Source organism: Chiloscyllium punctatum, chromosome 45 (genome assembly GCF_047496795.1).
Source record: "Chiloscyllium punctatum isolate Juve2018m chromosome 45, sChiPun1.3, whole genome shotgun sequence".
NCBI lineage: Eukaryota > Metazoa > Chordata > Chondrichthyes > Orectolobiformes > Hemiscylliidae > Chiloscyllium > Chiloscyllium punctatum.
Genome location: NC_092783.1, coordinates 20,366,388 through 20,577,223, shown reverse-complemented (window position 1 = coordinate 20,577,223; position 210,836 = coordinate 20,366,388). Strand labels below are relative to the sequence as shown.

At 45.3% G+C, this 210,836-nt stretch overlaps 2 protein-coding genes across 2 annotated transcripts in view; one reads left to right on the top strand and one right to left on the bottom strand.

Moving 5' to 3' along the window:
* LOC140467209 (AT-rich interactive domain-containing protein 2-like) overlaps nt 1-7,744 on the top strand; it is a 257,492-nt gene extending 249,748 nt beyond the window's left edge. Inside the window, exons 19-21 of the mRNA XM_072563419.1 lie at nt 286-409; nt 4,006-4,097; nt 4,470-7,744. Coding sequence (XP_072419520.1) covers nt 286-409; nt 4,006-4,097; nt 4,470-4,602 — 349 coding nt within the window. The 3' untranslated portion in view covers nt 4,603-7,744. The remainder of the gene's footprint in view (nt 1-285; nt 410-4,005; nt 4,098-4,469) is intronic.
* A 79,237-nt stretch (nt 7,745-86,981) lies between these two features.
* LOC140467208 (DENN domain-containing protein 2C-like) lies at nt 86,982-209,325 on the bottom strand. The gene is made up of 20 exons (XM_072563418.1): nt 209,102-209,325; nt 145,531-145,632; nt 142,418-143,497; nt 137,347-137,495; nt 134,175-134,284; nt 126,475-126,666; nt 124,837-124,933; nt 122,962-123,006; nt 120,611-120,798; nt 116,692-116,801; nt 115,068-115,137; nt 113,636-113,713; nt 110,842-110,982; nt 100,984-101,132; nt 98,875-99,052; nt 97,308-97,349; nt 94,240-94,351; nt 91,041-91,280; nt 90,124-90,210; nt 86,982-88,598 (listed from the first exon to the last, which is right to left on the bottom strand). The coding sequence occupies exons 2-20, from the start codon at nt 145,596-145,598 to the stop codon at nt 88,567-88,569; spliced, it is 3,168 nt and encodes a 1,055-aa protein (XP_072419519.1). The 5' UTR covers nt 145,599-145,632; nt 209,102-209,325; the 3' UTR covers nt 86,982-88,566.
* Between the last annotated feature and the right edge of the window lie 1,511 nt (nt 209,326-210,836).

Sequence of the window (210,836 nt, the reverse complement as noted above, 5' to 3'; positions counted from 1 at the left end):
TCTTCCATGAGGATATTATTGGGGCCTGTTTTAATGTCTGGAAAATGCCTATCTTTGTTGTGACTTCAGAGCTCTCAGTACTGTGTATCATGAGGGTCTTTAAACACTCCAGGTCATTATATAGAACCTCATCACTTCCTTGGCTGAATTAATGTATTCCCAAATATGTTTATAATTTTCTATTATTGCCTGCGGATCGCAAGACTTAGCATTGAGATCACATAGTAGACTAGATATACTTAGTTGTGTCATTATTTTCATGTATCTCAATTTGTTCTTTTTCAGGCAGTCTCCATCAGATGGTACAGCTCCGACACCCAAGTCTCACAAGGCCTTGGTCAATCACCCTAGTGCTGCGCTAATGGCTCTGAGGAAAGGCTCCCGCAATCTTAATTTTAGAAATTACTTGGTAAGTATCTGCATAAACCATTTGTTTTAAGACATGCTCAAGCAGAGAGCACATACTATGCATATAAGAAGCAGTCATCAACTTCTAAGTGTTACATTAAATTGGATAGAAGGGTGCTGTCTGTGTCAGAAGATTTCCAGTTTAGGCTCCACTCCAGAATTTGAGTTTGGTTGACATTTCAGTCTACTACTGATGTGAATACTTTCTTTCAATTGAACATTAAACTGGTATCCTCTTCAAGCACATTTAGAATATGCCTTAACACAAAAGGAGAGCAGGCAGTTCTTCTGGCATCCTGATCAACAATTTTAACTCAATCAGTTTTGTGATAGCTTGCTGTAAATAAATTGACTACTGGTTTTATCCATCTAGCAACAAATGCTGAACTTCAGAAGTCATTGATTGGTTGTGGTGTTTTTACAGGATGTAATGAGGTGCTATACATCAGTAACTTAAGTTTGCTCTTTGTTTATATGCAGAGCTAACATGAGAATCGCTAATAAAATGACAGCAAAATTGGAGGTTTAGTGGACAGCGAAGAAGGTTACCTCAGTGTAAAACAGGATCTTGATCAGCCAAGGAGTGACAGATGGAGTTTAAGTTAGAAAAATGTGAGGTGCTGCATTTTGGAAAATTAAATCAGGGCAGGACTTATACACTTAATGGCAAGGTTATAGGGTGTGTTTCCTGAACAGAGAGACCTCAGAGTGCAGATTCCTAGTTCCTTGAAAGTGGCATTGCAGGTACATAGGATAGTGAAGAAGGCATTTCGTATGCTTGCCTTTCTTTGCATATGCATTGAGTATGGGAGTTGGGAGCTATACAGGGTATTGTATTTATGTTGCGGCTATACAAGATATTGGTTTAGCTACTTTTGGAATACTGCATGCAATTCTGGTCTCCCTGCTATAGGAAGGATGTTGTGAAACTTGAAAGGGTGCAGAAAGGATTTACACTGATGTTGCCGTGGTTGGAGGGATTGAGCTATAGGGAAAAGCTGAATAGGCTGGGGTTATTTTCCCTGTAATGTCAGAGGCTGATTGGTGACTTTATAGAGATTTATAAAATTTTTGTGGGGCATGGGTAGGGTCATTATCCACTCCTTTGTCTATCCAACAGTCCTCTCTCTCTCTCTCTCTCTCTCTCTCTCTCTCTCTCTCTTTGCGTTCTTTCTCACCTATCTTCTGAATATAAATCGACATATTCCTCACTACCATCAGTACCATAATATTAACTCTGATGTCTCTCTACAGATGCTGAGTTTTTTCTGCAATTTCTGTTTTTGTTTCTATACATATTGCTGTTCTCTATACCAAATTTTTATTAAGATTAATTGATTAAGTAATACTTTTCAAAAACTATACACAAAAATAGTTTGAGAAGTTGTTTACTGTATATCGTGGACTTGCAAATGCTGGTTACCTTAAATTCAGAAACCAATGGGTGTTATAGTACAATGATAACCAGTTGGTTGCATGGCAGTGATTAAAGTTGACTGTCAAAATGCTGGGCCACTAAGAAATTCCAGACATTGATTGAATGAATGAATATAGCCCTTTCACATGCTAAAGACATTCATAGCCAATTAATTACTTTTGAATGTGCAGTTTTTTTTATATAACTTGTCTGTGACGCCCTCTGAGACGTTTTATTGTGTTAAAGGTGCTATGTAAAAGCAAGTTGCTATGCACGCAAATATGCACACGGTCATCACCTAACAGTGTGATAAATTAATTTGTCTCATTGTTAATTTATTTTGATAGTTTTGTTTGGGGTAAGTGTGCAGATAAGGAAACTGGGAGAACTCCCCTTCTTGTTTTAAATAGTGCCATGGGATAGGCAGATGCTACATTGCTCACCACCTTAGTAATGAAACATTGCCATCTGCGCTGCTATGTTGAGAAAATGTAGATTATGATAGATGTAGTGATAGTTGAAGCCACAGTCTTCTAAGCCAAGTTGACAGTAAGTCTGTGCAGTGGATGGCATCAAGTTGCATATTGCAGTTGCATTTTGGTAGATGGGCATCTAAATTTAATATTTGATTTATGAATGGAGAATGTTGAGTATCACTTCCATCAAGTGACAAAAGGACTAAAGACGGTGTGTAAGCAGTGTTATTACTATCTTGCTTTCTGTTATTAGTGACACCTATTGCAGTCCCCTGTTTGGCATCATCACCATTTCAAACAGTAACACCAACCAACGCAGTAGGTAATGCTTTCTGACGCGTCTGCCTTGGACACAAATGCGTTGATTAATGATGGTAGTTTTTGAGAACTGAATGCTTAATTTATTGCTGCGTTCTCCAGACTCTGCTGTATGTGTCTGACTTTGGTCAGACGACATGTCTTACCATCGTCTTCAATTAAACATTAATTTAGATGCAACTGGTATCATGGAGAGCCAGAGATGTTTCAACCTCAGCTAAAGTAGCTGCCCAAACCTGACAATAGGTTGTATCCTAAGCTACAGTAATAGAACCCTGAATATGAAGAGAAAATTGTGTTGTTGTTGATATGGGAAATTGTACCCAGCTTCACTGAATCTTCATTGTGCTCAAACCTGTTATTTCCCTGTGTACAGTGCTTGCATTGTCTGTCAAATCAAAATCCACATCCTTGATTTTCATTCAATAAACAAGCTATTTTCCACAACTTCAATAGCAGGAACTACACTTTAAAGGTACTGAAGGCCCAACGTGGGAAAATAGGTTTAGTTTAGAACAAAACAAGATTTTATCCAAAGATTGAAATGACCAAGACAGAGTAACACCAAGGAGGAAAGGCTCTGAGCATCTATACCCTATTACCAATGTTTAAATAAGAAAATTTCCTTATTTTGAGTAATGAATGTCCTTGCTTCATTCAGGGGATGTTGACATTTCCCCCAGTGATTTACCTACCCGAAATGAATCGCTATCAGTCTGAAAGTTTTGATTGATTTTGGACCAATGCTGAATTAGTTTGGTGGCAGTTGAGATGTTGTAATTGACATCATTTCTGCTGGACCCAAATGGTTGAAAAATCAGTCATCATTTCGGCATTGTCTTGTGCTACTATATAAATGTTTGTTTGTGAAGGCAAGGCTGAACTTGATCATGTAACCCACAGTTTTCACTGTTTCACACTATACTGCAGTAAAATAACAATGCTTTGTGAGAGAGGGGGGACAATTGGGGGAATGACTGGCCCAAGGATTCTTTGCTTGTTCCTGTATACAGGTCGTTCTGCTATAATAAGTGTTTTATTAACGCAAATTCACTGTAATGCAATTGGTAAATTGGGTACACTGTTTGTAAAGCGCAAACATTTAAAACGTTTGTTGGCAGTAACACAATTACACTTCAAGCGCTGTTTGTAAAGCACCATTTTTCTTTAATACAGGATTGCACAAGGACACAACCATCACTTTACAGAAGAATGACCTGTAATTTCAAAGTTAGGATGTGCGGGCAGGCCATACTGTTACATCAGTGATGTTGCTAAGATGAAATTAAAATTCTACCATTATAAGGCAACGGTCTCTTGTCACCCTTTTAAATTAATATTTATCTATGTAGAAGGTGATTTTCATCTATGTGCATTTTTTGGCAGGATGAGAAAGAAGGGCCAATTGTAAAGCATATTCGTTTGACTTCTGCCTTAATTTTGAAGAATGTTGCTAGATACTCAGAACTTGGGCGAATGTAAGTTATTTTTGTCTCTTAAATAACTGATATTTTTAAAAAATAAATATCTTCCTCCATCGTTAACCACCTTCACTTTAGGAAAATACTTGACTTCAATTCCTCTACTGAGTTATTGTAATAAAATGTAGAACTCACTTTAGTGTTAAAACACATTGATATGGCTTTCCTCTGGAATATTATTTTATATTTCCTTGTCAAACACAAACTTTTTAGTCACTGTTTTTCCTGATTTCAAATCTGCATTTCTGTAGCAATTTATTATATTGAATGTAATAGCATTAAGTAAAACTCCCACTAGTATTTGGAATCCTGTGCATTTTATATTGTCAGTGAGTAATAGCTCTGAAAATGTTTCTTTTTCCATCTCAGGTTGCTGAAGCGGCATGAGAACCACCTTTCAGTACTGGCCATAAGTGGTATGGAGGCTTCCACTGCACTTGCTAAATGCCTTTATGAACTCAACTCGCATGAACAATCAGAGTCAACAGAAAACAAACGCTGAGGAAAAATGTGATATGATTAAAATCCAGCGACAGTTAACAAGGGTCAGGAGGAAATGCAATCATTGTGCAGATGAAGAACTGGAACCTTACTGTCTACATTTTGTACCTGTTTACTATAACATGAAATTAGAAGGACTGATCTTTTTAAATTATTGATTTTTGCAGGAATGTCCCTGTTATACCAGAGACAAACTTCCTGCAACACCTTTAGTGTCTCATCTCGCTCCGACAGACAGAAGGTTTTGTGACACCAGAAGAAGTGATCAATCCAAAATCAAGAACATTAGCCTGGTCACCCATACACTGTGGCATACTCTCTCTCACACACACTCTCTCACACACACACACACACACACACACACACACACACACACACACACACACACACACACACACTCTTTCACATATTCATACTTTCTCCCACTCTCGTAAACTGGCTCACACTCACATGCACACAACTCAGTTACATGCACAAATTCTCTCTCTCTCTCGCACATTAGTCATTCACAGTCGCATACTAAAGAACTGAATAGAAAAACTACTGGGAATGGTCTCCAGGCACCTGTGAAGCTTTGCAGTTAGTCTAGGAACCTGCCTCAGTGAGACTTCAATTCCAGTCACTATTCTTCCTATGAGAGAGATCTCTAATTTTATTAAAAACATGCCCAAGGATAGTATATAATTTTTTCCATCTGTTTATAAAAGAAAATTTCATTTATATTTCATTTCCCTGTGTATTTTTTTAAAAGCTACAAATTAGTTCCATATCGGACTACCAATCAAAACTGCTCATTGGGTAGGTCTCTGTGCCCTGAAATCCTGCAGAAAGCGCAGTTGGCCGTGAATTGATCCTTGTTTTTAGGGCTAGAGTCCCTCGGCTTTCTGCCAGAGAATAGTTTCCAGCTTTCAGATATCAGTTTTGCAGTTAACATTTACGGTTTGAAAAGCTGCAAACTGCACAACACTTGAAGTTTTTCCCACTTGTCCCCTGTTTGAAGTGGTGCATTTTCCATTATTTATTATATGTAAACTATCAGATTTGATGTCCCCTTTTTGGAGTCTTGTAAATATTTGTGAATATCAAAAATGCCTACATACCATTGCAGGAGAATGAAGGGAAGAGAGATGCAGCATTGCAAGGAGTGAAATCTGGGTGAGCGCTGGGCTAGAACCCAAATTAGCCACAGGACAGAAACATGGGTGTCTTTCCAGCCATGGCTGTAAAGATCCACAAATATGGCAGCTTTGTCCAGTTGTAGTACCAACTTTGTGCCACTAGATGTTGCCAGCTTTGAAAATGTGACATCACAGACATTAACAAAGCTTATCTGGTGGAGTTAGTGACATAGCAACAATTTCACCGTTACTGTCGACACTTGTTAATTGGGACATCAGGGTGAAATTTAAATCGTCATATTTATAAAAATATTTTGCTTCAGAAGGGACAATCAGTACAGATCTAAATGTGTGGAATCAATTGGTGCCTGAGAAAATATTCCATGTGAAAAGAAAATATTCCCATTAACCCTTGTCCCCATTAATAGCGTGAATTTCATTTTGTCTTGGCACCTTTTTTTTTGGTCAGCTTACATTCATTGCACCAATGGCTAACGTGAAGAGTAAGCGCCCACCTAGAATCAAAGGATCTAGTTTTTGTATGTTACCTGCCATATGTATGTAAAAGCATATACATAAAACACTGCATCAAGCAGCGTGGAACTGTGTACATAACTTCACAAAGGTACTGATGCTGTATAATAAGATTGGCACAGTTTTGTGCAGCTGTGGTTTTTGTATTATACACCATGTAAAGCTTTTGCTTGTTATGAAATAATATATCGCATCATTTTTCTATAAAAGGTAAAAATTCCAAGACAATTTAAAAAAAAAACTGTTACAGCATTTTTCCTGAGATTAGGGCCCATTTTAGACAACCTTTAGTCGCAGCACAACCTTCAGAACTTGTATAGGAATTTTTTTTTAATTTGTAAATGTATTTAAATACATGACGTTTTATACAGCTTTATTTTCACCTGTGTTATATTTGTAATTTGTGTAGGTGTGATATTTCCCTTGTTATTCCTTTGTTCCGTTTTTCTACCCGTGACATATTAAAGTGTTTTTTAGTGTACAGTATAGTGCCTCCACTTTTGGTACAACGTGACTTTCTTGCCTATGGTCAGTTTGTGTTCCCTTGGTTTCTTTGTGTGCCTCGCCACTGATGATCTCTGGTCTGGTTGACTAAAGAGAAGTATATTGTAATTAAAATTAATGCACACTAACCATAGGATTTCGCTGTGCCCTCCTGAAAGTTCATCAAAGTAAAGCAGTGACAACTTTACACACAGACCAGTGGGAAACCCAGTTTGATTAAGCCTGTACTAAGCTAATTGATCCCAACCTAGTCAATAATAATTGGAATTGACCTTCAAGCTCCTGGTAAGAAAGAGGAAAGTTAGTTGAGTTTCCTTCTCTTCCTACTAACTATTCATCAATATCTACCAGAAGTGCATGTAGCTGAATATCTTCTAAGGATGGGACCATGTTCAGCCTCCTCACAAAATCTGATAGACTGCCAAAGCTCACTGTGTGGCCTAGGCATGAATGTCAGCTGAAAAGAGGTACCTGAAGGTGAACATCCATAGAACTGAATGGAAGCAATGACTCAAAGCTATTAGAAGTGGTTCTGGGGGATGAAATTTAGCAGAAAAGTGGGAGTATTTCATCAATGCAGGGCAATCGCTTAATCATTAATCTTCCAGTATAAATGTCACTGTGCACAGCACACTAGAAACCAAAGTAGACCGAACACTGAGTAAAAACAACTTCATTTTGAAGCTTTGCAGTGATTGGAAAGTATAGCCTTGAGGTTTGACTGACTTTTAAAAGCTGTATGAGATTTACTCATTCAGTTAATGAGCACTGTTTGAAACCATTGATTAGATTGCCATGTTGTAATCAGTCCCAGATGTCCATTATTCTTTGTGTAAGTGCAAGACATATAGAAAATAATTTAGTATCTTCTAGTACATTCACCAAACTGCAATGCAAAAAAAGTTTTTTTAAAGAAGAATGTATTTTAAGATGTATGTGCAGTACTGTTTTTGTGCACTGTATGACCCAAGTTCTGTTTTACAGTAAAATTACCAGTATAAAATATGAGACTATTCCAGTCTTTGTTCACAATTTAAATTGCTACCCAATATCTGCATGAGGTGAGCGAATTCAAGGTGAATTTGTGTAAATTGTCTGTTTTGACGTCCTGATCACTTTCTCTCAGGGAAAGCTAAACCTACAGACGAGCAATGTATTAGTGCCAGTTACAATAGTTGACAGATACAAGAAGTGATGCCAGTTTGATTTAATTACATCATTATGTTTAATATTTAGCAACAATTATGTGAACATTGTAGACTAGTATAGAATATAGTGTGACTTCAGATTATGTTCACTCATTTCATTCTGTTCAAAAGATTATTGCTCTTAACAAACTTAGTTTTCCTCCTTGTCTTTTGCATTGAAAGTAATAAGTCATGATACACATCTCACTTTAAATTATTAGGATAGCATGCTGGATATTGATCCCCACTTTTCTGAGTTGTCACAAATGTGAAACGATTTTGTCAAGCTATTGAAGTGCCAGTTTACCCCTCTAACAAACTCTTGATGAAAAGGTTTGTTTAATATGAACGATTGTCTACCCAATGACAAATAGAAAATATGAATTGTTAACTTATAACTTTGCATCTTAAACTCAATCCCTTCTTGAATTCCTCCTTCACAAACCGACACGTAAAGACAGAAGACATGGATGCTAAGGACACAAAAAGAAAAACAATTATCAGGGAAACCATTCGCTATCACCAATCTGGACTACAGGACTTGATCAATAGCTTTCTTTCTCTTTCAATTTCTTTTTGGTCGAGAATTTGTCTTTTCACAATCTTTGAACGTGTTTTATTCCTCCCTCAGGATTAGCATAGAAAGCTGAGTGGAAGACAGTCAGCTATTACTGGGAACTTTCCCATCCTTCACATGAGAGACACTCATTTTTGTTTATGCTTTCTCTGCAGGCTAGATGGTTCTCTGCTGCAGTTTCCTACACAAGCCATGATCACCTAGTCAGCAGCCTGTCAAAGTTTTCCTTCTGTTCAAAATTGATCAACTCCATAGTATCTGATTTTTGATCTTTGTTCCAGTGGAACAGAAACAGCTCTGTGTGCTCCCAGAAATATGATTTTTATTTATTTGTGTAATCTCCTTGGTTTAAAGCTGTATCAGTCCACAGTCCAAAACAAAGCAAATACAAAGGTATGGTCTTTACATATGCTTCATCTGCATTTTCCAGTTCTACACCAGCATGAATCTCTATAATTCATGCACACACAGGATGTGAATATCTGCAGGTTCTTCAATTGTTGTCAAGAGAGACCACTATGATTGAATTAATGTCTCATGTAACTCCGGATCAACCCTTGCTCCTGTGATGTTTTATGGGCAATTTATAAATGAAATTGTAGTTTTATACTCAAATACCAAAAGCAGCAACCGATTAGCAGAGAGAGATCTATGACACTCTGCTGATAGGAATGTTAATAATTACCATGAAAATGGTCTTGTCCATTTAATAGTCTCTTCCAACGTGTGAAAATGCATAGGTTGGGGAACAGTGACAAAAACAAACTGTCCACTGAAATTTTGCAATTTTTGTTCCCTACAATTACCATTTTTACCATTAAATATAGATTGAGGTAAACACTATTTAACAGTTTAACAAAGTTGAGAGCAATTTTCTAACGCTATACCATCATAGTTTTCTGCTAAAGGTTGCTGGTGTATATCTTCACAAGTACTAGCAGCCCTCTAGCACCTTGCTCAAATGATTATAATTCCATTCTTGACCTATCCTGCCTTTGTCTATTGTAGACCTTCCTGTTTTTGTCCACCTTCCTATTTTAGTTGCGTAAAGCTTATTGCATTTCTGCCCTACAAAGGGTCATTATTTATCTATTAGTTTACTATATTAGAGCTTTCTACTATTGTTGGACTTTTTGGGGGGGTGTGGCTGTTCGTAGAGAGTGCAAAGTTATCCCAATTAAATTGGGAAGTGTTGCCATGCTATCAGTTATTTGCCTTCAGAATCACTGAAAATATAGTTGGAACTAAAAGCCTGTGATCAACCTTAGATGATTTTCAAACAGGAGTATATGAAGATCTCAGTGAGAAGCAGGGAGGGACCTGGACAGATATATACGACAGTGTACAAGTGCAATGGGAAGTTATGTAGAATGGAGAGATGATGATGCCATTAAACTAATGATCCGGAGACTAAGATTACTCGTCTGATAACTCAGGTTCAAAGTCCTTGTGGCAGCTGCTGGAATTCAAATTCAATGTAGAAATCTGGATTAAAGGCTAGTTTCTCACTAATATTGTTTAGGGAATGAAATTAGCCATCCTCACCTATTCTGGGTTATGTCCAATTCCTGACCAACTGCAATGAGATTGACTCTTAACTTCTACTGACAAGATCTGGTAAGTGACTCAGATCAAGGACATTTGAAGATGGTAATCCCCACATTTCATGAAAATGTAAAGAAGAAAAATGTTTTAAATTGTTTGATTGTTTAAATAGAAGATCTAGTATCAGTTACTAATAGTTGTGGTATGTTGTCTGTGTTATTGCAAACTTATTATTTAATCAAAAAATGTGCTTGTATCCAAGATCAAAAGAATATCTGCCCTAATTTTCCTACACCAATGATTATTCCCCCATCGTTACCTATCATCTTCCGAAGTTAGCAGGTTTCAACTAGGAAAAAACCTCAATTGTGGAATCTTGAAGCCAAAAAGACAACATTCAGATGATTACACACATCATTTTGATATTTAAGCTTGGGTATGAAGGAATTGGCAATTCATCTATTAGCATCAATAAAGAGACATTGATGCACGAAGCTTCTCAACCTGATTAGAATAAACGTTTTATTAATATAGTTGCACTCTGACATTCTGTCTTGATTGATATTTATCTTGCAAGTTTATTGAATTTTACTTGACTGCAGTTAGCTCACCATCACTTGTCTCAACTCCTCCATTGTTACTAAACTATGAGATTGCTCATCTGACATCCAGTAAATGAATACTTGTTATGTCATGGCACATGGATATCCTGGCAAAACCAATAATTACATTTTATCGTCAAGTTTACAGACAGGTGGTGGAAAGAGGGGAAGGGTAGTTGCATTTTTGATTAAGGTATCACAGCAGTAATCAGATGAAATAACTGAAAGATTATCTAGTGAGGCTTTGTGGGTGCAGCTAAGAAATCAGACGTTGTACTATAGACCCCCCCAAATAGTCAACAGGAATTAGAGGAACAAATGTGCAGGGAGATTGAGGAGACTTGCAGGAGTAATAGGGTTGTCATAGTAGGGGAGTTTAATTTCCCTAGCAGAGACTGGGACTGCCAGAGCATTCAAGGCTTCGATGGGGTGGAATTTGTAAAGTGTGTTCAGGAAAGCTTCCTCAAGCAGCATATAGAGGGAAAGGTCAAAAATCAAACTACTCTTGGGAAATAGGACAGGTGACTGAGGTGACAGTAGGGGGAGCACTTTGGAACCAGTGACCATAGTTCTGTTAATTTTAAAATAGTTATGTAGAGGGACAAAACTGATCCATAGGTTCAAGTTCTAAACTAGGGCCAGCAAAGTTTGGTGGAATTAGATAGGAGCTTGTAGGGGTTGACTAAAGCAATTATATACATGAATAATAGGGTGGTTGTGGTAGGGGATTTTAACTTTCCAGACACAGACTGGGATTGCCATAGTGTTAAGGGTTAAGATGGAGAGAAATTTGTTAAGAGTATACAAGAAAATTTACCTGCCAGAGAAGGTGCAAAACTTGGCCTACTTTCGGGAACTAAGACAGGGCAGGTGACTGAGGTGTCAGTGGGGGGAGCACTTTGGGGCCAATGACATAATTAGTTTCAAAATAATAATGGAAAAGGATAGACCCCCAGATCTAACAGTTGAAGTTCTAAATTGGAGAAAAGCTAATTTTGGCGGTATTAGGCAAGAACTTGTCAAAGCTGATTGGGGGCAGATGTTCGCAGGTAAAGGACAGCTGGAAAATAGGAAGCCTTCAGAAATGAGATAACAAGAGTCCAGAGACAGTATATTCTTGTTAGGGTGAAAGGGAAGGCTGGTAGGTAAAGGGAATGCTGGATGACTAAAAAAATTGAGGATTTGGTTAAGAAAAAGAACAAAGTGTACGTCAGGTATAGACAGGATAGATCGAGTGAATCCTTAGAGTATAAAGAAAGTAGGAGTATACTTAAGAGGGAAATCAGGAGGGCAAAAAGGGGAGATGAGATAGCTTTGACAAATAGGGTGAAGGAGAATCCAAAGGGTTATTACAAATACATTAAGGGCAACAGGGTAACTAGGGAGCGAATAGGGCCCCTTAAAGATCAGCAAGGCAGCCGTTGTGTGGAGCCGCAGGAAATGGGGGAGATACTAATCAAGTATTTTGCACCAATGTTTACTGTGGAAAAGGACGTGGAAGATATAGAATGTGGGGAAATAGATGGCGACATCTTGAAAAATGTCCATATTACAGAGGAGGAAGTGCTGGATGTCTTGAAATGTGTATAAATCTCCAGGACCTGATCAGGTGTACCCTAGAATTCTGGGAAGCCTGGGACGTGATTGCTGGGCCTCTTGCTGAGATATTTTTATCATCAATAGTCACAGGTGAGGTGCCAGAAGACTGGCACTTGGATATCGTGGCACCATTATTTTAAAAGGGTGGTAAGGTCAAGCCAGAGAACTATAGACTGGTGAGCCTGATGTCGGTGGTGGGCAGGTTGTTGGAGGGAATCCTGCGGGTCAGGAATTACACATATTTGGAAAGGCAGGGACTGATGAGGGATAGTCAACATGGCTTTGTGCATGGCAAATCATCTCACAAACCTGATTGAGATTTTTGAAGAAGTAATGAAGAGGATTAATGAGGGTAGAGCAGTGGACATGATCTATATGGACTTCAGTAAGGCGTTTGACAAGGTTCCCCAAGGGAGACTGGTTAGCGAGGTTAGATCTCATGGAATACAAGGAGAACTAGCCATTTGAATACAGAACTGGCTCAAAGGTAGAAGACAGCGGGTGGTGGTGGAGCATTGTTTTTCAGACTGGAGGCCTGTGACAAGTGGTGTGCCACAAGGCTCGGTACTGGGTCCACTACTTTGTCTTTTTTTATATATAAATGATTTGGATATGAATACAGGAGGTATAGTTAGTAAGTTTGCAGATGACACCAAAATTGGAGGTGTAGTGGACAGCAAAGAAGGTTACCTCAACTTACAATGGGATCATGACCAGATGGGCCAAAGGGATGATGAGTGGCAGATGGAGTTTATTTTAGATAAATGCGAGGTGCTGCATTTTGGGAAAGCAAATCAGAGAAGGACTTACACACTTAATGGTAAGGTCCCAGGGAGTGTTGCTGAACAAAGGGACCATGGAGTGCTGGTTCATAGCTCCTGAAAGTGGAGTCGCAGATAGGTAAGATAGTGAAGAAGGCATTTGGTATGCTTTCCTTTATTGGTCAGATCATTGAGTATAAGAGTTGAGAGATCATGTTGCGTCGGAACAGGACATTGGTTAGGCCACATTTTCAATATTGCATGCAACTCTGGTCTCCTTTGTATTGGAAGGATGTTGTGAAACTTGAAAGGGTCCAGAAAAGATTTACAAGAATGTTGCCAAGGTTGGAGGATTTGAGCTATAGGGAGAGGCTGAATAGGATCGGGCTATTTTCCCTGGAGCATCCAAGGCTGAAGGGTGACCTTATAGAGCTCTAAAAAAATCATAAGGGGCATGGATAGGATAAATAGACAGTTTTTTTTCCTGGGGTGGGGGAGTTCAGAACTAGAGGGCATAGGTTTAGGGTGAGAAGGGAAAGATATAAAAGAGACCTAAGGGGCAACTTTTTCACGCAGAGGGTGGTGCGTATATGGACTGAGCTGCCAGAGGAAGTGGTGGAGGCTGGTACAATTGCAACATTTAAAAGGCATCTGGATGGATATATGAATAGGAAGGGTTTAGAGGACCAAGTGCTGGCAAATTGGACTAGATTAGGTTGGGATATTTGGTGGGCATGGACTATTTGGATCAAAGGGTCTGTTTCCATGCTGTACATCTGACTCTTTAAGTAATTTGCAGGCAAAGGGACCTTCGGCAAGTGGGAGGCCTTCAAGAGTGAGATAGCTAGAGTTCAAGGTGTATATGTTCCTGTGAAGGTGAAGGACAAGGTTGGTACGAATAGAAAACCCTGGATGACGAGATATTGGTGCTCTGACCAGAAAGAAAGAAGGCCTAGCTCAGGTACAGGCAGCTGGGATCAAGGGAATCCCTGGAGGTATATGGGCATACAGGAGTTTACTGAGGAAGGAAATCAGGAGGGTAAAAAGGGGAGAAAAGATAGAAGATTAGGGTGAATCCAAAGACGTTCCTTAAGTGTATTAACAGAAAAAGAATAACTAGAGAGAGAATAGGACTCCTCAAGGACCAAAGTGGTCATATATGTGTGGAAGTGCAGGAGATAGGTGAGGTTCTCAATTCATATTTCTCCTCTATGTTTACTGTGGAGAAAGACATGAAGACTTGGGAACTTGAGGGAGTTAGTGGTGATAGCTGGGGGCGACAATCAGTAACACAGTAGAGGAGATGTTGCATGTATTCGAATGTGTGAAGGTGGATAAATCTCCTGATCCTGACCAGATATATCAAAGAACCCTGCATGAGGCAAGAGAATTTATTGCAAGGGCCCCATCAGATATATTTGCATCATCATTAGCCATGGGTGAGATCCCAGAAGACTGGAGGTTAGTGAATGTTGTGACTTTGTTCAAGACGGGCTGCAAAGAAAAACCTGGGATCTGTAGACCAGTAAGCTTAACATTTGTGGTGGGTAAGTTACTTCAGAAGATTCTGAAGGATAAGAAAACATGCATTTGGAAAGACAGTTTGATTAGCTTTGTGTGGAGGAGATCATGCCTAACTAATTTGTTAGAGTTCCTTGATGGAGTGACCAGGAAGGTTGATGAGAGCAGGGCGGTAGACATAGTCTATATGGATTTCAGTAAGGCCTTTGATAAGGTTCTACTTGGTAGGCTGTTCTGGAACATTAGATCGCATGGAATTCGGGAAGACCTGGCAAATTGAATACACAGTTGGTAGGAAGCAGAAATAATAGTGGAAAGATGCTTGTGGGACTGGAGGCCTGTGATGAATAGTGTGCCTCATGGGTCATTGCTGGGCCCATTGCTGTTTGTTATCTATATCAATAATTTTGATGAGACTGTACAAGGCATGATTAGTAAGTTTGCAGATTACACTAAAATAGGCGGTACCCTGGATAGTGAGGACGGTTGTCAGAAATTACAGTAGGACCTTGTTCAACTGGGGAAGTGGGCTGAGAAATGACAAATGGACTTTAATGTAGATAATTGTGAGGTAATCAAAATAAGAGTTTCATGGTGAATGGTAGGGCCTTAAGCAATGTAGTGGAACAGAGGGACCTTTGAGTTCAGGTGTACAGTTCTCTGAAAATGGAGTTCCAGGTAGACAGGGCAGTAAAGAAGGCCTTTGGCACACTGGCCCTTATCAGTCAGGGCATTGAGTATTGAAGTTGGGAAGTTATGTTGCAGTTGTACAGGATGTTGGTGAGGCTGCACTTGGAGTATTGTGTTCCGTTTAGGTCACCTTGCTATAGGAAAGATGTTATGAAACTGGAAAGAGTGTAAAAAATATTTACAAGGATGTTGCAAGGCTCAACAGTCTGAGTTAGGGAGAGGCTGGACAAGGTAGGACTTTTTTTCTTTAGAGCATAGGAGACTATGAGTACAAGCGGACAGTGAAAAGTATATAATGTTGCCATTCTTGGCAGCATCTTAGATATTAAGATATTTAGGTATAAAAACTTGTTGCATGTATGAGAATGTATCAAGGTGGATTAATTTCCTGGTCTTAACCAGCTATATCCAAGAACCCTGCAAGAGGCTAGAGAAGAAATTGCAGGGGCTGAGGCCAATATATTTGCATCATCGTTAGCCATGGGTGAGGTGCTGCTTGAAAGAGAATTCCAGGATTTTGAGTCTGTGCCAGTGAAATAATGGTGATCTTATTCAAAGTTGGGGTACTGTGTTTTGGCAGGGAGCTTGCAGATAGTGCTGTTCCCATACATCTGGTGCCTTTGGTCTTCTAGACAGTAGAGGTAATGGGTTTGGAAGGTCCTATTGCAGGAGCTTTAGTGAATTGCTTCAAAAAATCATCTAAGTGGTAAGTAATGCCAGTATGTGTCGGTGGTGAAAGGAGTGGTTGCTAAGTGATGGGGTGCTGATCAAGTAGGGCTGGACTGATCTGGATGGTGTTAAGCTTTTTGTCATTGCATCATTCATCCAGGCAAGGAGAGAAATTTCCAACTCTCACATGTGCCTTATCGTAGTGAATGGAGATTAAGGACTTGAGGTGTAAGTCACTTGTTGCAGAATTCCCAATTTCTTGTAATCACAGGTGTGTGGCTGATCCAGTTAAGATTCCAATGTGTGAAATTATTAGATTTGCTCTTTTTAGGAACCCACTGACAGATTTTACACTATAGTCATACTGTTTGTATGATGTGAATTTTATTTGCCATTTATGACCCCAAGGCTAAATATCGTCCAGGTCTTGCTGCCAGTTGCAATGGACCTCCAGTACTAGAGGAGTCAGAAATTGAAGTGGTCAGAGCCGTCATCTCTGAACATTTGCACTTTTGATCTTGCAACAAAACGAATGTCATTGAAGCAGCTGAAGATGGTTGGTTTGGGACACTACCTTGACGAAATCCTACCCCATTGTCAGGATAAGCAGTACCTTTTCGCCAATTCAGAATTGGGAAGATCAAAGCCATCATTTACAGCCCCACTCCAAACAGTTATGTAGCTACTGACTCCATACTTCTGGCAATTGCCAGAGACTAAGCCAGTATGATCACACTTGTATCGTATTTGATCCTCCAAGAGGTTTCTAATCGTGTATGCACTAAGGCCACCTCTTCCTCCCCTGTTTGCCTTTGTCTCAGTTCATCTGTCAAAACTCTTTCATGCCTCTAGGCTTGACCATTCCAATGCATTCGTATGGACTGCCACATTCTAACCTCAATAAACATGAAGTCAACCTGACCTCTGCTGCCTATGTGTCAAGTTGTACCAAATCTCATTCCTATATGCAGAGAAAAAATGAGGTACGAAGGTAAACTGGCCAAAAGTATAAAGAAGGATAGTAAAAGCTTTTTTAGGTATGTGAAAGGCAAAAAAATGGTTAAGACTAAAATTGGGCCCTTGAAGACAGAAACAGGGGAATACATTACGGGGAACAAAAAAATGGCAGAAGAATTGAATTGGTACTTCAGATCTGTGTTCACTGGGGAAGACACAAGCACTCTCCCCGAGGTAACAGTGGCTGAAGGACCTGAACATAAGGGGATTTATATTTGCCAGGAATTGGTGTTGGAGAGACTGTTAGGTCTGAAGGTTGATAAGTCCCCAGAGCCTGATGGTCTACATCCAGGATACTGAAGGAGGTGGCTCAAGAAATTGTGGATGCGTTGGTGATTATTTTCCAGAGTCCGATAGATTCGGGATCAGTTCCTGCGGATTGGAGGGTGGCTAATGTTGTACCACTTTTTAAGAAAGGTGGGAGAGAGAAAGCAGGAAATTATAGACCAGTTAGTCTGACCTCCGTGATGGGAAAGATGCTGGAGTCTATTATAAAGGATGAAATTACGACACATCTGGATAGTAGTAACAGGATAGGTCAGAGTCAGCATGCATTTATGAAGGGGAAATCATGCTTGACTAATCTTCTGGAATTTTTTGAGGATGTAACTCTGAAGATGGACGAGGGAGATCCAGTAGATGTGGTGTACCTGGACTTTCAGAAAGCTTTTGATAAATTCCCACATAGGAGGTTAGTGAGCAAAGTTAGGGCGCATGCTACTGGGGGCAAAGTACTAACTTAGATTGAAAGTTAGTTGGCTGACAGGAAACAGTAGTGATAAACGGCTCCGTTTCGGAATGGCAGGCAGTGACCAGTGGGGTACCGCAGGGATCAGTGCTGGGACCGCAGCTTTTTACAATATATATTAATGATATAGAAGATGGTATTAGCAATAACATTAGCAAATTTGCTGATGATACTAAGCTAGGTAGCAGGGTGAAATGTGAGGAGGATGTTAGGAGATTACAGGGTGGCCTGCACAGGTTAGGCGAGTGGTCAAATGCATGGCAGATGCAGTTTAATGTGGATAAATGTATGATTATCCACTTTGGTGTCAAGAACAGGAAGGCAGATTGCTACCTAAATGGAATCAATTTAGGTAAAGGGACAGTACAAAGAGATCTGGGTGTTCTTGTACACCAGTCAATGAAGGTAAGCATGCAGGTACAGCAGGTAGTGAAAAAGGCTAATAGTATGCTGGCCTTCATAACAAGAGGGATTGAGTATAGAAGCAAAGAGGTTCTTCTGCAGCTGTACAGGCCCTGGTGAGACCACACCTGGAGTATTGTGTGCAGTTTTGGTCTCCACATTTGAGGAAAGACATTCTGGCTATTGAGGGAGTGCAGCGTAGGTTCACGAGGTCAATTCCTGGAATAGCTGGACTACCTTCTGCTGAAAGACTGAAGTGACTGGGCTTGTATACCCTTGAGTTTAGAAGACTGAGAGGGGATCTGATTGAGACATATAAGATTATTAAAGGATTGGACACTCTGGAGGCAGGAAACATGTTTCCGCTGATGAGTGAGTGCCGAACCAGAGGACACAGCTTAAAAATACGGGGTAGACCATTTAGGACAGAGATAAGGAGAAACTTCTTCACCCAGAGAGTGGTGGCTGTGTGGAATGCTCTGTCCCAGAGGGCAGTGGAGGCTCAGTCTCTGGATTAATTTAAGAAAGAGTTGGATAGAGCTCTCAGGGATATGGAGATGAGGCAGGAACAGGATACTGATTAAGGATGATCAGCCATGATCATATTGAATGGTGGTGCAGGCTCGAAGGGCAGAATGGTCTACTCCTGCACCTATTGTCTATTGTCTATGCCAACCTCATGTTCACTGACTTACATTGACTTCTGGTCATGCAACATCTCAATTTTAAATGTGTTCATCTTTGTTTTCAAATCCATCCAGGGTATCTCTCATGCTTTTCTTTGTAATGTCTTCCAGCCTCTCAGTTGTTAAAGATCTGCCATTTTGAGCTTCCAGCTTCCAGTTTTAAATCACTTCAATGAATGAGGGCCAATCCTTCATTAGCTTAGATACCAAGCTTTGCAATTCCTTTCCTAAATCACTACCTCAATCTCTCGATCTCTTTTTAGGCTCTTACTGAAAACTATTTATTTGGCCATGCTGTTGGTCATCTGATCTAATATCGCCTTAAGTGTCTAGATCTCTTATCTTAAAAGAACAAAGAACATTACAGAGCAGGAACAGGCCTCCAAGCCTGCGCCAATCCATATCCTCTATCTAAACCTGCCATCTATTTTCTAAGGATCTGTATCCCCTTGCTCCCTACCATTCATGTATCTGTCTAGATATATCTTAAATCATTCTCGCCCCTACCACCACTGCTGGCAATGCATTCCAGGCACCCACCACCCTCTGTGTAAAAAAACTTTCCACGTATATCTATCCAAACTTCTCTCACTTAGAACTTGTGACCCCTAGTAATTGAGTCACCCACTCTTGGAAAAAGTTTTTTGCTATCCACCCTGTCTACACTTCTCGTGATTTTGTAGGCCTCAACTGCCTTCTTTCCAATAAAAATAATCATAATCTACTCACCCTCTCCTCATAGCCAGCACCCTCCATACCAGGCAACATCCTGGTGAACCTCCTCTGCATCCTCCCCAAATCATCCACATCCTCCTGGTAATGTGGCAACTAGAAGTGTACACAGTATTCTAAATATGGATGAACCAAAGTCCTATACAAGTGTAACATGACCTGCCAACTCTTGTACTCAATACCCCGTCTGATGAAGGAAAGCATGCTGTAAGCCTTTTTATTTTTAAGATGATTCTATATAGTGTGGAAATGCCCTTCAGTCCAACAACTCTACACCAACCCTCTGAAGAGTAACCCACCCAGACCCATTGTCCCTCTGACTAATGCACCCAACACTATGGGCCTCGCCAATTCACCTGACCTGCACATCTTCAGACTGTGGGAGGAAACCGGAGCACCCAGAGGAAACCCACACAGACATGGAGAGAATGTGCAAACTCCACACAGACAGTCACACATGGCTAGAATCAAACCTGGGTCCCTGGTACTGTGAGGCAACAGTGCTAACCACTGAGCCACCGTGCTGCCTTCTTAACCACTCTACTGACCTGCAATGCCACCTTCAGGGAACAATGAATCTGAACACCCAGATCTCTCTGTACATCAATTTTCCCAGGACTTTTCCATTTACTGTATATTTCATTCTTGAATTGGATCTTCCAAAATGCATCACCTCGCATTTATCCAGGTTGAACTCCATCTGCCATTTCTCTGTCCAACTCTCCAATCTATCTATATTCTGCTGTATTCTCTAACAGTCCTCTTCACTATCTGCTACCCTTCTTGAGCAAGAGGACATCATTAGCAATTCCCTCGAACTCTGGGACCTCCCCCATTTTCAAGGATGCTGCAAAGATATCTGTTAAAGCTCCAGCTATTCCCCCTCTCACTTCCCTCAGTAACCTGGGATACATCCCATCCAGTCTTGTCTCCCTTAATGCCTTTTAGAATACCCAACACTTCCTCCCTCCTTATGCCTACTTGACCTAGAGTAATCAAAGGTTTATCCCTAACCTCAGCATCCACCATGTCTGTCTCCTTGGTGAATATTGATGCAAAGTACTCACTAAGAATCTCAACCATTTTCTCTGATTCCACACATATCTTTCCTCCTTTGTCCTTCAATGGACCAGCCCTTTCCCTCGATACCCTCTTGTTGGTTTCCTAATCTTGCCATTTCTATCCCTCATTTCTACAGGATCGTATCTCTCCTGAACTCTAATCAACCTCTCTTTAAAAGCCTCCCACCTATTGAATGTGGATTTCCCTTCAAACAGCAACTCCCAACTTACATTTCCCAGCTCCTGCCGAATTTTGGTATAGTTGGCCTTCCCCCAGTTTATCCCTCTTCCCTTAGGACCACTCTCATCTTTGTCCATGAGTATCCTAAAACTTATGGAATTATGATCACTATTCCCAAAGTTATCCCCCACTGAAACTTCAAACATCTGGCCGTGACTCATTTCCTAACACCAGGTCTGGTATGGCCCCTTCACAAGTTGGACTACCTACATACTGATCTGGAAACGCTCCTGGATGTTCCTGACAAATTCTGCTCCATCCAATCCTCTGACACTAAGTGAATCCCAGTCAATGTTGGGAAAATTAAAATCTCCGATCACCGCCATCCTGTTGCTCCAACCTCTTTCTATGATCTCTCTACATATTTGTACTTCTGTCTCACATTCACTGTTGGGAGGCCTGTAGTACAGCCCCAACATTGTTACTGCACCCTTCCTATTTCTGAGCTCTGCCCATATTGCCTCACTGCTCGAGTCCTCCATAGTACCCTCCTTCAGCACAGCTTTGATATCCTTTCTGACCAGTAAGGCAACTCCTCCACCCCTTTTACCTCCCCATCTATCCCACCTGAAACATCGATATCCTGGGATATTTAGTTGCCAATCTTGCCCTTCCCTCAACCAAGACTCAGTAATAGCAATAACATCGTACTCCCAGGTCCTAATCCAAGCCTTAAATTCATCTGCCTTACCTACTACACTTCTTGCATTAGAACAAATGCAGCTCAGACCACCTCTGTGTTCATCTGTTGCTTCCTGCCTACTCTTCCCCTTAGTCACACTGACTTCATTATCTTGTTCCTTACAGGCTTTAATTACTACCTCCTTCCTGTCCACTAACATATTCATTTGCTTCTCATTCCCTTGCCACATTAGTTTGAACCTTCCCCAACAGCATCAGCAAAAGCATCCCCCCCCCCACCTAGTCTGGCCCAGGTGTAAACCATCCAATTTGTAACAGTCCCACCTCCCCCAGAATTGATCCCAATGTCCCAAAAATCTGAATCTTGTTTTATAATGTTGAAAGGCCATGTATGTATTGGTGTATCTGAGAAACAAATTTACTTTTTGAAACAAACATGATTTGAAGTTATTCTGCCAGATGGATAATTTGGCGATTTTGTTCTGGGGTCAGGCTTGCATTAATCCCTGAAATTTCTCAATTTTGTTATTTGCTTATGTCAATAAGCAACTTCCTCAGAATTTACCAATTGAGCTACAGTTTACTTCGAACTATTGGTTCTGCTTTAAGTATTACTCAGTATATAGTTTTGTCACTTAAGATGTTGATAATAAATTCAGATAGAGGTTTCGCTTTCTCGGCTGTAGTTTGCTCCCTGGTTCAAAGGGTTTGCTTGCTGATAAAGAATGTATCACAGGCATTTTCTTGTGGTGACAGGAAACGTATTATTCCCAATTTAATTTGGGCTACTGTGTTGATCTTGGTAATGAGCTTTATGTTGAGTAATTAATCCTGGTGTGAAATAAAAATTGGTAGATGAATATTCAGATTTCAGTTATGTTCACAACATTTAAATCTAGGCTAGTTCATCTCTGACTACTGTATCATAAAGTCAGAGTTTTGACAGCCCTTCAGCCCAGCATGTCCATGGTAGTCATCAGATATCAATAATTTCTAATCCCATTTTCTAATACTTGACCTGTAGACTGGAATCTGATGTTTCAAATACTCATCTAAATAGTCCTTAATGTCTTGGAAGTTTCTGCCTCTACCAGCCTTTCAGGCAGAGTGTTCCAGATAACCACAATTCTTTCACATCTGACCCCTTACTCCTTACCTTAAAACTGTGCTTCCTGGTTATTGACGCTTCTACTAATGGGAAAAATTTCTCCCTATCTACCTAATGTATGCCCCTCTGAATCTTGTGCACCTTAATAATCTATCCCCTCAGCCTTCTCTGCTTTAAGGCAAACAACACCAGCCTATCTAATCTTTTCGTCGTTCAATCTCTCCAGTCCAGGTAACATGATGAATCTCTTCTGCACTCTTGCTAATATAATCCATCATTCCTTATGGTGTAGCAACTAGAACACAGTACTCAGCTGTTGCCTAACTAATGATGTGTTTAACTCCAACATCATTTCCTTGTTTTTATATTCAGTGCCTTGACTAATAAGAATATTGTCCTAAATGCTTTCTTGACCACCTTCTCTATCAGTCCTGCTGCCTTCGAGGATCTGTGAAGATGCTTACCAATGTCCTTCTGTTCCTTTCTATTTCCTAAAGTCCTGCCAATCATTAAGTACTCCTTTGCCTTGTTCATCCTCCCATAATAGGCAAAAGTGAGGATGGCAGATGCTGGAGATCAGAGTCTAGATTAAATTGATGCTGGAAAAGCACAGCAGGTCAGGCAGCATCTGAGGAGCAGAAAAATCGATGTTTCGGGCAAAAGCCCTTCATCAGGAATGAGGTGGGGAGCCTCTGGGGTGGAGCGATAAATGAGAGAGGGGTGGGACTGGGGAGTAGGTAGCCAAGAGTACAATAGGTGGAAATGAGGAAACTGGTGAAATCCACACTGATGGCTTGGGATTGAAATGTTCTGAGGTGGAAGGTGAGATGTTCTTGCTCCAGGCATCGGGTGGTGAGGGAGCGGTGGTGGAGGAGGCCCAGCACCTGCATGTCCTTGGCAGAGTGGGAGGAGGAGTTGAAATGTTGGGCCACGGGGCGGTGGGGTTGATTGGTGCAGGTGTCCTAGAGATGTTCCCTAAAGCGCTTTAGGGCCTGGGCCTTGTCTACTGCCGCTCCCTCACCACCCAACGCCTGGAGGAAGTAACGCTTCATCTTCCGCCTCGGAACACTTCAGCCCCTGGGCATTGATGTGGATTTCACCAGTTTCCTCATTTCCCCTCCTTACCCAGTTCCAACTTGCCAGCTCAGCACCATCCTCATGACCTGTGTTACTTGCCAATCTTCCTTCCGACCTATCACCTTCATCCCCACCTCCATCCACCTATTGTACTCTTGGCTACCTAATCCCCAGCCCCACCCCCCTCCCAGTTATCTCTCCACCCCGGAGGCTCCCAGCCTCATTCCTGATGAAGGGCTTTTGCCCGAAATGTCGATTTTCCTGCTCCTCGGATGCTGCCTGACCTGCTGTGTTTTTCCAGCACGTCTCTAATCTAGATCCTCCCACCTCCCAAAGTGCAGAGCAGCGTGAAGGTTTGTGAGTTCATTGTTTGTAATGTACTCTGTGATGTGGATTAGGACTGCCCTCTTGTTCCTTATTTGGGCTAAGTAGAGGCACATAAGGCAGTAGCACCTCTGTGCTGAGGAATATCAGGCTAGGTTCTCTGACCTGACCATTTGATGGTGGTTGCTGATTTGGTGGGGATAAGATTCAATGTGGAGTATTGATGCCTGCTGACACTCACCATTTATTTCAAACACAACTTATTTCAAAGTAATTAATATGTCAAACAACTATATAAACTTTACTAAATTTATTGACATCTAATCTTGGAGCTCAGCTGAATATTCATGATTCCATCTGGCAAATGTATCCAGCAAAGCAGTTGGAGAAGTGTTTCCCAGATGACCTCATTATGAATGCTTAACTAAGTTCCAAGATTAATTCATTTTGCTCACCAGGTAATATTTACACAGCTGCAAAGAGGAATGATAAATATATCAATGAAAAGTTATCACCTTGTAAGAACAAGATATTCCTTTGAAGAGTTTTGCAATCACATGTTTGTTTATACAAGATCATAAGGTGAAAATAATTATTAGCTTTTTGTCATTGATCATGTGACTAGCTGCAGATGATTGACAGATTTTAAAATGTTAAGAGACCAAAAGATCTTAAAGGGGAAGTTGAATAGCTGATTGATTGATTGATTGTTTTTTGACTTTTTTTCCCTCAGGACTGTAGCTGCCCATGCTTCATGACTTCTGAGAAACCTTGCACCATTTCTCCTAACAGAACATGCCATGCTCCATCATAGGCTGGGTGAGGGTAAAAATGTCCACCAGACAGTGGCATTAACTAGGGAAAGAGTGCTTTGTGCAGGTTCACTAACTGCTCCCTTAACCTATGCTCGTGTGATTTGTAGGAAATAGGAACTGGCGCTAAATTCCTGGAATTGGGTTACAGCTGCCTTTCATTAAGTCTCCCAGCTCAACAAACCTGCGCCCAGTGTCTTGACTGGATGTAAGAATGAAGAGAGGTGGAAAGGTGGTCAAACAGATTGATTCTCATGGTTTTTAACGGTGGGAAATAGTGTCATGGAAGCTTTTATGAAGGGGAGTTACAGCATTATAAAGACAACAGTCTTTTGGAACCTTAGTCCTTCATTCCTAGTGTTCACTATCTTTTTCACAATAAAATCAGACACCATTGACAGAAACAGAACAGCCAGACAGAGGTCGTTTACGTGAGAAAAACAGAGAAAATTAAAATATTAATGTTCAAAATTGTGTAACATCTATAACCTGTAGAAATTAGATTCCCTAGTTTTAATTATTCCTTTTGAGTTGGAGGTGACATGATATCGCATAAAATTCATAATTAAAAGAGGTGTTTACTCTGATTAAGTCCTATCCTAACCTGCTGTAGGGGGTAAGTGCCCTGGAGGATGGTGTGGAGCTGCCTTTTGTTTTTAAAATATATTTTTTTTATTGAAAACAAAAGGAAACATTTTTTGAGTATTACAACAACTACAAAACCAAACCATTCAAACCAATGTTTTTAAAAAACCACTAATTACAAAGATAAATAATTAATAACTAACTAAATAAAAAAAGAAAATCACAACAGGAATAATAATAACAGGTCAACGAAACAAAACAATAGCCCTTGACCATTAAGTGCGTAAATTTGTACATTTTCATATGTTTGTAGTTCCTCCCTCCTGGATACCGGATTCAGTAAACAGAATTGCTATGGCTATATTAAGGCACTTATTAGTATGGCAGACAAGTCTGTACCCAAGAAGCCCAGAAGGGCTGCCATCACTTATAAAAATTCTCTGTTTTATGGTGCACCATACTCAGAAGAAAGTCTAAGGGGATGTGTTCCATGACTAGCTTACGCCAGCCTGACAGCCCCGGGGGGTTTTTCAGATATCCACCGTAAACGAATGTTCTTTCTTGAACAAAAAGCGAGGATGCTGAAAAGCCTTTTTTGTACACATCTAAGGAAAGTGAAAGCCAAGAAGAAGAGATACCAGGTCTATCTCCACCTCTGTCCCAAGCCCTTTTCTATGTCGCCAACCACAGTGCTTCAGTATGCCTGCAGCCTGTGGTAGGACCAGAGACAATGAGTGAGTGTGCCCATACTCAGTTTGCATTTAGGACACATTGGAGATGCTCCTGCTTTAAATTTTGCAATGCGGTCTAGAGCCAAGTAAACCCTGTGGAGAGTCTTCAGTTGCAAGGCATGGGTTCTGTTGCAAATCGAGATCCTTGTTGCATTTTCCCAGATATCCTCCCATACTTCAGAAGAAATCTCAACCTCCAGCTCCCTCTCCCACACCTTACAGAGCCATTTGAATTTGTCCAAGGAATCCTCTCCCAATAACTGATAGACATTGCTGACAGAAAGTGTGTGCTCAGCACTCAGCACCCTCTTTTCCATGTTGGACCTTTAAGAATCAATTAGAAGTGTAGTCTCTTTTTCTATAGAAAATGGAAGAGGTCCCTACTGGGTAACTCATATTTCTGAGCTAACTGGTCGAGGACTTCAGTATGTCCCCTTCGAATAAATCACCCAGGCAAGACACACCCCTAACTGCCCATAGTTTAAACTCTGAGTCCATCATCCTTGGCTGAAAACCTGGCAAACCAACTAAGGGTTTTAAAAAAAATGATGCTTTGGCGATGTTGCCCTCACTCTGACACATTGCTTTCCATGCTTTGACAGTTTTAATAACTATTGGGCTATGGCAATATTCCTTAACTGTCCTCATTTTGTCTACGAACAGCAGGCTAATAAGGAGCATCTCGCCTGAGATGCTTCGATATCCAACCAAAAGGAGCAAGGGTCCCCCCCAGGCCCAGTCACTCATGTAAGACAGCAATGAGCTTCATTGATATTTTCATATCTGGGAGGTTCACTCCTCCCACTCTGTGGGGTGGCTATAGTTCAGTCAGTTTAATAAGGGGTCGCTTGAGATACTAGATAAAGGAACTGAACCAGCCGTTGAGTCTTCTTAATGTTTGCTCAGTAAAAAGGAGAGGAATGATTCGCATAGGAGACAATAGGTGGGGCAGAATGTTCATTTTAGTGAGAGCTACCTGACCCAACCAAGAGGTCAGAAGTGCCTCCCATCTACAAAGATCCTGTTTGATTCTGTCAAATAATTGGGCAAACTTGGTTTTAAATAGCCAATCAAAGACGGGAGTAATAAATATACCTAAGTAGAGAAAGCCCTCCTGTGACCACCTAAAGGGAAATCGAGATTTGTCCTCAGGATCAGGCATTTTCGAGAGACCACCCATGGGCATGGCCTCTGATTTTGCAAAGTTGATCTTGTAACCCCAAAACCCACCAAATAAATTAATGCATTGTATCAGATGTGGCACTGAACCTGTTCGGTTTGATAAAAAGACAAGACCATCATCCACATACAATGCAATCTTATGTGACTTTGTCCCCACTTCTGGAGCAGGTATCTGGGGATCCCTCATGTTGCCTCCACCAGTGGTTCAATCACCACTGTAAAAAACAACTGTGATAAGGGACAGCCCTGTCAACTTCCCCTCTGAGTATTGAATTTGCTTCACTGCACACCATTGGTGAGGACCACGACAAGAGGGTCACTATTCAAAACCTCTACCTGTCTGATAAAGGCTTCACCCAAGCCAAACTGCTTTAAAGTATTAAAAAATGGCCGCTCAACCAAGTCGAATGCCTTTTCCACGTCTAAAGAGATCACTAATATTGAGAAGATTTGTAGCTCAGGTTGGGCTTCTGGATGTCGGTTTGCTCGCTGAGCCGGACGGTTTGGTTCAGACGTTTGAAACCAAGCCTTCCAGCTCAGCCAGCAAACCTACATCCAGATCACTGATCCCTGTGCCGATCGCTGTTTACATACCTGGACCACTTTAAGTAATCTCCTGACATTATTGGACGCTCTGTGACCTTTTATAAACCCCGTCTGGTCCTCCTTAATGATGGACGGCAGTACAGTTTCTAGCCTTCATGCCAAAGTCTTACATAGGATTTTGAAATCGACATTCAGCATTGAAATGGGCTTATAGGAAGCACAATCCTCCAGGGCCATCACTTTTTTAAGAATGAGAGAGATGTTCGCCTCTCTTTGAGATAGTGGGAGACCACGACTGTGTGAGTCATTAAACAAATGAATCATCGGTCCTCACGACATACTTATAAGTTCCTTATAGAACCCACTGGGAAGCCCGTCAGGATCAGGTGCCTTTCCATTCTGGAGCTGTGTCACTGCCTCCTGTACCTCTTGCTCTGACAATGGAGCATTAATAAGGAGAGACTCTTATTCAGGGGTCTTATTAGGGCGTCCTTATAAAAATCTGCAGCACCGAGGTACTTGGGAGTCCTAAAAATAATCAGCCGAACAGCGGGATTAGGGAGTCCTTACAGCCAACAAATCTACAAAACTTACAAAAACTACATACAGCAGAAACAGAAAAACAAAAAGTCGCCAAAGGTATTGCCCTTCATTCAGAGGGGGCACCTTCACATCCAACAACCCTACTATCCATCCCAACCACCTGCTCAACTCCTATCAACTAGAGTCACTACCAGCTAGAGTCACACCATAAACACCAGCAAACCAGTAGGAAAAAAATCATTAGTACTGTAAAGAAGTAAGTTAAAAATAAATATGTCACCCATCCCTTGGTGTAACTTCGCTTAGAGATTAAAGGGAAATACTCAATCCATCCCAGACATCATCGAACACAACCAACAGATAGGAGATTCCACCAAGCCCTCTTTAAAGAAGAGCAAACTAGAACAGCTCTGTCCTCTACGCCTATTTGATCGTCCAACCTAAGTCAGTGTGTCCACGAAGTTTCTTGATTTCTCTGGCGAGTCGAATAAATGTATTGCTCCATTATGATTGATCTGAAGCACCGCTGCGTATCTTAAAGAGTACCAGATCCCAAGCTCTCTCGATCTGCTCTTGACGCCACTATAGGATTTCCTTTTCAGAATCATCGCTGACGACAAGTCTTGAAAGAACAAGACTCTGGAACCCCACACACCAATGCCCTTGGATCCCTCCCCTGGGCTCTGGAAGCTTCCATGACTCTTTGCTTGCCTTTATAATGATGGAACCTTACCAGGGCAGCGGCGCTGATCCATACCTGGCTTTCGTGCCGTGATCGATGGGCTCTCTCAATCTTTATCCTTGCTTTCCCAGCCACCAAACTAAGGAATTCTAGGAACCAATTCTCAAAGAACTCCACCGGTTGCTCACCTTCCATCCCCTCCAGGATACCAAAAGCACACAGGATCTTTCTTCTGCTGCTGTTTTCAAGATCATCTGCCAGACCCAACAAACAACGGACCTGTGTTTCCAGGGCTTCAATCCGGCTCTTGGAGGTGTCAATCTCTGTCCCTACCCCTGCAGCCCGGTGCTCGGGTTCATCAGTCCTTTTCCCCAAGTTTTGCAGCATAGCAGATACTGGAGCCAGCTTCTCCTTGATTTTTTCTTTGATCTGCTTCCCCAGGACCTCGCAAGATTTGGCCAGCTCCTCAACCAGGATCTGGTGAGTAAGCAGGCCCTGTGCTGTGGCCCTGCCCGATGGGAGGTAATTATGATAAGCCAGTGGGGAGGGTGGAGCAGGCCAGTGGGAAGGAAGATGGACAAAAGGGTAGTGCCAAGTTGGAGGGTTGGATCTGGGATGAGGTGGGAGAGGGGAGATTTGGAAAGTGGTGAAGTCGATGTTGATGCCATGTGGTTGTAAGGTCCCCACATGGAAAATGAGGCATTCTCCCTCCATTTGGTGGGTGGCTTTGATTTGGTGGTGTAAGAGGTCTAGGGGGAGTGTCCTTGGGGGAGTGGGAGGGGGAGTTGAAGTGGTTGGCCACAGTGGTGGGGTTGTTTGGTGTCCGTGTCCCAGAGTTGGTCCCTGAACTGCTCCAGATGACCTGGCTTTTATATAAAAGTAAAATTTAGGTTTTTCACTCACGTCTATTAGTACGTCTGGCTTTTAGCTTTTGTACTTCAGGTGAGGCATGACACTAGTCTTCAGACTGGATTATTTTTCAGACCTTCAGTAGGTGTGTTTCTCTACTCAAAAATTGCCTTAGACCATAAAGTACAGGAGCAGAATTAAACCATTCAGCCCATCAAGTCTGATACGATGAACACCTCATGGCGGATATGTTTCTCAAACCATTGTCCTGCCTTCTCTCTGCAGCCTTTCATCCCTTTGCCAATCATGGCTCAGTCTGTCTCAGTCTTCTGTGGCAATGAGTCCTCAACCGTTCCTCATACGACTCGCCCTTCATTACTGGGGTCATTGTTGTGAACCTCCTCTGGATCCCCTCCAAGGCCAGTACATCCTTCCTTAGATATCGGACCCAAAACTGCTCCCAACATTCCAAATGTAGTGCAACTAGAGCCCTATACATCCTCAACAGACATCCCTGCTCTTTTATTCTAACCCTCTTGAATTGAATGCTAACATTGCATTTGCCTTCCTAACTGCCAACTGAACCTGCATGTTAAACTAGGGAGAATTCGTTAAACTAGGGAGAACTCTGAATGAGGACTCCTAAGTTCCTTTGTACGTCAAATCTCTGAAGCCTTTTCACATTTAGAAAGTAGTCTACATCTCGATTCTTTTTTTTTAACCAAAGTGCATGACTTTACATTTTCTCACATTGTATTCCATCCAACACTTATTTGGCCATAATCCTCACCTGTCCAAGTCCTTCTCCAGCCTCCCCGCTTCCACAACACCATCTGCCCCTTCACCTATTTTTGTGTTATCTGCCAACTTAGAAACAATGGCGTCAGTTCCTCCACCCAGATCGTTAATGTATTAACATGAATAGTTGTGTTCCCAACACTCACCCCTGAGAAACTCCACTAGTCACTGCCTTCCTGAAAAAGACCCCTTTCTCCCTACTCTCTGCCTTCTGCCAGTCAGCCAAACTTCTTCCAATGTCAGTATTTTGCTCCTTACAGCATGGGCTCTTATTTAGCATTTTCCTATGTGACACCTTATCAAACACTTTCTGGAAATCCAAACAGATCATGTCCATTCTGTTCACTTTGTCTAACTTGCTCATTACCTCCTCAAAGAGTTGTAACAGAATTTTCAGGCATAACCACCCCTTGACAAAGCTGTGCTGACTCAATCCTCTCTTACCAAACACTCCCAAGGACTCTGCTGTCTCATGCTTAATAATGGACTCTTCAAATCTTACCAATGACCGATGTCAGGCTAACTGATCTGTAATTTCATCTTTTCTGCCTCCTTTCCTTGTTAAACAATAGTGTTCCATTTGCCATTGTCCATTCCTCTGGGACCATCCCTGAGTCCAGCAAACACTGAAAGATCACTACCAATGCCTCCACAACCTCCTCAGCTATCAGAACTCTGGGGTGTAGTCCATCTGCTAAGGGTAATTTATCCACCTTCTGACCTTTCAGTTCCCCCAGCACCTCCTTAGTGACGGCCACTACACTCACCTCTGCACTGTCAAAGTATGCTGCTGGTGTCCTCCTTCATCAAACCTGATGCAAAACACCTATTCAGTTCCTCTGCCATTTCTTTGTTCCTCATTACTACTTCTCTAGTCTCACTGTCCAGTGGTACAATGCACAATCTTTCCTCTGTCTTACCTTGTAGATAGCTAAAAAAAAAATCACTTGCAATAATCTTTTATATTGCTAGCCAGCGTAGTCTCATATTTCATCTTCTACCCCTTACAGCTTTTTTTAGTTGTCCTCTAGTGTTTTTTTTTAAGGCTTCCCAATCCTCTAGCTTCCCACTACACTTCACCACATTGTATGTTTTTCCTTTTGCTTTTCTGCTGTCCCTGCCTTCCCTTGTCAGTGATGGTTGCCTTGCCCTCCCTTTAGTACATTTCTTCTTCCTTGGGATAAGTTCTTGTGATGTCTCCTCCTGTCATTGCTGCTCCTCCACCATCTACCCTGCTAGGTTAGCCCACTGCCACCCCTACCAAATATTTAGTTTAAAACCCTGATTGTGTGATTGACCAGGACCTCTGGCCTCAGCATGATTCAGGTGCAGACTGTTCCATCCTTGCCCAGTACTGGTGCTAATGTCCCATGAGCAAGTGACCATAATAGATCAAATCAAATCAAAATCAGATTTGAACCTGTTTCTTCCACACCAATCTTTGAGCCACACGTTTACCTCTTTAATCTCAATGTCCCTATGCCAATTAGCTCATGGCTTAGGTAGTCATCAACCTATTTTGATTCTGCCTTCTAATTTAGCCTGTAGCTGCTCATACACCCTCAGCAGAACGTGTCTCTACAAGTATCATTGTGGACCATGACAACTGGATCTTTCCCCTCCAAGCCAAGATGAGAGATCTTGAACTTGGGTACCAGGCAGGCAACACAGCCTCGAAATTCTGGATCCTGGTCACAGAGAACACTGTCTATTCCCCTGACAATATTATCCCTGAGTATAACAACATTTCTCTTTTCACTCCACTGTCGAATGACTCCCCGTCAGTTCACTCATCCTCCCTACAGCCCTCACACTCACCCACAAAGGGAGTAAGAATCTCAAACCTGTTAGACAAGCTCAAAGGCTGAGGGTCCTTCAGCCCGCCCTCCTGGATCCCTCTACCTGCCTTGTTTGTAGTCACACTCTCCTGTCCCTGACCATTGACTGAATTCCAGGTGGTTAATCTCAGGGGTCCACCACTTCCTACATCATGCAGCTACAATATAGTTACAATTGACTGTCCCTCAGTCAGCCCAGTTAGCTACTTTAAAAACCTTTTCACTAGACTATTAAATTTTAAACTTCTTAATTGGGAGAAAGAAAAGGAAGATTTACCAGTTCTAGCCCCATCTTGTCTCCAAAGTCCCTGGACTATGTACTCAAACTATGTCCCACTCCCAATGGGATCTCTCCTTCCTGACTGTGAAACGTTTGCTGATCTTTGTACAATTCTGTGCCAGGTTTGCCTCACTACTTTACAATGCTCTCTGCTGCCTCAGCCTTTCCATTTGACTGGGGATAGTGCAGATGTTGAATTTTCCAGTCCTTTATAAGTTGTTAAATTCTCTGTGACATTGTCAGTCATCATAATATACTGGACCGACCAAAATATGTTTTCAGGCAATAGACAAATTCATCTAACTCCTAGTGGTCAGAACATCAGTTGAGAATGACAAGGTAATCAGTTCCTATGAGAGCAAAGTGATCTACATCAAGCTTCATCTTTGATCTGTCTGAGACATTATAAGCAGCTCCGCAATGTTTTAGTTCCCAGCCCTGGAATGGCTGATGTGTTCCTTGTGCTCATTCTTCCCCGTACAACAGTCTTCTTGCCTTCTTCAGACTAGACTGAATTTCTTGAAGGCTTATATGAATGCTCGTTACCTTCTCATTTCTCGTTTCCTTGGGGATAATGATTCTATTGCTTTGTAAAAGAAGCCATTTTGAGCTATCACTTTATCTCTGTGTGCCCAATACACTCCTAGCATTAGAAGTGTCCTTAATGCTCTCAGGCCATCCTTTCATGACTATTTTTCACAGCTCTTGGAAAGATGCATCTCCTTTATTCTTTGCTTGATTTGAGAAAATTCCTGTCTGTCAGAGTGAATGTCTCTGCTGGGATGATAACTTCCAGATCATATCAAGTTGTTGCTTTTCACTGAATGTGGAAGATGTTATGCTTCCTTCAACTCTGTCAGCAATGTAATATTTGTTTCCCTTGTTTGTATGTTCCATCCAGATGATATCTCTGCAAAGAAAATAGCATTCCTTCCGGTCACGTGAAGCAATTTGAGGAAGCTATATCTTTTCCAAACAGATTTTAATTCAAAAGCTCTCAAGTGAAGACAACAGCAAGGCACTCTCTCCCTTTGTCTACCATAACAGCCTGGATGCAAATGCAATGGTTGTCTTTGCTGCATCACAGTAGTTCCAAATACTGTCTTACTAGCAACACACTGCAGGGTGATTTCACCATTGATATTGTAGTACCTCAGCACTGGCGTTGTTATCACACATTTTTGAAAGCTGTTGTTCTATGTTCCATTACCACTGTCCACCCTCAGCAGTGAGTTTGCATAGATGATCACACTCCAATGATAAGCAAGGCAAGAACTTTGCTAAATAGTTTATGGTCCAACAAGTATTTCTACTCCTTCCACATCTGTTGGTTGCTGCATCTCTGCTACAACTGTGTCCGGATCCAGCCCAATTTGCCTTCAGTACATGAACTATGTACTTGACATCGGCCACCTGCTTTCGTTACTTTTTCTTGTTTGGCTTCAGATTCAATCTGGCGAGCTGTCTCTGCAGTCGGAGAAGATTTAAATTGTGGTCAATGATGGCATAGCTCCCATTGTGTCTCTGTATCCACAGACTAGCAGATTATCCATTTGAATTTACAATCCAGGAAGTGACTAGCTCACGCTGTGTGTTGATAGTCTTTTGGAGCTGTGGAAATGCCAAATAGTGTGTACATCCATCTGTACCTCCCAAATTTATTTATTTGAGGGAACCGATTTATTAGTTATTGTCATGTGTACCTACATACAGTGAAAAGCTTTGTTTATGAGCAATACAGGCAGATCATATTAAGCAAAGACATACAGATCATAGTTTGAAAAAAATACTTAGAGCCGTACAGTTTACATCACACAGCTGGTATGTTAGGCAAGATCAGCATTATTTGAGCTAGCGAGTCCATTCATCAGGCTGATAATGGTCAGGGAAAGGTTGTTCCTGAACCTGCTGGTGCGTGTGTTCAAGCTTCTGTATCTTCTGCCTGATGGAAGAGGTTGTAGGGGAGCATTACTGGGGTGGGATGGGTCTTGGATGATGTTGGCAGCCTTCCTTCCTGACAAGCTGTTTACATGGTGTCCACTGATGGACAAGGTTGGCTTCTATGATGGTCTGTTCTGTACACACAGAACTGCTGCTTTTATTCAGCTTCACGTGTCATCACCCCCAGGGCGGTAAATACATTTACCCAAACACGTTCAGGCAAGATTTCTTTAATGATTGCTATTGGTATTGGGATCTCTTTAAAACTTTGAGATTCTTTGGATTGATGAATATCTCAGTTTTCCACAATTTTTCACGACAGCCATGTCGTTGACCCAGTGTGTATAAATTATCAGTTTCCTGATCACTCCTTTCTTTTGTTGCTTCTTGATCTTGTTTTTCAGGCTGGAACCTGTCCTCAGCACATGCTGAGTTGGTCTCACACTTTCACCTATTTCAAGATGATATCTACCTAGAAGACAGTCAAGATCAAGAAAACAAAGTCTGTGGAATTATCTGGGACGTATTCAGCAGTCAGTGGCTTATTCATCTATGAAATGCTGCATGTACCCTTTGGTATATGTTGGGTTACTTATCCAATCTTTAGACTTGATTCAGCTCCTTTTATTTGACATCTACTCTCTGCTTTCCTGCTGTCTCTTTCACAATATGTTCCATGTTCCAAGCAATATGTGTCTAAGGATGGCCACAAGACACAAACTACATGTCAGTTAGGATACTAAGGGCATAATTACATTTCACCACACATCAACATTACCATTAATATTGACTGAGCTCTCTATTACTTTGCAGATAATAGCCCTCGAAATCAAGTTGAAGAATGACTAGTGTTAACTGCTCCAGTACTAGCCTCTGTCTTATCCAGATTTGATCTCCTGCTTGCTGAATTGGGTTCCTCTAAAGAGTAATAACAAGGGGAAAAATGAAAACACAGCAACTTCGCATCTTAACATGATACAGGATAGAGTCATAGAGATGTGCAGCATGGAAACAGACCCTTCGATCCAACCCGTCCATGCCGACCAGATATCTCAAACCAATCTAGTCCCACCTGCCAGCACCCGGCCCATATCCCTCCAAACCCTTCCTATTCATATACCCATCCAAATATCTTTTAAATGTTGCAATTGTACCAGCCTCCATCACTTCCTCTGGCAGCTCATTCCATACACGTACCACCCTCTTTGTGAAAAAGTTGCCCCTTAGGTCTCTTTTATATATTTCTCCTCTCACCCTAACCCTATGCCCTCTAGTTCTGGTCTCTACCCCCCCCCCCCCCCCCCCAACCCACCTCAGGGAAAAGACTGTCTATTTATCCTATCCATGCCCCTCATGATTTTGTAGACCTCTATAAGGTCACCCCTCAGCCTCCGACGTTCCAGGGAAAGCAGCCCCAGCCTGTTCAGTCTCTCCCAATAGCTCAAATCCTCCAACCCTGGCAACATCCTTGTAAATCTTTTCTGAACCCTTTCAAGTTTCACAACATCTTTCCGATAGGAAGGAGACCAGAATTGCATGCAATATTCCAACAGTGGCCTAACCAATGTCCTGTACAGCCGCAACATGACCTCCCAACTCCTATACTCAATACTCTGACCAATAAAGGAAAGCATACCAAACGCCTTCTTCACTATCCTATCTACCTGCAACTCCACTTTCAAGGAGCTATGAACCTGCACTCCAAGGTCTCTTTGTTCAGCAACACTCCCTAGGACCTTACCATTATGTGTATAAGTCCTGCTAAGATTTGCTTTCCCAAAATGCAGCACCTCACATTTATCTGAATTAAATTCTATCTGCCACTTCTCAGCCCATTGGACCATTTGATCAAGATACATTGTAATCGGAGATAACCCTCTTCACTGTCCACTACACCTCCAATTTTGGTGTCATCTGCAAACTTACTAACGGTACCTCTTACGCTCGCATCCAAATCATTTATGTAAATGTTGAAAAGTAGAGGACCCAGCACCAATCCTTGTGGCACTCCACTGGTCACAGGCCTCCAGTCTGAAAAACAACCTTCCACCACCACCCTCTGTCTTCCACCTTTGAGCCAGTTCTGTATCCAAATGGCTACTTGAAGTTTTTAGGAAATAATAGAAGGGAAATTGCATACAGCTGTTTAGCCACTCACTGCCAGGTTCGGACGGTCTACGTAAAACTCTGTGAGCTCCTGTCCTTGTGTGCTAAAACTGCCCTCTAGTCTTTGATAATCTTGGAATATAAAGATAACCATTGGTTTCTTTTCTCTGATGTAACCTGCCCACCGAAACCCTTTGCCCATGTTTTCTTCATCCTCACGTCCAACAATAAGAGCGAAGAGCTTCTGGACATCTTTGTTACTATGATTGAGAATATCCAATCAGCTGACACTGTGACTCTCCCCCTTTCATTAGTTAACCAACTGAACCTAGTCAAGGAACCATGGAAAGTAATAGGCCTGACGCGGCATGATGTGGGCTGGGAAGCCTGGTGTGGCGCTCTGGTGGGGGCATGGCATGGCATGTGCTGGTGTCGCCCAGAGCAGGACTGTATCAACAGAGAAGGAAAGGCTGGACTCTCTTTTAAGTTTTTTTTTTACAAACTTTATTCTAAGTTATTGTGAATAGTGCCTATGCATAGCAATGGTTCATGCTTTTAACTGTATTTTATATTGAATACATGTGACAATAAATGATTCAACTGGTAAACACCCTCTAACATTACGAGACATTCATGGTTAAATTCAGGGCTGGAGTAGAGGTCCCATGGTCCAATGCCATTCACTCTGATGTCCATTGAGGATCTATCCTATCTCCTCCAATTTCTCATCTACATGCTGCAATTAGTGACTTCATCCAAAACAGTAACATTGCACGCCAGATGCACTTCACGCCAGATGTTTTGGATGCCTCTCCTGGTTCCTACGCATTGCTAAATTATCAGACTGTTTGTCCAACATTCATGACTGAAGAAGGAGGAAGTTCCTGTCAATAAGCATCAGGGAGATTGATGCCATTGTCTTCAGCTTCCACCACAAACTCCATTTCTTGGTTTCCAATTTCATCCCACTTTGACAATTATCCAAGGTTTAACAAGATCAGAAGTCACGTGACCCACCATGTTATAGTCCAACAGGTTTATTTGAAATCTCAAATCTGAGCACTTCCTCTTTGTCAAATGATGTGTAGAGAGGCACATCAGCACAGAATTATAGCGGAGAGGCCTAGCTGCTTCTCAACACTTTACCTGACAAAGAGGCGAATGCTCAGAGAATTTGTGATTTCAAATAAATCTGTTGGACTATAACCTGGTGTCATGTGACTTCTGACATTGTCCACCTCAGTCCAACAAAGGCCTTTCCACATTAAGGCTTAATAAGACTGTTTCCAATCTTAGTGATATATTCTACTGTATATGAGCTATCAACCACATACTTGTAGGTTGACTAAGATTGACTTTTTCAATTTCCATGATGTTCCCCAATTCCCCCCCCACCACAGCTCAGCTGCTACTGAGACTCTCACCTATGTCTTTATATGCTTCAGACTTGAATATTTCAGTACACTCCTGGCTGGCCTTTCAACTTCTATCCTGCGTAAACTTGATCCAAAAACTCCAAAGCCCTTGATCTTACTCACACCAGATCCCATTCACTTTTCACTTCTGAGTTTTCTTACATCTATTGGCATCCAATATAGCACTCCGAAGACCTGTGCTGTAAACCTCTATGACAGGGAATTAAATCAGGAGATAATGATGGCATACTTTAAAAAAGAGACAGTATATTAAACGTAGGTGACTTCCATTTTCAGGTGGATCCAGAAGATCAAATTGTGAAAGGTAGCTATCAGGAAGAACTTATAGATAGTTTGGGATAATTTCCTAAAATGATATGTTGTGAACTCAACCAGGGAGAAGGCTATTTTGGATCTGGTAATGTGTAATGAGGCAATTTTATAAATGATCTCAGATTAAATTATACCAGTAGGGAACAGTGACCATAACATGGTAGAATTTAGCATTCAGTTTGAGAATGAGAAACTTCGGTCCAAGGTAAAGGTTATACTTAATAGGGGGTAATTACATAGGGCAGAGTGGACTGAAGGTGACTGGGAAAGGAATTTGACAGAAAAGAAAGTTGAGGAACAATGGCGGATATTTAAGAAAATAGTTCTTGACCCATAGAAAAGAGATATCCTGGTGAGGAAGATGAATTCCAGGAAGGAAATAAACTGATGATGGTTAAACAGGCAAGTTAAGAAAAGTGTCAAATTGAAAGAAAAAGCACACATTGTGACAACGATTACTGGTAAATCAGAGGATTGAGCAAGTTTTAAAAGCCGACAAATAATAACAAGAAATAATAATGGAGACAATGAACTAATGGTAGAGACTAACAAGTAAGATAAAAATGAACAGGAAGAGCTTCTTTAAATATGGAAAAAGGAAGAGAAAGGCCAAAGTCAGCATAGGCCCCTTAGAGAATGAGAGTGAGGAAATAATGAGAGGAAACCTTATTAGCAGAGGATTTCAATAAATACTTTGCAACAATCTTCATGGTAGAAGGCATTGATAGCATTCCGAAAATACTAAATAATAAAGGGCTAAATGGGAGAGGAAATAAACTCAATAACTATCACAAAGAAAAGTATAATGGAAACTAATGAAACTAAAAGCTGATAAGTACCCAGAGCGGATGGGTTACATCCTAGGATTACAAAGGCAGTAGTGTAACTCCACAGAGAATGGATACATTGACAGTCATCTGCCAAAATTCCTTAGATTCTGAAAAAATCCCAGAAGATTGGAAAACTGTAACACCGTATTTAAAAAAGGAAGAGAGACTAGTTAAAAAAAAGTTAATATAACCCAATTATCTTAACACGTGTCATTGAGAGAATGTTGGAATCTATTTATAAAGGATTTAATAGCAGGGCATTTAGAAATAAATGATACAAATAAGCTGAGTTAGCCTGGCTTCTGGAAGGGGGAAGCTAATAGAAAGCAGACAGTTGGAACACAGGGAACATTTTCAGGATGACAATCTTTAACTAATGGAGTGCCGCAGGGGTCAGTGTTGGGGCCACAATGCTTTACAATATATATTAATGACTTGGATGAAGGAAGTGAAGCTGCTGTAGCCAAGTTTGTGGATGACCAGAAAAGATAGGAATGCAAGCAGTGGAGATGATACAATGAATCAACTGAGGGATACAAATGGGTTAAGTAAGTGGGCAAGACTTGGAGGATGGAATCTAATGTGGGTAAATGTGAGGTTGTGCACTTTGGCAGGAAGCATAGAAGAGCTGAATATTATTTAATTGGAAAAAAAACAGCAGAAAGCTGCAGCACACAACGATTTTGATGTCCTTGTGCACAAATGACAAAAAGCTAGCATCCAACTTCAATGGTTAATACAGAAGGCAAATAGAATGACGATCTTTATGACAAAGTGAATAGAATATAAAACAGGGAAGTCTTGCTGAAAATGTGCAAGGCACTAGTTAGACCACAGCTGGAATACTGTGAACAGTTTTGGTTTCCTTGTCTATGGAAAGATTAATTGGCATTGGAGGTAATCCAGAGAAGGTTCACTGGGTTGATCCTGGGTAAGGAGGGACTATCGTATGAGGAGAGGTTGAGTAAGTTGGCCTTGTACTCGGAGTTTCGAAGAATGAGAGGAGACCTTCCTGAAACATCTAAGAGTCTTGGGATTTGACAGGGTTGATGTGGAAAAGTCGTTTCCCCTTGAGGGAAAGCCTAGGACCAGAGGGCATACCATCTCTTCAGACAAACTTCAGGAACTTCTTCTGTATGAGGATAGTGGAATCTGTGGAGTATGTTAGTGCAGAGCTGGCTGATTAAGATATTCAAGGCTGAGGTAGACACATTTTTAAACATTAAGGGAATCAAAGGCTATGGGGAAAAGGCAGGAAAGTACAACTGAGGATTTTCAGATCATCTATGATTGCATTGAATGGTGAGCAGATTTGATGGGCCAAATGGTCATCTTCTGCTCCTACATCTCATGGCTCCACCAATAAAAGAGAGAAGGTCAAAGGCCAGTCCATATGCATCTGGCAGCCAATTACAAATTAGCAAAAGTGTGACTGAAGGCTACCTCATTTTCTCATAAATCATTATTTCCTCATAAGGTCCTATCCAATGAGTTTGTGGGTTTAATCTTCATCATTAGCTTATCTCCTACACTGGGTAGCTCAGTTTGCTCTATTCCTGCCTCTACTTCAATTTTCTGTATCATTTACTGATCCCTAACTTTTGTCTCAGTCTACACAGCTGCTTGCACATTTCTCTCACAAGCTATTTAACTCTAGAACGTAGAACAGAACAGCATGGTACAGGTCCTTTGGCCCACCATGTTGTGCTGGACTTTTATCCTACTCTAAGATCAGACTAATCTAAACACCCTTCATTTTATTATCATCCATGTGCCTATCCAAGAGTTGTTTAAATGTCCCTAATGTATCTGACTCTACTACTACAGCTGGCAGTGCATTCCGCGCACCCACCACCCTCTGTGTAAAGAACCGACCTCTGACATCTCCCCTAAACCTTCCTCCAATCACCGTAAAATTATATCCCCTCATGATAGACATTTCCACCCTGGGATAAAGTCTCTAGCTATCCACTCTATCTATGCCTCTCATTATCTTGTACACCTCTATCAAGTTTTGTCTTGCCCTTCTTCACTCCAATGTGAAAAGCCCTAGCTCCCTCAACCTTTCTTCATAAGCCATGCCCTCCAGTCCAGGCAGCATCCTGCTAAATCTCCTCTGCACCCTCTCTAAAGCTTCCACATTCTTTTTATAATGAGGCGACCAGAACTGAACACAGTATTGCAAGTGTAGTCTGATCAGGGTTTTATAGAGCTGCAGCATAACCTTGCGGCTCTTAAACTCAATCCCCCTGCTAATGAAAGCTAACACACCATACGCCTGCCTAACAACCCAATCAACTTGGGTGGCAACTTTGACGGATCTATGGATGTGGACCCCAAGATCCCTCAGTTCCTCCACACTGCCAAGAATCCTGCCTTTGACCCTGTTTTCTGCATTCAAATTTGACCTTCCAAAATGAATCACTTCGCACTTTTCCAGGTTGAACTCTATCTTCCACTTCTTAGCCTAGCTCTGCATCCTGTCAATGTCCTGTTGCAACCTACAACAGCTCTCCACTCTATCCACAACTCCACCAACCTTCGTGTCATCGGCAAACTTACTAACCCACCCTTCCACTTCCTCATTCAAGTCATTTATAAAAATCACAAAGAGCAAAGGTCCCAGAACAGATTCCTGTAAAACACCACTGGCCATTGAGCCCAAGGCTGAATACTTTCCATCTACTACCACACTCTGTCTTCTATGGGCCAGTCAATTCTGTATCCAGACAGGAAACCTTTCCTATATCCCATGGCTCCTTACTTTCTGAATGAACCTACCATCGAGAACCTTATAAAAAGCCTTGCTAAAATCTATGTACATCATATCCACTGCTCTACCTTCATCAATGTGTTTTGTCATATCCTCAAATAATTCAATAAGGTTTGTGAGGTATGGCCTGTCCCTCACAAAGTCATGCTGACTACCTTGAATCAAACTATGGTTTTCCAAGCAATTATCAATCCTGTCTCTCAGAATCCTCTCCAATAATTTGCCCCCTGCCAACATAAAACTGACTGATCTGTAATTCCCAGGATTATCCCTATTTCCTTTCTTGAACAAGGGAATAACATTTGCCACCCTCCAATCATTTGGTACTATTCCAGTGAGGACACAAAGATCATCGCCAAAGGCGTAGCAATCTCTCCCCTCACTTCCTGTAGTAACCGAGGGGATATCCTGTTTGCTCCAGGGACATATCAATCTCTGTTTTTCAAAATTTCTAGGATATCTTCCTTCTTAACATCAACCTGTTTGAGGGTTTCAGCCCATTTCACGCCATCGTCAGAAACATTAAGGCCCCTGTCAGTAGTGAATACTGAGGCAAAGTATTCATGAAGGATCTCCTCTCCCTCCTCTGACTCCAGGCACAAGTTCCCTCCACTATCGCTGATCAGCTCTACCCTCACTCTGGCCATCCTCTTGTTCCTCACATAAGTATAGAATGCCTTGGGGTTTTCCTTAATCCTACCCGCTAAAGCTTTCTCATGCCCCCTTCTAACTCTCTTAAGTCCATTCTTCAGTTCCTTCCTGGCTACCTTATAACCCTCTAGAGCCCTGTCTGACCCTTGTCTCCTCAACCTGAAGGAAGCTTCCTCCTTCCTCTTGACCAAACGTTCCACATCTTTTGTCATCCTTCACCCTACTGTCCTTTCCTTGCCTCAATGGGATAAACCTAACCAGTACTCACAGCAAGTATTCCCCAAACAACCTCCACATTTCTGTGTGCATTTCCCTGAGAATATCTGCTCCCAGTGTATGCTCCACTGTTCCTGCATTATAGCATTGTAATTCCCACTCCCCTAATGAAATACTTTCCCATACTGTCTGCTCCTATCCCTCTCCATGGCTATAGTAAAGGTCAGTGGGTTGTGATCACTATGACTGAAATGCTCTCCCACTGAAAGATCTGACACTTGGCCTGGTTCGTTGCCAAGCACCAAATGCAATATGGCCTCCCCTTTAGTCCACCTATCTATATATTGAGTCAGATATAGAAACAGACAGCGTGGACCCTGGTCGCATCCCGATGACACCGGAGCGGGCAAATGGGCCGAGTGAGGGGCTGGACAGCTACCTCAGCCCTGCGAGGGTCCAGCAGTTTGTGTTCTGCATGGGGCTGCTGACAGCTACCCCAGAGGGGCAGGACCAGCGGCAATCGGACACGGGTAACCTCACAACTTGTTAAAAAGGGGGATAAAAATTGCAAGTATTAATGTGCGCAGCATAAAATCTGCTGCGCGATGTGTTTCAACGCTGGCTTTCCTGGCCAACGTCAAAGCTGATGTCCTGTTTCTGCAGGAGTGTGGGATACCGCACCTCAGCAGTTACAGGAGATGGTCGAGCTTGTGGGCCTATGGGCCGTCAGTGTGGTCAGGGGGCAATGATAGCCGCGTCTCCGGCCTGGGCATCCTGTTGCGGGGAGGCAACTTCACCATCTCCGAGGTTAAGGAGGTGGTGGGCGGGCGCCTCCTCGTCGCGGATGTTACTTCCAGAAACACACCCGTGAGACTAATCAATGTATACGCCCCAGCGGGTAAGAGTGAACGGTTGGCCGTCCTGCAACAGCTTCCACTGTTGCTGGCTACGTCCAGGCCAGTCATTCTGGCCGGAGACTCCAACTGTATCATTGATGCAGATGGATGATCCGGTGGGGGGGACAGTAAACTGAACGCTGCGTCCAGAGCCCTGATGGAAATGGTCAAAGATGCCAAGCTGCACAATATCTTCAGCACCCCTGCAGACGGAGCGCAGCGTAGATACACCTGGTCACGGCCAGACGGGTCTATCTGCTCAAGGATAGATTACCTGTTTGTGTCCCGAACGCTCTCGGTCAGAACCACCGACGTCAAGCCGATGTTCTTCTCTGACCACTGCCTCCTGCTGGCCGACTGTCACCTACAGGATGAGCAGCGGGCTGGTAAGGGAACGTGGAAACTGAACATTAAGCTGTTGACCCCGGGAAACATCGAAGAGCTCAAGAGGGATTACACAGGTTGGAGAACCGTGAAGCCCCTCTTTGAGTCTCCAGCAGACTGGTGGGAAACGGTAAAAGGGAACATCAAGAGGTTCTTCATCCTCAAAGGTGTTCAGGAGGCAAGAGAGAGGCGGGAGAAACTGTCCCAGCTCCAGGAAAGTATGCAGAACCTGCTCCTGCTGCAGACGTTGAGGGTCGATGTCACGGAGGACCTCCAGGAGGTGAAGGGCCAGCAAGCCCCGCTCTTTGCCTCGGAGGCCTCCAAGATAATCTTCTGGTCCAGGGTTCGCTCGGTGGAGCAGGATGAGACGTGCTCACGTTTCTTCTTCCAGAAGGTGCACAAAGAGAGCTCCGTGCTCAGCAGCCTGAAGGAAGAAGATGGCTCGGTAACGTCATCTCAGGCTGATGTCATGAGGATCAGCAAATCCTCTATGCCAGTCTGTATGAGGTGAAGCTGACTGACAGTGCGGCCTCCCAGTCGTTCCTGTCCTCTATCACGGAGGTCCTAGACAATAAAACACGAGAGAGGCTGGACCAGCTGCTATCTCTGGATGAGCTGACCAAGGCCCTCGAGTCCTTCGAAAAGAATAAAACTCCCGGAAGCGACGGTTTACCGGTCGAAATCTATTCTGCTCTTTGGGACTTGATTAGCCGGGACCTGCTGGAGGTGTATGTCAGTATGCTTCAGGCAGGTACCATGAGTGAATCCATGAGGAAAGGCATCATCACCCTCATCTACAAGCAGAAGGGGGAGAGGGAGGAAATTAGAAATTGGAGACCAATCTCACTATTAAACACAGACTACAAAATCTTGTCAAAGGTCATCGCCAACCTGGTCAGGTCTGCTCTGGGAATCTGTGCTGTACCGGGCAGGAAGATCGCTGAGAGTCTCGCACTCCTCAGAGATATGATTGCCTACGTGCAGGACAAGGGGGTGAACACCTGCCTCATCAGCCTGGACCAGGAGAAAGCCTTTGACAGGATATCGCATACATATATGAGGGATGTCCTCTCCAAAATGGGCTTCGGGGAGGGAATTGGTAACTGGATCAGACTGCTCTACACCAACATTGTCAGTGCAGTCTCAATCGATGGGTGGGAATCAGATAGCTTCCCAGTCAAACCTGGAGTCAGGCAGGGCTGCCCTCTCTCTCCTGCCTTGTTTGTGTGCTGCATAGAGCCATTTGCCGAGTCCATCAGGAAGGATGCGAGCCTGAGAGGGGTGACTATTCCTGGCAGCGGGGGCCTACAGGTTAAGGCCTCCCTGTACATGGATGACGTCGCCGTTTTCTGCTTGGATCCGCTGTCTGTGCACAGACTCATGTGCATTTGTGACCAGTTCGAACGGGCCTCGGGGGCCAAGGTAAACTGAGGCAAGAACGAAACCATGCTCTTCGGGAACTGGGCCGACCAATCCTCTATCCCCTTCACCGTCAGGACTGACCACCTGAAGGTGCTGGTTATTTGGTTCAGGGGGCACTGGGGCGTGCGCCAAGACCTGGGAGGAGCGGATCAGGAAGATGAGACAGAAACTAGGCAGATGGGAGCAACGGTTGCTCTCCATCACGGGAAAAAACCTGGTCATCAGATGTGAGGTACTCTCAGTATTGTTATATGTGGCACGGGTCTGGCCTATCCCCAGAACCTGTGCCGCCGCAGTCACCCGGGCCATCTTCCACTTCATGTGGAGATTAAAGATAGACCGGGTCTGAAGAGACACAATGTGCAAAGACCGGTGCAATGGCGGAAAAAACACGCCCAATGCCACCCTGATGGCCACCTTTGTGTGTGGCTGCATCAAGCTGTGCGTGGATCCCCGGTACACAAACACCAATTTTCACTACGTACTGAGGTTCTACCTGTCCCCGGTGTTGCGAAGGATGGGCCTGGCCTCGCTGCCGCGGAACGCTCCGAGTAGTTGGACCATTCCGTATCACCTGTCCTTCGTGGAGAAGTTTATGAAGAAAAACACCTTTGACCACAAGTCCATCAGGAAGTGGTCAGCACGTAGTGTCCTCGAGACCCTTCGGGAAAAGGAGAGGGCGGATCCTGTCGAGCAGTTCCCTGAGCAGACTGTCAAAGCCATTTGGCAGAATGCCTCATCACCAGAACTTTCCAACAAGCACCAAGACGTGGCTTGGCTGGTGGTGAGAAGGGCTCTGCCTGTGAGATCCTTTATGCACGCCCGAACTCTCTGCCGCACCGCACGCTGCCCTCGAAGCAGCTGCGGGGGGGATGAGACTGTCACACACCTCCTTCTGGAATGTGCCTATGCAGAGGAAGTCTGGAGAGGAATGCAGTGGTGTTTGTCGAGGTTCGTCCCAAGCAGCGCTGTGACGCGGGACTTCATGCTGTACGGCCTGTTCCCCGGGACGCACACCGAGACAAACATTAACTGTGCCTGAAGGATCATCAACTCGGTGAAGGATGCTCTCTGGGCGGTCCGAAACCTGTTGATCTTCCAGCTGAAGGAGTTGACCCTGACTGAGTGTTGCAGACTGGCACATTCCAAGATCCAGGACAATGTGTTGAGGGATGCGCTGAAGCTTGGGGCAGCTGCCACCAAGGCGCGGTGGGGAAAGACCACCGTGTAACATCTGCCTGCCTAAGAAGAACAGGGGGCCCACGCAGTCATTTGGGCTCTGCTGGCGCCTCAGCTCAAAATGTAATCGTAAATAGGAATGATTACTCTGTTTCGATACGCAAAGAAATTGAATGTTGACATATGTATGGCATGTCCAGTTGTATAGATCAAAGTATTTATGAATAAAGTATATTTTTGAACTTAAAAAAAATCTATATATTGAGTCAGGAATCCTGCCTGGACATGCTTAAAACAAAACTGCTCACTCCAACTATTTGCACTAAAGTGGTTCCAATCAATATGAGGGAAGTTGAAGTCACTCATGACAACAACCCTGTTACTTCTGCACTTCTCCAAAATCTGCCTCCCAATCTGCTCCTCCTCTGTTGCTATTGGGGGGTCTATAGAAAGCTCCCAATAAAGTGACTGTTCCTTTCCTGTTTCTGATTTTCACCCAAACTGACTCTGTAGACAAACCCTCCTCGACGGCCTCCCTTTCTGTAGCTGTGATACTAACCCTGATTAGCAATGTCACTCCCCCACCTCTTTTACCTCCCTTCCTGTTCCTTTTGAAACAGCCATACCCTGGAACATCCAACAACCATTCCTGCCCCTGAGATATCCAGGTCTCTGTAATGGCCATTGCATCATTGTTCCAAGTACTGATCCATGCTCGGAGTTTGTCACCCTTATTCCTGACACTTCTTGCATTAAAATAGACACATTTCAGCGCATCACACTGACTGCAACTCTGCCCTGTCAACTGTCTGTCCTTCCTCACAGACTCTCTGCACACTGTATCTGCCTGTTCACCAGTGACCCCCATCCTCTGATCCATAGCTCGATTGTTCCTTTCCCGAAGAGCTCTAGCAAACCTCCCACTCAGGATATTGGTGCCCCCTGGTTCGGATGTAACCCATCCTCCTTGTACAGATCCTACCTTCCCCAGAAGGTATCCCAATGATCCACATATCTGAAGCCCTCCCTCCGACACCAGCTCTGCAGCCATGTGTCCATCTGCACTCACTCTCCGTTCCTAGCCTCACTAGCCCATGGCACCGGTAGCAATCCTGAGATTACTGCTCTGCTCATCCTGCCTTCTAGCTTCCAACCTAACTGCCTATATTCACTTTTTAGTTCCGCATCCCTTTCCCTAGCTATGTAATTAGTACCGATGTGTACCATGCCTTCTGGCTGCTCTCCCTCCCCCTTAAGAATCCTGTAGACTCAATCCGAGACATCCCGGACACTGGCCCCCAGGGACAGAACATACCATCCGGAAGTCTCATTCACGACCACAGAACCTCCTGTCTGTTCCTCTAACCATTGAATCTCCTATCACTGTCACTCTCCAATTCTCCCCCCCTTCCCTTCTGAGCCATAGAGTCAGGCTCAGTACCAGAGACCGGTCTCTATGGCTTTCCTCTGGTGGGTTATTTCCCCTCCCCGCAACAGTATCCAAAGTGGTATCCTTACTATTGAGTGGAGTGGCCACAGGGAGTCCCTGCACTGTCCGCCTATTCCCTTTCCCTCTCCTGATGGTCACCCAGCTACCTTTACCTTGTAACTTAGGTGTGACTACCTCCCCATAATTCCTCTCTATCAGCCCCTCCTCCTCCCGAATGATCTGAAGTTCATCCAGCTCCAGCTCCAGTTCCCTAACGCGGTCTGTGAGGAGCTGGAGTTGGGTGCCCTTCTCACAGGTGAAGTCAGCACCAGTCAAACATCCCGCAAGAGGAGCCTGCAACTGACCTAGCCTCCATCCCCTCTGCTGTAAATTCCCAAGTTTCTCTCCCTTTCGGTGTATTTGATGGGCAAGAGAATCACTCTGAGTCCACATCATTAGCACAGAAAATCAAAATGTTCCGTTGGTAGTAAAGGAAGCTTGCAGCAGCACCTCCTTTAGGTCACTGAGACAATGAAAAGTTAATGTGGTTTGGTCTTAACATCCCGAGGTTGATGTGAGTTGGTGCAGATGCCCTTTGGTTGATGTGGGGATCAGTGTAAAGATCATGGTGTCGAGTTTGTATTAATGATTCCGTGAACAACCCTTTACAAACGTGATGCCATGTTTGACCCAGAGATGAATTTCCAATCATATACCCGCACTTTCAACTTCCAAGAGGTGGCATGGCAGCTCAGTGATTAGCACTGCTGCCTCACAGCACCGGGGTCCCAGGTTCAATTCCAGCCTTGGGTGACTGTCTGTGTGGAGTTTGCACATTCTCCCTGATGTCTGTGTGGGTTTCCTCCAGGTGCTCCAGTTTCCTCTCACAGTCCAAAGATGTGCAGGTTAGGTGAATTGGCCATGTTAAATTGCTCATAATATCAGGTGCATTAGTCAGAGGGAAATGGGTCTGGGTGGGTTGCTCTTCAACGGTTTGGTGTGGACTTGTTGGGCCGAAGGGCCTGTTTCCACACTGTAGGGAATCTAATCTCCTCCTCCTGCTCAGTTTGTTCACAGCTCAAACCCTCAGCCCCACCTTTGTCATCTTGCTCTTCACTGCTGCAATGCTGTTCCGGCCAAGCTTCTAACTTCCACCCAACATCAACCTGCAGCTATTAAAATTCTACTGCCACTTCACAGTCTTTCACCACCCCAGGCTTGTTGCTCTATCCTAATTCTTTGTGCTTCAATTTTCAAATCCCCATTATCATTCCCACACCCATTCCTGACCATTCCGCTCTCTATCTCAACAGCCTTCCTTGAGGAGCCCTGATCATCTTTAATTCTTTCCTCTTGAACATTCCTGGTTTAATTGCTCCAAACCTGTGGCCTTCAGCTGTTGGGGTTTAAACTCTGGAATTCCCTCCCTCCGTCCCTCTGGCATTCACCCCACTGCTGCCTCAACTACTTTCAAAGATATTCTATAAAACCAACCTTTTGTTGCTAACCACAGAAATTGCTAGAAAAAACTCAAATAAGCCTGGCAGCATCTGTGGAGGGAAAGCAGAGTTAATGTTTCGGGTCCAGTGATCCTCCTTCAGATCTGATTGTAGGGAGGCCAAGAGAAAGAAAATGCTGCAGCCTTCAACAATTTTAGGGCATGACTACCCTCTCCTCTGTCCTTCCCCCAACCCCCACACACCAGGCCTGGTCATCACATGGGCTGCTACCACAGACAACCCATTGCAGCTACAACTACTCATAGTCTTCATCAGCAGCCATTTGTTCTCCCAAACTGATCTTTATCCACTGGTTTGTCTGTCCCACTGCTGTTTTCTCTCTCTCTGGGCCCCACCCCTTCCTGTCATTTACTCCTCCCTCCTGACCCCATCTTCTGTAAAAATACCAACCTTTGCCCAGTTCTGAAGAATGGGTCACTGGACCCGAAACATTAACTCTGCTTTCCCTCCACAGGTGCTGTCAGCTCTGTTGAGTTTCTCCAGCAATTTCTGTTCTTATTTCTGTTTCCCAGCGTCCATGGTTCTTTGGTGTCTTTGTTGCCAATCATTTCCAATGAGCTATGATGTGGTGGCTATGATGTATTGTCCACCATATATTCTGTGAACAGCTCTGTGTGTTAGCGCAGTCTTTGGCTGCGTGAGGAAAAGGGTGTTCAAGCACAACAGTGTCAGATCCAATACCAAGCTCATGGTTTACAGAGCTGTGGGGGTCCCTGCACTTCTCTATGGCTCTGAGACATGGACTGTCTACAGCAAACACTACCAATGCTACCTGCAAAACCTCTGGGAAGAAAGATACACAACATCCTCAGCATTGAAGCACTGATTCCCCCCCACCCCCCCCCCCACTCCATTGGTTGTGATGGGCTGGGCACATCATTCCCATGACCGACATGAGACTCCCCAGGCAGGTGCTGTGCTCCCAGCTCCGAAACGGCAGGCAAGCCCCGGGTGGACAGAGGAACCGCTTCAGGGATACCCTCAAGGCCTCACTGGGGAAGAGCAGCATTCCCACAGATACCTGGGAATCACTGGGTCAAGACACCCACCCTCCCAAAGGTGGGGGTGGGGGATCGGGGAAGGGGTCGAGCACTTGGACACTCAGTATGAAGTGGAAGCAGGGTGGAAACAGCAAAAAGAGTTCACTGCCACACCAACGTCTCACCCACAACCTCCCACGACCACCTTCTGCCCCACGTGAAACACAGGCCGCTGCAGCTGCATTGGTCTGTACAGTCACCTATAGATTCACCCTGAGAGTGAAAGAGGTACATCCTCATCTACAAAGGACCACCAATGAAAGGTTCCAATACATTAAATATGGGATATAAATGTGAACGAGAATTATAGGACAGATAGGTGTAGCTTTGGGTAGAGCAGATAAAGATATCCCTGGTGAAGATACCCACCATGCAGGGATGGGTTGGGGTAGATACCCCCTGAATGGGGCTGGGGTTGGTGTAGATACCCCCCTGTGCGGGGCTGGCATTGGGGTAGATACCCCCCTGTGCAGGGCTGGGTTTGGGGTAGATACCCCTCTGTGCAGGGCTGGGGTTGGTGTAGATACCCCCTGTGTGGGGCTGGGGCTGGGGTGCAGGAGCTGGGATTGGGGTATATACCCCCCTGTTCGAGGCTGGGATTGGGGTAAATACCCCCCTGTTCAGGGTTGGGATTGGGGTAGATACCCCCCTGTTTGGGGCTGGGATTGTGGTAGATACCCCCCTGTTCAGGTCTGGGATTGGGGTAGATACCCCCCTGTGTGGGGCTGGGGGTTTGGTGTAGATACCCCTCTGTGCGGGGCTGGGGTTGGTGTAGATACCCCCTGTGCGGGGCTGGGGTTGGTGTAGATACCCCCCTGTGCGGGGCTGAGGGTTTGGTGTAGATACCCCTCTGTGCAGGGCTGACGTTAGTGTAGATACCCCCCTGTGCGGGGCTGGGGTTGGTGTAGATACCCTTCTGTGCGGGGCTGGGGTTGGTGTAGATACCCCCCTGTGCGGGGCTGGGGTTGGTGTAGATACCCTTCTGTGCGGGGCTGGGGTTGGTGTAGATACCCCCTGTGCGGGGCTGGGGTTGGTGTAGATACCCCCCTGTGCGGGGCTGAGGGTTTGGTGTAGATACCCCTCTGTGCGGGGCTGACGTTAGTGTAGATACCCCCCTGTGCGGGGCTGGGGTTGGTGTAGATACCCCCCTGTGCGGGGCTGGGGTTGGTGTAGATACCCTTCTGTGCGGGGCTGGGGTTGGTGTAGATACTTCCTGTGCGGGGCTGGGGCTGGGGTAGATACCCCCCTTTGCAGGGCTGGGGGTGGGGTAGATACCCCTCTGTGCAGGGCTGGGGTTGGTGTAGATACCCCCCTGTGCAGGGCTGGGATTGGGGTAGATACCCCCCTGTTTGGGGCTGGGATTGGGGTAGATACCCCCATTCGGGGCTGGGATTGGGGCTGTGATTGGGGTAAATACCCCCTGTTCAGGGCTGGGATTGGGGTAAATACCCCCCTGTTCGGTGCTGGGATTGGGGTAGTTACCCCCTGTTCGGGGCTGGGATTGGGATAGATACCCCCCTGTTCGGGGCTGGGATTGGGGTAGATACCCCACTGTTTGGAGCTGGGATTTGGGCTGGGATTGGGGTAGATACCTCCCTGTTCAGGGCTGGGATTGGGGTAGATACCCCCTGTTCAGGGCTGGGATTGGGTCGATACCCCCCTGTTCTGGGCTGGAATTGGGGCTGGGATTGGGGTATATACACCCTGTTCGGGGCTGGGATTGGGGTAGATACCCTCCTGTTCAGGGCTGAGATTGGGGTAGATACCCCCTGTTCGGGGTTGGAATTGGGGTAGATACCCCCCTGTTTGGGGCTGGAATTGGGGCTGGGTTTGGGGTAGATACCCTCCTGTTCAGGGCTGAGATTGGGGTAGATACCCCCTGTTTGGGGCTGGAATTGGGGTAGATACCCCCCTGTTCGGGGCTGGGATTGGGGCTGGGTTTGGGGTAGATACCCTCCTTTCGGGGTTGGAATTGGGGCTGGGATCGGGGTAGATACCCCCCTGTTTGGGGCTGGAATTGGGTAGATACCCCCCTGTTCGGGGCTGGAATTGGGGCTGGGATTGGGGTAGATACTCCCCTGTTCGGGGCTGGAATTGGGGTAGATACCCCCCTGTTCGGGGCTGGGATTGGGGTAGATACCCTCCTGTTCGGGGCTGGGATTGGGGCTGGGATTGGGGTAGATACCCCCCTGTTCGGAGCTGGAATTGGGGTAGATACCCCCCTTTTTGGGGCTGGGATTGGGGTAGGTACCCCCCTGTTCGGGGCTGGGTTTGGGGCTGGGATTGGGGTAGATACCCCCTGTTCAGGGCTGGAATTGGGGTAGATACCCCCCTGTTCGGGGCTGGGATTGGGGTAGATAACTCCTGTTTTGTTCTGAGCCCTGTTCTGCACTCTGTTCCTGCAGATGTTGCTCCTGTGTGTGTGTGACTGAGTGTGTGTGTGAGTATGTGTTAGGGAGTGAGTGTGTCTGTGTGTGTTAGGGAGTGCGTGTGTGAGAGAGAGAATGTGTGTGTGTCTGTGTGAGTGAGTGTGTCTGTGTGAGTGAGTGTGTGTCTGAGAATGTGTGTGTGTCTGTGTGTGTCTGAGAGTGAGTGTGTGTCTGAGAGTGTGTCTGTGTGAGTGTGTGTTTGTGTGTTAGTGAGTGTGTCTGTGTGAGAATGTGTCTGTGTTAGTGATTGTGTCTGTGTGAGTGAGTGCGTCTGTGTGAAAGTGTGTGTCTGTGAGTGAGTGTGTGTCTGTGTGTGAGTGTGTGTTTGTGTGTAAGTGAGTGTGTCTGTGTGAGAGTGTGTGTCTGTGTGAGAGTGTGTTTGTTAGTGAGTGTGTCTGTGTGTTAGTGTGTGTGTCTGTGAGTGTCTGAGTGTTTGTGTGTGTCTGAGTGAGTGTGAGAGTGTGTTTGTGTGAGTGAGTGACTGAGTGAGTGTAAGAGTGTGTGTTTGTGTGAGTGAGTGTGTCTGTGTGAGTGAGTGAGTGAGTGAGTGTGTGTCTGTGAGTGAGTGTGAGAGTGAATGCTGCTGCTGTTTGTCTAGCGCTGACCCAGCCTGGAGACGCTGTACGTGCTCTCACTCACACAGGCAATGGCTCCGCGCACAGCTACCGGCTGGACAGCAGCAGCAGTTCCCCCACAGCTGGCAGAGGGACCCCAGCCCAGGGGCACAACTGGACCTGGAACCGGCCCAAACTCCCCACTCTTTGTGGGAGATTCCTCCCTGGTCCACACCAAACGGTGTGAAAAAGACTGGAGGTGAATTCAGCAGAAAAGGCTTGAACTTCCTGCTCTCTGTGTTTCCTTACAGCTGTTGCCAGTGTGTGTGTGTGTGTGTGCACAGCCGGACAGGTAAGTCAGCATTCAGACTTCTCCAGGAGGGTCCTGGAAAGTCCCATTGGGCTAGTTAGACGCAAAGCAATAAATTCGAGTAACAGGAGGGAGTGGGAGCTGCCTGGGAAGGCTGCCTGATTGGAGACACGATTAGCAAAGGTGAGATTTCCGCTTGACAGCTCACTTTGAGCCCCTGGCCAAGTTTCTGTGTCTTTCTTTGTGCGGCCTTAGTATTTTCTTTCTTTCTTTCCCACCCAGCAGCTCACTTCCTTTAGAAACTGAAAGTGATTCTGTTCTCTCCCCCATCCTTCCCCCAGCCCCTTCTAACAGCGGTATCAACAGGGATTGGGGGTGGGGGGGGGGTGAACCCAGTCTGGCCTGACCCAGTGACCTCCCCAAAAGCACAGAGAGTTGCTTCCAAACGGAGGTGGTTGGCTGGCAGGAGGCAATGTCACTGACCCTCACCCTCACCCAGTGATACTGGGGCCCATGGCAGTGCCGCGCTGGCTGAGATTACTCACTTTGGTACAGAGTGGCTATTCAACCAGGAACCCCCTCAAGTCAGCTGACTTTGCCCGTTGAAACAATTGGGAAACCCATCCTTGGGGATCTGGTGAGAGTTGGGGGGGGAATCTGGTGGGCACACAAGAGTTTGGATCTAGTGGCTACGGTAAGAATCTGGTTGGTGCAGTGAGAGTTTGGGGGATCTGGTGGGCGCGGTGAGAGTTTGTGGGAAATTTGGTGAGCGAGGTCAGAGTGGGGGGAATATGATGGGTGCAGTGAGAGTTTGGGGAATCTGCTGGCTGTGGTGAGAGTTGGGGAAATCTGGTGGGTACAGTGAAAGGTTGGGGGAATCTGGTGGGCATGGTGAGAGTTTGGGGAATCTGGTGGGCGCGGTGAGAGTTTGTGGGAAATTTGGTGAGCGAGGTCAGAGTGGGGGGAATATGATGGGTGCAGTGAGAGTTTGGGGAATCTGCTGGCTGTGGTGAGAGTTGGGGAAATCTGGTGGGTACAGTGAAAGGTTGGGGGAATCTGGTGGGCGTGGTGAAAGTTTGGGGGGAATGTTGTGGGCGTGGTGAGAGTTTGGGGAATCTGGCGGGCGTGGTGAGTGATTGGGGAAATTTAGTGGATGCGGTGAGAGTTTGGGGGATCTGGGCACGGTGTGAGTTTGGGGGAATCTGGTGGGCACGGTGAGGGTTTGGGAGAATTTGGTGGGCACGGTGAGAGTTTGGGGAATCTGGTGGGTGTGGTGAGAGTTTGGGGAATCTGGTCAGTGCAGTGAGAGTTTGGGGAATGTGGGTGCAGTGAGAGTTTGGGGAATCTGGTGGGTGTGGTGAGATTTTGGGGAATCTGGTGGGTGTGGTGAGAGTTTGGGGAATCTAGTAGGTGTGGTGAGAGTTGGGGGAATCTGATGGGCACGGTGAGAGTTGGGGGAATCTGGTGGGCACGGTGAGATTTTGGGGAATCTGGTCGGGGTGGTGAGAGTTTGGGGGAATGTGGTGGATGTGGTGAGAGTTTGGGGAATCTGGTGGGTACGGTGAGAGTTTGGGAGAATCTGGTGTGGGCTGGTGAGAGTTGGGGGAATCTGATGGGTGCAGTGATAGTTTGTGGAATCTGGTGGATGCGGTGAGAGTTTGGGGGATCTGGGGGGTGCAGTGAGAATTTGGGGAATCTAGTAGGTGTGGTGAGAGTTGGGGGAATCTGATGGGCACGGTGAGATTTTGGGGAATCTGGTCGGGGTGGTGAGAGTTTGGGGAATCTGGTGGGTGTGGTGGGTGTTTGGGGAATCTGGTGGGTGTGGTGAGTGTTTGGGGAATTTGGTCAGTGCAGTGAGAGTTTGGGGGAATCTGGTGGGTGTAGTGAGAGTTTGGGGAGCATCTGGTGGGTGCAGTGAGTGTTTGGGGAATCAAGTGGGCGCGGTGAGTGTTTGGGGAATCTGGTGGGCGCAGTGAGAGTTTGGGGAGCATCTGGTGGGTGCGATGATTGTTTGGGGAATCTGGTGGACGTGGTGAGTGTTTGGGGAGCATCTTGTGGGTCCGGTGAGTGTTTGGGGAATCTGGTGGGCACGGTGAATGTTTGGGGAATCTGGTGGGTGCAGTGAGAGTTTGGGGAATCTGGTTGATGTGGTGAGAGTTTGGGGAAACTGGTGGGTGTGGTGAGAGTTTGTGGGAATCTGGTGGACACATTGAGAGTTTGGGGAATCCCGTGGCCGCCTTGAGAGTTGGAAAAATCTGGTGGGTATGGTGAGGGTTTGGGGTGAATCTGGTGGGCGCGGTCAAAGTTCGGGAGAATCTGGTGTGGGCGCATTGAGAGTTTGGGGTAATCTGATGGACGCGGTGAGAGTTGCGAATCTGGTGGGTGTCGTGAGAGTTTGGGGGTATCTGGTGGGCCTGGTGAGAGTTTGGGGAATCTGGTGGGCGCAGTGAGTGTTTGGGGGAATTTGGGCGCGGTGAGAGTTTGGGGAATCTGGTGGGTGCGACGAGAGTTTAGGGAATCTGGGCACGGTGTGAGTTTGGGAGAACCTGGTGGGTGTGGTGAGAGTTTGGGGAATCTGATGGGCTCAGTGAGAGTTGGGGGAGCTGAATGTGTCTGGTGGTGGTATCCCACTGGAGGTGGCGGAAATGGCACCTAATGATCCTCTGGGTGTGGATGCTGGTGGGATGTTAGGTGAGGACCACAGGAACCTCGATGCAGTTGTGGGAGGGAAGGGAAAGGATGAGAGTGGAAGTGTGGGAAATGGGTCAGACCCAGCTGAGGGCCCTGTCAGCCACAGTGCTGGGGAACCCTTGGTTGGGGAAGAGGGTGGATATTCCCCGTCCCATGGAAGGTGGCATCATGGGAACATATGCTGTGGAGACAGAGGAACTGGGAGAATGCAATAGAGTCTTTACAGGAAGTAGATTGTGAAGATGTATGGTCAAGATAACTGTGGAGTCGGTGAGTTTGTAGTGTATATTGGTGGCCTAACCCCAGAGCTGTAAATGGATGTGGAGAAAAGGAAGGGAGCAATGGGAGATGGTCCAGGTGAAGGTGAGGGTGGAGCGAAAATTGGAAACAAAATAGATGAGCAAGGGAAGCAGCATTGATGATGTCGGGGATTGAGTTGTGGGTGAGGGCTGGAGTAGGACTTGAACGAGAAATGTTTCACGTCCCCACAAAGAGGCAGGCAGAACGAGGGCCCGTACACGTACCCATGGTTACCCGTCTGACCTGAGGAAAGTGAAAGGACTTAAAGGACATTACAAAACCCAAGTTGTTCACTAATGTCCTTTCGGGAAGGTAATCTGGCATCCTTACCTGGTCTGGCCTACATGTGACTCTGGTCCCACCCTAATGTGGCTGTCTGCCCTCTGGCAGATAAGTGCTGGCTTATGAATGAATGAGAAAAGGCGTTATTCAAAGTGAGGTTGAGCTTGGCCAGGCAGAGGAGGCTGGGGGATGGGGAGAGTTCCGGCCATCTCTCAAGGTTGATGTGGAGAAATGGATCTGAAAAGGGATTGCACGTCCTTGATGAAGAGGGGAGCCCGTGAACTGGAATTTCGGAAACTGATGAAAAATGTCAGAGAAATTGCGGATGTAAGTGAGAAGGGACTGGACAAGGGGAAATAAATATCAAGTTGAAGTAGGAAGATGTGGGGCAGGAAGAATGGGTCTGCCTGGTCAGCCCTGGTTGTGAGTTTTGTGAAGGAGGTAGCAGTGATTTATGCAGGGTTACAGGACTATGAGCTTGGGAGGCAGTGGATGGGAGGAGGGGGTGGCAATCTCAGAGAGTCATAGAATTTCTATAGTGTGGAAGCAGGCCATTCAGCCCATCAGGTCCAAACCGACCCTCCGAAGAGCATCCCACCCAGACCCACCCCCATCCCTGTAATCCTGTGTTTCCCATGGCTATGCCACCAAGCCTGCACATCCCTGGAGACTATGGGCAATTTTACCATGGCCAGTCCACCCAACCAGCACATCTTTGGGCTGTGGGAGGAAACCCGAGCACCCAGAGGAAACTCACACAGACACGGGGAGAGTGTGCAAACTACACACAGACGGTCGCCTGAGGCTGGAATCGAACCTGGATCCCTGGCGCTGTGAGGCAGCAGTGCTAACCACTGAGTCACCATGCCACCATGGGGTGGTGGGTTTGGAATGGGTGAGGGCGGGCAGAGACTAGGGTGACTAATGTCATGTCGACAGTTCTTGATAAACAAGTTGAGGGCAGGTAAAAGGCTGGGTTGGGATCCAGGTGAAGAGAGCGAATTGGACATGGGTGAAGGGGTCAGTGGGACAGGGAGAGGACTCTTGTCCAAAGAAATGGGTGAAGGTGACACAAGAAGAGTTCAACATCATGCCGTATCCAAAATTCATTGGGGGTTGGGTGGGGGGGGAGGGGGGGTGTGGTGGTGGGGGAGGGTGGGTAGGACGCAGAGGGGTAAAGCTAAGATCTTTGCTGACTCTCGAACTTTCAGCATCAGAGAGTGGGAGATCAGAAGGGATAGTAAATACACGGCAGGAGGTGACATTAGGAGGGGGCATAGATTCAGGGGGAAGGGGAGGGGAGGAAGGTGCCACAGGGGGATGAGTATCTCTGAGTTGGTGCAACTTGTGTTACTTAATGACTGAAAGGCCAAAACAATGTTTCTTGTTAGAGTTGAAAGAGCTGGTGGATGAGGTGGAACTGGTGACCATGGGAGCTCTGAGCCAGCATGAGGTGGTGTGGATGGAGAGAGAGGTTTGGCTGTGTGTATGTGGTGTGGATGGAGAGAGAGGTTTGAGTGTGTATTTATGGCGTGGATGGAGAGAGGGGTTTGAGTGTGTGTAAATGGTGTGGATGGAGAGAGAGGTTTGAGTGTGTATATATGGTGTTGATGGAGAGAGGGGTTTGAGTGTATATATGGTGTTGATGGAGAGAGGGGTTTGAGTGTGTGTATATGATGCTGATGGAGGGAGAGGTTTGAGTGTGTGTTTATATGGTGTTGATGGAGGGAGAGGTTTGAGTGTGTGTTTATATGGTGTTGATGGAGGGAGAGGTTTGAGTGTGTGTTTATATGGTGTTGATGGAGGGAGAGGTTTGAGTGTGTGTATATATGGTGTTGATGGAGGGAGAGGTTTGAGTGTGTGTATACGATGCTGATGGAGGGAGAGGTTTGAGTGTGTGTTTATATGGTGTTGATGGAGAGAGAGGTTTGAGTGTGTGTTTATATGGTGTTGATGGAGAGAGAGGTTTGAGTGTGTGTTTATATGGTGTTGATGGAGGGAGAGGTTTGAGTGTGTGTATACGATGCTAATGGAGGGAGAGGTTTGAGTGTGTGTTTATATGGTGTTGATGGAGGGAGAGGTTTGAGTGTGTGTTTATATGGTGTTGATGGAGGGAGAGGTTTGAGTGTGTGTAAACGATGCTGATGGAGGGAGAGGTTTGAGTGTGTGTTTATATGGTGTTGATGGAGGGAGAGGTTTGAGTGTGTGTTTATATGGTGTTGATGGAGGGAGAGGTTTGAGTGTGTGTTTATATGGTGTTGATGGAGGGAGAGGTTTGAGTGTGTGTTTATATGGTGTTGATGGAGGGAGAGGTTTGAGTGTGTGTTTATATGGTGTTGATGGAGGGAGAGGTTTGAGTGTGTGTTTATATGGTGTTGATGGAGGGAGAGGTTTGAGTGTGTGTTTATATGGTGTTGATGGAGGGAGAGGTTTGAGTGTGTGTTTATATGGTGTTGATGGAGGGAGAGGTTTGAGTGTGTGTTTATATGGTGTTGATGGAGGGAGAGGTTTGAGTGTGTGTTTATATGGTGTTGATGGAGGGAGAGGTTTGAGTGTGTGTTTATATGGTGCTGATGGAGAGAGAGGTTTGAGTGTGTGTTTATATGGTGTTGATGGAGGGAGAGGTTTGAGTGTGTGTTTATATGGTGTTGATGGAGAGAGGTTTGAGTGTGTGTATATGATGCTGATGGAGGGAGAGGTTTGAGTGTGTGTTTATATGGTGTTGATGGAGGGAGAGGTTTGAGTGTGTGTTTATATGGTGTTGATGGAGAGAGGTTTGAGTGTGTGTTTATATGGTGCTGATGGAGAGAGAGGTTTGAGTGTGTGTTTATATGGTGCTGATGGAGAGAGAGGTTTGAGTGTGTGTTTATATGGTGTTGATGGAGGGAGAGGTTTGAGTGTGTGTTTATGATGCTGATGGAGGGAGAGGTTTGAGTGTGTGTTTATATGGTGTTGATGGAGAGAGAGGTTTGAGTGTGTGTTTATATGGTGTTGATGGAGAGAGAGGTTTGAGTGTGTGTTTATGATGCTGATGGAGAGAGAGGTTTGAGTGTGTGTTTATATGGTGCTGATGGAGGGAGAGGTTTGAGTGTGTGTTTATATGGTGTTGATGGAGAGAGAGGTTTGAGTGTGTGTTTATATGGTGTTGATGGAGAGAGAGGTTTGAGTGTGTGTTTATATGGTGTTGATGGAGAGAGAGGTTTGAGTGTGTGATTATATGGTGTTGATGGAGGGAGAGGTTTGAGTGTGTGTTTATATGGTGTTGATGGAGGGAGAGGTTTGAGTGTGTGTTTATATGGTGTTGATGGAGGGAGAGGTTTGAGTGTGTGTATATGATGCTGATGGAGAGAGAGGTTTGAGTGTGTGTTTATATGGTGTTGATGGAGGGAGAGGTTTGAGTGTGTGTATATGATGCTGATGGAGAGAGAGGTTTGAGTGTGTGTTTATATGATGCTGATGGAGGAAGAGGTTTGAGTGTGTGTTTATATGGTGTTGATGGAGGGAGAGGTTTGAGTGTGTGTTTATATGGTGTTGATGGAGGGAGAGGATTGAGTGTGTGTATATGATGCTGATGGAGAGAGGTTTGAGTGTGTGTTTATATGGTGTTGATGGAGAGAGAGGTTTGAGTGTGTGTTTATATGGTGTTGATGGAGGGAGAGGTTTGAGTGTGTGTTTATATGGTGTTGATGGAGAGAGAGGTTTGAGTGTGTGTTTATATGGTGTTGATGGAGAGAGAGGTTTGAGTGTGTGTTTATATGGTGTTGATGGAGGGAGAGGTTTGAGTGTGTGTTTATATGGTGCTGATGGAGAGAGAGGTTTGAGTGTGTGTTTATATGGTGTTGATGGAGGGAGAGGTTTGAGTGTGTGTTTATATGGTGTTGATGGAGAGAGAGGTTTGAGTATGTGTTTATATGGTGTTGATGGAGAGAGAGGTTTGAGTGTGTGTTTATATGGTGTTGATGGAGAGAGAGGTTTGAGTGTGTGTTTATATGGTGTTGATGGAGGGAGAGGTTTGAGTGTGTGTATATGATGCTGATGGAGAGAGGTTTGAGTGTGTGTTTATATGGTGTTGATGGAGAGAGAGGTTTGAGTGTGTGTATATGATGCTGATGGAGAGAGAGGTTTGAGTGTGTGTTTATATGGTGTTGATGGAGAGAGAGGTTTGAGTGTGTGTTTATATGGTGTTGATGGAGAGAGAGGTTTGAGTGTGTGTATATATGGTGTTGATGGAGAGAGGGGTTTGAGTGTATATATGGTGTTGATGGAGAGAGAGGTTTGAGTGTGTGTTTATATGGTGTTGATGGAGGGAGAGGTTTGAGTGTGTGTTTATATGGTGTTGATGGAGGGAGAGGTTTGAGTGTGTGTTTATATGGTGTTGATGGAGAGAGAGGTTTGAGTGTGTGTTTATATGGTGTTGATGGAGAGAGAGGTTTGAGTGTGTGTATATATGGTGTTGATGGAGAGAGGGGTTTGAGTGTATATATGGTGTTGATGGAGAGAGAGGTTTGAGTGTGTGTTTATATGGTGTTGATGGAGGGAGAGGTTTGAGTGTGTGTTTATATGGTGTTGATGGAGGGAGAGGTTTGAGTGTGTGTTTATATGGTGTTGATGGAGGGAGAGGTTTGAGTGTGTGTATATGATGCTGATGGAGAGAGAGGTTTGAGTGTGTGTTTATATGGTGTTGATGGAGAGAGAGGTTTGAGTGTGTGTTTATATGGTGTTGATGGAGGGAGAGGTTTGAGTGTGTGTTTATATGGTGTTGATGGAGGGAGAGGTTTGAGTGTGTGTTTATATGGTGTTGATGGAGGGAGAGGTTTGAGTGTGTGTATATGATGCTGATGGAGAGAGAGGTTTGAGTGTGTGTTTATATGGTGTAGTATGGCACTGAATATGGATTTCAGGATGTAGTAAGAACAGCGATCTGAGGAACATTGAACATCACAGAGACACCTATGATCCTGGGTGGATTCAAAACATGAAGGATGGAAGTTCAATTGATGGAAGAAGGCAATTCGGGCTATTGAGGCTGTGCCAGCTCTCTCTACAGTCATGCTTTCTCTCCTATCTTGCCTCTATCCCTTTAAGACCTTGCTGACTCTCCCTTGTCAACTCAAAGCTGTCTCAACTCCTCTTGGTTTGTTCTTGCTGGAAACTGTTTCTTACTTTCACTTACTGTAAGTGCAAATGTAAATAGCCTGTATTTGCAAGGGCTGTCCTTTGTATCTTTTCCTGAAGAAGCACATTTCATTTCTCTATCTCCAATCCTCTGGCACCTCCTCCATACCCAGAGAAGATTAGAAGATTATGGTCATCTCCACACCATCTCCACACCAATTTTCTTTCGCAACCTGAGATATGAAGCTATCCAAACTGGCCAACCTAATCACCAGTATCCCTACGATCTTTATTTTGAGCAATATCTTGTCATGTTCCTCTTAGTAAACAGTTACTACGTATTCTAGCCTTGTCCTGTGCTTCCAAGAACTACACACTTACTACTTACATGCAAGTGAAACATTGTTGGATTTTTTTAGAGTTATTCTCTATTCTCATCATCTTTCCTTGCTATTCTTGTTTCATACTTCGCTTCCTTCTCAGTTCATCAACTGAGCTTTCCCTTGAGCAACTCACTGGACTGAAATCGTACACTCTCTTGTTTTTCTTCTCTTCCAACATATTCCATTTTTCCTTCATTTGTCATAAAAGTCCTGACTATGGTTTCCTTACCTTTCCCATTTCTTGGAATATACCAAGTGTCTGAAACAAATCATTTTGAAAGATCCCCAATGGTTCCTTTATAGTTTTCCTTGCTAATCTTTGGTTCCATGACACACTGGCTAAATCCATTAAAATTAACACCTTCTCTAAGTGTTCAAATTTCACTTTGCCCTTGCTATTCTCCAACACCAATCAAAAATGTATTGTAGAAAGGTCGCTATGACCAAAATGCTCCCTCATAAACACTTGGTTTACTTGACTCATTAGGTTTAGCAATGCCTCTATATAGTTGCATCAAGAACATACTCTTCAGAAATCATTTATTAAATTCAATTTCACCCTCCATAACTTTTTACTTTGAAATTATCCCAGTTAAGATTCAGTTTAATTATTCAAAAGTTCTTTAGTGTTTCTCTGATTTCTCTGTAGATTTGCTCCTTTGTATCTCATTTAGAGGTCTGTTTCAAATCCCAGATAACTTCATTGTAACTTTCCGAATTTTCACTCTACTCAAGTGGATTCTACCGTTAACCCCGGAAATGCACCTCCATTTACCAACAAGACAGTGGCTTCCCTCATTAGTCCTGCAGTGGCAGGCTCCCAATGATCTCAGGAGGTAGAGCTATTCAGGTGATGGGGTGGGCGGTTACAGTTGGTCTCAGTGTGATTAAGGAGCAATGAGTTCAATCACAGTTCCCACAGTGACTGGTGTTATAAAATCTGTGTCTATCTGAATTATGAATAAATGATGCTCCCCATGGTACTGCAGCCTGCCAGCTGCCTGACTGTCACAGAGAAAAATGGGCAAAGATGCCAGTCCCTGTATAAGCATATCTCAGAATGTGCAGACCTGGTAGAAGAAGCAGGTTGTTATTGTTTGAATGGTTAGCAGGTTAACCGTGTGCCCTGTGATTGCAGGTTGGAACCAGTTTGAAAGTTTGGGCTCCATTCGAACTCTTTTTGTCCATCAGGCATTTTTCATTACTGGGCAGGAGCTGAGCAGCGGGATGATAGTCCATGATGCAGGTTAGCCTCTGTCCAGCGCATACTGTGTTTCTGAAATTCACTGTGCGTGTGACAGCGGCTGATGAGATTCTGGAGGTTCGTCATTGGAACAACATCTTCGAGTCTTCCTCCGAGGGACCATCCAAGGGAACGGGCATGGACTGGTTGGGCTGAATGGCCTCTTCCTGTGCTACGGATCCAATATAATAATTTCCTGGAGCTTGTGCTATCCCATCTCCCGAAGGTGGAGAGGGGTGGGGTACAGGGGTTGGGGTGGGTGGTGAATGGGGTCGGGGTTAGGGGGGAGGCATTGGAGCAATGAATGAGGTTGGTGAGGGGTATCCAGGGACATGAGCAGTGTGTGGGAGGGTGCGTTGGGGGTTGTGAGGACTTGAAGTAGGGGGATGGGGAGAGCAAGAGGGGAGTTGGGAGGGAATGGGTAGGTGGAGTTGGAGGAAGGGATGAGTGGGTGAGTAGGGGGAGGGTCTGTTGCAGGGAGCAGGGAGAGTGGGGGAGGGAGCTGGGTGCAGGTGAGCAGGAAGGGAAGTTGGGGAGAGTGGAGTTGAGGGGAGGGGGTGGGGGTGTGTTGGGGGGAGCGTGGGTAGGGGAGTTGGGGGGAGCAGGTGGGATTTTGGAGTTGGGGGGAAGGGGTGAGCAATGTTCTTCAGGCTCTTCCATTCCAGCTCCCACATTAAAGACTGCACCTGTCTGGGATAATGTCGAGGGAAACCCTCAATTCAGCTTCTTGGTGGATTGAGAACAGGCCAAATCTCTGAGCTAAAGCCATTCTGTGATGACCTTTCTGTTGGAATTACTCATGGCAAGTTACATTTCCAGGTGAGGGGTTCTGCAGGGCCTAAAGTGGCACAGTGCTGACCAACTCAATACATGCCATTGGATGACTGACGGCCAATATTTAACTTCCAATTCCTCCTGCAGCTGTGGTGGGATTTAACCCCATGTTGGCATCTTTAGCCTGAGCCTATGGATTACTCGCCGAGTAACATTCCCACAACAATGGCATTCTGCAGAGGAGCCCCCTCCTAACCCTGTAGGGATTTACCCATTGCCTACATTTCTCCTTCAGTACATCCCTTCACTTCAAATTGATATCGTCCAAGGAGGGAAAGCTGTCATCTTTCCTGACTATGGTCTACATGTGCCTCCAGACCCACAGCCATATGTTTGACTGTTACCTGCTCCCTCTAATGGCTGAGAGAGCCTCTCTGTTCAATGGCAATTTGGTTCAGGCCATAAACACCACCCACATTGCCTGAGTCCATGTGGCGGCAAGTTCCACATTCTCACCCAATCAGTAAAGGTTATCTGAATGTTTATATGAGTTAGTTAGGCACTTTACCACCTTCTGGGCTGTAAACTGAGTTTAATTATTTGAAACCATAATTACCGCTCCCAGTTCCTTTGTACCTGTTTTTCTACTCAATCTGTTCAGAGTTGTTATTACATGCCTCTGGAGCAGGTGGGACTTGAACCCAGGCCTTCCTAATCCAGCGCAGGCACACTGTCACTGTACCACAGGAGGGCCTTTCCTGTTCTTTTGAATTCGGAGAGGAGGTATTGGTCTTGATCCTGCAGTTCCCATTAACCTCCACATCCAGCTCTTGTTTGTTTAATTGCCTAATTACTATCTCCTTTATTTGCACCATCATCCTTTCCTAATCTCTCCTGCTTCCCACCTTATCTGAGACATTGTCTTCTATCTGCCCCATTCTCTCTTCCCTCTTAAAGAGGCCCCTATTAATCTGTGGTGAGGTTATGCTTAACTTGTATTGACCTTCACTTAGTTGCCATTAGCAGTGAGACCCACTGGTTACTGTAAGAGGAGCACCAGGCCACTCGCCCCTTAAGCCTCTTCCACTATTCAATGAAATCATGGTCTGATTACTCCACATTCCTGCCTGCCCTGTATAACCTTTCACCTCTTCACTCCTCAAGGATCCAGGGATCCTGTCTTAGGTAGTGTAAAAGTTCAAACACTGAAGATACTCTGTGGAGAGATATTGCTGCTCAATCTTACCCCATTTCAGTCCACAATCAAAAGTATAGTCTTTAGAAGAGAGAGGGAGACTGTGTGTGAAGGAAAGAGGGATGATCTGTGAGAATCAGAGACAGGCATGTGAGAAAAGCATGGGAGAGTGTGTGTGGGCGATGGAGTTTGAGAAAGCATGTGAGAGAGAGATAGTGTAGGGGTGAGAGCATGAGAGAAGGTGTGTGCAAGAGAGATTGACTGTGAGAGAGAAAGAATGAGATCGTATGAAAGAGGCAGAGTTATATGTAAGAGGGAGTGCTTGTGAGAGAGAATGACTGTGAGGAGAGCGTTTGCAAGAGACAGAAATAAAGGATATATGTGAAAGAGACAGGAGAGGGTGCTTCCAAGAGTGTCTGCATGAGAGACAGTGAGAAAAAACGTGATAGGGTTTGTGCGAGAATGTGAGACTGCGAGAGAGTGAGTATGTGAGTGACACGTATAGGGTGTGTGTGAGGGAAAGCATGAGAGAAGGTGTGTATGAAGGAAAATGTGAGAGGGGGGAGCGGATGAGAGAGAAACTATGCAAGAGATGGGGAGAAACAGTGGGAGATGGTGCACGAAGTGGGGAGATGGTGAGTGGGAGAAACAAAGATGGGGAGACGGTGAGACTGTGAGAGTCCGTGGGAGACAGTGTGCACACAAAAGAATGTGAGAATGAGTGCGAGAGAGAGTGCCTGTACACAAAAGTGAGTGTTTCTGAAGTAATCTTACTGGATTTTCCCATTTTTCTTCCTGTAAGTAGTTAAAGAAGGTAATTAAGTGTTTTTATTTCAGTCAATGCCAGTTACATTTGAGGAAGTTTACTTTGTAAACTGTCTGCCTCTCCTTTTACTTTAATGTCTCTGCCAGGCATCATTATTCTTACCACGTGACACACTTGCTCTTTCTACCATAGTAATGGTTTAATATGTTTATATTGATGTAACTAAATCTTCCTCCTCCAGTCAGGAGTATCTAGCAGATAAGTTAATTTACTAGACCCTCCTAACTACCTTGTGTTGACCAATGAATCTTACTTTCTGAGGTTCATCTCGTTATGGATAAAGTCTTCCCAGACTGTAGAGCTGCTGTGCTGGTGGTTTAACCCGAGGGTCACTGTGCCTCAGGGGAGAGAATCCTTTATGGTAACCTCAGCTGGTGCAGGAACTGAACCTGCACTGTTAGTGTCACTCTGCATCATAAACCGACCATCCGGCCAACTAAACTGAACTGACTCACCTTGCAAAGGAAATACAAGCAATGGAGGCAATCCAGTGAAGGTTCACTAAACTGATTCTGGGTGTGGAGGGACTTTCTGATGAGGTGAGTTTGAACAGACTGGGCTTTTACACATTTAAAGGTGACCTTATAGAAACATATAAGATTCACTCGAAGGATGTGGGTGTCACTGGCTCACCTCTCAATGCTGTAAGGGAGAGGGTTCCAAGATTTTGACCCAGTGACAGTGAGGAACACCAATGTGTTTCCAAGTCAAGATGATGAGTGACTTGGAGAGGAACTTACAGATTGTGGTGTTCCGATGTATCTGTTGCCCTTGTCCTTCAGGATGGAAAGTGCTGCCTAAGTATCTTTGGTGAATTTCTGCAGTGCATTCTTGTAAGATAGTATACACTGCTGCTACTGAGTGTCAGCGGGGGAGGGAGTGGATGTGGTAATGCTGAGAAATTGCTCCCCCTTGTGGGAAGAGTCTAGGACCAAAAGGTTAAGGGATTAGGAATTGAAGGAGATGAGGATGAATTTGTATTGAATCTGTGGAATTCTTTCCCACAGAGAGTTGTAGAGGCTGAGCTGTTAAATATGTACAACGGTGAGATAGATTTTTAATCCATAAGGGAATCAAGTTGTAGGGAGAAGGCAGGAAAGTAAGTGGTGATAAAGATGATCAGATTAGCCATGATCTCATGGTAAGACAGAGCAGAGTCAGTGGACTGAAAGGACTGTTTTTCCTAAGTTTTTTGAGGTGTTATGATTTCAGAACTTACACATGTAATGTACAACAGAGGAAAAGATGGTAGCATCAGTGACAAATAAATGAGAGATGAGAAGGAGACAGAGCTGGCTTTGAATTGAAAGAATACACTTTGGCTCTGAAGTGGAAGCTATTTTTCTTGTTTCGGCTGTTTAGTTTTATAGCACCTCTTTCTCTATATCTGTAAAATCATCAAGTGGTTGTTTCATGATGCCGGGTTTTGGTTTGGAAACCTTGAGGTCAGGGTGGAAGGAAACACAGAGAGAAGCAAATTACTGATTTTGGAGATTCTTGAAGTCATAGACTCTTACATCTCAGCAAGAGGCCATTCAGCCCATCATTAAGCAAATTCTGGCTCTGAAAGCAAGCTGTGTATTATTTTCACTCGCCTGCTGTTTCCCCATAGTCCTGACAGTGTTCCCTTTTGGAAATATTTAATTAATTCCTCTTTAAACATTGCTGCTGAATCTGACTTCACCAGCCTTTCAGACAGCATCTTCCAGATCACAACAAAACGACATGCCTAAATTGTTCACTTATTTGAAGAGATGGATTTAAAGAGATGAGGAATTGATTTATTCCAGTTCTGCCTGTCCTGATTAAGGCAATTCTACTTCATTCTAGGATAGCTAATGTATGACTGATTTTTGTGTGCAGGTACATGTCCCAGGTATGTAATGAGGTCATTGAGTCATATGAATAATCCTTTGTTGAACAAATAGCCAGACACCAGAAGATCTTAGGAAATGGGTTCTGAGAAAAACTGGCACTGTGCCAGGAAGAAATCCTTGACAAATGTTGACAGCTATGAAAGAGGAGAGATGGGAAGTGTACGTGAGTGAGGAAGTGAGAATTAAACAGTGTTAGATTTACAATGGGAAACCAGATTTCCTGTGGCAGGCATTTTGTAAACAAGCTGTAATAAAGCATCAAAACCAGGAAGACAGAATCACCCTCCATCAGCCAACCAGAATAAACAAAATCTTTAAATAGCAAATTCCCTGCCCAAATAGAATCTTATTCAAGGTGAAGTTCTGCCTTGATTCTCATTATCTTTTCTTACTTCCAGGATGTGGGGATCTCTGTGAAGCTGATATTTATTATCTATGCTCAGTCACTGAGGGATGCTAAAAGTTAAAATACCTCCTGGAATACGTGCTCGGAGACTGAGTTGGAAGGCAGTTGGGGGTGGGGGGGTGACGTGGGGAAATGAGATTAGTGACTGTTGTGGACACAGTAGCCTGATGTGCCGTGGTGGGTTCACGGTCTGGGGGTGATAGGAGGAGGAGCTGGTGTTCAGTCTCTGCAATGTAGAGGTCAGTACAACAGCACCAGCCCTCATCAGCAGGCTTAGTAACAAAGTCAGGGTTTCATCTAAGAGCATTGTGTGCAGTCAGTTCATAGGGAGATGGGTGAGAAGGGACAGAGAAATTAAGGCGACCAATTGTCACTTCGACGGTTCTCGAACAGATCAAGGGAAGGTAAAAGGCCAGAGGGAGGGGTCCAGGAGGAGGGAGAGTGTTGAAGCTGAGCAAAGGGGTCTGTGGGTTGGGGAGAGGACTCTTGCCCAAAGAAATGGGCACGGAGATGAAGGCGATGTCATTTCGTGCCTGAAATCCATTGAAGTGGGGACGCAGAGGGATAAAACTGTGAGGACAGAACATTCAGCATCAGAGAGCAGGAGGTCGGAAGGGACAGTAAATACACAACAGAAGGTGGGGTCAGGAGACAGGATGGAGTCAGAGGCAGGAGGAGTGTGGTGTGAGTACGCTGAGTTGTTGCATCTCGGGTTCCTTAATGCCTGAAAGGAAAATAAAATAGTTTCTTGCCATAACGTTGAATAAGCTTGAGAATGAAGTGGAAATGGAGGCAGTGCAGCTCTGAGCCAGTGGGAGGCGGTGTTGATAGAGGTTGAGCGTGTGCATGTGGTGATGCATGGCACTGAGTGTGGATCTCAGGATGTGATGGGAACAGCTGTCTGAAGAATGTTGAACATCACGGAGATATGTGGGATCCTGGATGGATTCACCTGAGATGAGTCTAAGGCAGAGGCAGTCACTGAGGAATGTAACATGGCTATGGAAGCGAGATTTGGCAAATACCTGGTCAAATAGCAGGAGCGACAGTGAAATTAATGATGGTGATCAAGAGGGAGGATTAGAATGGAAATGAGAACTGCTTCAAGATGGGTGTAAGTGGAAGAGATCTAACAGTGAGTTAAACACTAAATGAAAACTAAGAACTGTGGATGCTGAAAATCAGAACCAAAACCAGAAATTGCTTCAGAAACTAAGCAGAGCTAGCAGCAACTGTGGAGAGAAAGCAGAGTTAATGTTTCACGTCCAATGACCCTTGTTCAGAACTGATGGTAGTTCGGAAAAGATTGGTATTTATGCACAAGATAGACTGGGGGAAGGGGAAAGAGTAAATGATCTGAGAGAGAGAACGGCAGTCAGGCAGACTAAGGGTTGGACTGGGAGAAATGGATTGGATGTGATGAAAGCACTTGAGAGTGTGGTGCTGGAAAAGCACAGCAGATCAGGCAGGATTTGAGGAGCAGGAGAATCGATGTTTTGGGCAAAAGCCCTTCATCAGGAATGTGATGAAAGCAGTTCATGTGATGATAGGGCCTGGGGTGTGCTCCTCCTCCTATTCCAGGATGAGAGGGGATTGTAACGATAAACTTCAGCTGCTTTTCACATTTGAGAGCCACCTTCATCGATCTCTCTCCCCTCTCCCCTCACTTCCAACAACAAATTCTAACGAGACTAGATAAAACAAATGCAGAAAGGGTGAGCAAGGAGCCAAGAATCAGGGGTCACATTCACCTGGCCAAACTGTTTCAAATCCTGCTCTTCCCCAGTTTTGATCTTGCAGCTTGCTTGAGATCTCCTGAAACCATAAGATATAAAAGCAGACGTAGGCCATTTGGTCCATCGTCTCTGCTGTGCCATTCAATGAGATTGTGGCTGATCTGATAACCCTCAACTCAACTTTCCTGCTTTTTCCTTATAGCCCTTAATTCTCTTACTGATTAAAAATCTCTCTATTGTCAGCCTTGAAAATACTGAACAACCCAACCCCAAAGAACTGTGAGGTAAAGTCCACAGATTCACTTCCCTCTGAGAGAAAGATGAGCTCCTCATCTCTGTCTGAAATGGGCAGCCCCCAGCTCTGAGATGATGCTGCCTGGTCCTAGACTAGGGGAAACAACCTCTCACCATCTAGTCTTGTCAAATCCCCTAGGAATCTTTAGCGTTAAGAATCCTGCCTTAGTCTGTGCCCTCAACCGCATTGAGAGCAAGAACCATGTACCTATTGGACAAATGGACTCGCTAGGCTCATCCAAAGCTAAATTCTGGATCCTTATAGCTGCTTCACTCACAGTCTATCTATAGACCAAATTTGGTGTAATTTTGTTTATTCACTTGGGCATGGCCATCACTAGCTGGCCAGCTTTTATTGCCCATCCCTCCTTGAGAAGGTGGTGGTGAGCTGCTTTATCGAACTGCTGCATTCCATGTGTTGTAGGTTCACCTACAATGCAATTAGGGAGGGAATTGTAGAGTGTTAGTCCCTCCTGCGATAATGTTCAATTGTCTCTCCCCTCCCTGCTGTATGCGGTATACATAGCTGAGACTTCAGCACATCAACACTGAGCCATTCCTCAAATGGCAATGAATTGCCAGAGTTGTGGTCACTTTGGATTGCACCGCATCCATCAGCTCCCTCATACTACAGCTATAATGTATAGCCTTCAGCCATCTCTATTCTAGTTAATTGATGTGGATATTAAATACGTTTAGGGTTAATTTCATAACTCTACTCTGCAGAGGTCTCCTGATTTAAACCAATTGGCCATTTGATACAGACATGGAAGAAATACTCACCAATCACTAATGGTCTTCCTGTGAATTACACTTCAGCTCTGACCGAAAGAAACTGGTTGAAAGGGCTTTTTGTTGCAGTTCTTTCAGGTTTTATTTAGAGATTTATTGGAATTACCTTACATGTATTATTTTGTCTTGTCTGTACTTGTTTTAAATTTGATAACTATAATGACCATAAGAAAGACCATAAGAAGTTGGAGTGGAAGTAAGGCCATTCGGCCCATCGAGTCCACTCCGCCATTTGATCGTGGATGATGGGCATTTCAACGCCACTTACCTACACTCTCTCCGTAACCCTTAATTCCTTGTGAGATTAAGAATTTATCAATCTCTGCCTTGAAGACATTTAACGTCCCGGCCCCCACTGCGCTCGATGGCAGTGAATTCCAGAGGTCCACCATTAACTGGCTGAAGAAATGTCTCCTCATTTCCATCCTAAATTGACCCCCTCTGATTCTAAGGCTGTGCCCATGGGCCCTAGTATCCCCGACTGACAGAAACAATTTCCCAGCATCCACTCTTTTTAAACCATGCATTCTCTTCTAAGTTTCTATTAGATCTCCCTTCAACCCTCTGAACTCTAACAAATACAATCCCAGGATTCTCAGCCATTCATTGTATGTTAGGCCTCCCATTCCAGGGATCATCCACGTGAATCTCCGCTGGACATGCTCCAGTGCCAGTACGTCCTTCCTGAAGTGAGGGGCCCAAAACTGGACACAGTATTCTAAATGGGGCCTACCCAGAGTTTTATAAAGTCTCAGTAGCACATCACTGCTTTTACATTCCAACCCTCTTGAAATAAATGACAACATTACATTTGCTTTCTTAACCACGGACTCAACCTGCAAGTCAACCTTTAGAGAATCCTGTACTAGTACTCCCAGATCCCTTTGTAATTTGGATTTATGAATTTTCTCACCGTTTATAAAATAGTCCATGCCTATGTTCTTTTTTTCCAAAGTGCAAGACCTCGCATTTTGCTCACGTTGAATTTCATCAGGCATTTCTTAGACCACTTTCCTAAACTGTCTAAATCTTTCTGTAGCCTCCCCACCCCCTCAGAACTACCTGCCTGTCTGCCTAACTTCGTATCATCGGCGAACTTCACCAGAATGGCCCCAGTCTCTTTATATATAAAGTGAACAGCTGGGGCTCCAACACTGAACCCTGCGGGACACCACTTGTCACCAGCTGCCATTCTGAAAAAGAACCTTTTATCCCAACTCTCTTCCTTCTGTCAGACAGCCAATCCCCAATCCATGCCAGTAGCTCACCTCAAACACTATGGACCCTCACCTTACTCAGCAGCCTCCCTTGAGGCACCTTATCAAAGGCCTTTTGGAAGTCTAGGTAGACAACATCCACAAGGAATATAATGGTTTGTTCATATCTCAAGGAACCTTCAGTAATAACTTGTAATAAGTCAATCTTACTTAAGCAAAAACTTTGACTTTTTTCACATTAATCATTTTAATTTAATGAGGTGTTAAACACACTGTAAAAATCCAGACATAGGGAGGCAATAGCTTAGTGGTATTATCACTAGATTATTGATCCAGAAACTGGGACCAGGGTTCAAATCCCACTGTAGCAAATGGTTGAATTGAAATTCAATAAAGAATCTGGAATTAAATGTTAAATGAAAAAAAAATAAAAATTCAGTCATTGACTATGTTATGACCATGTCTGGAGGTTGTGACAGCAGGAATAGGGTGTGTGACCTGATCAAGATCTGAAACCCCTCAGATATCTCTGTTGTGCAGTGTCCTGTGCGAGTCCTGAATGAGCTCCTGATTAGGTTCTTTCTGTCTCCCCAGGTTACTCCTGCTGTCTTGCTTTGGAAACATTCCTTCACTTAGGGTGGCACAGTGGCTCAGTAGTTAGCACTGCTGCTTCACACACCAGGGACCTGGATTTGATTCCAGCCTCGGGCGACTGTCTGTGTGGAGTTTTCACATTCTCCCCATGTCTGCGTGGGTTTCCTCCCACAATCCAAAGATGTGCAGGTTAGGTGAATTGGCCATACTAAATTGCCCATATTGTTCAGGGATATGTAAGTTAGGTGCTTAGTCAATGGTAAATGTAGAGTAATAGGAGAATTCCCCTATTACTCTTCGGAGGGTCGGTGTCGATTTGCTGGGCCGAAGGACCTGTTTCCACATTGTAGGGATTCTATGATTTGACTTACACTTGCGTCATAGAGTCGTAGAGATGTACAGCATGGAAACAGACTCTTCAGTCCGACTCGTCCATGCCAACCAGATATCCTAATCTAGTCCCATTTGTTCGCACTTGGCCCATATCCCTCTAAACCCTTCATATTCATGTACCCCTCCAGATACCTTTTGTAGTAATTGTACCATCCTCCACCACTTCCTCTGGCATCTCATTCCATACACAGACCATCCCGTATCTTTGAAAGCACCTCTTGTCCCAATCATTATGGACTGTTTGTCGACACTTGGGTGTTCCTGTCTGTGTGGTGGGGCTGGTTAATTATATCTCACTTTTCATACTGTTTTTGAAGGGGAATGTGAACTGCCATTGCAGACAGGGCAGCAATCTCTGATCTCATTCATGGGATTTATTGCCCATCCCTAATTGCCTAGGGGGCGGTTCAGAGTCAACCACATTGCTGTGGGTCTGGAGTCACATGTAGGCCAGACCAGGTAAGGATGGCAGTTTCTTTCCCTAGAGGGCATTAGTGACCCAAATGTGTTTTTCCTGACAATCAACAATAGTTTCATCGTCATGAGACTCTTAATTCCAGATTTCCATTGAATTCCAGTTCCATTATCTGCTGTGGTGGGATTTGAACCCAAGTCCCCAGAACATTACCTGGGTTTCTGGATTAATTTTCCCACAACAATACCATTAGGCCATCACCTCCCCTTAATCCAACAAAGCGAAGTGTGTTAATGTAAGACTGCTGTGGATGTTCCTTGGCATTGCAGCAATTTAAGGTTTAGATTTTGTTAAACGGGAAGGTTTAAAACCCTGAGACTGACCTTACAACTTTGACAGGTTTTAGCATGAAGTAATCACTGACTCCATGAAGAAATGTCATTCAGGAAAGGACATCGTTTTACTGGTTCCATAATTTCAGGGAGCTGTAAACGTTAATGATGGTACTAATGATCATGTAATGATTTTGTAAGCATTAAGTCTTGCAAAAGGGAGATATCTGGGAAATGTCATCATCCTAATTGTGGATTTTGGGGAATGGAGCAATTGCTGGATCAGGATCGTACACATGTAAAGGAGTAATTGTAAGGCTGAGTATTCTCTGAACACTCACTAGGTGGCACAAAGACCAGAGAGAAAGCTGTTGTCACTTTCAGGTGACAGGAAGTTGCATGCATGTTTAAAGATGGCACTGCCTGGGTATGGATTGAAGCACTACAGAAACGAGAGTTTATTTTCTCTTGGAAACCTCCCTCCCACTCGTGCTGCCATGGTGGCCTCCCAGACAATAAGGGGGCTAGCTGTATCGCACTGGCCCTCCTGCTGCCCGCTCTCCTCTGCTCCCTCACAGGTCCTGCCTGTTCCAACTGCAGCCCAAGTTCCTGCCTCCTGCAGATGTGCCGACAATGACTTCACTATACATGGTGCATACATGTGCTATCATTGGCCAATGGTGACATTTGGATGAACATCTAGAAGAAAGTTAAAAATCACATAACACCAGGTTATAATCCAACAGGTTTATTTGGAAACACTAGCTTTCGGAGCGCCACTCCTTCACCAGGTGGTTGTAGAGTAGAAGATCGTAAGACACAGAATTGATAACAAAAGCAAATAGAATCAGTCTGAATATTGGGGCATAGACAGCCTCACACAGGGCACCTCACACCTTCAATACATCATCTGGGCCAACATTGCACCTATTGGTAAAGTTCACTTGAGAATGTGTTTTAAAAAAAGTTCTGGGAATTACAAATGAAAGAACTGAAACCAACATGGTCATTGTAAAAGATGAGAGACTTAAACAATCCAGGTCTTTTTCAATATATACTTTCAGTTACATCACACTATGAACTTTTGCTATAAATTCTGTGTCTTACGATCTTATACTCTATAACCACCGGATGAAGGAGCAGCGCTCCGAGTGCTTCCAAATAAACCTGTTGGACTATAAACTGGTGTTGTGTGATTTTTTTAACTTTGTTCACCCCAGTCCAACACCAGCGTCTCCAAATCTGGAATAAAAGGCTAGTCTAATGATAATTTATGAGGGTGCAAAAGCTTCATGGTATTATTACTGGACTGATCATCCAGTGGCCCAGGTAGTTGTCTGGAGACCAGGGTTTGAATGTTGCCATGGCACATGGATTTGCATTTAAGGGGAGAATATCTAATGAAAGATATATTGGCATTGGTGGCAGTTCAGAGAAGGTTCACTAGGTTGATATCAATATGGAGGCGTTTTCTCATGAAGAGAGCTTGACTTGGTTGTGCCTGTGTTTATTAGAGTTTAGAAGATTGAAAAGGAACCTTATGGAACATACAAGATTCTTCGAGGTCTTTACAGACTAGATATGGAAAATGGTTTCTCCTTGTGAAAGAGTGTAGCAACAGTTCGGATAATCTCAGAATAAGTGGTCACCCAGTTAGGACAGAGACAAGGAGGAATTTCCTCTCTCAGAGGGATCTCGAGGGCTGTTGAGGCTGGGCTATTAATTATGGTGAGGGATGGTGTAGGAGGGAGGGGTTCAGATTTGTTGGATATTGTGACTGGTACTGGGGAAGGTGGGACTGTCACAAATTGGATGGTGTACACCTTAACCAGACTGGAACTAATGTCCTTCAGTGAGATTTTGCTACTGCTGTTGGGAAGGGTTTAAACTAATGTGGCAGGGGGCTGGGAACCAGAAGAGAAAATTAGTAGGCAGCAAGGTGGAAACTTTAGCATTAATAAGGGGAAGAGTAGGCAGAGAGCAGATGAATGCAAAAGAACTGGTGGCCTGAAGTGCATATACTTTAATGCCAGGAGTATAGTGGGTAAGGCAGATGAACTTAGGGCTTGGATTGGTGTCTGGGAGTATGATGTTATTGCAATCACAGAGACTTATTTGAAGGAAGGGCATGATTGGCAACTAAATGTTCCAGGATATAGACGCTTCAGACAGGACAGGGAGGGAAGTAAGTGGGGGTGGGTGAGGGGGGAAGGGGTGGGAGGAGATGGTGGTGGTGGAAGTAGGGGGGAGGAGTTGCATTGCTGGTCAGGGATGATATCATGGCTCTGCTAAAGAAGGACACTATGGAGGGCTTGAGCCAGTAAGGCTTTATGGGTAGAGCTGAGAAATAAGAAGGGTGCAATTACATTGCTGGGGCTGTATTACAGGCCTCCCAACAGTGAGCATGAGTTTGAAGAACAAAGAGGTAAACGGATTATGGAAAGATGTAGAGGCAACAGGGTGGTGGTGATGGGAGATTTTAATTTTCCCAACATTGACTGGGATACACTTAGTGTCAGAGGTCTGGATGGGGTGGAATTTGTAAGAAGCATCCAGGAGAGTTTTCTAGAACAGTATGTCAATAGTCCGATGAGGGAAGGGGCCATATTGGACCTGATGTTGGAGAAAGAGCCAGGCCAGGTGGTAGAACCTGCAGTGGGGGGATTTCTTTGGGAACAGTGACCACAATTCTGTAAGTTTTAGAATACTCTTAGACAAAGAGGAGTGTGGTCCTAAGGGAAGAGTACTAAACTAGGCCAAGGCCAATTATATCAAAATTAGACAGGAGCTGGGAAATTTGGATTGGACACAGCTATTTGAAGGGAGGTCCACATGTGATAAGTGGTAGGCTTTCAAAGATAGGTTAAAGATAGTGCAGGATAGGCATGTCCCATTGAAAGCAAAGGATAGGAAAGGGCAAGATTCATGAACCGTGGATGACAGGAGAAATTGTACAACTAGCCAAGAGGAAAAGGGAAGCGTACATAAGGTCCAGGCAGCTAAGAACAGAACGGACCCTGGAGGAATATCGCGAGTGTAGGACCAATCTTAAACGAGGAATCAAGCGGGCTAAAAGGGGTCATGAAATAGCTTTAACGAGCAGAATGAAGGAGAATCTCAAAGCCTTTTATCCTTATACAAGAAGCAAGTGGGTAACTAGAGAAAGGAATGGTCCAATAAAGGATAATGAGAGAAGGCTGTGTGTTGAACCTGAGAAAATGGGCGAGATTCTGAATGATTACTTTGCATCAGTGTTCACTGAGCAGAGGGACGTGAATGTTGAGATTAGAGATAGAAGTTTGAATGTTCTGGATCCTGTTGACATTAGTGGGGAGGATGTGTTCGGTAGGCTAGAGGTTATTAAGGTGGACAAATCCCCAGGACCGATGAGATCTATTCCAGGTTGCTGAAGGAGGCGAGAGAGGAAATAACTGGGGCCCTGACAAGATGGCTTTGTAGCATCCTTAAACACAGGTGAGGTGCCAGAGGACTGGAGGGTTGCTCACGTTGTCCCCCGAACAAGAAGGGTAGTAGGGATATTCCAGGTAACTACAGACCAGTGAGCCTGACGTCAGTGGTGGGAAAGTTTCTGGAGAAGGTACTGAGGGATAAAATCTATTTATATTTGGAAAAGAATGGGCTTATCAGTGATAGGCAACATGGTTTTGTGCGAGGGAGATCGTGCCTTACCAACTTTTTTTTAATAGATATTTTTATTGAAAATTTAACATGTTTTTACAAGTTTATAAAAGAAAACTAAAAAAAAACAAGTATAAACATTGATATACAGTTAAATCTTAAATAAATAATAACCAAAATCTGTCAAACAAGAAAACAGAAATACCAAGAGAGAAAAAAAACAAAACTCAACTAACTACTCATCTAACTTACACCTAACCAGAGAGTATCATTAAAATTCTTACATTATTCAAGAGAAAACAAAACCCAACGGATAACACATAAATTGAGCAGTGAGGTACATGCTCGGAATGTGTTAACATCAGATCACAACAAAACCCGTATTCATGTGGGATTCCTCTCCCAGGGGGCTCTGGACCAGCCAGGTTCACCCTCTCAATTAACCTTGTAGGATGACCGAGATATCTGGATTTGTGTAATTCAAGAAGGGCTGCCACATTTTATGGAATAATTTGGTTTTTCTCCTGGTGCACCATATTCGTAAGGAAGTCAAGGGGAGTATATTCCATAATTATTCTGTGCCGACTCGAAAGTCCATGAGAGCCCTCAGCCACCCAGTTTACCAAAATGTTTTTCCTTGCACAGAAAGAGAGAATGGAAAATAATCTCTTGCCTGTCGTAATTTCAGGTGTTCTTTATCCAATAAATGTGTCTCCTATAGGAGAGCGATATCGATCCTCTCTTTCTTGAGGTTTGATAATACTCTCCTCCTTTTGATTGGTGAATTACTCCCCATGACATTCCAGGTGCACCATTTAATCGACCAATCATCCATAATCACCGGGCAAGTCCGAGACCCTCCCCCGGGAGAAGAGACCCTATCCAAAACATCCCGAGCATAGAGCATATAAAATTCACAAAAATAAAAGCTCTTTAATACATTTCAGATCAATATAATAAAAAACAATTTCTAAATAATAAAAAAAGTATAAAACATATTTAAACGGAGATGTTCCCCCTTATTCCCAGGGGGCATCACTTCCTTTTCAAAAAAACCCATCATAACCTCTCCCAACCAGTGCCCCACCCTTGACCCAGGCACCCCACGATAGGATGAAGAAAACTCAAGTATACTATTGAACTAGAACGAACAGTGAGTACCCTATCCCCCACCTCCCCCCCCCCCCCCCACCCACACCAATACCTGGATATATTTGGTAATATTAATACCATATATGACTATAAAATTACAGTCTCAGCAAATAATAATTAAATATAGTAATACAAAATAACAGAGGAAAACAACCCCGCTCCCAAGGACAAAGGTAAAATAGAATAAGGTAGCCGCTTCCCCCCCCCCCCCCGCCGCCATCTACATTAACTAGACCCCCTGGCCTATATATACATATTAAAAAAAGGGGAGGAAAGAAAATTGCTAAGTAAAGGATGAATAAATAAATCCTCCTTCCCCCCCCCCCCCCCGGAGATAATGTTAAACAGTAAGGTAATGAAAGGAAGAAAAAGGGGGCTAAACCAGGGTGGGGGGAGGGTAAAACAACATCAATTAACTCATAATTTATCTAAGAGAGTCCAAAAGTTTCTTGGCCTTCTCCGGTGATCCGAAGTTATACACGGACCCTTCATGGCTGAAGCGTGGTATAGCTGGGTAGCGCAAGGAGTACTGAATGTTTAAATCCCTTAAATGCTTCTTTGCTTCATCAAACACCTTCCTCTTTCGGACCAGAGCTGGGGAAAAGTCCTGAAATCATATAATCTTGGATCCTTTATAAGTCATGGCTTGGGGATCTTTCCCAAGATTTCTGGAGGCTTCCAAGAGCATCTGCCTCACCTTATAGCTCTGCAGCTGGAACAGGACCGGGCAGAGGTGCTGGTTCGAGCCAGGCCCACGTATTGTAACCCGGTAGGCCCATTCCACCCTTACCTGGCCTGATCCAGCATCCAGATTTAAAAGCTGTGGAAGCCACTGTTCAAGGAACCTTGTAAGCTGGCCTTCCTCTTCCCGTTCAGGAAGGCCCAGCAAGTGAATATTTTATCGACAACCTCGATTCTCGGACCCGATCCACAGCCGATTCTGCAATGGCCTCAGAGGTCACAGCCTTTAGCTCTACCCCTCCGACTCGGCACTCAATTTCTTCGATGTTCCGGAATTCCATCGACTTCGGGACTCTTCAATGACAGCATCGAGTTTGAGATTATTTCCGCGAGGCTCGCCACCGTAGGTAATTCCCCCGGGGCGGCTGTGAACGCCTCTGCTGCAGCTGGGGAGGGTGGGGGAGGGGCTCCTGCTTGCTGAGAACTGTGGGCTCCTTTCCCTTTAGTCATTTTTACAGGAGACTGAACTGTTTAAATTTAGTACTGAACCACTAATTACATTAAATAAAAACTATTTTAAATTATTTGGTGAGTGTAGTGGAGGAGGGTGGCCCACTTTGCCTAGGTCTTGGGAGGAGCACTATAGACTCAGACTTGCTGAGTCGCTGCCATCTTGGATCTCCCACCTTACCAACTTAATAGAGTTCTTGGAGGAAGTGACCAAGTTGATAGATGAAGGAAGGGCTGTAGATGTCATATGCATGGACTTTAGTAAGGAGTTTGATAAGGTTCCCCATGGTAAACTAATAGAGAAAGTGAAGTCACATGATGTGCAGGGTGTTCTAGCTAGGTGGATAAAGAACCGGTTGAGCAACTGAAGACAGAGAGTAGTAGTTTAAGGGAGTTTCTTGAAATGGAGAAAGGTGACAGTGGTGTTCCACAGGGGTCAGTGTTGGGGCCACTGTTGTTTGTGATATACATAAATTATCTGGAAGAGGGCACTGTTGGTATGATCAGCAAGTTTGCAGATGACACGAAGATTGGTGGAGTAGCAGAAAGCATAGGGGACTATCAAAGAATACAGGAGAATATAGATAGACTGGAGAGATGGGCGGGGAAGTGGCAGATGGAGTTCAATCCAGACAAATGTGAGGTGATGCATTTTGGGAAGTCTAATTCTAGAGTGAATTGTACAGTAAACAGAAGAGACTTGGGAAAAGTTGATGAGCAGAAAGATCTGGGAGTTCAGGCCCATTGTACCCTGAAAGTTGCTGCACAGGTGGATAGAGTGGTCAAGAAGGCATATGGTATGCTTGCCTTCATCGGACGAGGTATTGAGTATAAGAGCTGGCAAGTCATGTTAAAATTGTACAAGACACTGGTTCGGCCGCATTTAGAATACTGTGTACAATTCTGGTTACCCCATTACCAATAGGATGTGGGCGCTTTGGAGAGGGTGCAGAGAAGGTTTATGAGGATGTTGCCTGGTATGGAAGGTGCTAGCTATGAAGAGAGGTTGAGTATGTTAGGATTGTTTTCATTAGAAAAAAGGAGATTGAGGGGGGCCTGATTGAGGTCTACAAAATCATGAAGAGTATGGACAGGGTGGATAGAGATAAGCTTTCCCCAAGGTGAAGGATTCAGTAATGAGAGGTCACGCTTTCAAGGTGAGAGGTGAAAAGTTTAAGGAGGATACAAGTACTTTACACAGAGGGTGGTAGGGGCCTGGAATATGTTGCAGCAGAGGTAGTGGGGCAGGCACAGTAGATTCATTTAAGGTGCGTCTGGACAGACTCAAGAGTAGGTGGGGATCAGAGGGATACAGATGCTTAGGAATTAGGCGACAGGTTTAGACAGTGCATTTGGATTGGCTCAGGCTTCGAGGGCTGAAGGGCCTGTTCCTGGTCTGTAAATTCTCTTTGTTCGTTGTTTATATTTAAGGCTGAGGTAGATTGTTAATCTGTGAGGGTATAGAGGGTTGTGGAGGAAAGGCAGGAAGATAGAGTTGAGGATGATCAGGTCAGCCATGATCTCATGGTAGACCTGGTGGGCTGAATGGCCTATTTCTGCTCCTACATCCTATGGACTTTATAGACTCTCGCTGTCAATAACAGAACTGAGGCCAAAGACATCTCAATCTTCCAAATCTAAAGAGGTGTTCTGGCAGACTTATGAAAATACCACAAGATCTACATTTATGAAGCCAGTGATGGTAAATGCAATTATGCACATGAACGTATTAATCTAAAGAACTTGTGGGGAGATATAGCATAAGGTATTAGGCTATGAAAAGGTTAATACTGGGTAGAGTATTAAGCACCACTTCATATCATGCTGTTGTGTAGATGGGGGTGGAAGATCAGCCCTGAATGGGGTTGTATGCTGGTGAGCACTGCTGCCTCACAGCACCAGGGATCTGGGTTTGATTCCACCTTTGGGTGAGTGTCTAGTGAAATTTGCACATTCTCCCAGTGTCTGAATAGATTTCCTCCTGGTGCTCCGGTTTCCTCCCACAGTCCAAAGATGTGCAGATCAGGTGGATGGGTAATGGGAACATTGTCCATAGCGTTCGGGGTGTGTAGGTTCGGTGGATTAGCCGTGGGAAATGCAGGCTTACAGAGATAGTGGAGGGGGTGTGTCTGGGATGCTTTTCAGAGGGTTGGTGTGAATCTGATGGACTGAATGGTCTGCTTCCACACTGTATGGATTTTATGCAATTTGAAGGAGATAGACTTACTGTCCAGATTTCCTCGGAGTCTGTAACATCTACTCCAATGCAATTTGCACCCGATTGTGAGAATGCAATAAACAATACATGCTGTTTAAGTCTCTTTCTCTTTGCTTACGAAGTGGTTTTCCTCTGTAACACTAGACCAAACAGATGCTTTAGATTCCATCAAAAGGACAATGGTGAAAGCAATATTTGTTTGGTTTTAAAAAAAAATGTGACTGTAATAAGTACAGTTGTGTAATATAGGAACATACAAAAGGTCATGTAGTCAGCTTGGGAGAAAAGAGCATTCAAAAATGTTGATTCATGGAAAATGTTCAGCTCAGAATTGTAACATATTTGAGTTCCTCACGATTGAGTAAGGTGGGAACTCCTGAATTGTTGCTGAATATTTCAGTTCACTTGACACTTGGAGAACGGGCCAATTCTAGTCTCCGGATGATAAAAGGATACTGAGGCACTGATTAAGGTGTGAGCATGCTTCACAAGGATGAGCTGAGAAGTGAGAAGCTGGCTTGTACTGAAAGATTGAATGGGCTGAAAGAGAGAACATTGAAAAAGGTGACAGAGTAAGGGAATGGCTGTCAAACTGAGGTACACAAAATAATGCAAGATGTAAGGTGGCAGTCGGATGTGGCCACACATACAGTACAGAGTGCACTGGCTGAGTCACTCACAAAAGACTGGACTGAGAAGCAGGCATTCTGTCACATGGTTAATTGTAGGCAAATACCTGTTTTCTTAAAAGCATTATTAAACCACTCGTTACGGAGTCTGTGAGCAAATTCTTACACTCAAGCCTCTGACAAATCTGTGCTGAAGTGTGTAGGCACTGTGTGATTATTGTGCGTACTGTACAGTAATAATTGAGATGGTAGGAACCATGGTTACTGATCCAGTTAAAAAGGAATCATTCACCAAAAAGTCTGAGAGTCACTGAAGTACAAGTTTTCAAGATTACAAAAGAGCTTGACTTGGAGAAGATGTTAGCACTAGTGGTAGATTTGTATTGAATTCCCAATTCCACCATCTGCTGTGGAAAATTCAAACCTGGGCCTCAATTAACAGTCTACCAGTAGGCTATCACCTCACTGGTCACAATGTCAATTCCTCATAATTCACCAATTATCACTGACCTCAGCCCCTTTAGCTAAAGACGTTGCAGGATTTGCTGAGGCAGCCTGGACAGAGGAAGCAGACAGGTGATGTCAGGTGCTCAAAGGCATCCCAACAATAATAGCACTCTTGGGTCTGCATTAATGGAGGAGCTGATACTCCAGCAGCGAGAGTAATGTGGAATCCACTTCTGAAACTGGGAGTGTGTGTCAGCACTCAGAGGTCAGGCTAATGGGGTTCTCTACTGCATGGGAGTGACCAGACCCTGGGATCAATGGCACTGCATAACAACTGTCAGCCTATTAAGTCTGCAAGCCATAAACAGGCCCCAATAACTGTAGAAGGGAGAAGCAAGAATCAAATCCAAAACTCTAGCCATGCATGGTGTTTGTCCAAATGTTTATTTCTTTACAGTTCATTTGTAAACAATGGTCTGTTACAGTTATTTGTCCTACACATATACAGAGAGAACACTCCGCCCTGCAACACTGAGAGGCATCAGTGTCTCATCACATTACAGGGACACAATTTTGTAAGGAGCCCCCCCCCTATCCATACTGTAAACATGTCAATGGGAGAGCTGAGCCTCAGTGCACCACATCGTGGCATTAGTGGTTTTACTGTCCTTTCTGAATCAGTCTAGTCCATCAAGATCTCCAGTGCTGTCATCTTACAACACAATCCAAGGCCGTGTTAACATTCCCCATGTTTAAAAACATATATAGAGAGAATAAATCAGCTCAGAGCCAGGGAGAAAGCAATGAATGGCCTGATCAGAGAGAATCAACTTCCCCTGGGCTGCTGGAAAGGAAGGACTATAACATCTTTCACAACCCAAAGTCTTTGTTTTACACAAAAGAACTTGGATTTTGCAAGTGCAGGCACAGTTGTGATGTAGGAAGGGGCATCAATTCCAAAGGTTATTCCCAGATGTACACAACTGAACTGCAATATGAAGTTAAGGGGGCACTCGATTTGTACAAAGTTAATTAAGAAGTTACACTGAGCTCTAGGGAAATGAGTCACATGTACCTGCATGTGCTCTAAAATGGCTGTGTTAGTGAGTATATCAGACAGAGAGCAGGTTGATGCTGTGTGTGGATGAGAAGTTTGAAGTTCTTTTTAAAGGCATCGATGTGTGACTTGAGCGGAGGTAAGCCTCACTATTTATCCTAACCTCACCACAGCACTGAGTCTCAACACTGGCCTGTTCACTAGCCCCACCTCAAACTGAACATGATTCACACCAAGAGGCTGTTGGATTTGAAGGGGGCCTCACGTCCGGGCTGCCTCACTAACAAAGTTCCACTTCACTGTATCACAGCTCACACAGTCCGTTCTTCCAGTGAGAGTCAATATTCTCTGTGGTGCTCTGAAAGCAGAGCAGAATATGTCACCTAACTCCCACTGCCTGGTGGTTAGTGAGACAACACTCTGATGTCTGAGTTACTCTGGAATAAAGTGTTACAGCAATCTTTCTGCAGAATCCTGAGCTAAAGAGAAGGAAATTGAAATTGGGGCATTGCTTATCATTCCAAGAAGGGTTTATGAGGGGCAAGGGCAGTTCGGGACTGACAGTGCCAGCCAGTGGTTGAATAGCTAGTAGCAGAGATGCCCATGAGCTGACCAGTTCAGTACTGCAACACCAATCTGAAGCAGCAGCTCCTCCAACTGATCACAGGGACGTTGTGATGGGGCAATAATATTGGTATGAAGGAAAAGGAAAGTACAGCAACTCCAACAGGGCAGCTGGAGTAAGGCTCCATTCTTAATAATAAGAATCGATGGTTTAAATAAAGAGTCCAGTCACAATCATCCAGAAGCCAAGGGCAGCCTGAATCACAACAGCAAGAATTAAAATGCTTTTTTAAAAAAAAATGAAAAGCCAGTTAAAGGTTGGAACAAATTGGGACACCTAAAAGAGACTTGGTGAAATACTGTTAATGTTCACTTGTTGCCAGGAGCGGTGTTGAAAGTTTGGGACCCTTTTGACCAGGAATAATTCTGGTAAAACTGTATAAAAGTCCCAAAGAATTGCAAATACTGGAAAAAAAGCTCAGTAGGTCTGGCAACATCTGTGCACAGAAATCATAGTTATTAATACTGATTTCCCTCCACAGATGCTGCCTGACCTGCTGAGCTTTATTCCAGCCATTTCTGTTTTTATTTCTGGTAAAACTGTAGGCTGGAGTGACTGTAGAATACTTCTGTGTGAGGTCTGTCACTGCTTTGTCCTGTGGATTGTTTTAGCTGATATCTGACTGGATCTGCAGTGTCACTCATTGTTTAAACTGGTCTCTATGTTAGGAGGATACAGTAAGCACTGCCTTAATCTAATTCAGACACAACTTTCCTTCGGAGTGCAGGTATTAAACCTCACTACGCTAGCTTATTAAAAACCGTTTTTTAAAAATGACATCAAACCCATCCACAGTTAGCTGCATGTCAATCTCAGTAAAGCCCTCAAACGCTGGGATTCAAAGACCAGAATGTATGGTGCATTGAAACACTGCGGACGGGATTAAAACATTAATGCAGGATTTGCATACCACCCCCCCCCCCCCCCCCCCACCCCATATCAGCCCTGACAATAACCTAATTCCCATCAACTTCCACTACACTGTGACAGTCCAGTAAGGTGCGGAGTCATGAATGTCTCTCATATAGTTCAAGCTTGAGTAGTTGCCCTGTGCCTCTGAGTAATAGGGACTATCCAATCTGATCAAGCCCCAATCTGTGTCCTTAACTGATCTCATTCACACGGAAGTGGGTTTATCAGTTGACCCCCTGGCTATAGGGGGCAGTGTGAGGTTACTATCCAGTGAGGGAGAAAGACAAGTGAGGGAATGTTGTGACTGGAACATTCAAGCAGAGGTGACATTGGATTGGGTTCCCCAGGGCTGCACAGGAGCCAGGCTGATAAGAGGGTCACCAGTGAGTGTGGGTTAGTGGAGGGCATTCAGGGACAGAACCAAAAATAACAACAGCCAGTTCAGGGCTGTCCTTGGAATAGTTTTGCTGATAAAATGTTGAGCTACAGCGTTATGTGGTCCACTTTTGATAAGCAGTACTTCAATGTATAACTATGCCCTTTAGGTACAGGATTAATATTTGACACTTTTAGGAATGGCAAGAGGATTTGTTCAGAATAAATGGGGCTCTAGTGACAGGAATTTCCCAGTGAGGCCTCAGTTACAGACGCTGAGTCAGTTCCTGAGTAATACTTCCTGCAGCTTTCCACTGAGAAGTTGTGACTTTCAAACAATGCCTACTTCATGTTTTGATGAATTTTAAAAAATAACATTTAAAATGTGATGCTATTTTTGGAGCTGTTAAAAGGGGAGTGTAACAGAGGAATGATTGGAAGGTTCCTCTTCCTGCTCAAAGTCTAGGCTGGAGGCTAAGCCCATCTCTGGCAGGTACTCGGATCGATTCCTGTGGACACAAATTCACATGGAACTGCCATTTCATCCAACCGCTGTCTGATAGAGAAAAGGAAAGGCCGAGCTTGGTGGGCACAGGCTCCATTGTAGCATCCCATCACTCTATGTACAAGGGGACCATGTCATTGTCCTCTTTGTATAGGGCCCAGTCTGATAGACCTAATGAACAAGGCAACATCAGTCATTATCATACCAATTATTTCACCGTGTAATTACAGGATCGATCTGTGAAAGGCGCATTTTAGAGAAGGTAAGACATGTCCATTATGCAGCAAAAACCAGGGGGCGACAGAAACTTCAACGACAACATGGGGAGCTTTTTGAAAAGGTCTGGATGCTGCGAGGGTGGAATTATTTAATTCCAATGGCCTCTTTTATTCACATTGCTCTCGTGATCAACCTCCCAATTCATTTTGCTTCACCACAGCTGGGCACACCCTCATATAGAGTGTGTTGGAAACCTTCAATGTCAGAACAGAGCACATGGTCCAGTGGGGGTTTCTATGCTGCGGCCGTCCCGTGCAATCTCAGCGCAGGAACTTTGTGCGTGCGGCGGCAAAATTCCAGCTCCATGCAAACGACACTGCCCCATGGTTTCTCCAGTTGCCCACAATGACCAGCTAAAGTGGGTGTGTAACCAGGAGTCTCTCACAGGGCACGGTTAGACGATGCTCGGTCTTGAGATCTAGAGTAGTGGAATGTTTGTGTCACCGGATTTCTCACTTCTTGGAAAGAAATTTCATTTTGTTCCCTGAGAACAAGAAAAGCTAGAATTATTGAAAGATCAACTGGCCCAGGAACTCTGCAAGTTGTGCACAATCTTTTTCAGTTACCTGGCTTGCGAAAACCGAGCAGAACTGTACACTTATTTAATGTGAACGATTATCTAGTGCGTTATCAGATCAAAATGCTGCAAGGTTTTCGATGCAGGAGGCTTACTTGAACAGAGAGTGCCCAGATTCCTGCTTCACACACAAATTCTATTGAAATTGACACCAATGCACCTTATAATTCTCTTTAATGCTCTTAAACGGAATACATCATCTTTGACGTTTTTGACCATTGAGTAACTTCCAGACTGCAGCAAAAAGGACAACGACTCAACAACATCCGCTGCAGCATCTACAGAATTATCGATCAGTTTTATATCATCAATATTCTCACACAGTCAGTCAAAACCATGTGCAGGGGCTGGAGATGAAGGTGGTGGTTCAGAAGAGGTAATCGCTGGTCTCTACGATTCAATGAGGGCTTTGGGAGGAGGAGAGGCAACAGCCTAGAATGCCAGCCCAGTCCCACCGTGGCATGGCAGCACCTGTGGGCTGTTGAGGGGTATGGATGGTGGTGGGACTTCCATGGTGGTTGGGAAGGGCATCAAGAGAGGACATTAAGAAATGAAATACTATTCCAGGATGCCTGAATAGGTCCGCTGGTGCCTGTTTAGAAGGCTGTATCACTTGATACAGTGCCATTGCTGGTTCCAGTGGCTTGTCTCCAGGATTAGTTCAGTATACTTGATTGAGTTGAGATGGTAAGATTGGTTCTATTTGTGGGATAATCCAAGACCAGTGGATCATCATAACAAGTCACTCATTCGAGACACTGATGAGGAATTTCTTCCCCCTGAGAGTTGTGAATCTGTGGAATTCTTTGCCACAGAGGGCTATGGAGGGACTGGGTCCTTAAGCATATTCAAGGTTAAGATAGGAGAGTTTGAACCCAGAAAATCAACAAATATGGAGAAGAGTCAGGAAGGTGGAATTGAAGATGATCAGATCAACCGTGATCTGATTGACTGGAAGAGCAGACTCAATGGACTGACCATCTTGTGGAGGGACCCCAGTTGGTTATTAACACACACTTACCAATGATAAGTCTGAACTTCAACCTGGAGGATTCCCTTACCATTGAGCAGCAGCATTTTAATGAACATTTCATCTTGTGTTTTAAAATTACAGTAGCCCTCTGATCATGACACATGTATGTACCCCAACTACAAGTCTCACTCTGTGAAAGCCTGATTGGGAAAATGTTGCATTGGCAGTTTGCACCCAATGATCACATCCTCCTCTGTACTGAGCTCCTAACAGCAGGTATAGTGAATAAAAGGGAATTTTGTCCACACATGGGGGTTAGAGAGAGGGCTATGGGAATGACAGTGGAGTTGTTGATGCATGAGAGGAAGGCACCCTCAGTACGGATACTGTAAGGAAGGATCCTGCCCTCAGTCAGGCTACAGGCTGATGACCCTTATAGGCTCTCTGTCAAATACTCACCCAGGCCTTTCAGAAACCTGTTGACGCCACTTGGTCCTGTTTCAGGGATAGTCTCCAGATATTCCACAGCCCGCACCTCAAAGAGACCTGCAATCGAAAACGCACAGGAATCAGCGCGGCTAAATATATTGGCATCAGCACAGACACACACATTGACAGAAATAGAGACACACAAACCCTGCGTGGGGGGAGGCTGAGACCTCGATGAGGAGAGGCCAGCACACTGTGAATGTAAGCCATCCATCAGTCCCTCAAACCCTCAGCCTCCATCCTGACAATCACAGCAACATGAAAATGACCAGCTTGCTGGAACTATACCCATTCTACTAGACCACCTGGTTTACACATCCATTGGGAGCATTCTGAGCACCTGCCCCACAACCTCTCTCACAAGGTCGTAAGTACACTGTTCCTGTCAGGCAGGATCAGTATATGTGCTCCTTCCTTTCCCAGCTTCTTGAGGTAGCCCAGAGCTGCTGTCACCCATCTTCCTGCATCTAGAGCTCTCTCCTTGCACTCCCACGACTATTCACTGACTCTGAGATAGAATGGATATTTCTTTCATGTAAATCTGGATGGGGGCAAGTTCCCTCATCCTGCAGAGTCCGATCACTGAGTACTTGCTCAGCTCCCAAGGAGCCAGAATTGGAGCAGGACATCACAAACATGGAAACACAGGCCATGGAAGTAACCAACGGGCACAGCCATGGAGGTTAGCCATCCCTGGATTTAACCCTTTCATTCATCAAACAGCTAACTGGGAAGATTAGGATGGATTGCCTGACAGTCCATCCAATGACAGTCTACAGCCCTGTTAGCTCCTGCCATGTCAGCACCACAGTGCATTGTAAATGGGTAGATGACCGATAGCTGCCAACCACTGGGCTGCTTGGGCGACTGGCGATCGCAGTACTGACCTTTGACCCCACTTTTCCTTAGCTCCCTGTCCTGCACGAAGCCAGCGAACATCTGGGTCTCCATGAAAAGCTCCAGGAACTGCCGCACATTCTTGGAGGTGTGGGACTTGCGAAAGGCCTCTCTCTGAAAGGACCGCTCACCCTTGTCGTTGACCACCATGTGCAGGGAGTAATGCCCAGCGATCTCCACGAAGAACCGAACGCAAGCTTCTGAAACCAGGGTGCTGAGGGAGCACAGGCCTGTGGAAAGAGAGGCAGGAAGAGCAAAAGCGGAGTGGGTTTTTAAAAACAGCTTCTCCATCCCTGTTTCAATTGCTCAAGAAGGTCACAGAGGAATTTCCACAATATTTCACTGGCTGTGGATATTTGCTTCTCTCAGTGGTATCAGACTGTTGGCAGAATGCAGACGGGGGGGGGGGGGGGAGGTGTGTGTAGCAATTGCTTGGGAAATGGAGAGGTGCAATGAGACCTGGGTGTCCTTGTGCACCAGCCACTGAAAGTAAACATTGCAAGTGCAGCAGACGGTGGAGAAGGTAAGTGTATTGTCTTCACAGCAAGAGGATTCGAATACAGGAGCAGGGATGCCTTGTTGCAACTGTACAGGGGCCTTGGTGAGACTACACCTGGAGTACTGTGTGTGGTTTTGGTCTCTTTATCTGAGGAAGGATGTTCAGACTTTGGAGGGAGTGTAACAAAGGATTCCCAGATCAATTCCTGGGATGGCAGGACAGACATTTGAAGAAAGACTAGATCAGTTAGGACGAGATTCACTGGCATTGACAAGAACGAGGGGGGGGATCTCATAGAAACCAATAAAATTCTTACAGGGCTAGTTGGGAGGGATAGTTTTGATGACCAGGGAGTCCAGAGCAAGGGATCCCAGTCTCTGGATTTGGGATAGGCCAGTTAGGACTGAGATGAGGAGAAATGACCTAGAAAAGTGATGAACCTCTGCCACAGAAAGCAATAAAATGTTGTCAAGAAGGATTTAGATACAGTTTTTAGGACTAAACGGATCAAAAGGAATGGGGAGTAAGTGGGGACAGGGTGCTGAGTTGGATGATTAGCCCACCTTATTGTATGGGGTAAAAACAATAACTGCAGATGCTGGAAACCAAATTCTGGATTAGTGGTGCTGGAAGAGCACAGCAGTTCAGGCAGCATCCAACGAGCAGCGAAATCGACGTTTCGGGTAAAAGCCCTTCATCAGGAATAAAGGCAGTGAGCCTGAAGCGTGGAGAGCTTATCTCTCCACTGCCTTTATTCCTGATGAAGGGCTTTTGCCCGAAACGTCGATTTCGCTGCTCGTTTGGATGCTGCCTGAACTGCTGTGCTCTTCCAGCACCACTAATCCACCATATCGTATGGTCTACTCCTGTTCTTATTTTCTATGATTCTCCAGAATACCCACTCTGACTTCCCCCATTCAGTTGCACTCCCATTGACTGTAAGGTGCCTCTTCCTGACACTAGGTAATGACATTACCTTTCTGTCCTTTGTGTTAAGATGCAAACCTTTGGAATCGTTACTCCCGCCTTAGGCTCTGAGAGTCTCCTTTAATGGTTTTTGGAAGATTTAAGGTCATCAACATATGGAAAGGCTACCATATGTTTAAATACTGCCTTCAATACCAGGTCCTTAAAGCAGACAATAGTGTACATTCCCACCCCGGCTGTTTATGGAAACCACTCCTGCAGTTCCCCATCCACTTCGTCTGCACTCAAAGACATCGATGAGAAACACATTCTTCATACTACAGCAAGTCAAACTATGAACATTATTCAGCCTCAACATATGATGCTTCCCTTGTTCTCAAACACTGTCCATGTTCTGTTCAAGAACTCTACAATGATGTCATATTACTTAAGGTTTTCTGAAATAAGTCACTTGATCGACTATGCTTCATCCTGGTCCAGAGCCAACTTGTTCTTCCTGCAGGTCCCACTTCTTTTTGGTTTTACCTGCAGCAACCGGGTAAATGCTGCTAAGACAGCTGTCTCCTCCCTAATTACTATATTCTCTCTGGAAATTAGCTTCATGCCTTTTCCTAATCTTCAGGTACCTGTGGCTCCTTGACATATTGACTAAACAGGCTGTGCATTATTTTCACAGCATGTTGCTCACATCTTATGTCTGATGTGGAGATGGCAGTATTGGACTGGGGTGGACAAGGTCAGAAATCGCACACCAGGCTACAGTCCAACAGGTTTATTTGAAATCACAAGCTTTTGAAGCAATGCTGTATTGTCAGGTGAAGTTGAAGAAGCACTGCTGCAAAAGCTAGTACTTCCAAATAAACATGTTGACATGTGACCTCTGACCTTGTACACCACACGCAAGCACTGTGCAGTTATGGGAGATAGAAATATTACTATACTGGGACTGGTGAGGCTTCTCAAACTTTATTTCCCTGTAAAGACTGTTATGACTGCACAATGAAATCGGTGTGTGCGCACATGTGTGTGAGAGAGAGAGAGAGAGAGAGAGACAGAGGGAAACCGAGAGATAGAGAGACAGAGGGAGATAGAGATAGGGAAGAGAGTGTGGCCACTCCAATAGAGCAAAATACAGCGGTAAAACTTGGTCAAAGCTCGCAATTCAGCTCACAACCTCCTTCTCTGGGAAGTGCTGGTCCATTATGTGTAGAATGCAGGGATCCTCCCTGTCTATCCAATAATAATGTATTGAAGACTCATCTCTATCAAGTCAAACTCATTCCACTCTGATTCTGGAATTTAGTTTTTGAAATAACTCTACATAAGTAGAACTCTAATATTGTGACTGTGCAGTCAGTATCATCTAGGAGGCTGTGAACTTCATTAATCTGAACAGTATTACTGTTCTTGACAGAGTAAGACTCAATACTGAGTGGTGTGGTGTGAGGGTTGAATTGGTCAATGGGAAATGACAGAATCATTCTTCTCAAAGTCAGTTTCCAGGCCTTATTGTATCTGACACGACTGTACCCGGACCTCGAATGTACGATTGAGTCTTTTCATTACACACAGCAGTCTTGGACATTCTGAAACCCAAAGCCAGGCAGATGGGGGAGGTGGGAGCTAAGAGGCTCTCTATTCCCTTCCTCTACCCGATGCCCTGATCCACACTGGGGTGCCATGGATTCTTGCTTTTCCTCTGTCACTCTTACTGCCCGATATGAAACACTGCTGAAGGCAGGTGACAGTTCCCTCTGACTCACCATCTGCATCGTCCACATCCTCTCGCACAGTCAGCATTTCTGATCGCTGCTCGAGGATCTGCTCCAGTGCAGCTTGTAGCTTGTGTGGAAGAATGGAATCTTCGTCATTCATCTGGAGGGGGAGGTGGGGGGTGGTGGAATACAAATCAGGAACAATTACAGAAACCATGCTGTGAAGAGATAGAAGCAGATTTAAAGGCAGTAGGTCGCAGTGACTGGAATGTGTCACCAGAGGGGGCTATATGCTCCACAGTGTGTTTGTGGTCTTTATATGGACTGACATGAAACAATTACAAGAATGTTATGACCAATGGACAAACTGCCCACGATATCCATACCAAATGGGCACTACTGTCACTGACATGTTTTGGTTAACATACATGAAATAATACTATAAACTACTGTGAATTACATTCTTACATGGGCACACAGAGTCATAGAGAGGTACAGAACAGAAACAGACCCTTCGGACCAATCTATCCATGCTGACCAGATATCCCAGATAAATCTAATCCCATTTGCCAGCTCTTGACCCTCTAACCCTTTTTTTTTTAAGATTAGATTACTTACAGTGTGGAAACAGGCCCTTCAGCCCAACAAGTCCACACCGCCCCGCCGAAGCGTAACCCACCCAGACCCCTACATCTACCCCTTACCTAACACTACGGGCAATTTAGCATGGCTAATTCACCTGACCTGCACATCTTTGGACTGTGGGAGGAAACCGGAGCACCCGGAGGAAACCCACGCAGACACGGGGAGAACGTGCAAACTCCACACAGTCAGTCGCCTGAGGCGGGAATTGAACCCGGGTCTCCGGCGCTGTGAGGCAGCAGTGCTAACCACTGTGCCACCGTGCTGCCCACATTCATATTCCTATACCCATCCAGATGCCTTTTAAATGCTGTAGTTGTACCAGCCTCCACCACTTCCTCTGGCAGCTAATTCCATACATGCACCACCCTCTGTATGAAAAAGTTGCTCCTTAGGTTCCCTTTTAAAACATTCCCCTCTCGCTTTAAACCCATACCCTCTAGTCTTAGACTCCCCCACCCCAGGGAAAATACCTTGTCTATTTACCCTATTCATGCCCCTCATGATCTTATAAACCTCCAAAAGGTCACCCCTCAGCCTCCAATGCTCCAGGGAAGACTCTCCCTAAAGCTCAAACTTTTCAACCCTGGCAACATCCTTGTAAATCTTTTCTGAACCCGTTGAAGTTTAACAACATCCCTCCTATAGCAGGGAGATTAAAATTGCACACAGTATTGCAAAAGTGGCCTAACAAAAGCCCAAACACCTGCAACATGACCTCCCAACTCCAACACTGAATGCTCTGACCAATAAAGGCAAACATACCAAATGATATTCACATCATGGTCAGAAAGAGACAGGGTGATCACTGACCCCCTCAAGGTCAACAGTTCCCCTTGAAATAACTGGGAAACACCACAAAACAGTGAACATGAGGGCACTGACTCTCAGAGGAATGCTAGGCGAAAGTGAGGACGGCAGATGCTGGGGATTAGAGTCAAGAGTGTGGTGCTGGAGTAGCACAGCAGCTTCCGAGGAGCAGAAAAATCGATGTTTCGGGCAAAAGCCCTTCATCAAGATGCTGCCTGACCTGCTGTGCTTTTCCAGCACCACATTCTCAACTTTCAGAGGAACACACCAAGGGTTATGGCTGGAACAGATTCAGGTTTATCTGAAAGTCCAGAAAGAAAAACAGATTCTCAACCACCCATTCCCTCTCACTTGCCCCACTCCCATCTGCCTTCTTGGGTAGTCCATCCCAAAAATGCCCAAATGAACCCCATAGTCCCATGCCTACAATTTTGAACACCTTCATGTTAAATTTCTGTCAACATAAACACAGTTGTTCTCTCCACAGATGGTGCCAGGCCTGCTGAGTTTTTTCAGCAATTTTGGTACCTCTTCAACACCAGATGATGCAGAGCGCATACCACCAGGTAGGATCCACTAGGACAGACAGCTCATTGGTGGGCAGTGGTCTGTTTAGGATGGCCACAGTTACAATTGGGTGTGTTCTGATTATGGACCCAACACACTTCCTGGGTTTTCCACAACTGGTTGAGGGCTGTCCAGAATTTCCATGGAAACCTGGGATTTTATCACTTGGGTCAGGTGCCAGGTTCACAGTTGGCAATGTTTGTAGCCAGACAGGAGGGATGCAGTCGAATGGTGGAAGTGTCATGACATTGTGGCATGTGGAGGAACCACAAAAGGCTGAGTGAGTTCAAGAAAAGGATTGGTCAATCTGTGGTGTGGGGGCTTTAGGACCCTGGGACAACCTGGCCTTGATGTCATGGAACCTCACCGGGTACAATGCTGACCACACTGTTGTAATAAAGAGGAAAGAGAAAAAAAATGGGGGGGGGGGGGGGGGCTAACAAAATGAATGTGAAGGGCTCGTTTACAAATATGCTTTGATTTGGAGGACGTGAGCGTTGCCAATATTGATTATCCATCCTCGACAGCTCTCAGGGAGGCGATAGCGAGCTGCCTCCTGGAACTGTTGCAGTCTTTATTGTATAGGTACAGTTACAATGCTGGACGTTTCTGACCTAGGGACAGTAAAACTACATAAACATCAACATCGCTGGGAATGACCCCCGGCCTGAACATCGCTGGGAATGACCCCCGGCCTGAACATCGCTGGGAATGACCCCCGGCCTGAACATCCCTGGGACTGACCCCCGGCCTGAACATCCCTGGGACTGACCCCCGGCCTGAACATCGCTGGGAATGACCCCCGGCCTGAACATCGCTGGGAATGACCCCCGGCCTGAACATCCCTGGGAATGACCCCCGGCCTGAACATCCCTGGGAATGACCCCCGGCCTGAACATCCCTGGGACTGACCCCCGGCCTGAACATCCCTGGGACTGACCCCCGGCCTGAACATCCCTGGGAATGACCCCCGGCCTGAACATCCCTGGGAATGACCCACGGCCGGAATATCACTCGGAATGACCCCAGCCTGAATATCACTGGGGGTACTTGTAGAAAAAGTCGAGCTTTCATACACAGAAGAGCACAGTACTCACTTGTCGCAGGAATCTGTCAGCGCACAGATCAACCACCAACACCTGGAATACACACAAACAATAGAAAGCCAATGAGTTAGAATCTTCCCAGGCCATCCACTTTATTCCCCAATGAGGGATTGGGCGGCGTCTTGGTCTGGGCGGGATGCCCTTCGGAGGATTGACATGGACTTGATGGGCCGAATGGCCTGCTTCCACATTGTAGGGATTCCATGATTCGAAGTACAGTCATGTTGAAATGTAGTAAAGGTGCAGCCAACTGTGCACAGCAAGTTCCCATATACAACATTGTGTCAGAGACCCAGTCACTATTCTGTTTAATTGCTGATTGACTGCTCCCCAGGACCTCAGGAATAATCTCTGGTTTTATCACTGGATCACATGGAATCTTCTAGAGGCAACTAAGGTTCTGTGATGGCCTTGGTTTAACATTGTTTTCAAAAAAGCACACCTATGACAATACAGCACTGCCGCAGCACTGATCCTCCCTCAGCACTGACCCTCTGACACTGCAGCGCTCCCTCAGCACTGACCCTCCGACAGTGCGCTGGTCCCTCAGCACTGACCCTCTAACCGTGCGACGCTCCCTCAGCACTGACCCCCCGACACTGCAGCGCTCCTTCAGCACTGACCCCCCCCTCCACCGACACTGCAGCGCTCCTTCAGCACTGACCCCCCCCTCCACCGACACTGCAACGCTCCCTCAGTCTTGACCCCCCCGACAGTGTGCCGTTCCCTCAGCACTGACCCCCCCCAACAGTATGCCGCTCCCTCAGTCTTGACCCCCCCCGACAGTGTGTGCCGCTCCCTCAGCACTGATCCTCCCACACTGCAGCGCTCCCTCAGCACTGACCCTCTGACAATGCGCCGCTCCCTCAGCACCGACCCTCTGACAATGCGCTGCTCCCTCAGCACTGACCCCCCGACAGGCCATGCAGACTGACCACTCTCACAGACAGGATTCTGGATTAGTGGTGCTGGAATAGCACAGCAGTTCAGGCAGCATCCGAGGAGCAGTAAAATCGATGTTTCAGACAAAAGCCCTTCATCAGGAATACAGGCAGAGAGCCTGAAGGGTGGAGAGATAAGTCACACAGCCCTCACAGACTGACCACTCTCACATACACACGGCCCCCACAGACTGACCACTCTCACATACACACGGCCTTCACAGACTGACCAATCTTATGTACAGACGGCCCACAGCCTGACCACTCTCATATACACACAGCCCTCACAGACTGGCCCCTCTCATACACACGGCCCTCACAGACTGACCACTCTCATATACACACAGCCCTCACAGACTGACCACTCTCTCACATACATACGGCCCTCACAGACTGACCACTCTCTCATATACACATGGCCCTCAGAGACTGGTCACCCAGAAGAGACACTCACATTTTCTTGAGACCCTGTCTGGACACCTTTCTGGACAATAACATTGACATTTAATTGACATTTAATCTAAGCAAAATGTGACACCAATGTTCTCCTCTGGACATTGCTACTTTACATTTCCAGGTCTTCACAAGCACTTGGCGAAGGTATGCAATGGTCTCACCTCCTCTATGGGCAGATCATTCAACTGAGGCACCGAACTTGAAAGAATTCCGATAAGGAAAGGAGTGGGAGAACAAGCGATATCGATCATGACAGCCGGAAGCACGGGAATGTAGGTGTGCTGCCAGGTGAATGGGTACAACATGGCAATGGCTGCATGGCCACATTTAGAGAGAGTGCTGAAAAACAAGAGAGAAACTGATAAATCCACCCATCACTGAACAGGGGGACAGCAACAATAAATGTGACCAGGATTCAGTGACAGAGCAGAGAAATGAAACCAGGAGGCACATGCTAAAGACTGGACCTTTAAAATATTACCAATACATTCCCAGGCATGGGGATGTGCTGTGGCATACTGTCTACAGCAGAGAATTAATTCAACAGCTTCTGGAGTGTGAGTGATTATTTTGATGCAAATTTCAAGGTTAAACCAGCAAATTAACAATTTTGTGATCAAATTTAAAGTTTCTTTGTTTAAAACTCAGATGTAAAATTGGTTGGTGAGGTTAGCTAATGGGGTGGTGCATGATACTCGTTATGAGAATCACAGATACATAGAGTCATCGAGATGTCCAGCACAGAAACAGACCCTTCAGTCCAATATGTTCATGCCAACCAGCTAGCTATCCTATATAAATCTAGTCCCATTTGCCAGCATTTAGCCCATATCCCTTTAAACCCTTCCTATTCATATACCCATCCAGATGCTTTTTAAATGTTATAATTGTATCAGCCTCCACCACTTCCTCTGGCAGCTCACTCCACACACACAATACCCTCTGTGTGAAAAAGTTGCCCCTTTATACCTTTCCCATGAGTGATAGAAAATAAATAAACATAGCAAACAAGATTTAAATTTGACAAAGAGAGGACTGGCAGCAAGGCTTCAGAACAAAGTAACTATTCTACAGTCGGATGTGGTAATGAGTCAGATTATGGGACCAACACATTACTATATACAGTCTGCACAGACCCAAACTTTAGGATTAAGGGGAGCTGCTGGTGCCACTGAAGTAATAATTCAGAGGTCAAGGCTAATACCCTGGGGACTTGGATTCAAATCCCACCCTGCAGCTACAGAAGTAAATTCAGTTTACTTTTGAGTGTATAAAACCAGTCTGAGTAACGCTGACTATAAACCACTGTCAATTTGTAAAAACTGATCTACTTTCCTCTAGGGACAGGGCAATCTGCCATCTTTAGCTACCATGGATGACGTATGTCTCTGTGTGCTCGACTCTTAGCTGCCCTCTGACAAGGCTGAGTAAGCCACTCAGGGCAATTAGAAATAGCCACAAATGCTCGCCCTGTAGGTGACCCCATGAAAGAATAAAAGGGGGAAAAAGAAATTAAATTTACAATAAAGGGAAAGGCCTTTTGGCTCAACTGCACCATACTGACTTTTACACAGGATTTCCACCCCAGCTACATAACCCAATTCAATCACAATATTCTTAATTTGATTTATTATTGTCCCATGTAAGTAGGTACAGTGAAAAGTTTTGTTTTCCGTTCAGTACAGGCAGGTCATACCACACTAAGTGCATTAGGGTAAGAGAGCAGAGCGAGGAATACAATGTAACAGCTGCAGAGAAGGTGCACAAAGAGTGAGATCAACATTAAATTTACAATTTGAGAGGTCCATCCAGAAATCGAACAACAGAAGGGAAGAAGCTGTTCTTGAATCTGTTGGTATGTGTGTTTAAACTTTTATATCTTCCATTTGTATCTTTATCCAATTCACCATCATGTATTTGCCATCCTCTTTGATATATTTATATTATTTGCCTGGTGGTAGAGAGCTCCACATTCTCACCATGCTCTAGGTGAGCAGGTTTCTCCTGGGTCATTGGATTTACAAGTGACCATCGTAGGTAAAAACAATGACTGCAGATGCTGGAAACCAGATTCTGGATTAGTGGTGCTGGAAGAGCACAGCAGGTCAGGCAGCATCCGAGGAGCTTCGAAATCGACGTTTCGGGCAAAAGCTGCCTGAACTGCTATGCTCTTCCAGCACCACTAATCCAAAGTGACCATCGTACACAAACAAGCCCTGACAGGATTAACATCACCCAGATATTACACCAAGCTGATTTCTTCTCCATACCTGAGCTTGTCTGCAATGAAAATCACTCTCCGCTCCAAAAGCAATGAAGCAAACACGTGGATTACATGCCGGACGTTCAAACAACCAAAGAGACATTCAAAGTCAACGTGCTCCAGTCTTGAATCCATGGGTCTACATAGTTCGATCACCTGAGGAAGAGGAGCCTGGTGTCAATGTGGGCCACTTTATTAGAGCTTCATTGGTAGCAGACTGCAGTGACAGACTCAATACAAAGACCTTTGTATGAATACCCTGGGTTCCTCCATTACAACATGGTGCTGTGGTTAGAACATAGAACATAGAAAAATACAGCGCAGTACAGGCCCTTCGGCCCTCGATGTTGCGCCAACCGAAGCCTACCTAACCTACACTAGCCCAATAACCTCCATATGCTTGTCCAATGCCCGCTTAAATGACCATAAAGAGGGAGAGTCCACCACTGCTACTGGCAGGGCATTCCATGAACTCACAACCCGCTGAGTAAAGAATCTACCCCTAACATCTGTCCTATACCTACCATCCCTTAATTTCAAGCTGTGTCCTCTAGTAACAGCTGACTTCATTTGCGGAAAAAGGTTCTCACTGTCAACCCTATCTAAACCCCTAATCATCTTATACACCTCTATCAAATCTCCCCTAAACCTTCTTTTCTCCAATGAGAAAAGCCCCAAGTCCCTCAGCCTTTCCTCATACGATCTTCCTACCATACCAGGCAACATCCTGGTAAACCTCCTCTGCACTCGTTCCAATGCCTCCACATCCTTCCTATAATATGGCGACCAAAACTGCACACAATATTCCAGATGAGGCCGCACCAGAGTCTTATACAACTGCAACATGACCTCAGGACTCCGGAACTCAATTCCTCTACCAATAAAGCCCAGTACACCATATGCCTTCTTCACAGCACTATTTACCTGGGTGGCAACTTTCAAAGATCTGTGTACATGAACACCAAGATCCCTCTGGTCATCCACACTACCAAGTAGTCTACCATTAGCCCAGTAATCCATCTTTTTGTTACTCCTACCAAAGTGAATGACTTCACACTTAGCTACATTGAATTCCATTTGCCACCTTACTGCCCAACTCTGCAACTTATCTATATCCCACTGTAACCTGCCACATCCTTCCTCGCTGTCCACAACTCCACCGACTTTCGTGTCATCCGCAAACTTGCTCACCCAGCCTTCAAGCCCGTACTCCAGGTCATTTATAAAAATGACAAACAGCAATGGTCCCAAAACAGATCCTTGTGGAACACCGCTAGTAATTGCACTCCAAGATGAACCTATACCATCAACTACTACCCTCTGTCTCCTTCCAGCCAGCCAATTCCTAATCCAAACCTCTAATGCACCCTCAATGCCATACCTCCGTAGTTTTTGCATTAGCCTGCCATGGGGTACCTTATCGAACACCTTGCTAAAATCCATATACACCACATCTACTGCTTTACCCTCGTCCACTTCCTTGGTCACCTTCTCAAAGAATTCAACAAGGTTTGTGAGGCACGACCTGCCCTTCACAAAACCATGCTGACTATCCTGGAGGAGTTTGGAGTTGATTATTGTATGAGGAAAAGTTAACAAGGTTGGGCCTGCAATCAATTGAGTTTTGAGGAGGTGATCTTATTAAGACACAAGATTTCAAAGGGATCTGTCAAAGGTGAATGTTCAAAGGACGTTTCTTCTTGTGGGAAAGACTAGGATTTACCAGGATGCTGCCGGAAATGGAGGGTTTGAGTTACAGAGAGAGACTGGATAGGCTGGGACTTTTTTCACTGAAGGATTGGAGATTGAGAGGTGACCTTACAGAGGTTTACGAAATAATGAGTATAGATAAGGTGAATGGCAGGTATCCTTTCTCTAGGGTGAGGGAATTAAAACTAAAGGTTATATTTTTAAGGTGAGAGGAGAAAAAAATTTTAAAAAGACATGAGTGGCAATTTTTAAAATATAAAACAAAGAGAGTGGTTTGTGTGTGGAATGAACTTGCAGAGGATGTGGGTACAATTACAATATAAAAAACATTTAGCTAAGTACATGAATAAGAAACATTTGGAGGGACATGGGCCAAGTACAGGCAGATGGGGTGAGTTTAGTTTGGGATTATGGTTGGCATAGACTGGTTGAACTGAAGGGTCTGTTTCCATGCTGTATGGCTCTATGACTTTATAACTTGACGAGACAGTTCTTAAAGAAAAGGTCACCCATTTAAGATAGAGGTGAGGAGCTATTTTTGTCTCTTGGAAGGTTATGACCCTGTGGAATTCTCTTGGACCATAAGAAATAGGAACAGGAATAGGCCATTCAGCCCGTTGAGCCTGCTCTGCTGTTCAGTAGGATCATGGCTCCTGCAGAGTACTGGATACTGCACGAATGAACATTTTTAAGGCAGGAGTAACAGAGATTCTGGGCTCAAAGGGCACCTGGGAGAGCCAGGAAGTTTGAGTTCAAGCTAGAATCAGACTTTGTTTATTCATTCACAGGACGTGGCTGTCTAGGCCAGCATTTATTGTCCATCCCTAATTGCCCAGAGGGCAGATAGAAGTAACCATGTTGCTGTGGGTCTGGAGTCACATATAGGCCAGACCAGGTGAGGCTGATTTCCTTCTCTTAAGGTCATTAATGAAGAGATGGGCTTTTCCGACAATCAACATTGGATTTATGTTTGTCATTAGGCTCCAGATTCCTTTTTCTATGGAATTCAAATTCCACTATCTGCTGTTGGATTCAAACCCGTATCGCCAAAACTGGGTCTCTGGATTAATTGCCCAGTGATAATAGCACTAGGCCGTCTTCTCCCTGTGGTCTTGGTTTGAATGGTGGAGCAGGCTCAAGGGATCAAATGGCCGAATCGTGTCCCAAACTATAACCTCACCTTGTTGCAGCTGGAAGGACTGGGGGAAGGACTGGGGGAAGTTGGTATGATGGGGGAAGGGGGGAATGACTGGGGGAAAGGGGGAAGGGGAGAATGACTAGGGGAACGGGGGAATGACTGGGGGAAGAGGGAAGAGAATGACGGGGGGGAATGACAGGGGGATGGGGGGGGGGGGGAGGGGAAGGGAGGAGAATGATGGGGGGGAAGGGGGGAGAATAAGAGGGAATGACTGGGGAAGGGGGGGAGAATGATGCAGGGAAGGACAGGGGGAAGGGGGGGGTGAATGATGGGGGGGGAAGGGAGGAGAATGAGGGGGAATGACTGTGGGAAGGGGGGGGAAAAGGGGAAATGACTGGGGGTGAGGGGGGGAATGACGGGGGGCGGTGATGGGGGAATGACGGGGGGGAAATGACTGGGGGTGAGGGGGGAAATGGCGGGGGAAAGGAGGGAAATGCCGGGGGGGGGGGGAAAAGGAGGGGAATGACGGGGGGGGGGGTGGGGGGGGAAGGAGGGGAATGACGGGGGAGGGGAAAAGGAGGGGAATGACGGGGGAGGGGAAAAGGAGGGGAATGACGGGGGGGGAGGGGGGGGGGAAAGGAGGGGAATGACGGGGGAGGGGAAAAGGAGGGGAATGACGGGGGAGGGGAAAAGGAGGGGAATGACGGGGGGGGGAAAGGAGGGGAATGACGGGGGGGAAAGGAGGGGAATGACAGGGTGGGGGGGAAGGAGGGGAATGACGGGGTGGGGGGGAAGGAGGGGAATGACGGGGTGGGGGGGAAGGAGGGGAATGACGGGGTGGGGGGGAAGGAGGGGAATGACGGGAGGGGATGCAGGGGAATGACGGAGGGGGGGATGAAGGGGAATGATGGGGAAGTGAAGAATGATGGGAAAGGGGGTAATGACTGTGGGAAGGGGGAAATGACTAGGGGAGGGGGGGGGGGAAGGGAAGGGGTGAATACCGAGGGGAAAAGGGGTGACTGGCTGGGGGGGGGGTGGGGGGGTGGGGGTGAGAAGGGACCGGGAGAATGACTGGGGGAAGGGAGGAATGACTGCAGGAAGGGCAGAATGATTGGGAGAAGTGGGGGGGGGGGGGGTGCAGTGATGGGAGCCGGTGGGGATGGAAATGACTGGGGCTGGCATATGATGAGACGAATCAAGACTCACTACTCTACAAGCTGTATTGTTATTACAAATGTTTTGAATCAATCACCAAAATGGAGAGTGGGGAGAACACCTCTGCCATTTTTGAAATAGTTTCATGGAATCTTTCATCTCCACTGGAGGGGCAGGCAGGCCCTCAATTTAACACCTCATCTGAAAGCTCGCACCTCCAACCATGCAGCACTCCCGGTAGTAGAGTACTGCATTGTTGGAGTAACTGCCCATAGTTGTACTGTCGGGGGAAGACAATGGCCTAGGGTATTGTCACTACTTGCGCCTCTGGATTACTAGTTTAATGTTCTGGGAACTTGTGTTCGAATCCCATCATGGCAGACGGTGGAATTTTAATTCAAATTTTAAAAATCTAATGCTGACCATGAAAATATTGTGGATTGTCCATCTCATCCTGGTAAGGCCTATATATGACTCCAGACCCATTGTAATGTGGTTGACTCTTAAGCGCCTTCTGAAATGACCTCCCAGTTATAATCAAGGGCAACGTTAATGATTATTAAAAAAGAATCAAAAAATAAATTACCAGTGATGTTAGCCAACCACAGTAACTAACAATGGTAACCAGTAACTACAAGAGTTAACGTGTGCAGTTATGTGCAAGTAGATGAGCTGGCTACAGGAGTATCTCATTGCGGTTCTGGTCAAGCCATAGGTCATTAAAGCAGATACTAAGCCAAGGTTGTGGGAAGCTGTTAGTGTTTCTTTATAAAGTCTCTACAGATGTGAAAATAAACTTCCTCAATGAGCTTGGGCAATTTTATCACGGACAAAATAAACCAAGAGAATTCCTCAGGCTTATGTCTCTCCAGTAAACAGTGCATGCTCATTAATGTCTGGTTTCCATGGCGATGACTTCCAGAAGACGCTGGTGGATGCCATATCAGCAGCAACAGGTCTCTGGGCGACTGACAATTCATTAGCAATCCTCCTGATAAACTCCAATTAAACAGCAAAGACTGATCCTCTGTGGTCTCTACAGATTGATAGTCCCCTGCTGCCAGGTTAAGATTAGAAGTACTCATTGACAGGAGGAATTGGTAAATTTTCAAGCTGTCACTTGGTTAACTTTCCTGGAAAAGGAACTGAACAGACTAATGAAAAAGGCTTTCTCGTAAGAAAGCTTACATTCCTGACCTGTTATTTTTGCATTAAAATGCCCACCTACCTTGACCCTAACGGATTCAAAAATGCACCTACTAACTCACACCGCCCTGCTAACTTCAGATGGTGAGAAATGTAAGCATGAGTAGGTCTTTCAGTCCATCAATAAAATCACAGAATCCCTACAGTGTGGAAACACGCCATTCGGACCAACAAGTCCACGCTGACGCTGTGAAGAGTAACCCGGCCAGACCCATTCCCCTCCCTATTACTCTACATGTACCTCCGACTGCACCTAACCTACCCATCCCCGAACACTCTGGGCAATTTAGCATGACCAATTCACCTAACCAGCACATCTTTGGACTGTGGGAGGAAACTGGAGCACACCCATGCAGACATGGGGAGAATGTGCAAACCCCACACAGACAGTCACCCGAGGCTGGAATCGAACCGGAGTCCCTAGTGCTGTGAGGCAGCAGTGCTAACCACTGAACCACCGTGGCATACATGGCTGATCCTTCCTGCCATAGTTCTTGACTTCTTTATCAAAAACAAAAATCTGTTGAGCACAGCCCTGAATGGCCTAACCTTTGTTGCTCTTTGTCAATTTCCAAAAAAGGAATGGTTCAAAGAGAGAAGGAATTTCTCATCTTCATCTTAAATAGGATTCTTGCTACTTTGAAACTGTCCCCGCTCGCTCCAAATTTCTCCCAAGAGGAGAAATGTCATCTCAGCATCAGAATCTTAGATTTCAATAAGATCACCCGTTTCCTCAAAAGGCCTGGAACCTCCTCATGCCTGGAACCAACCTAATTGATTTTCTCTGTCTTATGCAAGTATACCCTTCTTGAAGTAAGGAGACCAAAACTCTACACAGCTCTCCAAGTTCAGTCTGCAAATAGAGAAGTCCATAACTATTCTCCTTCCTCCTTGCAATAAAAGCCAATATTCCATCTGCCTCTCGAACTCTTTGAAAGATGCCATCGTTGTACATCATTAAACTCTTATAAAAGTGAGTTTATAGACAGATCCTAAATTCTTAGCTGCAGCTCTCTTTAGATAAAGGAACATTCTAGCTTTTGCTGAAAAATAGAGACATGAATGCTGTTAAAGCTCTTCATCCTCCAGAAAGCATATGATAAAGTTCCACACAAAAGGCTAATGCACGAGATAAGATCGCAATGGGGTACGGGTAATTTGTTAGCCTGGACAGAGAATTGGTTAATCAACAGAAAGTACAAAGTCAAGATAAAGGAGTCTTTTTTGGCGCAGCTAGAATGTACTGTGGCCAAATTTGTAGACATCTCTAAAATAGGTGGGAAAGTACTTTGCAGTGAAGAAATAAAAAATAAAACTAAATTGAATATGGATAGGTTAGGTGAAGGGACCAAGATTTGGCAGATGAAGTTTAGTGTGGCTAAGTGTGAGATCATCTATTTTGGTCCGAGGAATAGAAACACAACTTATTTTCCAAAAGGAGAGAAACTTAAGAATGCAGTGGTGTCCTTGTGTCAATGAATTCCACATGCAGTTGTGACATTGAACTTTTCTTCCACCGCCTCCTTGTTTACTTTTTTAATCACAACTCTCACCCACCTTCCGAAGACCCCTTCTCCTGCCTCCAATTCCATCCTCTTGGACACCCTTCTTCAACCTCTTTATATCCAACTACTGTTGTGACAGTGACCACTTCAACCTGTCCACCCCTCTCACCCATGCAACTCATCGACCTCCGCTCCAACCCCAACCTCACTATTAAACCAATGGACAAGGGTGGGGTGCGCAGTGGTAGTTAGACCAAAGCTAGATGCCAACACGCTGACACTTCTTTCTACCATCCCCTCAACCAAGACCTCACCTTCCATCACCAAACCATCATCTCCCAGAGCATTCACGACCTCATCACCTCAGGAGATCTCCCATCCACAGCCTCCAATCTCAGTCATTCCCCAACGCTGCACTGCCCAATTCTACCTCTTAACCAAAATCCACAAACCTGACTGCCCCAATTGACCCATCGTCTATGCCAGCCCACACCCCACTGAACTCATCTCCTCCTAAATTGACTCTGTCCTGTCCCCCTTTGTCCAGAAACATCCTTGCATACATTCAGGTCACCACCCACACCCTCCACCTCCTCCATGACTTTCGATTCCCCAGTCCCTAACATCTCATCTTCACCATGGTCATCCAGTCCTTATACACATCTATCCACCATGGTCAAGGCCTACAAGCCCTCCGTTTCTTCCTCTCCCGCCAATCTAACCAGTCCCCCTCCACTGACCCACTTATTCAATTCGTGGAACTGGTCCTCACCCTCAACAACTTCCCATTTGAATCCTTCCACTTCCTACAGACCAGGGGGGTAGCCATGGGCACCTGTATGTGTCCCAGCTATGCCTGCCTCTTCATAGGATACATGGAATGGTCCATCTTCCATAGTTACACCATATCCCACCTTTTCCTCTGCTACATTGATGACTGTATCGCTGCTGCCTCATGCTCCCAAGAGGAGGTTGAACAGTTCATCAACTTCACCAACACCTTCCACCTGATGTCAAGTTCACATGGACCATCTCCAACACTTCCCTCCCCTTCCTGGACCCCTTTGTCTCCATTTCCAATACCAGTGTCCAACTCAACACAGATCTATTTCAAACACACCAACTCAACACAGCTATCTTGACTACACCTCCTCCCATCCCCCTCTCCTGTAAAAACGCGATCCCTTACTCCCAATTCCTCCACCTTCACACATCTGCAACCAAGAGGAGCAATTCAACTCTAGGACATCCCAGATGTCTTTCTATTTCAAGGTCTGCAATTTCCCCTCCCGCGTGGTCAACAATGCCCTCCAGCACATCTCCTCCACTTTCTTCAGCTCCACCCTCGAACCCCACCCCTCCAACCACAACAAGATAGAACCCCCCTGCTCCTCACCGTCCACCCCTTGAATCTCTGGACACAGCATATTATCCTCTGCCATTTCCGCCACCTACAGTCAGACCCCACCACCAAGGTTATATTTCCCGCCCCACCCCTATCTGCATTCTGCAGAGACCATTCCCTCCGCAACTCCCTTTTTAGGTCCACGCCCCCCCTACCAACCAAACCTCCATACTCAGCACCTTCCTTTGCCACCACAAGAGGTATAAAACTTATGCCTATATCTCCCCCCCCCTCACCTCCATCCAAAGCCCCAACGAATCCTTCCACATCAGACAGAGATGTTCCTACACTCTTCATCTACTGTGTCCGTTGCTCTTGATGTCTCCTCTACACTAGGGAGACAGGATGCCCACTCAATGGAGTGTTTCAGGGAACATCCCTGTGACACATGCACCAAACAATCCCACCGCCCTGTGGCCAACCACTTCCCATTCTGCCAAGGACATGCAGGTCTTGGGCCTCCTCCATCACCAAATCCAAGTCACCTGATGCCTGGAGGAAGAATGTCTCATCTTCCCCCTTGGGTCTCCTCAACCACATGGCATCAGCATCGACTGCAGTAGTTTCCAAATCTCCCCTCCTCCTACCTCATCCCAGATCCAATCCCAAACTCGGCACTGCCCTCTTGACCTGTCCTACCTGTCCATCTTCTTTCCCATTTTTCCTCGCCATCCTCTCTACTGACCTATCATCCCCCCAGTATTCAAAAATCAATCAATTCCTGACATGTTTTTATGCATTAGAGTCATAGGATCATAGAGATGTACAGCATGGAAACAGACCCTTCGGTCCAACCCGTCCATGCCGAGCAGATATCCCAACCCAATCTAGTCCCACCTGCCAGCACCCGGCCCATATCCCTCCAAACCCTTCCTATTCATATACCCATCCAAATGCCTCTTAAATGTTGCAATTGTACCACCCTCCACCACTTCCTCTAGCAGCTCATTCCTCTGTGTGAAAAAGTTGTCCCTTAGGTCTCTGAACCTATGCCCTCTAGTTCTGGACTCCCCCACCCCAGGGAAAAGACTTTGTCTATTTATCCTATCCATGTCCCTCATGATTTTATAAACCTCTATAGGTCACCCCTCAGCCTTCGGCGCTCCAGGGAAAACTGCCCTAGCCTGTTCAGCCTCTCCCTATAGCTCAAATCCTCCAACCCTGGCAAAATCCTTGTAAATCTTTTCTGAAACTTTTCAGGTTTCACACCTTTCCAATAAGAAGGAGACCAGAATTGCATGCAATATTCCAACAGTGGCCTACCAATGTCCTGTACAGCCACAACATGATATCTCAACTCCTGTACTCAATACTCTGACCAATAAAGGAAAGCATACGAAACATCTTCTTCACTATCATATCTACCTGCGACTCCACTTTCAAGGAACCTTGAATCTGCACTCTGAGGTCTCTTTGTTCAGCAACGCTCCCTAAGACCTTACCATTAAGTGTACAAGTCCTGCTAAGATTTGCTTTCCCAAAATGCAGCACCTTGCATTTATCTAAACGAAACTCCATCTGCCCCTTCTCAGACCATTGGCCCATCTGATCAAGATCCACTCACTCAGTGAACAAAACGTTGGCCCTGCCACACCAACATCCGACTCAAGTGAGATACAAATGAAGCAAACTCTTCCGAGCCAATCTTGTCGCAGTCTCCCCTCCCCAACACCACCAGCCCACCCATTCCAATGTGTAACTTTCACCCAGACCCACAAGGCTCAGAGTGAACATTTCGATTGTTACCTCGTTCCCTGACCCTGGCAGGAAGTTCTTGACGGTGATAACTCGGCCAGGCGCTGGAAATGGAGCCTCCATCACGCTGCGCATGAATGGGTAGACGAGGGCCGGGGAGATCTCCCTTCGTTTCTCCACTTCGTCCAGAATCTGGAGCATGCACACAGAGAGATGTTCGTCAGAGGTGGGGATATCTGTGTGGGTGAAGACTTGTGCAGTCTGTTTATAACTGGGGGAGTGGAGGCAGGGCCTATGATCCAGGGTTACACTACTGTGGGGAGTACTGTCTTGTAATGGGGAAGTTCACTGCTCATCGAGAACAACTGAACATTCCCCAATACTGCAACATCGAATTCACACAGGGCAAATCACAGCGGCTATAACCCAGTCATGTTCTTTGGGTGATAATGAATGAACAGAATAAAGTTGTCTGGGAAAACAGATGATATTAGTGCAGGGGAGAGAATGCAGAGCAATTTGGATTATTGGGATACTTTGCTTCAAATCAATTCACAATATGTACTGAGATCAGAGCCTAGATAGCAACTGCAGAGAACATTGACAGAGTGTTCGGTTTCTGACTCAGTTGGGTGAAGATTCACCAATCATGGATTATAATCTGCATGGCTTTGAGTGCTGTTTCCAATATACTCAGGACCTGATTGCACGTTCCTGCTCCAATAATATTCCTAGCTGCTCCCAAATGAAGGCCAAACTTTGGAGCCAATAGCCCAAGGTAATTTTCAGTTAAAGTAGGTGTGTGATAAGTTCAATGATATGACATTGTGGGTGATCAGCCTTCTCCCTCTTCACAAAGACAAGGAAGAGCTGCCAAGGAAAACATTCAGAATCTCCTCAAAATACTCCAGGCTGCAGGCCAGAAACAACAGGCTGAGGGAATGCTCCATCTCCCGACAGCTTCCTGTCTGTTTCCTACTTTAGCACATCCGAGTTTTGTTTGATCAGGAATGCTTTGTGGACTTTAACTGGGAGGATTTAACATCAAGATTGAACAGTTGGGATCTCAATGGAAACTCATAGTTTTCCGTCTAGGCAATGGGGTTCTGATCAGGAAGTGGAGATGGAGATACTTACAACCTTGTCCTTGTTTTAGTCTACCACAGTGCAGATAGGGGCCATTTGGCCTATTGAATCTGCACTAACCTTCCAAACAGCATCCCACACAAAGCCACAATCCCCCATCCTATTCCTGTAACTCAGCATTTCCCATGGCCAATCCACCAAGCCTGAACCTCCATGGACACTATGGGGCAATTTAACATGGGGCCAATACACCTAACTTGCACATCATTGGACTGTGGGAGGAAACCGGAGCACCCGGAGGAAACCCACACAGGGACGGAGAGAATGTACAAACTCCACACAGTCACCCAAGGGTGGAATCAAACCAAAGTCCCTGATACTGTGAGGCAGTAGTGCTAACCACTGAGCCACTACCCACTCAGTTCCTTCAGCCCCTGTCCAGCCTGATACAGATGCAGATATACGCCCTTCTCAGACAGAGGGCCCTGGTTATTCCAGGTGTCAAGGTTAAGGTCCTTGCTGCTTGAAGCAGTCACCAGAACTTGCTGAACTCAATTCAACACAGACTGCTGGGGTGAGGGTGGGGGTGGGGGCAGAACAGTGCGAAAAGGGAGGCCAATACATTCACCGTGACATTTCTAACACATTAAAAAGGTACTATGTAAATACAAGTTGTTGTTGCGATGCGAATACTAACAGAAAAAAGTGAGAGTCAGCCGCCATTGGTAGCAAAAAAAACACAAAGAAAATTACAGCACAGGAACAGGCCCTTCGGCCCTCCAAGCCTGCACCGATCCAGATCCTCCACCTAAACCTGTTGCCTATTTTCTAAGAATCTGTATTGCTCTGCACCCTGCCCATTCAAGTATCGGTCTAGATACATCTTAAATGATGCTATCGTGCCCGCCTCTACCACCTCCACTGGCAATGCATTCAGGCACCCACCACCCTCTGTGTAAAGAGCATTCCATGCATATCTTCCTTCAACTTTTCTCCTCTCACCTTGAACTCGTGACCCCTGGTAATAGAGTCCCGCATTCTGGGAAAAAGTTTCTTGCTATCCATCTTGTCTATACCTCTCCTGATTTTGTAAACCTCAATCAGGGTCCCCCCCTCAACCTCCATCTTTCTAATGAAAATAATCCTCAGCAGGTGAGGGCTTCATCACAAATGGTAATGAAGGCAAGATTGCAGACATTTTTGGATAAGTGTGCGCTCTCTGTCCGGGGTCAGCAGTTCATGCAGTAACATTGTGAAGGTTGGAGGTCAGGTTATTGGGTCAAAGCCAGTGGAATGAAAGAGATCTGGGGGTAATGAAGAGTCAGGGGATTCCAACTGCTCTCCGACATGGAAGGTAAATGGTTACATGGCCTGCTTCAGTTAATTGTCTGGGGTCTGTGTTGTTTAAGATTCAATTTTAAGAGTGTCATGCAAAAAAAAACATAACAGCATGGTTCCTCATCAAGTAGAAGCGAAAGGGATTAAAGGGATTGAAGAGATTGGGAAGATCAAGGTAAAACACTTTTACAGAGAAAGTGTTTCTTAACCATGAGCTATCAGTGTTGAAGCTGCAAGTCAAAAGAATTTCTATGGTGGCAGGGATGAGTTGGTATTAGGTGCCCTCATTGGTACAGTCCTCCACTCAGTAAGTTCTCCAACTGGACAATGTCCAGAAGAAGCCCCAATAGCTGAGGTTGACAGTGATGTTGTGGTGGCGGTTGGGGGTGTGGAGAAGAATGAGCAACAGATCTATTCTTACCTTCGAGAAGAGATTGAAGCAACCGAGCCGACTGATGATACAGTAAACCTCTGGCAACCTTTTCCCTTTCCCGTTCGGCTGAAATAAAAACTGGAAAGTTAAAGGAGGCAGCCAAACATGGTTAGAGAGACATACACACACACACACACACACACACACACACAGCAAGTGGCTCAGTATAGCCCTCCCATCCCACATAGCAAATGTTTCACTTTACCCCTAGCTCCCCCCACCAATGAATGGCTCAGTCCAACCTCCATCCTTCACCCTCACTCCCCAACCCAGCCAACAAATGGCACAGCCTATCCCTCTGGGACCAACCCCCACTCAACAAGTGGCTGAGTCCAATCTCCTCCCACCTGTCTCCCACCAATGGTTCAACTCACCCTTCTGGCACCAACCTTGCCACATCCCCCAATGCAAATGGTGGCTCCCCCACCATTAATCTGGCCCCATTCTACCCACTCAAGTCACCCACCTACCTGAATGGTTCAGGCCAACTCACCAAGCCACACAGTGATACAATCCACCTTCCATGGTGAATGGTTTGTACCATCATCCATCCCCCTATTCAGTGAGTGGCTCAGTCCTGTCCTCACTCATTTCTGCCCCTTGCCACTAATTGCAGTACCCAGCCATCCTATAGGGGGAGCATTTTTCAGATTTAAAAGGGGGCAGCCCACCCTGCCCCCTGCACGCCCTCGTCAGCACCAGTGGGCAATCTGGAGGTCTAGGGCAGTACCATCTTTCCATTTACCGACACAGCCCAAGCCAATGGTTTTCATTCTCAGTGTCACTCCCCTACCCTTCCCGTAAAACACCTTCCACAGATTAAAACAATCACGAGATAGGGATATGGGAAAATGGTCTTGAAGCAAAAGGCCAACCATTATCTCGTGGAATGGATTGAAGGGCTGCATGGCTTACTATTTCAAATGTGCTGTGTGCAGTCACTCCTGTGTCCAGACAAAGCACTCCTTTCTCTCCTGTCACTCAATGTGTTGACCAGTCGGAAGACTCTACCAACAGCCTCGCATCAATTCGTTTTATCCTAACAGGGTTATCAGATTCTTCTACATCCAGATGGAATACTCTGCAATGAACTATTCTTCTTTCAGACCAAAGGACTGCAAAGACGGGAAACCTGCATCTTTAAACTCTTTCAACAAAAGATGGCATCAATAGGTCCAATATGATTTTAATTGGCAGACACTAATCTTGAGGAGGCTGCCTCTTGGTAATTTGCTCTTCATTCCCCTGTTGCATGGTCAGGACTACTTATAGGAGTTGGCCTGGATGCAGTGAGCTCTGTGGAAGGCTGCACACAGCTCTCTCTGAGTTTTTAGCTGTGATTACAGACTTAATCAAGATAGACAGACTCCCAGTCCCTATGACGCTCGCATTTACTGAGTTCAGTAATTGCACAACTCACCAAGAGTTTCCGACAGTACCCGAACCTTCTGCTCCCATCCTCACCAGTCAAAACGAAGGAGAAGGTTTCACTGTTGGTGCAATGAATACATTACAGGACACCCCAGAACAAACAGAGAATCACACGTAATGACTCACCATCAATGTGATGGCCAGCAATTAAACAATGTGTTTCTTCACAGCAATAACAATTAGCTGACTCAAACACTCCAAGGCATTGCCTCTTGGCCACTACGACTCCCTGGGGTTTAACATTAAACTGCACAGATTTCTGATGCTTACACACTGATGTCAAAACACCATTTGCCCCACCGCCTCTAAGCGAGCTCTCAATTCCCCACTCGCGACAAAGCTCCTTCCAAACCTGCCTCCTCTACCACCAAGGAGGAGAACAGAAGCAGGTACCACCCGCACGTTCCCCTCTGTGTCACTCACCATCCTGACTTGGAAATGTATCGCCGTGCCTTCACTGTCACTGGGTCAAAATCCTAGAACCCTACTCCTGCTGGCATTATGAGGGCACCTACACTAGATAGACTGCGGTGGGTCCAGAGCTGGCTTATCACCACCATCTTCTCCATGGCAACGAGGGACGGAAAACAAAGGCTGGTCTTGCTAGTGATGCCCATGTGCCATGGATGAATGAAAAGAATCCCTCATATTGTTTAATTGCCTCTCGAGCAGTCCAGTTTTTGCCTGTACTGGCTTGCCCAGAGACCCCCAAGAGCTCCGATCGACATGTGAACAAGCATCTTCTGAATACAGTCAGTACATTTGGGCACAGACTAGTAACAGGTACCTGTAGCTCTGTGTGAACCCATTGCACCTTCTGGCCGGGCAGATTTTGTTTTTTAGAAAGGGCCTCACTTAGTGGCAGTCTGAACTGAAACACATGATTTCCGCTCCCCCTCATCCCCACCCTTCCCCTAATATATCACTAGGAATTCAATGTTAAATGTGGTTTTCTAGGCAACTCGAAGTTTAAGGTAAGGCCCAAACAGAAAAGTTTCTGACAGACCATCCATTGTTAGAACACCATTAACAATCTCACCTCATTCCAGAAACCAGCAGCTAGCCCAAGCAGATCCTCCCACTGCAGTACTGACAGAATGCTGCATTGCCGAGAGGTGCCAATTGCCGGGAGAAATCTTTAACAAAGGTCGTACCCCGCCTCTCGGATAAGTACAAAGGGACCTGGGGCTCCACTTTGACAAGGAGCTAGCAAAGTCTCCTTGTGCTTCGGCCAATATTCATTCCTCAACCCAACAGAAACTATTTGGGATTTATCACATTGCTGTTGGTGGGCTCTGCCTGTGTGAAAATTGGCTGATGCACGTCCAAAAACAAAAGCGATGACACTTCAAAATACTTCATTTGCTATGGGCACGAAAGGTGCTACCGAACAGTACATCTTCATTTCCCTGAGAACTGCTCCTGATCCACCGATGTGTATTACTGCTGTCACACACGTTCAAACAGCAGGTCACAGCTCTTTACTTGCCCATCGGAAAAGTGAGAAGGCTGCTCTCACCTATGGTTATAACACACTAGGAGATTAGTCCATGTGCTTTAACAGAACAGATAGCTGAGGATTCATCACCAATGCACATTATAAGAGCCCATACCTGGTCAACTGAGAGACTGCAACCCATTCGCTGGCATCAGGAAAGCAGAACTGAGGAATAGCTTTTAGCCTTTCTTCAGCATCACGGGCTTGCCTTGTCGACTTCTCCAGCTGTTAGAGAACATAGGAACAAGCCTCGCATGAAGGAACCATGCACAATTACAGTCATCAGGCACAAGTTCAGGAGCTCACTTTGTTTGTACTCCAGCAATGTTCTCCTGTGTTTCTGTCACTAGTTCACTGAGCATAACTTCTCCTCTGTCCTCAATGGCCATTCTTGGTGCAAAAGCTGAAGCTAACTTTTAAAGGTCAGGAAAAGGAAAGAAATGACCATCAGAATCAGGAGCAGAATTAGTTCATTTGGTCCATCGAGTTAGTTTTAGATTAGATTACTCACAGTGTGGAAACAGGCCCTTCGGCCCAACAAGTTCACACCGACCCGCCGAAGTGCAACCCACCCATACCCCTACACTTAACCCTTCACCTAACACTATGGCCAATTCACCTGACCCGCACATCTTTGGACTGTGGGAGGAAACCGGAGCACCCAAAGGAAACCCACTGAGACACGGGGAGAATGTGCAAACTCCACACAGTCAGTTAGTCGCCCGAGGCGGGAATTGAACCCGGGTCTCAGGTGCTGTGAAGCAGCAGTGCTAACCACTGTGCCTCTGTGCCGTGTTCTGCTGATATGTTTCTCAATCACATTCTACTGCCTTTTCCCCATCACCTTTGAACCCCTTACTAATCAAGAACCTATTAATCTCTATCTTAAATAAACTCAATGACTTGGCTTCCACAGCCCTCTGTGTCAATGCGTTTTACAGATTCACTACTCTCTGTGCCTGAGGAAATTCCTCATCATCTCCATGCCCACTCCTCCAGGCCTCTCAGTGATCTGCAAGTTTCCATGAGAGTCCTTTGCCCTCTCTTCCTTCTAAACTCCAGAGAGTACAGACCCAGAATCCTCAACTACTCCTCATAAGACCAGCCTTTTACCCCCAGGATCATGCTTATAAACCACTCTGGACACCCTCCAATTTATTAGATGTTTCTAAAATTGCTAAAAATATTCCAGTTGAGGTCTGACCAGAGCCTTATATAGCCTCAGCAGTACATCTCTGCTCCTACAGCATCTATTGGACTAAGAGATTGGTTATAATGTGTTCACTGTAACAAGGCAAGTGACATTAGAGAGATTGGTAAGTCCTGTGAATGTAAGGTGCGGACTCAACATGGTGATGCACTATGGGATTAACAATGACCTCATTAATTTACGCACTGAAACGAACGTGGGTTGCTCAGTATACTCTTGATATAACTCCAATATGCAGTAACATAACATGCTAACAAATTGAATATATAAAGTTAAACTACAAAAGAGACATTGTGAGAGAAAGCCTGGGTTGTAACATAAGAACATAAAGAGAAGGCCATTCAGCCCCTCAGGCCTGCTCCACCATTTGATTGATCTCATCTCGGCTTCACGTCCACTTTCCTGCCCACTCCCCATCACCCTTCAAACTGTTACTAATTAAAAACTTGTCTAACTCCTCCTCACATTTACTCAGTGTCTCACCATCCACGGGGGAGTGAATTCCATAGATTTATGGACCTTTGAGAGAAGTGATTCCTCCTCACCTCTGTTTTAAATCCGCTGCCCCTTATGCTGAAACTATGACCTCTCATTCTAGATTACCCGACAAGGGGAACGATGCTCTCTACACCTACTTTGTCCATCCCCTTCAGCAATTATATACGATGAGATCACCTTTCATCCTTCCAAACTCTAGAGAATACAGACCTAAACTGCTCAATCCTGCTTCAGAAGACAAAACCCTCAGCTCTGGAATCAATCCAGTGAACCTCCTCTGAACTGCCTCCAGTGAAACCATATCCCTCAAGTTGGGGGGACCGAGGCGAAACACAATACTCCAGGTGTGGTCTCACTAATACCTTGTAGCTGCAGCCCTATACCTACTTTTATACTCTACTCTTTTAGCAATGAATGTCAAAATTCCACTTGCCTTCCTTATTATCTGCCTTACCTACATTCTAAATCTCTGACTCATGCAAGAGGACACTCAGATCCCTCTGCACTGAAGCATTCTGAAGTTTCTCTCCATTTGGACAATAAATTACCTTTCTATTCCTCTGACCAAAAACGGATAACCTCACACTTATCCATATTAAATTGCAACTGCCAAATTTTGGCACATTCAAATAGTTTACTATATCAATTTGTAAACTTCTTATTTCTTCGCAGCAACTTACTTTCTCACCTCATTTAATGTCATCTACAAATCTGGTGACTGTACTTTCTATCCCCAAATCCAAGTCAATAACATAGATTGTAAATAGCTGGGTCCTGAGGACTGAACCCTGTGGCACCCCACCAGTTACATCTTCAAAAGACCCATTTATCCCAACTCTCTGCTCTCTGTTGGTTAACCAATCCTTTCTCCAAGCTAATAAATTACCCCTAAACCCAATGTGATCTTACTTTATCTATTAACCTTTTGAGTGGCACCTGAACAAATGCTTTCTGAAAGTCCAGATATAGTATATCTACAGAAAACCCAATATCTATATTACATGCAACATCTTAAAAGAACAAGAGCAAATTAGTCAGACAGGATTTACCCTTCATAAAGCCATGCTGACTCTGATGGTTTCTGTCTTGACTTTCCAAATATCTTGTTATCGTTTTCTTACCAATAAATTGAAACAATTTCCATCAACACATGTTAAAGCAACGATGTGTAGTTACCTACTTTCTGCCTCTGTCCCTTTTTGAATAAGCATATTATATCTCATGGTTCCACAGTGATAGAAAAACTCCAATGTACAGGAAAATAGCTCACCAAGCACTGAAGGTGCAGTTTCCATTTGACCTTTCTGTGACATAGAATATTTGAGGGAATTAGCAGAGATCCATTAAAGAGAGAGCTGGAGAAGTTCAAGAGTAAGAAGTAAACAGAAAGATATGTCGAGTGAGAAAGATGAGATTATTGAGTAGCAAGAAGTCGGAGATGTAAATTCTATGTAATAATGAAAATGAGATCTAAATTTTAAAAGCATTTAATCAATTCATTGCCAGCCTTCAGAATTAGCTCTGTTACATCCTGAATATGGAAGATATTGAAATCTGGAGTTTAAAGCATATAGATCAGTGGAATGGAGGTGGATAATGACTGCAATTGATGCCTATGAAGAGTGGCATTGACAGTGAGAACCTCTGCATTACATTTCAACATGGTAACACGGCAAGGAGGAGATAATGCAGGAGGAGCAAGGAGATAAATAAGGAAACAGTGCCTCCATGATCACAAACAAGGAGTCCTTTGAGGGCTGTGCACATTGGGAAAAGGAAGATGAAGGGAGGTGAGGAGATCAATATTTTTTGGGATTGGGGATGATTCAATACAGAAAAGGAGACAACAGTGGGGGTCACTGGGAGGAAAAATGTTATGCAAACATGCAATGAAAGCACCAAATAAGATTGAGGGGCAAGAAGTGACTTAAAGCAAGAGTCAAGAAGGGCATTGCTCATGTGACAGATCTCAGTTATAGGGATATTAGAGTTCAGAATGACACAGGCTTTCTTAGAACTTGTGAGAGAACATGAACAATAAGAGCCCAATGTGACACTGTCCCAGTGAGAGGGAATACAGACAGACCAGTGTGACACTATCCCAGTGAGAGGGAATATTGAGAGCTCAGTGTGACACTGTCCCAGTGAGAGGGAGTAGAGAGCCCAACACCACATGACCTCAGTCAAAGACCAGCGGAACCTTCTTAAATGTTCCTGTTGTTTAACAGCCAGGGTTTCACACTCACTGATGTTCCTAACAGAGAGCCTTGTGGGTTATGTGCCAAGTTTGCTCACACATTTATATGCAGAGTGTTGCCAATCTCACCTTACTGGGAAACTGCTGCGTGACCTGAGGTTCGTATATGTTTATCGAAGCTTTCTTGCGAAGTGAGACCACCACAAAGTATTCAAAAAGCTTCTGCTCCTGTAATTCGAATAAATCCCGCTCAAGGGTTTGATAGCGAGTGTTTCTTTTCAATGTTGAATGCACATATACCAAACGCTGATTGTGAGCTGTAAACAGCAAGGACAGGAAAATTATTTAATAACTCAGTCAGAATTACCTCAGATAGTACAATAGGGTAAAAGGCAGGTTCCATGGTCTGACACACCGTCATTCTCAACCAGGAGTCAGCAACAGCTGGATCCAAAGAAAGACTCAAATGGGCCATCAAATATCATTAGATAATATAAAGGTTCTCATTCATTAATGCAAAGGCTGATCTATAACACACCAAATCAGTTATTCCAATATTTTCCTTATGGATCTTTCTGCCAGAAATACTCTTAGCAAAGCTAACCCTTTTGCTTCCAATACTTGCAAAACATAAATCTTTCCCCCTTCTTCCCACCCAGTACTTTCAGTTTTCTTCAGGTTTCTCAAATCTCAACTGCCTCTGATTTTAAAATGGAGGGGGGTTGGGTTACTAATCAGTAGCACCTTTCAAATCCTTAACCACTTCCATCTAGAAGGGCAAGGGCAGCAGATACATGGGAACACCACTACATCCAAGCCACACACCATCCGGTCTTGGAAATATATCGCCTTTCCTTCAGTGTTGCTGGGTCAAAATCCTGGAATTCCCTCCTAAGGACATTGTGGAGGTGTCCACACCACAAAGACTGCAAGCTGTTCAAAAAGGTGGCACACCACCATCAAGGCCAACTAGGGATGGACAATAAACGCTGCCTCAGCCAGCAGCACCCACATCCCGAGAGGGGGAATCTGGAGAGCCCAGTGTGACACTGTCCCGATGAGAGGGAGCACAGAAGGCCCAGTGTGACACTGTCCCAGCAAGAGAGAATACAGAGGGACCAGTGTGACACTATCCCAGTGAGAGGGAGTACAGAGAGCTCAGTGTGACATTGTCCCAGTGAGAGGGAATACAGAGGGACCAGTGTGACACTATCCCAGTGAGAGGGTCACAGAAGGCCCAGTGCAACACTGTCCCAGTGAGAGGGAAACCAGAGAGCCCAGTGTGACAATGTCCCAGTGACAGGGAATAGAGAGAGCCCAGTGAGACACTATGCCAGTGAGAGGGAATACAGAGTGCCCAGTGTGAAACTATCCCAGTGAGAGGGAGTTCAGAGAGCTCAGTGTGACATTGTCCCAGTGAGAGGGAATACAGAGGGACCAGTGTGACACTGTCTCAGCAAGAGGGAATACAGAGGGACCAGTGTGAAACTATCCCAGTGAGAGGGAGTACAGAGAGCTCAGTGTGATATTGTCCCAGTGAGAGGGAATACAGAGGGACCAGTGTGACACTATCCCAGTGAGAGGGAGTACAGAGAGCTCAGTGTGACATTGTCCCAGTGAGAGGGAATACAGAGAGCCCAGTGTGATACTGTCCCAGTTACAAGGAATAGAGAGAGCCCAGTGTGACAGTCTCCCTTGAGCATCTCAGGCAGAGGCCCACACAGCAACGTCCCAGTGCCATTTGGTGGGTGAGCTCAATGAGACTAAGGTTTTCACAGTTACACACCACACCACCAGCATGGTACATGTACAGTATCAGCACACTGAACTTAGGCACCTGTATTACTTTAATGAACATCTGGTATTAAAGTTTCGTGAATCGGTCACATTAGCGTGGCCTGGCAGGAGCCAAAACCAATTTATAGGTTGGACTACAGATGAATGACCCCTCCAGGGGCTCGGAATTGAGCTACCCTGAGCCCAGTGATCTTCATGGAAAGTCATCAAGAGGAATATTGAGGAACTGTCCAGGCACAGGAAGACATCCAGGAGGATGGGATGGAATGGAAAGTTTAGACTGCAACATCGTGACTGCCGAGAGTCTGGCAACTGGAGCAAGCAAGCTACTCCTGCAGCAGACAGGAAGTGGTTAATGTGAAGAGTATAGATAAACTTAGTGGGAGGCAAGGCAGGCACATGCAGGAGAAGGGAATGGATTTACAAGAGGAAAGGTGCAAGGCTGGTCCATAAAAAGCATAAGTGTTTCACAAACTGATTGCAGCAAATGGCCTATTTCTGTGCTGTATATACAATATAGACTCACTATAAAGGCTAGACTGCCAACTCACTATTTTGTAAAATTGCTTTTTTTATGAATATCTGTCTTCATTTCATCCCTCGATCAACCCTGGCAGTGGACTGTCACTATAGGACATAACGTATTGTGACAACATGCTACCAAAATACACACTCGCCCTTACCTTTCTTTTGTTCCTCTGTATCGCTCTCTGTCTCACTGTTGTCATCTGAAAGATACAGGATTACAGATGAATTTTCAAGCCATGTTCTGTCGTCAGCTTAAGGAACTGAATCAGAGCTCTTCCCAGAGCGACCAACTGTATTTTAAGGGACTGTGTCTGAAACAGTTTGTCTCTCCCTCCACAGATGCTGCTTGACATGCTGAATATTTCCAGTTCTTATTTCAGATTTCTAGCGCCTGCAATTTTTTGCTGTTCTCAATTTCTAAGCAACTCAGATTGTACTTCTAACACCACCATCTGCAAGTTCCTCTCCAAACCATTCATCTGCCTGACTTGGGAATATATTCCTGGTTCTTTGAGTCAAAATCCCAGAACTCCCTTCCTTCCTAATCGTGGAGGTACCCGTCTCATATGGACTACAGTGGTTTAGGAAGGCAGCTCCCTGCCAAACTGTCAAGGGCAATTAGTTCAGGGCAATAGTGGTTAGCCCAGCTAACACCACCCACATCAGAAGAATGAATAAGAAGAAAACCTTTCTGAACTACAAAGCTCAGTCTCTTAATCAATAGACACCAAATCAAGGTAAACAGTGAAAATACAGTCCCTCGCTCAAAAACTGTATTTGAGATAAAAACATTCATCTATCCAGTGAGGAATGCTGTAGGATCTCCACCTACATTTATGGGTGTGATCATATAATCAAACAATTCTTACAGTGTAGAAGCAGGCCATTCAGCCCATTGAGCCCACACCAACCCTCCAAAGAGCATCCCAAACAGACCCATCCCCCCACCCCCATCCCTGTAACCCTGCATTTCCCAATGGCTAATCCACCTAGCCTGCATATCCCTGGACACTATGGGAAATTTAGCATGATCCTATCGACATAACCTGTACATCTTTGGACCGTGGGAGGAAACCGGAGCATCTGGAGGAAACCCACGTAGACCTGGGGAGAATGTGCAAACTCCACAAAGACAGTCGCTCGAGGGTAGAATTGATCCTAGGTCCCTGGCGCTGTGAGGCAGCAGTGTTAACCACTGTAATGGGGTGGATGGAGTGGGTGTTTCAAGGGAGGGATTTGTTGTCTGTTGTGACACCAACACTGGGGAAGAGTGTTGCCAGCAATCTTGTTTCTCACAGTCAGTTTCAGGGGCCATTGGGTGAGCAATGACAGATGATTACCAACAGGCCAAAGACAAGCTGCTTACTGCATTACAGACTGGGTCAGTGGGGCACAGTTCTACCTTTGACAGTGTCCTTACACTGCAAACTATCCCACACCCTTTTAATCATTGTCCTTTGCACTAATCGTTTAGTGTTAAGGTTCAGTCTATACATGAATAAAAAAAACATTGAACTTCAAAATACAATATTGTTTGCTGTGAATCCTCGGATGTTGATCCAATTATCCGAGCATTACTTCCAACCATTTCTTAACAGCAGAAGTATCAGATCTATTGTAATTTTAGATAATTCTTTCCATTCTTTATGCCTCATAATGAACTATGTCTTACTGAATAAATAGTGATTCAGTACAGTACTACAGTGAGTAATCCTTACTCAGAATAATTAGTGACTCTTCACAGTTCCACATTAACCCTTAATCTGCTGAATAACCAGTGACTCAACACAGTTCCATTGCGTGCAACACTGATCCTACTGAATAAACAACAAACAGAGCCATTTAACCATATTAACATTTTGGATGTCTGAAATGGTTCAATCATTCAAATATTAAAATGAGGAATGTAACAACTGTACTTAATAAATGGCAGCTTAATACCCTTATGCCTTAAAGCCTAGCTTTGATTACTTAAATAGCTTGCACTAATAAATACTGTTCAGAATAAACTGATGAATATTGCTCCGTACCTTTCACGGGCGTGGAGTCGGATCCTGAAGAGGTCAGAGCTTTCACTTTTTTCTTTCCTCTCTTCATATCGTACACTGCCTGGATCTTTAGAACCAACTGAAATAGAACAGCAGGCCATCAATGACCACAGCCTCACAGCACACTTCCAAATTTTTAGCAAAACTAAAGTTTTGAGTATGGCTAAATTTCAAAATCAACGCTTTGCGGTCCCTAGCTACCAGCTTCACCCCCTCTCCTTGGCAACACTCTGCAGATTAAACCTATCACTTCACAAACTTGGTTGGTTTGGAGGTGAACTTCTGACATCATTGTCGTCCCATCACAACTCTGATGGGAACAGAGTGCTGGAAATCAAGTCCCATTACTCCATGAGTCGTCTAAGTAAATGCCTGACTGTGACCATTATCAACGATAAAACAGAACTCACACCAGGTTTCATTAATAAACAAAACATTGTAACAAGCCTTTCTCTAATATGTGAGAAAAGCAAGCTGCTAATCACTAAAAAGCAAAATTAAGCTATTTCTCCTGTAAATCGCAACACTCATTCATTCACACATAGAATGGATAGGACAGACAAAACAAACAGGTTTTGCAGAAATATTGAGGCAGAATTTTATTTTGGCTTTTAGTGATGATACCCTGTTGTTGTCAAGTGTAACGTCTCTCAATTTAATAGCCAGTTACACCTGGGTCTTGGGTTGAGCTAGCAGTTCTTTAGTTTTGCAAATGTTTGAGTGTAATTGCTCCACTGTTTAGTCTTAAATTGGGCAGCAGGGTGGCTCAGTGGTTAGCACTGCTGCCTCATAGCGCCAGGGACCTGGGTCCGATTTCTGCCTTGGGTGACTGTGTGGAGTTTGCACATTCTCCCGGTGCTCTGGTTTCTTCCCACAATCCAAAGATGTGCTGATCAGGTGAATTGGCCATGCTAAATTGCTCATATTGTTAAGTGCATTAGTCAGCGGTAAATGTAGGGGAATGGTCTGGGTGGGTCACTCTTCAGAAGGTTGGTATGAATTTGTTGGGCAGAAGGGCCTGTTTCCACACTGTAGTGAATCTAACCTAATCTAAATTGCCCATGTCCTAAGTTTTGGAATTCCCTCCCTAACTCACTTCAAAATTACTACTTAAAACCTGTTTGACCATGAAATAACTCCACAGAGGCCAGTATCCCATCACCAAGTCACCCTTTATTTACATGTGGGTAGTTCTTGACTCTGGCACAGCCTCTGACAGAATATCTGACACTCCTGTTTATATCAGGGCTCCCTGATTGGACCAGATTAACAGCCCCAATCAGGGAACTCATATTCTATGAGCTCCAGCTGGTCCTTGCTACAATCACAACAGATCCAGTTTTTGATCACTTGACTTAATGTCATCATATGTGGCTCAGTATCTTATCTAATTTTCTAATATGCCTTGGGACATTTAATTACATTAAAGGCGCTGTACAAATTATTGTTGTGTAATGTTTCCGCATTACATCCTCTTACCAACATAGCTCCTAGAATTTACTGTTTTATCCATTCATTTCCTCTATCAATATTTCTTTGGAATAGCATGCTTTGAGCAAAACTGTGCATAGTGATGGCTTTGGTAAATTTGGATAGGTGGATATGTCACCTTTAACTCACCGCTGGGATCCTTTTTCTCTTTTTCACAAAGGCATCGCCACTGATGGGATCCTCGTGGGTTACAGCAGGTGGCTGGAGGTTATTCCGAAGCAGTGGGGAGGTGTTCTCCTTGCTGATCTTCCTCAGCTCTGCAGGCTTCCAGCTTTTACTCTCCTGAGCTTGGCCCAGGAGGCTGGCAGGTTTGGGTGGAAGCTAGAGGGGGTGGAATGAACATTCCCATGTTAGTCTGTGTCACTGCAATTGGAGGTCTGAGAGGACACCCCCTTCTCTCCCACTCAAGTGGACGGAAAATATTTTGCTCAGTTTTTTGCAGAAATATTCCTCAATTATACCCTGATTTGCTTTTCCAAAATGCAACACCTCACATTTATCTAAATTAAACTCCATCTGCCACTCCTCAGCCCATCTGGTCAAGATCCCGTTGTAATCGGAGGTAACCTTCTTCACTGTTCACTACACCTGCAATTTTGGTGTCACTTGCAAACTTGCTAACTATACCTCCTATGCTCACATCCAAATTATTTATACAAATGACGAAAAGTAGTGGCCCCAGCACCGATCCTTGTGGCACTCCACTGGTCACAGGCCTCTAGTCTGAAAAACAACCCTCCTCCATCACACCCTATGTCTTCTACCTTTGAACCAGTTCTGTAACCAAATGGCTTGTTCTCCCTTGTATTCCGTGAGATCTAACCTTGCTAATCAGTCTCCCATGGGGAACTTTGTCGAACGCCTTACTGAAGTCCATATAGATCACGTTCACTGCTCTGCCCTCATCAATCCTCTTTGTTACTTCAAAAAAACTCAATCAAATTTGTGAAGCATGATTTCCCACACACAAAGCCATGCTGACTACGCTGTATTAATTGCCTGCCTCTTCTGAGCCCCTCCCCACTTCCTCCAACACAGATTCTCTTCCCTCTGTCTTAGATCCTAGGTCAACTCCAGAGTGTCGACTCTACCACTTCTGGAGAAGTTCTAGGAGTTAGTAGCCAGCTAATAGCACAGAGCCATCCAATTGTTGCTGATTACTAATCTGAATCCTCATCACAGGTTTGATGAGATTTGTGCAGGCTTGTAGATTGGTTTTGCCTTGGGAGGAGTTGTGATGGAGCAAGTGCTACATCCTGACTCGCTCTCTCAGGAAAAGCCTGAATGTTAACCTGGAACAGGGGTGGCCACAACTTCTTCCATGAATCCTGGTTCTCCACAGATTTACCTTCATGGGCCAGTGCAGGCTTCCAAGTGGTTTCACATGTTTGCTATTTCCTTTGGTGAGGGTGTGTGAAGCATGTTGAGACCAGTCTTATTCATAATACATTTCATGGTAAGGTCCTAGGGAGTGTTGCTGAACAAAGAGACCTTGGAGTGCAGGTTCATAGCTCTTTGAAAGTAGACTCGCAGGTAGATAGGATAATGAAGAAGGCGTTTGGTATACTTTCCGTTATTGGTTAGAGTGTTGAGTATCTGAGTTGGGAGGTCACGTTATGGCTGTACAGGGCATTGGTTAGGCGACTTTTGGAATATTTTGTGCAATTCTGGTCTCCTTCCTAGACAAGGCAGACACTGAGTAATAATGAAGTCACTCATTAGTGTTTCCAAGACATCAGAGATCAAAGGAGGTTAAAATCAGGTATTTTGTTTTGGTGCCAGCACTGACAGAGAGCACCCAGGGATTTGTTATTCCTGTCCTGTTATTCTTGCATCTTGTCAGAACAGCCGGGACTTCAAGGATTGAACGTTGCCCTGCCAGCAGTAAGGGCCAGACTAATCAGGGAAGTTACCATTAAGGAGTGAGCTTTGTGCATCACCTGTGTGCCCGAGCTAGCTCATACTGCCATTGTACAGCAGCAGGCCATAACTCCGAGAGGCCACTGGACAGGCCATAACTCCGAGAGGCCACCGGACAGGTCTGTTTGTGACACCCTTCACAAATTACATTATCAAAAAGGCAGTCTTGACACTTTCGAGGATTTCTGGGTCCAGAATCCAGCATCCTCTGTAAACTGGACTCAGCACCAACATGTGGGACCATTGTAGGCAGAACTGGTAAGGGATACCAGAACAAATTTGTTATTCATCACAATTGCAACTGAATCCAATGCAACAAGAGGGGTGGGAGGAGGTGGTGCAGGGGTGTTTCTGGCAGCCATGGCCTAGTGATGTGATCACTGGACTGTCACTCCAGAGATCCAGATAATGTTCTGGGGACCAGGATTTGAACTCCACCACAGCAGATGGTGGAACTTGAATTCAATAAAAATCTGGAATCATGATGTCCATGAATCCATTGCCAATGTTGGAAAAACCCATTTGGGTCACTAATGCCGTTTAGGAAAAGGAACAGCCATCCTTACCTGGTCTGGCCTTCGTGTGACTCCAGACCCACAGCAATGTGGTGGACTCTTAACAGCTGTCTGGGATTATCAATGGCCTGGCCAGCGATACCCTCACCCCGTGAATGAATTTAAAACAACATTTCAAACGATTTGACACATTGCACCATCCACTCTCCAGACTAGATATTTTTAGGAGAGAGACAGAGAGAGACAGAGAGAGACAGAGAGAGACAGAGAGATACCCATAACAGACTGTGCAATCTTCTCTTGTTGACTCTGCCAGACTGGGCAGAGTTCATTGAAGATTTCCAAACCAGTTGAGAAAAGTAGGATGTTCAAATCCTTTAATCATGTATAGCTACCAGTCTATCAGGACCACAGAAGCTATTTGATAGGTTTTGCTTGGTAGGTCATCTATGGCTGACAAGAATGGGTGCATTTGGCTGCAGAGATAATTCAGTAATCTCTATGCATGGGATTCACTGCCTGAGGGGGTGATAAAGGCAGGGGTTCAATCCATGCATTCAGAGGGGAATTAATTGAAAAGGAACATCATGCATAGTTACAGGAAGAAGGCAAAAGAATGACACTAAGTGAATTGCTCATTTGGAAAGCCAGTGCAGACATGATAGACTGAATGGTCTCCTTCATTGTGATAATTCTGTAATTACTATCCTCTCAGTTCTGGAAACTGTACTGCATTCCTCCCATAACCAAAGTGGAAACACGTGGTATCCTTAACAGTTGGGAGTACTCCAGCTGTGGTGGATATTACGTTGCTGGAGTGAACCTTCCTCACATTACATTCTTTCACTGTAGCTGAAAAGGTTCACATTCCAATTGCCTTTCTGAGAACCTGATGACCACATTTTAATGATCTGTGCAATAAACCTCTGAAGAAATGGATTGACAGGTTGTAAAAGTTTCACTGCAGCGACTGTATCCAGCAGCTGTTAAGATTTGGCACAGGTTCCTCGTTCCGGGTGGAAGATGTTTAACTTGATGGTTGGAGCATGCTTTGACAGAGGAAGCTCACACAGTCGGTGAGGGTGCGCCTGTCCGAGTGTGTCAACATGATAACAACCTACCCTCCTCCTGAATCCATTCCGTTCCAGGAAAGATCTTGGAACATTTTACAGATGTTGACCTTTCCCATAATTTCTCTTCATAAATTTGCACCAGCAGATTTCCACTGGTGATGTTGTGCTTCGGGGAGTGGGGAAGATAACCTGCCTTTGTTATTCCATGCAGATAGCCAAAGTCAACTAGAGTAATGAACTTCATAAACTCATAGAATCCCTAGAGTGTGGAAGCAGGCCATTCAGCCCAATGAGTCCACACTGACTGTCTAAAGAGCATCCCATCAAGACCCACCCCCAACCTTATCCCGATAGCCCTGCATTTCCCAAGGCTAATCCTTCTAGCTGCACATCCCTAGACACTGTGGGCAACTGAGCATAGCCAACCCACCCAAGCTGCACATCTTTGGACTATGGGAGGAAACCCACACAGTTACGGGAGAATGTTCAGACTCCACACAGACAGTCACCTGAGGGAGGAATGAAACTCAGGTCCCAGGCACTGTGAGGCAGCAGTGCTAACCACTGAGCCACCCAGAATACAGAGAGTGTGTTAATTTGCCACCTTGCCGTTGGGCAAATATGGTTATGGGATCTTGGCTGTGGACCAAGAGGAGGTTCATGATCACCCACTCTGGGCTTCTTTGGCCAATCTTCAGCTTCCTTCTCCCCATTCATTTGTTCTCTGTGCTTCTCAGTTCTCAATTCCTTGTCTATATCAATAAGGAACATCTGCATCCTTTGCCTGGATGTGTATGAAGTACAGATGGAACAATTGTTTCCCCAAAAATGTGACTGCTCTTTCTAGTAGTTGAAATAGCTCATGATTGTGAAGAAACAGGTCACTCATTAACAAATGGCAAACACGGGCCATGGCTGAGTTACTCTGCATTGCTACTCACCACAATCTATACAGCCATAACAGATTCGGACTCCTTTGCCCAATGGGATCTTTCTGTGCCCAATCACCATAATGTGCTATAGCTTCAGTGGGTGTATCACTGTGACGTTTAAGTGACATTCAAAAACTTTTGCTGTTTGTTTCTGTGATTTGGACAATTCTGACACTTTGTTTGTCACGAGCTGTGAAGAATCTCAGAATTGTCCGGGTACAGAACCAGGCGATTTGACCCATTATGTCTGCATCACTCTCTAAATGAGCGTTATGAGTCTATTCCCTGTAACCCTGCATATTGATTCTATTGAAATAATCATCTCACACCAGCTCAAAGGCCTGAGTTGAATCTGGGGGGAATGGAGAAAATAATCCATACTCAGGGCCAACATTTCCAAATGGTGATGGACTTAGATTAGGTTAAATTACAGTGTGGAAACAGGCCCTTCGGCCCAACAAGTCCACACCGACCCGCCGAAGCACAACCCACCCATACCGCTACATTTACCCCTTACCTAACACTCTGGACAATTTAGCATGGCCAATACACCTAACCTGCAGATCTTTGGACTGTGGGAGGAAACCGGAGCACCCGGAGGAAACCCACGCAGACACGGGGAGAATGTGCAAACTCCACACAGTCGCCTGAGGCGGGAATTGAACCCAGGTCTCTGGCGCTGTGAGGCAGCAGTGCTAACCACTGTGCCACCGTGCCGCCCAAACTCCAGACTTAACACAAGTGTCTAGATTAGAGTGGTGCTGGAAAAGCACAGCCGATCAGGCAGCATCCAAGGAGCAGGAAAATCGACATTTCGGGCAAAAGCCCTTCATCAGGAATGAATGGACACAAGAGTTTCAATTCAGGAAAACTCCAGAGATTCTGGGAAAGTGCCATCTGAACAGGAAGCTCCAACTGTAATAGCCAACAACTCTAAGAGACAGGGCAGCCAGAGACAGGACCAAAAGGTTAGTGAGCTTTCTGTGTCTTACAATCTTATACTCCACAACCACCTGATAAAGAGCAGTGCTCCAAAAGCTCGTGCTTTCAAATAAGCCTGTTGGACTATGACCTGGTGATGTGAGATTTTTAACTTTGCCCACCCCAGTACAACACCAGCATCTCCAAATCAGTATGGAGGCACCATATACATGATTGAATTTTTTTTTGAAGTAAGAGGATTGATGAGGGCAGAGCAGTGGACGTGATCTTTATGGACTTCAGTAAGGCATTCGACAAGGTTCCTTATGGTCGACTGGTTAACAAGGTTAGATGGTTTGGAACACAGGGAGAACTAGCCATTTGGATACAAAACTGGCTTGAAGGTAGAAGACAGAGGGTGGTGGTGGAGGGTTGCTTTTCAGACTGGAGGCCTGTGACCAGTGGAGTGCCACAAGGATCGGTGCTGGGTCCACTACTTTTCATTGTTTATAAACATGAATTGGATGTGAACAGAGAAGGTATAGTTAGTAAATTTGCAGATGACACCAAAATTGCTGGTGTAGTGGATAACAAATACCTCGGATTACAACAGGATCTTGATCACATGGGTGATGGGCTAAGACGTGGCAGATGGAGTTTAATTTAGATAAATGTGAGGTATTACATTTTGAAAAGGCAAATCAGGGCAGGACTTACACACTTAATGGTAAGGCCCTGGGGAGTGTTGCTGAACAAAGAGACCTTGGAGTGCAGGTTCATAGCTCCTTGAAAGTGGAGTCGCAGGTAGATAGGATAGTGAAGGTGGTGTTTGATATGCTTTCCTTTGGTCAGTGCACTGAGTACAGTATAGGAGTTGGGAGGTCATGTTGCAGCTGTACATTGGTTACACTACTGTTGTAAATATTGTGCGCAATTCTGATCTCCCAGCTACAGGAAAGATGTTGTGAAGTTTGAAAGGGTTCAGAAAAGATTTACACGGATATTGCCAGGGTTGGAGGGTTTCAGCTATAGCGGGAGACTGAATAGGCTTGGGCTGTTTTCCCTGGAGGCTGAAGGGTGACCGTACAGAAATTAATAAAGTCACGAGGGGCGTGGATAGGGTGAACAATTACGGTCTTTCCCCAAAGTAGTAGAGTCCAGAATTAGAGGGCATAGGTTTAAGGTGAGAGGGGAAAGATTTAAAAGGGACCTAAGGGGCAACTTTTTCATGCAAAGGATGGTGCATGTATGGAATGAGCTACCAGAGGAAGTGGTGGGGGCTGGTACAATTACAATATTTAAAAGGCATCTGGATGGGCACATGAATAGGAAGGGTTTAGAGGGATATAGGCCTAGTGCTGGAAAATGGCAGTGGATTAATTTAGGATATCTGGTCGGCATGGATGAGTTGGACCGAAGGACTTGTTTCCCTGCTGTACATCTCAAGACTCTATAGGTCAACGATCAGTATGGAGGCACCAAATGTATGGCTGTTAATTTTGCGGATTAAATGGATAATACAAAGATGGGTACAAGACTAGTCCATGAGGAAGCTTTAAATTGACTGCAAAGAAATTTGTCACAAGTGGCCAAAATCTTGTGAGTCACTCTCTCTCCTTCCTATATTCCTGCCATCTTTCCCCTGTCAGTGTAGACCCAGAGTAACCTCAGTTGAAGCTGTAAGGACTGAGTCACATGGTTAGTGGTGCTCCAGACCACACACTGTTGGTAGGGTTAACTGGCACTGATTTGGTTACCAGTGCCTTCTTTTTAAACCTAGCGCAGGATGCCCCATACCTGTAATTTCAAGACGCCTTGGTGAATATTGCAGGCCAGCGCTCCCAGTACACTATCATAGGGGAGAGCTGGTGTTTTTCCAATGAGAGAAATTCTGCTGAGATGTACCTCTCAGACAGAGGTCAACATTCCCAGTACTGTATTCTAGGGAAGAGCAGGGGATTTTCTCTCATGCTCTGACCAATATTTATCCACCTAGCACTCTGACTAAACATCAATTTAACTAATGATCACGCTGCTGCTTGTGGGAGCTTGCTGTGCATAAATTGGTGACATTATTACAGTGGGAGAAAGTGAGGACTGCAGATCAGAGTCGAAGAATGTGGTGCTGGAAAAGCACAGCTGGTCAGGCAGCATCCGAGAAGCAGGAGAGTCGACGTTTCAGCCGCAATGCCTGAAACATTGTTCTCCTGCTCCTCGGATGCTGCCTGACCGGATGTGCTTTTCCAGCACCGCACTCTTCAACATTATAACAGTGACTGCACTTCAATAAGTTCCCCATCGACTGTCGTACATGCTGAGGTCATGGAAGGCGCTTTATAAATGCTTGCTTTCCAATTCTGACAAAGGATCAGCTCTATAAAGGACCATGATCTTGTTTGGTGGGTGCGCTCACATGAGGGGTGCTTCGTATTCGCAACGTCAATGCCAGTTTAGCCTGGAATTCTTACCTTGGGAGGTCTCCTGGGGCGTGTGGTTGGTGATCCCCAGACTCTCTTCCCTCTCAACAGAAGCGACGGGGTGAACTTGATGTCTTCGTATGGATTCTCCTTGGAAAGGCCTAAAGCCAAGATAGAGGAGGTACAAGCTGATCAGATAAGTGCTGCCTATGGGAAGATGCCAATGCTCATAGTCACTGCAGGTGAGAGCAAGCAGAGCCCAGCTAGCAAGCGACACGGAGTGGGACAGTGCAGAATGATTTGTGACAGGGACACTTTAATCACTCAGGCACTGTTAACATCAAGACCAGAACTGAACAATGAAGTAATGGTTAACTGACTCATCACCTTCTCTGACGAAGCAAGAGCTGAAGAGGATTATAACATACAGAGAGCTGATCCCAAAGCTGGACTCTATCATTGGCCAACCTGGCTGATGGCAACTGGCAGAGAAAGTTCTGATTGGATGGAGCTGGTTCTAGCAAGCACACTCCATCCTGACATGTACCTGTTTTGGGTGAGAGGTCAGAGCGCTTCCTGGGATGGACTCATTCCAAAGGTCAGGGCAGAGGGAAGGAATGAAGTCTTCCTGTTCCTTGATTGAGCTCACTAGGATATTGGTTTCTTCCTTGCCATTTGTCAGAGATTCTACAAAGCATCCCTGAAGCTGGTCTATCAGTCTGCACACCAGGGCTCCCTGGAGAGTGAGCAGCGCTAGCTCCAGAAAATCAACCTCGAATCAAAGTCATAGACGGGTTGATGGGACAGGAGGCAGTATTGACGTGGTGACAGAGGGCTTCCATGAGTGTTAGACTAGCACAGACCTATTGCACAGAATAGCCTCTTTCTGTGCTGTTAATATTATGTCATTCAGCAATTGCACCCAGTATACCTACAATTACGATGGGCCACATTAGAGTGGCAAATCAAACTTCAACTGATTTGCCCACACTGCCAACAGCAGGGTACTACACTCATCACTCTGGGTGCACTCACAAAACCCACAGCCTGGGCTGCGAGATTACGCCAGGTTTTAGATTTTGCCGAATATCAGGTTGGTTATCTTGGACAGTTCATGGCAATCCAAGTGAAGTGGGATAGCAGTGAGGAACGAGACGGTTTCACTGCTTGTATGGTAGTTTCACATCATACGGCATCTAGCTAAATTGCCCAGGTAACTTGATTTTAATTGAATAAACTTATTTTTTAAAATGTTGCTGGGCACACGGTTAAAAAATTATTCCAGCTTTTCGACAATGCTGTTTATAAAGGCTGGTTTTGAGCGTGCACATGTACAAGGCCAGGTGGGTACACTTGCCCATCCAGCCTCCAGCTCGGACTCAGCTGGGTGTGAACCAGCCTCTGTTTTGCCAATTGGGCACCATGCATTGCATCGGTCCTGTTGAACATGGGGTTAGCAGGATTGAACTACATAGCTCCTCAGGAGTGGACGTTATTCGCACCAGACGAGGGAATCAAACCTAATGGGACATTAAAGAAAGCAGAGGATTCAATTTCACCCAAAACCAATCGAGCAGACAGCAAACCAGCCAGAAGGAGATCCACTTTCTGATCCTCACTCTGTCCATTTTGGGATTTTGACAGACATTCCAGGTAACTTGAAACAGTGGGCATTAAATGTCACAGCCTCCTTCCGGGGTGTCACAGGATTGCTTCCAACAGCAAACAGGAGCAGTGAATATCAAGGTGATCATTCCCCTTGGTCCCCCGTCACTGGCAGCTTAGCCTTGCTCACTATGTACTGTGTGCACTCACTCTCTTAGCTCCCCCTTCTCTTAATGAGCAGCCATCCAGCTAGCAGCTCGCTTGGTGAGCCTTCAGCAGGTGAACCTAGGCCAGGTGCTGGCATGGCAGTGACATTCACAGCAATTCCCCTTCACAGAGTCTTACAGCGCACAAGGTGGTTGTTCGGCCTGTTGGCACAGAACTGAGCAGAGGCACAAGGAGGAAGGATGTGGGGGGGGGGGGGGGGGGGGTGTGTGTGTGGAGGTGTGCTTGTTACCAGCACAAAGTCAAGGAAATCTAGACAGAGAGGAAGGCCTGCTGGAACCACTTCAATACCATTGGCAGGGAGACCACCAACTTTAACGATTTGGATATGCTGATGTTGGACTGGGGTGTACAAACTTAGAAAATCAAAGAACACCAGGTTATAGTCCAACTGGTTTAATTGGAAGCACTAGTTTTCAGAGTGCTGCTCCTTCACCAGTGTATGGTGAAGTGGTGTTGTGTGATTTTTAACTTTGTACACCAACTTTAATGCATTCAAAACTGGGGCTTCTTCGAGAGACAAAGATGGGGCTGACTGAAAACATGTTTGAGAACCTCAGAGAGAAAAGATCATGAAAAAATTAGAACAGTGGGTTAAGGAGGTGCAGAATTGGCAGGTGGATCCTCTCAAAGACAGTTTTATTGCTATGGGTTTGGAAAAAGCAAAGAGTCACTGATGATGTAATCTAGTGTCAGTATGTGGTTGAGGCCTGTGGGTAGAAACAGAGCAGGAGGCGAGTCAGAGGTGAAGAGTCTATTAAGGATAGGAACAAAGGACAGTATGTGACGGGGAGAAACCGTACGGCTGTGCTCTGGAAGATGAAGCGAACTGCAAGCTGAGCCATCCAACAAGCAGCCTTGATTCTTGATGATGACTCTCGAATTTATAGCCCCTCCCTGGAGAAAGTGCCAGAACTCAATGAGCCTCCCCCAACAGCAGCACAACTGGGATCTGTATACGTGAGAGAACGAAAGATTAAAGATACCCAGATCCCACTGGAATCTCCCCTTCCCCAACACCAACCCTGATTTGGTGCCCCTCTCCCAGACAGTCTTCTCTTTACACAACTCCACTCCAGCACAGTGCCCGTGAACCAACATCTACTCCCCCCACTCAGCACCTGGGTTCCCTCTTTCCCAAAACTAATTATCTATTGACAACCTATCACTGCTTTAATGACCTCTGTAAAAATTCCTTTAATCTCCCATTTCCTGCTCTTCTTGCTTTGGCAGTCACTAATGTAGCGTAAATAGGTTACAGATGTACTGCCACTTGATACTAAAGTACAGCAACGCTCTCAGATGATGTGCTGGCAATCTGGGGAATTGTGTCTAGAAGTGCAGGGAAGAGAATTCAACAGCTCAAATAGAACAGTGGAATGACACTGCTTACTTATAATATCCTCATACAGATTCTCTTCAGACACTGTGTGGGCAAGTGTCACTTTCACCTTGTTGCCATCTTCGCTAGTATTGCTTCCACTCATTGCTGGTGTCAGGAGGATCTGAAGACCCTGTGCATCCTCAAACTCAAAGGATTTCCTGTGAAGAGAGGGTGACAGCAAAGTATTGAGTCAGCTGTGCACGTTGTACCAGTCAGGCAGCAGTTCAGGGCAGCTACCAGCCCCAGCACCTTCCTTAGGGGAAGTAACCTCAATCTGGAGTCACATTCAGACAGTGACATCACTGGCCTTCATGCTGACCCCACACTGATCTTAGATCCCGAGCACTGGATCTCAAATCTTTTTCCATTGTGTACTTTTTCACACTCCATAACTCAAACTTTGAGACACACAGACACGAATAAGTGAGCAACAGCAGAGGGAGACCCTGAAAGGGTGATGATAGATGTGGGATAGGGAGAGAAAAGAGGCAAAGCAGTGTGTCACTGAAAAATTAAGAGGATTGCTCAGAGTGAGCCACATTATACTGTGGGAGAGTGGGGATTTACAACGTCTTACCTCACTGTGCAGTGAAAAGCTAACCTTCACACTTAACCTGGCCCTTCCACTTTGAGGCAGTCGAAGGCACATCTAGGGGCAGTAGTTTCAAAGAAATGTTATACTGGACTTGAAACCTTGACACTGTCTCTCTCTCCACAGGCAGTGACAGACTTACTGAGTTTCTCCAGCATTCTCTGTTTTTATTTCTGACACAGTAATTTGTTGCTGAATGTTGTCGCTGCGTTCTTAAAAAAGTGAAACTTTAAATGAGGCACCTCGAAATGAATCAGGTATTTCCAGTACAAATAATGTAAAAACTGTTGCTTGGTTCAGCAAAACTTTGCCTATCAGAAAAAAAAATCAAAACACAATATTCTGTAATTAAAAGTACTGAACTTTATTAGGTTCCTATATTCAAAAATAAATAAAACTTCAAAAGATACAGAACGTAACTTGTTCCATCGACCATCCCCCAACTTGTCACATTCCTCTACCGCTCTCCAATTCTCTCTCTATCCAGTCTGTCACTGTCCCCTCTCTCACACTCAATGCTCCCTCCTCCTTCAGTCTCATGAGTAAGGGTTCAGGGGCGGGACAATGAAAGGAAGGATACAAGCGGTTTAGGGAGAGAAACTGCACACAGGAGCGTGTCAGAGAATGGGAGAGGTCTTTCCAAAATGGAAGCAACAGGTAACATGAGGCTAAGTCAGAGCTGATGAGAAACAATGGTAAAGCAGAATCCCATTGCTAAGTGCACAAACTGGGTGCATCATATCTACACTATTAAAGTGGACCAACACTGAAAATGACAATGGGACTTGGTACATACTCTTCCAAGTTGACTATTAAGCAAGACTCAAGGTCCTCAACAGGTTGACAAGTGGGTATAACCAGAAGCTAATTAATTTCACTGTGTACTTTCATGGTTTGCTGTTGAATATGAACAAGATCTGAAGTGTGAGGAGATATGAATCATTTATCTCTCTCTGCTTCTGATCATTTGAACCCAATATAACTGGGCCTGAAGGATTAGATTAGCTTAGATTCCCTACAGTGTGGAAACAGGCCCTTCGGCCCAACAAGTGCACACTGACCCTCCGAAGATCAACCCACTCCCCTACATTTACCCCTGACTAATGCACCTATCGCTATGGGCAATTTAGCATGGCCAATTCACCTAACCTGCACATCTTTAGACTGTGGGAGGAAACCGGAGCACCCGGAGGAAACCCACGTAGACACGGGGAGAACGTGCAAACTCCACACAGACGGTTGCCCGAGGTGGGAATTGAACCCGGGTCCCTGGTGCTGTGAGGCAGCAGTGCTAACCATTGAGCCACTGTGCTGCCCAAGGACGATGGTGATCTTGTGCACTGGCCAGTAGGAAATCTCCTGCTTTTTGCCCAGCTCCCTGCCTGCAACTCTGCAGCAAGTCAATCCCACTCCTCAAAACCTCCACAAGCAATCGTGGGGCAAACAGATAAACTCATGCAACTTCCCAATAATTGGGCATGGTTCCACCAGCAGAGAAAAAAAAATCTCATTCCCAGGCTTGACCATTCCCGGAATCTCATCCAGGATTATTTTTAAGATGAGAAGAGGAAGATTTAAGACAGACATGAGGGGCATTTTTTGTTTTGTTTTTTACACAGAGTGGATTGTGTGTGCAATGACCTTCTAGAGAAAGTGGTGGATGTGGGTACAGTTACAACATTTAAAAGACAGTTGGATAAATACATAAATAAATAATGTTTGGAGGGACCTGGGCCAGGAGCAGGCAGGTGACACTAGTTGAGTTTGGGATTATGGATGGCATGGACAGGTTGGACTGAAGAGTCTATTTCCATGCTATATGACACTGTGACTAAACAGGAAGAAATTCTCTCCCATCGGTAGAAGAATTCCAGTAAGTTGTTTGAGAGAATGGATTCTCCGACAGTCTGTGCAAATCCCTTCATTTTATTTCACTGAGATCATTGTTACATGTTTTCCACAATTATTCACTTCCTTATGCTTCACCAGATATAGCAAAAGCTTGCTGAAAAGATCAGAGCTGGGCAAAAACACACAATTTGACTCAATGTTTCCCTTCTCTCTGACAGTCTAACAAATACTCCCACTGAGGAGATAATCAATCCCCTGGAATGGCGAGTGGAGCGTGAGAATCACCCACAACGAGTATTCGGCGTGACCCGTCACGGACCAACTCGTAAAAAAGATAAACTTCAGAAGAAGTTGCGGCAAGTGCTGATTCAGCTAAGTTTGCAGCACCAGGTCAGGAACACAGAACGAACATTACCCACACTGACTGCCTACAGCGCTCAGCGAAAAGAATAGCACCCTTGTTTCAATTTGCTGCGAGTCTTGTTTTCTCTCTTGCTGACTCACGATGCAGGATGCTGCTCATTTTGAGCTTGGCAGGGTTCTGCCCGAAGGCAGGGCTTGTTTCTCAGTGAGAGCATGTTCGTGAGTGCTGAGTCAGGGAGCCTGCTCCTGTCCTCACCCAAGATCCATGCAGTGAGGCTAACGATACTGACTGAACAGGGACCCGAATCCGACTTACTGCCCTCCACCCTCCCACTGACTCCTCTATATATCACTCCAACTCTTCCCCCTCCAACTGCAGCACACCAACTCAATATCAACCAGAGGCTGAACTGTTGGGAACACTCCCATCTCTGATGGGGAAGGTTGAGAGTTCATATCCGACCTCTCAGACCTGTGTACAACACTGGGCGAGTTCTGCACTATGCAAGGCCTTGTTAGACCTTGTTAGGCTGGAGCACTGTGCAATGGAGAAGATGTTTCACAGCCATGCTAAATCACTCAGCTCCCAGGGGAGATCAGGCAGAGAAGACCTTTCACCAACAGAGCGAGGACTCAACGAGGACTTGGATTGAGGAATGAGAGCAAGGAGCGAGGAGTGAAGACCAAGGAAGGCAAATGCACAGCAGCTAGAAACAACTTAAACTGGAATGGGTTGTAGAAATGAGCCAAGAAGCAAACTGGCTTTTGAAGACAAGAATTCAGAAAACTGTATCCTCACAACAGACAATCCATCAGCCGTCCCGAAACCTAGGGTGGAACACCCCAAATCAGGCAGATTCAGACACAGGGCAGTTGTAGGCTCAATAACCTCTCATTTCATTCACAAACTGGGGTGTGAGACATAAGTTTTGAGTTATCACACACTCTTCAGAGAAATCATCCTGGACTATCCTCTTCCTGGTGTGGGATTTCTAGGTATTTACCAGACTGCATTATCAAGTCAACGCAAGGCATTCAGCTTAAACTGGGTAGCTTTTAAAATTGCGACACTGAGATAGAAGATGAAGGCAAGCATGCACTCACTGTAGCTGAGACATGGAGGTAAATGAAGCATCATCTACAAGGCACCAGTCAGGAGTGTGATGGAATACCCCCCACTTGCCTGGATTGGGCGCAGCTCCAACAACACTCGCGAAGCTTGACACCATCCAGGACAAAGCAGCCTGTTTGATTGGCACCACATCTACAAACATCCACTCCCTCTACCAGCAAACACTCAGTAGTAACAATGTGTACTATCTACAAGATGCACTGCAGAAATTCATGTTAGGCAGCACCTTCCAAACCCCATCCAGAAGAACAAGGGTAGCAGAAACATGGGAACACCACCATCTGCCAGTTCTCCTCCAAGCCACTCACCATCCTGGCATGGAAATATATCGCTGTTCCTTCACTTTTGCTGGGTCAAAATCCTTGAATTCCCTCCCTAAGGGCTTTATGGATCAACCCACAGCAGGTGGATTGCAGTGGTTCAGGAAGGCAGCTCACCACCACCTTCTCAAGGGCAACTAGGGATGGGTAATAAATGCTGGGCCCAGCCCCATGTCCCACAAAGGAGTTTAAAAAGTTGGAATTCAGTAACATCTAGTTTAAGTCTGAAACAACTTAGGGAGATACACAAACCTCCAATCACCTCACCTACCCAACTCTTCCAGCCCCACTAACCACACATGGCAGAGACTGCAGACTGGACACCACACTTGCAGCCATCTCCCAACCCATCACCCTGGAGAGTGCAAGGAAGGATGCTACCTTCTAATGCCAAGGAACTGCCTAAAGATAACGATAATTATGAGACAAATTAAACACACACACACTGACTAAAACCAATAGCAATGAACAATTAAAGTGTGTACAGTGCCCATACTAGTAACACACATCACAACAAACAACATGTCAGCTATAAGCTGGTGTTCCATTATAAATACTGTACCTACTATTGCTAAACAGTAGACATTAAATCAATTCGGAATTGTGATACAGATAACAACTTCTCAGTTCAAAATGCTGGCTGACTTTTACAGGCCATTCTGATTTATACTAACAGTGAGTCCATCACCAAATTCTCAAGGGCAACTTGAATATATAAATGCTGGTCTTCCCATTTACATTTCAGATCACGTGAACAAATAAATAAAATCAAATGAATCGTGCAAAGGAGCAGACGCTAAAATGAATTGGCGGAGGGCTTACCTTTTGCTCTTTATTGGTTGTGATTTCATGCCCATGATCTTAGCTGGAGGAGGCGGGTGAGATGGCAGAGGGGGTGGGGAGCAAACCTTTCCTTTCATTGCCATTGGTTTAGCTGGAGGGGACGAGCCCCGGGAATTTTTATCTACAGCATATTTAAAGGTTCTGCGGGGTTTAGGGACCGGATTGATTTGACGTGATTCATCAGTTTCCTCATCCGTATACACATTGTCTGGGCTCCGAATGGTTCTCTCTCTGCTCTCAAAGTTCTGCAAATCTAATTCCTTTTCCGTTGAGCTGGTACTTTCGCGTTTTCTTTTCAGCTCAGCAGCACTTAATGCATTCTTATCTTGTAGAACATCTTCCATCTTCTTCTTCCAGAAATTCTTGGATGTATAAAAATTCCCCGGAGGTAGTAACTTGCCAGTATCTGAAGTATTCTGCACCAAATCCTCCATCTTTTTTACCTGAGGTATTACAGAACCAGTCCCCTTTGAGTTTGGCTCGCCCCAGTTTTTCTCATCTGCATGTTTGACCTTTTGATCATTTGTACTTTGTCCTTCCCTGAAATCCAGGCCTAGGCTTTTAGCCTTGTCTAGGCCTCGCTTGTTGCCACCTACTGGGCCTTCAGCCTTTGTATTGAACAGGCACCCGCACTCTGGGGGTGTGCTTTTATCCTTGCTGACATTTGATTTCCCCTCCCATTGCGAGATCTTTTGTTTAATGTTGACGTTGTGGTGTCGGGAGCTGATTCGATCTCCGAGGTTGGGTACAGTACCCACCGAGTGCATTTTCTGCAGCGGTTTCTTTACGCCGGACCCATTTTGAGGTGCAGACACCCCCCACCCCGGAGCCTTGTATCCAAGCAGCCGTGTATCATTCAGGCCCGTTTTACTTGGAGAGACTCGGAAAGAGTGCTCCACTGTTGCAGCCGGTGGTAGGCCTCCCCTCGAGGCTCCAGCTGATTGGACCTCACCCAAGTTCCTGGTTGGAGGCCACTTGTACACACAGAGTCCTTTGCTTGCAGAACTCTGAGGGATCTGACTAAGGGCGTCTTCAATTTCCTTCACAATTCTCCTGACCCTGCCAAAAGAAAAACATATGACTGCACTAAGATCTGATTAGTCACTCTGTAGGCGTGACAGCGAGAGGAGAAAGTTGGCAAGTGTGTGTCAAAAGGGACTACTGCTTGGCAGCAGAGGGGTAGAGTTGTTGCCAAGCCATAGTTATTCACATGACAGTCAGCAGGATCCAAGTCTGTCATTCCAAACGACAGCATGGTGCTTCTGCACAATGCATAACATTCCACAATCATGCAGCATCAAGGGAAAATATCAAAGCAAATCACAAAAAAAAGATGGGATTTAGAAATAAAATTCCTATGGCAGCTCATCAAATGGGAAGTTTTTGAAGAATGTGGGAAGGTGGGTGGCTGAAAGAACACTTTCTATGATTAAAGCATTTCAGACATTTAAATCACTATTCAGCACTTCCACAACTGAGAAAGTGCCTTTAAGGGGGGGGTCAAAGAAAGATGGACAGTAAGCCAGAGGAGGAGACATGCTAAGAGAAGAGAGAGAGAGAGACTAGTGAGCTCTACCAGGACAAGTAACACACACACACACACACAGCTTCACCAAGTCTGCATTCATGCAGCATCACACTGAGCTCTGGGTGTCAAGAGAGAACGGCATTGGAAAATCTGGTTCTCATGACCAAAGACCACGAATTGGGGTACCCCATTAGCAGTCCTGGGGACTTGCTACAAACCCCGCCCCCGTGAGACATTAGCACCTCCTCCTGCTGCAGATGGCTCCAATTGTCAAGCAGCTTTCCTCCCTTTCCTTTAGTTTTCCTTCATCCTTTTCTGGGAATGTTGCCTCACAGTGATGTGATTCCTAGGGGAGCGATGACCCTCTGTGCCCCTACTCCTCCAGCGAGTGAAGCCTGAAGAGCTGGGAATGTTTTCTACAATTTCAGGCTCTGGGCAGACTCAGCAGGGGCACCTTCCTCCATAATATGAGGGGTGGGCGTATGAGTGTGTGGACAGAGAGAGAGAAAGACAAACAGATAGAGCTTAGAGATAGAGAGGAGGGGATAGATAGCCAGACAGAGGGTGAGTGAGAGGGGAGAGATAGAGGGGGAGAATGAGTGACAGAGAAAGACAGTAAGATAGCAGATAAGTGAGAGAGGGGTGGGGAAGAGAGAGGGTGGAAAGACAGTATTAGACAGGTAGACAGATTGGTTGGGGGACGGGGGGGGGGGCGGGGAGAAGGCAGGTAGTGAGAGAGAGAGAGAGAGAGAGAGAGAGAGAGAGAGAGAGAGAGAGAGAGAGAGAGAGAGAGAGAGAGAGAGAGAGAGAAAATGAGCGAGAAAGAGAAAATGAGCGAGACTGAGTGAGAGAGAGAGATTGAGAGTGTGAGAGAGATGGACAGAGGAAGAGGCACCCACATACAGGGAGCACGGTGGCTCAGTGGTTAGCACTGCTGCCTCACAGCACCAGAGACTCAGGTTCAATTCCGACGACTGACTGTGTGGAGTTTGCACATTCCCCCAGTGTCTGCGTGGGTTTCCTCCGGGTGCTCCGGTTTCCTCCCATAGTCCAAAAATGTGCAGTGTAGGTGAATTGGCCATGCTAAATTGCCCATAGTGTTAGGTGAAGGGGTAAATGTAGGGGAACAGGTCTGGGTGGGTTGCGCTTCGGCGGGTCGATGTGGACTTGTTGGGCCGAAGGGCCTGTTTCCACACTAAGAAATCTAATCTAATCTAACACATACAAATTACAGTAAGAGTGAGGGAAGGACACACACAAACTCATAGGAGAAAGTCATATCGAGGACAGATAGAGGAGAGGAGAGGAGAGGAGAGAAACATCCTTGAGAGTAAGACCAACTGAGACACTGGAGGAATACAGGAAGATACAGGATGGAGCACAAAAGAGGAAAAGGGAGAGAAAGAGAAGAGTGAAAGCAAAAGAGGGAGAAAAAGTGAAAGAAAAACACGAAGGAGAGAGGAAAAAGACCTTGGAGGTGAAAATAGTTCAGAATCTTGCAATTTGATGATACACCCAACTCTGCAACATTGAAACCGAAGCTCAGTGAGCTGCCTATACTGACCTTCTGTAAGGTGAGGGATTGCTGGGAGAGTGAGACGCTGCTGAAACCCCAGCTCTGGTATCACTCATCACTCCATCTCCTGGCACACAGTGTCATGTACACCTAGAATATGAAAGGAGACACAGAGGAGCTTAAACATAAGAGATTTTAAATCAAACAGCAACCCAGGGTCAGAGGATTGAGGCTGTTTCAGTGAACTGGGACAGACAGAAGTGGTTCAGATACTGATGCCCAATCTAGAGTGCAGACCTGCAACTCTGAGGGTCCCTGTTCCTGGGGTTATTGAGCAGAAACCCCCATGGGGGGAGGTGGTTGTAGACAGGATCGACAGGTTGTGGTTATGAGTTATCCTGGTCAGTGCAGGTCACAACCTGGCAACAACTGCTTTCTTGGGTCTTTGGGATTTAAAGAAGCAAGCTTTTAATTTGATTTAGAAATGGAAACTGATCAAGCAGAGTCAGCATGGCCTCACAAAGAGAAAATCCTACCTAGGATGTTCATTCAAATTCTTTGAGGAAGCAGGATAGATAAAAGGGAAGCAGTGGATGTAACAGATTAATTTCCTGAAGGTGTTTGACAGGGTAGTACACATTGGGCTCCTTAATAAGGTAAAAGAGTGCATGGTGTTGGAGGTAGGATATTAGCATGGATTGAGGATTGGCTAACTAGCAGAAGATGGAGAGCTGGGATAAGGGGGGGGCATTGTCAAGTTAGCGACATGTAACTAGTGATGTGCCCAGGGATCAGTACTGGGCCACAATTATTTACAAGACACATTAATGACTTGGATAAGGAAAGTGAATGCCAAGTTTTCAGATAGGTGGGAAGGCAAGTGATGGTGAAGATGATACAAAGAGCCTTCGGGGGATATAGACAGGTCAGTGAATGGGCAAAAAACCTGGCAGATGGAATACAGTGTAGAAAAATGCAATGCACTTTGGTTGGAAGAATAGAGGAGTTGAATATTATTTAAGTGCAGAAAGCTGCAGAACAGAGGGATTTGGGAGTTCCCATCCATGAATCACAAAAAAATGCAGCATCTAAGTTCAGTGGATAATGGTGAAGGCAAATGAAACGTTGGCCTTCATTTCAAAGGGAAGGGGTAGAAAGGTAGGGAGGATTTACTAAAACTATATATAAGGCACCAGTCAGACTGGAGCTGGGATAATGTGAACTGCATTGGGTCCCATAGCTAAGGAAAGATGCATTGGCATTGGAGGCAGTCTAGAGAAGATACATAAGGCTAATATCAGCTATGAAGGGACTCTCTTACGAGGGAGGGTTGAGTTGGTTGAGGGCGGAACTCATTGGAATTTATAAGAATGACAGGCAATCTTATTGAAACATATTTGCTTCTTAGGGATTTGACAGGTGGATGTGGAAAGGTTGTTTCCTCTTGTGAGGATGTCTAAGACCAGAGGGCATACTCTCAGAATAACAATGGGTCTCCCAGTTAAAACACAGAGGAGGAGGAATACCTTTGCTCAGAGGATCGTGAATGTGTGGAATTCTTTCCCACAGAGGCTGGATCATGAAGTACATTCAAGACTGAGAGAGAAGATGTTTAATCCGGAAGAGAATCAAAAGGGAAAATGCAGGAAAGGGAAGTTGAGGATTACCAGATCAGCCACAATCTCAATGAATGACAAAGCAGACTCTGTGAGCTGAATGGCCTCCTCCTGCTCCTGGTGTCTTGTGGTCCTCAATATTTGAGGCTTCCAAGCTGCAGTGATGTTTGCATTTGAAAACCTGGAGATGGACTGTTTGTGGTGATCAGTGTTCCCAGCTTCCAGCTGGCATGACAAACTCCAACAGGAGAAACAGCAATATTCAAATCAGGAGGGTGGGGCTTGGTTTATCCCCTGCTGTCCCCACTCCCCAACAGCTCCATTGGGACCCTTCAACTAACAGTCCCAAATAAAACCAACTGAGTGGAGAGTGTGGTGCTGGAAAAGCACAGCGGGTCAGGCAGCATCTGAGGAGCAGGGGGAAATCGACATTTCGGGCATAAGCCCTTCATCAGGACCCGAAACATCGACTCTCCTGCTCCTCGGATGCTGCCTGACCTACTGCGCTTTTCCAGCACCACACTCTCGACTCTGATCTCCAACATCTGCAGTCCTCACTTTCTCTAAAATACAAACCAACCACTTACAGGGGTACCTGAAGGAAGAGTTGGTTCTGGCAATGATGCCAACTTTCGAAAATGAATTGAAACAAGAAATAACTTAAAGCTGGAGACAGTCTCGCTGCATTGATGGGACATTTACAGGATCCAAGTGACTGTTCGGTTCCTAACTACTTTGTCCTGGAGTCTCCACAGATTAAATAACAGTTTACAAAATATGGTTACGGACAAAAATGCAAAATCAGAGAGGTACTGTACAAAGCCTTATCCTTTCCCTTGTACCCCCCCCCCCCCCCCCCCCCCCCTTGAATTCTCATCTTTAGTAATAATAAGCATTTTGGAGGTCAGAAAGAAACTGCTGAATGAGGTAGGGCAGTTGGAGAGAGGGCTGTGAGAGACAATCGCTAGAAAATGTTTCAGCATCACAGGCAACCCTGTAACCAAGTCAGTGGTAGAGATGATGAATGCACATGGTGTTGCCAATCTGCATTGGTGCTTTGCACCATTGTCTGAGCCCGTGTCACTCTGGAAGTCAGTAAATTAGGTAGCTGCTCTCGCCCTAACCCTAATCCTGTGGGGCAGCATGGTGGCTTAGTGGTTAGCACTGCTGCCTCATAGCACCAGGGACTCAGGTTCAATTCCAGCCTTGGGCGACTGTCTGTGTGGAGTTTGCACATTCTCCCCGTGTCTGCGTGGGTTTCCTCCGGGTGTTCCGGTTTCCTCCCACAGTCACAAAGATGTGCTGGTCAGGTGAATTGGCCATTCTAAATTGCCCGTAGTTGTAGGTGCATTAGTCAGTGGGAAATACGTCTGGTGGGTTACTGTTTGGAGGGTCAGTGTGGACTTGTTGGGCGAAGGGGTCTGTTTCCACACTGTGGGGAATCTAATCTAAGAATTTAATTTAATCCCAACCCTAACCAAGCTGCTTCATGAAGCTTCACAATCACCAGCCTCTGTCTTTCTCCACATTTGCCTCTTGGAATGCAATGCCACCATCTTGATTTCCCATCACACCTTTTAAAATGGATATATTCGACGCAGATTATTTATGCTGCCCCTTTCTTATTTTACAAACCTCCTATCTCACCTTGCACACTCCTCTACACTTGGCTCCTAATCCACCAATGCCCAACAATTCTATCTTCCTCTTCAAATCCTCCAGGTTCTTGATCCTCCCAATCTTAGGAATGCCCTCCAGCCCCAAATCCCTTAGATCCCAGTAATCTTCTTATACAGCCACTCCACCCTCACCTCACTGTTAGCAACCACCTAAACCCTAACATTCCCTGAACTGGTTACTTTTCAAACTCTTTCAGTTCCTTTTAAATCATGCCTTCAAACACAGGTCTTCAACCAGGCTACTATCCCCTTTTTAATACAAATGGCAATATTTTTCTGATTATGTTCCTGTGAAGCGCTGTGGTACATTTTCCTACATTACAAGTTATGTAACTACACTGTGTCGTGTGTGTTACCTTGGCTCAGTTGTTAGGTTTTTAGCTTAATTCGGAGGACCATCCAATCAACTGTGCAATTGCTAATCATGGAACCTTGCTGTGCACAAACCGGCTGCAATCGTTCACTGCATGCCAAGAGATACTAGAAATAAAAAGTACTTTATTGGGTTAAAAGTACCAGGATGTCTTGAGGTTATCAAAAGAAAATTCAATGCAAGTTCCCTCTTTATCAAGTTACATCACCAAATGGACATCAGTCAAGAAATACCATCTCATTTTGTCAAGTGGAAAATAGCTGGTTTTGAACTGCCATTGTTACACTAGAGTCAATCCTCATATTTGAGCGACTTTGTTGCAATCCTCAGGCAGCTTTTTAAATTCTTTCACACGATGGGAACATGCAGGAATCACCCAGTCCTTTTGGTGCCATGCTCCGGGCTGCACTCCTTCAAAGTACTCCTCCAGAGTAGACTTCAACGCTGAGGATCTGAACTACTGACTTGATTCACTGCAATTCATGTATCTCTGTGGAGTTGTCAGTCAGGGGAGCTTTCCAGTAACAGTGAGGGAACAGCGGTGCAATTCCAAGTCAGGATTATTGCCGGTGCCTCACCTCCCATGGGCCAGGAAGATCTGATCCAACTCTTTCACACATTTCCTTGCCTTTCCTTTGACCTTCCCCATCTCTCTGCTCTTTTCCATTTTCTGCTTTAAGTCGCCCCCAGTATTGACAGCCACACCTTCAGCTGCCTAGGCCCCAATTCTCTCCCTAAACGTCTCTAACTTTCTCCTCCTTGAATTGACGTTGAGTGGTGGTGGGGGCGGTTCACTTGCTTCACTGGAAGGGTCTTTACACTGCGAAATTTTTCAAAACCCACCTGGCAAGGCATCAATCCAACCATGTGGCTCCTTGATGAATCCTACATTCCTTAGTAACCCCCAAGACAGCCTGGAACATGGAGTTCATGCTGCTCTGGCCTGAACACAGTGAGTGAAGACTATTTGCCCCAGTCAGCACTACCAGGAAACAAACATGGCCGAAGTAAACTTGCATTGTCCCTTCTCAGCTTGGTGACAACTGGACTGACTTTCTTAAGCTGGGAGTACAACATTGGTTTACCTCTGTTTGTACTGTCTAGCTCTGAATGAACGCATGCACAGATACTGGTATACACAGAAACCTATACAAACAGGATTGCAGATCCATACACACACACACACACACACACACATACATATATAAAATCATGAGGGGCATGGATAGGGTGAATAGCCAAAGTCTTTTCCCCATGGTAGGGGAGTCCAAAACTAGATGGCATAGGTTTAAAATGAGAGGGGAATGATTTAAAAAGGACACTAAGGGGCAATTTTTTCACACAGAGGGTTGTCTGTATGTGGAATTGAGTTGCCAGAAGAAGTGGTGGAGGGTGGTACAACTACAGCATTTAAAAAGCATCTGGATGGGTTGACGAATAGGAAGGGTTTAGAGGGATATGGGCTAAGTGCTGGTAAATGGGTCTAGATTAATTTAGGATATCTGGTTGAATGAAAGGGTCTGTTTCCAGGCTGTATGACATATACACAGCAATAAATGGTGTTCAAGAACTCCTATCGCTCTGGGCACCATTTATAAACAGAAGCAGGACAACCTTCCATCACCATTCAGCCAAGTTTTGATAATTTACCTCCCAGCAAATCTTTCACCTCCCTGAAAATTTCAACCTTATTCAGCAACTAGCCACGGCAGAACCTTCCAGAATATTCCCCAGCTTTCACACACTATGAGACCTGACTTTGCATCAGTTGGGTTGGTGAATACTGGTCAGTTAAACTCACTGTAGCCCTATCACTGCTAGGATATACTGTGCAGCCAGTTGCTCTCTACACAGCATTGTTTGTTGGAACGGCAGAGGATAAAGACAGCTCATTACCTCATTCACTCGGACAATCAGGAATCGGCTAGAAATGCTGACACGTCTGCTGAATGAATAAATAAAAAACAATTGTAGATCTGCTTAAACAGGTTCAACAATTTGGAAATGTACACAATGAGGTTGAAAACAAGGAAGCAAAACTCGGAGGAGGTAGATTCTATGTCAAACAGATGGTAGAACTAAATAAATGAAGGGAGAAAGAGATATGTGACAAAGCTTTTGATTTTTGTTTTACAAATCACCAACAGCAATTTAAACATGAAACAACGACCCTTCACAGCTAGAGTATTTTATTTTCACTGCCAGAGAGGTTGGCTGGTGGAAATTCGTCTTCATGCTTCAGCAAGTAAAAAACCTGCAGTGGTGAATTTATTTGCTATCCAAGGAGCGATTAGGAGGAATCTCAGGCCAATTGATGCATTAGTTTGGGAAGCCACCAGTACCTTCCCCATTTCAAATCGAGCATTTGCCCCTTGCCTGAAATATTTGTACCTAAGTAAGAGCAATCCCCTTTGCTTCCCCAGTGTTTTGGCAGCAATTATTAAGGCCGTGGTATTCTTAAAACACAGAACATTCATTCCTTTTTATGTTTGTGGAACACAATGTAATATGTGCTAATATGTTTATGCTGTTCCCATAGAGAGTCGCTGTTTGTGCTTGATGAGGGGAGCCTGCACTCCGCTATACGAGAGCTATCATTCCTGGGTTATAAAGAAACTGACAGTGCCTAGATATACAACTACCCAATAACCCAGTGTGTCACTGACCCATTCATAACAGGCAAGACCCAATCGGCTATCTATCGGACAGCGACTGGTTCTTAAATCACTCCCACGGCCTCAGAGACATCAGTCCCCAAGGCACAATGTGCAGCGATAAGGGTTCTTCCTCCTTGTGAGGGGGAGGAAGTTTAAACCTCTGTAATGATTGACTTTATCTGTACCTGCCCCTGTATTAAACAGGCAAGGTGGGGGACACCCACTAAAAGAGTAATCAAACAGAGCAGCTAAAAGGCCAGTTCAGTGACAGCAATCAGCCAAACCACCCCAAGATGCTCTAACTGAGCAAGCATGACCCAAGGGGACTCAACAACCAACAAAGACAGAGCTCAAGGAAAAATCATTTGAGACAAATCCTGCAGAGAGACGAAAGGATCACTCTGGGATGATTATTAAAAAATAATCCAAAATACTGGTCAGAATTCAGGGCCGGCATGTTCAAGTAAGGAGGAAGGACAAGGATGGTAAGGCAAGGGACTGCAGATGGGTGGGTTTGCAAGTTTACAGAGATTGGCGGAATTGTGAATAGTGTAGAAGATTGTCAAAGGATACAACAATATGGGCAGAGAAATAGCAGATGGAGTTTAATCTGGAAATGCAAAGAAAAAGTATACAGTTGATTGCATGACCCTGAACAGCATTGATGCACAGAAAGATCTTGGGGTTCAAGTCAATAACTCCCTGAAACTGGCCATACAAGTAGGTAGGGTGATAAAGAAAGCACAGGACAAGTTCCTTTATTGATTGGGGAATTGAGTACAAGAGTTGAGATATCATACAGCAGCTTTAAAAGACTTTGATTAGGCTGCACTGAGATTATTGTCTTCAATTCTGGTCTCTACATTACAGAAAGGATGTGGAGGCTTTGGAGAGAGTGCAGAAGAAGTTAACCAGGATGCTGCCTGGATTAGGGAGTATGAACTATAAGGAGAGGCTAGAAGAACTCGGATTGCTTCTTCGGGAGCAGTGGAGGTAGAGGAAAGATTTGATAGAAGTCTATGCAATTATGAGATGCATGGATAGGGTTGACAATCAGTGTCTTTTTCCCCAGAGTTGAAATGTCTAATACTAGGGGTCATATATTTAAGGTGAAAGGGGGAAAAGTTCAAACAAGACAGAGTTTTATTACACAGAGAGGAGTTCAGGTCGCGCTGCCAGGGGTGGTGGTGGAGGTAGACATGTCAGGGCTGTTGAAGGGACTTTTAGATAAGCTCATGAATGTGCAAGGAATGGAGGGATATGGACTAAGGGCAGGAATGAGGGATTAGTTTAATTTGGTGTCATGTTTGGTACAATTTCGTGGGCTAAAGGGTCTGTCCTGACCTGTACTGTTCTTTGTCTTATGTTCATTCAGGAAAAAGCAGCAGTTAGCATTAGGATCACAGGAAAAACATCTTTTTCGTAAGACAGCAGTAAGTGAAGCAATCAGGAAGAAGGGAACACTGGCTGCAGAGGAGGCATGAGTGAGAGGTTAATCCTGTGAATGATTCAGTAAAGGAGGTTTCAAAGCTTGGTCCTCATTGATTAGGGTGGCAACAGTAGGAGGAAAATGAGAGAGAAAAGAGAGGGAGAGAAAGAAAGAGAAGGAGAGAGAAAGAGACAAAGAAAGAGAGAGAAAGAACGAGAAAGTGAGAGGGAGAAAGAGAGAAAAAAGAGAAAGAGAAAGAGAGAGAGCACGAGAGAGAGAGCGCGAGAGAGAGAGAGCGCGAGAGAGAGAGAGCGCGAGCGAGCGAAAGAGTGAACATTACAGCGCAGTACAGGGCCTTTGGCCCTCGATGTTGCGCCGCCCTGTCATACTAATCTGAAGCCCATCCCACCTACACTATTCCATTATCGTCCATATGCTTGTCCAATGACGACTTAAATGACTTAAAGTTGGCGAATCTACTACCGTTGCAGGCAAAGCATTCCATACCCTTACTACTCTCTGAGTAAAGAAACTACCTCTGACATCTGTCTTATACCTATCTCCCCTCACTTTAAAGTTGTGTCCCCTCGTGTTTGCCATCCACATACTTGGAAAAAGGTTCTCCCTGTCCACCCTATCTAACCCTCTGATTATCTTGTATGTCTCTATTAAGTCACCTCTCAACCTTCTTCTCTCTAACGAGAACAGTCTCAAGGCCCTCAGCCTTTCCTCGTAAGACATTCCTTCCATACCAGGCAACATCCTAGTAAATCTCCTCTGCACCCTTTCCAAAGCTTACAATACCCCAAGTGTGGCCGTATCAGAGCTTTGTACAGTTGCAGCATAACCTCCTGGTTCCAGAACTCAATCCCTCTATTAATAAAGGCCAAAACACTGTATGCCTTCTTAACAACCTTGTCAATCTGGGTGGCAACTTCCACGGATCTGTGTACATGGACACAGAGATCTCTCTGCTCATCTGCATTCACAAGAATCTTACCATTAGCCCAGTACTTTGCATTCCGATTACTCCGTCCAAAGTGTTTCACCTCACACTTGTCCACATTAAACTCCATTTGCCACCTCTCAGCCCAGCTCTGCATCCTATCTATTCTCTCTGCAACCTACTACATCCTTCGTCACTATCCACAACTCCACCGACCTGAGTGACGTCTGCAAATTTACTAACCCACCCTTCTACGCCCTCATCCAGGTCATTTATAAAATTGACGAACAGCAATGGACCCAACACCCACCCTTGCGATATGCCGCTAGTAACTGGACACTAAGATGAACATGTTCCATCAACTACAACCATCTGTTTTCTTTCAGCAAGCCAATTACTGATCCAAACTGCTATGTCTCCCACAATCCCATTCCTCCGCATTTTGTACAACAGCCTACTGTGAGGAACCTTATCGAACGCCTTGCTGAAATCCATATACACCACATCAACCGGTTTACTCTCATCTACCGGTTTGGTCACTTTGTCAAAAAAGTCAATAAGATTCGTTAGGCATGACCTACCCTTCACAAAACCATGCTGACTGTCCCTGATCAGGTTATTTTTTTCTAGATGGTTATAAATCCTCTCTTATAACCTTTTCCAACACTTTACCAACAACTGAAGTGAGACTCACTGGTCTGTAATTACCAGGATTGTCTCTACTACCCTTTTTGAACAATTTTGAACACATTTGCTATCCTCCAGTCCTCAGGCACTATTCCTGTAGACAATGATGATTTGAAGATCAATGCCAAAGGCTCGGCAATCTCTTCTCTTGCTTCCCAGAGGATCCTAGGATAGATCCCATCTGGTCCAGGGGACTTGTCTATTACCACACTCTGCAGTATTTCTAATACCTCTTCCTTGTGAACCTCAATCTCTTCTAGTCTAGATGCAAGTATCTCTGTATCTTCCTCGCCAACATTTTCATTTTATATAGTGAACACTGTTGAAAAATATTTATTTAGTGCTTCCCCTATCTCCTCTGACTCCACACACAACTTCCCACTATTATCCTTGATTGGCCCTAATTTAACTCTCGTCATTCTTTTATTCCTGACATACCTATGGAAAGCCTTAGGGTTAACCTTGATCCTATCCGCCAACAACTTCTCATGTCTCCTCCTGGCTCTTCTGAGCTCTCTTTTTAGATCTTTCCTGACTTCCTTGTAACCCTCAAGTGCCCTAACTGAGTTTTCACATTTTGTCCTAACATAAGCCTTCTTCTTCTTCTTGACCAGGAATTCCACTGCCTTAGTAAACCACGGCTCACGCGTTCTATATCTTCCTCCCTGCCTGACAGGTACATGCTTATCTCGGACACACAGGAGCTTTTCCTTGAATAAGCTCCACATTTTTAATGTGCTCATCCCCTGCAGTTTCCTTCCTCATTCCATGCATATTAAATCTTTCCTAATTGCATCGTAATTTCCCTTCCCCCAGCTGTATCTCTTGCTCGGTGGAGTACATCACTAAAGTAAACCTGACAGAATTGGGATCGCTGTCTCCAAAGTGCTCACCTACTTCCAAGTCTAACACCTGGCCGGGCTCAATACCCAGTACCAAATCTAAAGTGGCTTCGCCCCTTGTAGGCCTGTCTACATACTGTGTCAGGAAGCCCTCCTACACACACACTGGACAAAAACCGACCCATCTATATTACTCATACTGTAGTGATCCCAATCAATATTTGGATAGTTGAAGTCCCCCATGACAACTACCCTGCCCCTCTCACTCCTGTCGAGAATCATCTTGGCTATCCTTTCCTCTACATCTCTGGGACTATTTGGAGGCCGATAGAAAACTCCCAACATGGCGACTTCTCCTTTCCTGTTTCTAACCTGAGCCCATACTACCTCAGTTAACGAGTCCCCACACATCCTTTCTACAACTGTAATATTGTCCCTGATCAACAATGCCCCACCTCCCCCTCTTTTACCATCTTCTCTGTTCTTACTGAAATATCGGAATCCCGGAAGCTGCAACAGCCATTCCTGTCCCTGCTCTATCCATGTCTCCGTAGTGGCCACAACATCAAACACCAACACACGCTGACAGTTCACCCACTTTATTTCAGATACTCCTCTCGTTGAAGTACACACACTTCAAACCAGGTTCTCGCTTGCCAGTGTCAGATACTTGATTTGGGAACTCCCTACTCTCATCCTCTTCTGTACCTGTCCTACAATTTTGGTTCCCATCCCGCTGCTGTATTAGTTTAAATCCACCTTAATAGCTTTAGCGAATTTCCCAGCCAGGATATTGGTACCCCTCTGGTTTAGATGAAGACCATCCTGCTTGTAGAGGTCCCACCTACCCCAGAAAGAGCCCCAATTATCCAAAAACCCAAAACCCTCCCTCCTGCACCATCCCTGTAGCCACGTGTTCAACTCCTTTCTTTCCCTATTCCTCACCACACTAGCACGTGGCACGGGCAGCAAACCAGAGAAAACAACTCTGTTTGTCCTAGCTCTAAGCTTCCATCCTGGCTCCCTGAATTTCTGCCTCAAGTCCTCGTCTCTCTTCAGACCTATGTCATTGGTGCCAATGTGGACCACGACTTGGGGCTGCTCTCCCTCTCCCCGAAGGATCCCAAAAACATGATCAGAGACATCACGGACCTGGCACCCGGGAGGCAACACACCAACTGTGAGTCTCTCTTGTCCCTATAGAACCTCCTATCTGTCCCCCTAACTATCGAGTCCCCAATGACTACTGCTCTGCTCCTCTTCCCCCTTCCCTTCTGAGCAGCACGTGCCCCACTGCTTTCCCCTGGTAAGTCATCCCCCCAACAGTATCCAAAACGGTATACTTATTGTTGAGGGGAATGGCCACAGGGGATCCCTGCACTGTCTGCTGGTTCCCTTTCTGTCCCCTAACTGTCACCCATCTGTCTTTTTCTTTTATCTGGGGAGTGACTATCTCTCGAGCAAGCAAGCGAGAGAAAAAGAGAGAAAAAGAGAAAAAGAGAGAGAAAAAAAAGAGAGAAAAAAGAGAAAAAAGAGAAAAAAAAGAGAGAAAAAAAAGAGAGAAGAGAGAAAAAAAGAGAGAAAAAAAGAGAGAAAAAAAGAGAGAAAAAAAGAGAGAAAAAAAGAGAGAGAAAAAGAGAGAGAAAAAGAAGAGAGAAAAAGAGAGAGAAAAAAAGAGAGAGAAAAAGAGAGAGAAAAAGAGAGAGAAAAAGAGAGAGAAAAGAAGAGAAGAGAGAGAAAAAGAGAGAGAAAAAGAGAGAGAAAAAGAGATGGGTGATAGAGAGAGAGAGCAGGAAAGAGGTTGAACTTTGGAACAGTGGGTTTCAGGATCTATGCCTCTCTGCCAGTTCAGTATAGGGTGGACTCTGCGCTGGCCAGAGAGAGTATGGCAGCGGTGGAGAAGGTGAGCAGGGAATCAGCAGGCAGTGACTAATCCAGACCAAATATGAGCACTTCAGACGTGGTATCATCACTGTCAGGAGCCACCGCGCCCCATTTCCAAATAAAGTGTCAAGATGAGCATTGCCATCGGATGGAAAGGGTGTTGCTTGAAAGACTCTGTACACAGCTCAAATACCTTACGTTTTTACTTCACTGCTGTTAAGATGTACAAAATCAGTCATGATGTTGGATTAGTATCAGATGATTTATGAAGGAGCAGAGTCAGACATTACCTTTTAAACAACCAGGTAGGACTTGTGTTTGTAAAATCACCTGAAACGTCTTTGTGTTGCATTAGTTTGTGATAGCTCTATGCCAATTTGCCTGGAGCAGGTTGCTAGCCTGTTGCCAAAGGCAAAGTTAAAAATCACAAACACCAGGTTATAGTCTAACAGGTTTAATTGGAAGCACACTGGTTTCAGAGCGTTCAGATGGTAGTGGAGGGCTCAATCCTAACACACAGAATTTATAGCAAAAATGTAACTGAAATTATACATTGAAAAACTGATTGTCTGTTGAGTCTTTCATCTGTCTGAATACCATGATAGTTCCACTTCTTTCATGTGTAAATCACAAAACCTTTTGTTTCAAAGTTGTGTTCTCAGGTTAGCTGTTAACAATGGTGATAGCTAGACAATATGTTGAAGGTGTTGGCCCCCTGTGTTCTCTGTCTATGCCATGATGTTTAGATTGATTCTAATCTAAAAAGTGCGATAACAGAGTTTTACATGAATGCATGCAGTTTTTGAGCAAAGTACAATGTAACCCTGAAAGTACAAATTGACCCCACAAAATATGTGTGTTTGTGGGTCTTTGTGCCTGTGTGTGCCTGTGTCTGGGGTGGGGGTTGTGAATGTGAGAAAGTGTATGTGTGTGTGTAGTGAGTATAGAGTGTCTTAAGTCTGTGAGGGGGTGCATGTGTGGGTGTCTGTGTGCCTGTCTGTGGGTATGTGTGTTGGTGTCAGTGTCTGTGTTTGTGTGTGTGTGTGTGTCTGTCTGTCTGTCTGTGTGTAGGAGTGTATGTGTGTGTGTGTGTGTGTGTATATATAGTGCAATGGTGATCACCTGTAGTGTGACATGAACCCAAGGTCCCAGTTGAGGCCCTCCCTATGGGTACCGAACTTAGCTATCAGCCTCTGCTTGGCCACTTTTTGCTGCTGCCTGTCCCAAATTCCGCCTTGGAGGATGGTCACCCGAAGGTCAGAGGCCAAATGTCCTGGACCGCTGAAGTGCTCCCCAACACTTCCAAGCCAAAGGCAACAGTTTGTGGGATACCACTCTGCCTGAAGCACCATTAACCAAGATACTCTCTGGAGTTCACTGTCTACCCTAGGCTTTTTGCAAAGGCATTGAGGTTGATAATCAACCTGTTTTATGTTGGTTGTGTACTTTTCTGTGGTCAGAAATGAGCTTCTGACTCTGGTGTACGGAAGTTACCATTATGCCACAAGACCTTTCTATAAAACTTCTAACTTGGTACGTAAAGCACAATTTTTCTTGTTGATAAAAGGAGTGTGGCAATCCATATAAACCATCCATTTCCCACTTGGCATTATGGCTGGCATGGGCTGGTTGGACCAAATGGTCCTTCTAATGTTAAAATGCTTCATTTAGGAGGAGAAGAAGAATGGGAGGAAGATACAGTTTTGGGGAGAGGAGGTGCAGAAGAGAAACAGAATGGTGGTGTGGGAGTGAAATAGAGTGTGCGGGGAGAATAGAATAGAGTGGGGGAAAGAGAATTGGGGGAGGAAGAGGGATATAAGAGTTGGGAGAGATATTGAGAAATGGAGGTGGAAGAGAAATAGAGAATGGCAGTGGGGCAAGAGAGATGGGAGTAGAGAGAAGGGGAAATGAAATATAGAGGAGGGAAGAAGGGTTAGAGATTGGGGGGGGGGGGGGGAGGGGAGAGGAGAATGATAGACAATGGAGGGAAAAGAGAAAGAAAATGGTGGCAGAGGAAGATAAATTGAGGGCAGTGAGATACAGAGGGAGAGTGTTATGAGAGTGGGACCGTGAGAGAATAGACAGAATAGGGGTGGGGAGGGAAGGAAAAGAGAATGGAAGGGAGAGAAAGCGAGAATGGGACTGGGGAACAGGGAAAGGAGGGAGGAAGAGAGAAAAAAAAAGGGGGAAAAAAAAGAGAGTGAGAGAGGGGAGGAAAGGGAATGGGAAAGAGATCATAATAAACCTTTTCAGAAATCCACGGTTTAAAAAATGCCTGCAGTATTCAGTCTTCCCACTGTCTCCGCTTTTCCACCCCCCCTCCCCCCCCCTTCCAATTCTCCTCTCCCATGGCCTATTTATTATTCACTTCAGCTGGATTTTATTGTCTATGAGTTTGTGCCAGGTCTGCAATGTGCCAGGACAGTAATTAAGTCAGCTTACATCAGTTATACTGCCTACTGAGCTCCCAAAGGGCTGCAGCTCACACAGGGGTACAGCAGCACTTTACCCAGGAGGGGCACACCAGATAGTCATCGACAGGCATGAGACGGAGCAGTTTGTCCTGCCGAGTACTGACCCAGCCAGACTCAGTGAGGAGAACATTACGTTCACAGTAGTCACAATGATACATTGGTATCCGCTTCACAGCAGAGTTATTGTTCGAGGAATAAATCTAATCAATATATAACTACTTTCGCCACAGGTCAGTCTCTGTCCTGACCTGCGGTTCTCAGGCTGCCTTCCTGGGTCAAAGGTCATCCACACAGGACAAGCAGTCAACGTCTGTATGAACACAATTTTTAAACTTCTAACCCCTTCCCAAATATCAAACAGGGGAGGGGGAAGTGAAATGAGGCAGAAATGACTGGGCTGTTATTCCTGTTGTTAACTTAGGTTACCTCCGTGTCTTCCCCCTTTCAACTGTAAGAGCACATGGAGTGAAGCACTAATATATACTTGCTGTGATGCTGCCGTAGTTGAATGGCCCATTGACGCTCAGTGTCCAGTGTGTACAACAGGAGGCGGCCTTACCTGGCTGAGGATAGCTGACTCACGTGGAATGGAGCGAGCAGGAAAGAGAAAGCTTGACATTTCTCCTCAAAAAACGTGGAACAATCGAGACTTCAAATGAAAGAAAGCCACATCGGGTGGTATGCCCAGTATCTACACCTTTAATCCGGCCCTTCCAGGAAAGAGGCCATTTGCCGGGGAGGTGATTCCAAAGTTATCAGCAATCCCTGCCCAGTGAGATAGCCTCACACAAAGAGAGTGAGCACGATCACAGACCTTGGCAGGATATGGGCACTGTACCAGGCTCTGTGCCAGTCCACAGTGCTGCTGCTTTTACACAGTGTTACTTCATGCAATCTGGGATTTATAATGACTGGATGCAGGAGGACTGAGCACTCTCTAACACAATCCACAATGGTTCCAGTTGGTCAAGCAGATGGTGAGCTGAGGAAGGAGTGGGGTAACAGGTCCTAGCAAGGTAAGTACCAACACGGACGTGTTGAGGTGAACAGCCCTCTCCCTGTGCTGCACACCACTACATTAATAGGAGCATGTTTGCAATCAGCCAAATTTCCACATCCAGCCTCTTGCTTGAGAACTTCCAAGGCGGAATGGCAAAACCCACAACTTGTAGATACAATGAAGCTTTAACTCTCATTTTGGCTATGAATGATGAAACAGTTTGTGATCAGAATGTTTCACTTGGAAAACAAATGTCAGTCCTCAGCTCCCTGCCCTGCCCTCCATCCCCACTGTCTAACCTGGGTGAAAACTAGCCACCCTATGGAAGAGACTAAAAGCGTCACCAAGGCAACAAAGTCTTTGGCCATTCATGGGCTGACAGATTGAATGAATCCCTAATCTAGGAGCCAGTGATAATTTACTGCTGTTAACCTGAGGCAGTAAATTCCTCCAAGTTGATTGTGATTTTGAGCATACAAGAGAGAAATAGTGCAGGGATCCTCACAGCCAGTGGAACACAGGACAAGTCAAACACTGGACACAAGGAGCCAGGAAGGTATACAAGAGGTTAAAGTGAGCCACTTAATTGTTTCTGCTAAATAACAAACACAGAGAGCTCCACATTTGGTTTAAATTAACTATTCAGACTACAAAAAAAAACTGAAAGAATTGTGCAGATTCTGGAAACCAGAAACAAAAACAGAACTTGCAAAATCACAGCAGTTCTGGCAACTTCTGTGGAGAGAAAGCAGAGTTAAATGTTTCAGATCCAATGACCCTTCCTCAGAACTGTTGTGAAGAAAAGGCACCAGACCAGGACCATTAATGCCAATTTCTTCCCACTGACACGACCAGACCTGCTGAGGTTTTTCACAATTTCCCATTGTTTCCATAGAATTGGACCTAGGAATCCTTATGGTTACTTAACAACAAAGGACCTAGGAACAGGAGAAGGCCATTCAGCGTCTCGACCCCTGCTCAGTCATTCTATATGTTCATTGCTCATCACACCACGGCCACAACACAACTTTACTGCCCAACCCCTAAACCATTCACAACCCCGTTACCAATTTAAAATTTGTCTATCTGCTTAAGTTTATTCAGTTGCTGCCACATTCCGGGATAGGGAATTGCACAGGTTCACAACCTTTGCAAGAAAATGCAAACCCATTCTCCCTGTTACTAGGTGGGTTTCCTCTGGGTGCTTCAGTGTCTTGTCACAGTCCAACGATGTGCAGGTTAAAAATCACACAACACCAGGTTAGATGTGCAGGTTAGGTTGACTGGCCATGAGAAATTGCCCATACTGTCCAGGGATGTGCAGGCTAGGTGGGTTAGCCATGGGAAATGTAGGATTACAGGATAGGGGAGGGGGGGGTGGGTCTGAGTGGGATGCTCTTCCGAGGGTTCGTGTGGACTCAACGAGCCGAATGATCTGCTTCCACACTGTAGGGATTCTATTATTCTAACTGATTCTTCCTTTATTCTTTAGTTTTAAATTTGCCACTCCTTATCCTAAAACTATGACCTAGTCGATCTACTAGATTGCCCCACAAGGAGACACATCTGCTCTACGTCTACTTTGTCAATCCTCTGACGTTTTTTAAAAAACACTTTCCCTATTTTCCTATTCAACCTGTTCAGAGATGTTATTACATACCTCTGGAACAGGTAGGACTTTACCCTGGTCTTCCCAGTCCAGAGAGTGTGGTGCTGGAAAAGCACAGCCAGTCTGGCACACCCGAGGTGCAGGAGAATCGATGTTTCCGGCATAAACCTTTCATCAGGAAGCCTCCCAGTTCAGGACTAGGGACACTACCACTGTACTATTTTTGACACACGTACTTCAATGCTATAGTCAGCTCAAATCTCTCTGTTTAATCTTTACAGCAAATCATTAACAAATAAATTAATTCACAAGTTGACAGTGCCTTCAAGGGCACATGTGCATTAAACTCTACCTTCTCCAGGACTGAACTCTGCATAATGACACCGATTTGCTTTCTATTGTGCTCAAACATAGTCAGAGAAAAATATAATAAAGAACACAGAAGATTACAGCACAGGAACAGGCCCTTGGGCCCTCCAAGCCTGCGCCGATCCAGATCCTCTGTCTAAACCTGTTGCCTATTTTCTAAGTATCTGTATTCCATTGCTTCCTGCCCATTCATGTGTCTGTCTAGCTACATCTTAAATGATGCTAATGTACCCACCTCTGCCACCTCCGCTGGAAACGCATTCGAGGCACCCACCACCCTCTGCGTAAAGAAATTTCCACTTATTAGATTACTTACAGTGTGGAAACAGGCCCTTCGGCCCCAACAAGTCCACACCGCCCCACAGGCAATTTAGCATGGCCAATTCACCTGACCTGCACATTTTTGGACTGTGGGAGGAAACCGGAGCACCCGGAGGAAACCCACACAGACACTGGTAGAATGTGCAAACTCCACACAGTCAGTTGCCTGAGGCGGGAATTGAACCCAGGTCTCTGGCGCTGTGAGGCAGCAGTGCTAACCACTGTGCCACCGTGCCGCCCCTTATATCTCCCTTAAACTGTTCCCTTCTCACCTTGAGCTCATGACCCCTAGTAATCAAGTTCCCCACTTTGGGAAAAAGTTTCTTGCTATCCACGAGTCGATACCTCTCATCATTCTATAGACCTCAATCTCTGTACATCAATACTCCCCAGGGCTTTTCCATTTACTATATAGTTCATTCTTGAATTGGATCTTCCAAAATGCATCACCTCACATTTGTCCGGATTGAAATCCATCTGCCATTTCTCTGCCTAACTCTCCAACATATCTATAGTCTGCTGCATTCTCCGACAGTCCCCTTCACTATCCGCTACTCCACCAATCTTAGTGTCATCTGCAAACTTGCTAATGAGACAACAAACATCTTCCTCCAAATCATTTATGTATATCACAAACAACAGTGGTCCCAGTACGGATCCCTGTGGAACACCACTGGTCACAGGTCTCCATTTTGAGAAGCTCCCTTCCACTATTACTCTCTGTCTGCAGCTGCCCAGCCAGTTCTCTATCCATCTAGCTGGTACACCCTGAACCCAATGCGACTTCATTTTCTCCATCAGCCTATTACGGGGATCCTTATCAAACAACATACTGAAAGCTACCACGGTGAAGCACATGCCCTGGAATGGGTCTTGAACCAGAGATCTTTGGGGACTGAGCTTGAGCCACTCAGCTTCAAGTCTGTGTCCAAAGCACTCAATAAATGCCATTCATCTGTACATACTTAACTTGGATAACACAATTAATATACCACTGACATGACTCACTAAGTCTTCCTGACTATATTTAATGTTTACACATTTAACATTTACATTGGAGAACTTCCAGAGGCACAAGAAAAGGAGGAGGCCTTTCAGCCCATTGAATCCATTCTATAATCGTATATATTATATATATATATATTATATATATAAAAAAAGGAAATATAAGCTTGATCTATGCTACTTATTATTCTCATAACAATAAGAATCAAAGGATTGTAGAATCCTTACAGTGTAGAAATAGACCTTCAGCCCAACAAGTCCATACTGACCCTCCAAAGAGTAACCCACCCAAACCACCCTACCCCATTATCCTATATTTACCCCCTGATTAATGCACCTAATCTACCCATTCCTAAACATAATGGGCAATTTAGCCTGGCCAATCCACCTAACCTGCCTTTAGATTGTGGGAGGAAACTGGAGCACCTGGAGGAAACCCATGCAGACACAGGGAGAATGTGCAAACTCCACACAGACAGCAGCCCAAGGCTGGAATTGAACCAGAGTCCTTGGCACTGTAAGGCAGCAGTGCTAACCAATGAGCCACTGTGCCACCTCAGTGGAGACAGTTAGCACAACCATCTTAGTGGAGACAGTAGGGCTGCAGAGGGAAGCCTTAGCCCCTGTCCAATGTCCAGCAGAGGGCAGCAGACTGTGATCAGAGGCAGGCATCATGGTCCTGAAGCCCCACCTTCACCTAGAGACATGAAGGTCAAATGCTGCCCCCTTCTGTTTGCCCCAGCAGTTTGCAGCTGAATGCGATATCAGAGGTTCCACTTACTCAATGGGTAATTGCAAACAGCTGATGGTCACTACAAAGATGTGCAAGTTAGATGGATTGGCCATGCTAAAATGCCCCATAGTGTTAGGTGCATTAGTCGGAGGGAAGTGGGTCTGGGTGGGTTACTCTTCAGAGGGTTGGTGTTGACTGGTTGGGCCGAAGGGCCTGTTTCCACACTGTAGGGAATCTAATCTAACCTAATCACCAGGCAATAACCCAGCAAATTCACAACTGGAACAATGTACTTACGGTCCAGTGTGATTGTGAGTTTTGCTCTGCACTCTGACAGTGTAAACCACAACACTTTCAGAGGACAGTGTTGACACTCAGTTGGGTGCAGCTGCAATGAAGTTGCACATTTGAATACAAGGCCCCGGTTCTGGCAAAGAGCCACAGCATCAATTATACCTTTAAAAGAATGGAATAAAGCAGGACTGAGTCAATCAATTGTGAAGGTGAATTTACAGCTCAGACTTGACTACAATCCCAACATTGCTGCATTGGCATTAGATAGCATGTAGAATACATCAATTTTATAGATATAGCATTCTTTGAGTGTGCAATGATAGGAAGTGAATTTTAGCCTAACTATCCATGGTGTTCCCTTGTGTTACTAATAATGCTGAATCTCGCTCCTTATTGCAACTCAGGAACATTACTCAGCTAGTACCGGTAATCGGTTCCACATGCACTAAAAGTAGTTTATTCTGGTGCCTTTCATTTGTAACTATGGCATCTTACATATGTGGCAAAAAAGTTTTCAGAGTTGCAAATGTTCCCTTTTTACCTCTGAGAGGGGCAAGATTTAATGTGATTAAAATACCTCAAGTTCTAGTATGCTCACCTACCCATCACTGTAGTAGCAGCATTTATTCTACAATGTTAATCTGCTGCCCAGTGCACAGACATGTTCTGAAGTCAGATAGATGTCAGCCAGGTCTAGGTGTATTTAAACTTTGCCTGGCAGCAGTAACTAGGTTAGAATTCAATCAATGGGTTGCGACCAATAACATTTGCCCAGAGTATCTTATAAACACTAATGAAGGTGTCAGATTGAATTTCCATTTTGATTCCAACAGCAGTTGATCTATTGTGAGCCATTCACAAGTAAGCTATTCAGAAAATAGTACATTTCACCATCACTTGCAAGAGCAGTTACTGCTTGAAGTAAAATGATAAAAGGTGATGGCTAACACTGATTCCCTGATCTTCAGTTTGAACATGGCAATCAAATGAAACAAGGCATTGTCTGTTGAGTCAAGAGTGTGGTGCTGGAAAAGCACAGCAGGTCAGGCAGCATCCAAGCAGCAGGAAAATCGACGTGTTGAGCAAAAGCCTTTCATCAGGAATGAGGCTGGGAGCCTCGGAGGTGAAGAGATAAATGGGAAGAGGGTGGGGCTGGGGGTGCGGTGGCGGGGGGGGGGGGGGGGGGGGGGGGGGGGGAAGGTAGCTGAGAGTGCAATAAATAGGTGGATTGAGCTGAGGGGAAAGGTGATACGTTGGAGGGGAGGGTGGAACAGATGATAGGTGGGAAGGAAGATTGATAGATGGAGTGGTTGGAACTGGGGTAGGGTGGGAGGAGGGGAAATGAGGAAACTGGTGAAGTCCACATTGATGCCCTGGGGTTGAAGTGTTCCGAGGCGGAAGATGAGGCATTCTTCCTCCAGGCGTCGGCTGGTAAGGGAGTGGCGATGGAGGAGGCCCAGGACCTGCATGTCCTCGGCAGAGTGGGAGGGGAGTTAAAGTGTTTGACCACGGGGCAGTGGGGTTGGGTGGTGCAGGTGTCCCGGAGATGTTCTCTGAAGCGCTCTGCAAGTAGGTATCCTGTCATCCCAATGTAAAGGAGACCGCATCGGGAGCGCCGGATACAATAAATGATATTGGTGGATGTGCAGGTGAAACTTTGATGGATATGGAAGGCTCCTTTAGGGCCTTGGATGGAGGTGAGGGAGGAGATGTGGGCGCAGGTTTTGCAATTCCTGCGGTGGCTGGGAAAGGTGCCAGGATGGGAGGGTGGGTTGTGGGTGGCGCGGGGGGGGGGAGCGAGGACCTGACCAGGTAGTCATAGAGGGAATGGTCTTCACAGAAAGCGGATACAGTCATAAAGATATACAGCCCAGACCAGACCTTTTGGTCCAAATTGTCCATGCTGACCAGATATCCTAAATGAATCATTTGCCACATGGCCCACATCTCTCTAAATCCTCCCTATTCATATACTCCCCGGATGCCTTTTAAAATCCTGTAATTGCACCAGCCTCCACCAACTTTATCTGGCAGTTTGTTCATTCACACACTGCTCTCTGTGTGAAAAAGTTGCCCTTTTGGTCCCTTTTAAATCCTTCCCCTCTCACTTTAAACCTATGCCCTCTAGTTTTGGACTCCCCTACCCAGGCGAAAACACCTTGACCGTTCACCCCTCATGATTTTATAAACCTTTATAAGGTCACCTCTCAGCCTCTGATGCTCCAGGGAACACAGCCCCAGCCTATTCAGCCTTTCCCTGTATCTTGTTAGTGTACACGTTTTATTCATTCATGGGACATGGGCATTGTTCGTTGGGCCAGCATTTATTGCCTATCCCTAACTGCCCTGAAAAAGTGAGAATGCGCTACCTTCTGGAATCACTAATCGTGCAAATATAACAACTGTGCTGTCAGGAAGGAAGTTCCAGGATTCTGATCCCTCGACACTGAAGGAACGATGATATAGTCCAAGTGGAAACTAACTATTCTTTCGGAATAATATCACAGAGGGGAAGTACTGCTGTTAGAACCAGGAAGGGGGCCGATGATGGATCTTTTCCAATGGTGGGGGTGGGGAAACACATTGTAGGATACACTGCTTTACAAACTGCAACAATATAATAGTCTGTTATTGCCATCACTGTACAGTGTTAGGCAGTTAGTTTTACAGTAGAAGTTATTGTGGAAGGGTTACTGACCAACCATACAAAAACTGCAATGCCCATGGTACGGTAGTTTTTGCAGAGTTGCGTCATATACAGGGAGAGATCTTCTGGCACAGGAGGTAGTGCCTGTGCCTCTGATCCACCAGCCCTGGGTCGGAGTCCCACTCCAGGGCTTGATGGCATTCGTAATGGAGCCAAACCGTCTGAAGGTCAATTCTTAAATCTTTCCAAAGTACACCAATGGCAGATGGAGAGCGCAGGAAAGATTCCGAGTCAGACATGTGGGGGAGAGAGAAAGTGAAGCCTCTCCTGTTATGATCCACAGCTTCAGGTTGCAACATGCATGTAAAAGCGTGTGTTGTCATGGCAACCCTGACTCCTTGTGGTGGCCAGTCGACACTGGGCAGCCAGTGGGGATCAGGTTGGTGTCAACAGCATGGGGTTTGATCCCGGTTCTGGCTGGCACGGATTCAGAACCCGCCTCCCTGTGGAAGAGATCATACTCTGCAGGTTGGAGCTGCCTTCAGGCAGAGAATTTAGGAAGGTGGTGGTGATATGTGAATGCAGTTACTGCTTCAACACTGGTTTAAGCAGTGATTCATGTTGCTTCGGAGTTATTGTGTCATGAAAAACAGGACTAGTGTTCAACCAGCGCACTCTCATCTCCCCAAAAGCCAGTCCCAATCTATTCCCTGCGTCCCCACTTGTAGCATCGCTCTGCTCCATTAATGTATTTTCAATTCACAGTTTCCTCATGACAATGAGCAGCTCCTTCCAGTCAGCAGTACCATCAAACGCTCCAAATAAAACCACAACAGCGGTGGGGAGAGACATGGGACTGCTGACTCGCACAATGGGTTTATTCCAAATGCATTCTTCTGGAATGTTCTGTGAAGAAAACAAATCCCTTCTGGAGTGATGCCTGCTCACTCTCAGAGCTGTACAGATCTGCCCAGAGCATGACTGTGTTGGATTTTAAATAAAAGCACTGACATCATCTGTAAATCCTAACCATTAAGCTGTGGCTTGTGCCCATTCTCGGAGTCAAAGGCTGCTTGGTATAAAACGCTGAGGATGGCAGGGGTTACCAGCACTGCCAACACTGCTCACTTCACACAGCAGCCTGTCAGAAAGCAAGCACCACCTCTCGGAAGATCGGACAGTATACCTTTTGTCAGCAACTGTATAAAGCAGACAATTAATGGCACTGCACAAATAGCTGCTAGCAACTTGAGGAACACACAAAGCAAAACAAAACCACAAAGTAGAAGCAACTGGAACAAGGCTGAGCTCACAGTGGATTTGTTTCCAGGATGGGATTTAGCCATCTGCACTTCCTCTGATACTCAGCACAGATTTCAAACAATTCTCATTCTCAAAGTTTCTCACTCCTGCACCTTCACAGGAAACCTCACCACAGTCCCCGATTGACTGAGCACAATGCCTCAGGGATACAAATGTTAACCCCCTGAAGCTCTGGGGATGCATTACTTTAGCATCACGTTCCACACGGCTTGGGTGATCAGTTGGGCAGGTTGCTCACTCAGGGCAGATAGCGCATGTGCTGAACTCTACATTTGTGGGTCTGAAATGAATAGCTGCGCTTCAGAGGGAAGCAGCTTCCCACTTGATCCTGGCGAAGCCCAGACTGTATCAGTACCTAACTACACGTCACACATGGTCACCCTGTACACCTGTGAAGTCATTCACCTGTAATTTCCCGGTCCATCTGTTGTTGCTGTTCACCCCTTTTCTTCCTATTCAAATGTTGACATTCACCTACAGTCTTTCCTCCAGGTCTCAGTAGTGAGTTATCAATTTCAATATAGAAAAACGACACAATTGTAGCTTTCAATTTCCAAAATGTAGCAGCAAATACTCAGAATCCCATGATAAGAAAGAATTTGAATTCAGCCATTAGAAAGTTTTCCAATCACAGAATTCTCATATTGGATTTGAATAATCTTAATGACTGGATCAATGTGGTTTCGATGGGGGGGGGGGGGGGCTGAGGGATGGCGGTGGTGTTTGGTGGAGTGGGGGCTGCTGAGAGGTGGTGGAGGTGTTTGATGGGGTGGGGGGATGCGGAGTGGTGGTGGTGTTTGGTGGGGTAAGGCAAGTGCTGTGGGTAGTGGTAGTGTTTGGTGGGGTGGGGGTGTGGTGGTGGTGTTTGGTGGGGTGGGGGTGTGGTGATGGTGTTTGGTGGGGTGGGGGTGTGGTGATGGTGTTTGGTGGGGTGGGGGTGTGGTGATGGTGTTTGGTGGGGTGGGGGTGTGGTGATGGTGTTTGGTGGGGTGGGGGGGTGCTGAGGGGTGGTGGTGATGTTTGATGGTGTGGGGGTGTGCTGTGAGGTAGTGGAGGTGTTTGATGGGGGTGGGGGTGTGCTGTGAGGTGGTGGTGGTGTTTGATGGGGTGGGGGTGTGGTGTGAGGTGGTGGAGGTGTTTGATGGGGTGGGGGTGTGCTGTGAGGTGGTGGAGGTGTTTGATGGGGTGGGGGTGTGGTGTGAGGTGGTGGAGGTGTTTGATGGGGTGGGGGTGTGGTGTGAGGTGGTGGAGGTGTTTGATGGGGTGGGGGTGTGGTGTGAGGTGGTGGAGGTGTTTGATGGGGTGGGGGTGTGGTGTGAGGTGGTGGAGGTGTTTGATGGGGTGGGGGTGTGCTGTGAGGTGGTGGAGGTGTTTGATGGGGTGGGGGTGTGCTGTGAGGTGGTGGAGGTGTTTGATGGGGGTGGGGGTGTGCTGTGAGGTGGTGGAGGTGTTTGATGGGGGTGGGGGTGTGCTGTGAGGTGGTGGAGGTGTTTGATGGGGTGGGGGTGTGCTGTGAGAGGTGGTGGAGGTGTTTGATGGGGGTGGGGGTGTGCTGTGAGAGGTGGTGGAGGTGTTTGATGGGGGTGGGGGTGTGCTGTGAGGTGGTGGAGGTGTTTGATGGGGTGGGGGTGTGCTGTGAGAGGTGGTGGAGGTGTTTGATGGGGTGGGGGTGTGGTGTGAGGTGGTGGAGGTGTTTGATGGGGTGGGGGTGTGGTGTGAGGTGGTGGAGGTGTTTGATGGGGTGGGGGTGTGGTGTGAGGTGGTGGAGGTGTTTGATGGGGGTGGGGGTGTGCTGTGAGGTGGTGGAGGTGTTTGATGGGGTGGGGGTGTGGTGTGAGGTGGTGGAGGTGTTTGATGGGGTGGGGGTGTGGTGTGAGGTGGTGGAGGTGTTTGATGGGGTGGGGGTGTGGTGTGAGGTGGTGGAGGTGTTTGATGGGGTGGGGGTGTGGTGTGAGGTGGTGGAGGTGTTTGATGGGGGTGGGGGTGTGCTGTGAGGTGGTGGTGGTGTTTGATGGGGGTGGGGGTGTGCTGTGAGAGGTGGTGGAGGTGTTTGATGGGGGTGGGGGTGTGCTGTGAGGTGGTGGAGGTGTTTGATGGGGTGGGGGGTGTGGTGTGAGGTGGTGGAGGTGTTTGATGGGGGTGGGGGTGTGCTGTGAGGTAGTGGAGGTGTTTGATGGGGGTGGGGGTGTGCTGTGAGGTGGTGGAGGTGTTTGATGGGGTGGGGGTGTGCTGTGAGGTGGTGGAGGTGTTTGATGGGGTGGGGGTGTGCTGTGAGGTGGTGGAGGTGTTTGATGGGGGTGGGGGTGTGCTGTGAGGTGGTGGAGGTGTTTGATGGGGGTGGGGGTGTGCTGTGAGGTGGTGGAGGTGTTTGATGGGGTGGGGGTGTGCTGTGAGGTGGTGGAGGTGTTTGATGGGGTGGGGGTGTGCTGTGAGGTGGTGGAGGTGTTTGATGGGGTGGGGGTGTGCTGTGAGAGGTGGTGGAGGTGTTTGATGGGGGTGGGGGTGTGCTGTGAGGTGGTGGAGGTGTTTGATGGGGTGGGGGTGTGCTGTGAGGTGGTGGAGGTGTTTGATGGGGTGGGGGTGTGCTGTGAGGTGGTGGAGGTGTTTGATGGGGGTGGGGGTGTGGTGTGAGGTGGTGGTGGTGTTTGATGGGGTGGGGGTGTGGTGTGAGGTGGTGGAGGTGTTTGATGGGGTGGGGGTGTGCTGTGAGGTGGTGGAGGTGTTTGATGGGGTGGGGGGTGTGCTGTGAGGTGGTGGAGGTGTTTGATGGGGGTGGGGGTGTGCTGTGAGGTGGTGGTGGTGTTTGATGGGGTGGGGGTGTGCTGTGAGGTGGTGGAGGTGTTTGATGGGGGTGGGGGTGTGCTGTGAGGTGGTGGTGGTGTTTGATGGGGTGGGGGTGTGCTGTGAGGTGGTGGAGGTGTTTGATGGGGTGGGGGTGTGCTGTGAGGTGGTGGAGGTGTTTGGTAGGAGACACAGCAGCAAAACTGCAGTCCAATTAGCGATGCCAACACTTTCCCACCCTGATCTGGGATTACTACATGTGAACGGGCCAAGGTGCTCTTTCCAACAAGATGCATCTTATACAAACCTGGGCCACACAGGGGCAAATGTGGAGGGAAGAATTGCACATCTCATCACAACCATCACCCAACCAGTGAAAACGGTTGCTGGCTCAACGCCAATGGTAGGATAGCACTAGCTGAGAGAGAGAGAGAGAGAGAGAGAGAGAGAGAGAGAGAGAGAGAGATTGTGCATGTAGGAGAGAGAGAGAATAAAGTGTGTGAGAGTGAGTGCAAGTGTGTCGGTGAGTGAAGAGATAGTGTAGGGCCCAGAGCAGTTTGTAATGAATACATCTGGGTTACAAAGCTATTGTCAGTAACAGCACCAGGAAACCATCATTAAATTGTCATTAGAACCAATCTGGTTCACTTTCCGGAGGGAGATGTGCCACCTTTGCCTGGTCTGGCCCATATTTAACTCCAACCTGCAGCAATGTGGTTGACTCTTAACTGCTCTCTGAAATTGTCAAGCAAGATTAGAGAATAAGATAGTCTGAAGAGATATAACTATGTTTATGTTGCTGGTTAAGAATCAAGTCTTTGCTGCATTTGGCTTCTTGTATCTGCAGTCTATGTAAGTGATAATTAGGGGATTGATTGACATATTCATCATGGACACTCAGTGTACAATAACAACCTTTCTCAATAGTGAGCATTTTACTGATGGGTTTACTCTGTGTAAACTGGATTCTAAAACCCTGGATTAACAACCTGTTATCACATTCATTACTGTCGCAGAGGGGCTGAGCAACAAATTGCACAAGCAGGAAATGTATCTTCTCTGCAAAGGGTCTGGCCAACAGTGGGACATAGAGTGACACACAAAAACTGCTGGCTTGGATCGGAGCCAGACTACACTGTCTGTTTGGCAGCACTCTGCTCCACAATACAATAGTAAATAACAGCACATTGTCTCCAGTCACCCGTGGAAGGAAGCAGGTCAGAATATTCAACAATGACAGAGACAAGATCTGGCAAATAAACAGGCAGACAGACAAACAAATGGACAAAAGGAAAGACGTGCAGAAACTGAAGTATTTTCTGTCTGGGCCTCTCGCTGTTCAAACATCAGGAATAGTTTTCAATCCCTAAACTGGAACACAGATTGAGGAGGTAAAAACAATGACTGGAAACCAGATTCTGGATTAGTGGAGCTGGAAGAGCACAGCAGTTCAGGCAGCATCCGAGGAGCAGCACTCCTGATGAAGGGCTTTTGCCCAAAACGTCGATTTTACTGCTCCTCGGATACTGCCTGAACTGCTGTGCTCTTCCAGCACCACTAATCCAGAACACAGATTGAGGAGGTCAGACAATGCAGCAAAGTTGCTACAGCATAGAAGGCCATTTGGCCCATCTTATGCATGCTGGGCCTCTGAAGGAATTCACTTAATTTTCCCTGTATCTCTGGACATCTTGTTTCTCTTTACAAATTATAATCCAATTCCTTCTTGAATGACTCAATGACCCGGTTTCCACCACACTCTCAGGTGGAACATTCTGGATCCTAACTACTCACTGAGTAAAAAAACTTTCTCTTCACATCACCACTGACTCTTTTGTCAATTAACCCGAACGCGAGCCTTCTCATTCTCAAACCACCTCCTACTGGAAAGTTTCTCATCACCTACTTAGCCCAGACCCTTTATGATTTTGAACAGCGCTATAAAGCCTCCTCTCAACCTTCCTTTTTCCAAGGGAAATAGTCCCAACTTACTGTCATAGGAGGTCCACAGCATGGAAACAGGCCCTTCCGTCCAATATGCTTTGCCACCCAGTTTTCACAATTAAACTAGTCCCATTTGCCTGCGTTTGCTCCATATCCCTCCATACCTATCCCATCCATATACCTGTCCAAATGTTTCTTAAATGATGAAATTTTACACACTCCCCCACTAGCTCTGGCAGCCCATTCTAGGCACTCCCCACCCTGTGTGTGAAAGAATCGTCTGTCTGGACCTTCTCCCCTCTCACCTTAAACCTATGCCCTCTAGGTTTAGACTCCCCTACCCTGGGGAAAAGCTGTCAGCTTTCTACCTTATCCACACCTCTCATGATTTTATATACCCCCATAACATTACCCCTCAGTCTCCTACATGCCAGGGAAAAAAATAACAGCCTATCCAATCTCGACTTATAACTCAAACCTTCCAACCCAGGTAGCATCCCAGTAAATCTTTTCTGCACTCTTTCTAGTTTAATAATATCCTTTCTGTAGCAGGGCAACCAGAACTGCACGCAGTAGCCCAAATGTAGTCTCACCAATGTCTTGTACAGCTGCAGCAAGATGTCCCAACTCCTATACTCAATGCTCTGACCGATGAAAGGCTTCTTCACCACCCTGTCTACCTCTGACTCCATTTTCAAGGTCTAACCTTACTGAAAAACCTCCAATACGGTACCGTGTCAAAGGCCTTGCTAAAGTCCATGTAGACAACATCTACCAGACTGACCTCATCTACTGTCTTGGTCACCCCCTTCAAAAAACTCAAATTCGTGAGACGTGGGGGATGAAATGACCTACTGTTGTCGCAGTGTGGGCTGATCTCAAAACTGGCGAATCTCCACAGAAATCAACGCCTTCAACCTTTCTTCACAACTAAAGTTCCTCATCCTAGACCCACTCATGACATTTTTCTGCACTCTATTTAAGGACAATGTAAAAAACAATGGAAGAAATGGAACAGTATGGTCATTTTTTGAACAAACCAGGTTTTTAAATCAAGGAATGAGGTCAATAGCTTGCTGTGGGCTGTAACAGCACCTGCTATTCATAGAAAGATTAAATTACTTTGGAGAAAGCAGCAAAGCAAAGCTTTTAACGAGATAAAGATGTATCTTATTGCCTTAATTACTGGAAAACCAGGCCTCAAACAAAGATTAGATTATGCTAATAGTTGTCCAGCAACCCTTTCTGGACTTTGACTTTTGCTTTAAGCACCTCAAAAGCCGCAAACCTACATTTCCATGATGTTGGGTGCAGCAATGAATTGCAATGACTGGATTGCTCCAATGCCAAGTGCCAACTTTTTAACATATTTTTAGAATTTTCATCACAAGCAAGTGGTGTGCCAGACAATGAAGGAGAACCTAATCATCTTCCCTTGGAAGTTCAAAAGTAAGGCACCATTCCCGAATTTCCAATCACCAACATCCTGAACTGAATCAGACTCTCAGTGGCTGCAAGAGCAGGTTCGAGGCTGGGAATACTGCAGCAATTAACACACTGGGGAGGTGATGGCCTAGTGGTGTTATCGCTCGACTATTAATCTAAAAATCCAGGAGACGCTCTGCAGAGCTGGGTTCGAGTCCCACCACAGCAGATGGTGGGATTTGAATTCCAAGAAAATCTGGAAGTAAGAGTCAGGAAATTGCAGAGTATTGCTACAAAAAAAAAACTGGCTCATTAATGTCCTTTAGTGAAGGAAACTGCCATTTACCCTGGTCTGGCCTACATGTGAATCCAGACCCACAGCACTGTGGTTGACTCTGAACAACCCTCTAGGCAATTCGGGATGGGGCTAACCAGTGACACCCTCATCCTGTAAATGAATAAAAAACCTCACTGTTGATAACAAGCTGGTCACACAGCAATCACATCCTTCTCCAATACGTTTATTGGTTAATTTTTAAAATTTGGCATAATTATTAAATTGGCTCCAGGGCTACATTTATTTATAAAGAGTCAAACTATGAATCTTCTGTTCAACATTTTTAGAGTTAGCAACCAGTAGTTTCCCAGAACTGATTCGAAAACTAACGGGTAAGGGTTCACCTCATTGCCCTGTTGCTCACTAACTAACACAAACTAAAAAAGTACTAATGAGGAGTGGGGAGGGCAGGTTTGGGCTGAGCGGCTGTATCCTGGCAACACAGGGGTCAAGTGTCTCGGACAGGAAACATCAGAAATGACGAGTTCAAAAGGTGGAGGATTAAACCTGTTACTGTTTTAATCGATTCAGTACTCGAAGAGATAAAAATGACAATAACTACACCATCATGAAATCCAACTTTACACTGCACAGAAAGACAGGGACACAAAAGGACACAGAGAGCATCTACAGATGGTCTCTGTGTCCGACAGTAAGGGATCTAACAGCGGTCCCTGACAGAGGGGTGCACCCACAGCCAGTCCCAGACATGGGGGGGGGGTTCCAACAGGCAGTCCCAGACACAGGAGGGGGGGGCACCACAGCCGGTCCCAGACACAGGGAGGGGGCACCCACAGCTGGCCCCTGCCTGTGTGTGTGTGTGTGTGAGTGTGTGTGGGGGGGGGGGGGGCTCACAGCCAGCCCCAGATACAGGGGGGCACCCACAGCTGGCCCCTGCCACTGGAGGGGCACCCACAGCCAGTCCCAGACATGGGGGGGCACCCACAGCCAGTCCCAGACATGGGGGGGCACCCACAGCTGGCCCCTGCCACTGGAGGGGCACCCACAGCCAGTCCCAGACATGGGGGGGCACCCACAGCCAGTCCCAGACACGGGGGGAGGCACCCACAGCCAGCCCCAGATACAGGGGGGCACCCACAGCTGGCCCCTGCCACTGGAGGGGCACCCACAGCCAGTCCCAGACATGGGGGGGCACCCACAGCCAGTCCCAGACACGGGGGGGGGGGGGGGCACCCACAGCCAGTCCCAGACACGGGGGGAGGCACCCACAGCCAGCACCAGATACAGGGGGGCACCCACAGCTGGCCCCTGCCACTGGAGGGGCACCCACAGCCAGTCCCAGACATTGGCTGTGGGTGCCTCCCCCCGTGTCTGGGACTGGCTGTGGGTGTTCCCCCCCCCCCCCCCCCCCGTGTCTGGGACTGGCTGTGGGTGCCCCCCCGTGTCTGGGACTGGCTGTGGGTGCCCCCCCCGTGTCTGGGACTGGCTGTGGGTGCCCCCCCCCCCCCCCCGTGTCTGGGACTGGCTGTGGGTGCCCCCCCGTGTCTGGGACTGGCTGTGGGTGCCCCCCCATGTCTGGGACTGGCTGTGGGTGCCCCTCCAGTGGCAGGGGCCAGCTGTGGGTGCCCCCCTGTATCTGGGGCTGGCTGTGGGTGCCTCCCCCCGTGTCTGGACTGGCTGTGGGTGCCCACCCCCCCGTCAGTCTCCCCCTAACCTTTGGATTTATCGCTGGCACCAATACCCACAAGAGATCACTTTCAGTTCCTCTGCACCACCCCTGAGCACAGTCTCCAATTCCCACGATCAGCACCCGAACGTGGTGGAAGTCATTACTGCCGGTTGGTTGGGAACCACAGCCTACCCCAGCAGTCTGCTCGCAGGAAACCAGCTCTCTGCTGTGGTCAGAGAGGTTTCCCCTGCGAATCTACAGGGAGTGTGGTGAGGATCACAGACAGCGATGTTCACTCAGCCTTAGTGATGTCTTATCAGGCCCTGTCTGCACTTTTCGCTGTTTCATCAAGCGATTTAAAAAGCAAACTCATTTCCTCACTCAAAGTATTTGTGTTTGTTAAAATGATTGTGACTCAGGAAGTGAAAGTCTAATTGTGGCTGGGAAAGCAAGGAGATAGGAGTCAAGCTGACCTTCAAACTCCAGCATAGGATTTCCTCTTTCCATTTAATCTGCATTAAACTCAAGGCCTTGCCATTATGTTTTTTTAAATCGGGTTCCAGTGGAGAAGTACTAATCAAGTTCACCATCTTCCTTCACCCACACAGTTAATGGAGGGAATTCAACCGTTAAATCAAAAACACATGCTCCACTGATTCAACCCCAACATCTTGATTCCAATCAGAGCGAGGGATCCAGTGACTGGTGCATCAGCCAATCACAGACAATGCCCAGTTGCTCAGCACCAGTCAAATCACAGAGATGGAGCCAATGACTGGTGCATTAGCCAATTACAGGTATGTCCAGTTACCCAGGCACCAGCCAATCACAGTAAGGGGGAGCCAATGACTGGCATATAAGCCACAGACATGCCCAGTGGCGCAATCACAAACAGGGCCTCTGAACCAGCCAATAACAATACAGCAGGATCCAGTGGCCTGACCACTAGCCAATAACAGAGGCCCAGTGGCCTATGCACCAACCAATCCCTACTCAAAGTCACTGAAAATAAACAGTGACTGAGTTACATGCACGCACAGCATGAATACCAAGTCTGCAAGCTCACTTCTTGAGTAACTGGTCCTATTTATTTTTTTCTTATTATTTATTGATTTGGACGAGCAGAGAGAAACACACACTGAAAGAATGAGAGTAGAAATGGGTGCAACTAGCCAGCAGAATGCCACAAGGTCAGTGGAGATTACATTACTCCTCCATAACACTGTGAGCTGACAGGAATAACGAGCTCAGATCAGCTAATTCAGATCTAAACAGTAACTGAATGTCAGACATTCCTGATCAGTTTCACAATGCATCAGGGAAACCAATCGCAAGATCCTCTGAACTGACTAGCTAGGAGTGCTAAGCAAAAAGGATTGGAAAAAGCAATCTTATATAGAGGCTCATTAGCAGGCTTGTGGTACAGTGGTACTGTCCCTAACGTCTGGAAGGTTGGGTTTAGAGGGGTGTCAAAACATACCTGAACAGGTTGGTTCGAATCTCTCCAAGTGTGTTTGCACAAAGCCAGCTTCACAAATGTTGACCTGTAACACAGTGGCAATAGGGCGACACTGGTCCATTTTCTTTCACAGGGATAAAGGGCTGATGATTTATTCAGCGTTATATCAAATCACAGCAGCTCCAGCACAGAAAATGGGCATTTGGGGTCAAACTGGCACTTATGCTCCACATTAGCTTTCTCTCATACAATCCCTGCAGAATAACCTTCTGTTCACATTCCTTCCTCCGACATGGTGTAGGTCGACTAAGTGCATTATTTGCCTTAATGAAGTCATGAAGCTGAACCATTTTGTCTTGCACTCATTGACATTGAAGTGCATGCCAATCAACTTTGTTGGACTAGGTTGGCCACTGCTCCATCTCACAATTCTGACATCATCTGGGTGAAGTCTTCAGCAATGCCCCATTCTGTTCAGGGTTCCACAGCTCCAAGTATGGTATAATCACAGTCCAATATGTTTAACTTTACCTGTGTGTGTTTCTCAATCTTATTTCTCTAGGAATGAACACGAGAGCATGTTGCAAGTGGTATGTGAGACCCATAATTGTACTTTATTTTAAGAGATCACTTTTTTTTAAGAATATAGACTGAAAATAAGAGAAAGGATGACGCTTTAAACAAGGAGAGATAACACAAAGAAGTTATTTGTAGTTTCACATGTTTTCCCAAAGCTAACTTGTGCTGATAAAGAAAGGCCACACCTGGGGAACAGCTGAATGAGGTGGTCAGGACAATTTTACCCACATCGGCCTTTTGATTGACTTTTGAATTGGCATCAGTTGTCATGGGTTTAGGAGAACTCAGCATGGCAACAAGCTTCTGATTGGTCAACTTGCCATTTAATATAGGCTAAGGGGAGTGAATTGGATAGAGAGGAACAAAGGGACCGCAGAAGTGCACTGCATCAGTATTTTTCTTGCTTTTCGACATAAATTTGGTACGCGCAAGTTTCTGTTGAAGGATCAGGAAAAAAAAACACTACATTCGGAGATGCTGAAAGAAATAATTCTAAAACCCAAAGTAACAAGACAAAAGACCCCAACCCCAAGTCCAACAAAGCAACTGGTGAATTTCAGACTGATCATCAGTGTGCAGACAAAGAGGGTAATGTTTAAGCTCACATAAATTAGAAGTCCTGTTCCTTTACTGTTCTTGCTAAAAATCAGAATGGTACAACAAATACTACAGTCTTTTTATTGTTATTGAAGGAACCTGCTTGTCACCTGGTAGCAGTCAGCAGTCAGTCAGAGGTAAATTAGGTTGTGTATTAATTTCATTAAACCTCCACATTTATGGTGACTTGGGGAATAAAGGGTCTCGATTTCAGTGAATGGGATATGACAGCATGCATGGATTTCATTGCTCCTCTGCCCACATACAGAGTTAGCAGCTTGTCTCTTCCACCAAAACACAGGTCACCACATATTGACCCATCCGTTTGGCACTTACACACCCATTCTGAAAGGTATTGCTTACTTTGCTGCAATAATCCTCGAATAACTCCATCATATGCTCAAACCCTTTAACTGTGGTGCAATCATCATTAATTATTTGCCAACTTTGTGTAAATACCAAGGCAACTTTGCATTTTAATAAAACCTTTTCCGACACCAATGGGGCACTGAGGCGTTGATTTCCGCAAGGTCAGATTACCTTTGACCCAGATCTGCACTTTGTACTTGCTGGCTACTTATCAGACCACCAGAGATGTGCAACATGAAAAATAATACATTTTTTAAAATTCAAGCATCAACTTTCTATTGGGAGGGAAATATTCGGATGGTCAGGCAAAGCCTCAATGAGGATCCCTCCCGCTGTGCTGTACTAACATTCCCGGTGAATTGAAAATATGTTACTGCTCAGTTTTCTCTTTCACAGGAACTGACAGCATTTCCTGTTTCTCTGCAAAACCTTGAGTCAGGCTTCCCAGCCTTGCTACACATCCTTGGCTGCAATTTCCCTCTCCAGTTTGCGGAACTGTTTTCGATATATATATATAAAAAAATCAGACGAGGCCAGCCTCAGGAAATGTTCCGTTTCCAGCCAACATCAAGTTTACTGTCTCGCTGTGTTGGGTTGCACTGTGTCACAGCACAATACACAGCAGGACCTTCAGCAATACTTGCCATTATGGACACGCTGGGTCTCTGTTTGCTAACCAGCCCCCAGTTCACAGATTTGGAATCTCTCTGTGAATCACTCCCACCTTAATACAACTCACTCAGGCCAGACTAATCCTTCAAAGATTTCTGTCCTCCCTCTAATTCTGGATTGTACATCAGCCAATTCCTTTGCTTCATCACTGGCAATATCTCCAGCACTCCAAAATTAAAAATCACACAATACCAGATTATAGTCCAACAGGTTTAATTAGAAGCACTAGCTTTCGGAGCGCTGCTCCTTCATCTATTCCACAACCACCTGATGAAGGGGCAGTGCTCTAAAAGCTAGTGCTTCCAATTAAACCTGTTGGACTATAAAATGGTGTTGTGTGATTTTTAACATTGTATACCTCAGACCAACAATGGCATCTCCAAATCCAGCTCTCCACACCTTGAATCTCTGCCATGTCCTCCCTGAATCTCTTTTATGGTCTTCTCTCCATTTAGAAACTCATTGAAGACCAGCTCCGCCTAAACCTCCACCCATGATCATTGCCTGTGGCTCAGCTTTTAGTTTGATCTGATGATGCAACTTGCATCGGACATAAACAACAGGTTGGAAAGCGCACAGTGAGGACTGGAGAAAATCAGAACATGTGTTGGCGCTTCCATTTGAACTCCCAGCATTCCAAGCTCTGACACGGCCTGGAGCAGAAGTTAATCCAATCCAGGGTGAGAACCCAGTAAAGTGATCAATAAATAAAAACAGAAAATGCTGAAGAAATACTGTAGGTGCTGGCGATTTGAGGGGAAAATAGGGCAGCACAACAGGTCTGGCAGCATCTGTGAAGAAAGAAACAGTTAACATTTGGAGTCCAACTCAGCGCCTTTACAGGAATGTCACGTTGGATTTGAAATGTTCATTTTAGTTTCTCTCCCCACAATGCTGCCAGACCCGCTGAGTTCCTCCAGTACTTTGTTTTTGTTTTAGATCTCCAGCACTGTTGTTTTAGATCAACAGTAAAATAAACAGTGTTACAGTACAGGTCGTGCTCAATTTTGAAGTGCACAAGGTCAGTCAGACAATGACGTTTCATTCGTCAGTTTTCCTACTGGTACATGTTAGATTAGATGAGATAAGATTAGATTACCTACAGCGTGGAAACAGGCCCTTCGGCCCAACAAGTCCACACCGACCCGCCGAAGCGCACCCACCCACACCCATTCCCCTACATTTACCCTGCACCTAACACTATGGGCAACTTAGCATGGCCAGTTCACCTGACCTGCACATTTTTGGACTGTGGGAGGAAACTGGAGCACCCAGAGGAAACCCACGCAGACACGGGGAGAACGTGCAAATTCCACACAGTCAGTCAGTCGCCTCAGGCGGGAATTGAACCCGGGTCTCTGGCGCTGTGAGGCAGCAGTGCTAACCACTGTGCCACCGTGCCGCCCGCCGTGTTCCGTGTTGTCCAGTGTCTGAGCATCAAAGGACCTGGGAGAGAAACTTACCAGGATATCATCATCTGTGTATTATAGCATCAATACACAAGTTCCCTCAACAGTCAGAATACCCCCATCTACTGAGCAGGACTGTCCTCGATGCAACTAGTTTGGATCAGGGTAATGATGGACATTGCACAATTGTTATAAGAATGCAGGGGGTAGCCAAGGGAGTGATAACCAACCTAGCTCACTGAACCTGGACTAATGAGGGATGAAAGCAGCAAGTGACTCTGGACCAATGAGGGATGGAAGGAGCAAGCAGTCACTGACCCTGGGCCAATGAGAGAGGGAGGGAATAGCCAGTGACCCCTGGCCAATCAGGGAGGTAGCAAGCAGCCAGTGACCCTGGGCCAATGAGGGACGGAGGGAGCAGCCACTGACCCTAGGCCAATAAAGGACTGAGTTGATCCCTGCCTGAGGTATAAAAGTGGTCGACTTGTTGCGGGGGGGGGTGGTGAAGTGAGATTTTTTTTTGCAGTGTCTTTGTCAACATTCCTCCTTCAATCAACTACAAAAATACAGCTCAACAATAAAGAAAAACAGCTCGACATCAATTCATGTGTCTTTTTGTCTGAGACTTGCTATTCATTTGTACGTACAGAGCAGTAAGCTCCAGATGACAGGAGAATAAACAAAGTACATTTATAGCAGGAAAGGCAGAATGGAGTTGAGGGATCCCAGTAACTGTTCTGCTTATCTGACAGAGGGAGAGACGTGACAATATAGAACATTGTAAAGCTGGGTGTAGCTCCAGAGGAGCTAGCCTCAGTGGAGAAGACAGAGGGTGGCCTGGCACTCCTAGTGAAACGTCAGTGTGCGAGACAGTTCACCTTTCAACAGGATTAGTTCAGCAACCTTGAGCTGTGGTTTCAATCTTTTTTTGTTGGTGCTCTGGTGCCTTGAGCTTTTTCTGCAACAGGAACTAACCCTGAGAGAGAGAGAGAGAGAGAGAGAGAGAGACTGGCATTTCATTCCCAGAAGTCTCTCTGTGCTGCCACTCACGATATGACGCACTCCTCTCAATACACACACCACTGAGCCCAAAGGACCTCTCTCTCTCTCTACATGAGCCACCTCTCTCCCACCATCCACTGGCCCTCTCAATCTATCCTGCCATCATTTCCTCCATCATATGGCTTCCGATCCATATATCTATATTCCTCAGCTCAAACATTCAAACCACCCCCGGGGAAATGAAGTTCCTCCCGAGATCATTTCCCAATGAAAAGGGAAAACTGACCAAAATGGGCATTGGACAGTTCACTTTCCCCTGTCAGCGCCATCTTTCAAATTCAATCTCGGAATACAAGTGCTGCCTCCAGGTCTGGCACTGAACCACTGGGAGTCATTTCAATGTTGCTCCTGAATTATACTGAGCTGCTGGGGAGCCACTTTGACCTTTTCAGGGAGCGTCCACAGTCACAGTGAGGAAGGGTAAAGAGTGTTTGAGGAAAGTCTGTGCTGTGTCAGCACTGAGCATCAAAGGGTGAAGACAGCCAGCTGATAAAGGAATGGCAGTGTGGGTGGAGCTCCAAGAGATAATCTACCCAACGCAAACAGAAGGTGATTCTTGGAATCCAGAAAAGGGGATGTCAACATTGGCACTGTCAGTGAAGGCAGTGGTGGAAATCTGCAAATGACTTAACACCAAGATAATCCCTTCCTTTAACAAGTTCAGACTCTGAAGGTAGGGAGAATGGGCACAAGGGCAGGTTGGGTGTGAGAGTGAGAGAGAGTGTGTGTGTGTGTGTGTGTGTGTGTGTGTGTGTGTGTGTGTGAGTGAGAGAGAGAGGAGTGCGGGGGGGGGGAGAAAGAGGAGTGCGGGGGGGGAGAAAGGAGAGTGTGTGAGAGAGAGGGAGTGTGTGTGAGAGAGAGGGAGAGTGTGAGAGAGAGAGAGTGAGAGAGAGAGTGAGAGAGAGAGAGTGTGTGCAGAGTGAGAATGTGAGAGAGTGTGTGTGAGAGAGAGAGAGAGAGAGAGAGTGAATGAGTGAGTGTGAGAGAGAAAGAGTGTGTGAGAGAGAGTGTGTGAGAGAGACAGAGTGAGAGACAGAATGAGAGGGAGCGAGAGTGTGAGAGGGAGCAAGAGTGTGAGAGGGAGCGAGAGAAAAAGAGAGAGAGCGCGCGCGCGAGAGAGATTGTGCGCGAGAGAGAGAGAGTGCGCGCGTGAGAGAGGGGGAGAGAGAGAGTGCGTGAGTGAGTGAGTGAGGAGAGTGAGAGAGAGAGAGAGAGAGATTAATGAGTGCAGGAATAGGGTGTGGTATCAATCATCACACTCCACATCAGCAACAATGACATCAGTAAAAAGCAGGAAGAAACCCCATAGGAGTGATTTCGATGTTACCAAAGGAGTTATGGCTCGTAAATTTGCAGATGACACCAAAATTGTAGTGAACAGCCATAGTTATGTCAAGTACAATGGGACCCTGATCAGATGGGCCGAGGAGTGGCAGATGGAGTTTAATTTAGGTAAAAGCATGGCAACTTGGAAAAACAAATCAGGGCAGGATTTAAAGTTAAGGTCCTGGGAAATGTTGCTGAACAAAGTACAGGTTTATAGTTCCTTGAAAGTGGAGTCACAGGTAGACAGGATAGTGAAGATGATGTTTTATTGGTCAGTGCGTTGAATATAGGAGTTGGGAGGTCATGGTGCGGCTGTACAGTACCTTGGTCAGGCCACTTTTGGAATATGGTGTTCAATTCTGGCCTCCTTGCTATAGGAAAGATGTTGTGAAACTTGAAATGGTTCAGAAAAGATTTACAAAATGTTGCCATGGTTGGAGGGTTTGAACTACAGGGAGAGGCTGAAAAGGCTGGGCTGTTTTGCCCTGGAGCATCGGAGGCTGAGCAGTGACACTAAAGGAGTTTATAAACTCATGAGGAGCAGTGTGAATAGTCAAAGTCTTTCTCCTAAGGTAGTGGAATCCAAAACAAGAGGGCATAGGTTTAAGGTGAGAGGGGAAAGATTTAAAAGGGACTTTTGAGGCAACCTTTTTATGCAGAGGGTGGCGCGTGAATGGAATGAGCTGCCAAGAGGAAGTTGTGGAGGCTGGTACAACTACAACATTTAAAAGGCACCTGGATAGGTATATGAATAGGAAGGATTTAGAGGGATATGAGCCAAATGCTGGCAGGGGGGACTAGATTAATTTAGGATATCTGGTCAGCATGGATGAGTTGGACTGAAGGGTCTGTTTCCATCTCTATGACTCTGAGTGAGGTTAAGACACTGGCAAGCAGGGTCCCATGTGACAGGAATCGCTGGATCATGCCCAGTGCCATGTCTTGTGGGTACAGAAACAGGAAGAGAGCGTATTTTTAAGCTTTAAAAAGCCCATGGGGGCAACTTTCTTTTTACACAGATTTGTGTGTGGAATAAACTTCCAGATGAAGTGGTAGATGTGGGTACAGTTACAACATTTCAAGGGCATTTGGATAGGAAATGCTTGGAGGGATCTGAGCCAAGCACGGGCAGGTGGGACTAGTTTAGTTTGCGATTATGGTCAGCATGGACTGATTGGACTGAAGGGTCTATTTCTGTGCTGTATGACTCTGAGTCTACGAGGGATTTGGACAGTGCAGACCGAGAGGAACAGTTTCCATTGTTGGAAATGTCAAGAACTAGAGGGCAAAGCAATCAGAGGGTTTAAAGCAATCAGCAAAAGAACAAAAAGGAGAAATGAGGAGAAATTATTTTATACAGAGAACGGTTAGGGTTTGGAATGCACTGTCCAAGGGCATGATGGTGGTAGATTCAATTGGGAGTCTTAAAAGTGGCTAAAAATAGATGTTATTATTTGGGAGGTTGGGTTTTAAAATAGAGATAAAATACATGTATGGTTTCAGATCTATGAGGGCAAATGTTACTTTTGGTCAGAAAGTCACCTTGAAACAGTAAGCTAAAGACTTTAATCAGATCACATACTACTTGGAACTAAAGTGCATAGCAGGATATTCATGGAGTTAACTGATGACATATTTACAAAGCTGCGTTTTTTAAAATAATGGCATTCAGAGGAAAACAGAGCAGGGGTCACTGGCAAACTTCAGTTGAGAAGAACATTTCCATTGAACAGAAGAGATCAAGATGCGAGGGTTTGTGCAAATGTTTTTAAACGTGACAAAACTGAAAAGAAATTTAGGTCAGCAAACGGCAAAGAGTCAGTTAAAGAAGAAATTCACAAGTGAACATACAAGTGACACTTCACTGGGATTGAGTATATAAAAAATACTTTGCTGGCAATAAAAGGTTAAAGCTTGGTTTTAATTAAAACCAACAGGACCAGTGGATGCTGTAAATCAAACAAAAACAAATTGCTGGAAAAGCTCAGCAGTTCTGGCAGCATCTGTGGAGAGAAATCAGAATTAATCTTTTGGGCCATGTGATCTTTCCTTAGAGCTGGGCAACAACACTGACAAAGGGTCACTGGACCTGAAACATTAACTCTGATTTCTCTCCACAGATGTAGCCACACCTACTGAGCTTTTCCAGCAAGTTCTGTCTTTGTTAAATCTTTACTTTGTTGTTTATGTTAAGATCTCCTTAACTTTGTTTATATCCAGTTTTGTTTTATTCCCCCCATGTAATAAACTTGAATTCTTTTGCTAAAGAACATGAGTGACCTTGTGTGAATTTGTGGAGTGACTAATCAGCGCAGAAACCAGCTGCAAAATCCAGCCCTCAGTATGCTTCTGAATCAAAGTCATACTGGACTGTAAACATCAAGTATCTTGTCTCTCCACAAACTGCTGCCAAACCTACTGAGTTTCTCCAGCACTTTGTGTTTTCGTTTGCCTAATTTCCAGCAGAGCATTTTCCTTTTAATTCTCCCTGGGATCCCACTTGTCCAGCATCATCACCAATTGGGATCACAGCAAGAGGGAATTGGTGGAAAGGGCTGCTGGTGTAAGCAGCTGAGTTGCTCTAGCAGACAGCCAGCACGGAGATGATGGGTTAAATGGCCTCCTCCTCAGCTGCTATAACCATTCTACAACTCTAAGGATCAGAAAAATCCTTCCCTGAAGGACATTCAACAAAACAATTGGCCTTTTACAGCCAGAGAGCTTTGTGCTCACTTCCACCAGCATCAACTTATAAACTTCCAGATTTACAAATGTTGAAACAGAAATTCGAATCCTCAACACGTCGTGATGGTTTCTCAATTCACTTTCTCCGAATGATGTGTCCAGGAGCAAACAAACTCGCTGCACTGATTGACCCAGATAGAGCTATAAAGCAAAGCTCTTTCAAACAACATGCCTCAGACTTTCTGAGCCCTGGGCACATCAGAGTGACATTTTATTCCCAGCACAGTCACCCTTCAAGGTTCTCAGATTTCGGAGAAGTTTGTGCTACATGTAACTAGGTGCCATATTCATCTAACACAGGATCTTTAAAGCCAGCCAGGGAGATCGGTTTTCCGCATCAGCCCTGCTCTGACTTGGACCCAAGATCCCAGTGGTAGAAGCATGTTATGTTGTTATTACTGCACCACCCCAACCTCACCTGGTTCCCACAACGTATCTCAGAAAGTGACCCCATCACAAGAATCACACACCAGATTTCCCACTCTCCTGCTTGTCCTGAAGACCTGCATAAAGCCTGGGTTTTACACAGTAAGACACTGGAGCAGAACTAGGCCATTCAGTCCACTGAGCTGATGAAAGGCTTTTGCCCGAAAAGTCGATTTTCCTGCTCTTCGGATGCTGCCTGACCTGCTGGGCTTTTCCAGCACCACTCTAATCTTGACTCTAATCTCCAGCATCTGCAATCCTCACTTTCACCATTTAGCCCATTGAGTCTGTTCCACCATTCAATGAGATCATGGCTGATCCGATATTCCTCAAATCCTCTTTGTCTTTCCCCTTGATTCCCTTACTGATAAAAAAAATCTATCAATCCCAGCCATGAATATACTTAATGGCCCATCTCAACAGCCTTCATCATTGCCCCTACACCTTCTCCCAGATGGTGTAACACTTGGTATATACCATATAAAGGATTGAATTTGTGACAGCTACATAATCGAAGTCAGCATTGACGTCTGTCCAGATTCCCTGAAACTTCTACATGTAAGTGGATTGATACATAAAGTTTGAAATAAAAATCCACTTCTGGATTTCATAGATTCACAACTGTCTGAGAGAAGAAATTCCTCTTCATCGGAGTCTTAAACTCCATAGCCTGATATAAAGCCCTCTAGTCCTAGACGTTCCCACAAAAGGGGAAATCAACCTTCTGTTCATCTACCCTGTCAAGCCCCTCTGAGCATGTTTCAATAAGGTCACCTTGCATTGTTCTATATTCCAATGAATATGGACTGTGGTAGGTTGCCTCACACCTGCAGGCACAGTCACTTACCCAACCGTTCTGCACCAACCTGACCATTCCTTCAGAAATATCCCAACATTAATCCCAGCATTTAGTTCCTTTCCCTCAGTACAATTCCAAAACTCCCAGTGGACTTCCATGCCTCACAGTAGTGAGAGAGAACAGGAAAGACAATGTCTCAGGATAGAGGAGCGTGTCATGTTCCACACACTTCAGGACGCCTCCGACAAACCACAACTAACCAAAGCTCAGTGTGCAAATGTGCAGGGAACAATTACATTACAAATAGGCAAGGATATTTACAGGCGTCTGACACCAGAGATTATTCATAAATATGCCTATCATTCATGACATCAACCATTGCTCTCAGTTGTTAACAAAGTTGATTTAGGGTTCCACCTTTCTCTTCTTTCCAGGCACACCTTAAAACCAGTCTAAAAAATTAATTTTCATTTCCCAATGGGGCTCACTGCCAAATCTTTGTTTGATCACATTACTGTGAATCATTGCGGAGTGTTTTATTACATTTTGTTATTTTATTTTTATGTTATTGCCAAATTTTATTGTTGTACTCACACAGTGGGCCAAGCAGCTCAGCAATGGGAAAAAAAAAACTATGCTCTGAAGTGGCCATTTTCTCACTTCCTTACACTCTCTCGAACCATACTCACTGCCTCTCGTTTTTTTCCTTTAGTTATAGGCAAAGCATCATTGCCCCTACACCTTCTCCCAGATGGTGTAACGCTTGGTATATACCATATAAAGGATTGAATTTGTGACAGCTACATAATCGAAGTCAACATTGGTGTCTGTCCAGATTCCCTGAAGCTTCTACATGTTAATGGATTGATACATAATGTTTGAAATAAAAATCCACTTCTGTGCTCTGCCAACTGGGAGAAATAATTTGCCATGAGTACAGATGGTACTCCATTAGCCCTTGCCTGCAAAATCCAGAACAAAATGCCATTTGTTCGATGAAATTCTGTCATTGGACAGCACTGGCTGAACCTGTGTGCAGGAACAATTACATGGAAAACCAACTTAAGTTAATCAGTCAGCTCATTCACTTAGAAGCAATACACATTCAGACATAGGATCTCATCCCCTGGAAAAATATTCAAGCTTTGCGTCAGAACACAAACCTAATTTTCTCTCACTGGTCAACCATGTTCACTGTCATAATGTTACCCAACTCCCGATTCCTACCCAGCACAGAGACACAAGCAACCCCCTCTCTAAGTGACAGTGATCTCCCAAACCCACCCTGCCTCAGTTTGATCTTGGAAAAAGATATTGACTCTATATATAGAGTCATATGGCCTAGAAACAGATGCTTCGGTCCAGCTTGTCCCTGCTGACAAGTTTCCCAAACTGAACAGTCCCATTTGCCAGCATTGGGCTGATATTCCTCGAAGCCTTCCCTATTTGTGTACCTAGCTTTTAAATGTTGGAACTGCACCAGCCTCTACCATTTCTTCTGACAGTTCATTCAGACACTGTGATTGGTTGCTGAAACATAAGCATGTAATGCCACAGATATTATTATTACAATGAAACACAAGTTTATTAAGAAATGAAGTTAAAGTTGAATAAATGGAAGTAGAATGAATGAATAAATAAATAAACAAAATCAATATCTGCTTATAACACAAGTTCAGAAGATTTTTTGAACATACAATAAAAGTATAATCCCAGAAAAAGAGTAAAGGCAAAAAGTTGCTGCTAATGAAATGATCATTAGCATTCATTATTTTTAGCAGTGGAACTCGTTCACATGGACACTGCCAGTGGGACAATGTTCCCATATCATCTAATACACTTGCTGAATCTAATGGAGACACTCTCGATTCACAGTGATGAGTAAAGAAAGGTATGAAAGTTAGATCAAAGAAAATTTAATTTATGGTTTTCAGTAAACATGCCAGCACCACAAAAGGACTGACAATTGGCATTATCAGTGAGGAGTTGCACGGGCTTAGAACAGGCTAGAGCTAGTGTGGGAGGATGTTCTGATGCAAGCAGATTTGTGGAACTCAGCACAGGGGCTGAAAACAAAAAGACATTGATTACATTACAGACTTCCCGATCTTCAGTTTGCAGCAAACTAAAGAGCGTGGCAACTTGACAGCGAGGTTGACTTTATTAACCTCTGCAAAGTGAGGTGTTTGACTGAGAAAATAAGGTGACTAGCTCAGGCCAGAGATCAAGGCAGAAGTACAGACAGGTTTCAAGGCAAAAGCCTGACTCAGTGTCATCAAACCACAGAAAAACACTCGAATTGAAAGAAAACTTCCCTTTCACATTTATACCCAGCCTCAGCAATGCAGTCACTTGCAAGAGGGAAACTTGCAACAGCTTCATCAGTTTGGCTTCTGGCTACAGTGAGTGGCTGGAGTTGTTCCAACTTTTGATTCACCTCCCAACACTGTCTCCCACTTGGGTACTGTGGTGGCCATATCTATTCTGTTTCTGCTGGAGCAAGACTGCACTGGAGAGCCACGCCAGGCAACTGGAGAGACAATGGCCAAGTGATAATATCAGTGACCTGTTAATCCAGAGACTCGGGTACTGCCCTGGTGACCTGGTTTCAAATCCCATCACAGACGATGATGGAATTTGAAACCTATAAATATGTGGAATTAAAAGAGTCTAATGATTGTTTGAAAAGCCATTTGGTTAACCAAAATCCTTTAGGGAAGGAAACTGCCATCCTCACCGGGTCTGGCCTACATGTGACTTCAGACCCAAGGCAACGTGGTTGACTCTTAACTGCCCTCTGGGCTATTTGGGATGGGCAATAAATGCTGGCACTCTCATCCTGTGAGTGGATGAGAAAAAAAAATGTTGTTCCTCTTCATCTGCAATTTTACCACAGACCATCTCCAAGTCGAGGTCTATCGTGACATCCTCAAATGTGCCCTTTCCAGCCACAGTCACTTGTTAGTGAGCTGAAGTAGCAATTTGGCACCCTTTTCATTAAAGGAATGGATCGTGTGCTTAGCATTAAGATCCTCAGTGGCAATCCTTCAACTCAACCCAGGCCATAATCAAAGATGGCTGTTCCTGCTTAGCATAATGTCATGCTAAGGCATTCGCCTTTACTCAGTACTCAATAGATGTCTTTCTCCTGCAAATTTGAATACTTGTGTAATAATAGCCATGGTGCACCCACACTGAGCCTAATCTTGTTGCAAGGGCATTCAAGAAGTGCAACACCATCTGAGGGCAAAGTGGCCCACTTGATTGGCACTGCAAACACACACTTACTCTACCATTGCAGCAACTTGGCAAGGCTCCCTCCACATCTGCAACCTCCACCACCCAGGACAAGGACAGCAGGCTCAAGGGAACACCACAGGCTTACGATCCCTTTCAAGCCACATGCTAACCTAACTTGGAAATATACAGCATTGCTCCTTCACTGTCGGTGGATCAACATCCTATATCTCCCTTTTGAACACATTCTGGGAGATCCTTGCACCAATGAAACCTTGAAAGAATATCGGGAAAGATCAATCTGAAACAAGGAATTAAAAGGGCTAAAAAGGATCATGGAATATCTTTAGCAAACAGGGTTAAGGAAAATCCCAAAGCCTTTTATTCATATCTAAGGAGCAAGAGGATAACTAAAGAAAGCCTGGGGTAACGTTCCCGTGCAGTCTTGCTCCAGCAGAAACAGGATAGATATGGACAAAGGAGGAAAGTTATGTGTGGAGCTAGAGAAAATGAGTGAGTACTCACCAATGAAAGGGACAGGACATTACCAAAAGGATGTGGATGCTTTGGAGAGTGTGCAGACAAGGTACCCCAGGATGTTGCCTGGTATGGAGGGCACTATCTATGAAGACAGGTTGAGTAGGGATAGATGTTTGATTACTCTTGGTCAAGTTGGCATAAGGAGGGAGGTGGTGTTGGGTATTCTAAAAGGCATTAAGGTGGACAAATCCCCAGGTCCAGATGGGATCTATCCCAGGTTACTGAGGGAAGTGAGAAAGGAAATAGCTGGAGCTTAACAGATATCTTTGCAGCGTCCTTGAATACAGGTGAGGTCCCAGAGGACTGGAGAATTGCTAATGTTGTCCCCTTGTTTAAGTGGGGACCAAGGATAATCCAGGTAATTATAATCCAGGTAGGGAAGCTGCTGGAGAAGATACTGAGGAATAGGATCTATTTACACTTGGAAGTAAATGGGCATAACAGTGATGGGCAGCATGGTTTTGTGCAGGGAAGATCATGTCTTACCAACTTAATACAATTATTTGAGGAAGTGACAAAGTTGATTGATGACAGAAGGGCTGTAGATGTCATATATAGACTTCAGTAAGGTGTTTGATAATGTTCCCCATAGTAGGCTGATGGAGAAAGTGAATTTGCATGGGGTCCAGGGTATACTAGCTAGATGGGCAACACGAGACAGAGAGTAGTCGTGAAAGGGTGTTTCTCAAAATGGAGAACTGTGACCAGTGGTGTTCCACAGGGATCCGTGCTGGGACCATTGCTAAGCAGGTAATGAAGGGAACTGTCAGAGAATACAGCAGAATATACGTAGATTGGAGAATTGGGCAGAGAAATGGCAGATGGAGTTCAATCCGGACAAATGCAAGGAGATGCATTTGGAAGATCCAATTCAAGAGCAAACTATACAGTAAATGGAAAAGCCCTGGAAAAATTGATGTACAGAGAGATCTGGGTGTTCAGGTCCATTGTTCCCTGAAGGTGGTAACGCAGCTCGATAGAGTGGTCAATAGGGCATACGGCATGCTTTCTGTATTGGATGGGATGTTGTGTATTAGAGTTGGCAGATCATGTTACAATTATAAAGGACTTGGATTCAGCCACATTTGGAATACTACATACAGTTCTGGTCGCCACATTACCAAAAGTTGTGGATGCTTTGGAGAGGGTGCAGAGGAGGTTCACCAGGATGTTGCCTGGTATGGAGGGTGCTATCTATGAAGACAGGTTGAGTCGATTAGAATTATTTTCATTGGAAAGACGGAGGTTGAGTGGGGACCTGATTGAGGTCTACAAAAATCATGAGAGGTATAGACAGGGTGGATAGCAAGAAGCTTTTTTTCCCCCAGAGTTGGGACTCAATTACTAGGGGTCACAAGTTCAAGGCGAGAGGGGAGAAGTAGTTTAAGGGAGATATGCGTGGGAAGTTCTTTACGTAGAGGATGATGGGTGCCTGGAACATGTTGCCAGCGGAGGTGGTATTGGCGGGCATAATAGTGTCATTTAAGATGTATTTGGACAGATACACGGGCAGGGAGCAAAGTGATACAGATCCTTGGGAAACAGGTTACAGGTTTAGATAGAGCATCTGGATTGGCACAAGTTTGGAGGGCTGAAGGGCCTGTCCCTGTGCTGTAATTTTCTTTGTTTTTTGTTCTAACCAGGCTGCAGTGGTTCAAGATGAAGTCCTAGCCAAGTTCCTCAAATGCAAATCTAGATTGATAATAAAGTTAGGCCTTGCAAATAATGCGCCAACCCCAGAACAACATTTTCTTAAAAAGGAATGTTGAGACATAGCAGTAAAGAATAATGGATTTCCGACTCCTGACTCTGCTGAGTTCCTGATTCCACTCACAACATGACAAGCGCGCAACAAAGGTTACCCTGTTCTGTGGTCATCAACCCTGGCTCTGTCTCCAAGATGAAGAGGAAGCAGTTTTCCCTGAAAATCTGAACCCCACCCATTCCCGACTCTAAAAGACACATTGGATGGGGGAAACGGGGAAACTGGAAAAGGAAGATTCCAGAGAGAAAATAACTCAATAAGCGTCTTAACGAGAAACAGAATGTAATAGAATTCTACGGACAACTGAAAGGAATTGCAAATATAAAGGCTATTCCATCGGGTGGGGAAGTCCCCAATATTAGAACCAGATTAGACAGGGGTGGTCAGCAAACAACGTAGGTCAACTTGAAGTCTCGCCTTTAAAACGTAGTTGAGAACAGGGGGAAAGAAGAAATGGAATTTTCAAAATAGAGAATTGCTAGCCAAGGTGAAGGGTCACAGTATCAAGGCTGACAATAGAGTTCCGATACATGACCTGACTCAATGAGGTACTTTGGTTGCTAAAACACGCTGCTGTTGATGTGAGTGTCTATGATACCGCTCACTAACACTCTCAATGAATAGAGCCAAAGTAAATTACATCAGGAAATGCTGCACACCTGGAAATATTACAAACTTCTTACTGTTCAGAGTACCTTGCTCTCACTTTAACAGTCTTGCTCAAGTCAGGCTAAAGGATTCAATTCTGTGAGAGACAGTCGAGCTAATTCCAGAACCCTGCTCCCATCACATACGACACTGACACCAATTATAGCAACACCTTTGTGCAGCTTAACTTTGAGCTGAAATGGACACAGTTTTAACCAGTCAAAGGAGGTATGCAATTTTAGCATTGAATGTTCATTTCACCAGAACTCAGTTTACCAGTTGACAAAACTCCTTCAATTGAGGACAGTTTCCCCAATGTTACTCCAATGCTACGTTGCTGTCAAAGGGCTCTTATGGTGCAGGGGTAATGTCCCTACCTCTGGACCAGGGTGTTCAAGACCTACTTGCTTCAGATGTCTAGTAATATTCCTGAACAGGCTGATGAGAAACTACTTACCCAGTTGTCAAGAAATTCCTCATTTGAAACAGGCTGGTTTGTAAAGTGCTTTCTTAGAATCATAGAATCCCTACATTTGGAAGCAGGCCATTCAGCCCATTGAGTTCACACCAACCCTCCAAACAGCATCCCGCCCATACCCACTCACTCCCCTACCCTATCCCTGTAACCCTGCCCATGGCTAACCCACCTAGCCTGCACATCCCTGTACACGATGGACAATTTAGCACGGCCAACCCATCCAACCTTCACATCTTTGGACTGTGGGAGGAAACCCACACAGACATGGAGAGAACATACAAACTTCACACAGACAATCACCAGAGGCTAGAGTCAAACCCAGGTTCCTGGCTCCACAGAGCACTGGTCGAAGTATTTCATTCAGCAATATTCAAATGACAGCAACTTTAATTATTAAATACCTTAAATTGAGATGATGCAGAGGAAACCTCCTAAAATGATACCAGGAACGAGAGGCTTTTCTCAAGTGGAAAGAAGCTCCTCCTCCAAGTAAGGAAGTTGAGGGTGTAATATAAGGTAATCTGACTGATTTCTGACACATATTAATGAGGCAAAATACATCACAAGAAGTGATGTAATGTCACATGATCTCTTGCAGCCTTGTAGCAAGATAAAGCCAAAGTGAGATGCTTCTAAAATAAATTGTTACTTACCTCAGCACACTAACTTTTTAAGCAGCATGAGGCAACAATACAATAAAATGTGAAATTTAATCAAAATGTCCCAATTGTGAGCAGTTTTGTTAAGAGACAAAACTGATTCCATTTTTGGGAGGGTCAGGAATCAGAGGACATATCACATCTAATTTGGTTGGGGTATCTGGTCGACATGGATGAGTTGGACTGAAGGGTCTGTTTCCATGCTGTACATCTCTATGACTCTATAATTTGCAAAAGTGTAGGAGAGGAGGTTTTTAATATTAGGTGAAGGTTAGAAGCAGATTTTAAAAGGGAAATGGACAAATACTTAAAACAGAAAAAACTGTAGGGTCACTGGGGAAGAGAAAAGCAAACAGAACGAATTGAATGGCACTTCCGAAAAGCTAGCACGGAATCTGTGGGCCCAATAGCCTCTCCTGGTATTGCATGATTCTGTTGTTATGCTGGTTCAGAGAGGACCGGGCACGAGGAGAACTTGCTGCTCTTTCTAAACGGCCACATCTTCAACATTCACCTGAACTCTGACATGTAACTGGGCCCTCTGTTAATTACTCGGACACAAGCAGCTAACACCAGCAAATGCACAAACCAAGTCACTAATTCGATGTCAGCCACAGTCACTGCACAAGCGCACAGCTTAAAGACATTTAAAGCTGCCAGTAGACATTACCATTGCTGCACCCTCTCCTCAATCTGGGCAAGGTCTACACATAAGACAACAATTGTGAAAGAGCCACAGTGAATGCCAATGGGATCACAGAACGACAGAAGTGTTAGGATTTCATTCAGCTCATTGTGCACCAGCTCTCTGAACATTTTAACTTTGGGCCAATCCCATCTTTGCCTGTAACCCTGCACAATCATTTGATTGTAATCATCGTGCGAGATGGGAACAAATAACTCAGTCACTCGGGTTACAAGGAGAAAGGGGAGAGATTATATAATGGCTTTCAAGTCCTCAATCTTCCCAAACATTTTGCAATCAATAAAGCGCCTTTAATCTAGCAGCAGATTCATACGTGGGATCCCATGAACAGAGACAGATCAGATAATCCCTCTCAGTTCGAAGGCTCATCCTCAGCGAAGGAGCAGCAGGTTACAAAGAGAAGTGAGGAGGAATTGCATCTTTCAAATGTGTCATGAATTCACCTCCACAGAGAGAGGTGGACCTGAGATAGTGCAAGGAGGGGATTTTTAATTCAGAAATGGTTAAAGGGTTATGGGGAGTGGATAGGAAAGTGGACTTGAAGCCAAGATGAGATCAGCCATGATTGTATTAAATAGTGGAGCAGGCTTGATAGGCTGAAGTGCCAACACCTACCTATTCTTAGTTCTTAGAATGTTTGTTAACTCTGCTATCCCACTGTAGGACCCTAAACATCCACCAGAGGGAGGCAGATGGGGTTGTGGTTTGACATTCCATTGGTTAAACAGTGTCTATGACAATCCCACACACCCTCAGTGTCACTCACGTCTCCGGAGTGGAACCTCCACCCTATGGCCCTCTGACAGGAGGCAACAGCAACAATTGCAGAACCATTCCAGAACCCACACGATAACGTAAATGGCCACTGTATCCCTGCTTTCTGGTTAGAGTTGGTTCACCCAATGTAACGCCAGCTCTCTGCCTCAACAGGAGTGCCAGGTTATCTGAGTGAGTTCGATGGTGCCAGACTCAATACCAACAGTGGTGGGGGCTGGCACTGGGTGGTAAAGACACTTCACTGGGTTACATCAGCAAGTGTCCATCCGGTACAGAGTGTAAATGAGAGTGGCCAAAAGATGTTTCGCTAGAGACCAGAATGAACATGCCTGATGGATTTGTAACAGCCCAGGTGAAGATGAGAACAGCACAGGAATGAACATGTCAAATCTCACAACTGCTGATCACTACCACTCCTCTCCCTCTGCAAACCGCCCACGACAACTCACAAAGAAAAGGGAATGGAAAACACTGGATTTTCCATCACTTCCTGTGGGAACAATATTATTTTCCAGCAAAGCCCTGCTCCAGCACAGGAAGAGAGTTCCAGCATTAGCACAGCTGATAGACTACATCACACATGACAAACAGACTCCCTTCAGTTCCCAATCTAGTATAGGCCTGCTTTCGTTGCAAACACAAAATTAAAATGATAATGGGAAAAGCAAAATCTTTTATTTAAACAGAAAGCAGACTGGGTTCCACCTTACTTCAAACAAAAACTGTAAAATCCAGGTCTCAACAAGTCAGGGAAAGAAAGATGAAGACATGTTCTTGGCTTTTACAATCAGGTAGGGTGTGTTTAGAGTCAGAGTAGTGTATAGTATATAAACCCCAGAGAATCACCTTGATGCAGAGAGCTTATTCTCTCTGAAGCCACTCAGAACCATCTGTTTCCTTTTGTAACTGCAAGGAAAGCAATTAAAAAGGAACGGCAAAGTGGGGAGAGGTTTCAGTTACATGGTGAGATTAGAGAATTTGGAATTGTTTTTATAGAGCGAAGAAGGTTAGGGAAGATTTAATAGAATGTTGTGGTTCTGTTCGCCGAGCTGGGAATTTATGTTGCAGACGTTTCGTCCCCTGTCTGGGTGACATCCTCAGTGCTTGGGAATCTCCTGTGAAGTGCTTCTGTGATGTCTCCTCCGGCATTTGTAGCGGTTTGTCTCTGCCGCTTCCGGTTGTCAGTTCCAGCTGTCCGCTCCAGTGGCCGGTATATTAGGTCCAGATCGATGTGCTTATTGATTGAATCTGTGGATAAGTGCCATGCCTCTAGGAATTCCCTGGCTGTTCTCTGTTTGGCTTGTCCTATAATAGTAGTGTTGTCCCAGTCAAATTCATGTTGCTTGTCATCTGTGTGTGTGGCTACTAAGGATAGCTGGTCGTGTCGTTTCGTGGCTAGTTGGTGTTCATGGATGCGGACCATTAGCTGTCTTCCTGTTTGTCCGATGTAGTGTTTTGTGCAGTCCTTGCATGGGATTTTGTACACTACATTGGTTTTGCTCATGCTGGGTATTGGGTCCTTCGTTCTGGTGAGTTGTTGTCCGAGCGTGGCTGTTGGTTTGTGTGCTGTTAGGAGTCCTAGTGGTCGCAGTACTCTGGCTGTCAGTTCAGAAATGCTCTTAATGTATGGTAGTGTGGCTAGTCCACAGATTCAATCAATAAGCACATCGACCTGGACCCAATATACCGACCACTGCAGCGGACAGCTGGAACTGACAACCGGAAGTGGCAGATTCAAACCACTACAAATGCCGGAGGAAACATCACAGAAGCGCTTCACAGGAGGCTCCCAAGCACTGAGGAGGTCACCTAGACAGGGGACGAAACGCCTGCAACACAAATTCCCAGCTCGGCGAACAGAACCACAACAATGAGCACCCGAGCTACAAATCTTCTCCCAAAACTTGGATTTAATAGAATGTTTAAAAAATATTAGGAGGTTTTGATAAGACTAAACAAGAAAAAAAAAACACTGTTTCCACTGGTCAGAGAACATAGACTCAAGATAATTAGCAAAAGAATTAGCTGGAGATAGGAGCAAAAACATTTGTAATCATTAGCTTTCAAAACAAGAAAGAGTTGGATATATCCTTGGAAGGTGTAAAACAAATCTGCAATCCTATAGAAGAATTACAAAGGCCGAGCGCAAATGTGCTTTTCCTGTGCTAAATGATTCGATGAATTAAAGACAGCAGTAACAGATAAATAACAACACACAGAACGGCATTGATTTAAATCCACCCAGTGCCAGACAGATCAAATAAAAATACTTCATATTTATGCAGTACCACAAGCTTGCTAATCTAAAGGCAGTGAATGACTTAAGAAGTGCAGACTGCATTGAAATCTCCAGTCAGCCCATGCTGAACCCTGTCCAAGAATTGGGGCAAGTTCACACGAGCCAGTAATGTCAAACTCCTCTTGTTGTCCTCTATACAAAGATGGTAGGTAGTGCTGACAAAAAAAAACAGGCAATTTCCTTCCAGCCAAATTGCACCAAGAGCAACAAGCTGAATAATTTCTAAATCTATGTTTTATTTGATCGTTGTGAGGGCTTGAATATTGGTGAATGGGCACTGGAATAATTCCCTGACTTTCTTCAAAAACCACAGCATCCTTTACAGCTACCTGGACAGACACACAGACAGAGCCTCTGAATAACCTCACACCTTACAGATTCCATCTTGGCAATATGGCCTCCATAGTTTTGTGGGTTGCAAGAGGTGATGGGCACCAAAGTCCACTTTGAAATGTCATTGTGCATGACAAATTCTTTTAGATTGCACAATAACATTACAGTCTTTCACAAGAAAACCCTCATGCAGTTTTTATTACTGAACAAGGGCAATACAGTATAGCTGCGGACAGAGGCAGGAGTCCTGGCACCGTCCATGATCAGAACATACCTTGAAGGATACGGTATCAAGGAAGCAAAATGACATTCACTTCATTCCAGATATGAAGGGTTGGATTTGCTGAGGGGTAGCAATCACTCAGTTTGAGTCACAGATTGGGAAGCTGTTTGTGTCGGTTTCCAAGTGAAGAGGGTATTTGTCAGGTTAGGTGGTTGGGTGTCAAGTCATGGGGAAGGGGCATCAGAATCTGGAGAAGGGGTGTGTGTGTGTGTGTGTAGGTGCGTCTGTGTAAGTGCATGTGTGAGAGCTCTCAGGAGTCAGACTATGTATTTAGTCATAGTCATAGTAGTATCATAGTATCCCTACAGTATGAAAACAGGCCACTTGGCCCAATAGGTCCACACTGAACAGCTTCCCACCCAGACCCACCCCCCCATTACTGTAACCCTGCATTTCCACGGGTAACCCCTGAACTTTTCCTGAGTAACCATTTACTTAATTAAAGCGGAAATTTCCAAATTCTAATTTAAACGGATACTTTCGGAGGCTTCCAGGCATTGGGGAATTGCCAAGCGGAACATTCAATTTCCTTGGGAATTCCCTCGGAATCCGGTACGAAGGGGATTCCATAAGGCCCCAGTGCCCAGCTTCCATCGGTGATGCCAAGCTGACTATCTGGGCTGAAATCTCTACGACACTGCTGTAAGCAACCACGGACACAGGCAATTCATTGGCAAGAAAATGTGTTATTCAAACAAATGATTATAATAAATTATTGAGGATAGAATATAGGGCTGTCATGAAATGGAATGTTCCTTGTCTGATGCCCTAGAAACAAAAGTTCCAATCTCATTTTAGGAGCTGGGAGGCTAACTTTAATTAACAATCAAATCTGGAATAGAATGTTAGTCTTGCCTGCAAGTGACTCCAGACCCACAATAATGTGGTTGACTCTTAACAACCTCTGATTTATTGCTGCCAATGTACCCAGATGCAGTGAAAAATATTGTTTTGCATGCTACACAGGCAGATTTTTCTGCTACCCTGAAGCACTTCGTATGGCACAGAGTGCAGAGTACAGAAAGGTGACTAGAAAGGTGGCCATATTGGATTTGGTGCTTGGCAATGAACCAAGCCAGGTGTCAGATCTCTCGGTGGGAGAGCATTTTGGCGATAGTGATCACAACTCCCTGACCTTTACTATAGTCATGAGAGGGATAGGAGCAGATGGTATGGGAAATTGGGGATTGGGGGAGGGGAAATTACAATGCTATTACACAGGAATTGTGGAACATAAATTGGGAGCAGATATTCTCAGGGAAATGCACAATTGAAATGTGGAGGTTGTACAGGGAGTACTGCTGCGAGTGCTGGATAGGTTTGTCCCACTGAGGCAAGGAATGGATAGTAGGGTGAAGGAATCTTGGGTGACTAGGGATGTGGAACATCCAGTCAAGAGGAAGAAGGAAATTTACTTAAAATGAGGAGGCAAGGATCAGACAGGGCCCGAGATGGTTACAAGGTAGCCAGGCGGGAGCTGAAGGATGGACTTAGGAGAGCAAGAAGGAGGTATGAAAGAGTTCAATCTGGATAAGTGTACGTGATTCATTTTGGAAGGCTGAAAATGCACATTACAGGGTTAAAGGCAGGATTCTTGGCAGTGTGGAGGAACAGAGGGATATTGGGGTCCACGTCCATAGATCCCTCAAAATTGCCACCCAAGCTGATAGCATTGTTAAGAAGGCATATGGTGTGTGGCTTTCATGAGGAGAGGGATTGAGTTTAAGAGCCGCAAGGTTATGCTGCAGCTTTGTAATGCCCTGGTTAGACCATACTTGAGAATATTGTGTTCAGATCTGGTCGTTCCATTATAGGAAGGATGTGGAAGCTTTAGAGAGGGTGCAGAGGAGATTTATCAGGATACTGCCTGGACTGGAGGGCATGTCTTGTGAAGAAAGGTTGAAAAAGCTAGGGCTTTTCTCACTGGAGTGAAGAAGGATGAGAGGTGACTTGATAGAGGTGTACAAGATGATGATAGAGTGGATAGCCAGATACTTCTTCCCAGGGCGGAAATGGCTATCATGAGGGGGCATAATTTTAAGGTGATTGGAGGAAGGTTTAGGGGAGATGTCAGAGGTCGGTTCTTTACACAGAGTGGTAGGTGTGTGGAATGTACCCCCAGCAGTGATAGTAGAATCAGATACATTAAGGACATTTAAACGACTCTTGGATAGGCACATGGATGATAGCAAAATGAAGGGTATGTAGGTTAGTTTGATCTTAGAGTAGGATAAAAGGTTGGCAAAACATCGAGGGCCAAAGGGCCTGTGCTTTACTGTTCTATGTCATACAGTGTTACAGCTGTAGAGAAGATGCCAAGAGAGAGATCAAAATTAATGTTGGAGAGGTCCATACAAAAGTCTGATAACATTGGGGAAGAAGCTGTTCTTGAAGGTGTTCATACATGTATTCAAGCTTTTGAATCTTCTGCCCCATGGAAGAGAGTTTATCCTGGATGGGAGGGGTCTTTGGTTATATTGTTGTTTTCCCAAGGCAGCAGGAAGTACAGTTGGAGTCAATGGATGGACGGCTGGTTTGTGCGATGGACTGGGTTATGTTCACAACTCGCTGTAGTTCCTTGTGATCTTGGAAAGAGCAGTTGCCGTACCTCACTCTGATGCATCCAGGATGCTTTCTATGGAATGGTTTGATACATCAATCAGCTGTATCAAGTGGCTATGGAAATGTCACGATTGTAGCTGTCCCGAGGCCAAACTTTCTCAACCTCAACAGGCAATGGGCAGTGAATGATGCCCACACCCTGTGAATGGATCAAAAGGAAACATCCAGGCGGGTGGTGAAGAGACTGTCTGGGAGCCAATTGGCATGGGATGGGAGGGTGTCAAACTGAGTGGATGGAGGTCACATGATGAAGCCTCTGGGAACATGACATCATTAACTTTCAGGTAGGGCAGCCTGCAATGTAGCAGGGCCTTGTAAAAGCAGTTACCACATCAGCAGCATATGTAACACCCAGACATCTAACATAGGAGGCATTTTGTTCCCACTCCACTGACCTTCTCAGAGCGCTGCCTGTAGCAAACGATAAAGTAATGCTCCCCCGACTCTCCCCCACTGCTGCTTACTAGCACTGAGTCCCCTGTACACACTAATCCCTTGTAAAATGATGATAAGGCCACATTTCCCTATCTCCATAAGCCATACGAGTGACACAAGATGCTGGCAGTATGATTCAGTCTCATCATGTTAACCACTTCCTGACCTCAATGTCACATTTAGTATTATGACGGGGTCCAGGCAATTAAATAATCAAAAAGACCAGAAAATATAAACATCCATCCCAACTGCTCCTTCACAATGTACAACAATTTTGTGACTTAGTGGCAGCTCTTCTCCTGAGTCACGAAGTCCGGAGCTCAAGTCTCACTCCAGAGATGTTGACAAATTATCTAGACCAAAGATTTTTTATTCATTGTGAAATGTCGGTGTCACTGGCTGGGCCAGCATTTATTTGCTGCCCCTATTTGCCCTTGAGAAGGTGGGATTGAACTGCCTTCCTGAACTGCTGTAGTCCTGCTGTGGGTTAACCCACAATGTTGTGAGGAGAGGGAATTCCAGGATTTTGACCCAGTGACAGTGAAGGAATGGTGATATATTTCCAAGTCAGGATGGTGAGTGGCTTGGAGGAGAACCTGCAGGTGACGGTGATCCCATGTATCGGCTGCCCCAGTCCTTCGAGATGCTTATGTTTGAGTTTCGAAGGTGCTCTCTGAATCTTTGGTGAACTTTCCCACTTTGACCCCATTTGGGTGATTGAAGATTGTTGTGAGCCCTTCATGGGGACTCCAAGCTCAGGGCCCTGTTAGAGCAGGGGCTCCAGTTGCTCTAACACTGTCAAAGTTTCACAGTGTCCATTGCTGCTTCACATCCCACCACCCAATTTGTGGTCCTGACCAGCCTGATCCAGTCAGACATTCCAGCACACATGAGACAGACATTGCCTATCTGTCCTCTCAGGTAAATATGAAAGATTCCACAACCTCATTTATTTGGAGACCAGCAGGAGTGATCTTCATGGTGTGCTGCTTATTTATCCTTCAAACAATTTCATTTTTAAGAAATCTGCTTGTTATCATACTTGTGTGAAAACCTCCTGCGGTGATCTTTACACAACAGTGGCTATTCCCCATAATTACATAAACCAAGATAGAGTGCTTGGTGGCATCACGATGTCATGAAAGGCACTATGAAAATGCAATTCTTTATGGAAGGGGCTTTAAACTAGTGTCAGCCTTATTGTAGAGAAGGGTTCACAGTGATACTCATCTAACTGTTCGCACTGTTTCTGTGGAGAACTGGTACCCATACAGTGTAGAGAATCATAGAATCCCTACAGTTTGGAAGTGGGTCATTTGGTCCATTGTGTCCACACTGCCCCTCTGAAGAGCATCTCACCCAAAGCCATCCCCCTACCCTCTCCCTGTGACCCTGTATTTCCCATGGCTAATCCACCTAGCCTGCACATGCCTGGACACAACTGGCAAATTAGCATAGTCAATCCACCTGAACTGCACAGCTTTGGACTGTGGGAGGAACCGGGGGCAAACCCACTCAGCCACAGGGAGAATGTGCAAACTCCACATTGTCACCTGAAGGCAGTATAAAGCCTTTGCCCCTAGCCATGTGAGAGTGCAGTGCTAACCACTGAGCCATGGCACTACCCTACTCCCCATGTTTGTCTTTAAATAGATTCATCACACAGTGATGGGGCTGCCAACTCAGATTGGCACTCTTCCCAATACACCATCTGACATCATGGTGCCTTATCAGTCCCTTTGCTTGATACACTGCCTTCACAGATATTTCCTAACTAACCTGGTCAGAGATGCAATCACACACCTCTGCAGCAGGTGGGACTTAAACCTGGGCCACCTGGCTTAGAGGTAGGGGCACTATCATTGCACCACAAGAACACCCAATACTGCCTTCATATACCAAGTGAGATAGAAAGAGACTCAAATGGATTAACGTTGGCAACCATTGTAACTATTGCCCCCTCCCCCTCCAATATTCATATCGCAAAATGTACAAATGTATGTAATAAATGCAGTCTTATTGAATGCTCTCCTGGTTTGCAGCCATATCCTGAGATTAGGTTTCAGTTCCCAGAGATGCTAAGCCTCTGTCCCACCCATTCAGCACCCTCTTCCCTGCTCACCTAAGTGAGTGGACAATTATGTAGCAAATCGAATACAATGTGAGAAGGTTGATATTTTTGATTTTGGCAGGAATGACTACAATAGCAATTTGTTTTCTCCAAATAATGAAAATTTGCAGAGTGCTGAGACGCAGAGTGACCTAGGCACCCTAGTGCATGAATCGCAAAATGGTTAGCATGCAGAGAATGCTGGAGAAACTTAGAGTTAATGCTCGAGTCCAAAATGACATCTTTGTAATCTTAATTCTGTTTCCCTGTCTCCACAGACACTGCTGGACCTGCTGGGATTCTTCAACATTCTCTGTGTCTATTCCAGCACCGACCTTTAAATAGGTAAGTATACAGGTACAGCAAGTAATCGGGGAAGCTACTAGAATGTTATAATTTATTACAAGGCAAATTAATTACTGAACTAGGGATATTATGCTTAAGCTATACAGGGCACAGATGCAACCACATCTGGAGTACTGTGAACAGTATTGGGCACCTTCTTCAAGTAAATGTATTGAAGGCAGTTTTCCAGACTAACAGCGGAAATTAACAGGTTGTCTCTAAGGGAAAGGTTGGACAGGCTAGAGTTGTATTCACTGGGACTTAGAAGTGGTGACTTGATTCAAATATACAACATCCTGAGGGTGTCACCAGGGGGATGTGGAGAGGATATTTTCAGTAATGGAAGGATAATCTGTTCCTGCTTTCTGTTTTAAAATCAGGGGTCACCTATTGAAAACAGATGAGATAACTTGTGTTCTCTCACAGAGCTGAGAGTCTGTAAAGTTTAGAGCCCATTATTAAAAATGAGATTGCAGAGTGGTTGGAAGTGCATGGTCAAATAGGGCTGAATCAGCATGGCATCGTTAAGAGATCATGCCCGACAAATGTGTTAAGAGTTCTTTCAGGAAATAACAAGCAAGTTAGACAAAGCAGACCCAGGAGAAAGTGAGGACTGCAGATGCTGGAGGTCAGAGTTGAGAGTGTGGAGCTGGAAAAGCACAGCAGGTCAGACAGCATCCGAGGAGCAGGAGAATCAACGTTTTGGACATTAGCCCTTCATCAGGAAAGGAGACCCAGTGGGTATGATCTGTTTGGGTTTCCAGAAGGTCTTTGATAAGGTGCTGCACAGGAGACAGCTAAATAAAATAACAGCCCATGGTGCTAAGAGAAAGGTAGTAGCATGGATAGAGGATTGGCTGACTGGCAGAGAGTAGAGATAAAGGGGTCTTTTTCAGGATAGCAGTCATTTAGAAGTGAAATTCCACAAAGGTCAGAGCTGGGACCACAATTATTCATGTCACACATTAACAATCCAGATGAAAGAACTAAGGGCATTGATGCTAAGTTTACAGATGACACAAAGATAGTGGAGGTCAGGCAATACTGAGGAAGCCGGGAGGCTGCAGTAGGACTTTGACAGGATCAGAAAGTTGGTAAAGAAGTGGCAGATGGAATATAATGTGAGCATTGTGAGGCTATGCACCTTGGTAGGAAGAGTAGAGGTGTAGACTATTTTCTAGACAAGAAAGGCTTCAGAGATCTGAAGCTCAAAGGGGCTTAGGAGTCCTAGTTCAGGATTCTCTTCACATTAACATGCAGGTTCAGTTGGCAAGTAGGAAGGCAAATGCAATCTTAGCATTCCTTTCAAGAAGGTTAGAATCCCAGAGCAGAGATGTACTGATGAGGATGTATAAAGCTCTGGTCAGACCACATTTGAAATACTGCGAGCAGTTTTGGACTCTTTATCTAAGGGAAGATATATTTTGGAAGGGGTTCAGAGGGGGGTTTACAAGAATCATCCAGGGATGAAGGGTTTGTCACATGAGGATCAGTTGAGGACACCGGGTCTATACTCGGAGTTTAGATGGATGGATGGATGGGGGAGGAATCTGATGAAAGACTTTCAGGATATAATGAGGCCTGGACAGAGTGGACATGCAGAAGATGTTTCCACTAGCAGAAGAGACTGGGACCCAAGGGCACAACTTCAGAGTGAAGGGATGACCCTATCGATTGGAGACGAGGAGGAATTTCTTCAGCCAGAGGTGGGGGTGAAGCAGTGGAACTCATTTCTGCAAAAGGTTGTGGAGGCCAAGTGTTTGAGTATTTTAAAGACAGAGACGGATAGCTTCTTGATTAGCAAGGGGATCGAAGGCTACAGGGAGGAAGCAGGAGAATGGGCTGACAAACACGATCGAATGATGGGACAGACTTGATGGGGTGAATGGCCTATTTCTACTCCTATACCTTACAGGATTGTGGTACACTCTTCCTGAAAAGGTGTTGGGAGCAGAGCCCTTGAATGTTATTAAGTGGAGGTAGAAAGATTCCCATTAAAGATACAAAAGGTTCTGAGGGACGGGCTAGAACTTAATGATCATATCGAATGGTGGAGCAGGCTTGAAGGGCTGAATGGCCTACTTCTGGCTGGTATCTTCACCCAGTGACACGAAATCAACCCAGCCCCTGCTCCCCATCTTCCACTTGCATCCCCTCAGAAAGAGACTGGCCTCACACTGGGTAGAATCCAACCGCATTGGTGTTGGCACACTATCCCTGACCTATGCTGTCACGGAGTGGGGTGGGATCCTGACTGAGGGAAAGCTGCTGGGCCTTTGGGGAGAGGAGCATGTGCCCTGTGCCCTCTTCCCTCCATCCCCCCCCCCCCCCGCCCCCGGCAATATCACCCTTCTGTGGATCCAGGGGTGGAGCACAGCAGCCACAACGTGGGCGAAATTAAATAAAAAGCGAACAACGCCGTCATTTTTAATAAAACAACTTTGGCACGATTTTACTGGTGAAGAGATTGCTCTGAATAAAGGCAGAGGGAAGGTTCCTCATCACCCCTCTCCCGGGTTCAACCCGACAGTCCTCATCCACGCAGAGATTTCCAGCAGTTATTCCTGCCAGCCCCAGGAACACAGGGCTCGCCAGCAAACTCAATCCAGACAGTGCAACACCCCCTCAGAGCTGCCTCAACCACTTGTACACGCAGTCAGTTCGAAATTCGAATCCCACATCTGCTTCTCTCACTATTGCGGATTCTTAATGAATAAATAAAAGAATATATACTTAGGCAGGATGACAGATTTACACTAAAGGTTGGGTTTGACCACACAGGGACCACAATGAGAGTCAAGAGGCGATCATCATCACGCTCTCTCTGGGAGATCAACATCCATCAAACCCAAATGCCTACTTCCAGAGGCAGAGTCAGTTGAAAACTGTTCTGTTTTGCAAGGAGAAAGTTGAGATGTGAAACGCCTCTCTTACCAGCCCTTCCCAGCTGTTGTCCATTTCCATGCTGGCGCCTGGTGAATTTCAGGGACTCCTCCCGCCTGTAAACCTTGTTCACATTTCAGTCAGCGAGACCCCCGGCGACAGGGAGAAACCTCAGGCTGTCCGCTTACAGCTTGCTCCACTTTCACCGTGTGTGTGTTTGCTGAGTGAGTTCAGATCCTTGCTGGATGGCGTTTAAGCGGAAGTGGTGTGTCTGCATATCAATGAGCACCAGTGACTCTCTCTCTCTCACACACACGCACACACAGGCAGCACAACGCTTCATTTGCTTAATAATCCCTGCTCAATCATTCACAGCCTCATTCCTTTGCTCAGCCCTACACGAGTCGAAAAAACACTGCTTACATTGTAACTTCGAAAAGATACAAATTGATCAGAGAACTGTATGGGAACACAGCAATGGAACAAAAAAGCTAGTACGGGCATGCGACCAGAATGGCCTCTTACGCGCTCCATGATTTAAAAAAAACCTTGCATTCATCCACCTTGTTTACAAACTCAGGACACCCAGGAGTTTCTATATCCAAGTGTACTTGTGATTGTAGGAAACATGGCAGTCAATTTGTGCTCAGCTCCCAATTGCAATATCAACCAGGCAATCTTGCTGATTGAACAACATCAAAAACAGGAATTGCTGGAGAAACTCGTCAGGTCAGGTCTGGTAGCATCTGTGCAGAGAAGGCAGAGTTCATCTTTCGGCTTCAGTGGGCCTTTTTCAGAACATATTGCTTAACGTTGGCCGAGAGATAAATATTGGAGTGGACACTGAGGGAGAGCTTCCAAGTTCATTCTCAGCTCGCACCTACACCCAAGAGGGCGGGCGAAATCCTGCATTATTCCGCTGCAATTGTATCCTCAGATACAAAGTCTGACTGCTGTTAAAGTGAGGCATGCTGGAGCCAGTGCTCAGTGACTTGCAACATTTCCCGTTCAGTTTGGAAAGAGAGTTAAAGACAACAGCCATTCCTGCTATATGTAAGTTAGCAACTGGCCAATCTTTGGGACATTTTATCTGCAGATTGTTGCTTTTTAAAATTTTCTTTCTTGGCTTTTATTTCATTCACGACTAAGGCAAAGTCTGCCATCTGGTGGCTTTTGCATTGAAAAGATATTGCCTCTCCCTGATTTGGAAACGCCAGTGTTGGACTGGAGTGTACAAAGTTAAAAATCACACAACATCATGTTATAGTTCAACAGGTTTAATTGGAAGCACTAGCTTTCGAAGCGCTGCTTCTTCATCAGGTGATTGTGGAATAGATGAAGGAGCAGCGCTCCAAAAGCTTGAGTTGACAATAACCTGGTGTTGTGTGATTTTTAACCCTGCCTCTCCCTAGCTGTGACAAGATTTCTCATTGCTTTCTGCTGAGGTTAATGCTGTTTGCACAATAGGTGTTCCTGTTAATCTACCTGGGAGCAGTGACCCTTGTTAGAGGTCTTATCTGAAGGGCTCCTGCCCAAAATGTCAATTTTCCTGCTCCTTGGATGCTGCCTGACCTGCTGTGCTTTTCCAGCACCTCTCCAATCTTGTCTCATCTTCATTGCACAGAGGCTAGAATCACTTGGTGCTGCAATTGGACTCGGTTAGAGGCAGAGGGGAGAAGGAGAAATTTGAACTTTCTCCTTACTCATGGCTATGCAATGTATGTTTAAGATAGACATGAGGAGGAATTTCTCTCAGAGGATCATTGGATTCTCTCTCGCAGAGGGC

Excerpts from the sequence above, each read along its gene's own strand:
- LOC140467208 (XM_072563418.1), bottom strand. The coding sequence starts at position 145,598 with ATGAGTGATACCAGAGCTGGGGTTTCAGCAGCGTCTCACTCTCCCAGC. Across the intron at positions 123,007-124,836 it reads CGACTCCACGCCCGTGAAAG|ATGACAACAGTGAGACAGAG; the intron begins GTACGGAGCAAT and ends TGTATCTTTCAG. Across the intron at positions 113,714-115,067 it reads GGTACTGTCGGAAACTCTTG|CCGAACGGGAAAGGGAAAAG; the intron begins GTGAGTTGTGCA and ends TTTTTATTTCAG.